Source organism: Enoplosus armatus, chromosome 1 (assembly GCF_043641665.1).
Source record: "Enoplosus armatus isolate fEnoArm2 chromosome 1, fEnoArm2.hap1, whole genome shotgun sequence".
In the NCBI taxonomy this organism is placed as follows: domain Eukaryota; kingdom Metazoa; phylum Chordata; class Actinopteri; order Centrarchiformes; family Enoplosidae; genus Enoplosus; species Enoplosus armatus.
This window is the reverse complement of record NC_092180.1, coordinates 30,295,634-30,571,636: the sequence shown is the minus strand read 5'-3', so window position 1 is coordinate 30,571,636 and position 276,003 is coordinate 30,295,634. Positions and strand designations below refer to the sequence as shown.

Sequence of the window (276,003 nt, the reverse complement as noted above, 5' to 3'; positions counted from 1 at the left end):
ACTCTTACGAACTGAAAAAGCAATAAATCAAACTCGGTCCAACAAACTTGGAACGTCAGCTGCTGTAAGTAAGTAACTTTTAGCCACGGTGGCCACTGTTCTGCAAAACGTACAGTCTGGCTTTGAACTAACTCAATTCAAATAATAAATGTTTTAGGATTGAGACGAATAGTTTGACATTTGGGAAATGTGCTCATTGGCTTTCTTGCTGAGAGTCAGATGAGAGGCCCGGCTCTGTCCAAAGGTGACTAAATCCACCTCCCAGCACCTCTGATTAACATTTTATATCTCAGTTATTTCATCTGTTTTTTCTGGAGTCCTGTCGTCGCCTCGAGGTTTCCAGGAAGTAACTGCACCCGGCCAAGAAATAGTCTGGCACGGAACCCCACAGAGCCGGGCTAGCTGTTTCCCCCTCCGTTTCCAGCCGTAGTGCTAAGCTAAGCTAATACGTAGCGCACAGGCATGAGAGTGGCAATCTACGTGAACGTCCAACTCCCCCCCCCTGCAAGGAAGCAGATGAGCGCGTGTTCCTCAGAAATGTCAAAACCGTTCCTTGAGTGCATCTCGGCGTCTTGGAGCAGCACAAAAACTTCCCTCAGTTTTTAAAGGAACTTCTCAGGCTATGCATCAGTGTCATCCACTAAGTGCGTTTCCCCTCCGGTCATTTCCTCGTGCGCGGGGTGGGGTGAGGGGGTGGGGGCGAACAACAACACACTCAGGATAAAAAAAGCTCACAAATACATTTCGTTCGAGGATACAAACTTTGATGCAGTTCCGGTACGACCAACTTCCAATTCCCCCCTCGTGCATCCTTTCTTTCACTAAACCAACGCCCGCTTTTCATGCTTTGCTTGAACTTCCTAGTTGTCAGTGTGGTGTACACAGCCCCCCCCCCCCCCCCCCCCCCCCAACTCCTCTCTTGTATTGGTCTCCTCTCTGTCTCTCTGTGAGTGTCTGCAGCCCGGCTCTGGTGGCCATGTTGTCCTAGTTGCGCCTTGTCACGTTCCGGCTATCTTTACCCTGTGATTTACTTTTAGAAAGGATAATCATGGGAGAAACATTCACGGACAGCTGTTGGACTGTACTATATGCTAGGGCCAGTAACCCTATATTTTTCTTTATATATTTTGTAAATATAACCTCTAAGTAACTGAAGGTGCTGGTATTCCTTTCAGGGTGGGGGGGGTGGCCGGGGGGACAGTTTTAAACCAACAGAGCTGGGTGGAAGGCACGAGGTGCGTTTGATTGATGAATAAATCCACGAATCATCAACAACCCAGGTCACAAAAAAAAAAAAGAAAAAGAAAAAGGGGTCACGCTCTCCTGTTTTCTTATTCAGTCTTTCATCTAAGAGGTTGTAAAAACCTCAGCTACAACATTCCACATAGGATAGCATTTACTGTAACCAGCCCCGACTCTTGCTTGGGATCGGACTGTTTCCTCCGCACTGGAGCGCACGCGCTTGTGGGCATTAAGTTGCAAATAGCTCAAGCAAATAATCATGCAAACTGCCGTGCTGCGGTGGCTTCAGGCCGTGACTCCTGCAAAAACCAGCGCGTTCACGCTCAGGCTGATCCAAGCTCTGCAGTTGCGTGTGAAAGCCTGGCCGTTTCAGTCTCCTCTCCGGCACGTCCATGCGCGCAGGTACGCCGGCGCGCTCACGGCTGCGCTCTCCGGTGTCACTCGCTTTGCATGGCGGGCCTCGTGTTTACAGTAGAATACCTTTCTTTCCCTCTGTCACTGACCCAGGACCAGGCCTCCTCTACTCCAGCTGCTCATTTGGTTATAAAGCCATAGTACCAGCAAAGACCAGTGTGCTTCCTGAAGTCAGCGGGTTTGTGACTGGCACACCCAGCTCGAATGGCCTGATTCCATCATACTGCAAATCCCCAAATGCCCCCCCCCCCCCAATTCACCCAAAGTACAAAAAAACCAAACACATTTTCTCACCTACCTGGTATCTCGTCACTTTTTTTGTTTTGAGATCAGCAGCGCTCCTATGAATGAGCTGCAGATGTGTAATATTTTAATATTTTTGAAGTTTTCTGCGTGAACTGAGGAAGTGAAAACATCACCAGTGAGCTGGGAGCTGAGATTTGAGAACTATGGTATCGGGCGCGTTTAAGGGAGACAGAATAAAGTCAGCCTCCAGTTGTGAAGGCGGCTGGTTGTTACACATGTAAGAAGTGTAAACCGCTGGCATATTAGAAGTGCGTGGATGCCTGGATGTTCAGGTGTGGTCTTACGACAGTTTTTTTTTAATGTATCAACTACTTTTATCAGTCGTCCCGCAGTTTTATACGGGGCCTAATAAAATACCACACTGTATGTGCTGTGCACATGGCGAGATTCTAACTTAAGGGAAGCTGACAATGAAATCGTGATCCCGTAAATGTAAAAAAAAAAAGTGTGTTGTTTATCTGTGTTTTTTGAGATACGATTGTCTTTCATCATGCAGTACTTGTTTTGTTTTTTTCCAATAAATGCATTATCTATACGTGTCGGCGCGTTCCTGGAGTGTGTGTTCGTGGTGTGATGCAGAAAAATTACAGGTAACACGAAGCAACGTGTGCGTCCTCACCTTTAATCTGCATGACTCTCTCTTCCAACACAAAGGCAAACTTTCACTTTCAAGTCCACACCCTTTCTTTCTTTTTTTACCTTTTACATTGTCTCTTTTCTTTTGTTTGTTCAATCTGTACGACACCTTTAAAGCCGCTTCAGGGGAGCTTAAAGGGGGGAGCGGGTTTTAAGAGGTTCGCTCGTCAGCATGTCTGTCGATAATACTGTATAGGGCTAACAAGATCACGTGATTTCGTGATCAAGACAAACAGCCGTGACCTCCGCAGTAGTGGAGTAGTATTCTCTTTTCTGCCGTGTGGCCTTGCCCAGAGCAGGACAGGTGTTCGCGTAGCTTCTCAACATACAGTGCATGTATTTCTGTCCATTCAGCTGCAGCACGGGCTAAAAACAGGCCTGGCCACAGCCTGAGAGAATGACGTCTTTTTCTGCTCTGTGTTAAAAGCTGTAAACCGCAACGAGAGATAGAGCCCAGCCTCCTGCATCCTTTCTGCACATCTCCTATTGTCTGCAAGCTGCGCACACACACACACACACACACACACACACACACACACACACACACCTGTGGGGTGAAACCCCTGGGCCTTTCAAGCTGAGCCGCACGTGAGGGGAGAAAGTTAACGACACAGAGAAGGGATTTAACAGCCGTTTGCTGGTGTCTGAGGCCCAACACCTCCCCACCCCCACTACACGCACACACACACACACACACACACACACAGTTGTTACGTGTTTTGATGTTTTATTAGATGGTAGATGACAGTGGCTTCACAGCAAGGAGATGCTGGTGTGTGTGTGTGTGTGTGTGTGTGTGTGTGTGTGTGTGTGCGCGTGTCCTGGCGTGACAGGGGAGGACAGAGGAGAATTTGAATTCATTTGAAATCTTTCAAATTGGAGCTTTGCCTGTTTGAATTGGCCTCTCAGGTATGTGGATCCGGACTCAAAGATAACCTGGAGCTAGTCTGCCTTTCCTTCGGACTGCCCCCCCCCTCCAGTCCAGGGTTTTTTTAATTCATCAATCAGTAAAGTAAACAAGGTCAAACTGGAAAATCAGGGGCTTACTGGGTACTTACATTCAAATTTCCTCACCGTCCGTCTGACGGGACACCTGCTGCTGCACAGCTGACACACACACACACACACACACACACACACACAGCAGCATCTCCTTGCTGCGAAGCCATTATTACTCTTCTTCTGTTCGGTAAAGACATGAACACCCTGTCTTAATCCTGTCTGCGCTGTTACATGTTTGTCAAAAATCAGGCACTCAAACACATGAATTGCTTATATTCTAAGTGTCATAACAGCGGACAGGCGACATGAATACATAGTGTTCAGTTAGTTAGTAGTGTTGATATGAAATTCAGACACAGAAACAGTTCAAATGGTGCCAAAGTTCTGCGTTGGACGCGCAGATATTGGACAATAACAGTGTATTTCTTTCCTCTCAAAGGGGGAAAAAACACCCCTCTGTCTGTCTCTGTGGGAAACAGGTAGTTATCGTCTGCCTGAGACGCTCGTAAAGACCCCAACCCCCGCCCCCATTTCTCACTTTGACTTCCTGCGAACTTGCTTCGTCACGGATGTATATGTGGACTCGTGGGGCGGCTTTATCAAATGCCAAAACACTGAAACAAGGGCGTTACAGAAGTACACATTTCTCAAAGTACGGTGTTTGAAAGAGTATTGTTTCGCTATCGGTGCAGCCACTTGGGGTGTGACTGACAATTTGTCGGACCAATGGAGGAGCAGTGTGAATAGAACTAGAGCGATTGTCCATTTACCGCAAAACCAAAAGACAGGAGTCGCGCTGAGGCTGCGGTTTTAGACGTAAAAACCACATTCTTCGTGTCACACCGTAGCTCTCCGTCATATTTTGGAACAGCGGTCATTTTGGGGGTTGCGGTTTTCGTTGGAGGCTTTGTGATCCCACATGTCTTTGTGGGGTTTTTTTTTTTCTCTTGATAGTGAACGGTCACAGAAACGTTCAGGATAACATTTGATTGAACATTAATCAAGCACAAGCGTTACGGTCGACTTCCTGAACAAAGCTTTTCGTGTCCGTCCACCTGAGCAAAAAGGTTGACCTGATGCAAAAACACGGCATTACTAAAAGACTCGGGCTGGTGTGTGTTCTGCTCATCACCTCCTGTAAACCCTGAGCACCGACAGATCGATCTGGAACCAAGTCTGTTTTGTGTAAAAAGGACTAATTCACACTCACTCGACACGGGCCTACAACATTTTGACTCCCACCCCCCCACTGTGCAAATTGCCTTTGAGGCATCATCACTGCCCTCTGTTGGAGAAAAGTAAGCCGTTCTGGACGTAAGGATTATTTTGAGTGGCCACACAAACAGACCACAACATTATCTTCTATTATAGCTCAAATCTCGATTGGACAGTTCAGGACTAAAGTGGTTATGCTCCACTCCGTTATGGTCATGGTGGTTTTGTTCCATTTACAAGTTGCTTTGATACAAGTTCTGTTTCGGTTGGTATATATTTGAATCACATTTCACGTACTGTTAAAAGTTGTCAGAAGATGCGTGACAATGACTCCGGCTCGGATCGGCCCCATTTAGAGGTCCAAAGACTGATCTGATGGAAATGAGCGTAGGTGTGCATGACCACATAGGTCGGCCACGCGCAACATCCGCCGCTTACAAAGGCCCCGTTTTTGGTGGGCCTGACGTCATCTTGTTACGTTTCTTTTCTTTCAGCCAGCACCAACATCATCATCATCATCATGGGCATCACAAGGCGGCCATGCTTCTCAAATGTCAGCAGGTCAGCCCACGCTGCCGAGGTCTGCTCTGTGAGGCTCGCTCCAGGCGAACACACATCTGCTCCGGAAGTGTCTCATTCCTGTTTGTTCTGCGTGTAGATGGATTTTTTTTTTGCCCAGTGATGGCAAATGTCACTCTGTCCATCCTGTCAGTGTGATGCACTGGTTTCCAACCCCTCCTCCCTGCTTTTGTATGTGTCTGTGAGCTTTTCAGATTGTTTCATTCGAACAGTTTTTAAGAGTCTTTAAAGCTTTTTATTTTTTATAGCATGTATGTTTGTTTTTTTTTCTTCTTCCGTCCAATCTTCTTAGCGATGGCTGAATTCTTACTAATTCGTACTTTAGCCGCCGCAGTTTCAGCATCCTGGTGTTCACACCGTCTCACTGGGATCCTTGAAAAGAACAGAGATGCACCTGTGCTTTTACTGCTATGACAAGCTGTAACCCCCCCCCCCCCCCCCCCGCCCCCGTCATGGGTCGAAGTGTCCTTGAGCAAGACACTGAACCCCCGATGGAGCACCTTGCATGGCTGCTCGGTCGCCATCGCCGTGTAAGTGAATGGGCTCATAAGAATTAGCGCTTTGGTAACCATGAAGGTTGAAAAGGTTATATATATATATATATATATATATATATATATATATATATATATATATATATATGAGACCATTTACTCCCCAAACAGATCACCTCCCCCAGTGTCAAAAACAGGTGCCAAGGTCCCGCCCTCCTCCACTCAGAAGATCCCAGTCCTGATCGGCCTCCTGACGGGGCAGATACTCGATCTGCACCGTCATCCTTCGGCTCAGGCGCTTCAATGCTCCTCTTCCTTTCCCTCTTCTTCCCCCTTGCGCTTGGCCGCCTTCAACTGTGTCCATGCAGTGGATAATGTGTGTTGGGCCTCCCGTGTCTTTTCAGCTTCACGCATTATGTTTCTGTGCATTTCTTCTTTTTTATTGTTTTGGACCGACTGTGTTGCATTTGAGAAAAAGAGGTCGCGCTTTCAAAACAAATGCTTTGGCTCAACAACAACAACAAAAAAAAAATGAATGCAACAGTTTGCATCAATCTTTTTTTGAGTTGTGACAACTTCTAATGAAATTATGTTCATGTTCCAGTTAGGGGGAATTAGCTTTTCCTATACAAGCAAAGGTATTTTCTTATTACCACTTACTTAATAATTGATAGCATAAGCACAAGTTTTTAAGTTGTTCCAACAAGTTTTTCCACATTATTTTAACATAAATCCTGAAGCGTTGTGGGCTTAATCACCATGACTATGAACACAAGTTTTTAAGTCGACAGCTATGCTAAACTTGAGTTTGGTTTGAAGACGTTTGAGCTTAATATTAAGCACAATATTAAGTTGATGTAATTACCAACATTATTATGTCAACACAACTCATCAAACATTGCTTGCAACTTAAAGGTTTTCTCTAAATCAATACATAAAATAAGACTTTTTTTTTTTATCTTGCAACTATGCATTTTAATCGAGTGGTGGGGATAGGGCCTGATCAACCTATTCTAGGCTGCCATCTAGTGACAGAAGCTGTGCAGATAGTTTCGGTTAAAGGGGGGAGGGGGGGGGGGTTGGAAACCACTTGTCAAAGTGCCATAACACACACAGACAGTAACACCATCTCCCCTCAGAGTGGATCAATTTACACATCTAAAAAACTTACCAGAAGATAAGATTTTGAGACCCAGGGGCCCCTGGGTTTGCGTTTTGGTGAATGGTTGATGTTTGCTCTCCCATTACACTTTAACTCATATGGCAATCCAAGGCCGAGCAGCGGAAGCGCAGGCCAGAACGCGATAAGAGCGGAAAGAAGCCTGTTATTTTAGCGTGGAGTGACCCAGTCTCACAGCTGCACTTGGATATGGACCAATCTGTAGACTTTACCCTGTCCACAAATAAAAAATGTGCAATTTGACAGAGAGCACATTTGGAAGCACTTTATGTAACATAATTTTGCAACGTGATCCTCAGTACAAGACGCACGCACGGGCCAAGGTTTCCTGCTCTCTACTTATAACAACAAAAACAATATTGCTACCATTACTTACTATGAATGCTACTACTACTACTACTACTACTACTACTACAAATACACGTAGGCCTACCTCAGTACAGTCTTGAGTAAATGTACTTGGCTACATTCCTCCACTGAACAAAAACCACCAAATTACCACTATTATTAATAATAATAATAATAATAATAATAATAGATATAATACAGTAGCTTAGTAGCAATGGTACAGTAATTTTTCCCATTTGTGTATTTGTGCCCATTTACATTTCTGATTTTACTGATTCACAGGTGACCTATGGAGGACTGCACTGCATGTGGTGTGTATGCAGCCCCCATACCAGCTGTGTCCTGCCTCGAGACTTAACGTTTCCTTGCTTACCCCCCCCCAAAACAGCAACACTTGCACACATGGTGATGGCCTTCACTAAATCATTAGTGTCTTCTGGTTAAGATTAGTCATGTAATTCTACGGTTCTATATAAATGTATGCATGCCGAATGGATGAGGGTGGGGGGGGGGGGGGCGCCGAGAGCTACGATTCAGTTGGATGTCGTGCAGGGGTGTGTTGTGGTCTGCTTCTGGGAACTGGATTTTGGAAAGAGGGTTATCTGCAGCTGATAAGGGCCACATTTAAAAAGGGCCGGGTTGGAACGAGACGAGGCTACTTCACACTGTCGGCAGCAGCGGGGGAGCTCACACTGTGGGGGGGGGGGACTCGACGAATCATGCTTCTGCTGGTGGTCGCCGCGTCCGTTGCCAATGTGTTTTTCGCCGTGGGAGTTGTTTGCATGCCCCTGTCGGACCGGGGGCCCCACGTCGCTCACGGCTGGGGCCAGGTGGTCCGGCTCAGGCACCTGTACGCCGCCAGACCGGGACTGCACCTGCTGATCAGTGGGGATGGACGGATCCACGGCTCTGCGGACCAAACTCTGTACAGTAAGTGGAAGCATTTTCAAAAAACACAGACTGTGAATGTGTAAACCGACTGAAGGGCTCGGAGAGGGCTTGATCTGATGAACGTGTGAACCGCAGGCCTGCTGGAGATCCGGCCGGTGGATCCGGGCTGCGTTGCCATCAGAGGGGTAGCAACCGCGCGGTTTCTCTGCATGGAGGGCGACGGGAGACTGTACTCATCGGTAAGGGCTTCAAAGGACTGCTGTGTGTGAATGACACCGAAATCAGTTTAAAATGGCAAAAGTTATTATTATTATTATAGCCGAAAAGATCATTTGGTCTAATTACCACTGCAGAATGATTAATAGTTAGGATGGATATTAATCAGATTGCTCATATGGTCTAATAGGGTAAAAGTGTACAATCCTAATACATTTCTTTTTGTGATATAGTCGAATTTGAATTGTAGTGTGACATCTGTGCTCAGATATTATTATATTTTACAACACATTTGTTTTAAAATGACTATTTAACTTGGATTTAACACAGGCTTTAAATGCAAAAGCCAAACATTTAAGCCAAAAAGTATAATTTCTTATTTCAGTTTAAAAAAAAAACAAAAAAAAACAACAGATTAAATTAATGTAGGAGGATCATATGGAGCACCAAAATGGCCAAAATGATTGACGAATGATTTGGAATAAATAATCCCGTGAGTAAATACGGTAGCATTTAAAAATCACTGATTGAATGTGGCTTCTCCGTCCCTGCTTTCGTGGTTTTCTTGGAGTTCAGTTTTTTCAAGAGTTTCATTTCATAGTTGTCATTATTCTCCCTCATACCAATCCTCACCTCCTCTCCTTTCGGCCAATCACATTGCCCCTCCCCCCCCCCCCCACCCATTGCCTCTCAGTAGATTCAGCAACCGCCTGGCGCTCCTGTCAGCCACAGCAAGCACAGAAAAGGAAGACGTCCTCCGCCGCTTGACTTTTCCTGTCTTTTCCCCCCAGACAGCGTCTCCGAATCACCAGCTGCTGCTGCTGCTGTCAACACTTTGCTTAGAAGCGAGCTCACCTCACAAGCCGACTTAGCTGATCTTAGTTATACGGCACCTCTGGCCTTGTTGAGCCACATCAATGGGTTGGGTGCTCTACACGCTTTTTGAGAAGGGTCCGGCTCAACCCATCGTCGTTCCTTCTACTGTTAAAAAAGGTAAAACATAATTTGATCATCGGCGTCGTAGAGGTGAAGCTCTAGAGGAGCTCACTGGACCCGTTAAAACCACGGACTTTGAAAGGAGTAAGGGGAGTCGCCCACATTTATCCCAGCAGTCTTACATCCGCTGAGCCAGACTAGTCCACCAAAGGGCCGGAGTGAAACCGGAACTTCAAAATCACTTTGTACTAACGCAAAGGAGTACAAATCCACCCTTGGAGCGTGACTTCGCCCAACAGTGTGTCATGCGGCCGCTTCGTATGTCTTAGATGAGGATGTTCAGGTGTTTTAAACCAACCAAAAGACATTGCTGTTTTATTTAGTATCTCAGTTTTAGCGGCAGCTCCCATAAACGGAGAGCCAAATGGCCTTTTTTTGGGTAGGTTATTTGACAGTTCCAACTGCTTTCATATCTCACTCTTCAACTGACACTTCAACTCCTCTCAGTGCTTCGAATTCGACTGGATCTTTAGCTCTTCTCAGCACTTTTACTCCAACTGGGACCCCAACTTCTTTCAGCCATTGCATTTCACCTGCCACTTCAGCTTTTTTTTTTTTTAGGCTTTCCATTTCATTAACATCATAAATGAATAGATAAACCATTAAGCACGTTACACCTCGAGTATGACCACTTCAAAAAACAATGGTGACCTTTTGATAAATAAATGGAGCCATGCAGATATAAGAAACAAGGCCTCTCCAAAGTGGACACACAGTAAATGTTATTAAGGACTTCTTCAAAGGAAAGGTCTCCGTAGGCGCAGTTGACCTGAGGTCTCCTGCTGCTTTCCACATGTTTGTTAATCAGCTTCCACGTTCGGAAAACACTGCATGCCAGCGGAGCATTCATTTGAACAGACCCAGCGGTTCATCAACCTTTGTCCGGTGTGGTGCAGGTTGGGATGTGTTTGCAAAGTGAAAAACCTGAATGAAAAAAGACCCAGCAGCAGCAGCAGCAGCAGCAACAACAACCTTGGCCTCTGGCTGGCTCCATTCGGCCAAAGTAAACAGCCGTCGAAGAACTCGCAGCACCACTTACGTATGTTTTTTTTGTTGTTTTTTTTGATAAATTTATCTAAAACTACCATTCATGCAATCCGAATGGAGACTGCCATTATATGTTAGGGTTCGTGTCGCTGTCCTTGCCACTTTCTAACCTGTGTGGATACCAGTGAGTAAACATTTCTCCCCCTCACTGTGGAAAATCGGCATAATGCGCATACGATTCCTGTGTGCTGGAACATTACAGGCCCCAAGGTTTACTGTCTTATAATTCAGTTTTAGGGCTGCAACTAATGGTTGACTGGGGATTGCTCTCTTAATTTTAGTAACGTGTCCAGTGGTGAAATAATGAAGGTCTTGTACCGAACTTTTGACACTCATCAATGTAGGGCCTCAAGAACAGGGCCCTATGTATCAAACCTTAAAGAATTACACTTGAGGATGCTCTAAATTTCTCTCGATTTAACACGTTAGCAGATTTCATTTGCGTGTAGTATTTTGACTTTATTAATCCCACAGCGGGGACATTTACAAGTCACAGCAGCAAAGACAGAAAGGTGCAGAGACACACAGCAGACAAGCACTGTGTCGATAAGAATTAGAAGGATTTAAAAAAAAAAAAAAAGAAAAACAATATACAAATAATAAATACAGATATAAAAAATATGGGGGAGAAAAATAAATATATACACAGAAAAATATAATGTATGTACAATTTGTGCAGATTTATATGCAGTTAAACAGTCTTATAGCCGCAGGAATGAACGACCTGCGGTACACCGCGGTACTCCTTCTTACACCGTGGGTGTAACGGTCTGCTGCTGAAGGAGCTGCTCAGGGCCCCCCCACAGTCTCGTGCAGGGGGTGATGGCAGGTGTTGTCCATGATAGATGTCAGCTTGGCTAACATCCTCCTCTCCCCCACCTCCTCAATGGAGTCCAAGCGGGCAGTCCAGAACAGAGCCGGCTCGCCTAATCAGTCTATTGAGCCTCCTCCTGTCCCTGTCCGTGCTGCCCCCCCCCCCCAGCAGACCACAACATAGAAGATAGCCGAAGCTACCACAGTGTCATTAAAAAAGAAACAAATCCTTCATATTTACAGCATATAAATATATAGATACATACATACAGTGCTTAACAAATGTATTATCTCACCACCCAGTGTGAGGTGTTTGCCCCCGCTGCCCTAAATGAACAGTATTGCTGATGTTTCTGTAATGGTTAATCCACCAGTATGTGCAAGCCAAGCTCTTTAATCAAAATGATATCTTTAATGCTAAAATAGAATTATTGTTGTTATCCATGAATTCTCAAATTTACTGTTTTACAAAAAAAGCAGGAAAAAATAGTAAAGCACATTATTATTTTTTGATTGAGATGCCAGATTACAGTTATTTACTTGCACTCCTGAACAGAAACATTTGTTTTGTGGTTGCAAAGAATGCAAGCTGTTATCAGGGCCAAAGGAATATTCAGATTTTTGGTTAATATATGTGAATAAGGACTATTTAGTTGTTCCAGTTTGTTATTTGCCTAATAAACAACAATACACTTTTTAGTTTGAAACTTAAGTTTTTGACAGATTTCTAAAATATTTGTGTTTTCTCATTTTTATGACAGGTGGTCTAATAAATGTGTTAAGCACTGTGTATATATATATATATATATATATATATATAGGGATTAAACTATAGCCAATTGGCTGAAATGGAAACAAAAAGGAAAACCAAACTGGAGTGAGTGGAAAGTCTGCTGCCAGCAGATGAGTACATCAGAGAAAACACGATAGCGTAGCACCCCAAGGTGCATGGAAAGTCACAGCAAACGAAATCAATACACCCCCAAACAGAGTTACAATTAATATCATCAAGTCGTCATCGGCCCACACGCAGACACCCTTTCCTCACAGGGATGAGTTGAGTGACGTTTCATCTCAGTGTTTGCAGAGCATGAACAGTACATGTGAATGTCTCCCATCGTTTTCCCAGCACACCTACAGCAGAGACGACTGCACCTTCAGAGAGCAGATCTTGCCAGACGGGTACAACGTCTACGCCTCCGACAGACACGGAGCCCTGCTCAGCCTGGGAAACCACCGGCAGAGGCTGCAGGGTCGAGACCGAGGCGTCCCGGCTCTGGCCCAGTTCCTCCCCAGGATCAGCACCCTGGATCAGGCCTCCTCCCCTGGGCTGGGTGTCCCTGACCCGGTGGGACAGAGCGCAGCCCAGACGGAAGAACCTGTGGACACGATGGACTCGTTTGGAAAGCTCTCTCAGATCATTCACAGCCCCAGCTTCCACAAGAGATGAGACCGCGGCTCTGAGACACTGAGAGGAAATGATATGTGTCCCGGGGTGTCCCGCTTTGTCTGAGGCCTGAAACCGTGCACTCCTCCCTGCATGTCGTAGAAACCAGGGACTGACTGCGTGTCCAGTACAGGGAGGGGTGTGTTTGACATTCTGGCTTGTTTGGAACACACAGAAGGTGACCAGTAACCATACAGCAGATGAACCGAAGAGCGGCGCCTACAGAAACTGGGGGGGGAAAAGGAAACGAATGGCACAATATGAGTCACATTGTTTTATTCCAGGAAGTGCAGTGCCACGCGAAGGAGCATCAGACATCCTGCTTGCCGTGATTGTTCGCCACCTTATACAAAGTCTTCCTGTGTAATCTCAGGGTGAAAAGACTGTGCTCCCTTGGTAGCCGAGGACCAGGATGTTGGTCAAAGTTAAAAAGATGGCTGCTTCCCCGCCTGACAAAACGTCTTCTTGCAGTAGTACAGCTGTTGTATTGATTTGGTTATTTAAATCTCCAGCAGTTTTGATGTGAATACCTTATACACTGTTCAAGATATGACAATAAAGCATTCCCAGCAGGGAATTATACACCTGTGTCATTTAAAGATTTATTTCAAACAATGTGCATTCGTTTGTTTGTTTTTTCTTTCGGCCATTTTCAGCTTATATTGCAGACAGTAGAGCGGTGACAGGAAAACGAGGGAGAGACAAACCAGAGGCGTGGCGGTCTACACCCCCGAAGCCACAGGGACACCCCCAACGCATAGAAATGTCAGGCCTTAACAAACCCCCGTTTATTTGGTTAGAGGAACAAGCATTTCAAGGACGTGGCAAAGACGTCTGAGCTCAAAAGGTCCACTCACTAACGGTTCAGAGCGTCCAACAGCATGTGCGGCGATCATTGGAACAACGGGAGTCTCCCTCAAAAGCCGCACTGGCGACCCCTAGAGGCTGCAACACCAATTACACCCAAAATACAAACATGACAGAGAAAATCAAGTCATAAAATAACAAGTGAATAATAATATATGAAATAACAGCAGTTAGTTACCTGCAAGTTGCCAGTTTTGCTGGTTCTGTTCTTCAGAGTCATGCCAAATGCATACATGTTAAGTTGAATCCGTTGTATATTTAGAGAACTCGCAACTTTATGAACCGAACTAGATAACATGCAGCTAAGACGCCTGAACACAATCTTTGCCAAAAATAACTTTTCAATAACTGTCCTCTACAGCGTTGAAATTTTAAATGTTTATCGATGATCGTTGCTCAGAGCGGTGGTTCCCAACCTGGGGCTCCCGACCCCATCATGGATCAAGAAGACAACCACATTTAAGGGTTGGTTTTTATATTTTTATTTATTTATTATAAAGCCAGACTGCTTGGACTATATATTTGTATATTTCAAAAGAAGTAGGCTACTTTTCCCCCTTTTTTGAAAATTGTACGTGGGTGGGGGTCGTCAGTGCGTATGCAATGGTAAAATAGGGTCCCTTAAGAGAAAGGTTGGGAACCACGGCCTTAAAGCATCTATAATTAGTGTTTTTATAATAATAAATCAAGTGACTACCTGTAATGTGAGGGGGGGGGGGGGGGTCGCTCATAGTGTCGAGTCCACAGGGCGGTATCACCAAACTTGCAGCTCCCTTCAGCTCTACAGAGTTTGCTGACAAGTTCCCTTCCAAAAGGTGACTACATGTTCAAGTTATATTCACAGCTTATTTTCCGCTTCGAATGTGTTTTTAGCGATCACAAATCGTCATTTTAAGAGTAGACTAATTAGCTACAGTGTGTAAGCTCGTTAAAACATGGCCCGCATGTTGACTAGGACACACTGCTAAAAAGGAAAGGAGGGAAATGGATTATTTGGATTTTTTTTTAAATATCTAATTCAGGTGTATTTTCTGAAAATGTCCCGACGCGAAGGCCCGGGAAGGTTTCCCACTTAGCATCTCCATTACACGACTGCCATGTTGGTAAAGACATACAGTTTTAGTTGCAGTGCAGCTCCTTGTGACTGACTAGACGTCCCATGACCTGGAGGACTCAGAACATTCACACGGCAGCAATGAGCGGTTCAACACATTTATTCACAGAAAGTGGAGTCCAATCAGATCATTTTTTGTCACATTTTAAAAACACCAAAAAAAAAAAAAAACAGCAGATAAATAGTGTGATATCCCTTTAAAAGTGCACGATCAACTTGGTAGCAAAATACTTGGCAGAAGCTCATGTGGCGCTAAATGCTAACAGGGCCCAGGTCACTCGTAAGCCCCCGACTGCTGCCCATAGAAACCATCCATCAAATCATCTGACCCTCACACACATTGCAATAAGCAAAAAAAAGCAACAGTTTAAACGACTGAATTAATTTATCTACAAACCAGTTTCACCAGAGACCTGTAGAGGACGGGTCCTTGTCTGGTCCGTCTCCTCATGTGTTCACCTTAATCTAAATAGACATTATTATAAAACTAAAAAGGACACACTGTTAGCTTTTTGCAACTGTTGCAGAGCTTGCCTGCTTTACAGGTTCATCATGACAATCTGTTGGAGTGTGTGTGAAAATGGAAGTTGAAATACTGCACATGGCATACCATGCTGGGAAAGGGAGACTAGACTGTGATGTCGGGTTGAGTAGTCCTGTCAGTAAAAGCAACGTGTACAACGTGTACGTGGTACTGTAGGTGTGTGTCTTCAGCAGGTAAAAAGTTTGCCTCGTCTTTGACTCTCTCCTTATGATGCATTTGTTGTTGTCCATTTCTGCGTACGTCAAAGTGATATAATGGGTTCATAAACCTGCGAACCAAGAATGACAGCAGTTCCTAGGCTACCGCATCGCGTAACACAGCTGGTACGGAGAATTACACAACCAACGTCCGCCACTGACAAAAACATCTTCACATTTTGTTACTGACGACACAAACAGCAAACGACAGTTTGGGGGGGGTGCAAAGCAGGCAACGCTAATGCAAACATGAACCTGCTAGCGAGAGTCAGCTAGATGCTTGAGCAAGTGTGCAATTCAGGTGTGTTCACAGTACAGCAATGGTCAGCTGAACACACACACACACACACACACACACACACACACACACACACACACACACACACACACACACACACACACACACACACACACACACACACACACACACACACACACACACACACACACACACACACACACACACACACACACACACACACACACACTACTTAGCTAATCGACTGACTCTGTAAACAATCAAGAATTTCACCCTCTGAAAAAGCACCTGTCGCCACAGCTGCAGAATTGGTCCCATTCATTTTCTGCATGGATACTGTTTGTTTGATGATTGACGTGCAGCAGAAAATATATATATATTTTTTTTTTATAAAAAGTCAAAAAAAGGGTACAGGACTGTGTACATGCAAACTTAAAGGAGATATGTCGACAACGAGTCTGGTACGCAGCCATTGCTAATGTTATCAATGACACCCAGTGCTTCTGCTGCAAACAAGCTGAAATAATAATGTGGCCATGATATAAACCATGGTCTCCCTGCATTAGCCAGGACCTTCCTGCGTGTTTATGTGGGGGATCGTTAAGGATATTGTTTGAGTGGGAATTTATTTACCTCTGGTTCAGAACAAAAGCTTGCTTCAAGATGGTGTGGAGCATTTTGTTACTTTATCCATTTTTAAATTCTCCCGTTGCAGCCGTGTGTCTGAACAAGAGCCAACATGGCTGCCTTTGGCCAAAATTTCACAACAACAACAACAACAACAACAACATTATTAAAAATTTCTGGCACAAGCTAACATGATGAAGCTACAGTACATCCTTTGTTGAATTTGACTGGCTGACTGAAGATGCAGCACGTGCTGTTGCCATCAGACTTTCAAGTCTTTTCAAGTCCTCTCTGGTCTAATATACATTTTGCTCAGACCCAAGAAGAAATGCAAGTTTGACCCCACCCAGAACCGATGTGGACCTGAGACCTGGTTCAGGTAGGGTCGGGTCCTCATGGTTTTGGTTTGAAGACATCTACAGCTACGTCCTATTTTCATAAACGCCGCCATCTGCTGCACAAGAGCTGAGGACCCCCAATATGGCTGCCAGAGGGTGCATTGCAGCAGCTCTTGTTAATTCCGTGGGAGGTACTGGATAGTTGCTGGATAGTTGCTGGATAGTTGCTGGATAGTTTGCTGGTGACAGGCACTTTTTTTGTTCTTGGAAACCTGACAAGGACTTGACCTCCTCTGGTTAATGAAACCTGGTTGTAATTAATGTCCAGTGATTGGCTGCGTTTATCCAGGAGATGGGACTGCAGCCCTCGTTGTGAGGTTGTGAGGTCCGATGCTTTTCAGCGTGTCTTCCTGTAGTAAACAATAGTTGCCACCAACATTACTGACGCCACTATGGCCACTGTCCTCCACCGAGAAAAGCCCCGGATCACCCCTTCCTACAGAGATCAAGGGAACAAGGTTAAGGGCTTTGGATCCTGCTGGCTGGTCCACACATAAGACCATAAAGCCTGAAAGCGACATTTCAAATGAATATAGCACACAACTGACTGATCCTCCCGGACAATGCATCACTCACCCAGCCTCCCTGCTGTATGAGCCAGGAGTAGAGCTGCTCTCTGATGACCTGGAGGACCCAGCTGATGACAATTCTGATGTTCTCTAGATGGTTGGTGGTCAGTGCCTTTAAAAAAACCAAAAGACCAGTCAGAGGTTGTGTGAGGTCGTCAGCTAGTGAAGACGGATTAATCCAATTGATATGAATTTTCGCTTCTGCACAATGTGAACAAAAAGTTATTTTTAGTCAACCAGTAACGTAGATGACGATGAGGAGTCACAGCAGCCTGTAAACTGTATTATGTACACCTGCCGCAGTTTACTGGACTGCCGGGACTCCCAAGTGGCGTGCTGCTCTGGTTCTCTCACAGCAAGTTTACACATCTGAGAGGGAACACATGGAAACGAGGACTGCGCACTGACCTGCGGTCTCAGTTTGCGTTTGGTGGCTTTACTCTCATAACAAGCTGTGACAGCTCGTAACGTTGTTCCGTCTGACCCTAGCTTGCTGGGTAGCTGACACTAGCCAGCAAGCCGTCTTCAGATATCAGCACGGGAGCAGATGAATTAGTGTGCAGACGTTTCTGCTCCGTCTGTGCCGACACTGATTGTTAAAGTGGATGTCCAAGCTCTATGGAGTTGAAGAACGTGGCGCTGACGGTCTGTAGCTGAGTGGGATAACATGTCTTTTTTTTTTTTTAAATATGCATAGCAATGGCTTTGTTCTTCTTGCTCAACAATTTTGCACATGTTGACTTAAGAAATATGACATTTCAATTACGTTTCAGTCTCCCTGTATTTTGGAAGAAAAAAAAAATTTATATTATATAAAATCAAGAACCATATGGAGCCCCTGTAGGGCCATAGTGGGAATTTTTTTTTTATAATGCACTGCCAGTTTAGGGACATGCTGCGCAGATGCTAGATCCTACAGAAAGCAGAGATGATGTGACTCATGATATATTGCTCATTACTCCGTTCAAAAGGCCGAGCTCTGGCAGTATACTGCCACAGGCTGTGAGCACAGCTTAGTACAAATGGCTGAAAACAGTTCAGCTTATGAAAACACGCGGTGCAGAAGATCATCAGTCGCACCAAGCGCTGGGTGTCTGAAGAAACTGCAGCCCTGTTGAGAAGCGCTTGCTGTGTCAGATATCCTTTTCTGTGCGTTACCTTGTATATGAGTCTGTAGGCCAGATGGAAGAGAGCCACCACTCGGCCCCAGTTGATGCCATCAGCAAAGATGCTCCTGGCCACCGTCATGAAGATGTCCTGAGCACAGTTGCCCTGAACCCGGTTGACCAGTCTGACGGGAAGGAATGAAACAGACTCAAATGGAACAACGTTTTGATTTGTTTTCACTTATTGGCAGATTTCTCTGAAATGTGGCTGCCATCATAAGTAGGTGTTCAGGTGTTATTCAGTCAAGTTAACAAGAGTTTGTGTATCGTTTAAAAACATTCTGCAATCTGCTCACAACAGTGTGAGTACACAGGCACTGCAGGCACTGTGACCGCTGGATCTGCTGACTGACGTGGTCCAATTGTTTTAGTAGACGATGCGCAGCTTACCGTTGGAACTCAGCGTTCCTGTTCAAGTCATCTGCAATCTTGAGCAGCTGTTCCACCACTTCTTTGATTTGTGGATCCTGTTGTTCATCCGGTCTTCCTCCCAGATCCTCAGAGGAGATGCGTCGCCCGGGCTCCTCTGCGTTTATACGTTCGATCACATACCTAAGGCAGAGAAAACTGCTTGACCAAAGAAATATCACACATATTTCTTTTGTGCATTGCTAGCAGGTTACAAGCCGAGCAGACGCTGGGTACAAAAACAGAGCTTGCTTCCATTTTATGGAGTTGGGGACAGGACGGGAGCCCTGTACTACGAAGCAGAATTTGAGGTTAGCTTAGGGTTAGGTGACTTCAGGGTTAATCCTGGGTTTTCATTGTGCTTTTGTTTACCAATATCATCCTCCAGCGGAGACTGATTGAAGCACTAAAGCCTTGTACTTGTTGTACTTAAAGATAAGATAAGCCTCACCTCTTTGAGTCATGTTTTTATATTTAGTTTTAATTTGCTCCTAAGTCCATCTGAAACACCGGGGTTGCAGCTGACAGAAAAAGACTAAAATTGTTAAACACCATAAGAACACATGAATTTAATAGAATACACAAATGTAATTACAAAAATTAAAATGTGTTTCGTGAGGTCACGGTGACCTTTGACCTTTAATCACCGAGTACTAAATCAGTTCATCCTTGAGTCCGAGTGGACGTTTGTGCCATATAAAGAAGGAAATACAGAAATTCCCTCAAGGCGTTCCTGAGATATTGCAAAGAACGTGGTCGGAGAAGGGACGTTACAAGATCAAGCTAATGAATCTGCCCAGATGAGGATGCAACTGAACACTTCCCATTAAATACTCAAACAGACGTGCTGGTCAGCCTGCAGCCTCAAACCTGGGTGGAATATTCCACAGTGACCTTTCATCTGAAAGTGACAGAAGCATCTCAAAAGTCAGGGCCTTTCCCTTTCGACCTGGCCTTTCAATCATGTAAAACACTTTGTAACTTTGTTGTATTATTATTTATCTAATGATTAGACATACCCTCTAAGGACCACTGCTCCTTGCTCCAGGATGGGATCATCGATGACATCTGGAGCAACGAGAAGACTGATTAATACCCACATTTATTTCAATCATTGACACTGTTTGTTCAAAATATGCGCCATATACCTTTCATATTCTAAATGAAAAACACTGAAGTTTCTTGTTATAACAGCACAGCAACTTATCATGGGAAAAGTGTTTTTACAAGATATGCATATTTATACAAAATATAAGGTTTCTCAATGACAAGCTAACGTGACATGTTATAACAACATATGGTTTCTTGTGAAAAGGGAACTATTTGGTTTGTAGTAATAACAAGAAAATGAACATGTATTGTGGAAAGGATCTGGTTAAAAACAACAATATTTACTTGTTATAACCAAGCAGATATTTTTGTCGTGGTGGCAGTAGTCACATTGTCATTCTGGGATGAGGGGAGAAAAAAAATGCTCTGGCTTGTTTGTATTTCTTTAAACCAATCACAATTGTCTTGTGCGACGCTAAGCGGCGGTTAGGGTTGGGTATCGATTCAATTCTAGCGATTCCGATTCTGCTTATTGTTTCACTGTAAAGTTTGTGCTTGAAACTAAGTAGAATTTCTAAGGGCTGAGCTCACCCTGCCTGCTGCTCATAGTGCCCATGAGAAGGCAGGAGGTGTGCAGCGCTCCCTACAGCTCAGTCCGCAAACAGCTACCTGGCAGTACAGGTGTACTATCCACAAGGAGGGTGCAGTGGAAGCTGTCGGACAACTTCACAGTCCTCTCCGGAGGAGGAGGAGGTGGTTTGTTTTCACTTTCACTTTGGCTGTGTGCCACCTCCATCATCACTGGGTTACCAGGTGCTGCAGCTGTGCAGGGCTGAGAAAAGCAGCGCCTGGAGTGTCACATTTTGAATTTCTGGGTTTCACTGTGGAGACATTGCTGTTGTGTGGAAGCACAAACATATCTAATTGATTGCAAAAGGACACTTAACTGTACTTTGCGTCGTATGCCTTGATTCATAGTATTAGTATCTATTTGCGAGTAGTATTTTCTACAACTGAATAAAAAGAAATGTCAGATTGTCATACTGTGAGTGTTTATGGCAAACTGTCATGATTTCTGTTACGCCAAATAATTAAGATGGGTTTAAAATGTGTTTGTTCAGCAGCCTCTGATTATGTGCAGCGTCTTACTTACTGTACAACAACTTTAACAAGTTTGACAACATATTGTTTAGGCCAGTGGTTCCCAACCTGGGGGTCCCAGGGTCATGAAGCCCTCTTGATTTTAAGGGTGTAAGGATTAAATTATTTTACTAACAACAAAAAAATGGTTATTATAGAACTTTAAATCTTTATTTATGTATTATAAAGCCAGGCTGCTTGGACTATTAAAAGGTATTATAGTGAAATTAAAAGAAAATAATAACACAGACATAGAATTGTGTTCCTAAAAATATTTAAAGATTTAAATGTACAGTTAATTGTTGCTGTTATTGTTGTTGTTTTATGCCATGAATATAATGAAAAATACATAAAGATATTTAAAAAGAAGTAGACTACTCCCCCTCCCTTTTTTGTAATTGTATGTGGGTGCGGGGGGGGGGGGGGGGGGGGGGGGGCGTCAGTGCATATACAAATGGTAAAATAGGGGTCCCTTAAGAAAAAGGTAAGGCACCACTAGTTTAGGCTGTAGTTTACACTGTTTAATATTACCTATTCAGTATATTGTCTAACATATGATCGACTAAATATTTCAACTTATCAGTGGTAAGTGGCTTTCAAAAGTTTCTCCATCTTGTTTTTTTCCAGCGGAGTTCCTGGGGCAGGAGTGGTGAGAGAGAGAGAGAGAGAGAGAGAGAGCGGGGGGGGGGGGCGTGACATGCAAGACTCGGCCTTTAAAACTTGCTACTTGCGGTCCGACAGGTGGGCTACCGGGGCGGCCAATAGTTTCTCTTTCACATTCGTCTTGTGCGCTTCTGTGTGTGTTCGACGTCACCCCCATCTTTAACCCCACAATGGCTTCCAGTTGTCGTCGAGCTGACTGCTCATTCATTAAAAAAAAAAAAAAAAGCACCTGCGGGGCACCTGACAGGTAGAACTGTCCCGGAGCAAACCGGCTCACGGCCCTGCCTGTTTTATTACCTTGTTTTTAAATCACCAGCCTCGAGGCCTCGTCGGTGCTTTATCGCGCTCCCCTCCCACACCGGCCCAGGCTACTTCCAGTTAGCTCATTCAACACTTGTCCCGAAGTTAAACAGCGGCATCGAACCAGCTTTAAAAAGGACCACTAGCTTGCTGCTGATAGTTAGAGGCTTCTTGTCTTGTGTGGGTTAACGTCGACCACGGAACAGGGGAAGCTATTAACGTTAAGTTACACACACCCAAACAAGTCTGTTTAATCATGGAACGTCACTAACTTCGTCCTCATCGACTCTTAGCCTCTTACCCTCCCGCCGCCCTCCCCTGTGGTTCAGGCTGCGGTTAGCTTAGGGTTAGAGGTGGCACAGATACCTGGTTGGGGTCTGGTTAACCACAGAAAAACGACTAGTTGCGGTGAGGGTACGCGGAAACGCATATCGACGCGGTAACAGACTTCGACACGACACCGGTCTCCGCATTCATGAGAGGAAAACGGGACTTTGCCTGGGAGTTGACCGGCAATATTTGACTGTAACATTAAACCAAGTTGTGTCCGTCGCGGTGAAAAGGCCGCTCGGCTCGGGTATAAGTCAGAGCTGACATGGCTTCACATACCTTCCCCACCCACGGCGCCCCGAAGCTCCTGGTCTCCTTGTTTCTCCTCGTCTCGGCCGTCAGCCATAGCATTCACGCTTTCTGTCAGCTCGGAGCGGTGAACGGCCAGTTAGACGTTCGGTTCCAACATTTAACGCCAGCTGCGGCCGAATGAACCCACCGACGCTAACTTAGTCCGGACGAGTCCGCTCCGTGAAAAGTTTTTTTTTTTTTTTTTTCCCCCCCTCAGAAGAACAAGGAAGTGACACGGAAACGCGCAGTAGACACCGGCCGGCACGCCTCGTTCAGGCAGCAACATGACAGAAAGTCACGGCACATTGCAAAGAGCAGAGTAACTCTGCTGCAGGGTCACCTGGTTGACGTATAATCGTACCATGTGGGCCCAAATGTTAACAAGGGGTGGTCATGATGAAATGTGAACATAGTGGATCTCTTGGCACGTCATGGTCTAGTGACGATCACCGCTCAGGGCGACAGCTGCAAAGCCTTATGGGAAAACAGGTCTTAGGACTTTTTGTTTGTTTGTTTATGAATTAAACTGTGTTTAATATGTTTGAATTCACCCATTATTCAATCCTAGGCTTTGTGACGTGTCTCGGCGCATGTGTCGTCTATCCAAGCCTAGAAAGGAGCTGTGTTCAGTCACGGTGTGATTCATTAAAATAACTCATCATTATAACTCACTAATGTGACTCAGTAACAGGTGCATTCCATTTTGGTTGCACTGGTTCCAGGGGTCCGCTTACTGGAATCTAATGTTGTCAGCTACACCTGTGGTTTTTCTTGCTACGACCTGGATTCGGTCAGCACAGGATATGACGGCATTAACATTTCCAAAGTGGCATTTGTCTGAGACACGGTGGCGTTTTTCCTCGCCTTCACCTGTTGTCCTCCTGTCTTTTAGTGGTTTGTGCAGTAAGTAAGGAGAGGCACAAGCGGTGAGTGCCACTGGCAGTTGACGCACTGCAATTCTGGCGTCAAGATTGTGGGTTTCCACCACCAATGGTCCCGTGTGTCCCCTCTGCCGTGTGTCACTGGTCCGACTCGCGTTGTCAAAAAGTGTGATCACTTGATGAAATCTTACACCGCCGGCTGTTGCCAAACACCTGTGCGCTTGTGCTTGTCAAATCGGTTGGTTAAATCATAAGACAAGGTGGAGCCGTGGCTGATGCAGAAGAGCAGAATCCCGGCTGATCACACACACTAACTCTGGTCTCACTGGAAACAATTCAAAATATCATTATACCACGGAGAGGGGGCCCGTGAGGGACACAAGGATGATTGCTCGTGATTCACCTTGGCCTTATGAGTGACACACATGAGCAAACATACAGGGAGTCTGTAAGGAATCAATGGACAGATCTTTAGATATAGAGACACGTTATCTCTATGATGGCATGGCCAGTAACGGTAGCATTCATTTTGGGTCTGGCAGCCCTGTGAATGTCCAACATTTTGCTCTCCACCAACTCCTGAGGGAAATCAGGAGGAGGAAATCAATCTTGTTCACCAGCCAGCCTCTTAGCGGTGTCCGTTTGCTGCTTGTGTTAGGGTTTTCACTGAAAATAGCAGTGAAGCTTAACCAAAACAGGAGCGTCGTGTGCTTTAAAACCAGACTGCCCCTGTAGAGCTGAGGGGAGACAGCAGAGTTGGTAATAACTGCTAACGGCACGGTGACACGGTCTGAGTCCTCTTCGGACTTTCCATCCAGCTAACGTGGCTCTCGCTCCCCTCACTCACGTCTCAGCTCCCCCCGGCAGGGATGAGAGAGACCTGAGGACGAAGGAGCTGTAATCACCAAACAGAGCATCCTCCCTCCCTCCCTCCTTCTGGTGACAATTAGAGGATGATGATGATTCATGACAAACAGCGTCTCAACTGTCAAAATAAATCAACGGTAAGATTTTAAATGTACTGAGCATCACAGACAAACTCTTAAGTATTCAAAATAAAAACCTATAGCCTCGCTGTTATGCTCGGCTCGGTCAGGAGCATTATAAAGATGGGAGGTCCACACAGTAACAGCTTAAGTAAATCAGATCAGGTGGGGGGGGGGCTAACACAGACACTGTCATAAGGCCTGGGGTCGTCACATCATTCATTTACCACAGGTACAGTAAGTCTGACATCCCTTTCAGGCTCAGGCTGATATTATAGGACTAATAATAACAGTAATAAATACTAATAACAATAACTGCAACTTTCTAGCTTTACACTTTACTAATCATCTAAAATAACTGCATGGGTCTCTTTGTCTGCTCAGACGTTAGCATGCCTGGCTAATGAGCTTAATCGGTACAGTAACAGCAGTGTTACTAGTGTTAAAGTCCGGGGGGGGGGGGCTCATTTATAAAACACACTAACAATCAATTTTAGTTTATAAAACCTTACAGTGGCACGGAAGCAAAGCCGCCTGGTTATTGTAGGGGTATTGCAGTTTTAGGACGCACGTGCACCCAAGCCTTGCGGTTAACTTTGCATTAGGTTTATGAATAATGTAATAGGAATTATCAACAGAGTTGTGACTAATGAATTGCCAGATGCAAGGTGTGTATATGAATACTGTAAATACCGTGTCGAATTAGAAAGAAGTAACCGTGGGGTTACACATTACATTACAGCCAGGGAGACAGCGTTACGTTGCTTAGTCCTTAAAGCGCAAAGCCCTTTTCTCTTGCGAGTGAAATATGCTGTCGGAAAATGCAGATAAAGCAAAAATCTGCCCTCTGTGCTGCTTGTCCCAGTTTTGTTTTTTGATACTATGGGCATCCGAGCGATGGGTCAATTACCAGTTTGAGTACCAGTTTCAACTTAATAATACTGAAGTGGCTGCAAAACAAAGAAGCGTGGATCATGTCCTGCTAAATGTTCAAGGTCGTGTCTTGCACAGCCCTCGACCTCTGAAGGGAGACAGCGGATGCGCCGGTCCAACCAGAGGACATTCTTGGTCGACTTGCTTGTGTCATAATTACCGTGTGACTGTCTGTTCTGTCACCCTTTCCTCTGAACCAAAGAAATGTTTATTAATAATAATAATAATCCTGGTTGCATCTGATCTAACTCGAAAGACTTGTTGATCCGGGGTGAAGACAATGAAGCTACCGGCCTTGGCAAATGATGCACCGACCACAGTTGCACTTGTGCACATAATTCTAAACCAATGTGCCTTTCCCATAATGCTGTGGTTTTTTGTCTGTTTCACAAGCCGCCACGTGAGGGCGACGGTGAGCCACATGGAACACTCTCTTGCTGGCACGCTGACTTGTGTTTTTGACAGAGGTGAGCAGTCACCGGGTGAGTAATAGATGGAGCAGTGAGACGAGGCCTCCCTCTCCCCTCACCACGCCCACCCACCACCACACAATTAAAACCCGCCCTACAGGTTTCTGCTCAGCCGTGTCCCAGCGAATGGACTGAATGGAAACGAGTGTGTGGTCCTGACATGCTGGTAGTTTTCCACCGAGTAACTATGCGTTACATTCACATATAGAATTCACTTTCAACATTTGGAGCTATAAAAGAAAAACACACTTTGAGTGACAGGTTAAGAGGTGGGACTACACTTTTATTGACATTTCAATAATTTTACATTTTAGGAAAACATCTTCTTTGCTTTCTTTCTGTCTGTCTGTTGAGTGCGAAGCTGGAGTCAGGACATGTGTTTAAACCCAGCTTCCAAGAGTGGAAGTGAGCGGACAGCTTGCCTAGCTCTCCCTAAAGCGAGACACACACACACACACACCTGCGAACGCACCACTAAGGCAGTTTGTGATTTCAGGGTGGGTTTGGTTCTGGAGCAATTCCCTGTCTAAACACCAGCTGGGTGTGGTGACCGCACAGACATCTCGTCGTCAAAATATTTGATGTTTCTGTAATGGTTAATCCACCAGTATGTGCAAGCCAAGCTCTTTAATCAAAATGATATCTTTAATGCTAAAATATAATTATTGTTGTTATCCATGAATTCTCAAATTTACTGTTTTACAAAAAAGCAGAAAAAAATAGTAAAGCACATTATTATTTTTTGATTGAGATGCCAAATTACAGTTATTTACTTGTATTCCTGAACAGAAACATTTGAATGCAAGCTGTTATCAGGGCCAAAGGAGGTCGTACAGAATATTAAGATTTTTGGTTAATATATGTGAATAAGGACTGTTTAGTTGGTCCAGTTTGTTATTTGCCTAATAAATAACAATACAAATTTTAGTTTGAAACAAGTTTTTGACAGATTTCTAAAATATATGTGTTTTCTCATTTTTATGACAGGCGGTCTAATACATTTGATAAGCACTGTATATGACCGAAAATAAGGGAAAGGTTGAATATCCTGTAAACTATTTGTTTCTGCTGCCAAAGTATGATTTAATCAAATGCATAGGGTTACCACCACCACCACCACCACCACCACCACCCCCAAAAGGCCAACCTCTAGCATGCCCCCTGATGTGAGAAAGGATGCCATTGAAACTCAAAGTTTAATGGGTTAAAAATGTTGTGTTTTATATGTTTTTGTACAACAATGATACAAATTAAAACTCATATATGCAAATTGATATTTAATTTCTTTTTTTTTGTTATTTATCAGAAGGTTCAATAAACACTCAAAGTTTCAAAAAATTAGAATTTTCTGGCAACTATTTCATGGTTCAGGCTTTACAGGGTTAAGTTATTTGCTTTGATCAGTATTTGCGCAGCGGGGGGGCACTTGAAAGAAATAAATTTTAAAGGCAACATTGATCAGAATCAGAACGTGTATTATGACGTATTGCCCCCCTCGACAAAAGGCCGATATAGTGAACATGTCACATGCCTTGCGTGGGTCCCCCCACAGTCCAAAGATCCAAAGACACAGTGAAGCAAAACAAAGCTGAAAGACGCTGGAGCCGTGGAGAACTGCAGATTTGACCCACTCTTAATATAAACACATTGACGAGTGCAGCTTTAAACCTTTAATTCCTACACATTTCCTCAGTGGATGGAGCGGCTTCTACAGTGCCTCGGGACGACCAAAGAAATGTCAATACAATACGAGCTAATGAAGCTCGTTGTTAACTAATAGGCCACCACATGTGCTTCCACTGCTGAGATTTATTACACCCTCCACACACACACACACAGTCTTTGTTTTATTTGCTTACACAATTATTATTCATTCGCATTATTCAGAGGGAGAAGCTTTAAATTTAAGGCAGAAGCAGAAGCTGCTACGAGAGCAATCGTGTCTCGTATCCCATATCCTTGTCTTTGTCGCATGTGCAAGAAAAGCGCACACAAGTTGCCAAGTTGTATCCCATCACTCTCCACTGTCTGTCTTCATAAGACTGTGAGAAAATGCCCCTAATCTCACTGTCGGCTGCGGAGGGGTCCAAACTAACAGCCTGTTTTAATTTCAGCCTTGTCATGACAGGAAGTGTGTGTGTGTGTGTGTGTGTGTGTGTGTGTGTGTGTGTGTGAGAGAGAGAGTGTGCGTTTGGAGGAGTGGGGGGACAACAGGAAGCGGAGAGGATGGTGCATGGGAAACAGTTAATGGAGTTATTTTTGCTGGGGATACTGGTGTGAGGAGGGCTGCTTGACCTAGGTCCTGTTCACACTGATGCTAAATATGGCAACCAGGACTAATATTAGTGTTACCAGTCATCTGTCACTGGATGTTCATAGTTCAGTGGCAAGCCAAAGACACAAATAAGATACGAAATAACCGATTATATCAGCGGGAGTGAGGGGGGGGGGGGAAGTGATGTGACATATGAGTTACTGTCTGTGACTGACTTGTGTGCATCAATATGATTAAGTCAGGTTACAGGAAGTGGGATTCATCACAATAATGCAGAGGAACTGGTCAGATTCCTTTTTTTTTTTTTTTTTTTCTTCAGTATTTGGGCTTTAATGTTACACAATGGCCACAGAGGGAAACTGCACGCTTCTGCGAGGCTCGTGCGCACACTTTTTGCAGAGTCACTGTAAATTTAGTTATCAGTGTCAGAAATAAGGAAGACCGGAGCCACGCATTCATGTGTGTTGTGACACGGCTGGAACAGAAGTACAAGTGCGGGCGTGGAAAGAGCCTCTCTTCCTCTTCTTCTTGTTTATGGAAATATGTTTTCAGCCGAAAGATGTTAAAAGGACTCAGTGGCAGCTTTGAAGCCCGCCCTCACACAATGAAACACAATCAAGTAATATTTATATTTGATCTCCTTGGAAAACTTACGTAACAACACACACACACACACACATGCAGAAATAGCACAGGTAACGTACTGGGTAGTGGGCTGCAGCGGGACATTTTGAAGCGTTTAGGGAACAAAATAACAGGAAGTGTAATGTCAGTTGTCCTGCCAGAGAGGCACACATGTCGGAGGAGACGGCAGGGTTCAGCCAATCTGCCATAAGAAGTGATCAATGCGCTCTAGAATGATCCCCTCTTACCTCGCGTGGCCAGACTCGCACACCACACCGCCACACCTGTAGAAATGGTATATGTGCCACAACATTGCGACATCGCTAGAAAAGCCAGTTTCATGCAAACAGGGGATTTACATATAGGACCACAGACAGATTTCTGAGTCACTCAGACTGTTTGTTTCATTGCAGCTTTCGGAAAGTTGGCTCTATGGAGTCACAACGGGAAATGGTAGTTATAGATCATCGGAAGCAGGGTAAAGGGGTCCCCTCTCTCAGCCGAACCTCTGCATTAATGTGTGTATATCGATGTCAGCCTTGCGCAAACGGCTTCCTTGAAACTTACAAGAGCCCCTGAGGGGGATCATAATAAACGCTTATTCATCTGTTTATGCAGAGCATTTCCAAACAGATCGATTTACATACTCATTTGAATTTACTTTGAGGGCTGTAAATGAACAGGTGCGAAGAATTATTGCACTTTCAGTTTTGGCACGGCATCTCCTTAACACCTGATTGATGGCCTTTGAATTCCTACGTTTTCTGGTTTGCCCTATATAAATACAGACCCAAAAAAAACAAATCAATATTATGACACCTGCAATGCAATCAAATTCAGGACTATCGATTATTTTCGCGAAAAATCGATCATTGGGGCTATAAACTAGCAGAAAAGAGTGAAAAAACAAAAAACAAAACAACAACTATCTGTTCATTTTGCTTGTTTTGTTCGACCCAACAGCCCAAAACCCTATCATCTTCAGTTACATAAGATCACATGAGATATTCAGTAAATCACCACAACTGTTGAGAAGCTGGAACCAGAAAATGTTTAGTCTCGGATTAATCAGTCATCAAAATAGGTGTGAGTTAATTTTCTGTTGATCTCGAAACTCGACAGCGATATCACGGGCTATGCGAATGTAACAGCATAACAGCAGCACAAAGACACTAATTGTATTGAATAGCGTGTTCAGGATGTGCGTTCTACTGTGTTCGGGTGTGGCAGAGGCACTGACATTGAAAAGCTTTAGCTCCAGCACACTTGATCTGTGTTGTTCTTCTTTGCTGCCATCGTCTCCCTTTGAGTCAGTCAAGAGCAGAGTATGTTTATGTCACGCTGGTCCGAGCTACAGCAGAGAACGCTGCGCTGATCTGCCATGCATGGTTGCTAAGCAAAACTGCAGTAATTATACCACAAGTAAGCAGGACTGGAAATTCCGCAGCAATTCGTTGCTGCTTCAAGAACGCGTTGCCTAGCGAACCTGCAGTTACTGGCATTGGTTATTCCATGATTTTGCTCATGAATAGTTGGCCCACATTTGGCTGCCCTGGCCCTGGTTCGCCTGTATGGATGTCCCGGGTATACTGTCTATTCACTGTTGTCATGGCTGGTGTCGGTATGAAGAGGGCACCGTAGCTTATGTGCAACTCTTCCAAAAAATATGTTCAGTATATGTCGGTTCTCTATAGATCATGTGTTCACAAAAACTGTGATTGGTCCATTCGAGCTGCTTCATATTTCCTCCACTGTGTTTCCATTGCAAATAGAGTTTGTTGATAGAGAGGACGATATGGAGCAGGTCGCAATCTTCAGCTCCTCAATTAAGCTGGACAAACAAGCTCTTCCTTATCTAGAAAAGCCCATTTCCAGCGCAAACATTCTGCTTGCTACAACTGCTGCTCTGTAACTGTAAGCCTAAGACGACGCCAGCTTGATAACTCTGGGTAAATGCGGCCGCCTTGACTGTGACGGTTGACGCCAGTGCTAAAGTTCCATGTCTGCTACGTGCTAGCTCTCTGCTCTACTGGATTCTGTTCAAAACGTTTCCACTCGTGCCTTGAAATTGCCTATTTTCTTGAGATATTCAGGCTTAAAGGATTTTATTTTGTGGCTCGTAACACTGTGTTCATCAAAGTAATTGTTAAGGTCTCAAACACAGGAAACCATGAGCTCGTACAACAAGGGAGGTTGGGGTGGTGTATGGTCAGTAGCACGTCCGACTTTCATGCCTTAAAATGTACTGTAACCACGTTTATTCCCTAACCATAACCAAGTGTTTTAGTCGCCTAACCCTAACCATATCTTAACCATAGTTTATTTGCATTAAACACCATCCCTCCCAGACCTTAATCATACCCTAGTTTCCATACGCTGATCGTCGATTGTTTCTAGTTTGTACAGCTTCAATTGTTCATCCAACCTCAGTTCCACTCCAGGCTCCTTTGAACCAATATGGATTTTCCAGCCACCTGACAAAGACAATGGTGAGCGGTAAGCCAAAAGCCAAACCTTCCACAGCGAAGAAGTCTTGCTACGCTGTAGGTGAAGCAAGATCTTGATTCAGGGGTATAATTCAAGCTCTGAATAATGCGCGTACTGCGTCGCAGACAATGATCTTATGTTGCAGTGTTTGAAAGCTGGGACTCTCCAAACCACTGAGGTCATTAACAGTAAAAAAAAAAAAAAAAAAAATGAATGCACTCCACTGAAAGACACATTGGATAAAAGTACATTTGAGATTCGATGGATTCTGGCAGCATCGCAGCACACACATTGCGTTGAGGTCAGAAGCGCAAATATTGCTTTGTTACTGCTCCAAATATTCCTCTTCACATTTCCACCAAAGGTCCAGAGCACAATTTGTTCTGTGGTGAGAAGATGGGGAACACACAGAGGTGAAGGAGGTGGAGAGGTGCTGAGAAACTCGCACCTTTCAGTCTGAGAGTCGGCCAGCTCTTCAAATACCTGTGCATGAGTTTGTAAGTTGCATTTTAGCTGTCGCAGATGTTTTTAGGCTAGGTCGCAATGAGACAGCAGAACCATGTTAAAATGATTTTCACAAGTCATCTGGGTTAAATTAAGAGGGGGGAAAAAAAGGATCTGATATCCACTCACCAGTCAATGCTAAAAGGACTGAATGTGGTCTGAGCCGGGCCTTTTACAAGTTCAAATGTGCCCGTGTCAAGTCCCACCCACCTGGGCAGGTAGGGGGATTCTCCTATAGGCGTGGTCCCATCTCCACGGCAACATCAGATACTGTAGTCTTTGGGTTTGTAGGCTGCTTTCATGAAATGACTCACCGGCGTCTGGCTTTGCCTCTGAGACCATCTCATCTTAGCAGCTGGGAAAGGGAAGCATCATGCCTCCCCGTCAGGTGCAGTTTGGGGTCACAAGGTCAGCCTCTCTGTCCTCTCTTCGGCCATGTCTCCATTTTCTCAGGCCCCTTCAGCTCTATTCTTTACCTGAACACCAGATGCCCTCAGACTGTTCTCCTTTCATTCCAGATCCTGCCACGCCCTGCAATCATTCCCCTCCCCTGAGCTTCCCCATCTGCACCTCTTTCCCGACCCACACTCCCTGCATTCCTGCTGCTATTTGCACTTGTTGCCTCACTTACTTACCCGACAACAAGAGGATGCCTTCATTGTTCAAGTTCAAGGTCGTCCACTAAGCTGAGTCTATCTCCTATTGTGATATGACAAAAAAGTGACCTAAAAGACAAAAAAAAGTTGTGTCGTTGTCTTCAATTAAACTACTTGGTCAGGGAAAGGTCATGGTTAAAAGAAACCACTATTGACAGGGAGAGGGGGACAACAATAAAGCTGTCTGGGCAGAATCAAACAAAGAAAGTTGTGATTGCATCTTAACCACTAAGGGGCCACCAGGACAACCTGAAGTCGTGGTTACAAAAGAAACTAATGTTGAGTGTCGAGAGGAAACGGGAAAGGAGCTGCGGTCTCCAGACTCTTTGCATGACCAATCACCCACCTAACCTCAATCCTCAAGCGGATCTCTTCTGCCTTTGCTTCTGAGAGGCATCAATCATTAGTCACGACCGCAAGTGGCTGCTTGCCAGGAAACCGTGAACGTGGGTTGTTTTGCGTTTTTGAATAAATGACCAATGCTGTTGTTTTTCTGGGGAGGACAGTCTCAGAAAGAAGTAAGATGACTTAGGAAATGTCCTACTGCACTTCAGACCTCGGAAATCATCTCGAAAGCTTCTGGTTTCAGCCCAGTGGAAGATTCCTCAGGTGGTTACAGTTTCTGGATCAAAAGAAGTGGTGTTGCACAGCAATTAGTATCATCAATATATATTCTAGTTGTGTGGTCCTGGAACTATTTCCTGATTCTGATTGGCTGGTGTGGATGAACCAACAATAACCAAAAAGAAAGGCGGCTTCTCGTCGAAAAGGCCGTCCGTTAATCACAAGATTGGTGGTTCGAGCTCTGGTTCCTCCTGCCCACATGTCAAAGTGTCCTTAAGTGTCACTTAATCCCAAATTGGCCCTGATGGTCAGTTCGGCGCCTTGCAACTCAGCCATCTACCTGCAGTAGTTTCTCTATATGAGAACAATGACAGCTGTCCCTCCTGGAGGTTTTCAGGTGTGAGATGTCTGACTGACTGACTTGACTCTTTCGAAAAATGTATTCTAAGCGTATTCCCTTTTTATATCCCTAATCACAGTGAGGAGAAATGCGACACTTTGCTCAACATCATCCTGTTTTCTAGCTGGCTTAAAAAAAATGTATATGTGTAATCTTTCCATGGAATCTACTGTATCTTGTAATAAGTGCTGCAAACAGTGACAAAGTTCTGTGGAAACTGTGTATTTACAGTACCGTTCCCACTTCCTTCCATCAGAACTGGTTTGAGTGCGACAACTCTTGGCTCAGTTTCAGCAGAGACTCTTAGATGCATCAGCATTAGTTAACATGTTAACAGCTATGACTCATAGGGTGGAATACACTTTACGTACTTGCAGTGACAACAGGACCAAAGACTTTCCTTGAAAATATGCATGTGTGGGACGATGTATATACTCACCGGCACACCTGCGAGTCCTTATGTGGGTGAGTAGGTGTATAGAGCTGAGACCTCCTCTACAGTAAGTGTGCTATTAAGCTGTAACAGTAGCAACCCTATACACAGAAGTAGATTCGTCTTTTCAGATTTTACTTCAACCTTTCTTGCACCTTTTTTTTTGGCAACTTTGTTTCTGTTGATAGCTGTCTTCTGTAAAGTTGAGTTGCATTCTTGAATAAAATAAACTGCTTATTTTATTATTTTTTTAAATATTGGTGTATAGAGCTACACAGACAAAAGACACCATTTTGTCAAAAAAACATGTCTTGTATTTCAGCAATGGCAGCCATCTGTTCTGATCTGCATGACGAGTCTTCTGCAAGGTTTGGGCGTGGTGTGTAAAACAACACCCAGGGCTATGAAAGTCTTGGTATTAGTGAGAAACACAATAGATGGACTAAGCCCATGCAAATGCACAATTCCCTTCCCTCACACCATGGCCCTGCTCTGGCCCTCACCTGCACCACTTGGAAGGCTTGAATTTCAATCCCGCCGGTGTGTCCACACTGACACCCATTTGGGAAATATTTTGCAAACAGCACTCCCTGGTTTTGAGTTGCCCCTGTGTGTGAAGGAGTAAGCAGAGCAAACAGGTTACAAAACACACTGAAGCTGTGGTCTGACAGCAGAAGACTTCTTCACTGTTGGTTTAAACCTTGCTGACAGCGTGGGTCAGGTTTGGTTACTTTCTGAAATGCACTCTTTCTGTAAAGACTTATGGACTGACCAAGACCGCATGGATGACTCTGCATGTTCGCATGAGTTTGCTCTGAATGCAGGCAGGCAAGCAGCAAAACACATCAATTGAAAATCCTACAGGGACACCCTCCCTCAATTCTGTGCGGGCAAGAAATCCTTTTTTTTCTTCTTTTTTTTTAATTTGACAGTAAGATAATGTAAAACTCCACACTCTTGATATCTCCACACCAGCTCCCACTGAAGACGTCAAATGAAATTGTTATTTTTTTTGGCTTGGGCACCTATGTGTACTGTTTGAGGACAGCTCACACCTAAATACCACCCTGCATTCACATTATGTAGTCCTCTATTTGTGTGATGATGCAGGAATCATCAACAAAAAAAGAGTGTGAATGTTTCAGACACAGAATATAAGTCAAAGAACCTTCTTCCTTTTGTACATTTTTGTGTGATCACAAAAAAAACATTATATAATACACCTACTCTTTACACTTTACACAATGTTGCACTCCATATAACACGCATGGCATCTTCTTAGTGTTTTTAAGTGTGTTTTATGTGTTTTATCTATGCTACTGCTACTACTACTGCTACTACTGTTACTGCTGCTGCTACTGCAGCTATGCTACTGCTACTACTACTGCTACTACTGTTACTGCTGCTGCTACTACTGTTACTGCTGCTACTACTGCAGCTATGCTACTGCTACTACTACTGCTGCTACTACTACTGCTGCTGCTACTACTGTTACTGCTGCTACTACTACTGCTGCTACTACTACTGCTGCTGCTACTACTGTTACTGCTGCTACTACTGCTACTACTACTACTACTGCTACTACTGCTGCTGTTACTACTGTTACTACTACTGTTACTGCTGCTACTACTGCTACTGCTACTACTGCTACTGTTACTACTGTTACTACTACTGTTACTACTACTGCTACTACTGTTACTGCTGCTGCTACTACTGTTACTGCTGCTGCTACTGCAGCTATGCTACTGCTACTACTACTGCTACTACTGTTACTGCTGCTGCTACTACTGTTACTGCTGCTACTACTGCAGCTATGCTACTGCTACTACTACTGCTGCTACTACTACTGCTGCTGTTACTACTGTTACTACTACTGTTACTGCTGCTACTACTGCTACTGCTACTACTACTACTGTTACTACTGCTGCTACTACTGCAGCTATGCTACTGCTACTACTACTGCTGCTACTACTACTGCTGCTGTTACTACTGTTACTACTATTGCTACTGCTACTACTACTGCTACTACTGCTGCTGTTACTACTGTTACTACTACTGTTACTGCTGCTACTACTGCTACTGCTACTGCTACTACTACTGCTACTACTGCTACTGTTACTACTGTTACTACTACTGTTACTACTACTGCTGCTACTGCTACTACTGCTGCTGCTATGCTACTGCTACTGCTGCTATGCTACTGCTTCTACTATTGCTGTTATTATCTCTCCTAATGCAACTACTGCTCCTTATACTACTACACAACTGATGGAATTACTGCTCCTTATACTACTACACAACTTGTACTTGTACTACCACAACTACTACTACTGTTACTGCTGCTGCTGTTGCAGCTATGAGCACAATTCATGTAATTACTGCTACTGTTACTTGTACTAGCCTACTATGTGTACTACAACATACACTGTTAGCCTACTGGAACCACTACTGCTGCCATTACAATTGCAACTACTACTACTACTACTACCACTGCAGAAGCAGTACTACCACTGCTGCTGCTACAACTGCAATTACCACTAAAACGACTAGGCCTACTACCACTACTACTGCTAAAGCTATATTTCTACTACTACTAACACTACTGCAACTACTGCTAATGCTAGTACAAATACTATTATTACCACAGTGAAATACATACATATATATATACATACATATACATTGTTATTGTATATATTTTTTACTTTTATTTTTCACTTAAATACTGTAAATGTGTATATTTTTATTTTATATTTCTTATTTTTATATTTTGTACATACTTTTAGCTCTAAATTTATGCTACTTTCTACTCTTGAATGGGAGCATCGTAATGTACAATTTCCCCCCGGGGATCAATAAAGTATTTCTGATTCTGATTGTGATTACTGCTACACATACCAGCAATAGGCCTTTTAACTACCCAAACTACTGTTACCACTGCTGCTACCACTCCAGCTGTTAGTACTACTACCACTAACAATTACCACATCAATCATCACATACGTTTTAGAATTGCCCAATAAGAATGCCGATCCAGCACTACCGTTATAATCCCTCTGATTTTTATGCCTGATGAGAACCAGATCACTGCTTCCAGACCAGTATGGCTCGAGTGAGGAGTTGACATTTCATCCTGCAGCCATGGCTAAACGCACCGGTCCTCCAGCCGTGATCAATATCACGCCAGTCTTTTCAGAGGTTTGTTATCTGTCATCACTTCCATACAATATAAGGGAGCGGGTAGATGCGATGACCAGTCCCACATTTTGTCCTCTGGTGACAGCATGCAGACAGAGCCACGCTTTGAATATGTAAATATGAGTGTTGCTGTAAGGAAGTGCCTTATTGTTGTTTGATTGGTTTGCTCAGGCAGATTTGTGTACTCTACACCAGATGCTTGCAAGGCAATCTCCCACATATGAGCTCTTATCTGCTCTCCAGAAAGCGTGCTTTGCCGTCGCTTCGGGTGACCATCCCTGTCTTCAGGAGTGACTTCAGGGGGGTGGGGGTGGGGTTGGAGCTGGAAAACTACCCGGCAGCCGGCTGCAAGTCCACACATGCCTGTGTGTAACGTATGGGAATGTCTGTCCCACCTGAGGAGCCTCCCTGTTGGCTTGGCTGAAACCACGTAGCCTGGGTCCTTCAACATGACACAGATGAGAAACGAGCGCAATAAAAGACATGTGCGTTAGGATTTATGTCGTAGGATTATTTTAGATATTATGTTCTCCTCGGCTCTCGGCCAATCAGCGGTCCCACATCTTCGCGTTGTCACGTTGCGCAACCCACCAATGACTTCATGTTTTCCCAGGGCTGGCTGTGTGGGAGGAGAGACTTTACCTGAGGAGGCCAGAAGCACTTCCTCCTCCGCCCCGTCTGCACACAGGTGAGTGGGCAGTGTTACCTGTGCCAGTACCTGCTCTTAGTCCTTTTTCCTTTCTTTTTTTTATACCTTCCACCCAAACGGCATCTCTCTAACTCTGGAGACAAGGTAAATATCCACTTCACATGCTACACATTGCTTTCTCCTTTAAGCCTTGTTTGCTCTTTGATCCACTTGCTCTGGGCGTAAATGGCAGCTGGGGTTTCTGGGGGGGGGGGGTTTCTCCTTATGATCTCTCACGTTTCGTGTTTGTTTTTTTTTGCTGCACTTTAAATAATAGTGACACGGTGACTGTAAAAAACAAATCACGAGGTAAATAGTGTTTGATTACGCCAGGCGACGTAGCCTATTCATTGGTTGCTCTGTGAATAATATGTGGTGGTGGGGTGGGGGGGGGGGGGGGGGGGGGGGGGGGGGGGGTTAGTGTATTAGCTCTGTGGCATCTACGGGATTTAAATGCTCATTTTTCATTCAAACGGTCCCTAAAGGCGGCCGGTTTGTAGCGTGGATGTACCGCGCTCACCGCGTCTTTCCCCTCGGGGCAAGGAGCGCGTCCTCGCCGCTGACAGCGGCCGGTGGTGAGCGACCGGCTGAGGAGAGAAAGGGAATGCAGCCAGTCACTGAGGGCAGCGTTGCTGTGTGGAGGCGATGCTCTCCACGTGCTCGTTGAACATGTACACGAACCTGCGTGTTTGAAGCGCGTGGTGCCGCTCGTGGTGGAAAGTAGTTAAAAATTTCGGCAGGTGCCTGCGCGCCCTTTCTTCTCCCTTCGCCGCGCGCGCGCGCGCGCGCTGCTTGTGACATGGGTCCGCGCGACCACTACAAGCGTTCGCTCGTGGGCTCGGATCAACTCGCGCCCACTGGAAGAACCCAGCGCGAGTGGGCGGCACCAGCTGGCGCAGTGATTCTGGAGAGCTGGAGAACAGTGCTGCGTTCACGTCCCCATAGGAAATGACGAGGCCCGCAAGCCTCGCGGGTGAAAGCAACCGGGGATGGTGTCACTCAGCGTGCGCCCACTGCTGAGCAGCTTTCTATGTGTGACAAGCGATGAAGCCCGCCGTACCCCCATCGTGAGGGACGGTGTGGGTTCAGCCAAAGTCCCAGCCCCAGTTTGTTTTGCTCCATCTCATGGAGCCCGCTGTTACCATCACATCCAAGTATCTGGGAGTGGGACTTCCCTTACTCTCACCACGACCAGCCTAGTGCATCATCAATCATTAGTCCCACTTTCGCTAAAGCAAATGGGTGTTCGAGTCATTTTCGAGCAGTAGAATTACATCATACCAACTGCTTGGAAAACCTCAACAAAGGTGAGATCAAGCCGGTTAAACGTCCCCCACGTAGAGGCGCAAACGTGATCATCAAAACTCCACTCCACAACTCCTCAGCGTGTGTCACCTGGGAGCGGAGGGGTTGGGGGGGGGGGGGGGGGGGGGGTTGTGGGCCAGGTAAGGCAGAAGAAGAAAAAAGAAAGAAAAGCCCGCATGTCCATGTTTTCCCTGTGGGGAAATGAATGCAACATCATTGTAGACCGTTTGGGCACGATTTTCGGTGAGCTCCCTCTCGCGCGTTATCACTCCTGCGTGTGTGTGTGTGTGTGTGTGTGTGTGTGTGTGTGTGAGAGAGAGAGAGAGAGAGAGGGAGAGTGAGTGGATAATCTCATTTAGACGGTGATCGTCCTTCACACACACACACACGCACACACACGGAGGAGACGCGTGTTGAGCGCACGGAGCGGGTCTCATTCTGACAGACGGTGTCATGGAGGCAGCATCTCTTTAGACCTGAAACAGCGCCCGCCACCCTCCCACCGAGGCGAACGCCGGACTCCGTCGTCGCTTCGCTTGGACACACATCAGCGACCCGGAGAAGGATGAACAAGTGGTAGCGTTTCCATGCAAACAGCGCGGGCGGCTGCGAAGCCACGGAGCACACGGAGGGCTAGTGGATGCTGTTGCAGAGAGAGCGGCCGCACTGTAGATCTGCTCGGATCTCCGCGGGAGCCCCCCGAGCGCCCTTTGAGCCGAATGGAGCGACGAGGTGATGGAGGTGAGGCGGCTGGGAGCTCAACGCGGCTCCGCGGTGCGGAGGAGCCCGGTAAGAGCCCGCTTTCAATTCCCGCAGAGGTGTCTTTACCAAGCGTTGGCAAGAAACGCTGGGAACGTGATGATGATGATGATGATGATGGAGGGGAGAAATTTTGAGCTTTGCTTCTGTTTGCACTCTTATTTTTCTTATTAGTGAGATATGTCCTTAAACTGGCTCTGGTTAAGGGACCCCTATTTTATCATTGCATATACACTGACGACCCCCACACCCACAGAAAAAGCTACTTTAGCCTACTTTAGTAGTCTTTCTGTATATTCTGTGTATACATTATACTCATTGCATGAATAACAATAACAGTGCAGAAAAACAATATAACTATTAATTATTAATTAACTACTTTATAATGAACTTAATACCTGCAGGAAGTTTGTGTAAAACTGGCAATGTGTATAAAATAATAATAAATTTCCTGTGGATATTACAATGTATCAGATGATTTTTTTTTTTCTCTTATATTTGTAGGAACACAGTTCTATTTTCTTTTAATTTCACTATCGTACTATAGTCCAATATTTACACTAAATGAATAAATAAAGACGTAAACTTCTAAAATAACCCTTAAATGTAGCTGTCTTCTTTACAGAAATGAATTAAAATGCATGTACTCTTACACCCTTAAAATCTAGAGCGCTTCATGACACTTCATGGGGGGGGGGGGTCACAGGTTCGGAACCACTGGACTCTAGGTGGGCTGTCGCTGCCGATGTAACGCGCATCAGATTCAGCCTTTTTACACGGAGAAGCTGACGCGATGGACTGCCATGATGGTCCTTTGTTGTTTAGACGTTTCCCAGCCTCAACCTCAAAGGGATAGTTCAGATTTTCTAATAGCCTACATGCATAATATTTGTTTCACTCCACGCTGTAGCTCCGCTGGCTTCAACCGGGCCTCGAGGGAAATGTGCAAGTGTGAGTTAGCGTTCCAGACGCTGCTTCGGATCGTATTTCCTCAGCTGTGGCTTAAAGACGCGAGGCTCCTTGCATCGTGTTATCGCAAGAACAAGCTCAGAGCCATCGTGTCTAAATTGAGAAGTAACAAGTGGAACGTAACTGACAGATCTCTGTCAGAGTAAAGTGATTGTGGTGAACAATGTCCGCCTCACCTGATGAGCCAGCCTCTGACTGCGTCAGTGCTGCGCAGGTGCAGGTGCTGGAAACACAAAAAAACAAAACAATTAGCTGAAAGGCTCCATTGGAGCTGAGGGGAACCATAGAGTCGTAATTCTTTGTGGGCGACACCTTTTTACATCGCATGTCGTCATTTCATCCGTTGCTAACATGTAAACATATTTATTAGTGCCGCTTTAAACCCACAACAACCGTTTAAATCAATGTTGAGATGACGCCTTGTGAGCTCATTGTGAGCGGAAGCGCTGATTCATAGAATTGTGCGACACTCTTTTTTTGTCACGTGTGATGTGAGTATTTGTGGTTGACATGTACAAACTGGGGGTTGACGGCAGTGTTGACGCACTGTCAGTTCACATCGCATCTCAGGATCAGCGCTGTCAACAGATGCCATTACGTCCTTTGTTTATTTATTTATGACGCCTTCAGCGTGAAACCTGACCCCCCCCTGTAACGCTGGGCACGGCACAGGCACACTGGAGGTCAGTCCACAGTCCATATCATGGCATCGTACTACACACTGGGTGACAGTCATGGTTTTGACGGTCATGGAAATGTGACCCATGACCAGGTGACCAGGTTAGTCAGTGGGACACCTCCAACGAAAGGGATAGAAAAGCTCTGATCTGCTGCGAGTTTGCATCACAAGGAACCTAATAATGGACCAATACGTACGATCATTAATGGATAGAAGACAAATACTACACATAGAGCCTATATCCCAGTAAGAAATGGGAAAACATTACGCAAGTTTAAACTTTTTTAACAGTGGATGGTTTTTATAATTCCTGGCGTGTTGATCGGTGTCCCGAGGTTTAACACCGGGGGACTTCAACCGGTCAGCTGGATATTTAATCAGCAGGTGTTGAGACTCACTGGATGTTTAATCTCTGCTCTCGTTGGCTCGCACGTCAGAAACTGACGATTTCCAATACCCAACATACCTAACCTGCCATCCATGCTGAGACGCTGATTTTGCACATTTAAGTGGACACGATAGAATAGAATGGCAGCGACAAAATGTGCGCGCACAGCCAAGTCATAGTGGTAAATGTTGATCTACAGTAAAAACATCACGTTGCCAGAGTCAATCCAAGACCCATGCTGGGTGCCGCCTGTCTAGGCTCTCTGCCAAGGCATTTGGCAGATGATATCAAGTCTGGGCTGTGTTGTTATGGAATACCTGTATCTACATGTGATAAACACCATAAATATATCTATTCTATATTAAAACATATGTATTCTGATTGTGGAAACTTATAGGACTTTTCCTGTGGCAGCGCCGCGCAACTAGCTCAGAGCGCCATTACCCTACTGTACCAAGGGCTTCATCTGTGCGACGAAATTTGCGTAATATTACGTAAAATACTGTACAACATGTCATTTGGTGAAAGGTGCGTGCTTGGGTTTGGATGAGGTACGGAGTGCAAGTCAGACCTGCCACGCCAGACATGTAGCGTCAAGCTCGCCTCAGGTATTTCAGTCAGTGCAGAAAGTAAACAAGCCTGTTCTGTTCTCTCATGCTTACTGTACACTTCACCTGAGACAGTATTTCCTCACCCCATCGCTCTCTGTCCTCCCCCTCAACCTGCAGCTTGCAACCGTGCAACAAGCCCCCATACCAAGCGACAGTATATGTTGTTTGTATAACGTTTTCCCGATCTGGCTATGGTTTATTATATTTTATTAGGCAACTAATAAATGACTACCATACACTAGAAGACTTTGAGTTTTAGTCACAGACTATAAGATTTTGCAATGACTGGAGATCTCGCAGGGTCGCTATTTATAAGACTACAACTAGATTCCTACATATATATATATATATATATATTGGTTCTATATACAGTCTATGACTATGACCAATAAAGCTTCTTTCACCATACAGCTCAGTTCAGCAGTGAGTTCAGCATCAAGTGTCGTCTCAGAGTTGACATAACGCATATATTAGGGAGTGCAATTAGCTGATAATTAGCCACCGTCAGTCATGAATACACACATTATTAAAATATTAATCAAACCAATAACTAGCAGCAGTGACTGCCAGACAAGCTTATCATACTTAAGCAGTTACCTAGCGTTTCCGTAGTGGTGACAAAACGTTAAAAAAAAAAAAATATATATATATATATATATATAAAAATATATATATATATATACATATTAGCAGTTTCCATTAAACTAAACCTCCCTGCGCTCTCGGGGGAAAATATTACGCCAAACTCACTTTAAGAAATAATCAAGAACGGTTGGTTGGTGGATCAGATACGCGCCAAATTAAACACTGACTCATAACACTGTTAATTCACCGTCTGTCGTGTGTGTGCGATGGTGTTTGAGTTTTACCAAAGCAACCTCCCGGTTTGCTGCTTCCTGTTTGGAGCTGGAGAGAGTGCGTGCGGTTGGTCGTCGACAATGTTCACGTCAATTAACTTCACAGGACTAAAAACAATAGTAAACAAGTTTGATTTTGATCGGAGCGTCGAGACGAGAAAAAAGACTGACTTGAGACTTAAGCTTGAACTGAGTTTTAAGACCACCTCGCACCAAACGATCCGAGACTCCAGCAAAACAGCAAGTGATTTTATTCCGACATTGGAAATTTGTCTGCGATTGCCTGAAATTGTTTGAAAAGTTGTTTGGTGTAAGGCCGGCATTAAGCAACTTGGGGAAGATTAGGGAAAGACTGTGGTCATGGTTAAAAGAAACGAACGTTAACTGTTGGATGTGGACTGCACATACACTCTGAATCCTTTTCCAGCCTTGTTCCTCAGAGGTTCTTCCGGCAGTATCACAGCTTTGCGCTCCTTCTGCCTTCGCTTCTGAGGGGAGGACAGTCAGAATGTGCGCCGCCACAGAAGGAAAGCACAAACACAGGTCATTTAAGTGTCTGAAGCTGGTGCAGTTTTTCTCTTTCTCTTTTGTCTCTTGGGTTTCATTGAAGGCTTTTGCTTCATCCACCACTTCGGGAGCCTATGCTTGGTCGTGCGTTGCTGGTAATCCGGTGAGGGATCCCGTCTCAATGCAATAGCAACTCCCACTGGCCAACAAGCAGAGTTAGAGGTAGCCTTCTAATGTGTTGGCTCCTCGTACCAGCAGGTTCAAGAACAACACCTTTTTAATTAACATTCTATCGTCCGTGTCTTCTTGCATTAGTAGGACCCGGTTTTTGCTCATTGATGGTGACAATAAAGACGGCACAATCCGGATAAAATGCTGCTGTAATTAAGGGACAACAAGCATGGACTGCTGTGTGCAGTAAACCGATGTCGCTTCTAAGGACTTGAGTATTGAAATTCCGAAACATTCTTTCAAAGATACCTCTTAATGCTGTTTGTAGGCATCTGTATCCACCAACATGACGAAGCTGTCGAGTGCAGCTTTGAAGAGCCACGCAGCAGTGGCGCGGTCGTGTGTTTTAGCCCATTAACTACAAACCACTCCACCAGCAACACTCTTCTAGGTTTTCCTGGAAATTGAGATTCAGACAGTCCTCAACGGATTACCACTCGAACGGTTGCAGCCACTGACATGTAGCTGTGGGATTTTTGTTTGCCACACTGAGGAGAGATTAGATAACTTCTTATCATTAACATCGTACTATTTCAGTAAAAGCAGCAATTGAAATATTTCAATTTGATTACAAAGAGCATTGCAGCAAACTCAAAGCAGCAAAATGCATTTTAGTGGCACTCTGCCTTCAACACCACAAAAGCCAAAAGACCAGCAATACAACAACACTGCCATACTAATGACGAGTGACACAAACACGTATTGTGTTTTATTTCTGAATGATCTTTTCGAGTTCCTCGTTAATGAATTCGCGGTCCTTTTTGTTGATCTTACGACACACACGCACACTACCGTGGGTGCAGTTTAAGAAAAGAATTCCCGCAAATGAAAGGCATGCCTTAAAGGAATAGTGCAACATGTTTGCTAGAGAGTGAGATGATACTTGAGCTGGAGTCCGGATGTGGTTAGCCTAGCTTAGCATAATAACTTGAAGCAGGGGGGGAACAGCTAGCCTGGCTCTGTCCAAAGTTCAGAAATACGCCTACCAACACCTCTGAAGCTCACTTATGAAATAATGTTGTGTTTCATTTATGCAAACGTACTCAAACAGAAGTGTACAAACGTTATGTTGCTTGAACTGAGAGATGTCGAGATACTGCAAAAATATTGGGGCAGCTGTAGAGGTCAGACTAGCCGTTTCCCCCTGCTCCCAGTCCACATGCTAAGCTAAGCTAACCGCGTCCTGAGTCCGTGAACGTCTGTCACTCTAAGGCGGGAAGTGAACAAGAGTACTCATGTTGGGTTATCCTCTAAACAGCCCAGCATCAGGTGTTGTACACCCCCCGCGATCGTCACCCGGGGAGTTCCTTCAAATGAACTCATCTAAAGATAATGATGCAGCATAGAGTTGTCAAGCCAGTCCTGTAAGGGGCATGGTCCCTGTGGACCCCAACGTTAGGGGTTGCCCACCAAACATGAGATGAATATAATCGTCAGGCAACGCCATGAGAGTTGTGCCTCGCAGTGTGCGATGAGCAGTTACTACAAACCCACCCAGATGAGGCACATTAAACTGTGGTCCGTAGGACGGTTCCCTTCTGAGCTTTCATTCATTAAAGATATCCGTCAGAGTTGTTGGAATGATTATTTCCTTTGGGATTCAGACAATTAACTGTGTGCTCTCAGCTTACTGCTGCGTGAGGAAGGCGTTCCCTGTTGAAATATATCCGTGTCAGAGAACACCGCCTTGTAAGTCTTTTGGGGATATTGTACAGTTTACAGAACGACAGCTCACAATATAACAGTCGAGCAAGCGAGGCGTCTTTATCGGTATCCATGGTGACAGCTGTTTCCTGTCAACGGCGGAGAGCGGCGAGTGTGTCCCGCAGCTTTATCTGTTTATTTCTACCCTTCCTTAATGCAGAGAGCCTTCTGCAAGCCGCGAGTGTGGCTTTTTCACGTGGCGAGACGGTCCGTAGTGAAGATCATGGACGAGGAGGGAGCGGAAAAAAGGGCCTCACCCCGTGTTCAGGGGTTGGATCCAAATGTGTGCGTCCTTGTCCAGACTTGTGGACTGAGCTTTTGTGGGGCTTTCTGTCACCCATAGCCTACCGCGATTAGGTTCAAGAACCAAATTGTTTCCATGGAGATGAACTGAAATTCCTGAACCTTACACCCCGTCTCAAAGCCTTTTTTCTGAAAGGTTCGTAACAATATTGATGTTGGCAGTTCGTGCAGGATATGCGGAGGGGACGTAGTATGACAGATACGGTTGGTCGGTAACAGAAGCGTATGGTGTAGTATTGAGTGTGATATCTTTACGGAGTTAGACAGCCTCTTCATCTTCAGCCTTCATCTCCAGCTGCAGTTTGAACCAACAGGAGAGTTCTGCTTCACCTGCACAACGTCACTGCAAGAGTCACCTGTCATTGTTTTACGTCTTCCACTTCCAGTTTATGGGGTCCTCTTTCAAGTCTGGGGGGTCTTTCTGCGTCGGAGAGGGCGGCTCCTTATGGGGCCAGTCGTCTCATAATCCGTGCATGGCTCTGGAAAATGGGCTGTCCTCGAGATAACACACATGGCTCTCTGTTCCCCTCCTAGGTTCTCCTCCCCAGGCTTGTGAGCACTCAGGCAGCCCGCAGCAGGAGGAGGAGCCCGCCGTGATGAGGAGGAGTGACCACTACCTGCCGGTCCCTGGCGAGGAGAAGAGCCTGGGTGTGGACTTTGCCAACACCAAGGCCAGGAGCAATGAGTCCATAGTAAGACACTACATATATGCTACATGCTGCTGGGTTATGGCAGGTGGTGTAGAGCAACGACTCGGCCGCCGATCAGTGAAATGTCTCTAATGAATGTAGCTGAGGTCAAATAATAAAGCATATAGGATGCATGTTTTCCCACTACTGATGACCTGATCTGAACTGATCTAAAAGGGAATTAGATATTAGATGTTTTAATACTTAAAATTCTATTAATATAAGGGTGTGAAACAGGACACATATGGGCCTGCAGAGTTCCATTATACTCCGAGTTACATCCAATTTGCTGTCCTCAAAGGCTGTTGAATAGAGTGCTGGATGTCCACGCCACAAGGTGGAGTTTGTGAGTTGTGGTGATGTTAAATCCTCATAATGAGCTCCAAAACGAAGACAGTACGAGTTGTGTCTGCAGTGAAAGTTGTGACCGTGAAAACAGTAGGAGGAAGGAAGATTTTGTGTGTGTGTGGGGGGGGGGGGGGGTCTTCTGGTGCAACTTTTTACAGCATTCTGGAAATGTTGGGTCCATAAGTGGTCCATCTACTGAGGTAAATAGGAAACGTCCTGCAGGTGAAAATGCATGTGTGTCGGCAGCGCGCCTTCTGGCTATGTGGTGTGTGTGCGATCCAGGGGTCATGGGAACAGGGGGCATGCTGACTGTCTGACTGACTGACTGACTGACTGACTGACTGTAACCGCTCGAGGCGTGGACAGGCGTCTGCCGCTTTGACAGTCGCCACAAGCACATTCATGCCTCTTTGGGAGAATTTTCTGTGCGGGAGCCTGAGTCGTAACTGCGCTCTCAACTTTAACCATAGGCAGTATATAAAGATGGCTGACTCCCTAAAATCAGCTTAGGTCCATTCGTCTATGAAAAGGTTCCTCCGGTCTAATCTGTCAACACATGCAGTATATTACACATATGCAGCTTTTCGCAGTATGCCCCTGCTTGGACTGATGGTCTCGTAAGAAGTAATTACAATCCAAGGGAGGCTGTTGAGATGGATTTTAATTAAAGTTTAGTGCCTGTTAGGGAAATGTATTCATTAAAATCTCATTGACCCGTACTGTGCACACACTGTGCACTGTACACACACACACACACACACAAACAATTTGTGCACCTGCTTGCACAGCAATGTAGCAAACAATAAAAAAAAATCGAATGATTTCCTCAAGAAAACCCCCATTGACAGCAATTGTATCATCCAGTCCATTGCGTCAGTGTTGTCCACGCTGCTTTGGGCTTTTGCATGTGCTTTCATATTCACCCAGCGTCAGGAGGGGGGGGGGCAGGAAGTTATTTGTTTGACATGTTAAATGAGCTCTTGAAGAATAGCGATTGTGAAGAGTGCAGCTCTTAACTCGACAGCGTTTCCATTATCATGACAACCAGCACAAGAAACAAGACTAATAGTTCATACCATCTCTGCTGACCCCTAAAAGCTGCAATGTTCATCCCACCTCAGGTTTGTCCTGAGGGCCGTGCCGAGAGGAAAAGTTCACGGGATTACTGAAATGAAAAGCGTTTGTCTCCTTGGGAGCTCGAATGTGCTCTGCAATTGAAGTTAGATCATGAGATATCGCCTGCGCAAAGCTGACATTTTGCCTCTGGTGTGGTGCTAGACAGGAGTGTCCAAAATGGGAAGTGTCCGTGGCAAAGTTAAATGCGGGCCTTACAGCTGCGCTGCACCACGTTTATTATAGCAGCTTTATAAGCTGATAATAAGTCATTGCATTCCCTTAATCACGACTAACATGTCTCACCATCCTCGCGTTATCTAGTCTTCGCGGTCTATTCAAGTCTGTTTGATAATGGGCTGTCATTCTTGGCCTCGAGGGAAAGGCGTCACGTTGAATTTAAGTTTGATATCTTTAAACACATAAATATGAGCACAATACACAATCGGCTGACTTGAGACAATATGATCATTAAGGTGAGTCATGTGTGCTCAAATTACAGGATAATTAAATCGTGATCTTGAGATATATTTGTGTAAGTTTTGGTTCCAGTTTTGGGACGGTGGGATCACTTACTTGGCGATGTAAGGAAGCTGACCATGCAGGCATTTGTGGTTTTATTATTACTGTGAACAGATGTCTTTGGAAACACTTTCTACTGAAGAAATATAGTCACTATGAAAACGGTTGACATAGCTGTTGCACTTTTTTTATCAAGTTTTTTTTAATGTTGTGAGCATCACGAATTAAATTCCATGCACCTCCATAGATATCTAAAAACTCCGCCAAATAAAACCACAACTGTGAGAATTTTTTTTTTTTTGGGGGGGGGGGGGGGGGGCGATTTGGGTGAACCCACCCTTTAAGTTACCATTACCCTTCATGTTGGCTTTGGGAGAAGCATGCCAGATTTATTATCGGCGCCGTGGCCTCACAGGTTTACTGAAGTCCGAATTCCACAGCAACCTGCAGAAACGGACTGTTCCAGCTGCTTCATACAGCTGACTGCTGCTGTGGAAAACATTATTGACTTGAAAACTGCTGGGGTTGTCTCAGCCTTGAGCTTATTATGGCTCAGAAATGTGTGTGTGTGTGTGTGTGTGTGTGTGTGTGTGTGTGTGTGTGTGTGTGTGTGTGCGTGCGTGTGCGTGGGTGGCTGTGTGCGTGGAAGCCCAGAGGAGAGGAGAACCTCATTTCTCCCGGGTGGCTTGGTGAGAAAAGAGTTCCTATTGGTGAATGATGCATACACCACCACATCCTCATGCACCCTCTGAGAAATGACCTCCGACCCTTGCAGCTATGACTACTTCCTGTTGCGAGATGGCTGAAGATGAACTTTTGTGTGTGTGTGTGGGGGGGGGGGGGGGGGGGGGGTGAGGCTGGGGGCTATATACAGTACACACCAGCCCCTCATGATACTTCCTATCACACACACACAGTGTTCGGTGGCTGTAAAGAGGAAAAAGCTATTCATTTCAGTGTGACAACGCAACCACTGTGTCAATGTTAGTTTTGTGATTCATCGTTGATCTACGACCATGAGGGCAATTCACCGCCTGAGTTTATGACTATTTTTATGGACAGCGGACTGTCCGTACCTCAACATGTATCGCCATTGTAATTGTCTCTTTATCACCGTGTAAACATCAGTGTTGGATATCAGTTGCCTTTAATGCTGCCATAAATTCCCATACGCTGTCTTCAGACTCGCATTGCTCTCATTACGCACTGCATCTACTATCGGTGGTCACCTTTTTTAAGAACCTGTCCACACGTATTTTGCATCGTCTGTCTGACTGTTTCAACAAACAAACAGGACATTCAAACAGCTGATGAATTGTCTGTCTTTAACAGTTTATCTGCTCGGGAGCTCAGGGGACAAAGAAAATGTGATTCTCCACACTCTCTGTGCCTTGTGTGTATGTACCCTGCCGATTAGTAGTAGTTTTTATTTCGGCCACATTGGGGCAGCAGAACAACCTGTGAACAGAGCACTGACATCACCCGAGAAAGGGCGCTAGGGCGAAAGTGTTAGCAAACAGCTACCTAATTACACATCCGGAAGACACAGAGCAACACTGGCATTCATTTGGAGTCGCGCTTCTGTCCAACAAACGTCCAGAGGCCAACATTCACTCTCTTTTAGCTCTGTTTTTGGTCTCCACCAGCTCCTGAGAAACATATCTGGCTCTTTAGCTGCTAAATGTTCATCAGCTAGTCTCTAACTGAGCCTGTCCGCTGTTTGGTGCTCCAAAAGGCCGCCAGATAAATGAATTGTGTTACTTTGTGGTCACAAACCAAAAAGACTTTCGAACCACTGGTTTAATATATAGAAATGCACCGCATTTTAAAAAACGCAGCCAATATTTTGTATATAAAATCTTCATCTGAAGGTCAACTTGTCAATCCGTCTGTCAATGAATCAAGTTGTAGTGAGTAAGTAACGTAAAGTGGAAATACTCAATAAAGTACAACAGTGCGATTAGTAGTATCGTAGTAAATGTTTGCTACATTCCACCACTGCATCAGGTTAACACGGTCCCTGTGAGATGACTAGCATGATAGCCACTAGCATGGACCTCAACTTGTGTCTCTCTTTCAATTAGGTTTACTTGAAATGGAGCTAATTCAATTTTGTTTGGACATGAAATTCTACAGGAGGCTATTATGCAGCACATATTTCATTTTTAGATAGATGTTGGTGTTTATATAAGCCCACTGTTGTTTGGAGTCTATTTTTATGTCTATGCTCTATTTTTCCGTGTTGTGTTGACCTGATGTGATTTATCTGTTAAGAGTTTATGCAGGGTGATAAACAGCTCGCCTTTTGTACTGTGTGTCAACGTGACGGGGGGGGGGGTCAGAGGACGCAACTGAGGATCTGTGTGTGTGTTTGACGCACTGTCTGCCTCATGGTTAGACTGGACAATGTCAGGCAGAGGGGTGTCTTTTTCTGCAAAAATAAAAATCCAGCATTGTTGGTCGTGTTCCAGAGTGTTGCAGTGATGTAACAAGAAAGAAATAAACAATGAGTGTAGCCAAATATCCGTATTTCAGATAATTATGTATAAATATAAATAATTTAAAAAAAAAAAAGCAATGTTTTGCGAGGGTGTAGTTCTAGTCCTAATTGAATTCTAGTCTAAACCGTGCTGCAGCTGTCTTCAGCGTAGTAGTGGTACAGTACGTTTTGTGCTTTGAGCCCGTTCTGCGCATAACATCTCTAACCCCACATTCAGCCTCATGAGCAATAAAAGTGTACTGATGTATGAAAATAATGGGACGAGGGCAGGAAATGTGATCTCCCACTGTTCCAAATGACTCTTCCTCCTCTTCCTAAAGTTTTAATAAGCCGGACTGTTGAGAGCCCACATTTACTGATCGGGACGGTAATAATTGTGCCATCATTAACGTCTTGGGTGTGGAGGTTCATTCTTCATATCTGCAATAACATATTCTAAACTCAGGGTTCACTTACTGAGCTATTCCCCAATGACACCAGGGGTCTACGAGCACAGGATGTCAATCATCTGATGACATTTTTATCGCTGGCCATTAATGTCCTCTTCTAATGCTGCAGTATTACTTTGATTGACAGATTTTAAGTTGGTGGATCCTATCCTGTCACTGAGACACAGTGGAATGTTTTTGTTTTTTTTACTGTAGAGGCTGCTTGCAAAAAGATGGCCAAGCAATAGAAAGACGACTAGATTCATGCAGCTTCAGGATGACAGAAGAAGAAGAAGTATTGACAATGCAAAAGGACCTGCATGTGCATGCTTCGTCAAGAAATGGTTCCTCAAACAGGAGGAGATAGTTCATTTGTGCAGGGACGCTGCATATCAGTATATTGCAGGCTTTATAATCCGCAGCGTTATGATGGCATCGCCGAATATAAATAGACAGTGTAAGATTCATATCACTCTGTAGACGCTACTGGCTCTGTAGGTTAAATATTTCATGATACAGCAAACAGCGTGATTCAGGTATAGAAGCACATGTTTGTTGTATGTTGCTCCCTGCTGAACGAGATGCTGTTGCACTATGGCCATTATGTTCCCACTCAGTGTCTCTGAGGGCAGTAAATGGTGTCACACTGCAAGCGCGAAAGCGAATGGTCCATCAGGTGAAGATGTTGTCGAATATGTATAGCATGAAGTCAAGCATCAACTATTATCTGTTATCTCCTTCCCCCCTCCCTACCCACTGCTCTCACTCTGCCTATCAGCCTCCATCTTTCATTTTTCCCCACGTATTTCCACGACTACCGGCCAGGTCATCGCCATATTTGGTGCAGACGCAGTCTTCGTCCTCGGAGGATAAACCCCAATTCCTTTTTTGACCCCCTGACCTTTCCTCTCGCGCCACCATCTGCCTAACATTTCCAGCTATACACACAGTATATGTAAAGCAAAATCTAATCTAGGCATTGGATGGAGAGTCCAGTGATATTTATGCAGCATATTTAAGCTCCCCAGAGGATTAGCCCCATAACATTGTGGATGCACTTTTACTTCAGGAGAAACATTATGTTTTTAGTCCGACTGCTGGCTTAAAAACTAGCTAAATCATTCCAGTGTTCATCTCTTCAAACACTGTTGTGAGGTGTAATGCATATTGCATCCTGTACTGGCTGCTAATGGGTAGCGTCTTCAGCCTCAGATGTATTTGAGATTTAAATCCAATCCTTGGAGTTTGATTGAATTGAGTTTGAATTGTATGTTTATGGGTGGAATATGTCTCCCTCTGGGACAATAAAGGCCGGTCACCAACAGGCTTGTCAGTCTTAGTTACCCAAAATATGTCTGATAACCCACAACTGCCAAATGCACGTGTGAGTTTGAGGAAGTTATGCTGGTAAAAGGCTCTCAGGTTGAATTCCTCAGAAAGGGACTGCAGCCATAGTGATCGCCAAAAATGATTGCATGTGACAGAAAAGTCCCTATCTGCAAAATCTGAATAAACTGGCACATCTCACAGTGTTTCGAAACATGTGCAGTGATCTATGGTATTTTGTCTTGCTTCTAGCCAATGAAAAACCTGTACGCGGATGACGGCTCGCCCCTGCATCCGCGGCAAGGCCCGTACTTCTCTGATGGGCGGCGGCGGGTCGACTACGTGCTGGCATACCACATCCAGAAGCCCAGCAGCATCCGGCGCCGGTCGTCCAGGTTCGGGGACAACAACTTCATCCGACGTCTCCGACGCAGCCTGAGCATGAGGAGCAGCCGGGCCCCGCTGCAGCCAAAGGAAGACCCGGAGGTCGCCGCCCAGGAGCAGCGGGCTGACTACCATGAGGATGACAAGCGCTTCAGGCGGGAGGAGTTCGAAGAAAACCTCCTGGAGACGGGGCTGGAGCTGGAAAAAGACGAAGGGGTGAGAAGCGGGGAGGGATTTAGAGTAGGAAAACTGTAGACCTGAATGTGATGTTGTGTTTTGATAAATGACATTAGCAGCCCTCACGACTTTATAATTCTTCTACTGCAGTGTAGAGCTAGAATTCATTCTTTTCATTCTTCATTCAAGTCGCTTTTTTTGTGGCGTTTTTCTCACAGTCGACATAGAGCGAGGCAAAGACAGGACAAGACAAAGCGAGGTATAATGTGCAGCAGGTCTCAGGGCAGGTTCAGCTCCTGTGACCGATAGTGGGGGACCTGAGAGTGACAGGACCGGTCCTCCTGGGGATTTCAATGTCCGTGTGTGAGAGAAAGATTTCAGTTCCATTTCTTTTTCTCCTCTGTCTCATGAAACGCTTGAGTTCAGCTTCGTTCCCTCTGAAATGCGGCTGCTGAACAGATCAATAAATCACTCTATTACGCTATTATCCCGAGCTCATGCATCAGGTGCATTTAGGATCGAAGTCAAGCAACAGTGCCAAGCATTGAATGTACTATTCTGTTGCTCTTCAGTGAGACCTATGTTGTCTGTCCACTGCACCTTTAATAAATGGGGGTTAAGCTGTATGAAAGGAGGTGAGAATAGTTCATTATGTTGTACATACGGGCTCAGCTTGAAGCTGCGCCTCAGTGTGTGATGCTGGGCACGGTCCCTAACAGAAGGTGCTCAGTGTGTTACATGAGCCTGTATGTGTGTGTGTGTGGAACTACGGAGATGTAAATCATTTCATCACTAAAACGAGTAAGAAGTCACGCTAGCAGCTCTGCGAGAACATGTCTAAAAATGATAGTGCTAGCAGATTGATGTCGAGCAGATATAATAAACCTTGTTGACCTTGTTGCTTTAGCGGGTTAGCGTGCAAACATTTGCTAATTAGCACTGAACACAAAGTGCAGCTGAGTCTGATGGGAATGTCATTAGTTTTGGTTAAAAACCGTAAAAAAAAAAAAAAGAAGTACGGGCCGCATTATATATTTGACCTGACGATGGTGCCAGATGTAAAAGTCAGCAGATCGAACGTATTCATACACTGGGAACCGTGAATGCCAATCCATGTAGTAGATCAGTCTTGACCAAAGATCTGAAACAGCTCCGAGGGAAAACCCAGCTGAATCTGGCGTGCATAGATAAAATTTCAAATAGAAAAAGACCCACCTCCTCACACCTATTTAGATTGTGGATGTCCCGATCAAGTAATTTAATTATTATATTTGATTAAGTATCTGATACCGAGTCCCTATCCGATACTTGTATTATTTTCCTAAATAATACAGTTGCACAGTGTACACTTCGAGTGCATTAAAGTTATTCAAATCAATCCAGTGTATGTGCCTGACAATTGAATAGTACGGAGAGCCCGAGTGGCCACAGAGAGAAAATGAAAACGCGTTCATTCTAGAAGAACTATGAGTTCGCAGTTGCCAAGCACAGAGGCCGTGTTGTGCGTGGCTCAGCTTACGGCTGTGTTGTTCTCGTGGTTGATGTGAAGAACAAACAGCCAATTATAATATTTTAATAATAGAATAACATCACATATGAGATTTATAAGATATATTAGATTTGATTTCAAACTGACTGATCTAAGTTGGTTATCTGTTGACAATCAGCTAATTGGTTTTGTTTAAGTTAATCCACATCTTTGAAGTGACTCCAGATCATTACTTTGACATTGATATGTTTATTTTTTTATATCTTTATCTCATCTAAACATGGATGTTTACAACACTATATTCCTGGTAGCTCTTGGTGTCATTGCTGTGTGTTTGCTGGGAGATTTGTTTTCATTAATGGAGGACAGGAGCTTTTGGTCATTTCTTAGTCACTTTCCTGTAGAGAAGGCGCATGGAGACAAATTGGCTCCTCACACAGTGAATCATCTATTAAACACTGCATGAGAAAACTGCAGCTGGATTCTTGACATGTTCTGATAAAGGCTTTTAGCAACTCACAGTGTAATAACTCAACATGTCACTGTCATTTAACCTGCACCCTATGGACGGTCTACGGAGGCTTTAGTGCACCTAGATCATTTTTACTTTCTCAGTGAATTGTTACGTATGGAAATAATGGATATGCAGTAATTACGTTTCCCTTGCCTAAGTCTATTATTTTCTTCTATCAGTACAGCATGTTTTTTTTTTGTGTTTTATCACAAAATACCATGGCCACCTACCAAAAGAAACAAAAAGCAGGAAACTGTGTTTGCAATTTTTGGTTTAATTGTCTACCGTATTGAACACTGTGTTCGGGTTTTTTCTGTGTGGACTGTTGGAGCATCTGCCAACATCAGTAAGCCACCAGAGTAGGTCTACAGTTATGCACATGACTAATTAAGTAGGCAATCAATAAGATAATTACTAATGATATTTTAAAATTAGTAATAAGGTATACATATGTCAGGTAGTAACAACCCAGAACAACTAATGATTAATCACAGAAGAAAAAGTAATCTCTTCTGTCCCATTCTATAACATGTTATATACAGACAAAGCTAACAATGCTGTATGCGTGGGTAAAGTAACAGAATAGTCATGCAATAAAGCATAGCTGAATTTAAATTGATTATGGACAGTGTATAACAGAGCAGATCAATAACAAGAGTTCTCATTAGCCAGCAACATTTTTTTGCAAATCCATTTAATGAACCGTGAATGTATTTACCCTTTAAAGAAATGAGTCACTGACATTCCCATATAATGGCTGTTTTTCAGTTCATAAATAGTTTCAGTCAGGATTTAGACCAGGGGTCATAGCACGTTATCTCTTTTTAGGACGGGATTAAGAAGACATTAAAAGGTTTGAAAGCTCTTGAAGAGATTCTGAGTTTTTAGTGGTTCCAAGTCAAGTGCTTTTAAGGTTAGCGAAGGTGTCCCGCAAGGGTCTAGTCTTGGTCCTCTTCAGTTCACTATATATACAATATGGCACACTCCAGCCTCCATATATTCAAATGAAATTCCTGTTTGCAGAATGTGAAGTACGTTCCGTACTTTTTGCCTGTTGTTGCCTGTTTATGTAAACCCCATTTGCCATATTCCTCTTCACAGAACATTTTGTATCACAGTCCTGCTGCAGCAACAGTTTCACTTCGTCAGCCATTGTGTATAATCAGCAGACGGAACAGACCATTTGAAGGTTCTATATTGAAATACATGGATTGCTTGTTATGTATTTCTGTATCCAGACGGGTCAGTGTGCCGGGCTGAAAGGTGTGAAGTGAGTCTGGCATTGTATGAGTGGTTTTACATAACAGTAGAGGCAGCAGAGGCAATCTCATATGCAGCAAAAAAAAAGACGCAGGTTTGTGCTGAAGTGGATGCAGAGGATTTTCCTGGGACTCTACCAGACAGACAGAGTTGCTCTGCCGGCTGGAATGTTTGTCCCCATATGTCAAATAATAATGTATTTAATAATGTATCGTCTATAGGGGTGGTTGATACGTTTTGGAAATGCATGAATCGTCCCATGTTTCTGCAAATGGGTTCATAGAGAATAGTATTTAAATATCCAAACCTTGGTTTTATTTCAGAGCAAGATCCCTGGAATTGGATTCTTGAAAATCCACGCCCCTTGGAGCGTTCTGTGTCGAGAAGCTGAGTTCATGAAGCTCAAGATGCCGACAAAGAAGGTAAACGGTCCTTTCTGTCAAATGCACGTTTACTGTAGCTTTTTCCTCGCCCAGAGGCGGACTAAAGCTGACTCTCAGAGCTGCAGTGCGGAGTGGTGAAAAGTGTGAAGATGAATGTTTCCTGTTCCTCTGTCCTTTGCATTCATGTAGCGTTGTAACACCCCAAATGAGGCCATTTTGTGATGGCAGCTCTTTCAAGCTTTCCAATGAGATTTTGACAGTAATCCAATGGGAATTCAAAATGCATGAGCAACCATCCGACATTTGCTAAGTGAGAGACTGTGCTGCGCAAACCCCACAGCAACAATCTACTTTACTAGTTAGTTGTTGAATTCAGAGGTGTCCGATATTGGCACAAAACATCTGCTGAAAAATAGCAACCGCATTGTTTGAGAGTGTTCACATGGGACTCTGCCCTAGAGTCCCATGTGAACTCTTAACTGCTTGTCTCCGGAGACAAATTGCAACCTCAACAGTCAGGATTTAGACCAGGGGTCATAGCACGTTATCCCTTTTTAGGACGGGATTAAGAACACATTAAAAGGTTTGAAAGCTTTTGAGGAGATTCTGAGTTTTTAGTGGTTCCAAGTCAAGTGCTTTTAAGGTTAGTGAAGGTGTCCCGCAAGGGTCTAGTCTTGGTCCTCTTCTGTTCGCTATATATACAAACAATATCTCTTCTCTTAATCTGGCCATTGTGAACCCACAGTCTGCTTTTGGTGCATTTCGAATCACTCTCATCAAACATGAGCTTGTTTTAAATGCTGACAAAACAAACTGCTATTTTAGAACTAGAACACAGAAGAGAATCCTGCCTACTGCCCGCTTTCAAACCTTTCGGGGCTCTCAAAGTGCCTTATAGATCAAGTCTCTGCTGGAAAAACTGGTACATTACCACTGCTCTCAGGTCACATGTAAATAACTGTTATTTTAACTCAATGGGCCCGCCTGTAAATACAGGATTAACTATATTCAGAGTCTACTCTAATTTACAGCTAAATGTAGTTCTTTTGCCTCCTCTGCAGGTTTACGATGTGAAACAAGGCAGTAATGTGGTGGAGAAGATCCGACTGTTCATTCACAAAGTCACGGCTCCGCTCCACCCGAAAGTAGACGCCAACCGGCCACAAAGCATGAAGTCCCTCTCTCACCCTTTCTCCAGAGAGAAGCAACATCTGTGAGTGAAATCTCGACCGACTCCCTGCTTTCAGTTGCAAAGACAAGACGCCTGAGCTGTTCAGAATTTTGACTCGGACACTAATCATTTGACAATAACCCAACCAAGCAAGCAGATTTTAACATTCTACATATTGCATTCCAGTCCACAGTATCTCATGTCAAGCTTTGCTAGCGCTGATTCTGCCATACTCATCTGTTTCGCCACGGCTGCTGTGGCCTACGCACCCAGCGAAATGCATTTAATCATATGAATCACGCATGTACACTGGGTCGACACAATCACACCCTGCAATCAACATATTGATCAACGGTACCACCACATCCCTCAAACATGCCAAGTCAGTCCTTTGTTTGTTTGTTTCGGCACTGATCAATATTCTGATATTCTGATGAACTGACAGACAATTATCACCCAGCCCTCTCTATGGCGTTCTTTACCCCCTCTTAGCTCATTGTTTTGGTTTTTCTGGCCTGCACTCCAGCAACAGCAGGCAGCGTCGCGGATCTGATAAACACCCACTGCACTCGGCCGGTAGACTAATAGCGTCTCTCCGTGAATGGAGACATTCTCTGAAATAAATATGGCCATGTGTTCAACTCAACCCAATTCAGTTTTAGCTGTGTCGCGCCAAATGATAACAGCCCATACGGTTAGCATGTGTGCTCAGAGTCTGAGTTAAACCATCAGTGAGCAGCAACATCGCAGACATGTGCCATGTCACACCTCACTCGAGGCATATCCAAGCGAACACATCCCCTACAACTACCGTAATAATCCCACAGCGCAGGGAGATATTTCCTTAACATACACCCTTAAGCGAGAGATCAAGGCGGGAAAAGCATCCCCAGCTGTTTGATGTAAGTTACTTCTCTGATTTTTTGCAAATCTGAAATCCGACAGAAGAAACCTTAAACTTTGCGAGCATTTTGTAATCGGAGCCGATGTAATTTTTTCTGCTTCATATCCAAGTTGAATTGGAAGCCTTTACCCGCAGAGGGGATTTCATTATTGAGACAGCACGGAGAAGTAACAACCACAGAGGTGTAAATTGGACTGAAAAATCACCCCACGCAAGCCTATCAAGCTGTCTGACTCCAGCATGGCAGGGAAGGCTGAAGCGTGACTCTCCTGCTGCATTCTGCTGGAGCTCCGATCCCTCAGCTTTCTCTCCCCCGAGGAAACGAACGCAGCTAGCCTGAATCACAAACGTCATTTGCATTTTTCTCAACCCCGTGTTGGAGGATTTTGAAAACAGCAAAAAAAAAAAAAAAGAATAAATAAAGCATGCAGACTGACTAATTGGATTAACTACAGACAGAAGTCATGGCTTCACCGATGCGTCCTGTTCAGCCCCAACAAGTACAACCACTTTCAAAGGCAGTGATCGCAGAAGAAGAAGAAGAAGAAGAATGTCTTTGCATAAATGTCAGCCTGCTGGGATGTATGGAGGAGAGAGTGGGCAGTGGGCAGCTATATTTACAGCTCTGACTAACAGCTAGCAGGGAGATCTCCCTCCACATCTTCTCCATCACTTAGTCTTCATCAGTTCCCTGGGATTAAGCCTAGTTACAGCTCACAATGTGAAGTGGTTTTCAAACCCACGTTAACTCAGTCTGTGGATATTAGACAGGATTCTACATTTAGGCGAGTCTTGAATTGAATTGTTACTCCGGGACTAAATAAATGACTAAATGAACCCCCAGGTCTAACTTTCAGATTGACGCTGTCTGTCAGGAGGCTCGGAGGACTGGTTTTTTTTTTTTTCCCACTTTTTCAGTGAAGACCAACAGGCACCACCAGCAGCACGAGCAGCCAGTGACTGACAGCAGCTGCCCACTCAGTCATCTTGATGAAATGCTTAGGGTTAGAAGTGCTTCTCTTCTAACAATTGCATTCATTCGTTCATTCGAGTGTTTCTTGTTTTCAACTCAAGAGGAGCAACTTGCGCTCTCAAATTTGCTCGTGCACCCAGGTGTTTTTGTCTCCCCGTGACACCTGCAGCCAACATATGGGACAGTAAATTAACACTGAACACATCACCAAAACGCTTCTCCTGCAATATCTGCCAATGGCGACAAGTCAAGTCAATGGAACACTTCGCCTCAAGGGGCTCTACAGTCTACTTTAATTTGTCCTTTGTTCTTACTGTGTCATTTATTAGAACTGAGGCAGCAAGTCTATTGTGACATGAAATCTTGTCTGGCGCAGCTTTAATCTCAGTTTGCTGTGTACCCGGCGGACGGCAAACGCCACGTTAGCATTATATTAAGAACATTAACAGTTTTGGGGAAAGGCAGTTTTTCAGCCAGCCCTAGTTTTATATAATCTATATATATAATAATATCCTGGAAGTTTATTATGTATCTTTTACCCAATGATGCCAAAATAAAACGGGCTACCCCAGCTTTAACTCTGCACAACTCTGTTATTCTTTCCAATGAAGTAAAGAAAGGCATATTATTAAAAGACACGCTGTGATTTTCAGTCTGCACTCTTTCTCTGGATCTGCAACATGTTTTGTTCTTTTCTTTTTTTTTTTTTTGCCAGATTCGATCTGTCGGACAGGGACAAGTTCTTTGACAGCAAGACCAGGAACTCAATAGTAAGTATTGGTTTCAGTGGATGAATGGGTGGCTCCACAGCCTGTGTATGATGTTATGATATTTCTGCATAGACCGAACAACACAGACCCGACACCCTGCGCTCTCCCTGAGCAGTAGGACCCCTCCTTCCGTGTGACTCTGGGAGTGGGCCCCATGACAAAACGAATACATTCTGTGAATCTGCGTCACACACACACACACACACATACACCCACACAACCACGCTTCGCGGTGCTCGACTAATGACTGGGTGATGTGATTGGCTTCTCGTTATTGGATGGAGCTCCCTCAATCAACGCAGTCGTCGGCTCCCAGCGGAGCTCCGGCTCTCATCAGCACAACTCTGTGTTTCACACTGAGATGATCAGCAGCAATGTTATACAATAAGACATTCCGCTCCCCCTCCTCCCTTATATTCTCGTATTTTATCGCTTATTGGCGTAGGAGTTTCTAATGTTTGTGTTGTGTCGTCAGGTCTATGAGGTACTGAAGAGGACAAGATGCACCAGAGCCAAATACTCCATGGGTAAGACCTCTGCCTGGATCAATCAATATGCAATTAATGCGGCTCCTCTTTTCATCGGGGTGTGGCGTAATTTACCACCACAGAGGAGTGCAGGGTGTGGGACCGTCTGTGCCATCGTGCCAAACGTCGGCTACCTGCATGCAACTGTGTTATCTATGCAATACAGTGTAACTGGTGGGGTTATTCATACCATGGCTATGTAACTGGCAGCTGGAGAAAATGTAAGGAATCTGTGCACGTTTTAAGAGGAAACGGAGCTCAAGGAGTGGTGGAGAGAAAATCAAGTCAAACAGACGATTTGTCGTAGTAGACAGCGTGCACAGAAGCGTTGCGGAACATTAAGCAGGAAAGGGAATAGTTCATTGGAACACGTCAGGATTTGATCAAGTCTAAACTTTTGTTTTTACGGGTCTTCGGGAGCTGAAAAAGGGTCGGATCGCGCGCAGTCGGTCAAAATGCACGTGCAGATATATTCCGTACAGTACAATGTTGCTAACAGTAGCGTTCTTTGCGTTTTAGCTTTTAAAGCATCATTCTGGTTCATCGAAAACGTAGGTCTTATTTTTTGTAGTTTCGGCCAGTTAGTGGCTGAGATCTGGAAACACGGCGACATCGTTAAGAAGAAATCAACAAAGCAAATCGTGAAATTATTATTAACTGTCTGTTGTAAACCTCCACCGTGCCCTGGTTGAACTCATATTGACTCTACTTGCTGTAGTTGTGCGCACGCAGTTTTCCTGTACAGTGAGTGATTATTAGCAACATTCCTGATGCACTTATTGTCAGTTTAACCACCAAATAAAGTGGTTTATATCTGAATATGTTGTGTTAGCAAAAAAATAAAAATAAAACCTCAATTGTAATAAATCAGATTCATCCTTTCGGGTATGTTTCACGTTTTTTTTCAGTTACTACAAGAAATACTAAAATGAAAGTGATGGAAAGGTGATGGAGCTACATATGTGTCGGGGAAATCCTTCTACATGTAACTCTTCAGCAACGTTGTAATTCAGCCACCATGAAGTTCCAAAGAGGAAATGTAACGTCAGTCATTTCTGGGTTTAGCTTTGGGTGAATCGTCCTCCAGAGCTCTTCTTCTGCTGTGTGTGTGTGTGTGTGTGTGTGTGTGTGTGTGTGTGTGTGTGTGTGAGTGTGCGTGTCTCCCCCCTGGATTATAATCCTGTTGAATATGCCTTTTTACAGGGATCACCAGTCTGCTAGCCAACGGTGTCTATACGTCTGCATATCCTCTGCATGATGTAAGTATTACCGTCACATGTTGGGGGGGGGGGGGGGGCTTTTTACTTACAACGGAGAGAATTATCCCAATTCAGTGAGTTTCCAATATGAAAATATTTGTGACAAATGGCGACTCATCGTTTTGTGTTAAATTGCAGAAGTCATTGAAGATGAAACAAACTGTGTGTGTTCGTGTGTGTGTGTGTGTGTTACAGGGAGACATTGAGGGGGTGAATGCAGAGCCTAACGACAGGAAGGTGAGTACTGTGGAGCAAGTCCACTTCAACAACCTGAAGCTACACTACCCTGCCTTTTATTTTCAATAAACCAGCCCATATACTTATACTAAGCAGACATTGCAACAAACCCAGAGCAGTGGAATGGCGTTTCAGCCAATCACATGTTACATCCTGTCCAGGTCGACTTGTCCAGATTGCTCAAAAGAGTCCTGGGAGAACTGATGGCTACAAGAAATGATCAGGACATCGTTTAAATTTAAATTTTCATTCTCCAGCTTGTCCACCAATTTGAAAATGAAAAGCGTACATGCACATCTTATCTCATCCAGGTGTCATTATGGTCTTTGGGCCACACTGAAAAGCGTTTGTCAGTTCAGATTTCATTTTTATTTCAAATTAAAATTACAATTATAAACTTTCAATTTGATTAAATTAGGTCAAGAGATACACAAAAGGTGCCTCTGGTAAAACAGGTTGTAGCCAGTTGCCTCGCCAACTAGCCAGCTAGCTTAGCTTAGCTTGGCCGGAGGTAGAATCCTGTGCAGTTACTGAGGCCAGCTAACCCAGGGGGGCTAGTTGCTGCATTTACCTCTGGTCCAACTCAAAGCCAAGTACAGAAAAAGTACAAAAATGTTCCTTCCTTTGATACTGAGTAATAAACCAGGACAGATCAGCATGCTAACTGTGAAAGTCCAGGGCCCCTGATATTAAAATAAAATCATTTAATCAAATTGTAATGTAATTCGTTCCCTAAAATGTCATTTCCCATTTGGGAATGAATCAGTGGATTAGCTTCTGAAAATGTGGTTTTATTTTAAATGAATTTTGACGGGCTTGTCCTGAATGCAACGCGGCAATACAACATCTAGACTGAAACTGAAACCTGTCACTCAATTAGTGGTGTCATTAGGGATTGTTTTAGATAAATGAGGAACAAACTGACTGAGACAGCGTTTTTTTTTTGGGGGGGGGGGGGGTTTGCATTTCTGAGCCTTTTACCTCCCACTGTACAAGTATAACATGAACCAGGCGATTGGAAAGTAAGAGCTCATGCTGAGCCTGAAGTCATCTCCTCCCCTGCTAACACTCTCCATAATTACACTGTAGGCTGTGTGTCACTAAGGCAACAGCCTAATAATTCCCCCCGCGTTGTTCTCCAGCATCACAAACGCTTTGGCTTGGTGCCTCCACAGCATCATAATTATACATGCGCGCGCGCGCGTACGTGCTAAAGAAATGGGTTTTTCCTCGGCTCAAGAATGTTGAGATTCCAGGTTGAGCATGAAGCGATTTGTGTGCCCTTTGCCTACGAGTGGTGGGAGCGGCTCACGGACGCAGTCAGCTGTTTGATGATGATTGTAAATCATGCATCATGCAGCAGGGATTTGCATATAAATGTGTTTGTTAGGACTGCAAAAAAAGTAGTTCTACATACATATAAATATATTAAAGACCTGATTTATAGCATGCGTGCAGATATGATCACTGGCATATTTGCATGTACAGTGCTTCTTTAGCGCATTAGAGAAGTGACTCGCTGATTTTGTGATACTGATGAAAGGGACAGACTTGCGGATAATGCCTCTAATATATAATGTAACGCATTTATGGTAATCACTGACCCTGCGTCTCTCCACAGCTGCTGTACGAGGAGTGGGCCAGCTACAGTGTCTTCTACAAGTACCAGCCTATCGGGCTCATCAGGTCAGACCCATAGCAGTGCTCTGATGTGTTACAGGCCTCACGTCTGCCACGGCCGCATTAACTGCCTTCAGCAGCCTGCGAGAAAAACAAAGGCCGATGAGGAGCAGATTAACAGAGGCGGCAGTCGTGTGCTGAGCTCAGTGGGTTCCAGGAGCTGAACCCGACATAGTTAAACCCCTTTCTGGTCAGGGACTGCAGCACTGATGTAACGCATACACATCGTGGGTTAGGGTGTTAACAAGCAGTTCGTTGTCGTAGTTCATTTGACGGCGACGTCCCGTAAATAAAGCCTTTTCGGTATCTCCTCCCGCAGGAAGTATTTCGGGGAGAAGGTTGGACTGTATTTTGCCTGGTTAGGAGTCTACACCCAGATGCTGATCCCTGCGGCCATCGTAGGAGTCATTGTGTTCCTCTACGGCTGTGCCACTGTCGATGATAACATACCGAGGTACACACACACACACACACACACACACACACACACCTTTCCCCATGCATGCATTTTCTTTTTTCATCCACTGCCAAATGGAATATCTTGTAAAAGAATGTGGTCCCTTTTTTCCCTTTATACTCACAGTCTAACAGCGTCAGCGTGTATCTCGCATCCAGCAGGGTTTTAAACGCAGAGCTAACAACATGTCGATGGCCGAAGAGCAAAACCTCCTATCAGAAAAATGCACTTTTTTGAGAAACCAAAAAAAAAACTTGTTGTTTTCTTGCAGAATGCTATTTGTTAAGGATACCCAACACATAATACACTGTTTTGGGACTATATTACTATGTTGTGTGTTAACAATACCGACAAGGTATTAGCGCCTCGCAAAGTGAACAACAGGAGGTTTTTCCCCACTTTTCCTGGATCATTTTGCAGATAGGAGGTTTTTTGCGCTTTGTGCTTAGATCCATTCACCTGTATCTTAAGGTGGGCTGGGTATTGTTATCGCATTCCTTTTCAATACTGACTTTCAGTACCAAAATAATGCTTTTTTTTTTGGACACCTTTACTTTTTTGATACTTATAAACGCGCTTTTCCTCAGAACGCTTTTATTATGATTGAGATCAGAAAGTGTCTGATCAAAGAGCGAGTGGACAAGACCAGGGATCTGACCGGACATTTGATGACAGCTTTTTCAGACGGGTTTCCGATGATGCACATTTTTGGTAGGCACCAAAAAGTGTTGAAGCTATTTCCAGGATGGGTTGCCTCGAACTGTCTTGTCTTTGGCTGTGGTTGTCTTTAATCCGACCTGCCAGCTGACTAACAACTGGTGTTACGAGGCAAAATACATTGACTGAGCTGCAAATATCCACCGCTTCACCTGCTCGGGGTCACTGCGCTATGATCTGTGCCAGCACTTTTACAACTTTTACAACTTTTACAACCTTTTTTGTCATTCGTCATTTGTTAAGTTTTGGTTCGTCTCAATTGGGCCAAAGAAAGGTTGCGTCCAATACAAATGAAGTTGTCTAAAACGTTCTAGGATCGAGTGCCAATTTGATGTGAATCTTACTCACTTAATTACTTTCTAAGAATTCTTAAAACCAGTTGATTTGAAAACAGGGTTAACGAATCATAACCCACTGGCTGTTTTTTTTCACTTGCAAGCGGGCCACACGACTTGTTAATGGCGGATGGAGACCTGTGTGCGCGCACCCCGATGGTAAACACCAGGCTTAGACCACACCCTCGACATGACTCCGACTGTTTACATAAACACGAGCTGAAGCTTTGGGTCTATTTCCACACCGAGTCATTACGGACTTTACGTGTACAGCGTCAGTTAGTGTTTGGCAATGTGACGATACAACATATTTCGTGAGGTCATAGAAATTTCAGCCATCAGAGATTTGGCCATACCCTTCATGATGAAGAAACTCTTCCTTCCTCTTCCTCCATCCCCAGGGGTATTAGGCCACAAGGCTGCAAATCAATGAGCAGGGCTGTTTCATGGCTAAACTAGATTCAGACACTGTGATAGATTCATTTATCCAGATCAGTGTAATCAATCTGAAGTCCTTCATATCCTAAATACCATCAAAGGTGGATGAGGTCTCGTTACTTTGATCTATTTTTCGTTGTTGCCGTGTAACCTGAATCTAAACTCTTGTCATGGTCCCTCTGCGCCATTCTTTTGCCGTCTCCTACCCCTTTCCAATATTGAATCGCTTCCGTCCATCCCTGTTTTGTCAGCATGGAGATTTGCGATCCCAGGAACAACATCACCATGTGTCCGCTGTGCGACCGCGCCTGCAGCTACTGGAAGCTGGTGACGGCGTGCGGTACAGCCCGAGCCAGCCACCTGTTCGACAACCCTGCCACCGTCTTCTTCTCCATCTTCATGGCCCTCTGGGGTAAGGACACGTTTGCTTTCCAGTCATACAAACAACAGCTCCAGTTAATAGACCGCACCATTTAATCCTTTCGGCACGGGTTCGGTAGAAAACGTGGATACTGCAACTTAGGCGCGCGTGAATTTTACAATAGGAATCCACAAAGTAACTCCTGAGTAAACACAGAGCCTGTCCTCCTCAGATGTCCTGCCAAACCACACTGCCATCTGTTAGCAACAGCAGGGCTTCAGACGAAAGCCTGATATATCTTCTTCCTCTGTGCCATAGAAACTATTAAAACACATCAATGAGCCACGCTGTTGCACTGGGTGACATGTTCCTTCATCACCAGGACACACACACACACACACACACACACACTGCAGTTTATTTTGACTCAAATACTCACTACAGCAACCAAATGTGTAGCCCCCTACTAATTAACTTTTTCCTGCTTGTGAAAAACAAAAAAAAGTGAGCAGCTGTTTTAGAAAATTACTGAGCCTTTTTTTTTTTTTTTTTTTTTTTGGTAAATGAAACAATTATATGTGACCAGGTACGGGATTTGCTGACAACGGCAAAAAATGGAATATTGTCAATTAAAATTGCAAACACTACAATCATCTAGCTATGTATATAGTGAGGAGCAAGCTGACAAGTAGTCACAATATTAGTTGAAATGTCAGAGTCTAAAATAATTCTGTGATATCATGTTGGAACCCTACATAGTCTGCAAGTGGCCACACACTAAATCTGTACAGAAGGTGTACATAAAAAAGAAAACACATCACCTCATCAAATGTAGTCACTTCTCAGCTGTTGATTGTATATGTTCATGCGCATAACTTCGTGTTCATTTGATCAATTGTGTTAAATTTCAGGTGCCATGTGTAAAGAAAGATGGTGGTGTTGGTATATATACAGAGAGAAGTGCCCAGGGACATGCAATGAGTTTGAGCTTGAGCCTGTGTTTAGTTTGCTGTGTACGTTTGGTTTTGTAGCCGTCCTCTTCATGGAGCACTGGAAGAGACGGCAGATGCGACTCAACTACATCTGGGACCTGACAGGCTTCGGAGAGGAGGAGGAGGTGAGACAACGCCACACAGAGCTTTTCTATATATATATATATATATATATATATATATATATGTTGACAGATAAACGTCCACGAGTGTATGGTTGAAAACAATAATTAAGATAATAAGACATTTTGGGAAATATCCCCTCTCATGTCTGTACGCTAAATATGAAGCCGCAGCCAGCAGGCCATTAGCTTAGCTTAGCATAGAATAAATACTAGAAGAAACAGAAGCTAGCTTTCACTATTTCTTCAGTGTGTTCCTTTTCGTACGGATTGAACAAATTAGATATCACGGGATAAGTAGTGAACTTTAGAGGTGCCGTTAGGTTTCCAGTCTTTATTCTATGCTAAGCTAAGCTAATGGTCTGCTGGCTACAGCTTCAGGTTTAGCGTACAGACATGACAGTGGTGTCGATCGGCTAATTTAACTCTTGGAAAGAAAGCAAATAAGCGGATGTCCCAAAATAAAATAAAACAAATGAATACATAAAACCATTCCTTTAACCTAATATTTTGTCATTGTAAATTTTGAAGATACTCAGCTAATTATATTATTAAAAGGACCATATTCATGTTGATTTTAGTCCTGTAGACTTAGAATTAAGGATTACAACATGCTCCCAGTAAAACCATTGGTTTCCGTTCATGGCAGTATGCTGCACGACAACTCGAAACTTGCCTGCTTGTCTGCTTTATTGTTTCAAAAGTAACATCTCTGCCGCGTGGCGGACGCAATGTAGCCTCTTCAAATGAATCTGCACTTTCAAATGCATTATCACGCAACAGCGTGGAGACGTGGTGTTTTGGGATGGATCAACTAGTCAGTCACAAGCCTCCGCAAGCTGATTTCCAGCACAGTGAAATGAATGGAGACAAATAGCTGCCTGGGAAAGTGACAAAATGTATTAATAAATTCTGCGTATTGTATAGAGTTGTGAAGTGGGAGGAGCAGTAAAAGCCCCCATTCATTCTCCCCATAAATGGTGTTACATGTTCCAATCACAGAGCTTAAAACGTTTAGATTCTGGGTCAGTTGTGGGTGAATTCACCAACTATTGTTCTCCAGTGCAACAATGACGCCTTTTGGAATGTGCTACCCCCCCCCCCCCCCCCCCCCCGGTTCGCCCCTCTGGCTGAGGCTCATGGTTATGGCGGTGTTTTGAGCCGTCGGGCCATTCCAAAAAAAAGAAAAATGACAGAAAGAACACTCATTTTCAGAAACGGAGTTGAAATAACTCAAACCGGTGGTGTGTTTCTCATGTTCAGTAACACTGAGGCGTACATTTGAAACGCTTGTGGAGCCCGCTCCCACTTCCTAACTTGACACGAGCCTCTTTGTCTCCATCCATTGCTATCGTATGTCTCCTAACTCCCTGTAACAACTCATAACAACACTTTCATATAACAAGCGTCACAAAATGAAGGCCGACATGAAGGCTCAGGTCGGGGTGTGCAGCGCACTGAGAAAGATTTTGTTCAGTTCTTGTGGTTTTTCTGTATTGCTCTAAGTGTTTTAATTTTCAGAGACAATGGCTGCTGACTGACATCTTCTCCTTATGTGTTTGTGTGTGTGTGTGTGTGTGTGTGTGTGTTGGTGTATTTTACAGGAGGAACATAAGGTTTGGATCCAACTCGCTTCGTTTCTCGCCGTCTCTCGTATTTCAACCTTACCTTTCTCTCTCTCTCTCTTCACTGCTTTAGATCCTTTTCTCCCTCAAGGTGTCTTAACAATCTTCTCTCTTGACATCTCCTTCTCGTCTTCATTTGCTCCTGTTTTAATGGGGTTTTTTTTTTTTCTTTCTGTGTGCTGGCCGTCCCCGTGGACACAATACTGTTTGTGCCTAATGACGGCAGCAGAGTTGACTGGACAGTCCATTGACTCATAGCTCCCGTCTCTCTCTCTCTCCTCTTTCTTCCTTTCCTTTCCTTTTGAAAAGATGTCCTCGTTAAACAAGACACAACTGCGCCCTCCCCACACACACACACACACACACACACACACACACACACACAAAGTGAAGAAACACACACCTTTAAAGTCAAACAGAAGAGGTGGTGCACCTTTTGTTAAACACTGTAAAAGGACCAAAACAGGTCCTGCCCCGGTGGTTCCGGTGGCTCCACGCAGCAACTACTCCTAAACCTCAGCCTTATTTTATATATACACGTTTTTATTTCGGAGGCGGTATACTGAAACAATTTCAAAGTCTCCTGACTAGAAAAGTGGAATATGCCACCAAGCCACAGTAGAACTGAGTGTAACTCAGCCACTCTGCATGCAAATGGCTTATTATAACTTATGTAGCTGGTATAATTATTTCAGCCCTCGGTGACTCAAGTTCCCGATAGGTTGTTGAGTAATGGCCCGATGAAAGAAGTGGTTATCAGAGGGGGGACCCTTTTGTCCAATGTTCTCCTCGCCCACAAGGCCCACACAGTCATGTAGGGCCATGTATAAGTAGCGCCTGATATTGAATCCATAAAGTATGAGCCCCACATTGTTTACACAGTTCCAGCCCAGGCTCGCTTTTTAGCCCTTATGGGGCCTCACGTGGACATGCGGGCTGGGAAGACGGTGGTATGTCAAACCCATAGATTTCTCAAAAAGCCTGAAAATATGTTCCAAAATCCACGCAACCTTGGAACGGGGGCCCGAAAGAGATCCACCACGCAGGACGGCTTGTTCTAAATGTCCACTCATATAAGCTTGAATCAGTGACAATGGGTCACTAAAATTGTTACCGAGCACTTTAAATGCTTTTTTTTTTTTTTTACACTTCAAATCAAACCTTTGCCTGCGGGCCCGAGTCTACGCTCGTTTGGGTCTTTCTCGTCTGTCTGTTTTCCATCTGTACGTTAAGCTGGACACACGGACCTTCAAGCCAAGAGAGACTTCTAACCCTCCGCTTTGTTTTCTAGTGATCCAGTTTCCTCTTCTGCGCATAGTACAGCACCTCTTCATGCCTCTCGGTTTACTCTATTGCTGTTACATGGCTACACACACTCAGTTCTGACTGCATTTTGTTTTGGGGGGGGGCGTTTACTGAGCCATATGTTAGTATTCTGCTAAGCTGGCCTGCACTCGAATATAAGCACACCACTTTACTAAACTTCATGCTAACAGGCTGTTGTCTCCCTTCTGAGCGGATCTCCTCTCCTACTGCTTACTAACAGACAGCGGCATCGGGGGGGAACTGCTGCAGACTAAACTCGATTTCTCTTCCAGGACCACAACCGAGCGGAGTACGAGTTCCGGGTCATGCAAAAGACGATGAGGCAGGAGCATTCAACCCCGAAGGTAAAACTGGTTTAGTTTGGTTTTTTTTTTTGCTGATCAGATGAGATGAGTCTGAAAAGGCAGCGGACGTCGTCTCTCAGAGGCTTTTATTGTTTCGCGTGCCTCAGTAGTTTATGAAAATATGTAGCATAAAGAACATTTTATTCTTGATCCGAGATCACCCCCTCATTCACCTTATCTGATTGCGTGCTCATCGTATACATTTCTCTTCTGCTGATAACATCTTCCCTCATTGTCATTGTCCATGTTACCATGCTGTGTTTGTTGTTTTGGCTTCGTAAGTATTACTTCATTTAATCCATTTGGTGGCTGATTATTGATCTATTGATTATAGTTTCTGTCAATATCACTTGAGACAAGCTTGCAGTAAAGGACAAGCCTGAACTAATCCAGTTCAATCGACGAGGATCTAATAAAAATGACAGTGTCACCTAATCAGCTGTATGCCATATGATATATTTACATCATTTTACGTCCAATACCAGTGGTTTTGCCACGGTTTAGCACCGTAAACTGCATTCCATCCCAAGCACGCCGTTCGTTCCGTAGGCATTTCATTTTTAGGCAGCCGCTCAGGTTTCAATTCATTTCAGTTCGCTTTGGAGATCAACTTGCAGAGACAAGAAACTGAGCTCACCCATCACCGTAAATATTAGAGAGGTGACAGTAAGCAAACGTGGAAGCTGTGAAATGTATAATATGATATGAGGGTTGATGTTAAAGGTGCCCTGTGGAGTTTTTTGTAAACAAGTTTCAGACCAAATCCGGCATTCCTGCCGTTCCGGCGGTCCTCCCATTCATTTAGAATGAGGCTGCGTTTAGAGCAGCCCGGGTCAGGGGGGGTTAAAGTTCTTCTTCTTCTTCTTCTTCTTCTCTTTTGTTGTTTAAAGGCAGTTAGCAAACTGCTTTCAAGCGCATTACCGCCACCTTATGGATTAAAGGTCACAAACGGGCCACGTAGCGTCACTCCGACGCCGCCGCACAACCCCGTGTTCATTTCACCAAACAACACACACACGTGTGTGTATCCTAGGAGTCCGACAAACGTGTTGAGTGAATTTCCTCCCTCATGAAACATTTGCAGAGTGGATCTTTTGAACATTTTCAATGATCAGAACAGTGTCATATATATATACGTGTGTGTGTGTGTGTGTGTGTGTGTGTGCGTGCGCAGTCAGAAACAATCACTGTCCATCAGCAGCTTTCAGGAAACATGCAATCAGCGCTGACCGGCGGAGGAATACAATCTAATGGCAGCTTCATCAGCACTCTGAAGAGGAAGTGCTGGTGAAACACTGAGACATGTTTATATTAAACACGGCATGTAGTGGAGTCCTCCTGACCAGGTTCATCATAAGCCCTTTGCCTTTTGTCTTGAACCAAGGTCATGTCTTTCCTATCAAATACACAAGAAGAGGACACACACACACACACACACACACACACACACAGTCGCCTGAGCTTTCTGACCTAATTCTCAGTAGGTTTGAATGTGACATGATCGCTCAGGGCGGCGGAATTAGCTGTGCTCCACTGCAGCTCCACATTGTGTGTGTGTGTGTGTGTGTGTGTGTGTGGATGTTTATGGTGTGTGTGCTGTGTGCATCTGCATGCCCAGGGCATAAAGAGCTGCTTCTCGCTGAAAGACATGAGGTTGTGGCAGCAGCAACACCCATATCAACACACACACACACACACACACACACACACGTCTGAACAGATGGAGATGCCGTTAATGTTTCAGATATGCTGTGTAACTCTGTGTCCCTCACATGACTGTGTGTGTGTGTGTGTGTGTGTTTCAGGGCGAGAAGGTGAAGCTGACCTGCACAGACAGACTGCCGGCCTACCTGACCACTGTGGTCATGATGTGCGTCATGGTGAGTCCCTGCCGTGTTCACGTCACCAGCCTTTGCGTTTCTGACACGCGTTGTGACAATAACACGTCATTTTTTGTAATCGCCTCGATGACCTCCAGATTCAGACAACACAACAGTACGGGGGTGGGGGGTGGGGGGTGGGGGGGAGTAGGGTTTCTTTGAGCTAGTTGCAGGAAAATTAGTCAACAAAATATTTATTTCAAAATGCATCATCACCTCCACAAGCCATACACATGGATACACAAGCAATGAGAGGGAAAAGTAACCTTTTCCATCATGTAAATCTCCATTGTCACATCTATTCAGTAATTTATGGTAGGTCCAACGTGCACCATCCGTATTTTTGGTCAAAGCCTTTCTCCCTGCTGCCATTAATATTATGTCATATACCCATTGAATATTTGTCTCGTATTTCATTTACACAGCTGGTTGCTGTTTGGTTCCTGCTTGGCAAAATACCTGAATACCCACGAATTAGCTTGCCAGGCTGATTCAGCACATACTGTAGGTTGGGCCCTCCGTTTCCACACTTACATGACAAAAGTGGCCGACACCTTGATTTGTCAGGACTTGTCGGGTTGTGTTCGGCAACAGAAAGCTGTTGTGTAACAACAGTTGTTGTTATGCACTCGTTATGCATTCGTTTAGTAAACGCAGGCTGAGGGGGGTCATGATGCGTGTCAGAGCAGCCTCACTATAGTCACTGACAGACAGCTGTAGACACACGCGTGGCATGTTTCAACGCGTGTCTACTCCGACGTCGACACCGCTAATATCCAAACAGGCAGCCTCCATTGTTTTGTCAGATTACCAGCACTGTTTTGTCAGATTGGGTGTTCTCCCTCGTCTCCTCGCTTTCAGATCCTCGCGACGTTCGCCATAGTCTTCGGGGTCATCCTGTACCGGATCAGCATTAAAGCGGCGCTGCACATGAGCAACTACCCCGCAGCACGGTCCAACATCAGAGCCACGGTCAAAACCACCGCTGCCATCATCAACCTCATCGTCATTATCATCTTGGATGAAATCTACGCCGCCATCGCCCGCTGGCTCACCACACTGGGTGAGGCACACTTCGCCGTTGACCCCTTAAAGGCACGGCCGACACTCGACCAAACGTTAGCTTCACTGCTGAGGGAAAAAAAACGCTTCCCCGAGCTCCCCTTAAATCTAGAGTTTCACAGGATCTTGTGACATCGCAACTCGTCTGGAAGCCGAAACGAAAATTCTGGATTTGTCAGATTGCGAAAAGCAGTCGATGTCATTTAAAAAAAAAAATGTATTAAAAAAATAACACATTGTTCCTCTTACAAATGAAAAGCTGAATTCATAAGCAATAAAACACTGCCACAGCCTTACTTGGTCCGATACGACCGGCCTCTCGTGGTGGAAATTGCAGTAGAAATGAAAGATGAGGAACCAGGAACAGCAATGGATGAACTGGATGAATTCTTGTTGTGCGTGAGGTAATGAAGTCGCGCGCCGTCTCTTTTTCAGAGGTTCCGAAGACGGACAAGAGCTTCGAGGAGCGCCTCATCTTCAAAACGTTCATCTTGAAGTTTGTCAATGCCTTCACGCCCATCGTCTATCTGGCCTTTTTCAGGGGCAGGTAAAACAATGACTTCATTAGTCACACACACACACACACACACACACACACACACACCATGAGCATTGTTTGGACTGCATGTAGTGAACATGATCACCCTGTGTATATTTACCAGGCTCGTTGGGCGGCCTGGGAACTACTTGTACGTTGTCGGATCGTACAGAATGGAAGAGGTAATTCACGCTGAAAGGTTAAGGCTGTTGCTACTCCGTGTTTTCTTGATGTCGGTTAGTCTGTGTTTCGACAGTAGCTCCCTAGGAACCTCAGCCCCAAGCCCAGCGGTTCCTAGTGACGTCATAAACCTTAAGAATGTGAATGCCACCGATATGATACTGTAGCTTTTAACAAACATTTACTCGAACAGGAGGAAATAGAACATTTTTAAATCCACATTTGGTGCTCCAGGATAGAATTTGACTGAATATTTCTTCCCCTTTTGTGTAACGCGGAGCTCTCGCCTCACGTATATCGTATATAAAGTGGCTGTGGTCTGTTTCCTCCTGTTTTAGCTTCACTTCAGTTTCGATTTCCTCTCGCTCTCTTGACACTTCCTCTCTGTCCAGTGTGCCCATGCAGGCTGCCTCATGGAGCTGTGCATCCAGCTGTGTATTACCATGCTGGGCAAGCAGCTCATCCAGAACAACCTGTTTGAGATCGGCATACCGTGAGTGCAGAGCGTACGCCGTGCGACAAGCTCGAGCCAGCCAGACGCTTTCCCATGACAGAGCAGCCACACACACACACACACACACACACACAGGCTGAACACTTCCAGCACAGATCAGTACATGAGTTCAGCAGGCCAGCGGATTCTGCCCACCCACTCAGCTGCACTCATCATCTGAGAGGAATCATTTAAATGCCAGTCTGGTTTTCAGACACATTTAACCTGCCCACCAACACACCTTTCTGCACTGTCTTTGTCTTGCTTCATCCTTACAGCCCACTGCAATGGAAGTCTGTAAGTTCATTGTGTTCATTGTGTCATGAGATGACTTTCGTTGTGATTTGGCGCTGTATGAATAACACTGAACTGAATTGAATTGATATTAGGCTGTCATATAGGTAGCCGATAACTGACATTCCAGAGATTTTGTGTCTGTTTACGTTTGTTATGCGTTTATGTAACAGCGTAGGTCAGGCTTTAGCCAACAAGGCTAAATGTGTTATTTCCATCATGGGCCTTTGGGGTGCAGGAAGCTGAAGAAGCTGCTCCGGAGGAGGAAGTCAGAGTTGGACTCGAAGCAAGAGGAGGAGCTGAACAAAACCCTGCAGCGTCACGAGAAAGACCACATCCTGGGACCTTTCGTTGGCCTCAGCCCCGAGTACATGGAGATGAGTGAGTCTAAACACAAGGCGGCCGCGAAACAAACGCACAAACACACGCGCTGCTGCGCTCCTGCGCTGTCGAAAGTCACTTAGCCATTTGATCGTTCGCCTGAAAACGAATTCAGTGTGTGCCGAGGAGCAGTGCGTAGTTTTACCCTTGCTGCTCTTCCTCAGTAATCCACATGCCAGCTCGCCTGATCTTCATCTCTTCTGTTGAGAGGGGAGGTTTTCCCGCCCTGATCCAGAGCTGATCCCTGAGAAACGCTCTTGTGTAAACATCGGCCTTTGTGACGCGCTAACCTTCGCAGGGCAGCAAGTCACGCTGAGGTCAAAACTCCAAGAGCTTAATGGCTGCGACCACAAACAAACGTGCTCAGCTTCTATGTGTGGCCACAAACACGTCAACCACCTCCTGGTTCCATTCATCCGACAACATGTTAGCTGCATGTAGTGAGGTAGCATATTTAGCTTTACGTGCGCCACAGATTTCTGCGCATGCCTGCGTGCATGCCACTGGACACTACCTGCAGACGCAGTTAGAGACGAGCCGCTGAAGACAGATTAGCATTTAGCGGCTAAAGATACAGCATTTGTTCTCAAGATACCACTCTTTCGCGTCCAATACCGACATTGCAACCTCGAGTGTCTGCCGATACCAACCCGATGCCGTCTTTTCCCCCTCTCTAGTAGAAAGAAACAACTCTACTCCCCTAAAGGAAGACATACAGAGCTCACAACGTGACTCAGTTGTGGACAGCTACGGTACGCATGGCATCTGAAGGCGCTCACGACTAACAACTCTCAAGCTAGCTGCTTTGACCGAAATACGCATCCAAGGGTCGAAACAGCGCGAGCTCGAAAGTTTCTTTCACATGTAACCTCTGGGGTGGAGCTGTAGTGTGTTTAGTCAGGTTCAACTTTCCAACGCTGCCGCCGCCGCCGCCAAACCCCTTTGAACTCACTCGCATTGCATAAATTGCACTCTGCTATTTCTGCTTCCCCCCCCCCCCCGATGACACATGCTGCTCACCTGTCGAGCCGATACCAATGCTGAGTTTTCGGATCGGCACATCCCTATCATATATCCACGATGACTCAACATGCAAACAATGTGCAAACTCGAGTGTTGCAGCCCGGCGCAGGTCAGCCGTGGAGCACATGTTAGCCCGTGCGAGAGAGTGTTAGAACGTGGTTACGGTACACACTGCGTACTGCATTTGTCAGCAGTATGTAGTAGGCGGTTCCGAAAGAAAGCCAACGTGTTCACTCGGTGACCGCTGCTCATTTCTGCTCTCGTCTCCTGCCTTTAGTCATCCAGTTTGGGATGGTGACTCTCTTCGTGGCCTCCTTCCCTCTGGCTCCGCTCTTCGCTCTTCTCAACAACATCATCGAGATTCGCCTGGACGCCAAGAAGTTTGTCATGGAGCTGCGCCGGCCGATCGCCGCCAAAGCCAAAGACATCGGTAGGTGTCCACTACCGCAAATTGAAATAAGCGCAGAAAGAGGATGACATCCACAGTCCTTGTTCTGTGTAAGTTCAGCTGAAGATAATGTGTGGCTTCAGCAGTCTGAACCAAATCAAGGGGGTATCTTCCAAAGTTAAAATTCCCTAGTGTTAGAAATTGTTAGTCCGGCCTTTAACTGAAGGTGCTGTAACGACCCTGAAAGGACGTCAGAGCGTCCTTAAACGCGGCAGACATACTGCGTATACATTTGAGTAGCGCTGTTACAAAGCAAAAGACAAAAACACAAACATTAAATAAGCAGAAATGATCGGCACAAAACAAAGTAGTAGTAGTTAAAAGTGACGGGGCACATAAAGACAGATTAACGCTGGATGGAAAGTGAGATGAATTTCAACAGGAAGTCTGCTGCAGAGAGTCTGGGGGCCTTGACAGCACATGAACGACCTCCTTCAGTTGGGGGGGGGGGGGGGGGGGTGGGGGGACAGCATTAACTGTTTCAAGGCAGTTGATATGCAGAAATGGACGGACACAGGAGGCCCGTGGTCCGGGTCGGCAGTAACATTCCTACAAGAGGACAGACATCCAGCTCCAATGCAGCGAGTGCTTGTGCCATCTAGTGGTGGCTGGTACTAACTGACCCCGTACAGTATTTCCATGTGGAAGCTGCTGCTTTCTGCCTTAATGACGGCTCCCCTGTCCCCGCAGGTATCTGGTACAACCTCCTGAGAGGCCTCAGCAAGGTAGCAGTCATCGTTAACGTGAGTCTCTGTGTGGTTTTACTTCCCCCAAACGCGCTGTCACCTCATGAAGTCCTCGTCTTCTAAATGCAGAAATGAGGACAGAGTTTTCGCTGGTCGTATGATTTAAGATAAGCTGCTCTCTCTGCCCCCCCCCCCCCCCCACACAGGCCTTTGTCATCTCCTTCACCTCCGACTTCATCCCGCGGCTGGTCTACCAGTACATGTACAGCCCCGACGGCACCATGCACGGCTTCGTCAATCACACTCTGTCTTACTTCAACGTCAGCGACTTCCAGTCAGGGACGGACCCTCTCCAGCCAATGCACCTGGGCTACGAGGTAGACGTATGCAGGTAAGGTTTCGCTTAATTTAAAGTTTAAAATTGACCGTCCTCATGCCGAAAAAAAACCTCCCAAACGATGACTTATCATCTATCTGTCGTGGAGCCATAGATGTGCGTCATACAGGGGAGTATAACCAATGGAGAAAAAAGGACATTCTGTCAAATAGTGCAGCATCAGGCGAAATCTTTTTAAATGTGTTTAAATCACATGTCGAGACTCTTTACGCGTCTTTCTCTGTCTCCAGGTATAAGGACTACAGAGAGCCTCCCTGGTCCGGCACGCCATACGAACTCTCCAAGGAGTTCTGGGCCGTTCTGGCCGCCCGCCTCGCCTTTGTTATTGTCTTTCAGGTTTGAAGCAACACACTGCATGCATACTGTCTGCCTCTGCATGCTTTCGCTCACTGATTCCTGTTTTACGCAGGCAAAGTGAACAAAAAGCCGTAATAATAATGGCGGGTTCTCTTCAGGCGTGAACGTAATGGAGTATTTGAGAGGAGTATTTGTCCGCTTCTCCTCTACTCATTAGAATTTCCCCGATTGGATTGAAAAAAAAAGTGTATTAGGATATCATGTTTATAGTTACAGCGGGACCGATAAATCTAAATATGTAATATATATCGGGATTTGGTGTATTTCGGCTGATGTGTAACAAGAGATGCCAAACTAAAACTTTGAGATCATTTAGAAACAGTGTCACTACACAGGCTTTGTCCCCCAGAAAGGTTGATTTTTACACTATGAAAAGTCACACTCACACACACACACACACACACACGTATCCTGACCACAATACACAGTGCTTAACAAATGTATTAGACCACCTGTCATAAAAATGAGAAAACACAAATATTTTAGAACTCTGTCAAAAACTTGTTTCAAACTAAAACTTGTATTGTTATTTATTAGGCAAATAACAAACTGGAACAACTAAATAGTCCTTATTCACATATATTAACCAAACATCTTAATAATAACAATAATTATATTTTAGCATTAAAGATATCATTTTGATTAAAGAGCTTGGCTTGCGCATACTGGTGGATTAACCATTACAGAAACACCAGCAATACTGTTCATTTAGGGCAGCGGGGGCAAACACCTCACACTGGGTGGTGGGCTAATACATTTGTTAAGCACTGTATGTATCATATCATTGTTCTTATGTGTTTTTTTTTTGTTTTTTTAAATACTATATATACTCTATATATAAATAAAAAATAGCGAGACCAAAATGTTGATTCAGAATCTCACAATCTCACATTTTCATCATAAAAGTAAAACGGGGTGTAAACACAGTTTGCAAACTCATCTGTGGCTCTCAGCGAGATGTTCATTCTGCTCTCCTGTTCCCTCTCGGTTCTGTGCAGAACGTGGTGATGCTCATGAGTGACTTTGTGGACTGGCTGATCCCGGACATCCCCAAGGACATCAGCCTCCAGATGCACAAGGAGAAGATCCTCATGGTGGAGCTCTTCATGAAGGAGGAGCAGGGCAAAAGGCTTGCGGCACGGGACAGCCGCAACCATGACAACTGCACCTCCCCCTCGTCGGCCAATCAGAGCCCGCCGCAGCCCCGCTCGCGGCCCGTCTCGCACGCAAACTGCTGTTAATTAAACTGCCAGTGGCGGGGGTCTGGGGGGGAGTGCAGTAACAAGCAAACACAACACCTTCATACAAACTGTACATAAGTTAATCAGCTGCTTAAAGCTAGCTGGTTCTCCATTAACGCATGGCCAGTTTTAATAATCAGCAAAGCTTTTGCTGCATTCATGTTGTTTGGGAATATTCGCAGGCATGACCTGACAGTGAAACACCTAAACTTTGACGCACTCACATTAGAACGCTTTTCCCCACGTCGAGGCGTTAACGCCGCGTCGTCAGCAAGCAGTTAGACGATACTCGTAGGATTTATTTATCCCAAAACATTATTTATTGGATGTATTTGAAAGGAACAAGCCATTAGCTTCATTGTTGATGAGGTCGTCATTCAGGGCATCGGAGAAAGCAGTGCCAAAGCCCCCCCCCACCCCCCACCCCCCACCCCTGCCTGCAACCTCACGTGAATCCCATTTTCAAGCCGTAACGCTCGCGCCTGCCACCTCTCCCCCACGGGGACCTGAACGCAGCTTTTTGTATTGAAGACGTCCGTCCAAACGGTCCTGCTGAGAAGAGTTTTCCTCCCGGTATCTCACTGCGAGATACGACACACAAAACGTGTAAAGCTCAGACAGGCCTTTCTTTTCTTTCTTCTTTTTTGCACAATTGTATACAAATGCAGGAATTTATTATTATTATTATTGTTGAATATGCAACATGGTCGGGCACATGTGCTTTGGTTGTTGCACCTCCTCTGTGTCAAGCGGCCTGTTGTTTTGTACTACTCTCTTGTTCGAGCGCTGTATTGCTCGTTGTTACATGTGTTACATTTGGAGTATGAACAAACTGCCTGACAGTGCTCGGCGTCATTATAACGGGAAGCACGCGCACCGATCTTTATTCATTCCAACCAACTGGAATTCTCACAGCTGCAATTGGCCAGATTTACACTGTAAATGCGAAATGATGTCATGCTTGCACCTCACCCCGCTGAGATGCCGTACTGTAAAAAACTTCAATCAAAACCTGGGGTCAGGTTTGTTTGTTTCCCCCCCCCCCCACACACACATGACGTTGTGAAGTGAAAATAATTCCAATGGTGTTTCTTGAAGCTGCATCAGCTGAGGTCTCGTTTTATTTTGTTTTCCTGGGCCACTTGTGGGGCAGCAGAACAAGCTGAAAACAACAACGCGAACAAAACGGACACAGAGCGGCATTAGCATTCATTTTGAGTGTTTCTGGCTGCTTTTAGCTCGAGCAGCTCTAGATATTTTTCCCTGGCTCTTTAACTTGTAACAAGCCAATTTGTGGGCCGCGAAACCAATACAACGAGCTAAAAGACACTAAAAAGCTCCGTAGAGCTGAGGGGGAGCTGAGGGCTCGTCGCTTCGAGCGACACCTTTTGCATTAGACATAGTGATGCGATACGTGGTTAATATTATAAAGAATGATTAGCTGCAGGAATTAACACGACCCCAAATGAATGCTAGTGTTGCTCCGTGTCTGCTGGATGGGTTTGCTCACAAATTCGCCGCATCATCTCCAAATGGCCACAAAATCAGCCAGTGCAGGTTTAAATAACTGCAACCAGGCTCTCCATTTCCACTGAGAGACTCCGGCATTCCACCTTTTGTCTTGTTCATTTTGGTGTCTTTCGGGTCGCCAACAAAGTGCAGTTTGCTGATGTCATCTCATGGAGTTTCCTCAGACCAAATTCCTGCAATTCTTGACAGAATTCTTCCATCAATCGCTTTCGAACCACCAGTGGGAAACGCTGGCCCCAGTGCAGCTTTAAAGTACCCCAAAGGAAATACTTTTTTTTCTCTGACTGGTTAAAACCATAAAAGCCATTCACACCTTCGCGTATGGTAAAGATGCTCAGCTTTATTTATTTGAGGGTTTCGCTGAGTAAAACCGTTCAAATTTAAAGGGTAATTCCTGTATTTTTTTTTTTTTTTTTTACATGTTTTGGGGTCTAAATGACATAATGATAATACTTCAAATAAAGTGTCTGAAGACAGAAGTCTCACTCAAGGGGAGGTCTCGCTACTCTTTAACAAAAAGGCCCGTCTCTGTAGGGATCCTCTCCGTGATGTTGTCAGACACTTGGAATGAATAATAGAAACAAGCACTTTTTGTGGACCTACTTTGACGGGCGCAGTTGCCCACAAGGATTACGTCGCTGGCTGAGGCTGAGCTACTGGCCCAATGCCAAAAGGTCTTCTACCTGTTAGTCATTTAGACCCCAAGATATGTAAAAAAAAAAAAATTTTTTAAATGGGTTTAAAAATACCAGAATTTCCCTTGAAATCTGCATCTTCTTGATGTCTGCAGCAGCGCCAGTGTCTTGCTCAAGGGCTGCCACAGTGGCAGCTCCACTGACTCTCTTAACCCTGCCTTATGCTCTCCCCGCTGCGTCTTGGGATTCGAACCGCCAGCTGATCGTCTTCTCCAAACCGCCGCTGGCTCGTCTGAAATGCTCCATTTGGCCGTTGTCATACAGAGGGACACAGTGTAAACACCAGGAAAGGGCGGCACTGTTTTTAATATCATTATCTTGCCTTACATTACCCGTGTCAATCATTTGGCCTTTTTCTAAAGCTGCAACTCTTTAATGGTTCAAGCACAAAGACTGAATAATATATATATATATATATATATGTATTTTTTTTTTTTATTTATCCAATTGCAAAAACATGTGGGAGTGACTGAACATCACTTTGTACTGTAACGGCTGGAATGCGCAGTCACGTGCGCGGTGCGATGTGGTCAAAGTGTTGAGTCCTGCCCCCTCCTGTAAATATATTGAACTACAACCAAATTGAAGCCCTCACAGCCCAGACTGATAGAATGTATTGTTACATTTTCAACTTTCGGTGACGTAAAATCACGTTTAGGTCAAAATGCTGCATATCTGTTTTCTTTTTCTTTCTTTTTTTTTTTTAGTTTTCATGACGAAAGCCTTTCTAAGTATATCTCACGTGTTGGAAGGGTTTTGTCAGCCCACAGGGGACCACTGATCACTCAACTAGAGACTGTCACAACGACAGGGATAGACTTTTATCTTACATTGTCTTAATTATAACTCTTTATTTAATGTACAAGACACCTTCAATATGGACCTATTTAGCTGCCTCTGGAAGGATGCCTGGGAAAACATCTTCCAGTGTCGCCTACAAAGAGGTGACTTCTTTCTGGAATATGACTTGCTCTTTTGAGCCAAACAAAAAAAAAAAAAAAAAAAACTGCACATTTTATTTTTTACCAAATCTTAATACTATTAATACTGTGTATGTAAGTAGGGTTGGTGTTGATATTCAGTGATAGATTGCGTGCTGCCACAGGGCTGCGAAGCCTGTTTTAGCTAGAATATTTTATTTTTTTCTTCTTATAACCTGATGTCACATGTGAAGACCCTCCCCCCCCCCCCCCCCCATGTCCCTCATGAGATGTCCTCCCCCTGCCGTCTGTTGCCGTGCTGTGTTCACGACATCGACAAAAAAAACACTACAAGTTGTGACATGCTAACGTCTATAATAATGTATGTCAAGGCACATTTCACAACATGCGTGAGTGTACGTATATGCATGTATAGCCAGTTTGTCTGTCTGTGATATTTTGAGTCTCATTTGTTCAAACTAACTGCAAATAAATGAGAGATGGACTGCCCGAGTGTACACATTTATTTTGGAAAAACCCAGCGTTTCACTTTGTTTTACTTTGTGCTTTTATGAATTGCACATTTGTACCATTTGAGTACAATATCAACTAAGGTGGGTCTTGTATTATTTGCTTTTTTTTTTTTTTTTTTGTGGTGATGTCTTGTAGAGGGACCTTGTGCCGTCTTTAAGCCGAGTGGCGTGCACCTTGATGCCACCATATCGCTTGCCTGATGGCGGCGGTGGCAATAAGGCCAATGGCTGACTGCTGCCTCTTATTTTGGGAGGCCCAAAGTCAACCAAACCGCACTACTCAAACCTCCTGTGAGAACACGTAATATAGCACACTGATAGAAAGGCCTTCTTCAGTGCAGTCCGTGCCCTCGGACCGGTTTCAGAAACCTCTGACGCCGAGGAAGTTTAAAAACCATCCAAGACCTCGACAGGTGCCGCCGCCACCGCCACCACCAGAGGTCAAAGAGCACTGTTTTTGGTTCTTTGGTTCTGTTATCAACGGCGGTGTCATCTGCAAACATACGATACTGTACCTCGGTTGTTCTGATATTCAGCGACGCAGTCATACGTGAAGGCGCTGTAAAACCGGTGGAGTGAGACAAGCGCGGCGAACACCAGTGGAGGAGTAGTTATTTCCTACTGTTCCTACTGTTTGCAACCTCTCTTTTAAGAAACCAACGCTCCCCGCGCAGCAGGCTGCATCACACAGACTCAGCTGGCTTCTCTGGCACACCGGTGTGAAATGCTCCAAGGCTGAGCGCAGGGCAAAAGAAACCTTAAATCCTTAAGACGCGTCACTGTGGATTTTCTTAGGGCACAGGCACGATGGATGGAGGTCAGCTGGGCAAACCTGATACACACATTACACTTAGGTGTCAGCAGGGCCAGAGGGGGCACTCAAACAGAGCATAGGAAGCTCTGGTCCAGGTGTCAAGGGTGTGATCCTCCAGTTCATCACTGTGAGGTGAAGCATATTCTGTGTATGTCACCTGCAGCTGTTACCATGAAAGTATTTCATGGTGACAGTGGTGGTGTCACTAAATGTGTACTCAAAGCAACAACAGCCACACGAAACAACAGAATTAACGACTCCTGGATCCGCAGCCTGGATTCGGGTCTGACCCACGAACCAAAACAAACAAGACAAACAAGCGGAAGTGAGCAAGCGAAAGTAAAACCGAAGCGTTTCCTACTTTCCGGACAGAACCCGTCGGCTCGTCCCTCCAGACATGAGCGCGTTACGCTTCAACAGCGTTTTGCTGGAGATTTCCAGCCAGCTGTCCGCCGAGCAGCTGGCCGGCATGAAGTTCCTGTGTCGGGACTGGGTCGGGAAACGAGAGCTGGAGAAGATCGGCACCGGAACGCAGCTGTTTCAGGTGCTGACGGAGAGGGGCAAACTGGGGGCCGACAGCACGGACTGCCTGTCCCAGCTTCTCCGAGACATCAAGCGACCCGACCTCTCAGACACGTTGGACCGCTTTGAAAGTGGAGACACCGACAACCAACCGGACGAGGCCGAGAGAGGTGCGTTACAGCGCGGACCCCGAGCGCCGGACAGTCACGGGCGGTGCTTAGGCACGAGCCGAGGACTGCCATTAATCTTGATACAGCTAGCCTGCTAATACTGCTGCTAATACTGCTAGTATTACTACTACTGCGACTACTACTACCAACACTACTGCCACTACAAATACTACTAATACTGCGACTACTACTACCAACACTACTGCCACTACAAATACTACTAATACTGCGACTACTACTACCAACACTACTGCCACTACAAATACTACTAATACTGCGACTACTACTACCAACACTACTGCCACTACAAATACTACTAATACTGCGACTACTACTACCAACACTAATGCCACTACAAATACTACTAATACTGCGACGACTACTACTACTACTACTGCTGTTGCTAATACTGCTGCTGCTGCTAATACTACTACTACTGCGACCACTACCAACACTACTGCCACTAAAAATACTACTAATACTGCTGCTAATACTGCTAGTATTACTACTACTGCGACTACTACTACCAACACTACTGCCACTACAAATACTACTAATACTGCGACTACTACTACCAACACTACTGCCACTACAAATACTACTAATACTGCGACGACTACTACTACTACTACTACTGCTGTTGCTAATACTGCTGCTGCTGCTAATACTACTAATACTGCGACTACTACTACCAACACTACTGCCACTACAAATACTACTAATACTGCGACGACTACTACTACTACTACTACTGCTGTTGCTAATACTGCTGCTGCTGCTAATACTACTAATACTGCGACCACTACCAACACTACTGCCACTACAAATACTACTACTACTGCGACTACTACTGCTGCTGCTGCTATTACTAATACTGCGACTACTACTACCAACACTACTGCCACTACAAATACTACTAATACTGCGACGACTACTACTACTACTACTACTGCTGTTGCTAATACTGCTGCTGCTGCTAATACTACTACTACTGCGACCACTACCAACACTACTGCCACTACAAATACTACTACTACTGCGACTACTACTACTACTGCTGCTGCTGCTATTACTAATACTGCGACTACTACTACCAACACTACTGCCACTACAAATACTACTAATACTGCGACGACTACTACTACTACTACTACTGCTGTTGCTAATACTGCTGCTGCTGCTAATACTACTAATACTGCGACTACTACTATTACTACTGCTGCGACTACTACTACCAACACTACTGCCACTACAAATACTACTAATACTGCGACTACTACTACCAACACTACTGCCACTACAAATACTACTACTACTGCGACTACTACTACTACTGCTGCTGCTGCTATTACTAATACTGCGACTACTACTACCAACACTACTGCCACTACAAATACTACTAATACTGCGACTACTACTACCAACACTACTGCCACTACAAATACTACTAATACTGCGACGACTACTACTACTACTACTGCTGTTGCTAATACTGCTGCTGCTGCTAATACTACTAATACTGCGACTACTACTATTACTACTGCTGCGACTACTACTACCAACACTACTGCCACTACAAATACTACTAATACTGCGACTACTACTACCAACACTACTGCCACTACAAATACTACAAATACTGCGACTACTACTACTACTGCTGCTGCTGCTATTACTAATACTGCGACTACTACTACCAACACTACTGCCACTACAAATACTACTAATACTGCGACTATTACTACCAACACTACTGCCACTACAAATACTACTAATACTGCGACGACTACTACTACTACTGCTGTTGCTAATACTGCTGCTGCTGCTAATACTACTGATACTGCGACTACTACTATTACTACTGCTGCGACTACTACTACCAACACTACTGCCACTACAAATACTACTAATACTGCTACTACTACTACTGCTACTGTTGCTGCTGCTAATACTACTAATACTGCGACTACTACTGCTGCTGCTACTACTAATACTGCGACTACGACTACTACTGCTGCTAATACTACTAATACTGCGACTACTACTATTACTGCTGCTGCTACTACTAATACTGCGACGACTACTACTACTACTGCTGCTGCTGCTAATACTACTAATACTGCGACTACTACTATTACTGCTGCTGCTACTACTACTACTAATACTGCGACTGCTACTACCAACACTACTGCTACTACAAATACTACTAATACTGCGACTACTACTACTACTACTACTGCTGCTGCTGCTAATACTGCTGCTGCTGCTAATACTACTAATACTGCGACTACTACTACTACTACTACTACTACTACTACTACTACTGCTGCTGCTGCTACTACTAATACTGCGACTACTACTACCAACACTACTACCACTACAAATACTACTAATACTGCGACTACTACTACTGCTGCTGCTGCTGCTGCTACTACTAATACTGCGACTACTACTACCAACACTACTGCCACTACAAATACTACTCATACTGCGACTGCTACTACTACTGCGACTACTACTACCAACACTACTGCCACTACAAATACTACTAATACTGCGACTACTACTACTACAGCGACTACTACTACCAACACTACTGCCACTACAAATTCTACAAATACTGCGACTACTACTACTACTACTGCTGCTGCTGCTGCTGCTGCTGCTGCTACTACTAATACTGCGACTACTACTACTACAGCGACTACTACTACCAACACTACTACCACTACAAATACTACAAATACTGCGACGACTACTACTACTGCTGTTGCTAATACTGCTGCTGCTGCTAATACTACTAATACTGCGACTACTACTACCAACACTACTGCCACTACAAATACTACTAATACTGCTACTACTACTGCTGCTACTGTTGCTGCTGCTAATACTACTAATACTGCGACTACTGCTGCTGCTGCTACTACTAATACTGCGACTACTACTACTACTGCTGCTGCTAATACTACTAATACTGCGACTACTACTACTGCTGCTACTACTAATACTACTACTACTACTAATACTGCTGCTGCTACTACAAAACGAGTACTACCAACAGACCTGTGGTTAGTTAGTAAGTTAGTTAGTTGGTTGGTTAGTTAGTTGGTTAGTTAGTTAGTTAGTTAGTTAGTTAGTTGGTTAGTTGGTTGGTTAGTTAGTTGGTTGGTTAGTTGGTTGGTTAGTTAGTTGGTTAGTTAGTTAGTTAGTTAGTTAGTTAGTTAGTTAGTTAGTTAGTTAGTTGGTTGGTTAGTTGGTTGGTTAGTTAGTGCACTGTGAGACTAACTCAGTCTGCGTTTACCATCAGCTGTTAGAGGCACAAGCTGCCACCCATTGAGGGAAACCAGTCTCTGTGAACTTGCCCTGGCTCGTGCTCATTGGGAGCTCCCAGTTGGAAGGCCCCTCAGCAGCGACAAGCCCCCTTACCGGTTGTAGCTGGTGTGTTTCCAGGTCCCGGCAACGTGCGGTACATTTGGCAGCTATCTGTTGTGTAACGGGAACAGGACTGTTTCAACTGGAAACACGCCATGCAAACACGTATATATATATCTCAGTGTGTGGCATGTAAGTGGACTAGCACTGTGTCATTATCACCAGAGGCCAGTCACTAGATATCTTTTATGACTAACTGTCAACAAAGCTGGAAATGTGTGATTTAAAAAAAAAAAAAAAAAAGGAAGGAACTAGACCAAATGTTACCTGTCAAGGCCAGTCAAGCTTTTAATTGTTATGTTAGCGCTAAATGAACCTTGGACATTATTGAACTGTAGCATTTTGATCTCGAACAGCTGACCTACATATCCAGAGGGGAAGTGGGATGGGCCTCTATCTGAAATTAGCCATGGCCCTTGCTGTCGCTTTTTTTGCTTCCAAATCTCACCTTGTTTCGCAAAAAAAGAAAAAGGAAAACGTTTCTTGTTTCCTCTGAACACTCACTCACTCACTCCTCCTCCTTCAGCCAAACTGGACATTGCAACAGCGGTGATCGCGGCGAACCTGGGAAGGGCTTGGCGTAAACTGGGCCGTAAACTGGGTTTGAAGGACGTCAAGCTGGAGTCCATCTCCAAGAAGCATCCCACGGACCTGGAGGAGACGGCGGTGGAGCTGCTGAAGGAGTGGAGGAAGAGCCAAGGAGCCGGGGCCCGAACAGAGGAGCTGCTAAAAGCCCTGAGAGCCTGCCAGTTGAACCTGATGGCCGATAATGTGGAGGACAGTCTTCCGACCCTAAGGTCTTGATGGAGATTTTACAGAGCGGATGAGACTTAGATTAACTTTGGGGATGAAAAAAAGAAAGCTGTGATTGAATGAAATCAACATTCGATAAAGTTACACGCAGTGACGTGAAATTATGTCAAAAAAAAAATCATTGTCGAGGTGAATTAATCAACTTTTCTGAACGGCGTAAAACGTGCGCGGGGAGAAAGAGACCTATTTAAAGGACTGATCAGAGCTTGTGTGCAGTATGACAAGCTGCTGTTCAGCGTCGGCCAATATTGGTCGTGTGTCATGCTAAAGAAATTAACTGATTCATCAAATAGTGATAATGCCGGAATGGGGGCACGTTTACATGTCAGCAATGTCAAGAAGCTGCTTAGAAACACCTGTAAATCACCTTTTTACGTTGTATTACGACGCAGATTGTATCCACGTGTGCCATTTTCATCCATGCTTTTTAATTCGATGTCGTCGGTGCCATTAGGAAGACGGCAGAGGTCAAACTATGAACTGTTGGCCTTCCTTTTCCCTTTTCAAGAAAAAAATGATACAGAGAACTGTTTGATACTGATTCCAATATGAAAAGGCGGCGCTTCTGTGTGCAATATCACCGCTTCAAAGTCCTGAATATAGAATATATATATATATATATAGAAAACCTTTGGACAGAACCAGGCCCGCGGGTCCACCCTGTATCCCGTCTTTGTGCTAAACTAACTGGCTTACCGGACAGACACGAGCGTGATACTGATCTTCTTGTCTAACTTTCTGTCAGAAAATGAATAAGCAGTGAAAGCAATAAATAAGTCAAACCATTCCTGAAAGATTGTTTTCTGATCAGAAACTTATCAAACTGTTCACACAAATGATTGTTTTGGGGGGTTTTTTGATTGTTTTTTTTTTTTTTTGTGACATGAAAATAAAATGAGAGTCTACAAAGTGTCTGTGTACTTCATTTCATTAAACAGTCAGGCAGCAATCAGCTGTTTATCAGGTTTATTGTTACAGGACAACCGCAAACTGTCATCGGCCAAAACCCTCATCTCCCTCCTCCATCGGTGCAGGCAAATGTAAGCAGGGCAGCAGGTCACGTGCAGTTTCTGAAAAGAAATATATCAATAATATATATATATCAACATATCTTCATATGGGGAAACCTTTTGGAGGGGGGGGGGCGTGAAGGCAGCAGTGGTACATATTCCATAAAAGAGGCAAGGTAGGACCAAACATGGGATATGTACGGGGGGCTGAAAGGAGCTAGATTGAGACGTCCAATACTAAAAAGGCCTAATAGAGATTGAATGTGGTTAAGGCACACGATGTGCTTTTTTTTTTGTGGCTAATTTAAGCAATATGAGGGGGTGGTTACGGTCAGGGTCAGGGAGTGGTTAAGATCTGGGGGTCACCTGTGGAGAAGAGTGCAACGCCAGGACGTTTTGAACGTTAAAATAAAAACAAAGAATTGAGGGACTCTGGTGTTGAGACCCGGACCTCCTCCCTACGCGGACTTTAACAACGTCACCTGCTCCCATCATAATTCCTACGGCCACGAGACGGCGCTGTCTCTTGAACTCTTGTCTCTTGAGCCAGAAACAACTGATACCGTCATTCCTCTCGGGGAGGACAGTCCACCCGGGACAGTGTGTCCTCGCTGAGCTGCAGTGGACTGATAGTGACACAAAGAGGGAATTTCATACTAAAAACGGCTGTAACTTCAGAAGATCCCCCACTTGATTTGTGAAAGAAATATAACCCGTAACCTTTAAACCTTTCTGGTTCGGTACGTCATCAGACCAGTCAACACTCTCCACTCGTCCACTTTTTTGGTGTATGTGGTTCTATTCAAAGAACAGATAAGCGAATGTAGAAACCAAGCATATTCAGCCTGAAGCAGATAAACCCGAATAATCAGCACATCTACACGGTGGTCAGAGAAACATAATGAACTGGCAACTTCAGATTTTCACCTTAACATGAATGAACTTCTATCACTTATAGAGACACTGAGCAACTGAAGGTCCAACTCTCCTGCTCCTGAACTGTCTCACAGAGCGACCTCAGTCGTCACTGATCGGTGGCTGTTGAGACTTTCCACAAAGTCTCATTTTCGCACCGAACGAGGACATCACTTCCATAGAAAACACTTCAGGAAGGGATGTCATGTTTCTGATTATCGTTTCGAGACAGACCTGAAAAGCTGTTTCACTGTATGGGCCCAATTAAGAGTTTTGAGGGACTGCGAATGAATGAACTTGAATGCTTTTGTCAGTTTGTGTTTGATTTAGCTCAGCCACTGTTATGGAAATCTGGAGAGAGCAATGGTCAACTCATCGGTGAAGGGAGTGGTCAGGAGCCTTGATGTCTTGTGCTGGGAAGTATTTACCGAAGCTTGGCCGAGGAGAATGGAGAGATGATCAATACAGTGGTTACTGCCTGAGGCCTCCTCGATTCTGAAGTTCTGTGGTCAGGCCCTGACATCTAGCGCTAACCTAGTACTGACCTCAAAGTTCGGTTCCTACCCTAGTGACCCCTAATTCTGACCCCCGGAGGCCACGGATGTATACTTACAGCACTTGTACAGCCTGTTCAGCCTGTTGATGTCATTCTTGCTCATCTGGGTGGCCTGGCCGAAGGACACGTTGCTGTTGGGAATGGGCACCATAGTGGGACGGTTGTTCTTGGAGAAGGCGTACCTGGAGAATCACAGTGCAAAATTGGTTGAGCTTGGGTTTGAAACAATCCCTGATGCTCCTGGTGATTTTAGTTCTTTGACGTTAAAAGCAGATTCAATCCCCCAGAGTACCCGATTAAACAACCCCCTGTCCAGGCCAGTCTGTACAGACAGTGGGAGTCGACCAGTAAAGCTCTGAGTTAGCTGAGCCTCCGGTTTGGCCGCAGCAGTAGCTCATATTGCAGTTGCAACGGGGTAAAGTATAGCTGAAAATGTACTGAACAAAGCAAACAACACAAGCATGAGCTTATCCATACTTCTCATATTGCATGACAGAGTTGTAGTCATAAGGAGTTCCCTGGTTCAGAGTGTTAATCTTGTTAAAGTTGTACGCCATGCCTGCAGAGGCGAGAGAAAAGAAGCATGTGAAAATCACATTTACAGTTAGAGCTCCCTCCTCGGGTAAAAAAAACAAGTCATGCAACAGACAGGTGGAACTGTCTAACCGTCGATGATGTTTTCCCAGTACACCCTGATGGAGCCGTCCCTGTCGGAGCGAGTCTGCTCATGGTTGAAGCCGAGGGCGTGGAGCAGCTCGTGCTGGACGGTGCTGTGGTACAGGCAGCCCTGCCGGCTCAGAGACACCGTCTGACCTCCACCCTGACGACCCACGTAGGAGTAGCAGCTGTCGACACACACAGACGCAGAGCTCATCTTTAGAAATCGCACGACACGTCGCCATGTAGAATTTTGTTCTCTCCGTAGCCAATGAAGTGTAGATGTTTCATCAATGAAAGGATGCTTCCAAGCTGCAGTAGGCAACTTACAATTTCCTGAAAGAGGCCTCAAGGCAGAAGTTTCATCCAGGCACAAGACTGTTGGAAGGTGTAAATTGTTGGGTGTGAGAACATAAAAACCCTGCCACGGAGTCGTGGCGAACCCACAGCCAGAGCCTTACCCGTCCCTGGACTCGATGCTCAGCCACTCATGATCACCGCTCTGGTAGGGTCTGAAACGGATGCAGGAAACCGAGGAGAAAGACTCCAGCCCTCGAGTGATGATGGCCATCTCACGGGAGGCTAGCAGGGCAAATATGGCAGGCTGAGAATATCTGTCGCAGTGTAGCTTTCTCCAACACCACTGTAACCTTACACATGAATGTTGTGTTGAGCTATGTCAAGTATACTATTATTTTAGACTGTTGTAGAATTGTTGTTGTTGTCTTGTTTGATTCTAAAGCAGCTCTGGGTGCTGTATAAATACTGTGAAAAGATCAAAACGCTCAGTCCATGGAGAAATGAAACACAGCCCGTATTCAGACACTGCGCCTTTAAACGAGCCGTCGGGACTTCCGTATGGTTGTGATGTCACAACCATACAATCGCCGCACTCGTAAAGTTGCCAGTAGAAGATAAACAAGGACTTTTTATGAACTGTGAATCATGCAAAGCCGCTCGAGTGGAGTCCCAGAATAAAAAAAAATTAAAGCTGAAATGAGCATCATATAGGACCTTTAATTATGTTACATACTGTTGGCTAGTTTCATCTACAGCAATGCAACATCATGCGTAAGATCATCATAATGATTTGAATGTAAAATCTTAATTTGTAAAGTAACCAGTGACATGTGGCACTGGTCCGCTCTGTGAGTAAAATGTGTCCGTCCCTATAAAACAAAATCTAATTAAAACAATGGGCTTACAGTAGTGGTTGGCGATGTAGTAGGGGATGTAGACCTTCCCGTCAGTCCACTTCTTCCACAGGCAGCCTCTGGAGGTGCAAGGGTCGGCATTTCTGTCGGCCTCGGACTTGATGGCGATGTCTCCTCCAATCAGGGTGGGCTCATCAAAGTCAGGGTCTGCAAGAGCAAGCGCAGGCGTGGGGGCTGAGTATATATATATATATATATATATATATGCAATAAATTCAACAGACAACCAGCTTTCACTGAGAAATGCTGCGCTGCTATCAGGTCATGCGTAAAAGTCTAGAGCTAGTGTTGCGACCGCACCTGCAAAACAAAAAGTCGCACTCAGTGACAGCGGTTTTTCAGTCTTTCGTCAACAAGGCCTGGTCGAGGTTAAGGGGATTAAAACAAAACAGTCAAGGCAGGGGAAAAGCTCCACTCACTGCGGTCTCTGTTGGCCCTCTCCAGCAGTTCACCAACAGAGAGCTCCCTGGATGTGTCCTCTTCTAAGGCAGCCGCCTCTGCACGACACATACGTATGTACATGACACTGTGTGAACCATACCGTCATTTGTGAACGCACGAGCTCGACATGAGAACGGCTTTTTTTGTCCAGTAACACAAAAAGGAAATTCCATAACAGATATGGAAAATCTTATCAAACAATTCTCCTGTTTTGCTCAGTTGTTATTTAAAGCTGGGTTATAATTTCCTTCTTACCTTCCTGTATCCGCCCGCAGTGTCATGGAAAAGGAGAGCAAAATGTTATGGACAGTCATTCGCAACAGACAAGAACACCTCAAGCTTCAGGACATTTGAACCTGCAGGCAAAATGGCTAAAAATGTGCTTTATAACAAACAAATAAAGATATAAACTTATATAAAATAGAGTTTTGAATTAAATGCATGTCTATTATATTTCATGGTAAGATATAAAAATTCTTACGCCCTTGAAATCAAGAAGGGCTTTCGAATTGTTTGCTGTTCTGGCAAACAGGAGCTAGCCGGCTAAAGCTGGCGGCAGCTATTGAGCTTGCTGAAGAGACGAACATCAACATCAGCTAAAAACGGAAGACTTTTGAAATGGGGCTTTTAAAGTACAAACGAACTCGGTATGAAAATCTGAATTGTTTTTTTTTTGCGATAAGGAATACTACGTATTTAATATTGATCACTTTGGAGCTGCACGTCTCTCCGCCTATAACGTAGCAGCATGGATGAAATAAATTTAAAAAAAGGTGGTTTTGAGGAGTTTTCTACCTCAGCCCAGGAAGAGGACACCAGCAGCAGGGCAACAAGAGACCAAGAGGAAACCAACATGGCTGCGGCAGACCAGAGAGAAAGAAGAAGGTGTAAACGTTGCTTTTAAAAACAAGTGTGCATCCAGACGTTACAGATGTTGCTGTGTGTGGCGGTGAAGGAGGACGGGGTTCCTACCTGAAAGCCTGAAGAGAGAGTGAGTGTCCCGCTGTTGCCCAGCGGGAGTTTTTATACTGCCCAGGTACTACGAGAACTAATAAACAACGGCATACATCAAAATGTGCAAACACAACAGCACACCTTTATCACTGTAGATGGAAACTTCTGTGTGAAACGCTGCATCTGTTGCAGGTGTGTGTGTGTGTGTGTGTGTGTGTGTGTGTGTGCCGGTGGGTGTGTGCAGCACAGTACAGCACTGCCTAAATGTTCTTAATCTCTTTTGAAGTCAAAATAAAAGGCTACGCTACACATATATGATTGTTTTTGCGAAGCTCATTCCCGCCGCTCCAACAGCCTCCACTCTCTGCCGGCTTCAGTCCTTCCACCAGATGCTGAACCAGCTGCAGGGATTTTTCTCCCCTTCAGACACAAGAGCACCAGCCAGGTCCAACAGTGATGTTTGGGTGATGAGACCCGGAGGTGTTGAAAGGGCCGTCCCCAAAACTGCGGTTTGAAGTAGGAAGACAACTACTAAAATATCGGTTTGCTGAACATTAAGATTTCTATTACCTATTAGCAACAGACCCAGAGTAAAAGTGCACAAACAATATGTGCCCTTTAAACAGGGGTGTCCACATGCTCTTGGCCGGACAGTGTGCATTGCTTTTGAGTCTGAGTTCTTATTCAATCTGATCGTCTTTTAACTGAGAAAGCAATCTCCCCTTGGCTGCTTCCGGAGCTTTTCAATATCATCACACGGTCTTCATCAACAGATTTGTCCAGTTGTACAATTATATTGCAGTCGTTCAAAAAAAAGACCATGTGATGTAATAGAAATCTACAGAACAGCAATTTGCTGAGGCTGTTTTCTCAGCCGTTCTCCCTCCTGGCGACCGCTAAAGTCGCGTCTAAATTCACCGTTGATCACTCCCAACGTTTAACACTATTGTGGATATGTGGTCCTGAGGTCGTGTCTTTTGTATTCGTGGCGTTTCATCGTCGTCCGAGTCAGGCGGCGTAGCTATTTTCAAAGTCGTGTGTTTTGAAATACAGCAGTGAGCTGGCTGTGTTTTCCACCTCAGCAGTGGGGGTTAGGGCAAGAAAGGCTGCGTCGCTACATGTTATTTTCTCCTGAAGGTTACAAAGATTGGTAATGTTGCTCGGACTCTGCACCCGCACCTCCACGTCTTCTGATTCAGGGGTCAAGTACTCAAAGACGGTGTCATTTGATGAATGGGGCCACTGGTTTTGTAGCGCAATACCACAAAATCATAATGCATTTGTCAAATGAATGACTTAACAGTAACGTAACAGTAATGTATGTATGAAATACAATACCGAGCAGTAATATAATGACATAAATAATGCATTTGTTCATTATGGGGCTTAAAAGTAGATGTTTCTTGTAACACTTAAATAGCATGTCAAGCTACTTTTTTTTTCTGAGAAGCTGCAACTTTCCTACAGTTTCATATTTTTCACATTTTCATATTCATATTTATTTGCGTGTGTGTATTCATAAAAATCTACACCACCATGTGTTCACCATGTGTTCACTTTTTTTTTTTTTTTAAAGGAATGTAACTTCCCATGGTTGGCGAAATGCCAGGATTCCCAGAAAAATGACCAAGGACGTGTCCTCAGTGCCCTCAGTGTCCTCAGTGGTAGCTATGGTTACGCCATACAATTACACATGGTGGGTCTGATTCCTCTTCTTCTTCTCTCTCTCTCTATATATATTTATATATATATATATAAATATATATAAAAGCTCTTGTATTTCCTCCACCGCTGTGGCGTGGAACTTGAAACTTGTGCTTGTGCTTGAACTTGTGTTTGGAACTTTGGAACTCAAAGCTTGTGCAGTGAGATCAAATGAAAGAAAACAGAATTCAACAGTTACATTTATACAGGTGACACATTTAAAAAAAAAAACGCTTGTCTTAGTCATCAAGTTTCCATCGCTTGCTACAGCACATTCAAAAAGAACTGGCGCTGCACCAGTAGAAATAAAAAACAGGAATTTAATCTGCGTTTCCTCAAAACTGCAGTTTTAGACAAAAAAACATTTTGTTGTAGTCATAGTTGCGAGAACGATACTGCCTCACATTGACGATTGTCACTTTGTATTAATGATGCAGAACAGACTTGTCACGCATACAGCTGGTGCTGGCCGAAGCTGAGTTGAATTCAGCAGATAATTTTTTGACTGATGAACATGTAACAGATGAAAAATGAAGAATATGAATGTGTGTATGCCTGATAAGTATTTTCAATAAAATGTGTTGTAAAGCATATCTTACTGCAGTGTATTAGAAGTGACTAGTGTTGCATTGGGGAACTATGGGGGACGTGTGACGTCTAAAAACCCTGCAATTTTCCTGGCAGTCTCGGCAACGTTGTCACTGAAACCCTCCCACACCCACGACATGTTGTGTTGGAGAGCTTGTTTGAAACATCTGTCATCTGTGTGAGAGAAAGAAAGAAAAAAAAAAGAAAAGACCCTCCCCTGCTCTTATCAGTGTGGGACATTCAACACACTGTTGTCCATATAAACCCACCCACGGCAGGAAACTGGCCAGTCATTCAGATGTGTAGCAAATGTGTCACACTTAACGTGCCTGATATATCAATACATTCATTGATACAGGCTGATTTTAATGTAACGTAATGTCATTATAACATATCAACACAATTTGTATCATTGTAACATACATGTGTTTCACTGAAACGGAAACCCCGGACCGAAACGTTCAGGCATAAAATGGTGAGTGAAGTACACGTGTTCAGTGTTCCGTAACACGTAAAAGCCATTAAAGGAATAATTTATGTAACATTTTTGTAAACATGCACTTATTTGGGCTCTTTACAAGAGTAAGATGAGAGGATCGATGTCAGTCTCATGGACGTGCGTTGCAGCTGGAGTCCTAGCCCACCTATCTAAAGCTCACTAATTCACAATTTGCTCACATTCACATTGCATTGACTCCAGGACGCTGCACACACTCACTGCGAGAAATAGTTCCAGCATGTAGCAGCTCCCGCTCACACCACAAACGACCATGTTCCACAGCCTTCCCGTTGGGTGGCTGGATTCTTCGGTAAAAGCAGAACTTTGGCATGTTTGCATGTGTAACTTTACTGTCACACACAGTGTGGGAATTTCGAGTGCTGAGCTTTATCCTGCTTGGAATCTGCACTCTGAGAAAAGTGCTTTTTAGAACATCGGCCTTTGTGTGACTGTATTTGTGCTTTTTTTTTTCCAACTAAAAACAAAATCTTTATACATTTTTCTTTATTTTGAGTATTTGCAAAGTGTGAATTTCCAACTACAGACTTTAGGATTGCATGTGTCCGTGGTCATCGTGTCAACAGAGACAATCTCAGACAGACGTACATGAGTCTTCTGGTCACAGTCGAACCTTTATGTTGTTATTAGTATTGTTGAAACTATTGTGGTTAAACACACCTTCAATACAAACATTGACGATTAATAAGAAGATAAGATAATGAGAAGCTGTCATGAGTTATCATGAGGGAAGCGATGCCCCCCCCCCCCCCCCCCCCACCCACCCACCCAAAGGACACTGCCAGTAACTACAACTCTCCCCATACAGCACTGGTAATAATGCTGATTTCACAACCAAAAACTGTTTCACAAGAAAACTCCACAGGAAGATTTTAATAGTACAGGTATAAGGTTTAAATACAGATAAAAGATATTCAAATCCCATTATTGTTGATAGAAACACTGAAGTTACTATAAAGTTAAAGGATTGCATTCTGAAAGAATCTGAAGTATTACATTAAACCTTACTTGCTGCCTACTATCTACCTACTTATGATGAATTGAGATCATTCTCTTACATCTAAGGCTCATCAAATCCAGTGACTATAAGAGGCAAGTTGTAGTACAGGTGTATATAATAATATACTATAATACTGTAGATCTGCTGTATATACATTTACCATCACATAAGATAAAGTCACATATCAAGGTTTGTTAAACGAAACACATAAACTACCAGATTCTCAAAAAGGAGAGAGACTTTCTCGGTGCACTGCTCGGTCGCGGAGGTGTCAAAGTGCGTGAAGGTGATGAGAGCATGAAAAGAGGGTGCCGTGTTTCAGCAAGAAGTGACTTTATTGTACGATCATTGGCTGCCGAGCTGATGAGTTCAGGTGTGCGGCTTCTGTTGTTCAGCGAGCACGGGGAGACAATCTTCCCCCCTCTGATCTGTCAGTCAGCACATCCAGACCGGCCTCCTCTGTAACAGTGAACAGCATAGAGGTGGATTAGGGACAAACTGTGTGTGTACAGCATATATCCGTAATGTGCTCGCGTGGACACTCACAGCACTTGTAGAGCGTGTTGAGCCTGGCGATGTCATTGCGGCTCATCTCCTTAGCGTTGCCAAAGGACACGTTGGAGTTAGGGATGGGGACCATGGTGGGCTGGTTGTTCTTGGAGAAGGCGGTCCTGCAGCAGGACACGGAGAAGTTAGACTGAACCACAACACACACACACACACACACACGTATGATGACACACAGCAGGCACGAAGTTAAGCCAGTTATTCTCACCTGTGGTACTGCATGACAGAGTTGTAATCATAGGAAGTGCCCTGGTTGAGGGTGGCAATCTTCCTGAAGTTGTGCTCCATTCCTAAAAAAGACACATGAATGAAGTTAACATTTGTTTGCTTATAATTCACTTTGACTCGGAAAAGAGTGCAACTGCTGGAGAACGATCCCAACGAGCTGCAGAGCTGCATGGTTTGGTACTGATGCGTTTATATTCAGGAAACAAGCTTCTGTTTCATGTAGGATCGGTGTTTTGCCAAAGTTGTGATGGCCGTGTGATGTTCAGCCTCTTTTTGTCCACTAGGAGGCACCAGGGAGCCACCATACAACAATCCCACAATAACAATGCTAACCGAGGTATTATATTTATCATGTTCACCATCGTAGTTTAGCGTATTAGCCTGAATCCCATCATTTGTATGGCTATAGGGTTGTATCATCAGTATATTAGTTCACAGAGTTCAGCCATGAAATGAAGGGAAAACGAATCTATTTGAATGTACTGTCTGCTGTGTACTTGGTTCCCATTGTGAATAAGAAACAGCTCCATTACCAGACTGAACATTCTGCAGCAGGACTCTGATGTGGTTGTCCCTGTCAGAGCGGGTCTGTTCATGGTTGAATCCCAGAGCGTGGAGCAGCTCATGCTGGACGGTGCCATGGTAAAGGCATCCGCGGCGGGCCAGAGACACCACCTGCTTGCCACCACGACGGCCAACGTAGGAGTAGCAGCTGGACAGGATCGGAGACGAGTTGAAGTGAACCGTGAAGTCTGAGAAAAGCTTTCAACTCAAAGGGTTGATTAATACCACTTTCTTACCCATTCTGGGACTCAATGCTCAGCCAGTCGCGGTCGCTGCTCCTGCTGGGCCTGAAGCGGATGCAGGAGAAGGAAGAGAAGGACTCCAGTCCACGGGTGATGATGGCCTTCTCACGGGAGGCTGGCAGGACGACACCGCACAATGTTTAGCTTTTTACCATCCCACAGCGCAAGAGGAACAGCCAACGAACGATCAGTCACACAGCTACGTCTGTCTTAAGGTTTGTTAACAGTTCTGATTCCGATACATGAACAGTTAGACCTCTGCTCAGTCTCACTCTCACACCTTTTGTCCAAACCTACTGAAACCTACTGTATGAAGACAGTCCCCACCCCCCCAGGCCTCTGTCTGACACTTACAGAAGTGACTGGCGATGTAATAAGGAATGTAGACCTTCCCATCGGTCCACCTGCCCCACATGCAGCCTCGGCTGGTGCAGGGGTCGGCGTTTTTCTCGGCCTCGCTGTCGATGGCGATGTCTCCTCCGGTCAGGATGGGATCATCGGCGGAACGGACTGAAACGCATCACGCAGCTACTTAAAAACATGCCGAAGTGCTACTAATAGAAGAAGAAAATGAGTTGAAACATCAGCGGCAGCCTTGAGGAACACGGTGACCGCTGCAGCTCGCACTCACTCAGATTGCTGTTGGCTCTCTCCAGAAGTTCAGAGACAGAAAGCTCCCCTGAGTCCACCTCTGCAGTGTCCTCTGCTCAGGGACACCGACAGCAACAACACAATTTAACTTTGCATACAAATACACTGAGCATGTCAATGCTATGGGTGTGATCATCAGAATAGATGACATACCTGCCTGCAGGATCAGCGTGGAATTAGGGCAGAAAAAAACAAACGTATTAGAAATAGATAGAACAACTAAAAGTTCACACAATCTTTCAGCCAAACAATCAGACTAAGTGGCAGAAAGAACAGGTTCAGAGACACACTCTCAGCATCACACAACCTAAAGCTTTGTAGGGAAAGTCAACTGTGTCACCCAAACGGTCAAATCATCCTCTGTGAGAAATGATCCAAATAGAACCACAAAAGAGTGAAAACTGGTGCTTAAAAGCTCGACTGAGGTGTGAATAAATGCTCCAACAGAATCTTTGAGATGACTTCATATGAGAGCATCAAGTTTGAGGTTAAACATGCATTTGATAACATCTAGAGGTGTTGTGACGCAACGGGACGCGGATCACTGCTCGCCTTACACTATGATCCTACCTCATTGTCGGCCCGACAACAGGCGGACAGCAGCAGCAGCAGCACAGCCAGAGCTGAGAACCTGAAAACAGACGTGCGAGCCATCCCAGCAGACCTGCAGGACACAGACGGGAGGCAGGTACATGTGTGACGGCTGCATCTTTGCACACGCTGAGAGAAAGTGCACGCTTTCCCCGTTCCTGAACTCACCTCGGATCCTCTGTGTGGACTTGTGCAGCTGAGGTCTCACTGCAGGTTTTTATATACGTTCGACTGCCCAAATACGGATTATCTGAATACTAAGAAACCCAAAGAACCGGCTAAACTCGCAGGCTTATCAGTCCACACTGATAAGTCCATGACATCCATACTTACACTGCATGGGTGGGATGTGGACAAATTGAGTTGTCAGCATCCACTGATACGTCTGATTTGAGAGCGCACTTCGCCTTGGTAGAGTCTGGAGATATTGGAGGAATGATTGTAAGGTGCACTGTTTCCCACGGTGATCAAGACGGTTGAATGAAATAACTGCCCATCTGAAAGCGGGTCAGGTTGAAAGTTAAACCACGTATGTGTAGTTGGGGGGGGGGGAAACAGGTAAGAAAGATTTTGTACAGATGATATCTTCCAAACGGATTACACTTCTAACCTGTTTCCGTTTCTTTGTTTCAGATAAAAAAGGTAAGTCGACTATGCATTTATATAATGCAGAGAGTGCAAGGCTGCCACTTAATTCACAGCCCAATTTCTTTTATATTATCTTTATATTATCTATTTTTCTACATCATGTATCTGAGGAGAACCTGTACAGTGTGTGAAATAAAAGTCTTGTTTCATCCTATATAATATAAGAGCTTATACTTAGCAGTTTTGGAGCAATGCAAGTCAGAAATGTTTATAATGAACTCATTTGTATTTAATGGCTCACTTCAACGGAGCTGTATCATCCTGCCACATTCCCAGAATGTTGCAGCAGCTAAAAGCCATTTTGCTAGCTGTACTGTGCATATTGTACACAACTGGACTCTTTATGTAATAAGTACTGAGAATATAGGCCTAAATACCAAAGGCCAGTAATTTGCTCTGAAACAGCAGAGTTTATTGACAGGAGGAAAGTATGTAACTGGCAGATCTTAGGAAACAAAACACAAATACACTGTATGTTCCACAAAAGTCCTCTTCAAACACAAGGTGTCGCCGTAGACGTTGACTTTTAAGGAAGGGCAAAATGATATGTGAGGCAACTCAAGGTGCTTTACATAGCCACACACAAAAAAAACAAACATTAGAATACATACAAAACAATAAGCAATAAAAACCAGTATAAAATCAACTAAATTAAACTTTTGAAAAATAGTTCAAATGAAATAAAATGCCATTGCAGTGCAGTAATAAGTTTGTCAGTTGCCCCAGATGCAACAAAGGAAATAAAAGTGCAGCAGAGGAACCAATCAATCGACAGCAACATTTAGATTTGAAAGTGGCTGAACGTTGGCGCGCATTTGAGATCATCAGGAAGCTGCATTCGTATTTATAGCTCTGGAATCAAGCTGAGCAACAACTTCACTTTGTTCCTCCTTGTTGCCAAATACAATGGTTTCTGTCTGGTCTTTATTTCAGTGAGGGAAGTTTAATTGCATCCAACGGTTCGCTTGCTGTAAGCATCGATAGAGAGTCCCAGGGCACAGTGCGTTATATGGTTATAGTTGGTGTTTGCACTTTGGTTGAGCTGGTTCGTTGTCCCTTTGATCCTGAGTGTGTTGAGTGAGTAGTTTCTTCCATTTGTGTGTACGCTTTCTTTTAATATGTAAAAATGAAACCACTCAATGGCACCTGACTCAACTGAAAGAAAAGATAATACATGCTTTAACTGGAACCTGCTGACTACTGATCCTCCTGTGCTCATCTCCAGTGAGTCCAAATCTAGTGCACTCCTCACAAAACAGTTCAATTACAGTAAATTCTTTGCAAAAACACACACACAAAAAAAAATACACATTCTATTGCTGAATGTAAAATTAAGGCAACTTTTTTTTTTTTTTTTTTACTGCACAACATTAAATATAATGTAAAAAAAAACAAAAAAAAAAACGGTAAGACGTCTGACAGCAAAATTCACTTATTGTCAAATGACAGCAAAAAAAACGTGAGTTATTCTACAGATTTGTGGTTTTAAATACAGATATTTTCTGTAGACATTCTCTGCGTTTTTTACAGTCCAACTGTAAATTTCTGCACAAAAAAACGAAACATATTCCAGAATTACCTTTGAATCATCTCATTTAAATGAAGACGGATGTTTTCATACAGTTTAAATTCATAGGATCATCCAATCCATCCACAACACCTCCCCATCAAAGTGCAGATTTCTGGATGTAAAACACAAAACAATTCTGTGAAATTACATTCAAATACCTCCCTGCAACTTAGCTGCACGCTGCATGGAGCTGACGTCGGTTGCTTCGTAACACTAGCTGATGAAGTGATTTGCAAACGGCAAGCAAGCCAATTTACCAGCCAAATCATCCTCAGCAGTCTGGATGAATTAGCTGACATTATGCACCATAGGGGAGGAAAGAAACCCAGGACAGGTGATGTATGCTGAAGTAATCTGAATGAGAAGAAATAAAGACATTCCATGATTCAATTTTATTTATATGGCGCCAAATCACAACAAAAGTCATCTCATGACACTTTACAAAATAGAGCAGGTCTAGACCGACTCTTTATGATGTTATTACAGAGACCCAACAGTTCCCACCATGAGAGGCACTGTGGAGACAGTGGCAAGGAGAAACTTTCCTTTTAAGAGGCAGAAACCTCGAGCAGAACCAGACTCTATGTGGGGGGCGGGGGGGTCATCTGCTTTGACCGGTTGTCCTCCACATGTCATGATGATCAGAATCAGAAATCAGAAATACTTTATTGATCCCCGGGGGGGGAATTATACAGTACCGGTGCTTCCATTCAACGGTAGAAAGTAGCATACATTTAGAAATAAGAGCATGTGCAAAAATAAGATATAAAAAATATGAAATAAAAAATATGCACATTTACAATATTTAAGTGAAAAAAGTGGAAAAATGAAAATAAAAAACTATAGACAATAACAATGTATATATATGTATTGCACTTTATGGTCAACAACATAGCCTGTGCCGTCAAAATATGACGTGAGCCGAACGAGGACTGTGCCACATAATCTGATAATATTAGGCATATGCATATCCTAACAGCATATATACAACTGTATATATTGTTTTTATTTTAAATACTGGTCTATATGTTCTGTGTGTGCAGCATGAAGGGGCCACCACATTCATTTCGTTGTGCAGCCCTGTGTTGTAAAATGACAAATAAATGAACCTTGAACATTGAACACTTGCTCGGTGGCTTAAAATGAAAAGTCACCAAAGTCGGTGGGATTCATCTTCTGGGGACCATGAATATCTGAATCAAATTTCATGACAATCCATTTAATAATTATTGAGATATTTCACTCCGGACCGAAAGAGGTGGACCGACCAACTGACCATCCTTAGAGCCACTAGCATGGTTAAGACCAGTTCTACAACTTATCAATAATTAAATGGAAGTGCAGAGTAAATTGTATGTTACAATAAATGTGTTTTGCACATCTTCTGATCTTGATCTTGATTTCTCAGACACGCAAACACAAGCGTTAGAATAGAATTAGCATTTTGTGTAGATTATAGAAGAAATACAAGCCTGGAAATGTCAACCAGTTGTAGATTCCCTGCTCTTTTCAGTTCCTTCAAAATGCTTTATACTTGGAAAAAACAGTCTGTAGGGGGACACAAGGAAAATATAATGGCTATTTCTGCCCTCTCACACACTACTTAAATCCGTCAATCCATCAAACATGCATAACTGTTCGTTTTTAAAAAGCCTCGCCGACACGAAGCAAAACTGAGACAAATCAGTATGTGAAGATATACAAGACAATATTGAGACATTTCTCACTAGTTCTTACATCAGTGGGCATGCAAGACAAGTCTGGTTTGTAATGTAACGTTGTGACATAAAACCCAGTAGACCCGCGAATCCCGAGCTGAAACAATTGCTCGCCATAATTTAAAATGATAATTAAAAAAAGGTCCAAGTCCACCGTTGGTCGTTTCATTCCCTTTAGCAACAGCAAATGTGTTTAAATACGCTTTTTAAATGGCATAGCGAGTATGTTTTTGTGACATAAGTGATTTTACAGAAGCCATTGTTCCTGTTTTTGCAAGACTTTGCCGCACGGTGTGTAAATCGAACACGTGTAGCAACTGTGCCCGCAATATGGAGAAGTCAGCAACACAAAAAAGGGCTTTTTTTTGCAACTCCGCACCTCTATTTCTAACCCCCACGAAAGGGGGAAATGGAGCGAAAGATGCAAAAACGGTTATTAATGACAAGGTCCTCAATAGTAGTAACAGGGCCTAATTTGACCAATGTGAAAAAAAAAAACCCATCAAGCCTGGCTTAAGACAGCAACAATTCGGAGCGCACTCCTTGACTTGCCGTAGGATCTTACACGAGCTTCAGTTGTTTGAAAGTAAAATGGCCGTTCAGGGGGCTACAATAAGTGATGTCGCAGGTTTTTCGTACTTTCTAAAGAGCCGTTATAAATGTTAAGGCGCATAAAAGGGTTCTTGGAATAATCCATCAAGTCTGCCGTGAAAAACTGTTAGTATAAATATATATATATATATATATGTACATATATATCGCTATTCTGGAGATACATGCAAGCGTCTCTGCGGACCTACACAGCGATGGGTGTTGGGTAACCACAGCTCACAGAGGTTCGCAGACCTTTCATTCGTTAGCTTCATTTAGCTGCATTTTTGGGGGAAATGTATGTAAAATGATGCACAATTCATGTGGAACACTCATCTCCCATTTGTGAGAGATTTTGTTTGATTTTTCATGTGGCTGCTTGTCTGCGTGTTTTGTGTTGCAGATGTCCAGTAGGTGTGTGGTCAGGTCATCGGTTATTGGGAACCCTTTTCTTATATATATATATATATATATATATATATATATCATTGACGGTTGCGATGTGATGTGCAGTCTGCTCCTGCTAACAGCAGAAAAACAAAGACCCACGTCTTACACAAACCACACTCCGGTGTAAGCAGCAACTGCCACTTCCCAGCGAGCTGAGTTTGTCAATAAGTCTTTGATCCGCAGTTTGCCATATTAGGGTGAAAGTCAGCTGGCTTTCCCGCCTATATAAGTTGGAACACTTCTGTTTCCCCGGGGTATTTTTTTCTAGGTCTGCTGCTACTGCTGCTGCTGTCCCATAAACAGCCATGATCCTCCAAGCTGCCGTGCTCAGTGTCCTCTTCTGCTCTGTCTACAGTTTTACCCTACAGGTAAGCACCAGCAGACACTTGTGTACTTATGTACGTCATTACGGACCGACAGACCCTTCATCTGGCACTGATAGATAACGCACATTTTCCTATGACACCATTTGAAATTCCACGTGAAAACCTTTGACATTTTACAGTCCCAAGTTCAGTCTTCCTTCAATAAGATACAACGGCCAACAGCAAAAGGACGCGTTGCGTTAATATCGACTGACAATTGGATGAATTGCAAAAAGCAAAATGTGATTTTGTCTTTCATTTTATACTTTGTAGTTTTTTCGACGGCACATTACGCGCTTTCTCTACCTTGAAGGATGTACACATGCTCTCTCCAGTCTGCCCCCAATTTTCTTCATATCGCCGTGGCTCCATGTCCATTTAACCAACCTTGTTTCACTCTGTGTGTTATTACAGGGTTCCTTTGAGAAGAGTAATAAGTACCCCGGTAAGACAGTAAAACTATGTAAATACGTAGTCTTATACCTTGTAACTGATACGTGAACAAAGTCTTTCTATTCCACAGGCAACCTTCTCGAAGACGACGAGTTCAGTGTCTCCACGCTGATAGAGAAGGCCAATGTCAACGTTGGTATGTTCATCTCTAACCTTACACATGGGACAAAAACATTCATTAACACAGCAGCAGGAGGAACTTTATTCCAAAACGGAGCCGTCAGTGTGGACGGAGGTCTTGGATCGGACCCACGTTTGTCCCGCCCTTAACATCCCTTGTGTCGTTTTGCAGGGAAGAACTTGGATGAGCCTCTGGTGATGTTTGGAGACATAGCAATACCAACAGGTCTACAGAACGCTGATCCCTGCACAGCTCGAAACTGCCTGTGGCCTAAAGACGCCAATGGCAACGTCAATGTACCCTTCCGCATCTCCAACCAGTTCAGTAAGTCTCAACAACCAGTCTGCTTTTGAAGGCAGGACTTCTGCACTAGTAAATATAACTCACAAAGCTCATAATTCACCAATCTCACATGCACCCTTTATACATATTCTTAGTTGTAGGCTAGTAGTGGTAGTAGTAGCAGTGCAGTATTACTAACAGTAAAAGTAGTAGCAATAGTAGCGATGGCATTAGCAGAAGTAACGGTAGTACTAGTTGCAGTAACCGTCGGGTTTCGCTTGTAATATGATGGCAGAGTGACAAAAAAGTCGACAGCAATAAACTCACTAAACTCGTGTTTTGTTGGGGTTTTTTTTTTTGCCGTCAAGACCAAAGAGAGAAAGATACCATCACCCAAGGTCTGCTTTCATTTGCCGAGTCCACCTGCATCCGCTTCATCCCCTTGGACAATCAGGAGGACTTTGTAGACATCCAGTCTCTCTCAGGGTACGGAGCGCACGATGCACATGCCACGTAACGCACACTTACTGCTGTACATTGTAGTTTTACATTTACTGCTCTCTTCCAGGTGCTTCTCGTTCATTGGGCGCCGTGGTGGCGCCCAGACGGTGTCTTTGAGTCGCCAGGGCTGCGTCTTCCGGCATATCATCCAGCACGAGATGCTCCACGCCCTGGGCTTCAACCACGAACAGACCCGGTCCGACAGGGACTTGCATGTTAGAATCCAGCTGGAGAACGTCATTCCTGGTGGGTCGCGTTAAAGGCGGAAAAGAAAAGCGATTCAGTAGCACTTTCTCTGATGGTCATGACTATAATGCGTTATAAGCTCATTCATAAACAAGCAGGCTAGTAGTAGCAGGTATATAGCAGCTCTGGGTGTGAATGACGTGCTTATCGAGGCCTCTGGAATGAGCTGCCGCGCACGCAGAAGCAATGACGCAAGTAGTTTCCTGGAGATGTTGCTATTCATTTGTTTCACTCACTGCAGGAATGGAGCACAACTTCAGGCTGATCCGAACAAGGAACCTCGGCACTCCCTATGACTACAACTCTGTCATGCACTATGGAAGGTAGCATCTCAGTTCACTCACAACAATAAAGTCATGAAATCATGTCATATATATATATATAACAATTTATATAACACAACTAAGCGCTTTTAAAGGACAGGTTCCCATTTTGTCAAGTCTGAATGCGAAATCATTATTTTTTAGAATTAATTAACTGATTTTGTTTCGCCACGTGGAAGCAGTGCAACAAGGTGTAAACACACATGCCATATTATCACCTCATAAAGTCGTTGTGGCAAACGTGTTAGCAAAACATTGTTGTTGCTCCGTTAACTGCTGGATGTGTAAATAGGCAATTGCTTGCTAGCATGTTAGCCATGACAACTTCGCAAGGTGATAATACGTCAGATCACGTGTTTTCACCTTGACATTGAGTTCTTCTGCCCCCAAGTGGCCAAAAGATTCCTGATGCAGCTTTAATGTTGTGGACTGTCCATACGTCAACCAGCTCGACGGGGAAAACATGATCCGAGCAGTTTAGAAAGAAAAAAAACTGGTGGCAGGTACAGTTTAAACCTCTCATCGCCACTGTGTTATTTGCATCGCAGGTTTGCCTTCTCTAGGAACACGATGGAAACCATCGTTCCCATCCCTGACGCCAATGCAGTCATAGGCAGGGCCAGGCGGATGAGTCCGACTGACATCCTCCGGGTGAACCTCCTTTATGGCTGCAGTACGTACCTTTTTACCTACTGCCTCCGCAACTAAATGACTTTCTACTTTCTCTATCTATGTTTCTTTCTATGTCTATGTTTCTATATCTATCTACAGTACATTTCTTCTGAGCTACCTACATTCTCACCTTTCTTCCTGCCGACCTACCTGGCTACCCTCTAGCCTACCCACCTACCGACAGTACTCTCTCATATTATCTTCCTACTGACGAAATGGGCCGGCTAACACAGACCTACGATCAGAACCTATGTATGCTCACGTACGTTGTAGCAGTGCCACTAAAGCAGCTTTTACAGACTTTGCTGTCTTTTTGAATTCACTTCAGATTCAACTCATTCCGGATTTGACCCGAAACCTGTGCAAAGAAACGACTTCTTCTAGAAATGAAAGTAAGGTTTGGATGTTTGTTTGTTTTTCTAACTTGCTATGTCGACACAATCATCCCACGTGATCTAAAGTCTAATATTTAGTTGAACCTAGCTGTACATTCTATCTTCAGGTGGAAGTTTCCATCTCTTGACTGTCTTAGTAGCTGTAGTAGATTTCGTCATACATTATATAGTGTATAAGATAGCGACAGATGTAGACAGGAAGCATGCAAACTGCAAATGTCCATTTATGTTTCCTTTTACCCGGATATCAACCCATGATGTTCAGTATTTGTTCATTTATGAATTAAGGCACTATAAAATTGCTTCCTTTAGTTAGTAAGAGATTGTAAGCAAAACCTGTGGAGTAAACAAGAAACATTTTTCTCCGCCCCCCCCCCCCCCCCCCCCCCCTTTCTCCGACAGGAAGTCAAGAGGAAATGCGGCCGATTGACTCTTCTTTCTATCTACAAGCAAAACCAGAAATGCATCTCGTGCTTGATTCGATGAGCTTCTGTGCTGTCCTAATGAGTATGCGCCCGACGACATCATCACAAATTCACGCTTGTATGAATCACTTGCTTGCGAGCTTGACCGAATACGAATAATGAATAAAAACGTCAGGTCAAAATGTCTTCAGGCCGGCCTGGTTCTGTTTGCTACTAGCCGTACTTTCTTTTTTTTTTTTTTGGAACGGTGTGCAGAAAACTGATCAGCAATATTCACAGCTTCTGTCCCGCTCACATCGTTGGCCTCCGTGAGCAGGGCCCGGTGAACCTGTCTGAGGTGATCACACGTAGCACATGCAGCAGTAGATAAGGCTTCTGTCTGGCCTTGTTCTGAAAGCCATGCTCAGCACGTACAGTGTGTCCACACACACACACACACACACACACACACACACACCTGTGGGAACGAGTCTCTTTTTAATTCTGAACAGATTTAGGGAGGACAAAATAACAAATACACCCTCTGAAATGTCATACTCTCCCATACAGTACCTCAGAAATCAGATCAGAAATACTTTATTGATCCGGGGGGGGGGGGGGGGGAATTATACAGTACCGGTGCTCCCATTCAAGAGTAGAAAGTAGCATAAATTTAGAGCTAAAAGTATGTACAAAATCTAAAAATAAGAAATAGAAAATGAAAAATATACACATTTACAGTATTTAAGTGAAAAATAAAGTAAGAAAATATATACAATATACAAATATATACCTTTGATGAACATTACATTTGTGAAAAGAGGAGCTGATTCAGCCTTATGGCAATTTCAAGTCATTTTGTAATAGACTGCCTTGCGTCGTCAAGTGCTCCTTTTATTTTGTCCATCCTCTTTTTGTATATGAGGTGGACAAAATTCATTACACTGAACACTACGCTTTTATTTTGTACACCTGTGTGTGTGTGTGTGTGTGTGTGTGTGTGTGTGTGAGGTGTCATACTCCAGAAAAACCAGCTGAGGTCAACTGAACAATTCACTTAATCCATCACTCTTTTTTAGCCTGTGTTGAATCAATACAATCCATGAAAACAGAGGAAAAAGATGAGAACAAATCAGACCAAACAGTGACTTTTTCTAAATGTTTCCATGTGTTTTGTACTATATGATGTCAAATGCAACAAGTGTCCTTTTTCCCACCCTGAGTGGTATGGAGGTGTTTCTGTCTGAACCATAAGTGACTGATAAGCCTGCGAGTTTAGCCGGTTCTTTGGGTTTCTTAGTATTCAGATAATCCGTATTTGGGCAGTCGAACGTATATAAAAACCTGCAGTGAGACCTCAGCTGCACAAGTCCACACAGAGGATCCGAGGTGAGTTCAGGAACGGGGAAAGCGTGCACTTTCTCTCAGCGTGTGCAAAGATGCAGCCGTCACACATGTACCTGCCTCCCGTCTGTGTCCTGCAGGTCTGCTGGGATGGCTCGCACGTCTGTTTTCAGGTTCTCAGCTCTGGCTGTGCTGCTGCTGCTGCTGTCCGCCTGTTGTCGGGCCGACAATGAGGTAGGATCATAGTGTAAGGCGAGCGGTGATCCGCGTCCCGTTGCGTCACAACACCTCTAGATGTTATCAAATGCATGTTTAACCTCAAACTTGATGCTCTCATATGAAGTCATCTCAAAGATTCTGTTGGAGCATTTATTCACACCTCAGTCGAGCTTTTAAGCACCAGTTTTCACTCTTTTGTGGTTCTATTTGGATCATTTCTCACAGAGGATGATTTGACCGTTTGGGTGACACAGCTGACTTTCCCTACAAAGCTTTAGGTTGTGTGATGCTGAGAGTGTGTCTCTGAACCTGTTCTTTCTGCCACTTAGTCTGATTGTTTGGCTGAAAGATTGTGTGAACTTTTAGTTGTTCTATCTATTTCTAATACGTTTGTTTTTTTCTGCCCTAATTCCACGCTGATCCTGCAGGCAGGTATGTCATCTATTCTGATGATCACACCCATAGCATTGACATGCTCAGTGTATTTGTATGCAAAGTTAAATTGTGTTGTTGCTGTCGGTGTCCCTGAGCAGAGGACACTGCAGAGGTGGACTCAGGGGAGCTTTCTGTCTCTGAACTTCTGGAGAGAGCCAACAGCAATCTGAGTGAGTGCGAGCAGCAGCGGTCACCGTGTTCCTCAAGGCTGCCGCTGATGTTTCAACTCATTTTCTTCTTCTATTAGTAGCACTTCGGCATGTTTTTAAGTAGCTGCGTGATGCGTTTCAGTCCGTTCCGCCGATGATCCCATCCTGACCGGAGGAGACATCGCCATCGACAGCGAGGCCGAGAAAAACGCCGACCCCTGCACCAGCCGAGGCTGCATGTGGGGCAGGTGGACCGATGGGAAGGTCTACATTCCTTATTACATCGCCAGTCACTTCTGTAAGTGTCAGACAGAGGCCTGGGGGGGTGGGGACTGTCTTCATACAGTAGGTTTCAGTAGGTTTGGACAAAAGGTGTGAGAGTGAGACTGAGCAGAGGTCTAACTGTTCATGTATCGGAATCAGAACTGTTAACAAACCTTAAGACAGACGTAGCTGTGTGACTGATCGTTCGTTGGCTGTTCCTCTTGCGCTGTGGGATGGTAAAAAGCTAAACATTGTGCGGTGTCGTCCTGCCAGCCTCCCGTGAGAAGGCCATCATCACCCGTGGACTGGAGTCCTTCTCTTCCTTCTCCTGCATCCGCTTCAGGCCCAGCAGGAGCAGCGACCGCGACTGGCTGAGCATTGAGTCCCAGAATGGGTAAGAAAGTGGTATTAATCAACCCTTTGAGTTGAAAGCTTTTCTCAGACTTCACGGTTCACTTCAACTCATCTCCGATCCTGTCCAGCTGCTACTCCTACGTTGGCCGTCGTGGTGGCAAGCAGGTGGTGTCTCTGGCCCGTCGCGGATGCCTTTACCATGGCACCGTCCAGCATGAGCTGCTCCACGCTCTGGGATTCAACCATGAACAGACCCGCTCTGACAGGGACAACCACATCAGAGTCCTGCTGCAGAATGTTCAGTCTGGTAATGGAGCTGTTTCTTATTCACAATGGGAACCAAGTACACAGCAGACAGTACATTCAAATAGATTCGTTTTCCCTTCAACGCCTAATTATTTATTTCATGGCTGAACTCTGTGAACTAATATACTGATGATACAACCCTATAGCCATACAAATGATGGGATTCAGGCTAATACACTAAACTACGATGGTGAACATGATAAATATAATACCTCGGTTAGCATTGTTATTGTGGGATTGTTGTATGGTGGCTCCCTGGTGCCTCCTAGTGGACAAAAAGAGGCTGAACATCACACGGCCATCACAACTTTGGCAAAACACCGATCCTACATGAAACAGAAGCTTGTTTCCTGAATATAAACGCATCAGTACCAAACCATGCAGCTCTGCAGCTCGTTGGGATCGTTCTCCAGCAGTTGCACTCTTTTCCGAGTCAAAGTGAATTATAAGCAAACAAATGTTAACTTCATTCATGTGTCTTTTTTAGGAATGGAGCACAACTTCAGGAAGATTGCCACCCTCAACCAGGGCACTTCCTATGATTACAACTCTGTCATGCAGTACCACAGGTGAGAATAACTGGCTTAACTTCGTGCCTGCTGTGTGTCATCATACGTGTGTGTGTGTGTGTTGTGGTTCAGTCTAACTTCTCCGTGTCCTGCTGCAGGACCGCCTTCTCCAAGAACAACCAGCCCACCATGGTCCCCATCCCTAACTCCAATGTGTCCTTTGGCAACGCTAAGGAGATGAGCCGCAATGACATCGCCAGGCTCAACACGCTCTACAAGTGCTGTGAGTGTCCACGCGAGCACATTACGGATATATGCTGTACACACACACACTCATGCGTGCAGTTGGTACACTCAGTTTGTCCCTAATCCACCTCTATGCTGTTCACTGTTACAGAGGAGGCCGGTCCGGATGTGCTGACTGACAGATCAGAGGGGGGAAGATTGTCTCCCCGTGCTCGCTGAACAACAGAAGCCGCACACCTGAACTCATCAGCTCGGCAGCCAATGATCGTACAATAAAGTCACTTCTTGCTGAAACACGGCCTCTCATCACATCCTTGTTTGTTTTCTCACAAGTTAACTTTGCATATTCTGCCCTAATTCCACGCAACAAGCAGTTGGAAGCAAACAGTAGGACATGTAGCCAGCAGGCAAACTCTAAACCTAATGTTACCGAGGAACGTTGACATAAACATAACCATGTCATCTGTGCCTGGAGCAGAGATACCATATAAGGACATCTGATGTCTATCTGATGTCAGATGGGCATGGCGGTTGAAAAAACTGAAACAGAGCGTTCAGAGCAGTCTGAAGCCTGAGCTTTTTGGCTCACATGGATACATTTACCTCACTATTTGGCAGCTTTGGCAACGTTTAATATGAACATCCGACATTGTAACATTATATGCATATGACAGAAAATAAGGAAAAGCATAATAGGTCCTCTTTAAAGGTTCTATATGAAGATTTCCAAACGTCATTGGTTTTGATGACGTACACTGATGACTTACAATCATATTTAGCGTTACTATCTGTAATGTTTAGAGTTACTGTCTGTAAGGTTCCTTTGTTTTATTTGGACCATTGGCTCCGCAATACAAACTAGCTTACTTGCGAGTAACGTCATCAGCTAACATTACGAAGCAACCAACGGCAGATCCATGCTGTTACAGCTAGTGTTACCTTAGGTTACAGTCGGTCGTCCACCCCTGCCTTGCATCGCTCTTGGCTAGCAGAAAGCAATCGTAGGTTATACACTGAATGGGGGGAGCCACATTAAGTAAATTATCAATTGAAGGTATCCAGAGCTTGCATCTTGAGCCCATTTCAGTCTAGATTTAGAGCAGGGCACAGGTCACTATTGTGGAAATAACATTCTACAAGATTCTCTTAAAGACCTTGTAATGAATGCTGATCAAGAAGTTCATGCTATTTTCCACAGCCAGGGCTTTAGTCTATAAGGATCTTAATATTTCTACTACGCACGCACTTATGATTGAGAGAGTCAGGATACACATATCTCAACATCTGAATTGATGAAAAACTCACGTTCAAATTTCACATGGATAATCTTGTGTGCCGACTCAGGAATAAAGGTTGGCTATTTCTGCAGAAATAAAATCATCTTTCCTATGTTTTGTAGGAAAAGTGTTGTTGAGGCAGTCATTCTTGGGGTGATGTGGTTTATCGCATGGCATACGTCCTCTTCAGCTCTTAAACGTCTGGATTTATTACCGGGAATGTCTCTCGATGTATATGATAGGGTTGGGTGGTCTTCTCCAAGAGAGACGTGATACTCACTGGTATCTTTTTATCTGTGAAGCCCTTACTGGAAAATGACCATATTACCTCTCAGAATTGCTTTGTTTTGTATTTTATTTTACATTTGAATTATCTTAATTTATCTATCAACATATCTTCCTTTATTGGAATGTTTTAATTGTTTTTATCATCGAATTGTGTATTGCCTTCAAGCCTGTGTTGTTGTTGTTTTTTTCAGTTTTGCAGTTCAGGTTTTGTTTTCAATGCCATATTTTATTTTTGAAGCCAAAATTGGACAAAATTATATGACCTATGAGATTATGTATTGTTTTTTTTTGGGGGGGGGGGGTATTTATCTGAAATCATTCATTTGGAATTTTCAGTCGGCATTGTTATTTAGAAGTATCCCTGCACTTTTATGTTGTGTTATTGTTGTGATTTTGCATTTTGAATTCTGTCAGTGAGGTCAAGTAAAGCGTCCATGCCGTCTTCACACACTAGATGGCGGTACCGCCATAATGAGATAAAATATGGGCGCTATCGGCTCCTCTGACGCAAGACGAAAGAGAAGAACTTCCTGTCTCCCCTTGTCTCTCCAAAGATGGCGGACACGTGTGGCCAAGTATTGCTGGGATCAGGGCTCACCGTCCTCTCCCACCCTCTGATGTACATTAAAGTCCTGATCCAGGTAAGAGGGGCAAGTGTTCGCGCAGACGCTGGGAAGATGTTACTGGTCCAGGAGCCGCTTTAGTCACTGTTTGCTAGCCTTTGTAAACACAGTATTACTAGGTAGTAGCATGAAGAGGAAGCTGTCAAACTCCATTGAAAATAGCGCCGTTTTACTGCTGTCTCGCTTATCAGTAAATGAACGCTCAGCGTAAAACACGACTTAAACACTTTCAGGAATCATCGTCATGGACTCTTTGATTCAGCATACATCTAATACACATAGCAGTAAACGCTCCGCTAACAATAGCAACTACATTCTTGCTCCGTATGTTGTCCCTATGACCTTCTGTTTCCAAAATACTCTGTAGTGGGCGGAAGCGAGGTGTGTGAAAGTGCAAACTATATTGAAATGTAGTGCTGCTTCGGTGATTTTCTGTATGCAGAGTGCACAAGAATACTTAATCCTCCCGAGTCATACTCCCAGACACACACACACACACACACACGTTATGTATTTTAACAAGCTAAGGCGCGTTAGGTCGCGATACATTGAATGGCTGGAGAGAACAGCTAGGTAGCTGTCAGCCGAGCAGCTCTATTCTGCTGCCAAACGTTACAGCCTCCGTTGCGCGGCATTTTAGACCAATTTCCCCGAAGTGACGAAGTGATGTCCAGTTCCCACTCCTGGAAGACTCGCACTCCGTGGCTAACAGTGAAAGGTCATGGACGAGCTGTCGTTTCTTTGCGCTAACGCGCTCGTTGTTTGTACAGTTTGTTTCACAGCAGACGGCACTGTTAGCTCGCTGTCTGTCATGTATCTTTAGATAACACTTTTGTAACATTAACGACCGTACAGTATCCTACGGTGTCATTTACTGGCCGGCGCCCTTTGGCCCACTAACACAGCTCGTAAGCTAACACTAGCGGCTGCTAAGTAGCTAAAGTCACCGTTAATCAGTCAGCCAACTTATTGTAGCTCTGCGGCCAAAGTTCTTTTTTTTTTTTTTTTTTAAAGACAAAGCAGCAAACATTTGGCGCTCGGCGAAACGTTTCTGTGTGTCCCGTGAAGACTAAAACGAATTCAAGGGACAAAGTGAAACGAAACATTGAGGCAAAGATGGCAACAAGTTGACTAAATGCGTCAAAACGACACCAGGAAGTGCTCTCAGAGGAGCGTTTTGCGCTGCTCAGGCGTAATAAAAGTGCACACAGCTGGGCAGTTGCAGCGCATATTGCTCATCAATTCGCCATTTCTGTGTTGTTAGGTGGGACACGAGCCGCTCCCCCCCACCCTGGGCAGGAACCTGTTTGGCAGACAAGTCTACCAGCTGCCCGGACTGTTTGCTTATGGTGAGTCTGACGGGAATCTGGCACGTTTATCAGAGGGCTCTTTATGAAGGCAGAACGAGGTGGTGTGTCTCTCTATGGCTAGTGAACCTTGTGCTGCTGTACTTTTAATGTAATATCTGCCTTAAGCTGTGTTGGCAGTGTTATGGAGATGCTATGATATCAGAATGAGGCACCTGCAGTTGGGTTGCTTCATGCACATACGACTAATACTAATTTCTGATGCTTTGTTGGGAATGTGAGTGATGTGTCAGTAGGAATATGAGGCTCCTAAAGGTAAACATGTCTTTGTACTTCCAACAGTAATGACAAATATCCAGGCGATTCTCTTGAGCTGTGATCTCTCTTAAAGGTTGCCCCGTGGAGTTTTCTTGTAAACACAGTGATATTTACAGTTAAGTGTTCCTCACCAAAAGGTCTTAAGTTGTGTCCCTGAGGTCTAATAAGACCTGTTGAAAGCGTTTTTGTCCTCCCAGTCTGCATATTTACTTGCTCACAGTCTACTTCTTCCATGCCTTTGTTGGCACACTGCTTGATGTCTTAGCGTGTTACTGTCACCCCCTGTTGATCAGTGGACTAGTGCGAAACGAACCTGCCGCCTGCATGTTTGTCTGCATGGCTCCACAGCGCTAGTAGGGGTCAAACTATCCGCTTACCTGCAGCCATGTTTTAGCTATTGTAATATTGAAATGAAATGTTCGGGCGATACACCCACCTTTTTTAAAACTCAGCCCTTTGCCTGCCAGAACACACATCCGCCCATTATGATTTTGATCATAGATAATCTTTTATCCTCGGGAACCATTTCTGTGGTGGTGGAGATGTACGTTCCACATTGGATTGGTTAGCAGGACAGGTATCCTGCAGCCTACAAGTAGTCCTGATTGGATAGACTCCACCACGTTTCTGACCAAAAACATTGTAGTTAGGAGGGATGCACAACTTTGTCAACTTTTACAGCGCTGAGATCGGGGCGATACCAGTGCAGACATGTGTTTTGATTATGCTGCATTAGCCATGTTGAGCAAGTTTCAAGGCTCAGCAGGTTGATTTTGTTAGTGTACCAAAATGACCTGAAACCAATGGGCCACATTTAAAGTTTGGTCAACTTGTGTTTTTTACTCTAGTATCAACAATGTGCCAGTCGACAAACATCTGTAAAAGTCTGAAATACTGTCTGAAATACATCTTGTTATCTACTTTCTGTAAACCTCATACTGTTTTTTTTTTTCTCTGAATGTTTCAGCAAAACACATCATCAAGATTGATGGAAAAGCAGGTCTCTTCAAAGGGCTTGGTCCAAGGCTCTGTGCTGGCACCATCGGCACTGTTGTGCACAGCAAAGTTGTTCAGGTAGGCCCGAATAGCTCAAGTGTACATCACACCTACTGCTTGTTCTTCAGATCAAAGTAAGGATGTAATCATAGACTTGTATGGAGGTGTAGTGCGATTAGTATCGTCCTGAAAGCATTTTCCTAAACACTGTGTAATTCAATTTTGCTTGTTGTTGGGCCACCATTGTGCCCTCTGCTCAAGTTATGGAGAAATGCTGGAAATTAGTTCCAAATAGCCATCTGGAAATTTAAATCAGTTCATTTTTCAGACAACAAAAACCTTTTTTTTTTCTTTCACAATCATAGAGAATTAAATATGAAAACCCCTGCTTTGCTTTGCCATTTGCATGGAAATACTCTATATGATGGCAAAACTAATTAGCTTCAGGACATTTGTGCTCAGATTTCTACCAGTTTAACCTGCCCAGACAGTTTTAGCTTATCACAAATATATATTGTTTCAGTGTATATGTCACTCGATAATGAAGTGTCAGTATGGAAAGCCCTGTTCGGCGTGTTTAGAAAGATTATCTCAGTTACATAGTTTCTCAGCAGGGGGCACTGATGAGCTTCATTCGTCAACTGTAAAATGTCTCGTTCAGTACAGGTCTAGGTCAGATGTTTTTTTAACAACAGAAATCTATGGGATCCTCATACAAAATGATTGTTGTTATGTGTTTATGTGAAATAACATATCCGTGAATATATCCTTGAGAACTTTTCAAAAACTTTTTCCCGAAACCAATTGTTACTTTCATTATCTATGAATTAATCATTTATTCTATAACGTGTCAGAAAACTGTGAAAAAGTGCCTGGTATCATTTCCCAGAGTTCAAGGTGGCGTCTTCAAACGTTTCCAATTATATAAAACTTAGAAAAGCTACAGATCCTCACATGATCAAAATAGTTGCTAATTAATTAACCATAATAAGAAAGTATCAATATTGTTAATGGCCTCAAAAAAAAAAAAAAAGTGCCATTGGTTGGGCTGTAATCATTTATCACTGTAGTGCTTCCAATGAAAAGTTTGCGCGAGAATATTGAGTACGCGTAGTGGGCTACATTCTTTGGGAGGGGAATAGACTCTGTGTGGGTGTTGCTTGCTTGTTTACACTTAACAGACTTAAGGCCCCTTTCAGACAACAACAGCACCACTGCCGGCTCTGAAACTCTTCGTTTCCAAAGGCTCGCACCGCGCCACGGCGGCTTTTCACTGCGCCGGGCAGAGCGCGAGTGCAGCACTGTGTGTCTGAAATGGCCATCAGGTGCATTTTTTAAACATCTGGACTTCTGTGCAGTTAAGCACAGATGTCTGATCATCCAGGATGCACGTGAGCGCCTGCGCCTGTAACAAGGTTATAAATGATTGGATATGGCATTGATTTAAATTTCTTTGCCAGCCAGGATGTAAATGTAACTCACCAAGTCTTCATTCACATGGGCGGTTTTATAATGTTAACCTCTGCTTTCTTACAGAAATGTCAGGAACAAGGCACACCTCAGGTAAGAGTCTTTTTCACACACGTTCCATTTACTATTGCTAATTAGATATCAGCAGGATGGGATGCACATTTGCCATTGACCCTTTTAAGCTGTGCGAAGGAATCCCAAATCCACCTCCTAGAGGCGATTAGATTCAGGACATACATCAGAGAATACTTTCTGGGCCCTGATATACCACAGTCGAGTCTGGCTGCAGACCTTTGTTGTTGTTGTGTCAGGTCATCTGAGTACTCTGTCTTCCTATTAAAGGCATGAAATGGCCCAAACTTTCTTTAAAGACTGCTGATGCTGAGGTTTGTCTCTGTCATGCAGGTACTGGGCGGTCAGCAGAAGGCTGTGGAGGGCTCCCTACAGCACGTTGTTAATGAGGTGAGACGCCCCAAACACACCAAATAAGAGCAAACTCGGAAGTGTCTGTTACTTTGTTTTAATTTTTAATTTTCATCCTTGAATATATTGGACACCTTCTGTGTTTCTACGGATGTTCTAACCGCTCGGCTATTTACTCAAAACATGGCAGCTTTTCCAACAAGATGAGTTTCTGAGTCAAGGCAGGGTGAGAAATGTTGCGGAATTACTATTCATATAATAAATCTACACCCCATCAGTTTCGACAGTGGTCAGCGAGGGTAAGAAAATTGTTGTGTTATTTTTATTTCCCCCTAAGACACGGACACGACTGGAGTCTGTGAGTAATAAATGTACCTCGAACCTTGATTGTTTTCTGTCCGTTTCCACAGACAACCAAAGAGATGGTAGCTCGTTCCTGTGCCACCATTGTCACACATCCCTTTCACGGTACGTCAGGCTTTAACGGTCTTTGACTACAACATTACGCACATGATACTTCTGGAGGTTGTAGTAGAGACTTTTTTTCGAAAGTGGCTGGGATATATTTTGAGGGTCTGGCAAATCTGTGTGGGGAGACACCTGTCAGCATGTCAAGTATTTCCCCCCCCCCCAACTTGTTTTGCAGTGATTACTTTGCGATGTATGGTCCAGTTTATTGGGAGAGAAACGAAATACAGGTACAACTTTTTCGCCGTTTTTAGACACCAACCTCAATGAGCAGAGCCACAGAAGTAGTTAAAAGCCTAAAACAAACCTTTCCTTCTGTTCTCAGTGGGGTGTTCGACTCCATCGTCACAGTCTACAGAGAAGAAGGCATACTGGGCTTCTTTGCGTACGTTTGACTCTCCTTGTCTTTCTTTTTTTTTTTTTTTAATACACCAGTTTTTTGGGGGGGTATTTCCATGATGAGTAGATTGTTTGCCTAGGAGCGGTATGCTTACAATGTACACAGTACAGTTTATCCACACAGTGTCAGCCTTTAATAAGCCCCAACATCGGCCATCTTGGATTCCATGACATTATACATACATAGTCAGCCTGAGAATGGGAAGCGGTTCAGTGTCACACTGGATTATCATAGTGTTCTGTGTAATGGTGTGATCTTATATCCAGTGTGCTGAAGACGTTTCCTCATATTCCACAGATGTTTTAATCAGAGATGACATTGTTCTCTTCCTGCAGTGGTCTGATACCTCGCCTGCTCGGTGACGTCCTGTCTCTATGGATTTGCAACCTGCTGGCTCACCTCATCAATACGTACGCCATTGATGACTCGGTACGTCGCGTCTTTTTACACTGCTCGGTCCAGTCAGGGTCCCGTGTTCTGTACAGCAGACTGTGCCCTGAAATGTGTCTGTCAGGGAATATTTACTCAGGTAGTGTGCAGGGCTGTAGCGGAGGGTAAATTGAAAGAAATGCTGTTTACAAACGTATGGTAGGCTTTACCACTACAGCGCTGGTGTGTGTCCGACATAGAAAGAACTACTTGGAACTGGCATGTCTTTTAACCCTTACCGCTGACCCTCAATGCTGAGGGCTTGTGTTGAGCTGTCCAGGTCCAGGCTCAAATACAGACCATAACGCTGTTAATCTGGTCTTCTGCACAGATGAGTCACACAGGAGAAATCAAGAACTGCTCTCAGGCCGTGACAGGGGTGAGTCTGACCAACATGGTACCCCCCCCAACCCCCACCCCCATCAGCAGTTCTGATCTTTTGTAGCGTGTTGGGTTTTTTTTTTTCATCGCATTTCTCTCCGCTCTTTTCTTCCAGTTCTTCGCCAGCATGCTCACATACCCTTTCGTCCTGGTGTCAAACCTCATGGCTGTGAATAACTGCGGGTGAGTTGGCTGGTTATTTTGCCGTTTTGTAAATCCTCTTAAGTGTTACATCAAGCACACTCATGCTTCCGCTGTCCTCATAGGCTCTCTGGAGGCCTGCCTCCCTATGCATCAGTATATCCCACCTGGCTGGACTGCTGGAGGCATCTAAGCAGAGAGGTAAATACGTCACGTTCCAAACACCTGTGTGACAAACGCATAGGTCACACTAAGAACCGCAGAGTGTTGTATACACGTCAGTTTAGTCATCAGTAACCACCACGTGGATCCACGATGCACTGTGCATTACGTTATTTACGTTATGTAGCGTTGAATGCTCTGAAGTCTGACATGCTGCAGTGCTGGTTCACCTGTGTCAGCTTTAAATCTATGATGGGCCAAAAAAAAGCATCAATATGCAGTACATGTTAGGGCTTTGTCAAAAAGTCAAGTTTCCATCATCCAATCAGCGCAGCTTTGCCAGTTTTTATTCATTAGCTTAGTTTACTGATCGGTCAGGGCATGCCATGATAGTGAATGTGAAGAGTGCCCTCTGCTGGACCACAAGGCAAACTATGTTAGATGCTCTGTTGGGTTGTAACAGTGCTACATGTAATAATAAGGGTCACGTTTTTATTAAGATGCCAAATGATTTGGAGAATAAATGTCTAAACGGATGATAATAAAGGGCAACATGATCACCATCAAGAACACATGCCACTTGTGAACATGGACAGACATACTAGAGCCACAGGCGTATCCGTCAGTTCAGGCATTCAAATTAAATGAAATTTCTGTTCACTACAAGCCAGACCTTTGCTAATTCTGACCTGTTAACATCGGCTTCATTTGGACTGGTATGAAAGCAAACAATGTTACCACAAATGAACCCCACCAGAATTTGCTCGAAGCCAATAAGCAATGCAGGCCAACCTCTGGAGTTTGTAGATTTATAGCATGATTAAAATGAATTCAAAGCTGAAATGCATCCGCTGATCATGAACTGTTACGGAATGCAAAACGTGGAAGTGGTCTATATAATTATGGTAACATGTATGTGCATCAGCACAGTTGCGAGTCAGAAAGTGAAAAAACAAGTTCACAGGGATGTGTTGTGTTTGGGTCCTACTCCCTGTATTTTGGCAGTTTGTCATTCAGAAGTGAGTCACAATAACCCTAAAACATGACGGTGCAAGATGCCTGCCTTGGTTCCATGTTCACCAGCCACTACTGAACACTTGTTTCTTCTCTTCGTTCCAGGGCAACATGAGCAGAGGCAACAGTTTATTTTTCCGGAAGCTTCCGGCAGGAAAGATGTACGCAATTGACCAGAAGAGATTTTTTTAAAGCCTCAAGAGAACTGAGCTAAACAAAATTGTGATAATAAAAAAAGAAAATCAACATTGCCTGATCTGGGGGGTTGGACAGTCGGCACTTAATCTTTTTTTTGTATGCACTTGTTTACTGAGGTTTTTTTTTTTTTCTCCCCTTCCCCCCCTAACAACCTGCCATCATGTGAAATAAAAACATTAGTTTCCAGTTAATTTCCAGCAGATTTTGTGTTAACAGAAATCTACAGGTTGAAAATGCAGGGCCACAATAAGACAATGAGTTGGAGCATAAATGCTTTTCTTCTTTTTAAAACCCACATTTACAAAAACTGACATGCACTCATTCTGTCAAACAACCTGAATAATGCTATGACAGACCAATGTGAAAGCAACCCCCCCCCATTTTTTTTTTTTTTATATATAGATTATTGACAATGACTCCCCATTAAACCTATGATAGGATTTGTTTGTCGAAAACAGCACTTCAGTTTGCATGTGGTAATGTCTAATAATTCACATGTTTAATGATCAAGTGGGACCTCTTGTCATGTGGTATTGTCTTGATGTGTTAATTATTGTAAAGCTCACTGCTTAGCGGCCGTGTAATGCTAATGAGAGGCGGTGGTTGTTCAGGAGCATGTATGGATGTACAGGGGCATGGAGGGTAACCTGAGCTGACCAAAAGTCAAGTGCTTGTATCAACTCATTCTGACTGACCCAAATAAAAACTGCTTCTTCTTTTTTTTTTTTTTTTTTTGACCATGTCTCTCTTGTAAAGGTGTTTTTGGTGTGGAGTTTGAGAAATGTCAAAAGGGGGAAAAGGATCCTGCGCGCACACAGACACAAGGTGTGGCATCTAAGAGCTGAGTAAAAAGAGAGAGCTGGTACTGATGGCAAGGTTATTCTTATCAACAAACCCCATGAAAACCAGCACTTTTCACTAGATTTGTTAGCAATAACAACCGTCTAGAGGAACACCAGACCGATCCTTTAATTGGTATGCTACAGAAGCCGAAAACAGTTCACATAAGTAAAGCATCTGCAAGAGAAGCTCACTGTACAATCCACATGCAGCAGATCCGACCCGTGTCCCATCTATAACAGCACTGTACAGTGCGTGATCTTCCATATCGGGCTGAAAGCTGCTGCTGCTGTAGCAGTTGCTATTGTCAATGTGAAAAACAAAGCTAATGCAGTGACTAAAAAAAAAAAAAAAAGTAATGACTTCATGAGGTCTTTGCCTGTCAATACCCAAATACTATAAGCTGAAGCTTCCACTACTTATCCTGGGATGACACTTCAGTTTCAGGCCAAAACATTCACCATACACTTATGATGTTGAGTCCGGGTTGACTTTCAAGGCTCAAACGGCATGAAGTAAAGTAGAAATAATTGAGAGACTACTTTGTGAAGTAGTGTGGGATCATGGGAGTTGTTGTCTTCCAGAAAACATCTTGTTCAGTAAAAGAGTCCTCCTGCTTCCACACTACGTGTTAAGTGGCAGAGCTCCCCGTGTCGTCTGCAGGTTTGTTAGCGCTGTGTTGAGTGTTGATGTGTTGAGTCATTTCCTTACGGTTGGTTGCCGTGTGGCCACACTGGACACATGTGTAGCGCCCTTTAGTGTGCTCCCAAAGGATGCGTCTGTTGCAGGCCATACCTAATGGATGAAAGGACAAATGGATGTCTGAACCAAAAGGAACTGCATCAATTTTATCTGACTTACCAACAGTGGGCGGGATTTTTTTGGTTCTTTCACAAACCGCTAATTTGTTACAGAAACTTTTCAGCTGAGATTTCAGATTTGAATACAATAATTCAACTCTGTAATGCGACAGCTGTGAAATTAAGTCTTCTAATTACGTAACAGACCATTTAAGATGGGAGCTACTCTAATAATTGGCTGTGCAGAAATAGCACCCAAACATTAGCTTGATTAACTATGAACTAAGACGAAACACTTGTGTGTTGGACAGATGGAACAACATCACCATTATTAGGCTCTTACTAGCTTTTACCTGCATCTCATGTAGAGAGACACACTGACAAAGATCAGTTAGGCCAATAACTAGTTATTTGTTGTGGCTGATAATATATTAATCTCACAAATGCAAAAATATGAAGTGAATATATATATATATATATATATATATATATATATATATATATATATATATATCACATCATCAATGTTTAGAGAGCCCTGGCCGTCTCTAGAATAAATAATACACTGAATTATTGTAAATTTGATTGGAACGTTTATTCTTCAATATGTAGACTAATCTGTCGCCCTTACCTCCTTATTGACGAGCGTTAGAATAATTTGACATACTATTGGACTCAAGCCCTGTGTCCTCTGTCAGGACAGGTATGGATGGTAGAGAGGAGGGTGGGCTGGTTGGTCTCAGCCTCAAAAACTACAACTCAAACGTTACGTATAACAAAGTGTTCACTTTTAGCTTGTAACATAAGCACGACGTAAGCATAACGAGCTCAGTACGGCTGTGTAACACGTCTGCTGAGGACAGGGAGTTGACTTGAGTAGAATCTAACTTCACTTTTGTACAGTGGGAGGAAGTAGCCACATCTGGCAGGTTGCAGGTGTGTGCTTTAGTGTGAGGAGAGGCTCACCTTGATTCTTCTTCCAAACAGCTGAGGACCCAGGAGGAGAGTGAGGGGCTGCTCCTGGAGCAGGGTGGACGGGTTCAGGAGACCTGGTCTGTGTCTGGTGCTGACCTTGGGCATCATGGAGGTCAGGAGCTACTGTTGGGTCCTCCAGGTTAAGAGTCGGAGACACATCAGAGGCTTTGTTCCAGAGCTGAGGCTGGGGAGCTCCCTCGGTGAGCTGCTGAGGAGCAAGCTGGGGTGGGGAGGTCTGCTGGGCAGACAAGAAGGGGGGGCCGAGGAAAGGGGGGTCACCAGAGTCTGGCTGAGGTACAGCAGCAGGGAAGGAACCGTCTGGGTTTGGGGTTTGAGAGGGTAGTTGCTGGGGTGCAGACACTGAGTCCATGGCCGTGGGGGTCATGTTTGGGTTGGTCACAGCAGCAGGCGGAGGGGGCATTGGCTCAGTCGGCTTTGTTTTCCCCCGCGGCACTTTGGAGCAGGTGTGCAGGTGAGTCAGGAGGCCGCGGTAGGATCGCAACTTTGTGCGACAGCTCTCGCACCTTCAGACAAAGAAGCAACGCTACGTTAGTGGAAACCTTCTCAGAGAGCGCGGGGCTGTTCCAATAAAAAAAAGGCCAACTCACAGGAAGAATATGTTGGGTTTGTGATGATGCCTCATGTGCTCCATCAGCTTCTGCATGTTGGGGAAGGAACCGCTGCAGCCCACACTGGAGCACAGCAAGACCTTGCCTGAGAGAGGACAGACAGTGTTCACTGCTGGTGTGATGTTCTTATCTCCAACCCAAATTACACCAAAACAAAACATCACAGCCAGATTGGACCTATATATACAGTGCTTAACAAATTTATTAGACCACCTGTCATAAAAACGAGAAAAACTTGTTTCAAACTAAAAATTGTATTGTTATTTATTAGGCAAATAACAAACTGGAACAACTAAATAGTCCTTATTCACATATATTAACCAAAAATCTTAATATTCTGTAAGACCTCCTTTGGCCCTGATAACAGCTTGCATTCTTGCAACCACAAAACAAATGTTTCTGTTCAGGAATGCAAGTAAATAACTGTGATTTGCTTTTTTGTAAAACAGTAAATTTGAGAATTCATGGATAACAACAATAATTATATTTTAGCATTAAAGATATCATTTTGATTAAGGAGCTTGGCTTGCACATACTGGTGGATTAACCATTACAGAGACATCAGCAATACTGTTCATTTAGGGCAGCGGTGGCAAACACCTCACACTGGGTGGTGGTCTAATACATTTTTTAAGCACTGTATATATATATATATTGCTCAGTTGCTCTCATAAGTTATACTTAGGAGTAAACCATGGGGCACTTTTTCAAAACACTGCAGTTTGACACAGGAGGTCGCACCAGTGTCTGGTTCAGCAGTGGTCGACTCTGTACAGTTACAGCAGGAAGAGAGTCACACTACACTACACTGCACTGCACTGCACTGCACTGCCTCGCACGGCTCTGCTTCCATCACAGTTGTGTTTGTAGTTAAAAAAAAAAAAAAAGTGTCCAGCCCAGAGACTCATGCACAGGCCACGCATGACTTCCCGAACCGGGGAGCTCACCGGGCAGAGACTGAGCTGAGATCTCATGGTCCTTGATGTGGCTTTCCAGCGCGCTCGCGTCTGTGTACACGCGCTTACAGCCGTGTAACGGACACGGTGTCCTCTTGTTTCCTGAAATGAAGAAACGAAACGTTACACGATGCCGTGAGCTGAACTAAGTCAGTCATGTGACAGCGCTGGTGCGAATAACGCCGGTAGCTTAGCGACAGAACTCGGGCCGGTTAGCGTCATGGATGTGTACGTCCACGGTTAGCATGCTAGCTGGCAGGGTAGGGTAGTCACGTAGCTAGCGAGTGTCGTTAAGCAAAACGGGATAAATAAATTAAAAAACGTAGCGAATGTGGCCTTTGTCTGCAATGTTTAGCTACACAACATACCTCCGTTTCCATTTTCAGCCGGCTGTGAGAGCGTGCTGCCCGAAGACATCATGGTGGCGTAGTACCGAGGCCAGTTGAGCTCAGCAGCGACGACGACAACAGAGGACCAGAAACGGACTACAAGAACCAGAATGCAATGCGACAATGCGAATGTATTTCCGGGTGTGTGTTTTTTTTTTTTTAGTATTTATTTAAACATTTCAAACTGACTGTTCTTGTCTTTTATCTTTTTTTTTTCCTGTTTTCACACAAATGGAAATACAGTTTGGTTTAGTTTAGATATTGAGCAAGGATACAATAAATTCAATGTTCCCCTCTGTCAGTCTTAGGCCTTCAGAGTGATGCTTTTGGAGCATGTGAGTGATGTGAACGTAATTCTTTTCCCGACCTTGTACTCGCAGGAGCCCAAATATCATGAGTGGTAACGATTGAGGGTCCTAACCATTTCCAGGACAACGGCACAATAACACCCTCTGACCAAAGCCCTTTCCCGGGGCCCCAAAAATCCCAGGTTCGGTGTTTCAGTTGTGGCCATGTCATGTAGAAGGGCCCTAATCTAAAGAGCTTTTTTTTTTCTTCTACTAATTATATATTACTCACATGGTGTATATTCCTAAATAAAGTGGTCTTTAATTGTATTAACACACAGAAAACCTCCATAACAGGTTGGCCTTATGTAATGTGTGTGATTTGGAATATTGTTGAGTTTTTGTTTTAAGATATTTGGCTGTATGTGAGAAGCCATAACTTCGTAACATAAGTCGTCAAACTGTCCACTCTACAGGATGTTTCCAGGACAAGTTACTTTGAATGAGTGCCTTTGAGTTATGTATCATCAAAGGCTGAAATACCATCAGTAGTAGGTCTTCAGGCAATTTCTGTTTAATGTCAGTGAATGTGGCTGATGGTCCAGAATTTGTAGGAGAAAATTGCAATGTGGACATTTGTTTTCAAAGCCGAGTTTTTATGGCTGCAATGAACATGTCATGTACATGGTTGCATTGAAAGTTTACACATGGAATTATACAAAATACATTTGCATTGGTGCAGGAAAAAAGTTAAGTTATTGCATTGATTTTCAAAAAAAGTAATCTTTACGTGATGATCATTTATCTCATGAGGGGTTCAAGGACCAGCGAGGAAATGTCCTCATGTCCCCGACTCATGCAAACACAACTTCTATTTATACTGTACCTACACATGTGATTTTGTAAACCGGAAATGATCATTCAACAAGGTGCATTCATGTTGAAATTCAGCATTACATTGGCATACCACAATACAGCACAGTGCTATAAAACCATTACATTTGTCATACAAATCATTACAAAATGTCATTACTTTGTGAAAGTAGGGAAGAGACCATATGTATTCACTTCATGCAAAACTATTGCCAATATGATATATTATATATTATAATATAATGCCAATATTTACACATGGCATTAAAATGTATCTTGAGTGACCCAAGTAGAAATAGAAATACATATACAGCCCTCCCAGAGCAAAACTGAGAAAACAGGAACGCATATGAAAGCATCCAATCCATGGGGCAGTATTAAAGCAGTACACACACACACACACACACACGTCTGATTCCTGGGCAAATCATTTCAAATGTGGGACTTTGTTTAGTGCATCATGCGTCCAGTGGATTCATAAACACGAACAAAGCAGAAACAAAGAAGACTTGCAAATACGCAGACACACATACAATTCCTTAACTTGTGTTCTTTTTATAATAAGCTGGGTTTTATTGTCTTCGTTCAGGTCATCCTTCCTGTTCCTTGTAACATTTTACACACCAGTGAAGGGATGCCCAGTTTAACCCAGTTACCTAGAGCAGAACATGGTTTCATCCTCCCAGTTCTCACCTGGTTCTCTGTCAAATGAATCGAGCGAATCATGTCACAGCTAAATGAAATTGTTGGAATGTGTGAGCGATCAGATGTCGGATGGGTTGTGTCTGGAACTTTAACCAACTGCAACACTATGAATGTCTACCAGGAGAGACTGTCTGAATATGTACCCTGTTATCACTGTATTTATCATGCCCCCCCCCCCTCTACCTTCAACTCAATGCAGCTTTAAAAGGAATTTGAGAAAGCATATTTAGCTGATGCTAAGAAAGCCCTTTGTGTACAGAGATACAGTGTAGCAGTGGTAGTGTCAGCAGGTGTTCACTGCAAAATAAATATTATATATATATTATATTTTCATGATACTTTTGCATTGTTGTTTACAAGCATCAAAACATATGGTCTGTGAACCAAATTCAGAACAACCACAGTATATACAGCGTGTGAATACGTAAACAGGTCATGCCGAGGACAATACAGAGCTTTTTCCGTGGGCTCAGTTCTGGGCATTTACAGTTGAATAGTTGGATTTGTTGCGTTGCCTTCTTGCAGTCTATCACAGCGTTGATCACATTGCAGAGCACATCTTGGGAGAGCTGGTCTCTGCGTTTGCCTTCTGCCGGATGCACTCTGATTAAAAACAGCAAGGAGACATCATGCACCTACGGCATCATCTCATTGCTACAGTCTCAATCAGCCTCGGCAGCAGTTGGTTTGAGAGCCTCGGGGAACTAGCTCCTCTAGTTACCCGTCTAGCTGTAATGGTACCGACTTGTGCCTGAGCAGCCACAGCTGTCGCACCGTCTAATACACAATATTGTACACTGTATCACAATACAGCTCTGCCCAACGTGACCTTGCAGGGGCTCCATATATCACTGATAGACAGTCATGCAAGAATACAAACACACAGTGCACAGTTTGACGGGCTCACCTGCCAAGTCTGTCCGTGAGATTTCCACCAGCCCCTCATAGAGGCCTTTGATCGGGTTCTCCCCCGCCACCACGACTCCATGAAGCCAGATTAACAGCATTCGGTGGCCATGCTCTTTGAAGCTTTTCATACCTGGAGGTTCAACTCAGGGTTATAACAACATCCCATTTTTTGAGAGACCACCTCAAAGTGTTTTAATAAAACAAAAAAATGTTCAACTCAGTTGCCACCAAACAATTGCACCGGTTGCACCTGGGCTGGAATCCGGGTACTTTTTGACATTTGACGCAAGTCACTGAGAGTGGCAGGCTGCCCCATTCAGAAAAGCTATAAACATTTTTCTTTGGACCTGGACAGACAACACGTTGTACCTTTGTTAGAAGCATACTGAGGTTTTAAAGTTAGACCAACCCAGTGGGCAGCTACAAGCACAAGAGCCCTCACTGGCTTCCCACTAACGAACACAGCCAACCAAGCCAAAGCTTCAATCAGTGTGTGCAATTTACAGAAAAGCCCATTGCATGATTTTATGTCATTCAAACAGACCTCTGTGCGGAGGTTTTTACAAGCAGTAGTATCTCATCTGTTGATAGACATAGCTCACCTGTCCACTGTTGTTCTATAGCTCGTATATGTGCATCGCTGAAGTCCCAGTGTTGAGCCAGGATCTTCCATTCCCCACGGCAGAGGTGCTTGGTGGCAAGGCTCCACAGGACCGAGCGGAGGTGCTGTGTCTCTGGCTGGTGGTCCTGTTTGAAGCTCAGAGGCCTTCCCACCCAGGGGTCCGGCTCACTGCCCATGTGATCCTGAAGCCAACAGGGGAAGCGGTTTTTCATACATAGTACATACATACTAATATTAACGCTGTCATTAGATGCAAATTAAGACAGTGTCAACAACCCAAAGGCCAAACAACAAATCCACATGGCTGTGGTTGGCAAAGCATGCAGCACTGAAGGCAACAGAGGAATCCTACAGCAGGACAAGCACGTTCAGTGACACCAACGAAATGTCACACATCCATCCTGATCTACAGCTAATAGTACAGTATGTGTCTCACGTCACTGCCAATCCATAATTCATTTAGAAAAAAACGAATGCGCCACTGAGCGCCACAAAATAGCAAGAAAGGAGCCCGCTGCGTTCTGCACTAAAAACCTTGTTGAGAAGGTCAGGTTGCTTGTTTTGTTTTTTTTCCCATTTGGAACTTTACAGTGAAAAATACAAATTACAAAAAGGCAATGAGCTCAGGATCAGCAAGTCGCCATTGGCTGATTACTGACCTGTCAATCGCACATCGAAAGGCAACGCCTTATTTGCGTATTTTGTGTCATTCTGTTATTTCAGGTGCAACGAGGACAAACTCACCTTCTCCCATTTATAAAATCGGTCAGCTTTGACGATCATGTCAACCAGGATGACGTGGTTTCCTCTCGCTGCCACCTCCAGACACGTTTTCCCCTGCTGTCCTCACAGTCAGTAAAACACAGGGAATATTTATTGTTATCAGTCGATCAATTCAGATGTATAACAGTTGATAAACCCAAAGGAACGCAAACAGCTGTGGACAGTAACTAAGTTTGCTGAAGTACTGTATTTAAGTACAATTATGAAGTGCTCGTACTTTACTTAAGTATTTCCATCTTATGCTACTTTACACTTTTACTCACACTTGTGAGGGAAGTATTGCACTACATTTGTCTGACAGCTAGAGTTACGAGTTGTATGTGGGCTTTTACTTGTAATTGACTGTTTTCACTAGAGTAAAGGATCTGAGTACTTCTTCATATATAATGAAAAGTAGAAAAACTAGAGGGACAAACGCGGGGCACATCGTGACATGTGAAAGGTGCTGTATGGTACCTTGTCGGTCAGATTGAGGTTGACGCCGGAGATCAGCATCATCTCAGCTGTGTCCTGCCAGCCATGCTCCGCTGCTACGTGCAAAGCAGTCTGTTGTCTCTGTGAAGCGCATGGCAGAAATCTGTTGTTCTGTATGTACAGTGCAATATTAGCTGAGAGCCATCACCGTGGCACTGCGAGTTGTGTTCGTTTCAGCATGTGGCATTCTTAGCTTTATTTAAATGAAGGTCTGAGGGGCTGCAGAAAGGGCCAGGAGAAGATACATAAGGACTTTTTTCAACTGTGACTCATGCAAAGCTGCTCTAGTGGAGCCTCAGAATAAAAACATGGGGCTGAAATGAGCATCATACGGGACCTTTAATGTGTACCGGGGCGGCTGTAGAGGCTTGTACTCACACTGTCAATGAGGTCCAGGTCACAGTCAGCATCTATGAGCAGCCGTACCACCTCTGTGTAATTGTTGAACACAGCTAGGTGGAGCGGTGTGTTGTGTTGCTGTTTCAAACACAAAGAACAATGTTTGGGGTTGTCACGAGTGCGACAATCTTGTCCTTTTCAACCCAAAAAGAGGTTCGTGTGTAAATGTATTCTTCCACACGGCATTTAGTGTGTTGAAAATGTGAAGTAAAAACAGGGGGAAAAGCACGTCAGCTGCGGGAGCTGACATCACTTACATTGTCGACAGCATCTATGTTGATTCTTGCCTCCAGCAGCAGACTGGCCTCTCTGTCAAAGCCATGCTGGGCCACGTAATGGAGAGCATTCATGTTCTTCTGCAAGACGCAAGAAAACCAGGGTTTGAAACTCTGTCAAAAGACCAAAGAATGTTTTTTGGTTTTTTTTTAAATCTCTTGTGTTTATTGCAAACGATTTATGAATTTAAATGGCCGTACATTTGTTTGTGCGTTGACGTTACAGCCAGACTCCAGCAGCAGTTTGACACAGTCATAGTGACCTCCATCAGCTGTCAGGTGCAACGCTGTGAGACCATCCTGAAAACAGGCACCAGGCAACATTTCAGTCAGGAACAACAGTCAAACGAGTCAGATCAGCTTATAGATATTGACAAATGGCAAATGGTCATCACTTAATGTAGCGCTTTTCAAGCGTATCAGTTACCAAAGCACATTCACACGCCGATGGAGACCGAGGACATTTCGACATGTGGACATCTTAAAATAGCTTATTTTGTCCAGCCGACAGGCAGAACAGAAGGCCAGTTCATAATGACATGAACCAGAGAGAGAGGGAACCAGCAAGTGCGTTATTTTTACTTGATTCATTATTTAAACAGGCATTTGGACTATGGACTCTGGACTATGAAACTATTACTTAAATTTTTTTGTTTGATTTTTTTACACAGAAAATAATATTGAATATTAAGCTGGGATTTTTGAATACTGGGTGACACAAACAGCACTACATTAATAAGGCGTAGTGACTTTTTCACAACCTCTGTTATGATTTGGCTCTCCATAAATAAAAATGAACTGACCAAGTGTTAAACAGAAGTATCCGGTTTTTAGCCACTGAACTTAAACATGACACATCTCATCAAATTTTTAAGCAAGATTACTTTTTATTTCATTTTTTTTACAATTTCAAAATAATAGAGAAAAGGGGAAAAAGGCCCTGTGCAAAAGTTTGGGAAACCTTTTGGATTATTCTTTGTTACCTTTGACAACAATAATTACCTAGACCCAGACCCTGGTGATTTACTCCTTAGGCAACTTTAATGAGTCAGGTGAATTTAATGCCAGAGCTGAACTATATATTCTATATATATAGTTGCTGTTCTTGTCTGGTGTTAGCAACCATGGGTTCCTCTAAACAGTTGTCCAAGGATGTCAGAATCAAGATAGTTCGCTTCCACCAGCAAGGAGAAGGCTACAGTAAACTCTCTCAGTGTTTTCAAACTCCCTATTTCCACTGTCAGGAACATTATCAGAAAATGGACGATTACTGGAACAGTTGAAGTCAAGGCTTCAGATCTGGAAGACCAAGAAAACTATCAGATAGAGTGGCCCGAGGCCTGGTGAGAAATGCTCAGAAAAACCCACACATCACTGCGAAAGAGCTGCGAAAAGGAGTAGCAGATGCAGGTGTAGTTGTTCACAGGACAACAATACAACGCACTTCAAAACAACAAAGACCTGCATGGCAGAGTTGCAAGAAAAAAGCCTTTCTTACGAGCCTTTTGGAACAATGTGCTATTGTTTATGCATTTTATTTCTGTGCTCTCTCTTTATTTCTGAGTGTATTTGATGGAGCAACTGCAATTTACAGTAAACGAGGTACGACTGTGACGAGCACAACTGAAAATGCTTCCGTAAAATTGAAAAGTAACGGGGAGAAAATGCAAACAGGCCACCAATTATGCACCACAATCCCTCTAATTACACTTTTTTTAAAAGAATTAGGCCTCTAAGTATGCGGCGTCCACTCACTATATTCCTCTCATCGAGGTCGACTCCAGTCTCCACCATCTTCTGCAGGACCTCTGTGTGCCCACGCTTGGCTGCAAGATGCATGACTGTGTTCTCTTCCTGCAGTCCAGACATAACACAACTCTGAGACAACTTCCTCCACATACAGCACACTAACACGTGTCAAGAGGGGCTCTTAACCCCTCACAGTCGACTGTTTCTTTACGCATCGACCTCCTCAATGTGTTGGCTTCCATTCGTTTCCAGTCGTCGCATAAACCAGGGAGGCCCAGAGCCTTTTATGTCTGCGGTCAGATGAGGTACTGGTAATCTGGTACAGAGCGCTGCAGGAATGAGCCTACCCTAAAACCCGGTAATGAGTCAGCATTTTCACACTTCCGGTTCCCTCGAAGTCAATGGGGTTTTTTTTTTTTTAGTGAAGATTATCTTGTGAGTATCATAAACTTTTGTTTGTCACAGAGTTTATTTTCTGCAATACTCCAAAATCCAATGGAAAAGTCCCACTGGCTTCTTGTCGAGGGAACCAGGGGCGATGCTAACTTCCAGGTTGGCCTACAAAGATACATCATCCCTGCAACACTCTATTCTTACAATACTTTTCACATCATACATACATATATATATATATGTATGTAACCATTCATCAATTATAGAGAAATATAAACCCTGAGTATTTTTAGCTCCTCCTAGGTTTTATTCTGCACTTTTTTGCCTGTGGGGTCAGTCAACACATCGAGGATTTGGGCCTCTACTGTTTTTCATTGTCGCATTAAAAGGTGACATTATGAAACAAAAAGTGATGTTCTGAAAATAAAATGTCTATAATGCTTTTCCTTGACATCGATGGAAAACGTCAAGAGGCCAAGGAAAGATGTGACGGAGAATTCATCAGGACAGTCCGACTGCACCGACACTAGGCTACGTCATTATGTGACTGGGGGGGGGGGGGGGGGGTGTTAGTGACGTGGGTCTGCCGTGGTTCTTGTCTGCCAGTCATCCAGAGACTTTTCTAGTCTCTGTAATATGAAAATGAGTGATGAAATGACAATTCATTCGCGTTTGTGTAAAGACGGCTTAAACACTCTGGAATGACGGATGCATTTTAATTCACATTAGCTTGGCCAAGGTGTGGCATTTCAGCTGTGTGTGTGTGTGTGTGTGTGTGTGTGTCTGACTACCTTGTCCTTCAAACCATGTGTGCAACCCATTCCAATCAGAAACTCCACCACTTCGATTTGTCCGTGTTCAGCAGCCAGGTGCAGAGCCGTCTTCCCTGACTGGTCAGAGAGAGACATCAGCAGGTTACACACAGGTGCTACTGTTCCTATACTGTGTTCAAGAAAAGGGCCTTGTTCCATTCACCTTCACCTATTCTGATAACAAACCGCAAAATGTTTGTTATAGTTAAGACATGGAAAGAAACAAGAGGATTTAGACGCTTAAAGGACCTATTATGCATCCATAAATTGTGATTCAGTTTCACCAAAATCAGTGAATAAAGTTGTGTGTTTTCGTACAGTAATCAGTGAGGCCCAGCTCCAGCAGCATCTATCGATTTTTCCAACCCACTTCCTGTCTCATTTCTGGTCTGACAAAGTAAGTTCATCACATTCAGTGCCCCATATCTCTATTTTCCAAGCTAAGTCACTGTTGCTGTCATATGCCATCAAGCACAGAGGCAAGTGGATGAAGCTGGCCAGTCAGAAGAAAGTGGGCTTTTAGGGAGGGGGGGGGGGGCCCTTAAAGAGACAGGAGCTCAAACGGCTTGTTTCAGACAAGAGGGTGAACTGCGGGGTTGCATGAAGGGCCAGAATGAGATGAATAAGGACTTTTTTGTGAACTGTGAATCATGCACAGCTGCTCTAGTGGAGTCCCAGATTAAAAATATAGAGCTGGAAATGAGCATCATATGGGACCTTTAAGTTACAGTTCTTTTCACTTGGTGAAGAATTCAAAATGGTGTCAAGCAAGGAGTCACCTTGTCAACTCTGTCGAGACAGATGTCTTCCAGGTCCTCCATGATGAACTCCAATACAGCGATGTGGCCTCGCTGAGCAGCACAGTGCAGCATACTCAGACCATCCTAACACACACACACACACACACACTCAAGACTGTGAGATATCAATCAGAATATGACCTCACAGTTTGTAATGATGACGAAAAGAAGAAGCTTACCTTGTTTTCACAGTTGAGCGTCGCTCCACAGGACACCAGGATCTGCAGGATTTTAAGGTGACCAAACCAGGACGCCAGAAGCAAAGCATTCATGCCAAACTGTGGACAAACATTTACAACTGCAGTATGAAGTATGAAGTAGTAAAGTAGTACTTAAAGTCTCCTTACTGGCCTTGGTCTGTCTTTGTCCTACTGTGGTGGTTTTAAGTGCCTAAAGTGGCAGCAGGCTCAGTATATATATAAATATATATATATATATATATATATATATATATATGCACAGCCTAAGCTTTCATGAACTGGCCATGGGTGTGTACATACGGTGTCCCTCTCGTCGACTTCAGTGTCATGGTCCAGTAGGAGACGGAGAGCCTGTTCATTCCCAGCTCCTGCTGCCCAGTGCAGAGCTTTCCGGTCGATCTGCACAGAGACAGACAGACAGACAGACAGACAGGCAGGTGCACACACGGCTGAATTAGGCCAACATCCTGAAATACTGACTGTCCGCAAATGAGCAGTGATGACCTCCCGAGCCTTTTATTTATTATGGAAAGAAAAAAAGAAAAAAAAAAAGAGAAGAGACCCATTGAATTTGAAAGCAAGCGGCTGGTAAGGTCCTGGAAAGTGTGCTTACTTTATTCTTGGCCTGGACATCCACGCCCTTTTTGATCAGCTCCTGCATTTTCTCCGTGTTGTTCCTCTTCGCAGCATCGTGGAATTCCTTCTCTGACCACAGCACTGTCAGGGACGATGGACAAGGAGGGTTTTCAAAGTCTGTTGCAAGTCTGCATGCCAGTGAAAAGCAACAACAGAAGTGGATTTGCACTGCATTCTATTCCTTAAGACTAGGGGCCTTAACCCTACACATTATTGGCCGTGGAGCTGCAAAGGGTTACTCGATTATTCGATCGAAAGAAAAATGAGTTGCCAACTATTTTGATTATCGATAAATCATTTTATGGCCGTAAATGAAGAGTCTTGGGGGGGGGGTTAGGCTGTTGGTCGGACAAAAAAGAAGCAATTTGAAGAAGTCACTTTGGGCCTCTGGGAAATCGCCATGAGCCTTTCTTGACATTTTACAGCCTAAACGATTAATCGTGACAAATAATCGAATAATCGATAATGAAAACAACCCTAATTGGCCGCAGCGTTATTGAGTAGCACAGTCGTGTAAGCCACCACGCTTGGTGTCCAGTTCTTGATAATTCGGCACCACAAGCCCCGCAGGTGGTGACTTTCCCGAACCCCCCCCCCCACCCCGGCCCCACCCCCCGCGTGTCCACAGACACGCACGACGTGACCAACACCGTTAGTGTCCGACAGGCGCGCGCTTTAATGCATCGACGACGTTTCCTGGCAAGTCGCGTTCCCCGCGGAGAAAACTTCACCGAACATGTGGAAATGCTAAGTCACGTCTGGCAGTCTTTACGTACTGTACTAAACGGACAGTATTTTCAGTTTTCATTTTTCTTTTTTTGTAGGTTACACAAAAAAAAAAACGTAACACACGCTACACTGAGTGACGTCCTGCTGAAAACACGGCGGGTCTCGTTCTTTGAACCGTAAAGAAATGCCGCCTAAACGCGTGTGAGGGCGAGGGACAGCCTCGTCCCCTCTGCGGTGGACGTGGACGTCCTGCCGCTCGACGGACGACACGGTCGCTCAGCCCTCACCGGCCAGCGAGCGTTGACGTTCACTCACAGGTATCGTCCTCCGACGCCAGGTCGTCCTCCATCTTTGCGGTGCGTTTCAGAGGCGCCCCCGGCCCCCCTTCCTCCCCCCCCTCCTCTGCTGTCGCCTCTCTAATCGTCGTCCTGAGACGCAGATGAAAAGGAGGCTGGGCGCTGTGCGATACAGGTTTGTCAAGTCGCACGGAATGAAATGACAGCAACGGCTTCCGTCCGCGACCTTCAAAATAAAACGAACAGCTTTTACAGTCGAGTTTTCAAGAAGTTGAAACATCCTTTTTGAGCACTGGAGGAGGGGCACACGTGAGAATGCTTTTCACTGACTACAGCTCACCATTCATCACCATTGTTGCCCTCCAAGACATCAAGCTCAGAGACCGGGGGCCTCATTGATATTATTATATTTACAGATTCCGTTGCTACTCACAAACCTTCAGAATCTACTTAAGCAAGAAAATGTTCAGACCTATAAAACTGTAGACGCTCTTCTCATCATAAATATGTACCTGCCCCCATTCATGCAGCTTTATTGTGCGCAGCCACCTTTCAACCATAGATGAGGCCCCTGGATCTCAACACCGCCAAGACCCCAAGCAGTACGGATAGGGACCACCATTCCAAATGAGGCTTAGGCTGTAAATGTTGTGGTGGGTCTTAATTTATGCTACATACTTGTCCCTATACAAATAAACACTCAATAATGACCTGACTCTGGATACAGGCGCCCCTTCAGGACTGGGTGCTCTCCCATACTCCCAGTTCACGTGGTCTCTAACTGCTTACAACCTGCACAAATCACAGTATATATTTAGTTTGCTACCATTTACAGGCTGTTTTCCCACTGCGGTATTTTATGTCTTAGATTCTAATTATATTTTAATTTTCCCCCCTTTTCTTTTATTCTTATTAAAACATATTCGTATGAGCACTGTTGGAATGGAGCCTTACAACTGAGAACTTACAACCAACAGCCCAAAATCCAAAGGTATTCAGTTGAAATTGATATAAATCACAGAAAAGCAAATCCTCATAAAATGTTGTTTCAGTAGGCTACTAAAATTAAATAAATGAAATTTGTAGTGGGCAGACAAAAATCAAGTTTTGAAAAAAGATCTTTGTAAAAGACAAGAAAAGATAAAACCGTTAACACCACCCACACAGGGAAGGAATAACAAAGTAAATAAGAATATATGTAACAAATAAATACATCTTTGAGCTGCATTTGAGGGGTACAGCTGCATTAAAGACACAAAACATCAGGTAGTTTCCCTTTGTTTATTTGGGCATTAGCAAATCTTATCAAAGAGTACAACATTAATCTAATGTAATGTTAGAAAATATTCTTGCATACTCTAAATGGCATGGCAAAAACTACCATCACAACTTTGAACAAAGCGTCGGACAAAAACTGGGGGAATTCTTCCGAGTTCATGATTCAAATTGCAAGGAACACACACACACACATATCCCTCACAACAAAAAAAAACCACATGAATGTCAAATTGAATTGCGAGAGGGGTTAGTGAGAGCCAGAAGGGCTGCTACACGCTCTTCGTTCTGTGCTATGTACAATATCAGTATGAAAAACACGTTATCAATAACAGAACTGTAATCCATCCATGTGGAGTGGCAGTTCTTCACTTTACACACGACTCATCACATGATTAGTCTGAAAAGATTCATTTTAGAAAACTCCTGAGCTACGTTGGCACATCTTTCCTCATCAACGATAAACAGCATATGCTGTGGTAAGAATAATTAAGTATGTACAATATATATTCCCTCATGTAAACTGCCAGCAAAAACAAGGCATCTGAAAGAGAAAAAAAAAATAAAGTAAACTATCAAAACTGTTGTTTAATTTGGTATTAACCATTTTTTTAGTACTTTTTTTTCGTATGCTCTCAACGTATTGCTTTGTCATTATTGTTTCAGAAATTAACTTTCAAGTGATTGTTCTTGAAACTGTCCAGTATTTCGTATAAACGCAAAGAAATAAACAATACAGAGCATGAAGCATTACTTTCAGCTGCAGAGAAAATTAAACTAGAAATAATTGCACTTAGTTAATTGTGAGCGAACAGCTGCATGTGCTGCGTAACTATCAAAAATGGGAGACTTCAGTCCGTCAATTGACCGTTTGCTAAACCCTGACCCTCCTTAGCTAATGTCACTACACCTGTCAGGCTTTCCATTCTCGCACAGCACATAATGCAGTTTACATAACCGTGTGAAAATGTATCAGTCTGGGGGGGAAAAAAAAGATAAATTGAAATTCTTAAGTCATTCTTGAACCAGTGGGTCTTTCAGGCAGAAGGAGACAAAAGCAGCTTGTCTTTTCTGGCCGCCAACCGCCAACCAGATTTTATTGGCTAGCTAAACAGGCTAATGCTAGGTCCATGGATTGATTAAAAAAAAAAAAAAAAAAAAACCCCGCTGTCTTCATTCAAACATTTGAACATTACAAGGGAAAAGGCTTTAGGAATGTATTTGGCGAACGGAAACACTGTCTCTGGGTAAGGTTGGCTGGGGTTGCCAGAGCCGCTAACGTTAGCCTAAATTCTGATAGCATCCAGGACCGGCCTCCACACAGTGGGCAAATAGTACAGTAGATGCGCTAGTGGTGAATGGGGGCTTTTTTTTTTTGGTAACCTGTTAACTGTACAGGCTGATGTGGTTAGATAGCGATAGGCTACTTGAAAGGCCTTGGAAGTAATTCTCGGTTACGCTCAAACTCTTTGCACACCGAATATCACGTTTAACTTCAGCCTCATGCAAACTGTACAGTATGTGGGGAAATCCAAAGCTTGACAAGCCTGCTGTGCCTATTGAAGATGGCTAAGCTTTGATTGGACAATCACTGTTGTGGAGACGGGTTTAGCGAATGGTCAATTCCAAGTCAATCTGCTACGAATGACATTCACCAGCTCTTCCTGTCGCTCGAGCTCTTCGCAGGTTTCAGTTTCTTGACCTCCCTGAGGACATGGTCGGCCTTCTTCAGCTTCTCCATGGCCGTGGCCAGCAGATCTTCTGGCCTGCCCTCCCCGTCACCTCCCTCCTGGGACTGGGACACTCTGCTCAGGAGCTCGCTTGTCTTTTCCATCTCCAGAGCCACTTCGGCCTCAAGCTTCATGACATCGTCGCTAGGGGGCCTGTCGCTTCCAGCCACCGCTCTGGTATGCTGTCTCACCTGAATACAGACTGAAGAGTCAGACAGCAGATCTCCAATGGAGGCTGACCTGACCTTGGTTGAGGGTTTGAGAGGAGGAGTGGGCTCTGAGCGCCGACAGGCAAAGACCTTTGATCTCGCCTGAGGCTTGGTCGCAGCTTGTGTCGACCTTAAACTAACGGAGACTTGAATGTCGTCCTCGCTGGCATCCAACACATCCAGACCAGCGTGGCTTCCTCTCAACGCAGCCTTGGAAGCCAACAGTGTCTCCTCACCCCCAGAGCCTTCGCTGTCATCGTCTGAGTGCTGACCGCTGTCGACAGATTTCTCCTCTGCCTTCTTTTTCTTCTCCCCGGGCAAGTGAGAGAGCAGTGGACTCAGGCTGAGGCTGTCAGTGACCGGGTCATTCAAAGAGACAGCTACTGGGGGGACCTCGCTCTTGGGTAGTGCCTCTTCTGCTTGAGGAGAACTGGCTGAGGTATCTGAGGCTGTTTGCAGCAATGCAGTAGGGTCCCGTCCCTCATTAGGCTGCGTTATAGTTGTGTTGTCTTCTATGTGTTGCATGTCGGGCTGATCAGGTTTCTCAGGCTTTTTCTTGGGGGTTAGATGAGGACTAGGGATCTTTCTGAACGGCTCTGTGGGTGTTTGTGGCTCATAGTCGGTTGCCTTGTTTATGCCCCTGCTTATAGTCTCCCCTGATTCTGCCTCAGAAACCTGTTCTTCTGCACTGGGAATCTCAGGTTCATCATCGCTGACACTAAGTACAGCTTCTTTAGAAGTCGACAGGTCTGCCTCATCTGTTTCCACGGCTGTTCCTGTCGCCTCCGTCTTATTGTCTTCCTCATTCTCATCAGTTTTGCCTGGGACCACTTGGACCGGCGCCACGGCAGGATGGGAGGGTTTCTTCTCTTTTGATGGAGGGGTAGGAGGGTGGGAGTTTGGCCTGGACTGTGAGGCCTCTGCAAGGTTGCTCATTGAGTGGCTGGAGCTGGGTTTGTTGGGAGGGGTTGGTGGTGGACCTGTCTTTTTCCTGGCATCAGGACTCTTCTCAGACATCTTCTCAGCCTTGGCCCCCTCTGTGGATTCTTTAACAGGTGAAACACTGGGCTTGACTTCTTTAGATGGAGGCCTAGGCGGCTTCAGGACCTTAAAAACATTCAGCCATATTTTAAAGATCAGAAAGACATACACACACGTTTCTGCATTGTATGACAAAGGTTATATAGTATTATACAGACCTTTTTCTCTGGGCCATCATCCACATCAGGTTCATCTTCAGGTGTTGAACTGGATTTAGCCTCTTTGATAGGGGGCATGGGAGGTTTGATGACCTTTTTCTGGTGACTGACCTCTGGCTCAGTTTGAGCCCCCTCCTCAGCACTTGGCCCTGACTGTTTTTCTGCAGCTTCGCCGGCATTGGACGGAGGCGTTGGGACTTTGATGGCCTCTTTGGGGGTCTCAGCGCCGTCAACGCTGGCATGATGGGTCCCATTAGGCATTATGGCATCCTCAAGATCAAGATCCAAACGCAGGATACCATCAGATGACACAACGGCTACCTAGATGGCAAAAAAGATAAGATAATAAAAGACATTTAATTACATGTAATTCTATAACGTACCATAAATTCTCAAATAAAAGCTGTTAATAAAGGCCAAGGTAAAAAGAAAAAGACTGGGGGGGGGGGGGGGGGGGGGGGGGGGGGTCCTGTTATACTCAACACTCTGCTGCCCAGAATACTGTTTTTGTTCACTGTTAAGCTACTGTCAATGAAACTCAGCACTTCCTGCACAGATATTTCACATTAAAACAGAAAGGGAAGGGAATTAATGAATGTGCCGACTTTCATTGGCAGTGATCAAAAAACAGCAAAGTAGGTGCGATTGCAAAATACACTTAATATCTATATTTAGTAATAATAAATATAGCATATTAAATAAACATAATATACATAACAGCAACTATTAGATTTAAAATTCAAGGTAGCTTGAGATTTAAGAAAATGCTTTTTTTTTTTTGTGAGCTGGCCTGAAATCATCAACAGGAATTATTTAATTTAGTCATTTAGCGAGAGACTCTTATCCAGAAATTCACTCATTCACACCTTCTGAGAGTGTTTGAACCAATAAATAGCCCAGCCAAACATGAGAAAAGCAAGGAAACCCACAGCTTCTCGGCCTTTTGGCAAAGATCAAGTGTAGTATATATATCTGATACGTCGACCTGGTACTGCAGTATCTCCAGGAACGGTGCACCCCCCCCCGCCCCTGTATAAGTATTTCTGATTCTGATTCTGATTCACTTCAGATTCAAAATCTAGACCTACTTACTGGAGCGACAGAGCTAACCACCCAGTGTCTGTAACACACACACAGATAAATGGATTTTCACATTCACACACACACACACACACACACAAACCTCTTTCATGTGTATCCTGGTCGGTGGCCGCCGGTTACGGTTCCCTTTGGGCCTTGTTCGAGTAACATGCTCTAAATTGCTGGTTTCATCGACCTTCACCTGTGGAACAAAATTAAGCTTATTCATTCACTTTTCCACGCAATCTATTTGAGCTTTTAATAGATAAACGTGGATAAAAAAACTCTTATGACTCTGTGGCGGGGGTTGCGCAGGTGTTTACCTGATCAAAAACTTTGTTCTTCGCCCGGTTGATGCCATCACTCAGTGCTTTAATCCAAGCCTCCTTCTCCTCGGCAGTCTGAGCCTGGAACTTCACGTCGTGGATCTGTCGGGCACATAAAGCCGAGACGTGACTTGTGTCGTAAATGCAGAATACAAAATGAGGCCGGTGATCGAATGCAAAACGCACAGGAAGTGCTTCAGAACCCTTTTTATTTTACATGAGTTGAATTCAATCGCTGAATTCGTTCATGGTTTAGGAAGCACTTCTCGTACACTCAATCTACGGTCAAGACCAAAACTGGAATAGAAAATTTTCTTTTTTTATTTGCCTTCACATCATCATGGCTTCAGATATAAAGAAAAGTTCAAAACTGTCTGACACACCCTCAGGAACAGAATGCCTCTAAAATAGGTCACTATAGTTTTCAGTGGGTCTTTGTTCTAATTCAATACCTAATTTACAGATCAGTCATGATATTTGCTTGTATGACAAGTGAAACACGTGGTAATGTTTCTTTTTGTCTTTTCATATTTCCATTGAAACATTAGTCCCGCACATTTATGTTCTATCCAGCCATGTGAATAGTTTCAGACTTTAAACAACTACGTCAATAAGATCCCCCTGCGAGTTACTACGTGAGTGATGGTTGAATTCCATTTAGCTGCTTCAGTTTCAGGGTTGGCTGGGCTCAATAGTCTTACCGGGAATATTTTTCTTTGAACGACATCCTCAGTGTTGAACATAGAAACACAAGACTCTCCCGGGTGATGTAACGGTCCAAACAGGTTCACGTTATGGCCACCAGTTTTGATTATTTCACTTTTGTCTCTTGAGACATTGTGGACTGGTCTGAATACTACGACATCCATGAACCATGGCCTCCGTCGTCATGGAGCGGAACCAGTGAGAGCGGTAGCAAATTCAAAACCTGATCCCGTTAAGCACAGACGCCAGCCTGCAGAGAGAGAGTACCGCTCTTGTTGTTTGGCCAACTCACAGAATGAACACGAATTGGCTGCAGCTGAGAGTTGCTCGTTCATTTCACTTCCTGCAGCGTTTAAGGACGCTGTTGCAGTTGGAATCAAGGCTCTGGCAGCGCCTTAATTGCCGTAAGTCTATAATAACGGTATAAATTTAGATTTAAACTGTTACTGTAAATGCATCGATGTTGGGATTTGTGTGTAACTCAATAGGTCTTCAATGTACTTTCACACAACAGCTTTTTACCCTGTATGTCTTATATATGTCACTAATTTGCTCTCTGACACTCTACCTCCTCCAGCATCTTAACCATGGAAGTATATCTTTAAGCATCTTAATTGTGGACAAGCAGCCACAGGTGGCGGGCTGTGAGACACACTGCTGAAGAGGGGTTACCCCGGAGAAACCAAGAGGCAGCCAAGTAGCTCTTCACATCCTGGTCCAGGATCACCCGCTCACTGCATTCACACTTGAACCACTACAATAGAGTACAACCTACCAACAGATTCAGAGTTTAACAAAGAGGGGATTGTTTTAAATTGTTGAATGATGGTATATATATATTTTTTTTTTTTTAACTTCCTGTTATTACGATAAATAACGGAGACTGCAAGTAAAAGTGATACAAGTTTGAAACCCGGATTGTTGTGACATCCATGTTTACTAGAAATCGGCCTTCTTCTTCCCTGCCTTGCTGGCGCATTGCTGCGTATCTTAGCGCATTACCGTCACCCGTAGGTCCGTGGAATATTGTGACACTATTGGCAGGAATGTGCATCGCATCACCCGTGTGGCATAAACAGAACAGGAACACCCTCATAGGCCAAACTGCTCCGTAGCGCTGCGAGACCTACCTTTAATTTCTTGTCTTTTATCATCATCTAGCCATTAAAATACGCTATCATCACAAATCCACTGAGGTTCTAGAAAACAACCATGTTTCAAAAATCAGTAAAAGACAGCAGTGTGTCCAGGCAGAGCTGAAGTCCACATTGTAGCATTGCACATACAAACCCCTCCCTCCCTCCCTGTCATGTATTTGCACTACCACAGCAACATTCATCACTTGCATCTCAACGGGTTGACGAGAGAGTTTACAGGCCAGAAAATCGAAACAGTGATCCAAAAGAGACTTAAGCTGAGTCGGGTGAGAAATCTACGTGGGCTTGCCATTTGATTGAATTAAAAAAAAATAAGAGAGGCCTGTGGCTGGTGACTGGAGGGCTCAGACCTCAGACCTCAGACTATCAGGTTCAATCTGCGTATTGAAACGCACCTCAGGTGATTTTTCCAGCTGTTCTAGCGGAGATGCAAACGGGTAAGGCTGTGGCAGGTTTCGTGCTCATTAAACCTACCCCGGATAAATAATTATTATTCAAAAAACTGTTCACTCAATTTACTTGAGCCAGTGCCCAAACATTAAAGCTAACCTCAACGAGGAAGTGACAACAACCCACACCAGCCCACGGCTTGAAACTGTGGTGAAAAGGTGCTGCATACTGAATAGGCAGGTCATCTCACACTTCAAAACAAAATCATGAGAGGACCGATGCCCAATAGATGGCTGATCTGAGTCCAGGTCTGTCTAAGTGCCACACATTGTTCACACTGTAGCTTTAAGTTGCGACTGTGATTTATTGTTCTGCCTTTGCTGTGAGTAAACATTGCCCTCTGCCAGCTCTTGTCATTTCACTTTACATGTGTTTCCTCTCCAGTTTCACTTCCTCCTCTCCGTATGTCACGGTCTGCCACCGAAGCTTCCCTACACTCGCAGTTGCTTCCTTCGCATCGCCAGGCCGCGGAGAGCAATTAACAGCCCTAACCCAAACGTGTAATGATGTAATGCAAACGAAGGGTCTGTTTTCTGAGCATGCTGGGTGTTTGGCTTCAGCTCTTGGGGTACTCGCTGAACTTCAGTAAACATGATTCATTTCTCTTGATGAAGATGAGTTCTTCACTGCTGCAGGAATAATAGTTACTATTAGCACGACCTTTTTCCATCTATCGAGGGTAGATATGTGGTGTAAATGGACAATGGACTTATATAGCGCTTTTCAGCCTTAGCGGTTCCCAAAGTGCTTTACAGATCAGATCTCATTCACCCATTCACACACTGATGGTGACCGAGCCGCCATGCAAGGTGCTGGCCTCCATCTCCTCTACTACTTCCTGTCTTCTCTGCACTGGCTCCCTGTAAAATCCAGAATAGAGTTTAAAATCCTTCTCCTGACCTACAAAGCTCTTCCTGGTCAGGCACCATCATATCTTAAAGAGCTCATGGTACCCTATTACCCCACTAGAGCACTCCGCTCCCAGAATGCAGGGTTAGCTTGTGGTTCCTAGAGTCTCCAAAAGCAGAACGGGAGCCAGAGCCTTCAGCTGTCAAGCTCCTCTCCTGTGGAATCGGCTCCCAGTTTGGGTCCGGGAGGCAGACACACTCTCTACTTTTAAGAGTAGGCTTAAAACTTTGCTTATAGTTAGGGGCTGGCTCAGGTCCTGCCTGGACCCCTAGTTATGCTGCTATAGGCCTTAGACTGCTGGGGGACTTCCCATGATGCACCGAGCTTTCCTCCTCTCCCTCTCCATCTTTACACATTCACGTCCCTCCGATGCATGTCACTAACTTTACATCTATAGCTTTCTCGTCTCGCAGGTTCCTGTGGATCGTGGTCCTGGTACGCCTGGCTGCTGGCTGCCATGGGCCTGCCTGACTCTCATCGCTACAATTATTGTTAATAGTCATATTTCTGTTATTATTAAGTCATAAGAAGAACTTCAGTCACACTGCTTGCTCTCATCCTCCGTTTGTTGAAAGACATGTTGTTTTAAACCCGACAGGAGCCGTTATTTATTATAACCTTTTGTCTGATTATGTTAATAATTATGCTAATATATTGCTTTTGAATGTGAGCAATCACGCACCAATTCTATTAAAATACCATGCGGCACATTACGTTGCATTTTTACATTCACACAAAGCTCTATTTTCATGTCTCAGCTCACCTTATTTCCAGACTTGGGCGATCGAATCAGTACCAGTCTGTTCTTCTTCATGAAGGGGCTCTTCAATTCATGACATTTGTCATAGTTTTCCAGGTCAAGCCTCTCCAAGCAGTTCTGCAGGTCCTGCAACACAAAGCACAGGTAACTTATCTGCACATTTGTCATCCCAATTCCAAGCTGACATCGTTTAGAGCTTTTTATTATTACATCAACGAATTCCCGCAGGAGGGCAAAGCCAACAACCTGCTAACGAGTACTGCATTGTCTTCGTTTGCCGCAGTCTGACGCTTCAGCGCGGTTGTTTATTCTGGACAAATTCTGTGACTGGTAGCGTACCTCATTTTCGTACACCACAATCTCTGTCCTCTCGACGTGGACATAGCGGTCCTTGTAGCTCGTCAACAGCCTGCCCTGGGCCTTCTTCACCCAGCCAGCCTTACCCAGGAACTTTGGCTCTTTACACTGGGCTGGGTCCTCTTTCGCACCCTGCAATGATACAGAGGAAGGAAATCACACTCAAAAAACGCACAGCGGTGTACGAGCAGAGCGCAGGCTGTCATAACCACTTTCTGTTTGTCATTGGTGCTACATAGTATACCTGTAGCTTAAAAAGGACTGAGGTATTGATTTGATAGTCACCTATACCAGCATATTATAAAAAGTTGTGCATGTTTTATATACATGTCAAATCCAAGTTCATTAAGCGCTAAAAGGCATCTATCTCTTATAGAATCATGTAGGGAATCATGGGGGGGTGGGGGGGGAGGCACGTGTTCTGGCTATGCCCAAAATGATCACACATTTGGAACTCTGCATTTAAAACATTGCCTGATATCCTGGGACACTTGGTGGAACCCGACCCAGTGTTGGCTGTATTTGGGGATGTGAGTCCTCTTAGAGGGCAACCCCCCCCCCCCCCCCCCCCCCCCCGCCCCGCCCTCACTGCAACAATAACTAGGTTATACCTAATGTCAGATGTCAGTAATCACCATTTAAAGCAGCTTTCTATTTGGGTTAATATTTATACTGTATATGTACCGCACATGTACTATTGCTTCTATGTGTGTGTGTGTGTGTAATATTTTATAGAATAAACAGATAAAAAAAAAAAAGAGGTAAATATTCCTTTGGGCACCTATTGACACCCTGGATTGCCTTTCGGAACATGCACCATCTGAGCACAATATAAACTCAAATTGCCCACTAAAGTCACCCCATTTTGTTTATCCAGCCATGGGCCTCACATACAGGTAAGTGAATAAGTATGTGTGTGACGCAGTATGGAAACTATGCCTGTGACTTCTTCCTGTTCTGCTCACGTGTTTTCCATAAAAAAAAAAAAAAAAAAAAACGTTTAACATTAAATAATATCTGCTCCCGTGGTTTAGGGAAGTGTGACCCGTCGCTTCCTGAATTTCAAGAAGAAGTTCATCTTTTTATTTACAAAACACTGCTTCCAACCCGCTCCCAACCCTATGATGTAGAGTCGTGTTCGCGGCGACGATGTCCATAATAGGTCTATGAGTGACTATGAGTCTAAGAAGAAGAAAATGTGCCGGTGCAATCGTTTCAAGATTGAGAAAAGCCCCACGTTTAGTGCGCAAAAACTACAACAACTGGTGTTGGAGAAGCTGGGCAGCTCTCACGTCTTCTGACACCGTGACACCCTTTGGACAGGCTGTCTACTTCGTGCTTCGCTCCTCACATTAGCTGCTTACATGTTTTGTCCCATCGCTATCTGTGTCTGTGTTGCAAGTGAGAGCGTGCCACTTCTGTTTAGCAGGAAGGTGAGCGTCAGGTCACAAAACAGCACATCCACTATTGCGATTCACAACAACAGAACTGTGAACAAAATACAAAAGGAACTGAAAGACACTGCATTCAGAATGAAAGTGGCACAGGCGTCTGCGTTCCACCAGTACATGCCACGTACTCACAAAGCAATGTCAGTTGTACATTTAAGTGCAGTTACAAAAGATTTCGTTGTTGTTATTGTGTGTGTGTGTGTGTGTGTGAGTGTGTATGAATTTGAAGTTGCTACTCTCACATAAATCATACATTATGACAGAAACGCGCGATGACAAATAAGAAAGCGCTTGCCCACAGTCTTTGTCTGTGTGTGTGTGTGTGTGTGTGTGTGTAATATGTTCGGTTTTCAAAACTATATAAAACTTTGGCCTGATTTAGTCATTGTGCAGACGTTCAATATTGATATTATTTACTGGCTAATAATTACGTTTTTTGAACCAACCTGGCAACACTGCCCAACGCAGACAACAGAGGACAGACTCTCAGCATAGGTTTTTATTATTACGTGACAGTATGGCAGATAGCCCTCCCAAGATTTAGTAGCCCCCGCCAAGTAGAAAAGTCACGCCATGCCACTGCTTATCAGCGTACCTGACGCATTCGGATTGGCGCTAAAAAATGCCGCTGAACGCGAGCCTTACTATTCACACTAGCACGGATAGGTTCTTTACGTTAGCGTCTCGCTTAAGCTCATGTAGCTGTGAAAAGCTAGCTACCCAAGTGACAGCACAGGAAGGGAAGCTAGTTCGGAATCAACAGTTAAAACGCCACCCATTAATTCCTTCTCATTCTTTTCAGTAATTGCGTTCAAACACACCCACGTGTTTGTGTGTTTGTTTGTTTTTTTGTGGCCAAAATATGGGCAAAAAACATGGCTTACATTTTACATTAGGGTGGGCGTACATACACGCGAGGGTAGGGTAATGTAGCGGCTAGCGCTACATGTGCAAAGCTAACTGTCAGTGACAAACAGAAGCAGTGTATTTAGCCGTATATCTCTAGCATACTGCTTTGATACTCTTCCCAGTGAAATTTGCTTACTGTTCTAATCTCTTGCAACTGCTGTGAATCTAAGCAGACCACGCTCTGGCTGCCAAGACTTGTGTCTACATATATATATATATATATATATATAGAATTGTGGAGTAAGCTCCGTGCAAAACCAGATACTCATTCTTTTCACGGTGACTAAAACACTGACAAGTGCAGGTGTCTGCAAAATCCACAGCCTTTGTTTCTGTTGGAGGAACTTCCACAGGATATCTTTCTCTTTTCTTTTTTTTTCTTTCCCTTTTTTGGGATTAGGTGGGAGGTCATCTAACTGTTTTTCCACTTTCACTGTAACTGCAAGTGTGTCTCGACGTGGTAAACAGCAGCGCAGCTGCAAAGAAAGGAACGCCAAGCAGAGAAGAAAAGACATGCCAGACAGAGAGCAAGAAGGGTGAAAATAAAAGGCTACTTTGTAAAAAGAAAAAAAAAAAAAGTACAGTGATAATGCAACTAGGTTAGGTTCACCACTGAAAACACAAAGCAGACTCATTGTGCAGTCCAGAAAAGCACCCTTGGGCACAGCATGGCCCTGGCCTGTCTCTGACACGGGTGAACACGGAGAGAATCGATGGGGCTAGGTGGAACACTTTCAGCACAGAGCAGCGCCGACCGAACCCTTGCAACACAGCAGCAGTGAGAGGCTTCCATTACTCAGGGCTCAGCTGACTACCACAGCTCTGCTCTGCGCCGCGATATCACATTGTAGGTTAAAGGGGCTCAGAGTTTGGACTCACACAGGAAGTCTGCTCTGCACTGAAACACAGACCTCACCAAAAAAATTCACCAAAAAATGCACCGCACACGTTTGTGCAGTCTATTAGCTGCCCTACCTGCTGCGTTGCGGTGAACACTATCATCTGTCGCCTCGCATTGTGCAGATTAAAACAGCACGCAGAGACGAGTGGTAATGCAGTAAAATTACTATTATGTTAATAAGGCGTCTCAAGCAAGCTGGGTCTAAAAAGAGGAAGAGAAAACAAGAGTGCAGGGTTTGGTGGAAGAGGCACACCTTAGCAGACATGTGTTTCTGATGAAGTTTTAGGTCCGGGAGCATCTGGCATTCATTGATTTTCACACTGACCTGCCCAGCTTGAACTCACCACAAGCTCACACTTCACCCCCACTAACCCCCTTACTACTTGAGCTGGGAGAAGACAGTGGGGCTGGACCAATATGTTGTTTTGCTGGTTTTATTAACCTGTTATTAGCTTTAAATCAAACACAAGTTACTGGGGAAGCAGTGACGTCTACCACTTCTCCCTGACAGAGGTTATATACGAGAAAAGGGCTCTGAGAAGCTGGAATGATTCTGGATTTCGGACTTTAAAAATTCTGTCAAAGATGCTTGACTCCATTGCGAGGATGTACTTCCTGTTTTGTGTCGCTGCTGCCAATGTTGTCACTGCCAAATGTACTGCAATACATGGAGTGTTCCACACAGAACTGTCCACGCCCTGCTATCAGAAACAGATACAGGCTTACTCACTGCTCACTGTTGCATTGTGACCCCTGAGCGAGTGAATCATTGTACACGACGTATGCAATCTCAATCCAGAGAATATGTATTTGAAATAATTTTTACCGCGGTGGTGCAAGAGGGTAGCGGTGGTGTTTCTCCTTTTCTTTTTTTTTCACAGATTGATCACTAACGCAGGGAGGAAGTCTATTTTTATAATGCTGTCATGGCCACGTGTGAACCTTTATGCATGCGCAACATAACACATTCACACCCACGTTATGCCTATCAAAATAAAGTCTTCCTACGTAGCCTGAACACAAATAGTGTCAGATATGATATGAACGCCTTTATTCTCAACTCCCAAATGTAAATAATGCACAAATAATTCTACTCGCCGCGCAAAAATAGTGCATCGTATCAGCAATAAGAAGTTATAATTTTTTTTTTTCTTAATGACAGTGTGATGTCTTCAAATGTCTTGTTCTGTCCAAGCAGCGGTACAAAACCTTCATTTGCAGTAATATGAAAACCAGGCCCCCAGCATGTAAAGACGCAGCCCTGTAAACAAAGAAAGACTGACAAAGCAATACCCGATCGTGACAACGACTCACTTCCTGCATTATTGCCTCTTTTATGGGTATGTCACGGGCCCAAACAAAGTGGTAAATGGTGTCACTTATTTGGCACTTTTCAACCTTCGCGGTTCCCAAAGCGCTTCACAGCTAAGTCTCACTGACCCAGTCACACACACACCGATGGCGACCGAGCTGCCGCGCAAGGTGCTGGTCTTGCTCAAGGACGATTCCTCCCGGTTTTACCTCCCGCCCCGACCGCGCTAACCACTGCGCCACCGTGCCGCCCAAAGTGGAATATCAAGAATCAAATCAAATTCTCTTGACAAGCCAAATAAATCCAAATAGCATCCAAAAAAAAACAAAAACAAAACTCGGATATTTAGAATGGCTGCCATATGAATGAGAAGACGCAGTTTTAGTCACGAGCGCGTTAGTAGGCAGCAGCTGTCATTCATGCTTCACAATCGCTGGCTCAACCACCAGCTGTGCAGCTATCAGCTGACTGGTCATGTCCAATCGTGTCCATATGCGCAGCGCAGTTACTGCAGCCTGATATTTCTCAGTATTGCTCAGCTGATCTCCACCACTGAATCCTCCTCATTATGTGCTGTATTTCTAGTGTTGATTTAACTAAGAATGTTAATGTGTGTGTGTGTGTGTTTTTGTTGGAGGAGGTAGTAGTTCTCCCGCCTTTTCTGCCAAATGTAACTGTAAACGCTCAATTCCTTGATGCAAGTGTGTCTGACTGAATATTGGTTTTCATTCCAAAATGTTCTTTTAATTAAATGGATAATGTCATTTTTTTCCCCCGCATCAGGTAGGTAGGTAGGTAGGTGGGTATGGCAGACGGCTCTAAATACTTGAAATAACCATGAGCCTGTTGCCATGGAGACATAAGACAGTCAGAGGTGCAGTTCAGTGAAACGCTTCTGTTGGTACGGTTGGGACCAGAGCGTGGCAATCATAGTTGCAGAATTCATCCAAAATTGACCCTGGATCTGGAATCGAATGCCGTCGTGCAGATTGTGTTCACGGCAGCAAAAATTAGTTGATCAATTAGTCGATCGGAGGAAAATCGGCAACTATTTTGGTGATCTATTTTCAGGTTCAGGTGTGCCGGTCCCTGCTTCTCAAATATCAGGATTTGCCGTTTGTTTTGAAAAACAGCTTAATCAATAACGAGAAGAGTCGCTGGCTGCAGCCTTAATTGTGGTATTGCTTTTCTCAACAGTTCCAATCTTTAACTTGCGCTCTTCGTTATCCGGTGCACAATCCAAGCTGTCAAGTCGCCTGACATTGTCCATGTAGAAAAAACAAAACAGAACAGGACGGAACCCTGAAATAAGTCATCCCACTTTGCAACTCCATGTGTGTGTGTGTGTGTGTGTGTGTGTAGGACACTGACGGGACAGGGACTGGTCCAGATATAAAGAATACAGAGTGAGTAAGTATCACAGACATAAGCAAACAAAAGCATCACTTCACTATTTCTAGTTAATCATACATGAAGTCCCTGCTGAATGCAAAAACGTCTTCCAACAGAACATTTTTCTCATATTTCGTCACACGTCCAAGAACACACACATGCATTCACCATAGAGGACTTTTTCATAAAGGCACTTTCCCAGAAATTGTCAGCGGTGCCCCAGTAAGATGATGTGCACGCACACACACACACACACACACACACACACACATCCATTGTAAAGCCGAGGGCCTGGATAGCGGGACGATTATGAGAGAGGGTTAATTGTTTTCTGCCCAAACACATAATGTGGCAGTCTGTTTCCTCTCTGCTGAATGGGCCGGGCAGACCCGTCACACTATGCACTCTTGGTCTGTGGGGCGGCGATATATAAGGGTGACTCACGGAGATCGAGAGAGATGATGATCATCATGAAAGGAAACAGTGTTTTTTTTAGGGTGCAAGATAAAGAGGATAAGGCAGAAAGTGAAGATGAAGACACAGACACCCAAACAAAAGCCGCTTCAAAACCACCAATAAGTGGATTTTGCAGCTATTGTGCGCAAGAGGTTTAAAGAGATTTTTGGACACATATGTCACGGTGTGGCGCACTGCGTCATATGTGTCCTCACTGTAGTCATGTTATTACATTAACACAGCGAGCCGCAGTTCATTGGAGCCTGAATGCTGAATGAAAAGCATCACCGTCTGACGCCATCAAGTCATTTCCTCAAATTCCAACTCTGACGCAAATGCCATCCACAAAACACATGCACACCATCGATGAATGCAACGACAAAGCGCAACCCACGACAGTGACCTCATGACTCTGTTGCTCCTGTGTGACCCCTGTACCTGGTAGAACTCTATTCTGCTGAAGTTCTGCTTGTGGCTTGCATCTTGAACAAGTCACAGAGTTGTAATCTGATAGAACTGTCTCACTGTGTCTCACTACTTGGTGGAGGAGAGAACATAGCCTAATGTTCAAATGTGGGCTGTAGCTGTTCCGTGGTTTGCAGCCTACAGAGAGAAGAAGTGAAGGTTGGCACGTTTGGAGAAAGAAAAAGCTGCAATTTAATCAGGAGAAGGCGGCCAAGCGCTAGTTTTCTGATCAATGTTACAATCAACAGGGCGGGGTAGGCCTGCTTTCACGCTTGAAAACAAGTTCCGTGCGTGCTGTAGGTATCATCTCTGCTCTTGACTTCCTTTTTCTAAGAACTTGGCTTCCTCAAAATTTTCACTGAGGCATCAGTCGTTCCACTACTGTTTGGCTGTGTGTCAGTACGAGGTCTTTTGTGATTTCAGGATCAAATGTGTTGGCTCTTTTTTGGGGCAGATGCCACAAATCAAACGATCAAATCTCGTTACAACTGCTCGTCTTGCGATGAGTTACCAGTGCACCCTGTTAACAGCGCACCAAACGTCGTTCATAGATCCACCAAATCACACTTCGCTTGGCTGTTCTCAAAACAGGAGACGCTATTAAGCTTTGGTTGACACTGTTTCTGACACATCTGCCTATCGCGGTGGATTCGGCAAAGGTGCAATCCACTGCGTATCTTATTTGGGAAATGTCAAACTTCAGATACGTTATTCCCCCAATCCTCTCCCGTCGAAATGAACCGTTACGGGGCGTGTGTGACACGACGGGCTCCTCAATGTTGAAATGCAATTCCATTAAATGCTAAATGTTGATTTGTAATAATGCCGAATTTACCAACGGACCCGTCTGACTCAGACGGAGTCTGAATTTCGGTTACAAAAGTTACACGGCCACATCCACATGCAGCGATACAATAAAACGGCTGATTTCCCAATGGTAGTTTGCAGCTCTCTCTCTCTCTGTCTCTTTCTCTCTCTGTCTCTTTCTCTCTCTCCTCGCTGGAGTTTCTTACGGAATCTGACCAACAAGTCGATGCAAGAGATTGACAGGTGGGCAGGTGCTTTGTGCCAAATAATGTTGACTTTCGGTGTCAGCAGCAGACAGTCCGGCATAAAAACCCACCGCACCAACGTTCTCTCTGGGACGACTATTAGCTACGTGCATCACGACAGTGTCCGCCACCTCTTCTTACGGGCCCCAACTTCAAGCTCTAATAACTTGGTCGCGCCCTCGCAGAGTGTTTTACTCTCGAGGTTTGTAACGTCAACACGGCGAAAAGTGTTCAAAAGTACGGACCCTGTATCACAAAGACCGTATAAACCGCTCACAGGCACACGGCGGCACCGGAGAGAGACTACTCACATCTTCCATGATAAAAAAAAAAAAAAAAAAAAAAAAAAAAAATAGGGACCAGAATCCGTTATGTGAGCGTCGGCTGCCTCAAATCACTCGACGTCTCGGGACTTTTATCCTCGCCAGAAACCGTTTACTTCTCCCCTGTCGGCGGTGGGCAGCTGACACATTTCCCGGCAGCACGCGTGTAAATGGAGAAAATAAGGAACAGTGCCGCTTATGACACCAAGGGTCGTCTCTCTCTCTCTCTTCTTTTTTTTTTTTCCTCTTTTGCCTCAGAGAGAGAGAGAAAAAAAAAAGTACGAAGAAAAAAGTTTGGTTTCCGGTTGAAGTCCCTTTTACGCTCTTGAATCGAACAGCCTGTCGAGGAGGAGCAACGCGAGCGTCTGTGTGTGTGTGTGTGTGTGTGTGCATCATCCGAGAGCATCCCAATTGCGACTCAGCACGGGGAGGGAAGTTTGATGAGAGGGAAGTTTGATGTGCATCTGCATCGAGCCGGATGATGATCACATCGAACGAGCTGGAAGAGTCGCCGGCTGCAGCATCCTTTGAGATCCGCGGACCTTCTCGTCAAAAACTCACTCTGGGAGGGGGGCGGGGGGGGGGTTGCATTTCCATAATAATTCACCCCAAAAAAAAATCCACAAAGGGAACGTTTTTTTTGTTGTAATTTGGCTAGAGATGCTTTCATACTTATTTTCGGACATACTGGATGATGAGCGTGGAGGTGGCCTCTCGTGTTACTACACTCAACACTTCCTGGTAGGTGTGGCTGTTCCTCTGCCTGTTGGTTAGTGATGGCACCACTTTCTGACATGGCACCGATTGGAAAAAGTTGCAGCTGATGCCTTTCTCAGTGGTTAATGAATCATTTACTTCGGCTTAATAGATTAGTTATAAGCCATTAACAAGAACAACATTGGGTTGACAGGTTATGAGGGGGAGGGGGGGCCCTCTATGTGTATGGGGTGCCGATGGTGACATTACGCTACATTTAGCTCCAAATCAATGATTTAAAAAAGTGGCAGGGAATCTTACAGCAATATTTGTGAAATTTGTGAATGTAAATCTAAATGTAATATCTAAATGCTGAATGTTAAATCTAAATCTCAATGTCACGGGTGCTTGGTGAGACGAAATTTTTTAGCTAATATGCAAATACACACTCAGTGGAAGTACTAAGATAAAAGCTTGATGAAGAGATGCAGCGCTATCCATGGTCTTCCTCGGGTGGTCAAGCTCTGCGCTGGGTCCCTCTAAATATGACAGCTGCAGTAGCTTGGAAATAGAATTAGCTAGCTGGCATGCTAGCTAATAACGTGGAGAGAATCTGTGTCTGAACCTTGTAAGCCTCATTACTGGGGTCCCTCAGGGTTCTTTTTTTGGTCCCCTCCTCTTTTGCCTTTACAAGTCACTGGGCTCTGTCATTCACTCACTTGGTTCTTCCTACCACAGCTATGCAGATGACACTCAACTAGTTCTGTCGTTTTCCAGTCTGAAACCCAGGTGGCAGCACAAATCTCCACAAATGTCTGGCTGACACTGGACCTCGACAAAACAGAGCTGCTCTTCCTTCCAGCGAAGGCATCTCCTGTCCACTAACTCCCCATTATCATTGAGAACTCTGTGGTGTCCCCGGCTCGGACTGCAAGGAACCCGGGCGTGATACTGGATGACCTCTGTCCTTCGTTGCCAACATTGCTGCAACAACCCACTCCTGCAGGTTTTGGTCCTGGTCATATTGTGGCTAGACTACTGCACCTCGCTCCTGGCTGGTGAGCTGCATGTGCCATCCGACCTCCGCAGCTCATCCAGAATGCAACAGCTGGTCTTCAACCCCCCCTAAGTTTTCCCACACCACACCTCTCCTCCGCACCCTGCACTGGCTAGCAGTGGCTGCTTGAATCATACCAAACCACACACCCCAGCCTGTCTACTACATTCTGCTACTGCCAAATGACTTCATACTCCCTCACTACGAGGGCCGGCCCAGCTATCGCTCAACAAAAATCACGACTGTTTGCAGTCCTGGCTGCACAATGGTGGAACTCTTTATTCATTTTTTGAGCCAATAGTTTGGCGAATCTCTGAAAAAAGTCATAGCACACCATTCCCAATCATTCTGCACGTTTTGATGTATTTTTTTGCATATGTGCTGGCAACGTTGCCATAAGGAGAAGCTCGATGAATAATAAGTGTACCCTTGTGCATAGCGCATCAGACTCACACTAAATAACACTTAATACATGTTAAATAGTTTTGCAAATAGTTTCAAAAAACAAAAACAGTTAAAATGTTAAAATCTGTACTTAAGTACAGTACTTAAGTACAATTAAGTGTATTGAGTTACATTCCACCAGCAGCTCTTCTCACGTCCTCTGTTGTGTTTGCGTAGTAGTAAAGAACTGTATCATCTGCATACATATGGTTTCTGCACTTTATCAACTGTGTTGCATACATTTGTATGTTCACTGTAACTGCATGGCGTGAAGCTGGACAGGGAATTTTGAAAGGGAACATACTGGCTTCCTTGTAGAGAGTTAGAGAGCTTTTGTAGTTTCCCAGGTAAGTTTTTGTGCAGAATGTCACGGGATTCCCACTACACAGAACAGTACTGAAAGCCTTTTTAAAATTAAGGAATAATGCAGCAGTGACTTCCTGTCTTTTTGAAGCTGATTTAATATTGTCAACCACTTTATGCACTGCAGAGGCTTATTTGACTGGCAGTAAGCACATTGGTCTTATTAAAATAGTCAAAATATGATGTTTATAACTTTCCACTTCTTTTACCACCTGCTTATTAAGGCTGTCTTTGTTTTGTAGTCATTTAAAACTCCTTCACTTTCTTTCTTTCACTTTTTTGCATTGTTTGTTTTTATGGTGAGTCTTTACATGGCACCCCGGCAGGTCTGATCAGATCCTATTTATTTAAAACACTCTTATTTTCTTCTGCTTAGGGGGCATATGAGCATTTACAATCCATAAAAAATATATTTTTGAAATGGACCCATGCTTTATTTACATCATAGCGGTCTAGTAAAGCTTCCCAGTTGTCCACAGAATTAACATACAGCAACAAAAAGCTCTGTGACTTGAATGTACTGCATACATGGACTGTAGTAAAGAGCAAGTCCTGAGCAGAGCAGCCGGATAACTCGGACACACTGAGGGGTGGATGAGCGCCTCCCTCCACTTCGTCTGCATGCTTTTTTTCCTTTCCCTTTTTCATCTTCGTGCTGTCGCTGCTGTGCCCTGAGCAGATGACCATCCGTGAGGCTTATTACGTAGTAGGTCTCACGGAAGTAAGACTTCAATGACCACGACATATAGTATACTTTCAACTGCTATGTAATCACAACTTAATAACATATCATTCTCAGCCTACAGTGGCAAACATTCACTGCCGTAATAAAATGGATACATTACTATCTAGCTAAACTGCAGAGCTTTACATAGTTCAGATAAAACACATGTATCATCAGATTGACATGACCGCTTAAGTGTAACAAAACAAAGAAGTTCATCAGTTAGAGAGGGGCAGCTGATGCAGAAGCACAAAAGCTTGTTTTCACTCCTTCCCCCCACTATAAAGACCTCTGGAAGCTCTCACTTCACTTTGAACAGAAGAGAGGTTGGAAAAAAAAAATGCGTATGCAACAAACATTTTGTCAATTGAAGTTGAATATAACCCATATATTCATTTGAATTGAATGTATTAAAAAACAAATTGAGTGTTTTTTTTTTAATTAACAATGTGAACAATGGCAGTGCTCACACTGAAATTACCAGAAGCGTGACTTTTGTTGGCAGGTTAGCATGCTACATCCACATTCGATTCAATTGTATTTATATAGCGCCATATCTAGACTGTACTTTTTATTATAACAGTTCCCACCATGAGCAAGCACTTGGCGACAGTGGCAAGGAAAAACATCCTTTTTTTTTCCTGCCTTGACCACATGTCCTCCCTATTGCTAACATAACTCAGCCACAGAGGCCGGGGCTACAACTAGGACTACCTTGACAACCCTAATTTAACCACTCAAACAGTAATCAAGGAACAATAATCTACTATTACTTGAATAATCACAGACAAATCTCTTCTGTGTCAGTGTGTGAGGTCTAGGCTGCCACTGCCTTGGACTTTTGATGTTGACTTAAGATGCAGTTACATGAAAGGGATATTTTAGACATCACCATTTTAATACCATGCACTCATACCTGAAACGGAATTGTGAAAGACGAATGTTCTTGGGATCCTTCACAGAAAACATTGGCTTTGAGCCATTAAACTCATCAAAGTGCATTATATGTGAATGTGACATATTGTGCTCAATATTGTTTAGACTTAACTCTGAAAATTTTAATTGAACGGGGCGGTAATACTGTATTTCATGTATTACAGTAACAAGTAGCTCACCTGCTGCTTGTATATCTGAATGTTCCTTGACCTGCAGGGTAAATGAACTGCTTCAGTGAATCCTTTGATATATAATTTGCTGTAATTAACATGAAGGGATTGACAATAAAAAAAATGATAGGAAAATAATTCTATATCACCACCCAAGATTAAAAATGTGTCTTGTAATGTGGACCCTCTCCAGCAGCAGTATCACCTTTTGTACCCAAAATTTAATCTCGAGTGCAGGAAAGATTAAGTTCAAGCAGACTGCTCATATTTATGCATATATATATATATAATTGTCATTATTGTTATCATATTTTTATGCTTTACAGTGGGGATAAAATCTATGTCCAGTGCTCTCCACGGTGGGGACATTGTGAAGAGGAACTGATGAACTCGGTATGAGAGACTACCCGGACGACGAGAAGGTGCGGACATGTGTAGCAACATTACAGCCACTGAAATATGACAGTAAACAACATGTTCGATGACATGTCGCTTGTTTAAAGCCGTTATGGGGACGCTAACGCCATGTTAATTCACGAAGAATGTCCGAAGCTGCTGTTGAGGAAGTTTCCGTGTTGTCGTCCATTTACTGCGGTGAAGGAGAGTTCCATCTCCTGCAGCAGTCTGGTAAGTTTACTGAACATTGCAGACACCGTTGTAAATACAAGTCACAACAAATTGATCGTGTCAACATATAACCTGAAGCCTTTGAAGCTTCAGTGTTTCTACAGCTAGCTGCCCCGATGTTTAGTTCTAAAACCCGGAAATTAGTTAGCATTTTTACACTTCCGGTTCCCTCGCCTGGAAGTCAGTGTTTTGTTTTGTTTTTTGAATGGAGATAAGGTCTGTGGTTAACACAAGCTTAAGCGATTTCAACGTTTTGTTCTACGACATAAAGTACGTCAGTAGATACCCCCACTCGTGAAGCTTTTAGGTGTCTTAAAAAAAAGCGGTTGCTAACAAGCGGCTAAATGAGACTACAGAGTTGTCGCGGACATTAAACGTCTTCATGCCGAACACGGAAAGTCGTCTACTCACCAGTCCTCCTTTACAGCCTCGTTGTGTTTATACTCTATATCTATCTGTTTGTATATCTATATCTATCTATATTCTCTTCAAAGTGAAGCTCAGTGGTGCTGACGTTGAAGTAATGCGACCGTGTTGTAGTTCCTTTATAGCCTAACGTTAGCTTTTTACTTCTGGCGATTCCATTTACGCTTCAAAAATCAATAAAGTGGTGTTCATTAGTGAAGATTATCTCGCTCAACAAAATGTTTAAGTATCATAAACTTTTGTTTTGCCACAGAGTTTATTTTCTGCAACAACCCAAAATCCCATGGAACAATCCCATTGGCTTCTTGTAGAGGGATGCTAACTTCTTACCAGGTTGGCCTACAAAAACACGTCATCCCTGCAACACTCCATACAAGACCCCAAGAACTTTAGTGGAAACATCACCAGAAGAGAATTAGTGTCCTCCAATAAATGTTTCACATTTGACCCTAATTCTTTTCCCTAAACTAATCAGAGAAATATAATTGTTTTATAGTGAACAATGTGACATTTCCTGTTCAGAAACGCCTTTGATACCAATGACAGTGGACCTGTGGAGGTTTTAGTCTGTCCCCATCTGTGTGTAAATGGGGTGGACCTGAGCAGTGACAAATGTCATTCTCTGACTCGTCATTCAGTTCAAAAATATGGTTATTAGACTTTAAAAACCCCAAATCAGTTGAGCTTTGACTCTCAGGTCTACTGTGTATCAGTGCCGTAACATCAATCTGTTGGCCTTCTAGCTCAGGATGGGATTGTGGTCCAAATCAACAGCACGGTTGGAGGAGAAAGAGGGCTGGACGTCAGTCTGTTGTTCCATCTGCACCCCCGCTACCCTTCGCGTCCCCCCGACATCTCCGTCTCTTCCACTGCTCTTTCTAGGACTCGGTGTCGCGACATCAGACAGAAGCTGCTGGATCAAGCCGCAGCCTTGCCACCAGAACCAATGGTCCATCGGCTAGTGGAGTGGTTGCAGGTAAACAACGAACTTACTGACCGTCTAATGAGCTGGGACTTTAGCTGGTGGCATAAAATTGTACAGTGACATTTTTACATGTGAGGAATGCTCCACCAAAGCACAAAGCAAAAACAATTAGGAAATACGAGGACCTCAAATGATCACGGTTGATGACGCACCAAATGTGTTCTGCGTTAAGATGACAGAGGAGTGCAGGGAAGGTGAGGAGGAGGAAGAGGAGGAGGTGAAAGAGAGAGAAAAAGAGGAGGAGTGGACTGCAGTGCTGTCGCTGGACCACATCCGATCTCGAAACCGTTACATCGGGCTGCTGGAGCGCTGGACCCAGCAGCTGCAGCTCACTGGGATATTATTACTGGGACGAAGTATACTGGTTATTCTTCAGGGAGCCAGGCCCAACATCAAGGTGCCAACCCGCATGTTGTCTTGCATTCAGTATATAACTACAGCACACGGCCATGTCTTTATGAGTTTAAAGATTGATTGATTCCGCACTGGAAAACATACAGTACATGTTAAAAGGGCCATGTTACCAAGGGTTAGGGTGAGGGTTAATGAGATCACATTAAATTTGATTAGTGCTCTGGCTCACACCAGAATGGAGACACTTCTAAACTAGAGGAACAGCGCCCTCTTCTTGCCATATGTTGTGAAATAGTCCAGCAGGTGTCACACGACATAAACTAGGGCTGCAATTAAATGAGAATTTTCATAATTGATTAATCTACATTGATGGGTTGATACATAACATCAGAAAGTGGTTAAATGAAGGTTTGGATTTTTTTTTCTTTAAAAAAAAATGACTAAAATGATTAATTGATTATCAAAAAAAGTTACGCACTCATTTTCTGTCTGTTGACTGATATGAAATACAGTGCAGAGGCTGTACTGTGTGTTCCCATCACAGTAATAGTAGTAGTAATAGTCACAACATATACTATTGCAGTAATATTAAAATAAGCCTACTACAATTCATAAAGGATATCTTGACGGCGATTGTGGTGACTGCTGTGTCATGTCTCCTCAGGAGTTTTGTTGCCTTTTGAAGACGGTGAAGGTGGATGTGGATTCTTCAGGCAAGAAATGCAAGGAGAGGATGATGAAGGTTCTCATTGAAACCCTTTCGTCTTCCTCCTGCGGACATGGGTGTGGATCCCAGACACATGACTCTGATGTAGTGGGGAAACGGAGTAAATGCAGGACTTGCAGATAAATTCGGTGTTGGATCACATACACGCCCTCATATGGTTCCTTGTCTTTCTATCAGTCTCCAGGGTTTCGTCGTGAAGAGCTACCAGTCATTACCAGAGCTGACCGCAGCCTTCCAGGAAATCAACATGGCTGAGCTTTACCAGCAGATACTGCCATCGCTGAGCGACTGACGGCACACAGGTTACCGCGGTGACTGCAGCGACTTAACCTCAACCGAGAAGGTCCTTGAAAAGACTCCTCCTGATACCCAACACCAACACAACACTGACGGTGCTCCGGCATCGGCTCTTTTATCTTTGTCATCTTTCACGGCTTTGTTGAAAAGTAATTCTATTGATTTTAGATGTTACACTAAAACAATACTGAATGTGTGGAGAAAAAAAATCATTGAGTGTAAGAATATTACATGTTATGGCCTGATGTGCTTAGGATTTTGTAAATTAAATACAATTACAGTGTTTGACTATATTACATGACTTTTAAAGGTTAATGTGGAGTCCAGTGGGACCCCGAGCTCCTACCCTCTCAGGTTGTTTTGTAAACATCATACATACTGTTTATTGGTTGTTTTTTTTGCTATTCAGTAAAAGACATTATTTAGTAAGCCAGTCCTGAACATAGGTCATTGCAGATGCAAACATTTTGGAGGCTTCTTGAATATCTTTTGCATGTGTAAAAATGACTGCGTCATCTTTAATTGAATTCATTTTTTAATTTTATTTACATAGCACCAAATCACAACATGAGCCAACACTATAGAGAGAGGGGGGGGGGGAGTACAGGGATGATGAGGAGGAGTACAGGGCTGCTGTGGACTACTTTGTCACATGGTGCGAGCAGAACCACCTGCAGCTCAATGTGACAAAGACAAAGGAGCTGACTGTGGATCTGAGGAGGACCAAGGCGCCGATGACCCCTGTTTCCATCCAGGGGGTCAGTGTGGACATGGTAGAGGATTACAAGTACCTGGGAGTCCACATAGACAATAAACTGGACTGGGTAAAGAACACTAATGCTCTCTACAAGAAGGGCCAGAGCCGTCTCTATTTTCTGAGGCGGCTGAGACTAAGACATCCTCTCCATGACGTACTGGTCGGACACAAGAGTAACCTTCAGTGGGGGAGACTCATTCCTCCCAAATGTACAACAGAGCGCCACAGGAAATCATTCCTGCCTGTGGCCATCAAACTGTTCAACTCCTCCCTCAGAGTGTCACTGACAATAAACAGACTGATTATGGACTAATTTCCCCTCGGTCAGCAACTGCCACCTCATTATTTATTCTATATTTATATTTACGCTTGAACTGTGCACTGTTACTGACTTAAAATTACAATAATCTGTGCAATAATTCACCAATGCAATACATAGGGGCACAGTCATGCTGGAACAGAAAAGGGCCTTCCCCCAAACTGTTTCCACAAAGTTGGAAGCATAGAAGATGAAGCATTAAGATCTCCCTTCACTGGAACTAATGGGCCTCTTTAGAGGGACCCATTCTTTCACAAGTGTTTGTAAAGGCAGCCTGCATGGCTAGGTGGCTTGATTTTATACACCTGTGGCCATGGGACTGAATGACACACCTGAATTCAATGATGAAGAGGAGTGGCCCAATACTTTTGTCCATGTAGTGTATATATATACATACATATACATTGTTATTGTATATATTTTTTATATTTTTATATATATATATATATTTTTTTATATCTCATATTTGTACAGACTTCTCATTTCTAGCTCTATGCTACTTCTTCTATTCTTGTATGGGAGCACCCTGTAACTTGTCTAATTGTCTAATAATTCTGTCAGCACTGTATGGTTTACAGCTGCTAGATTCTGTAAAACAGGTCAGTTTTGATCACTGGAGAGTCTAAATGTATATCCACTGTCCTTTTTTTTTTAATTGAAGCTGTGTTATTAGGCAAGTTGTATTCCTGAGGATTCATTTTATTTTTGAACATATACAGTGCTCTCAGTCAATCCAAAATCTCAAACCTGAGTATTTAACAAAGGAAAAGTGAGTTTTGGCTTTCTCAGGAGAATACCTATGTGTGCACAATTATTAGGCAACTAAATGAAAAACTAAAAATGTCCTATCTCTGTTTATTTTCATTTATTAGAGGAAGAACAACAAGTATTCAGTGACCAGCACAGCCACCCTTCTTTTCAGTAACTGTCATGAGCCTTCCGTCCATGGAGTCTTGTTAGTTTCTTGATCTGTTGATGATCAACTTTTTGCGCAGCAGCAACCACAGCCTCCCAAATGCTGTTCAAAGAGGTGTATTGTCTTCCCTCACTGTAAATCTCACGTTCAAGTTCTCAATAGGGTTTAGGTCGGGCAGGGAAGGGGGCCCATGTCATTATTCTGTCATCTTTAAGTCCTTTTGCTGGCTAGCCACGCAGTGGAGCACTTGGATGCATGTGATGGAGCATTGTCCTGCATAAAAATCACAGCCTTCTTGAATGATGTAGACTTTTTCCTGTGCCACTGCTTGAAGAAAGTACCTTCTAAAAACTGGCAGTAGGTTTGGGAGTTGATTTTAAGTCCATCTTCAACACGAAAAAGGTCCAACTAGCTCATCCTTAATAATAGCAGCCCATGATACCAGTACCCCACCTCTGCTGGCGTCTGACTCGAAGTGGAGCTCTGTGCCCAGTAGTGATCCATCTGGTCCGTCGAGAGTCACTCTCATTTCATCCGTCCATGAAACCTTTGAAAAATCTGTCTCCAGACATCTCTTGGCCCGGCCTTGACGTTTCAACTTCTGAGTCTTGTTCAGTGGTGGTCGTGTCTCAGCCTTCCTCACCTGGGCCACGTCTCTGAGCACCCAACACCTTGTACTTCTGGACACTCCAGGTAGGTTGCATTTGTGGAATATGGCAGCACTGGGAGGTTAATGGGTTCCTGGTAGCGTCACGTTTAATTCTTCTCAAGTCTTTAGCAGTTCATTTGCGTCTTTTTTTTCTCCACACTTTTCTTGCGACCCTGTTGACTATTTGCAACAAAGCGTTTGATTGTTCGGTGATCTCGAGTGCTGCATCCCTCTGAAAGGCATTTTACAATTTTTGACTTTTCAGAGTCTCTTAAATCTCTTTTTTGGCCCATTTTGTCTGAGGTAAAGAAGCTGCCTAATAATTATGCACACCTTGATATAGGGTGTCGATCACTTTAGGCCACACCCTCCCTCATTACACCAATACACATCACCTGATAATGCTTAAATCCAATTGGCATTCCAGTTTATATCGCTTGGAGTTGGAAAATGTGCATGAAAATGACGAAAAGGTCAAGATACTCACTTGCCTAATAATTGTGCAGGCAGTGTATGAAGGACCATGCAGCTGAGGAAATAAAACATTTTTCATTGTCATTGAGGCCATCACATTTCAATTGCCGTACAGTTAGTTATTTCTGTTGCAGTGTGTTTAAAAAAAAACAAAAAAACCCTATTTGTGTATTGATTTATACCTTTATCATGTTATTGTATTCGGCTCCAGCAAATCACACATTGTCAACAGTCTTGCCAACAACCAACTGGTGTCCACAAACAGGAAAACATCCCTTGGTCACTACTGTGTGGCTGCAATGATGCTGCGACACCAGCAAACCACCAAATCACCAAATCTGCGATTGAAAAAAAAAAAAAGTTAGAAAAATATACTAAATAACAATAATTACAATAACTCCAACCAACCCCAAGCGGGTGCCGTTGGTCCACCCTGGGCTGCGGGAGAGTAATATAACAGCATTAATGGAGGTAAACAGTGATTCGAGTTTGAAAGAAAAGGTAACTCTACTTTCCTAAAGTGAAAGTAACATTAATATTAAGGCGTTCCATTTGGTAATTGTAGTAAGCTGATTTCTGGCCAACTTGCCACATACTGTTACACAGGGAACAGCCTGTCTTGTTTTTCCTTTCTCGCAGGCTCCTCATGAGGTGATTCAGGGGCCACCCCCCCCCACCCCCCCATCAACAACCGGAGACATTAAAGAGGTATATCTTGATAAAAGACTTTCATTCATATGTTGCATTGACAGCGTATACCTCGCAAAATGATCCAGTGACAAAGATGTGACCTCCAGGGGGAGTCACACCACGTAGAATGCTTTATAAGTGACGTCCATTTAAGTCCATGTGTGGGTCTCACTCGAAAGAGTAACACTGCAGTCTTACAAATTGGAGCTGGGCCATTGAAAGTGAAGGTGAAAACAAAGGCTGAAGGCCTGGCAGGGACGTTTATTCGCTGTATATACTGTCAAGGGATATACATTTGTGAGGAGCTTTGGAGACATGTCCACTTTCTAGCTGATTTGAGTGAAAACTTGAGTTTTTCCCACTGTCTTGAGTGAAAACGTCGCATTTGATCAGGCATTTAATGTTAATGTGGTCACATGCCTACAAGTACATTTCAGACTAAAAGCACTGAACCAAAACCAAGCACGGCAATACAAATCATTTAAAACACAACGTATAAAATCACGCAATATAAGCACAGCAGAACTTAAAAGATATGAATATAAGGAAATCAATAAAAACCAGTACTTCCGCCGTGTGCCATGCATGTTATCTGTTATTATATCCTTAGGGTATTCATGATAAATATTCTAGGTTCAAAGGCGGGGTTGTAGTAAAACCAACTGTCCAATGAGTGTTCCTGACGTCATTACATTTAGTCTTAAGGATATTACATTTGGATTCACCAAAATCCTGCACCCTGTGACACAACTCCACCCACATGTTGCCCTGTGAAGTGATGAACAACCCCAAACGCCACACGGTGCAACGGGACACTGGAAAAAAAAAACATGGACCATTACGAGTCGAAATCACCTCGACGCTTTATTATAATTTACATCTATTCAAATAAGTGATGTATTTCCAAGTGCCATTGCACCACGCTTGCAAACTGTCGTAACAGGACGTTTCACCTCCTTGTGCAACATTGCCGCAGGATCCCTTACAAGGCCGTGACGCTGCAAAACCGCTCAGCCTAATCAAAACATGAGCAGCCAGCCAGGCAGAATTGACTTGCATGCGTGACATCATCAGGGTTGTTTTGCCAGACTTGACAGAGCTCCTCCACAGAAGACTAAAGGCTGGGCGGCACTCTCCAAGACCAGTAAACCGATCTTCATTGCGTAAAATCAGTGGAACACCCCATTTTAATGAAGGTGACTATAAATATTATGAGGGCCTTGAGTGCTGGATGAACAAAAAAAACAAAAAAAACATGTCACGAGATGATTTCTCTGCCACTGCTGCAGATCAGATACTGATCATTATCCAATTGTAAAACATACCTAATCTAACTAAGCGCATGCAGCCTTTTTAACTCACTTGAATAAACCAAACTACTAAGCAAGAAGCAAAGCAATTAAATAAAGGCAAATGTTTGTCTTCTGCCGGGGCGAGACTGGTGTCCAGCTTCATTTCCTTAGAAAACCAGTTTGTGTAAAGAGGAACCGAAGCCGACCGCAGTGTTTTTCAAAGTTTACGCACTCTGCGCTTCCTTCTCGTTTATCTGAAGTCTTGGTGCTTTAAACTGAGCGAGCGGTGGCTTTTCCCCCCAAAGGCCTGCTGTTTTCTTTTACTGACCTTTGTCGGTGGTGAGGAAGCTTGTTTTGATCAATAAAAGCAGCAGTAAAAACCCTGCATTTCAAAGCTTTGCTTATGCAGAGAAATACTATCCGCCAAATATAATAAGTGTAAAAGTACTCATATATATATTATAGTATTGGGTAATTATTGGGGTTTTATTATTATTAACATGTAAACAGCATTTAAAAGATGTAGCTGGTTGAGGTGGAATATTTGTGTATAATATTTATTTATATATATACAGTATATATATATATTACAAAATGGATGCAGTGAATATTGTAAAAGGTGCAACATACATCTCTTATTTATCTCCAAAACTACGGCGGAGCAGCATAACATGTAAAAACTCAAATAAACCATTAAAATTGTACTTACGCCGTCTCTGGCAACACAGACAGGGATATAGAAATACAAACGTTATAAGTAATTATACGATTTATTCGTAGGTAGGAATAATTGAAGACCAAGACGAATTAGCATGCATAGTGTTATGGCTTTCATTTGTTTGTACACGGTAACAACATGAGACAGTTTACTGAAATCTGACGCATTATTCAGGAACAATAAGAACCAGGCGAGAGGCAAAAGTACTGGCAACTGTGAATACTTTGTTGTTGCTGAATGAAACAAGAGGTTGTTGCATGTTCCCGCACGTCTTAGAGTCACTGACTCATCTGTTTTGGCCAAACATTTAAATTCTTTCCTGAACATCACACTCGGCTACATCTTCACAAGAGAACCAGGAAGATTCATGTATTTTTTTTTCTTTTTTCGTGCACCGTCGCCGAAGTGTCTTCTTCCAGAGAACATTTCAACAGTTCCTTGTTCCGCGTAGCCACGCTGCAGACAAGACAAACAGGTCTGACACCGCGGTCAAAACCAGGCTCAGTGCCACTGCTTTCCCTGCCTGTGGGAAAACAAACAATAGTTTCGCTCATGTGGAACACCGACCGGGGGGGGGGGGGGATTGTATAGTATCGGTGCTCCCATTCAAGAGTAGTAAGTAGCATAAATTTAGAAATAGAAGTATGTACAAAATATGAAAATAGGAATATACACATTTACAATATTCAAGTGAAAAATAAAGGTAAAAAATATATACAGTAGCACTGTATATATATATATATGTCCTCTGTATGGAAATGACATAGAAGCGTGAGCAGTATCTGAAGGCAGGTTGAAGGGTGTGCTCTGTTTACAGTCTTCTTTGAGCAGGGGAAATTGTCAGTCACGATGACCTGTTTTAATTCCAGTGAAAATGTCACATCACATCTACTGTAAACCACCACAATGACTTCACACCCCAAACAAACACAAGGTCAAGTTAGCGAGACTCTCCCTCACACACACACACACACACGAGTACTTTTTTTCAAGTTTGAGCTCCTGTATACTTCTACTCCACTACATCTCAGAGGGAAATATTGTATGTTTTACTCACACTACATTTATTTGACATTAAGATTTAACATTAAAAAAAAACCCCACCACCATTATCTTATAAACAATTAGTCAAAGATTAAACCAGTGGCTGGTCTCGTTTGGCCCCATTGTCACCATATTTTGTATGGTATACATTGTGATATTGGGTACTGAGTACTTCTTCCGCCACTACTCGCCACTTAAGAAAGTATCAGCAGGCCTGTTCTGTCTGACCCGAGGGAAAGAATAGCGGCAAGGAATGCTGTAAATGCAGTTTTCACAGCAGAAAGAGTCAAGCCAAACACTGAAGCACGGCAACGCATGCTAACACAAGCAAGCGTGGTGCGCGAATGTTGGCATGCTAATAACCAATTGGCAATGAACACGCGGTACAGCCGAGGCTGACGGGAATGCCGTTCGTTTTGCAGGTATTTGGTGGTAACACTCCAGTCATCACAGACAAACGGCGCATCTGTTTTGTGAGTGCTTTATTTCACAGTTCATTTCAAGTCCAAACGCTCCCGTGCACACAAACACTGACAGCCTACCTCAAGTGTTCTACACACAGGCAAAATAAAGTGACGGCTTCACAGCAATAGTGTTTACACAAACAGCATCAATTATTATTATTATTATTCACATCAATAAATATAAGTGTGTACAAAATTGCAGGGCATACATTGTTTTCTTGGTACGGTTACGAGTGAGAATCACATTCAACTTGCTTCTACTGCTTAAAGCTGTATGAGCATTGTGTCCATGTTACAGCAAGTCCCAAAGTCCAACGCAAGGTTGTTTCTGACTGAGTGCAGCACTCTGTGATGGGCTTTATGTTTGGGGCCTCGCGTGCTCCGGCTTGAGGTAGACATAGGGGGACCAGGAGACCGTCTGGGAATCCATCCACCTGCTGGGGTGATGGTCCTCCATCTGCTCCTCTGCCTCCTCCTCTTCGCTGGACCCCTCCAGTTCGTCTTCATCCGAGCCCACCTTCCCGGCGCCGTGTCCTCTCTGACAAGGCATCTCCTGGGCCTCTGCCGCCGTCCTCGAAAGACTCGAGTGACACATGGCGCAGACCCTCAGCCACTTCGTTGGGTGAATGTGCCCAATCACCGCTCGCTTCTTGGAGCACGTGCCGCAGACCACAAAGCCGCATTTCCGGCAGTGGTGTCGACGCTGGGTCACGGTGAACTTGTCGGAGCAGCGCATGCAGATGGCGGAGGCCTGGTCGGGGATCCAGGTGACGGCGAAGTTGGAGCCGGGCCTGCGGCTGCCGCTCTGCAGCAGCCTGGACCGGCATTCCTCCATGTGCTCGATCCAGGCGCGCTTCTCCTCGTACGAGTCCGCTGCCACGTAGAAGGACTTCCGCGGTGTGCGGATCAGCCACTGGTTTTTCATCCTCAAACCGTCCTCCAAGTCCTCCAGCTGGATGTCCTCTGAAATTATGAAAGCAAAAAAGGTATGTTAATGCAAGGGAACAAAAGGTGTGAACACTATGGCATGGTCAACAAGGCAAGAAAAGCTTCCCAGTCCTTCACAGCTCCCGTCACACCTGTCAAGGCATTTATAACCCTAAAACTTATAAAACAATGAAGCCTAATCCTCCTCCTCAGGGGGGGGGGGTTTGTCTAGTTGGATCAAGTGTTCAGGAGACGCAGGTGAGTTGCTCACCTAGGGGGATGATCTGCTGTCTTTTGTGCCAGCGGCCGTTCAGAATGATGCTGCCGTACACCAGCACATCGTTGAAGAGGAAGAAGACTTTGTGCTGCGGCCCCCGGCGGCTCTGCTTCCTCAGCCGGCCCTCTCCGATCAGAACCCGACCCGGCTGAGACAGGGGCTTCCCCGACGGCCCAAATGAGCTCTCAACGGCGTGGATCCGCTCCCGGTTCTCCTGAGCAAACGTTAGCTGGTCCACCATGGTGCCCTTGTATCTAGTTCACAAGTTGGACAAGTTGGACAAGTTGTCCCGTCTTCGGAGTGACAGTGAAAGTCTCTTTGCTGATATGAATTCCGCGTCTCTGCAGGTGTGTTCCCTCTCGTCTCTCTCTGATGAGAGAGGCAGCCGGGGAGAAGCACTTAAACCCTTCGCTCTTGGTGACGCAATGGGGCTTTCCAAAGAAAGTCAGCTTTGAGACAAACATGTCTTGCAAGGAGTAAAGGGGCGGGGGCTGGATTTGAATTCAGAATAAATGGCGCAATCAATTCTAAATGAGGAAATGCCAGCCTTCACAGAACAGAGGTTTTAATGTGCTGACGACAGTCAATTCGAAGGAACCTGTAGTTTCCACTGTTTCCAGCTCATGAATGTATATTTGCATTTCAGCACGCACTCCATCACCCAACTATCCATTTCACCCACTACACCAGTAGAGAGTGACCTTTTTTTCACCCCACCGTAAGCAGAAGCCAGAGATAAACAGTAGAACTGACCCGACGAAGAGGTCACGTCTCGCAAACAAAAATCTCATTTGTCATGTCTCATCTGGACATCCCGCTGCTCCCAAGCTCATTGAATCGCGCGTTCCTTCCAGTAGCTGGCCGCGCAAACCAACCACAAACCGGTGTAGTGGCATCTAGGTCGGCAGGGTTACGGTCAGTAAGCGACGCACAAGAACGCAGGGGGAGATCCCAATGGCCGGGTAGAGGAGCTTCAGAATGTTTTCTCCACCTCATCGACAGGTGACTTACATAAACGCAACACATTGCACTGTGGGATCGTGGGCAAAAAGTAGTGATAGTCAAACTTTTTTTCGTTCCACTGCAGGAAGTTTTTTTGCAGGCGCTATAGTACATTCATTCCGCACAGAATTTGGAAATCTTTTGAAAGAAAACAGATGAAAATAATGAAATTCTTTTTTTTTTTTTTTTTTAAATCAGTGCACACCAGAGACTCGAGCTGGGGGGGGGGGGGGGGGGGGGGGTGTTTTGACTTGTCATAGAGGGGGGAAAAAAAAGGCACAGATGTTACCAACAATGGCTCCGTTCCATTCAAGAGTCCCAGTAAGCCATGAACAAATGCCAGGACCCTGAAACTGAAGCAGCTAAATGGAATTCAGCCATCATGCGTTGGTCGGAATTGTGAAAAAAATGATAAAGTAAAGCAAGCTTGAGCCATTTTAATCTTGCAGGTGGTTAACGCAAGGTAGTGTCACATCCTCCCTCCACACGAATTTCCTCAATAGTTTCCTGTGAACTGTGCTCACTGAGGGCCAGCCTCCCCCCTACAGGGCACAGGGCAGTTAATCCTGGCTCTGCCAAGGGGCTTTCTGAAATGTTTCCTATAAATGTGAATGAGTTACTTATTGACTATGGAGTCACAGGCTAAGCTTAATTAACCGTGTGTCTTCGTTAAAGAGAGTACTGTGTGGTATCTGCACACAGCATGCATATATTTGTGGCTCCGCATGACACAAACCTGAAAGTCTGGGTTCTGCGGTCTTGATCAGTAATCTGATCCAAGTCAAACCTCTGCATGCATGCCTCTATAATGAGCCCAAATAGTTCAACTAAAAAAAAAAAAAAAAAAACCACACTAAAGCCAAGTGTCAGTGTCATTCAAGGGCAAAAACTACAGACACCTCACAGCCCAGCAGTGACAACTTCTCTAACCAAGTGAATTTTACAAGGCCCTCAGGGCAGCGGGGATCTGCCAGTTGCAAAGCAGCGCTCAGGTGCTAAGACGTCCTCAGGAGCAGGTGCAGGAGTTCAAGAAAGCACACAAAGTACAGTGTTGTATTGTATTTGCCGTCAGTCAGAAACAGCTTAAAAGGCCAACATGTTTTACATTTTCTGTTACAAAAAGTGAACAAGGAAGTCCTGCATGTTTCCTAATGGCAAAAAAAAAAAAAAAAAAAAAAGGCGTGCTGAGCCTGAGCCAAATATAGTTCAACATAATCAAAAAGCATAAATAAATATAAAAGCATTAAATAAAATAAAAAAAATCATCAATTTAAATATTACACTTTCAAAAAGTTGGGAAACTGAGGCAGAGATATTCTGACTTTTAGTCTCCCAAAACACTTTCTTTCTGTTGTAAATGTGTAGAGATGTCCCGAGCCAATCTTAAGGATCAGTATCAGGGCTGAGCCGAGCATTTGTAATGGGCCCCATCAAAAGCCGACCCTTTGTTTACTGAACTCTACTGCTACTGCAGCATTTCACTCGCATGCCGGTCAAAGTGAGAGTGTGTGAACGTGAATGCGCTTGTCCACGCAGGTGCGTGTGGTTCTGAGTTCTGACACCCGGATTAATTCCTTGAGCGACTTGATAAGATAAGCGTTGACCTTTCTGGTTAAAGTGCTCCCTGCAGCCGGTGTCTGCACTCAGCCAAAGATCCTCTGAGGGAAGGAGCTCGCCTTCGATGTCTTCCCTCTGGCTGATCGCGTCACGTTCATTTTCAGGAGCCGCGTTCTCCCAGCTGAGCGGTCATTCATATCAATAGTATAATCTTATCAGCTGTATAGTTGTACCGGGTCTGACTCGGAATCGGCAGATACCCAATATTAAAAAGGACATGGATTGGGTTCGGAGCCAGGGTGTAGTGTCCAAGCCCAAAATGGATAAGGGTCGTTTTCGCAGACTTGACAAAGCCCCTCACACAGAGACACATTACACAAACATAAACAGATCCTGAGTATGCAAGACTGGTGGAGTCCCCCTTTAAAATGAGGTGATACATGCGTGACAGTCGTCCATATGCGTAACAACTCAACAAAATCCATCTGCTCCACAGTGGACATTGTTGTTACAATTCTTCCTGACCGCCAATAGAGGTCAGTAGAAGTCGGAGTTTGTGCTGTCTCTTGTTGAAGCACACTCACAAGTCGATGGTTCCTCTCACTTTAAACTTCTTGGCGGAGCGCTCGCTGGCTCGCTGCTCAAACTTGCTTCCATAGATGTGGGAGACGAAGCCATTGATCTCCACTGCAAACACGCTGTTCCTCTTCGGGATCACTGTCGCACAACAAGTGGAGGGTGAGAAAAAAAACAAAAACAAAACAGAGGAACAAATGTGTCTTAATGGAAAAAGTTGAATTTTACTAAATTGGTTTAACTTTTTATCATGTGGTTCGAAAACAAAATGTTGTCACATATTAATACAGACAACCCACCCATAACCTGTAGGCCTACATTAAACCCAGAGACCATTTTCTTAAAGCCATAATGTTTCTAATATCATTATACATGCATGTAAAATAATCAAACTGATCAACCAATGCAATGAATAGACCTTTTCCACAGCAGACAGGAAGAGCAATTGTCTATTGTGTTCTACAGTTATGTATCTCTTAAAACTAAAAGTTCAATAATAATAATAATAATAATATAAATCAGTTTGTAATTAATACTTCGTGTGACAGACCCAGCTCTTAACAAACAGCAAGACATGTCCTGCTAAAGGTGAGTGTCAGTGAGTGAAACGTCCGTCAGTCCAACCTTTCAGTTTGTCTTCTTTGGTGATGATTTTGAAAACGTGTTTGAACTCTTGGACTAGAATCCCTGTAGCTCCCACATATGAGGGGCATTTAGACCGGACCACTGTGAGCAACAAACAAACAAACAAAAATAAAACCATTAGTACAACACCGTCGTAGCTGAGGCAGAATGGACGAGATGGAGGAAAGCCCGCACTGTGCTAGTTATTGTTTACTCATTGTGTCGTCCCAGTCAACGTGTGTGAAATCCTATTTTGAGGTCCCAATGACCTTAGAGTCAAACATGTTCAACCAACTAAGAAATATGGTCACAATCTCCCCTTCTGTGGTGCTGAATAATAGCCAAAAAAAAGTCCACCCGCCCCAAGGACATTATGGGACATCGACATGAATCCTTTCTGCACCTGATTGGACAAACACTGGTCAATAACTAATGAACTATATTCGATACCAAAATGCATTCACAGATTGTTCAGATTCTGGAGATTAAATGTTGAGGATGTAGGATGTAGGGACAAAAAAATGTCTTAGTATAAAATGTATTGCATAAAAAAAAACAACTTGCCAAATGTGCTATCAAACTTCAATAAGTAACAACTGATTGTGATCAACACTGTATCTATACATTTGAAGCTTTCCACTGCATCATTTCTCATAGATTCCTCCGTATTATTGGTCAGTCAGCCTGCGAAAACAAACGACACCCAAGTTCAGGGGAAGCCCTGGTAGTCTAGAGGTTTAACACTGGATAGTGTTACTGGAAGTCATTGTGGCCTGTACCTGTGATGATGGCACCATGGAAGTCTGCCTTCAGAAGCTTCTGCTGCACAAACTGTGGACTGCTGTAAACCAAACATACGAGGTTGAATATACAGTAAAAGTAAGAGGGCCTTACTGAACTTGCTTCAAATGAGTAATTAAAAAAAAAAAAAAAGATATTTCGCCATGTTTTAAGTGGATGCCCACTCAGTGTTGATGGTAGATGTACTCAATTGAAGCAATAAATTCCTCAGTGTGGAGCTGTACTGGCTGTGCCTACATGTACCAGGATGCATTGCATGCAAGCCTCTGAAGCCAATGCCCACCCAGCGGGCCGCACAACAGCTTTATGGTATGAGCAATTTTGCTGCTGGGTGCTTCTGTATAACAACAAAGCTAACGCTAGCTGAGCTAAAAAAAAAAAAAAGAAAAAAGCAACATGAAAAAACAGTTACCAGCATCCAACCTACTGCTTGTGTTATTTAGTTTCAACTGAAGCTTAAATGTGCACACCGTTTCTCTTGACTGTCCCTGAATATTAGTCCAACATCGCCCCCAGCCTGTGGGAGTAGCACCCTCACCTATAGCTGTTACTTTGTTGGCCAAAACATACTGTTAGTTAACAGAAATACTCAGTCAGTGGTCATCTGCTCTCTCAGCCCTGCTGGTCTCGGTTGTCTTTTCCAGTTTACCTTCTGAAGAAGGTCTCTAGCACGCCTCTGTCCAAGTGAATAAAACTTTCATGCATTAGTAACGCACAAGCGGGTTCTCAGGGTCGCCGTTGACAACGGCAGCCGACAAAAACTGCCCGCGCTGAAATTCCCTGCAGCAGAATGATTCAGTTTCTGTTGCTGTCGGAGGGCAATTTGAGCAAAGGCTCCACCAGTCGCCATTTGCTCTCTGCAGCTCAGGTTGGTCCTCCTGCACGGCCCTCCTGAATATCTGAGTCAGCCATCACATTGTCAGATGTATCCTTGTCCATCACATCCTCTACTCTCGTATTGTGGGATGCCATTTTGGCTGTTGGAAAGTTTACAAGCAAAGAGAAAAAGGTTGGTTTTCGATTGCCGCCGCATTGCCCCCCGGCTACCCACGGACAAAAGACTAGAAATCCAAGCTGACATAGTTTGTAGTTCTTCCGAGTCTCCAACTACGTCACTACGACAACACCGATTTTACAGCAGGAGAACTCATCTTTCTCAGTTAATATAGCACACACACTCAGGAATTTACTGCTTCAGACATTTACCATCAACACTGCGCGGACATCCACATAAAAACGTAGCATGCGTTCCCTTAATGATGAATATCGGGGTCTGTGGCGCTCCAAACTGATTTACCTTGTTGGTTTCAATCCACTGCACAGGTCAATAATGTACTGTCTCCAGAGTTCATGCAGTGGCAGGAAAAGCTCGTATCTACAATAATAATAATAAAGACAGTGATGCTGGGGAGAGAGGAGGGGCTAGAAAACAACTGGGTAAACAGGAAATGTAGAATATTTTGATGCAGTCATGTATTTTTGTAGGCAAACCCAGAAGTTAGCGTCGCACTGGTTCCCTCGACAAACAGCCAAAGGGATTTTGGGTCATTGCAGAAAATAAGCTCTGTGGCAAACAAAGGTTTATGACACGTTTTGTTCAGCAAGATAATCTTCACTAATGAACCCCACTTTTATGACTTTTGAAGTGCAAATGGAATCAGCAGAAGTAAAAAGCTAACGTTAGGCTATAAAGGAACTACAATATAGACAGCTATAGATATATAGACAGATAGATATAGAGTATAAACACAACGAGGCTGTAAAGGCGGACTGGTGAGTAGATTGCCGAACACTTTCCGCTTGTTAGCAACCGCCTTTTTAAAGACACGTAGAAGCTTCTAAATTCACGAGTGGAAACATGAAAACCTCTTAAGCTTGTGTGTAACCACAGACCTTATTTCAGGCATCTAACCAAAAACCCACTGACTTCCAGACGAGGGAACCGGAAGTGTAAAAATGCTCAACTCATTTCTGGGTGTTAGGACTCATTCCTGCAGCACCCTGCAACGGTCCCATCTTTCAGCTTCCTGACCAACCTCTGGTGCTCAGGCTTGATCTGGAAGACCTTCATTGCCCTCTTCTGCCGAGCGTTCAGTCCTTTGGCTTTCTTGCGGGTTCTCTTCGACTTGTCTTTCTTGGGCCTGGTGTAGCCCAGAATCACAGCCTTGTGGCTCAGCATGCTCTTTAGATCATGCCGCGTGGGCTGCTGAATGCTGTTCTTCAGGAACGCCTGGGTGAAGGCCTCCGCTTTAGGGCTGGTTTGAGACTGGAAATGAGGCAAAGACACCGAGGACATTTGCAGAGGTCACACAAAACCTTTGAAGTAAACTGTTCGGTTTAGTAGAGCCTGTCTGATGGGATTTTTGAGGCTGACCTAATAGTAATTAAGAGTTTTAACAATTATCATTATTGGAATGAATCTCTATAATGTGTGTGGTAAAGAGTTGTGACAAATATTTGGACGGCGGCAGGATATTTTACAGTTTAGCAATAAACTTTACTATCAAACATCAACATTTTCTACTAGACTAAATGACTGTAAATTGTTGTATCCATTTATTTGTTCTGTTGTTTTATCCTGAATTTAAAAGCCTAACCGGTGACGGAGGCTGCAAATTAGCTTCAGCTAGACGCCTTATATACACTGTGATGAACAATAATCAAAACAAATACAAACATTTTAACCATAAATTGAGAAAAATAAATGTTATTTTTTTAGGGATTTATGTTTTACAGGCAGAAAACAATAAGCTATTGAACAATGTGTTACTATACTACAATTTCTATTTGCCGACATATCCGTGCTAAGCTACTTATTGGCTGATAACATCAGCCTGCAAAGCTCTAATATAGACACAAATTTGTATGACATCATCAGGGCAACAACTAACGTTCTTCCTCATTGTTGATTAATCTGCTTTTTCTAAATGAATCTATTGATCGTTTCTTCTTTAAAATGTCCGAAAATAGTTAAAATGCCTGTTATGATTGTGTGAAAGTCAAATGTCTTGTTGTATCCAACCAACAGTCCAAAACCGAAAGACATTCATTTTTACTTACATCTTACAATCATTGACTCATTAAAAGGAAAGCATCGAATCCTCATATTTGAGAAGGTGGATGCAGCAATTTAATTTGGTCATTTTTGCTGAATTTGCTGTTGACTCATCGATTAATTGACTCGTTGTTACAGGTCTAGGTCTTGTGCCACTTTCCTTCGGGGGAAAAGTCTTGGGGATCGTTCGCACCCACATGAGAGATTACACAGTTCATAGGAACACCACACAGCACATCACATGCCCAGTGAGAAGCATCTGCTTACCTCAACACCGAGAACCTTCACCAGATCTCGAGGGATCCTGGCACGAACAAGTGTTTCTGTTGAAAGGACACAAAACAGAACTAGTATTACACAAAACCCGATCTGAACAACCTCTATCTTATGACTACTAGCATTATTACTGCTGCTAATAACTAACAATTACTTTTATTGTCAATTAGTCCATCTATTATTTTTCTCCTATTTTAATCGATTGAGTCTAAGTTCACAGAGCCCAAGGTGACATTTTTTTTTTTTAAAAGATATTCAGTTCAAGTACAATCATATAACAAGGAGTAAATCTGAAGCTGACAATGTTTGGCATATTGGCTTGATAAATGATTTTCATCTAGTTTTTTTAAATTTTGTAGGACTGGAGAGCTGTATTACAATTTTCAGGTTTTCCAGAGAGTGTGTCGGAAGCCCGAAAATGAAGCCCCTTCCAAGGGGAAGACTTTCATCTAAACCAGTTGACTTTTTCCTGGACGGTGTCGGATTTCCATGTTTCCGGGCTATCGGTTTACTCGCATAGCCTCGCAGTCTACCATTCAGGTTTTATAACAAGCCACTGCGAATGACCTAAATACCTAAATGTCAGGTGTCGGCACAGGTTGGAGATAAAACTTTTTTTTTTGTGCTGGCTGACAACAGCAGCTATCCAGGGATTTCCTGACATAAGCAAGCAAAGGTGTGTTCCCATTTCTGAAGACAAGGGACTTTCCTGTGACACTGATGAATGAGGATCCCACCTGCACTGTGATAACCTTTCCACAGTCCTAAACTTGTATAAGACACATTCTGTAACTCCCACGGGGGGGGGGGGGGGGGGGGTGACAGTGTGAACATGAATGTCAAAGGTTGTCAGAACTCCATAATACGCAACTAAAAAAAAAAAAGACATGTTATGGCTTTGTAGCGTTGATGTAGCTAACGTGTTAGCAACCTCTTGCCTGTTTCCACATCCGGCAGTCACAGAGCGACATGACCCGTCACGAGAGCTGGCGCAGCAGCAATTATCCATTATTAACTACACCCGTGTTTGTTTGAAAGTAAGAATGCGAGGACAGCGGGGGGGGGGGGGGGGGCAGGGAGCGCCAACGGTATTAAACTCACCGTCCATTTTCAGGTTGGCGTGGACTTCCCGAAGGAGAACCTAACTATAGTCAACAACTTCTCTTGCTCCAGGAAGACAGGCAGAGACAGTACAGCGCATGCTCTCTGAACACGAGACAAGCCTTCTTCTTCTTCTTCGCGTTCTTCTTCTTCTCTGATTTAATGGCGGATCGCAAACCAAGGTGTATAGGTGCATACCGCCACCTACTGTGCCGGAGTGTGTAGCGTCAGGGCTTCACCTACTTCATGTTACATCAAAGAAATGAAGAGAAAATAAATGAATAAGAAATAAAATAAGAAGTGATAATATATAATTATATTGCAGATATTAAAAAGAAAATGTAAAAGTAATTTCAATGTCATTTTAATAAAATAACATCAAAACATGAGCCACATATTTCCTTTCATCATACATTATTACTGTTGTGCAAAACATGAGCCAGCGCCCGTTTTTTAGACATACAGAGACCTCTGACATTATTCATTTCCCTGTCACAAATCTGTCCGTCGTCTACTTAACATCTAACATAAAAGCACTTGTGTTTGTTTCCTCATTCCACTTTAGTTCCTCTCCACAACCCCCTCCCTCTGTTGCTCTTCCTGAGCTTCTTCCATATTTCTTCCAAAGGGTTTGGGTCTAAAAACAGAGGGCATTGCATGCTGCACAGATTGTAAAGCCCCATATGTGATTTTATATATTTTTTATTTGTGATTTTGGGCTATATAAATAAAATTGCTTGAGGGAGAAAGAGGTAATGTGGTAAGACAAGAGGGAATGGCTGCACATAACAGAACTGAAAGGAAAGTGATACCCCAAGCAAAGTGCTTCACTTCATACAAATCAATAAAATCACAAAATAAGTCTTTGAATTTTTTTTTTGCAAGATATTTATTTAAAATCTGTTTTTGGATCAAAAAATGCAGCCCGAAATACAAAGTGTCTCTCAAGTCAAATATGACAAAATTGCATTCCAACTTTCCGACACATCCAAACTTCTTTCAATAAAAGTCTTTCCCCGTTTTTTTTTCTTTCTTTCTACAAATAAAACGTATTTATATAAATACCAAGGCACACTTTTCTAGAAAAAACGAAATCTTAATTCAAATAACACAATGAGTCAGTCCCAAGCAGTGAGCTTATCCCTTTTACCCTTTCAGTGGAAAAAACAATCTGAATACATTGGCTTCATGGCAGATACCACTCTGCAAAGACAGAGAACATGTGGTCATAAAAACTGAGCCTTTGATAATCCAGCATGCAGCCCCCAGCCTCAGCACAACTAACACTCCCACAATGTATTCACCTTTCACGTATGCACATCGCTCCCTAAATGTTCGACACATTCGAACTCTTGCACTTACATGGATGGATAATAATCTGGTTACATGTATCTGATCATTGTGTTTCATTGTGTGCAGTAATGTGTGTAGAGACCCTCTCATAGACAGGGGCAAAAAAGACAAAGGGGCCCCTCCCTCTGACTGCAAGAATGCCTTGTTGGAATACGCCCTCTTTCCATTTAAAGGTCCCATATTGTAGAAAGTGAGATGTCCACGTCTTGTCTGATTATAAAGCAGGTCTGGGTGCTGTGTAAATACTGGGAAAGCATCAAAACGCTCAGTCCGCGGAGAAATGAAACACAGCCCGTATTCAGACACTGTGCCTGTGCAGTTCATCTGATCCAAGAGCAGCACCACCCACCAAGTACAGGGACATGCTCATCCACCCGCTCAGTCTGTCTGAGTTATTGGAGCGCTCTGCTCAGGAACTACTGTTCAAGTGTTTGGAGGTTGTTCAGTTTTTTTTTTTTTTTGGGGGGGGGGGTAATTAAGTTCAACACAAAAGTCCCAAAACAACCCAGCAAAACACTTTTTGGCCGGTTACTTGCCACCGCCACCACAGAACGCTCCTCTTCGTGCGACGTTATTATTCCATAACTCACTGCTGTTTTCCCTGCAAGACACTGACCCATCGAGGACGCTCCATCACGCGAGACAACTTCAGCACGTTCCACGCGGGAGGTCACGCTGGAGAAATGCTGGAGGTTCCCTGTGTCAAAGTTACTGATGTTGTAACAAAACGTCCATATTGTTTTTTTTTGATGGTTTTAGTACTGGAAGGACTGCATCCATTGAAATCTGCCAAATCTTTGTAAACAAGCACGATAAAGGTTACTCACATTTTTCACGGCAGCAGTAACTCGTATACCAGCGCGTGATGACGAGTACAATACATTTGGACTTGTATGGTCGGACAACTGCAATGCATTCCTTCTAGTGAGCAACCAAAGCTTGGCAAACTAAAAATATGGTAGTTAATATTTGGAATTTTGGATTCGTTTTCTCTATGGGCACAGTTTGATTGATTTATTGTTTCACACAGTAATAGATACTGTGTAGTTCTTTTCAGTATGACATTGGCACTGTGCCTCCTACTGGTTCCAGTAGGAGTAACTCCATATAGGGTGCTGCAGGAGTGAGTCCTAAATGGAAATGAGTCAGTATTTTTACACCTCCGGTTCCCTCCTCTGGAAGTCAGTGGGGTTTATTTTTTTTTTGAATGGGCTTTTGGTTAGATGCCTGAAATAAGGTCTGTGCTTCAGAGATTTCAACGTTTTGCTCAACGACATAAAATGCGTCAGCAGACACCCCCACTCGTGAATTTTGAAGCTTTTTTTTTACGTGTCTTAAAAAAGGGGCAATAATCCAAAATCCCATGGAACAATCCCATTGGCTTTTTGTTGAGGGAACCGGGGGCGACGCCGACTTCCTGGTTGGCCTACAAAAACACGTCATCCCTGCAGCGCTCCGTTACAGTGACACTAAGTAAAAGAAACTAGCGACAGAACGCTTTCATTTTGACCTCTCAGTGCTTCTACCGCTCAGTAGACTCATTTGGCAGCAGTCTCTTGACTCGTTACCGCAGGCGAGTGCTTGTGCTCTGTGTGTGCGTGTGACCAGTGTAGGTGTAAATGGGGGTGCTGATGTAGCTGACAAAGTAGCTCCTCTTCAGTTGGCTCCTGGATCTGCTCTCTGCAGAGAAAGAGGGACAAGAGTGAGCTATAGATAGTTTTGATGTTTTACGCGACTTGCAACAGGCAAGCAGCGTCAACCTACTTGAACATGAGCTGAACGGAGGTTTCGTATCTGATTCTCTCCACGTCTGTAACGGAGCAACTGTGACTGCGGTCCCACTTGTAGATGAAGTTCTGTTCAAAAAAATAAATAAATAAATAAAAAAATGCTGTGATTAGCCCATTTATATTAAAAGTCACACAAAACCATCCCTTCCCGATGTCCCCGTCCTGTCTGTGACACTGAAGACGTACATCTTTAAAAACACCTCACAAATATATAGTGTCTTTTTTTTTTAAAAGGCTCAGTAATTTCCTAAAATTACTATTACAATTATTTAGTCACAAGTAGTGACAGCTGTTACATGTACTGAATTTTCTGGTTCATCCTGGATGAAGGAGCCTCTAACCCTGAGAGCGTTTCTCCACTGCAATTCTTGTCAGTTGCTGGCGTGAAAATGGTAAAAGTCAGTGCAAAGATCTGCGCACTATAACTGCCAGTGGCAGCCTCAAAACCAAAACCAGCACATCAGAGAGTTAAAGCCTAAAAAGTTGTTTCTGGTTGTTGTTGTGCTTGCAAAGCTCGAGTAAAACACGAGCCGTTATGTAATCCATTAGACAGCTGAAGCATCTGCTCTGTCACACGTCAAATGTCAACAAGGTGAGACAACATAAGGAAATGACGAACAAGGTGGTGTCATCAGTTGTTTGTGTGTGTGTGTGTGTGTGTTTGTAGGCCGATGAATCCACAGGCAGGGTTACTTAAAGCCGGGGTACGCAGTTTTCTGGAAAAGGCACACAGACAACGGCAGAATTTGAAAATACAGCCCCTCCCCTCTCTGTTCCATGCCCCACCCCATCGGACAAGCACGGACACGGGCCAGCGAGTTGGTAAGGAGTCCGTAAGGTCAGCCGGTCGCTTTTCACACGGCTGTAAAGTGACCTTCAGTTGCCATGCCGACTTTTCCTGCTGTATTTTCCTGCCATTGTATCAGACCTATATACTGAAAGCTTATTATGGATTTTTTCTTTTGTCCAGTGATGCCAAAATAAAACCGCCTACCCCCGGCTTTAACGGCATAAAGAAGTTTCTGTTTCTATGGTTACGTGCAGTTTAACGCGCCTTGCACACCGAGTGAACTGACCTCTAAGATGAGCGCCACAAACAAGTTGACCCACATGACAGAGGAGGTGAGCCACCAACACACAAAGTAGATCTTGGACCATCTGGGTAAAAAAAACAAAAAAAACAACAATAAACAAAAACAAAAAACATCTTCATCATCAACATCATCGTCGTCATCATCATCATTCATCACCGGTCAGCGAAATGTGAAATGTGTTTTCTCTCACTCCGTGGTGTATCGGCTGTACGCATCCATGAAGGCCTGCCAGTTGTTGACCACCATGACATCATACAGCAAAATGATGGCGGCCTGAGAGAGAGAGAGAGAGGGGGGGGGGGTACTCTTGTTTTACTTTGTATATCACATCAGTCTTCAGTACAGTACAAATATTTATCATTATTGATTTATTCATTATTTTATCATTTATTTCAATGTTGCTGGGGCTCAGCATCATCATCATCATCATCGTCAAATGTCTACTGACTTCAATAAGTGCTCCACAATAAGAAATCAAATCAAACAAACATATTGAAGCCCAGACGCGATCCCTCACTGGCTGCCCTTGTTACTCACAGCGAAGTCATCAAAGTTATTTGGCCAGTAGCCCAGCTGCTCATAGGTGCCACACTCCATGCTGAAATTAGAGGTGATGTTCTCCATGGAGGTATTGGAATGCACACTGGGACAGACACACATATGGACATATTAACACACACACACACAATCGGTGATGACTCACAAGACCAGGGAACCCCCGTGAAAACAAGATGGTGGTCTCACAGGTTTTTTTTCTACAGCTTTGGTTGTGCTTTTTGTTCATGTTTGCACTCTAACGTCATGTAACAAATGCAGACATTTAACAATCTACAGTATTATACAGATTAGCACTGGCGCGCGGGAGGTAGACCGTAGACGCTGAGCTGCAGGTCTGAATGAGGAGACCTGATCTGTAAAGCGCTTTGGGAGCTGTGAAGGTTGAAAAGCGCTACGTTAAGTGAAGAGCGTGTATTTCAACATTCAATTAGGATCTCCTGATCCTCATCTCGCCCCGCATGTGTGAAATGGAACCAGGCCACCAAAGGAACTAAATACCGTGAATGAGCCAGTGAAGTGTAGCGTAGGGTAGGAGTCACCATGGCTGGTAAGATAGCCGGTTCTGTTTTCAGATCAGGTTCCAGGTTCATCAAATACCAGGATTCACCAAGCTTCTCAAAATCTCTATCATTTTTTAATTTTTTTTTTTTTTTAAATATCGTCTTCCACTGGTTCAAATTACTGTAATGCTGTAAGCCGCTACCCACTACAGTCACGAGTGGACCGAAAGGAATATTTAATATTTTTAATATAACCTGGTATTTACTCAGCGGAGGTTCATCTGATCTGCATAAAGTGCCATTAAATACTAGACTGTTATGGCCGTTGTGACGCCTCCATCCTTTCACTGCTGAAAGTGGAACGTTGCTCGACCGAAAGCGACTGACTGAAAAACCCAAGTGGGAGGTTTGGGGTCACGTTGCACCGGACCTGCCGAAAGTCGCAGCTTCTGGCGGCGGCTTCATACCTCATCTCCGGAGGAGGAGCGATGGCTCCCTCAAACAGCCAGATCCCAAACACAGCAAAGACGTAGTACACCACCTGCACAGAAAGAGCGCCAAGAAGAGCGTCAGCCACTCGTGCCAATGGAAAATTAGAAAAGACGTCCGCGATGGGGCTGTGGGTGTAGATCAGCCGATGTCACTCACCACCAGTATCCCCGCAAAGGCCCTGAGGTTTTTCACCAGGTCCAACAGAGTACTTGCCACCAAAGCCATGAGCTGGACAACGAGACGGGAGTGCATGAAATGGCAAAAAGGGGGACATAAAGACGCAGGAATGAATTGTGTTTTACCTGCAACAGTTGGTGCAGCGAACTAGCGCTATATTAACTGATGACTCGTGAAAATAATCATTAGTTGCAGCCCTCTACTTTGAAGCCCCGGCCGTTTTTTTTACACCCTTTTGTTTACATGCTTACGGCATAGATACTACATGTCTTGGCCTAAGCATGCAATATATTTTTATTTTCATCACAAGTTCAGCTACTCAGAAAAGCCGTCAATTGGCGTATGAGTGCGACTGCACTTAAGTCGCGCCCCCCCCTGCTTTTTAAGCTGGCGAGGCTCAACAACTGCCACCTGTTAGCTTGAGCGACAGCAATGCTAAAAACTGATTCGGAATCACCCAACTTGAGGCTGCTGCTGTCATAAAAAAGTGTAACTTTGGAAAAAAGGGCATTTGCGGTATAAACATTTATATCATGAAATAATTGATTCCAAAAAAAAAAAAAAGGATATTCCAACAGTATGAGTACGATGGCTGTGTGCTCTGATTTGACAGATTCTGACTGCGTTTAAATGTCTGCACCCTGATTGGAGGGTTGGAGTTAAACTAGCTGTGAGCGCCCTCCTCCTGCTTGCGTACCTTGATATCTGGGATGATGCGCAGGAAGCGGAAGACAATCAGCATGTTGACCAAACGAATCATCTCCCACAGAGACATTACACCATGAGAGGATGGGTCCCTGGGGTGTGACACACACACACACACACACACACACACACACACACACACACACACACACTTGAGCATTTCAGAAGCAGCATCTTCATTCCTGAATCCAAAAAGAAAAAGGGCAACTGCACAGTCACAGGTGAGGTTTATTGATTTATTTATATATTTATATTCATTTATCTTTAAAATCTGGAATACGTCCGAGCCACTGACGTGTGTTTGCGGTTGGTCTCTCTGCCTGGATGAAATGTGCGACTCAAATGTCAACCATCACCGTGGAATTTCCAATATAAAAACAATGATAACAGGAAGTTGAAACTGAATGAGCAAACCTACCAGTGAGCATATGGAAGCCTGTAGGTGACATATATAGTGATCTGTAGAACCTGATGGGGGGGGCACATGAGATTAGTGATGAGTATCAAAAGTGGTCAACATCGCAACAGATCAAATGTTCATGAGATATTTCACTTTATCAAACCTGCGATAATTGATTCATTTCTGGCCACTTGTTTACAGCAGAAGCACAACATTAACATGTCATCACTTTCAGGCAGTCACGGAGCCACATGACCCGTCACGTGGGGTGGTGTTTGTGTCACCTGATGACTATAAAGCTCTGCAAAGCCGAGGGGAGCTACAGATTCGGCTAGTTGTTCACTACAAGAGGCATCTTTCACGCCGTCACTGTTATATCCACTTTAAATAAATTTGGTCATTTGAATGTCAGTCGATCGTTCACTCCGGTGCTGACTGACGGCGAGGGTTATCCACAAAAATAAGCCTGACGATTACGAGGCCTCAAATTTTCAGAAGAACTCGGTTTCCATGGGGGGGAGGGGGGAGACCAACGTATCCACGGGCGACGTTTGCATATAAGGGGAGGACTGCGGCCAATAAAAGGAGGAGGCGCGCTGCCGTTTAGTTTAAGGCCGTGCAAATTTGCAATGGTGAGCTGCTGTTCTATAGCAATCCAAGAGCGAGTGCACCCCCAGCACTGTCCAGAGAGCTGCAGTTTCTCACCTATCTGAAAGTACATAAACTTATAAAATAGGGAGAGAAAGGTAAATCTGGTCCCCAGTGTTTGACCAAACTGAAACAAAGATGTATTACAGTAAATACGAAAACTGTAAGAATGTGTGTGTGTGTGTGTGTGTAGAGCAGTGTTACCAATAGCAGGATGGTCAGGAAGCCGTCAAAGATGTTGTTCCTGTAGGACAGGTACCCTCTCCAGCCGAAGGCAAAGATCTTCACGCACATTTCAAACAGGTAATAGAGGATGAAGCACAGGTTGATGATCTGACAGTGGGACAGTGGAAGAGTGAAATCAGTACATTTCGGAAGGAGGTTCACAATTTCAACAAGGCGGTCGTGTTGTTTTTTCTGTTTTTAAAGACTTGAAGACTGAATATCATTAATGTTTGAAAAATCAAAACATCAGCATTGAGCTGGGGGGGGGGGGGTCTCATCGTCCTCTGGACCGCAAACATCCATAAAACATCATACGACTGTGTTCACCTCCATGATGAAGTTGTCTCTCTCTGCTGTGGACTTCTCAGAGTTCAGCACCAGGACGGTCTGCGAGACACGCACAAGTTAAGATTGCCATTTGCAAGACAACTATTAGCGTGCGTGTGTGTGTGTGTGTGTGTGTGTGTGCGACTTACACAGATGCACATGACATTGGCCAGCGCCACCGCGTTGCCAAGTATGGTGAGATAGTAGTGACTGAAGACCACCTGGACTCTCTGCAGGACTGGAGAGCTGTACTGGGGCAAGGGAGGGTGCTGGGAGGAAAACACACACACACACACACACACACACACACACGGTCAGAGGCATAAAGCAACGTGAAATGTAATGTTGGAGGAACCTTTGAAGCAGCACAGCTCTACCTCCTTAATGCGGTCTTTATCCAGTTCATCAAATATCCTCCTGAACTGCTCCCGATCCATGCAGCCGGCCTCTGCATGCTGCCGTGCCTCCTGAAGCCCACGTGGCGCAAAGGTAAAACAGTCATGGTGAAGAACCAGTTTTGTAATGACTGTACAAACTATTTCAGATTTATAGTCCGTTTTTTGTCACGATGGGGCCCAATGCTTGCTGACTTTGGTCTATTTGTGTGCTTAGCCACGCCCCCTTCGAAGTTCATCGGTCAATATCTTGAAAATAATCAATAATCTTGCTTTTTTTTTTTGTAGAGCACGTTGAGCTGGACGTGTGTCAAATTTCAAGACGGTGTGAGGGCCGTGGCCTTTCATAAACGTTGCATTTTAAAGCGTAAATTTCAGCACCAACCATCTGGCCAATTGCGGTCCCGTTTCCTGGGAAGCTAATGCTCAATCGTTTCCCAAGCTACTGGACCAAGTTCCATGTTCTATTCCATGTTTGTGTGTGTGTGTGTGTGGAGAGAGTGGCTCGGTGTCAGCTCTGACCGTAGTGATAGCCGCTCTGTAGTAGCTCTTCATCTGGACCCTGGACATCACCTCCAGCACCGCATCAACACGCACACGCTCCCTGACAACGGAACAACAGAATCTGAGGTGCTGACTTGAAATTGGGGAAAATAAAATAAATAAATAAATAAAAAAAATCATTAAATCAAGTTGTTAAAAGCATTAAAAGGACATCAACACATTTAGAGGATTGCGAATAATGATGCCTGCTGCTTAAGACTCTAGAGAGTTGTGTGCGTACTGTGTGTCTCTTACTCTGCCGCCTCTCGGGCTCCCCGGCAGCTGAGGACTTGGAAAGCAGCTCGGATCCCTAGTCGTCTCCTGATGATGGACGTTTGGACCGACATCTGGACCGAAAAACAAGAACAGAGAGGTTCTGGAGACTTCTCGTGTCCTTAATGTGCTAATCTGTGGAATGCGTGCGTGTGTGTGTGTGTGTGTGTGTGTTTTTTTTCTTTGGTGTTGATGAACCAATGAACACCCAGAGTTTACCAACGGTCAGACATCACTGAATGCATTTAGAGCTGATCGTGCACGCCGTTCATTAACCTGTCCGTATCCCAGACACGGCTGCTGCCATCTTGCTCTGGTGACGTCATTTAGAGCCAGAGTCAGTGGTGATCGGCGTGGGGAGCCTAGGTCCCGCCCACACGATCCCAGCTGTCCATCATGGCCGTTTCACCCCGTTTATCATGGCGACAGAAGCTGAACACAGCCAAACTCATCAGAAAAATGAACACAACTAGGGGGCGGGGCTTATGACCTAGCCCCCCCCCCCCCCAGCCAGCCAGCCACCGGAGGGGCGATCAAGACATTTTGGCTCCACTGTCATATCATCCGTCTTTATATACCGTCTGCGGTTTTAATATAAAGCTATTTCATCTGTTCCCGTGACGGATATCAACCACGAGTACAGAGCAACAGTCAGGTGTTAGCCTAGCTTAGCATAAAGACTGAAAACAGGGGGAGGGGGCCTGTTCCACCTGCCAGCACCTCTAAAGCGTACTAACGAACACATCGGTACGTATCAGGACGTGTGTATTCCATTTGTTTCACTTCTGCATATACAGAAATATAAAAAATAAAAAAAAGCAGTTCCCCCGTCTGTCCACCAAGTGGCCTCAGTGAGCTGCTGCCCCAGTCACCACCTGATCCGTCATCTGCCCGCTCACCAAGTCTGCTCTGGGGGTTCACCCTCCGAGCGCGTGTCACAGACATGACTCAGCGCAGACTACGGTAGCCCGGCAGGGTCTATTCGTGTTTTCTTTCTTTCAGCCCAATAAAGTTTTGACCAGCTTTAATCCGGTACGCGGACAGGCTCCATAGTTTTCCTCAATACTATTAATATTCTCATCTCTCTCAAAAAGAGACACTGGTTGGCTGCATCATGACAAATGTAGGATCCAGAAGGTGACAACTGGAGAAAAAGGATATCTCTAAATCTGCTAAATCCCCGGAGGAACACTTTTGGCTGAGGCTCAATATGTGATATTCAGAATTTAGGTTAAGCACAAAATTACCCAATGTTGGGCGTGTGCTGCGGCATGTGACATGATTTCTCCTGACTACCTTCCACTGCCAAGGCTTGGTTTTTCCCACTGACACCCCCCCCCCCCCACTTTCCCAGCTGGGAACCATTAAGTAACAGCTGTCTGTTTAGTAAAATAAAAAAATAAAAAACCCTCTCACATCACAGGCTCACATTAACGCCGTCTGCCACATTCAACCATAGTGCCCGCTGGCCGCCAGTGGAAGACTATGCTTGTACTGGGCGGCTCCCAGTGTGAATGGGTGGAGCTGTTAATAATACCCGGGACAGTGGAATGCATCACCGTCTGTGTGACTCACCAGCAAATATCCCCTGAACTGGTTATAGATGATGGCTGTCAGCAAGTTCATCAGACAGAAGGTTCCTGCCAGAAAGCAAGACAAGACGCATTTATATCGCTTTAAAAGCAACACAATAATCTACCGTCAAAGCCGCCGCGCCGACACGGACAATAATAATCACCGCTTACCAATCACACTGAAGGTGACAAAGAAAATGGAGTAGCCTCTGTTTAGGGAGTAGGCGGGGATCATCACTGTGGCGGAACAGAGGAAATATTGAGACGATCAGAAACAACGAGCAGCAGTCAACAAACTTGTTTATCGTGCCGCTGATCGTGTACCGTCCGGGTTGTTGGCGGTGGTGAGAAGCACCAGCAGAGAGGTGAGGGAATTGGGCAGGTTTCGGAAATGCAGCTCCCACTCCCCATTCTTCTTTGGATCCTGAACAGAAACACAGAGGAGAGGCAGAGTGGACTGTTCTCTCACTGGGTTTTAATAATGTAGTGCTGACATGTAAAAAAATAAATAAAAAAATAAATAAAAAAATCCACATCCATATATTTTTGCCATCCCAGCCTGGGAAGTGTCCTGACACACACACACACACACACACACACACACACACACACACACACACACACACACACACACACATACACACACAAACACCAAAGTATCAGTTCTCCACGGTATCAGTAGTACTGTGTATTTAGCAGGGTGTGACCACAAGGACCTGAACTCACCTCAGTTTTAGCAAACAGCAGCATGCCGATCATAGTGAAGAGGCAGAGGTGGACCGCCAGCAGCAGGATGACGCTGCACAGACAGGACAACAGGGCGGGGGTGGAAAAGCCCGGGGAGTCAGACAAGAGTCGAAATCTTTCTCTCTTTCTTTTTTGTTAAAAATGTTGCTTTATTTTCATGGAGTCTGGTTCACACAATAGATTTTCAAAGCTCTGTGATTGGACGTACACCTTTGACTTTTCATCAGAGAGCCAGATGAGTTTCTCATCATCTGTACAGATGATTGAACTGGGATCTGAAAGTGTTCCAACCGCCATCCACCCAACATCGTCATTTTTAACACCGGTGCCCGACGTGACTCCTCCAACTTGACAAATTGTAGCAGCAAGCACAACCTCCAAAACACGTTCTCCCTCACCGTTCAGTGTTCTGAAACCCGATCCTGGACGACGCTATGCGAACAGGTCGCGTATCGTGAGGTAGTGTTAACACAGACAGAGAGCATCATCATCATTCTGGGACCGCATTATAGAGAAGCAGCCACCCGCTGACAGAAGTGAGAGCGCTCCGGAGAGGCGCCTTTACATTTGTCGAGGGGTGAAACGACGTCGGAGGTAACTGACGGCAGGTTTCACTGTAGTTTCAGTTTGAACACTGAGAGACAAAAGTTCACTATGCTGGGCTACTGGTGGGCAATGTAACTAATTATTTTTTCGATTAGTAAAGAGTAAAATAACTTGAAAGATGCATGAATCAATAGGTCTTTGATAGCCCTGCCAGTGCATAAAGAGTCCAATACCTGGCAATCTCCGGGAGAGTCCTCTTGATGCACTTCAGCGTCTTTTTCATCAGGGAGGAGTTCTGCAGGAGGAAGAACGGCCGGAGGAGTCGCCGTACTCTCAGTTTCTGGTGAACGGAGACAAGACAGGATCCTTTTTTTTTGAATGCCATGTTTATTGTTCCTTTTTTTTTGAAGAAGAAGAAGAAGGGACAATGCTCATTCATTAGCACGTAAGCGTGCCAGATCTGCATGCAGTCCCTGGCAGGTTGACGACTGCGCTACGCTTGAAGTCGCGACGTTGGGAGTTGGCACTTGCTCTTTGCTGACATCACCAGCTCAGCGAAGCTCCGGTGATGACACTTCAACAGAATTATCAATCAGTTAAATGTCTGCTTAACTTGCTTTTCACGACCAATGAGATACAATAATCTCTAGCTGCCGAGGTGACCAGCCGATCTCGCCCGGATAGCGGGTCCTCATATCTAAAAAAAAAAAAAAACCAAGTAGGCGTAATTTTGATAAATTGACGAGATATAAGATATTTGAAATCTAAATATCGAATTCCTTCATTTGATCTAAAAATGAATTGGGTGGCACAGTAACAGCTGTAGGTCAGACACGAGAACAGTTTGTGAGATTGGCTCAAATTCTCCGCCATCGCTCCCGCCATCCCCAAATTTAGCCAGATCCCTTGGTAAGTATCCTCGGTTTCAGTCTGGACTGTGGTGTGGACTTTGAATTGGGCCATGACTGACGGTGCTTCACAGGTCTACAAGAACGGACTAGAATGCAGATTGCGGGAGGCCTACAGTCGTGTTTCATGTTTCACAGTCCCATTGACTTCTCTACATCTACAACCATACTGTGCATTAGAGCCGCATCGATTCCTCAATTAATCGATTATTCCATCGAAAGAAAATTAGTTGCCAACTATTTTGATAATCGATAAATGGTTTCAGTCGTTTTTTTTCAAGCGAAAAATGTCAAACGTTCGCTGGTTCCAGCTTCTTAAATGAAGGTATCTGCTGCTTTTCTTTGTCGTTCATGACCGTAAACGACGAGTCTTTGGGGTTTTGGACTATTGCTCGGACAAAATAAGCAATTTGAAGGCGTCACTTTGGGCCTCGGGGGAATTGTGATGAGCATTTTTCACAATTCTTTTTGACATTTTATAGACTAAAAGATTCACAGATTAATCGCGACCATAATCGGCAGATTAATTGATGACGAAAAGAATTGTTCGCTGTGGCCCTACTGTGCATCAAGAGCTTTTCTCTGTTGTTGATTCACTTCTGCATGAGCACTGATCTCTTTCAAGGTACTGGTGTTTGATGGTGCTCTACTCACCTCGTCACACACCATGCTGATAGACAGCACCCAGTCGATAATGGAGACCGAAATCACCACTGTGTAGCCGATCAGCCATTTGCTCTTTCTGAATTCCTCCCAGCCGATCAGGTAGCTCTGAGGACAAAGTGAAGTAGCGGTTCAAAAGGACAAAAGTAGGAAATAACTATAAAAAAAAAAAAGACAGCAAGATTAGTAGATTAGTAATGTCCCTGGCAGTAAATGTGTCCCACCCTGGCTGTGCTCACCTTGACGGCAAGATCAAGAGAGAAGAAGATGAGGCAGACCATCTCGATGCTCTCGGTGAAGCCGCAGGGAGGCTCCCAGGGCGGAGAGCGATACCGGGGGTCTGAGGACAAGGACAGAGAGGACGGGCGCTCCACGAACGCCAGCAGCAACACCGTCACAATAGTTAGGCCCAAGCCCCTGGGGGCGGGGGAAAGATGGGTGAACGCATGTAGAAATACGGCTTGGACATAAGAAAACCGCCATGCGTCATGCGTTGATGAGGCTCACCAGACGGTGCTGTCTAAAGATAGATCTTGCTCAAAAAAGGGTTGACAAGTGACAAGTTCACTCTGCGGTCTTTGTCACCACTTTACAATCCAGTCCACGTCGAACAGTTTGGCATTCTGGGAAATTGACTTATATTCACTTCTTGCCAAGAGTTAGATGAGAAGACCACTGCTAGCCTGGCTCTGTCCAAAGGTAACCTGCCACCTACCAACACCTCTAAGACCCCAACACCTCTTTCTGGTTTATAAATGGTAAATGATCTCACTCATATAGCGCTTTTCAAACTTCACGGTTCCCAAAGCGCTTTACGGCTAAGTCTCATTCACACATTCTCACACCGATGGTGACCGAGCTGCCGCGCAAGGTGCTGGTCTCCATCGGGAGCAACTTAGGGTTCAGGACACTTCAAGGACACTTCAACATAACAGCGGGAGCTGGGGTTCGAACCCCCAAACCTGCTTTACCCTGCTCTACCTCCCGTGCGATAGTGCTAACCTCTGCGCTACCATGCCACCATCCTGCTAAGCTTTATGCTAAGCTAGGTTAGCTGCCTCTTGGATTTGAGAGTGTCATTGAATCATGTCATCTAACTCTTGGCAAGAAAGCAAATAAGTCTATATCCCAAAATGTTGAACTACGCCTTTAAGATCACGGACACATTTTCAGCGCGGATCCAGTCCTGCTCAGCCTTTTAAGAATTCTTCTTTGATTGCCTATAAAAATAAACCTAATCCTGGGCATGTACAAAACCAGGGACCTGGAACATCTAAAGCTAAATGGAATGCAATCATTATTAATGTCATTCATTACACTGGTGCTTTTCCTGCTATGATATGTCAAAATATCTGTTGTGAAAAAAGGCCTTTGGGTAGTGTTGGTGGGTGGGAAGCTGGTGAGGGATAGCATTGCTGTTGCTGTACTAGCATCTCTTACTGGTGGTTCAGGGTACCCGTGTGGAGGAAGGCGAGATCTGTTGATCTGTTCTTCCTGAGTGAGTTACACCCTGACAACATGTGTTAAATTCGCACAGTCAATCGAAAATGTAAAATTGACCCATGAATACGTCTGGAAAGTTAAGTGTTTTTGACTTCTGATAGTCCCAGTAAGCCATGATAATGTGACAGTTAGCCAGCATGCAGAACGCCAGGACCCTGAAACTGACGCAGTTAAATGGAATTCAGTACATAATTCATTTTGTTATTCACACCTGTCTTCTGTGAAAAAGGCCTACCAGCAATAATAAGCGACTTTACAGCTTCTGGCCTGCAGATATGTGGCCCTCCTTCACTGCAAACATAAGTCCAGGTACCGTTTTATTCATACATGACCTGGCCTGAGCAAGTGTTAGATGGTGTAGAACTTACCACTGGCATACCCTGGAGTAGTACCATCGATACAGGCGGAGTGAGCTGGCATCCACGCGGTGGTTGATGGACCGGTACTATAAGCGAGCAAACAAGCGTAAATAATATTTTTTAAAGCGCTTTAATGGAGAAACAAAAGTGAAATGGAAGATGACAATATGGTAAAGATCAAGGAGACAAAATGCACAAACCACAAAAAGCCAAGGAAATACAGTACACTTAAAATGTACATTGACTTGGCTCCTCTGAGACTTTGCAGGAGGCTGTAACAGATTCACAGATCTGACTTTTCCCTCCCGATACCAATTCTGATATCTCAACATAATCTGCCGACGCATATACACGACCAGTGCCGTCTTTCCCCCAGATTAGTTGGAAAAGGCAGGACTTGTATTACCAGCTGGGTCCACAAGATCTTGCAGGCTGCAAGTCATGCGTTTGTGGCCGAACCACAGTGGTTGGGACCAATGAGCGTCCTATGAGGAGCTACTGGCAGCTCCGGTCGTGGGTTTAGGTGCGATGGCGACGATAAGCGACCGTTTGTTGGAGTAAAAAAAAAACAAACAATGGCAGCTCCTAAAGAGGTTAGCATAGCTGCTGCTTTAGCATCAGTTATATCAGAACTGGAGAGTATTTCTTCATCGAAAGAAGAGCAAAGAACGGCACCGGAGTCTCTTCTTGATGGAAAAGACGTTTTCTCCTTCTACACCATATGGCTCGTTGATCTGATTGGCTGAAAGTCAGCCCGCTTTAGACAGTGACAGTCTCCAAGGACGAGTTGTTACACACAACCGCCCCGGTGCGTCAGGTTAAAATGTCCCATAAAGCTCAAACTGTAGGTTGTGATCAAAGTTCGACAAAGCTTTTAGGTATATTTTCACAATTTGAACCAACCTTACAGGAACAGCCACATGAATTCACGGAGGATGAGCTTGAAGAACATACAAGAGATGTCTCTGAGGTCCAATCCTACCTAAAAAAAATACTATACTGTGTTTTGTTTTTTTTGAATGCCTTTGTATGTTCGTTTACCTTTTCTTGTTATGTGCCAAAAGAGAATTCAAAAAAGGAAAGTCACGGTATTTACCTGTATGGCGTCCTCGATGAATACAACAGCTTGTTGGATGTGGAGGTCCTCGTCATCTGTGGACAAGTGCGAGACAAGTGAGAGTGGCAGGACCATCTGGACAGTTCCTTCGTCTCGGAAGCGGAATTAACAAAAGATATTTACATTTCCCAGACGTGCTCTGAGCACCGTGCTCTTCACTGTCCTGGATCACCATGTGTACCGTCACTCAGTGGAGAGCTCAACATGGTTCCTACAGCAGCAGAACGCACAGAACATGTTCTCTGGCTGAGACAGACAACAGAAACTCGGTCTCGGAGACGTTGTTGTCTGTAGAGCTGGTTGGACTGGGAAGGTTTGTTTTTTCTTGAGGCAAAATTGGGAAGAAAAAAAAAACGGGGGCAGGGATGGAGCCGAGTGCTGCGGTAAAGGTGTGGCTTATTTTTCTGACTGTGGTTTACCTCTACTCAAACGTCAAAACTACCCCCCCCCCACACACACACACAGGAACCTGCGGTCAGTTTGTAAGAAGTCTGATTAGGATATTACACACATTTACATAAGAATGAAATCAAGAAGTCAAAGCCGAAAGCCACGTTAATGGATACTAGAGACTGAAAATACGGATACAAAAGTGTGTGACAGAAGAGACAAAACGCTGATGAGTTATCTATTATTACAGCTCAAAATGGAATGTTTGTCCGAAGGGGGGAGGGGGGGGGGGCTTGCAAATGTGACTTAAAGACCACTGGGTCCTGCAGCAGCATGTGGATGTTTGCATCTGAAAACCAGTTTGATTACAAAAAACACCATCTCCACCTTTCTGTGAGGACAGGCGCTGTTCTGCTTTTTGTACGTGACGGGAATCCAACTAATTTGATGACATATCGACCGAGGCGCGTTTTAACCGGTTTGTTTTTTCCATGCATTTGACACAGACGGAAACCAGAAACAGGCCGTTTTTTTTTTTTTTTACCCGTTTTATCAATTTTGGACAAAAAACACAACAAAACATTAAAAAAATCTTGTTTTCTGTTCTTACTGACAAAACAAAGTCACCACTCAATGTTTCGTTTTCGTTTTTGGTGGGTGGGGCTTCAGCGCTCCCTTGCTTCTGATTGGCTAGTGTGCTCTGTCAATTATGTTTGCGCTGTATTCTCAAAAACAAAGGTTCCACCTCTTTGCCTTTAGACAGTGCGGTGTCAACGCAAATATATATTGCGGAACATAAACAGACAGACAGACAGGGCTGCGTTATGATCACAGACCAGATTTGTGTTAGTGGCTATGATTCCGTTTTATTTATATATCTTTTCAAATAGAGCAGGTCTCGACCACACTCTTCATAATAGTATTTACAGAGACCCAAGAGAGAAAGAGAGAGGGGAGACCACAATGCAAGTCCCACATAGAGATATAGAGTAATGGTAACGGTAGCGGTAGTAATATGAATCCATGGTGCCCTTTAACCTTTAATAAGTGATTATAATTGAATAATAATGTATTATTATGCTCTTGATGACAGGTGCCGCACATAATTTTACAACGGGACGTTGACATAAACACAAACTGGAGCAGAGATACCATATAAGGACATCCGTGCCTGTCTGACATCAGATAGACACGGCGGTTGAAAACACTGACAAGGAGCGTTCAGAGCAGTCTGCAGCCTGAGCTCTTTGGCTCACAGGGATTACTTTTTACGTACGTTTACCTCTTTAACTGGCGGCTTTGGAAACGGTTAATATGAATATCCGACATTGCAACATTATGTATCTGACAGAAAATAAGAAAAAGCATAACAGGTCCCCTTTAAGTCACAGTGGCTTGATCGTTTGTTTGTTGATGGTGAGAAATAGGAATTCATGATAAACCCTGTGTTCATTCAGTTAATATGTTTTAACATTATAACAGGGGGGGAAAAAAAGCCAGTTGAACATTATAGTAAGTATTTGCAAGGCCCTCAGGTCACATGGGCGCGTGAGGGCCTCAGGTCACATGATGATATATGTTAGTAAAGAGAATATATAGAATATATAAAATAGGCGATTTAAATACCCTTTTCACTATTTTCTAATATTTTATAAAAGAGTTGTATCAAGTTATGCCAGTCATGTGTGCAGCCAGACTCAGTGTCACTGCGTTATCTGGCCCATGGAAGGAAACAGGAAGAACATCATCAGCATATGTGCACACTGGGCACCTTTCCTTGGAAAGAATAACACATCATGTTTGAATTCACAGTCATCCATGCATCCATGCTTGAGACTGAGGTTTGATTTTGTTGTTTAAAAGTGGTCCTGAATTGGCTCATGTGATGCAAACGGGGTGGTGGTGTGAAAAAATGTGGAAGTACAATTCAGATTTGGCTATTTTTAAAATTTTTTTAAACAATTGTAAGGTTTGGACAAAACTGCAAGTGCTCCTTAATAACGTGGGCGACGGCTGAGTGTGTGTTAGAACTGATTACAGTCCCGTAAAAGAGAGCAGCACTGAATAGATCAGAGGTAAGTAGAGTGGAAGGTATCAGACACTCAGGCCTACTACTAAGCTTTCCATTCAGCAGTTACATAGACACATATACAGGATGACTCAGGTGTGACCACACACACACACACAATATCACACAATTGGTGCTGCTGACTCGGTGCGTCACAGTGGTGGTGGGTGCCACTGACAGTGCAACACTTAAAACGGCTGCAACACACACACACACACACACACAGCCAATACACACGACGCTGGACGAACTGAAGTGTGAGCTGCACTTCTCACGCCTGCTGCAGAGACATCCTGCACTCTTGACTTCCAACAACATTGACATTATTCACAAAACAAATATTAGAATAAGACTATAAGAATATTAACGTGATTTATTAACATGTTCCTGTACGTAGGGTTACATGACCGCTGATGGGATGGATTCATGGAGCAGATCTGCTCTACTTTAATTTGAAATCTTAAGCCCTTTAACATCGCTGGCTCCATCTACCTGTTCAAATAATTTGACGCCGCGGCTTCAAAACACTGCGGTTCTCTCAGAGGGTGCAACACCGATGGATTTTTAAAACGTATTCCTGTTTGCCAACACTGTCTGTAAAGCATTTTGCTGGACATTAAACGTATTCACCCACGCAGTTGGCATGGACAAGAGCTGAAAATCTAGGGAGGGAGGGCTAGTCCGATTCTTTTCTTGGCGTTATTGTCATGGTACGACTTTTTTTTGTTTCTCTGTACCTCGAGGAGAAACTTTTTTTTTTTTTTTTTATAGAGCTGATCGGAAAAATAGGAGAATCTCATCTACAACTGTGTCTCTCATCCATTGTGTTTCCTGCATAATCAAACCTGGTTTTATCGTCTCCGTGGTAACTGGGCGATTATCACAGCGTTCTTAATAAAGCAGAACAAAGACGCGCATTTAATATCTCTCTATATCACAGTACTATGTTGTGCAGCGGTCCTTCCGCTCATCTGACAACATTCATTCAGATCTGTGTCGTGTCAGAAATGTTACTAGGTCCAACCTGGGGGAGAAGCCTCTGTGCTCTGCACACAGCCCCCACCTCGTCATACTCGAGCAGCTACAGTAACTTAGCTTGGAAAATAGAGACGTGGGGCACTGAATGTGATGAACTTCCTGTTTATTAGACCACAAATGAGACAAGAAGTGGGTTGGAAAAACGATAGATGCTTCTTGGGGACTGGGTCTCACTGATTACTGCACAAAAACACGCAACTTTATTCACTGATTTTGGTGAAACTCCATCATTTCATGGAGAAAATGTTTTCTGGTTTTCCCTCTGACGTCCTGCGGCTGCTCTGCCTCAACTCTCGGTGATTTACTGTGATTTTTCCTGATGGACAGAAACCTTTTTAAATTAACTGCTGACTGCTGCTAACTGTAGCTCAATTAGCTCCGAGCACCAGGGGAGTGTTGGTGGTTACACCGCCAGCACAGGAGCTTTGGACCAGGAGGAGGAGGAGGAGGTTTTCAGGCCCGGGCTCTGAGAGTCAGCTAACTAACAGCAGCCGAGTAACTCAGACAGACTGAGCAGATGACCATTTGAGGAAATCCGGGATGTATTTCGTAATACGTCTCACGGAAGTAAGACACAAGCGAAGGGAGCGTCCAGAGCAGCCTGCAGACTGAGCTTTTGGCTCACGGGGGACTACACCTTGCACGGCAGCTCGGTGTGAATCAGACCTGCTCTGTAAAGCACTTTGGATACCGTTACGTTTGAAGAGCTCTATATAAGTGAGACCATTCATCGGAATGAAGTATACACTTTCCACACTGTGCAACTAGAGCAAATATACTTCCATACGCAGGGATGCACAGGTCCTCACAGCAGCACCTGTCCTCACAATGAGGGTTTGTACACCGTCACAGCACTGAACAAAACTATCTGTCTGGATTGCGACAAGCTTTCCAACTTGCTTCCAGTCCTCGTGCTAAGCTAAGCTAAACAGTCTGTACACTGGATGCAAACGCACGAAGCTGATGTTTTCGTCTCAAAGCGTTGCGCCAGTCCCTTCCACAATCAAAGCGACGGCGAGGAATTACTTGGATGTGAAAATAGCTTGACACATATACTCCCAGTTGATCTGTGCGGAAACATGAAACATCCTCTGTGTGGAAGCTGCCCTGCTTTGCTTTGCTTTGCTTTGATAGTGCGCCGTGTGACATACGTCCCTATGAAAATCACCTCCGGACACGCCGTGCACCTTTAAAACATGACGCGCCATTACATGACAATACCCTGAGTCACAGGGCACAAACATGTCGAACATTCTGAGGTTCCAGCTTCTCAAGTGTGAGGATTTGCTGTTGGGGGCTGTTGGTCGGACCAAGCAAGACATTAGAAGACGTCACCTTTCTCTCTGGGAAACTGTGACGAGCGTGTGAACCACTTCACAACATCTTACAGACTAAACAATTCAGGTTCACATAGAGTGAAAACTGCACTAAAGCTATATAGCCACTTTATTAGGTACACCTGCGCGCCTGCTTGTTAATGCAGATATCTAAATCAGCCGATGGTGGTGCAGCAAGTCAAGACATGGTGAAGAGGTTCAGCTGTCGTTCAGACCAAGTTCACAGAGAATGGTGTGGGGGGGGTGGGGGGGGGGGGGGTACTTGTACTCCACTACATGTACCTGACAGCTGCATTGGGATTCTGACGACATGTGATGCGTTGTTAAAATGTACCCAATGATATGCGACACGTGAATGCATCAGTAATAGCGATAACCAACATAAAACTAAAACACAGGCGAAAGCTGAACACTGACCTAGAGACGCGGGGCCCCGGGCCCTCGGGGGCCCCGAAAGCCGCAGGGTCACAAGTGTTCGTGGGTTTGTGGTGATTTGATTGTTTGAAAATGAATGAATAAATCAAGTTGAAATCAAACTTGCACTGGCCTCCTAACAGGTCCTGGGTCAGTGGTTATTATCTAGGCTTATATGTTGACATGACACATCCTCCTGCGTGAATCTGTTTTCAGGACACACTGCCAGCTGGTGGTGCCATGCTGAGCCTCCAGCACACAGCTTCTAATGCATATTAACTTTTCTCAGAGTAAAGCTTTGAACATGGGACTTCTGCCTGTAATGGTGGACTTTTTACAGTCCCTGTCCTGACACTGCCCCCTCATGATTTCAAACTTAGTGTGTGACTTAGTTAAACCCCCCCCCCCCCCCCCCCCCTCTTCACTCACCTGGTCCCCCCTCGACACCGCACGACTCCCCGGCGACAGAGTACGACATCCGCCTGCTGTCCGGGGCCCCTCCGTGCCCCGCGCCCGACCGGGACCCGTAGTCCCCGGAGGCTCCGTTGACGCTCCCGGTCAGCAGACTGTCCGTTTCCATCCAGGACGGCGACGGATCTGTTCTCCTGATCCTCGGCGGCGAAAGTGAAAGAAGCAGCTCTGGCGGCGGCGCTGACACCCAGAGACTACACCAGCTGCACGGAGAGGCTCACGGCAGCAGGCAGGGGAATGTGTTTTTAGGAAGTCGCTTCTCTCCTCTGCTCCTCCCCCCCCCGCCCCTACCCCCCTCTCCTGTCCACCAGTGTCACTTTACACTGACTGTAAACGCACAAACTCCACCTACTGCAGCCCTGCGCTGCACACAGAAGTGCAGTGCCGTTTGTTCCAAGTGTACTTCTGGTGCGCACGCGTGTGTGTGTGTGTTTTGAAGGTTATGTAACCGCCGTTCCTGACTATAAGCAGGGGTTAAATGTCGATAAGTTCTGTAAGGTGTGTGTGTGGGGGGGGGGGGGGGGGGGCTTTGTGTTTTTGTTAAGTTAAATGCATCAATCCTGGTGCACTTTGAGAGCCAAGTGAAGAGGTTCAATCATAAACACGTTGGTTGTATAGCCCTGAGGAAAAAACTCGTCAGTCCACGCCCCCCTGTTGTGGGGGCCTCACCTTGTGTATGAATTGGACTGAGGCCGGACAATCGGCTCCCAATAACAGCTTTTCCTGAAGGAGCCAAGTGAGGCCCAAGGCTCAGAGGGCTGCGCCTGTACTCATACAACCTGGAGTTACAGTACGTATACCTCATACCTTCTCCCTCTGAGGCTGTCGTTAGAGGGCAGAATTATAGTCTATGCCTCACTGGGTCTGTCCGGTTCAACAAACACACACACACACACACACACACACACACACACACACACACACACACACACACTTCAGGAGATGAAACCATAAAGGGTTCCATGTCCAGCTCCTGCGCCGTGCGTAATAGCGCACAGAACTCCATGTGCGCCCCATTAGGACACCTGACATTCTCCGTGAATGGATGGGATAGAGGCTGGGGGGGGGGGGGGACAAACCCCCCCCCCCAAAAACAAACCCCACTGCTGTGAGGAAGAGGAGACGAAGTCCTTCTCCTGACTTACAAAGCTCTTCCTGGTCAGGCACCATCATATCTTAAAGAGCTCATAGTACCCTATTACCCCACTAGAGCACTGCGCTCCCAGAATGCAGGGTTGCTTCCTCCTCTCCCTCTTCATCTTTGCACATCCATCACAGTCCAATGCATGTTACTAACTTTATCTCTTCCCCGGAGTTTCTTTGTGCTTTCTCGTCTCGCAGGTTGCTGTGGATCGTGGTCCTGGTACGCCTGGGTGCTGCTGCCGCCATGGGCCTGCCTGACTCTCATCACTACAGTTATTATGTTTAGTCGTAGTTCTGTTACTATTAAAGCTGCTATTATTAATCTCAGCTAGTATTATAGCTGTAACTACTATTATCAGTCATATTTCCAGTATTATTATAACTATAGCTGCTATTTCTACTGCTAGTGCTGCCATACATCTCTGCCTGTCCAAGCGTAAACCAAGCAGCTGACATCAAATCACTCTGGCAAAACACTCTTCCAGGAGTAAAACATCCACCAGGCATCGCTCGGTTTGTGACGGAGCTTGGTGTCCTTTGGGGACAGAAAGCTCGTCATAAATAAAAGACAGCTATTCTTCTAAGGGCCTTTTCCAAGCCTATCTGAATATACTCATCTGCTTATGCGGTTCAGACCTTCATGTTGCCCCCCGGGGTCTTGTTTGGGTTGTAAGCTTGCCATATACAAAATATATATTACTTTTTAAACTCTATTTGTAACCAGTAAGGATTTTCTCCACGACAAAAAGTTTGAAGCATAAGTTGTGATACACCCATAATGTAAATAGTATTTTTGGAGCTATACCTAAATAAAACCTTACGTAAGGTAAGAAGATGATTCATTAGATCAATGATTAAGAATCTGTTAACAAAATGTCGAAATTGAACATTATATGCAATATTTATTTGAAACACAATGGTGTGATTGTACTGAAGCAAATCCCAAGATTGTATTGTTTGAAGATGTTTCTCTTAAAAAAAAAAAAAAAAAAAAAGTACACAGATTAAAAACATCACTATAATCACATGCAGGATAGATAAGGCTCCAGCTTTGAGAACCCCAGCTAGTGGCTTTAGTCACATCGGTAATAACAAGGTTAGGCTTCCAAAAAGGAGGTACAGAATATTTTTTTTTATTCTAGTCGGTATTGATCGCTTGCAAGCACAGTCCGAGGTATTTGGCTTTGCTGAAAGCTGTACGAAATCGCCAAATCCTCGGATCTTTCTGACTTTTGATTTCCACAGGAGACTGAAGAACCTCGGGTTCTTATTGCTTTGGGGTGTCTACTGCCATCTGGGACACCTGTGGGCAAGGAAATGAGAAAGGGGAAACGACATCTTTAAAAGATGTTATTTAGCCTGCCAGTTTTCCAGCTCTACCAAATACTACAGAGTATTGGGATAGATCGTGTTAGCGTCTGCATTATTGTCCTTTATACTTTTATGTTTTTTTTCCTGTCCAGCCCACCATTCTAACAATGAGAATGAAGTGGAGCGAAACGACTGCCTCGTGCGTCGACTGCTACCTGCTCGTCGATGCACCTGAACTGCCAGGTCCAGCGCGTGTTGTAGAGGAAAGGACGGAGGTCAAAGCGGTTGTCGTCAGGGCTGTAGCTCTCCGCGTGGTAGGACGGCGTCACCGTGGTCATCTTGTGGCGGTTCACCGAGTACATTCGGAAGAAGTGCCTCACCTTCAGGGCCACCTAGAGAAAAGACGGCGGCGCGCCGTCAACAGACGAAAGGCACCAACTTGACAGGAAGTGTGAAAAAGGTAATCTGGGAGCGGCTGAACGGTCCATTTTGTGGTTTTCTCAAATGCACTAAGCTGTAGCTAATTCATGTTGACTTTGTGGGTTGGATAATCACAAAAACAAAACGAGACACATGCTATTTTTGGCTGACCAGAGACGTCACACCATCGTGTTTTAAAAGGTCCTCACCCTGAAAGCGCCATTAGAATCTCCTGTCAGTCTGTGAGACTTTAACGCTTAACTGTTGTTTTGTTTAGTTTTATTATTCTGCAACAACATAGACGTGCTCCAAAACCGGTAGTTCCTCGATATTATCAGAATGGATCAACTACGCAGCCAGTATCAAGACATGTTGTTATAAAGCCACTTTTTGTCATCATTACAGTATATTGGAATATTATTGGGTGATGTTAATTATGTAAACATCTCCTCAATTTATCCACAGAAAATGAACCTGGACGACTTTTCTTTGATGGACAAAAAAAATAAGTAAATAAAAACAATGAACTCAATTGTTTTATCTGATTTGATGCGATTATTCTGGGTACTCTCTCTCTCTCTCTCTCTCTCTAAAGAAATGTCACAGCTCTGGCGTCCACACCTGAAAATGTCTGCGTTTGAAGGAGCTCACTGACCTCCGTGGGAGAGAGCGCATCCTTCCACACGTGAACCAGTTTACAGAACATACTGAAGGGGCCACACTTGGAGATCTTCCTCAGCCGCCCAATCACCGATAACTCGGAGTAGGTCATCCCCATGTCTGCCTGAGGAGGGAGGCGGGAGGAGGGAGGAAGTGCAGGAGACGACAGGAAAAAGGAGGATGAGAATTAGAGCAAATGCAAATGCATATTCCAGTCCAAGATTTCTTTCGGGTTAAGTCATTTGTTAGCCGTGATGACCGTTTGGTTCTTTTCATTGTAATTCTACTAGAAGGTCTCCAGATACACCCCCGCGTCTTACCTCATCTGTTTGTGACACCTGTCCGTCTGTCAGTGGCTCCAGTTCAGCTGTGGGCGGAGCGGCCAGGATGCTGCAAAAAAAAAGAAAAAAAAAAGGAACACAAAACCACACATGATGCTCCGTTTGTGGTTCGTGGTAAATGACGCTAACGTTTTGTTTTTTTGTTTGACTTGTGCATGAAACACACACACACACACACACACACACACACACACACACAGCGGCCATCTGGCAAGTGATACAGAAGTATATGCCATACCACCAGACCACAGAGCAGCTTCTTCCCTCAACTCCTCTGCACTCTTGTACCTTGTACATATATGTGTTACTATATAAGATATATCGCATGTTTAAATGCGCTGCAGTTTGCACTTGTAAACACAATGATAATGATACAAAATGAATAAATAACGCTATATATCATCCGTCAACATTAAAACCTCCATCTCTCACACCGGTGGTGCTGGTGTTTTTTTTGCCATTATTTCCCCACAAATCCTGGCGCTACTTGGTTTACTTGGAACGGATTTCCGCCTCAGAAATGAATCCCTCCAACTTTTAGGCGTCTGCGTTCACTGGACACTGAACAGGTACTTTACCCAGTCTCCACAAAAGTCTGTTAGCCGACCCTCACCCTTTCAGAGTGGTGAGCTGGAACTGCTCAACGCAGTAAAGCAGGAAGCTCTTCAGGTCTATCTTGCTGATGCCTCCGATGGGGTTGATGTCGGCGCTGGAGCAGTCGTACTTTGTGAAGTACCCTGTCAGGCTGAGCAGGAAAAGATGTTATTTGTCTGAGGAAAAACAGGATTTATCGATCAGTAGTTGCACTGCTTAAGCTACACTAACCCAGTGAGCAAAGCTGCTGTTGTTTTTGGTAAATAGCCTCCTTACACTGGCCTGATATCAGACGGAAGTATTCACTTGTTTCGCTCCATTTCCATCCTCAGTCCGACATTGCTTCCACTAACCGATTTCTGTTCGCTTCCCCCTAACCAATCGCTCGCTAGTCGCCCCCGCGGCGCTCTCTGGATCGATGGCATTTCAGCCGAGAAAACCGCTGTTTCGAGTTACCGATGCCAGACCTGAAGCAGTCAACTTGTTGGAGTTCTGGACCCAGGCAATCCTTAAACCAGACGTTAACATTTGTTACCAGGCATTCAAGTCATTCAATTACCGCCCTGCGGTTGTGTGCCACTTTATTTGAATAAAAAAGGTATCTAAGTGTCTTTTGGCTAAATGGAAGTTATCACCATATTGATGATACATACGTATGATTCCAGTGAATATACATTGTTGAACTGATCAATGACGGATTGTCTCGGATGTGTTGGCTGAACATGTGCTTGATCACTATGCGAAGATGGATTCTTACAGGAGTATAGCTACACAAAATATGCTGCTTTTGTTTTTTTCCTGGCATTTCTGCGTGAGCTGTAGGTGAAACTCCCTCACGGGATCGCGGTTCGCGCTCACGCGTCGTTTGTGATCACGTGATTCCAATGAATTCAGAGTGAGGCAGGAAGTGAGAGGCATCGCTGTATCCTATTAAAACATCTGTGTGAGATTTTGTCGTAAAATGTTAAGCCACAGTGGCCTCTGACCACCGTATTCTAATCTAATCTCGCGCTCACGAGACTGGGAAGGGCGGTCGCACAAGCTGAAAACACAACGGGGCTGTGATGGTGGGGCCGTGTGGTTTCAAGTTCCGGTGAGTCAATGAAAGAGGCCAGTTTGAGTAACAGAAACCTTCACACTGTCACCTTTTGTCTCCAGACAGCCCAGAAATCACACAATGTAATTCTTTTTCTGGTCATACCTCTCGTCTACGTTGGCTGAGCCCAACACCAGCAGTCCACCTGGCTTTCCCCGGGCCCACAGGCTCAGCTGGGCAAACAGGTAGGCCAGGACCATCCTGACCCGAGCCTGGGAACACACACACACACACACACACACACACACACACACACACACACACACAGGAAGTGAATACAAAACTGCCTGCAACACAGCTCAAAAGTCCAGATTCTATATACGCGTATAGGTGCAGGCCTCGACTTTCAGTCCACGCCCACGGCCTAGCCTCGCTCTCACCGTGTATACACGAGGTGGGAGTTGTGCTACTGAAGCATCAGTTTGAAGACTGTGGTTAAACTGTCACAATATGTTTGTGAACCAAAAAAAAAAACGTGTGATGACAGAGAGTGAAAAGTGAGTCAGGGGAACACAGGAAACAGAAGATAAAACCCATTATGGTGACAGAAATATAGAATAGTGCCCAACCTGCACGTTCTGCAGAGCCAGGTTCTCCCTGTGGCTCCCTCCGTTGACGCAAAACTGAGGCCACTTTCCAGTAACCACTGAGAAGATACCCAGAATGCCTTTCACTGCCGTGTCTATGTTAATATTCATGTGTGTGCTGCAGACCAAGAGATAAACGACAAAGGGTGAAAACAACTATTTATAGATATGCAATACATATTCATTCTAGGTGTAAATATTGCGCTGCATGCTACTTAGCATCCTCAAAGAAAAGCCCTTCCAAGTTGAATCCTGCCTACCTGCCGATCTGATTGGCCAGGTCTTTGGCCCTCCTGCACGTGTCCCCCGAGGAGTTCTCGCTGGCCATGTAGCAGGTGGTGAAGATGCGGCCGCACAGCTCCCTTGGACACTGAGGACGGTAGGAGTCGTCCCCTACCACTCTGCAAACGTCCTCCAGTGCCTGGCTGTCTGGGGGACGGTTTCAGAATGCTGCAGCTAGAATCTTAACTAAAAACTAGAAAAACCTGATCACGTCACACCAGTTTTAGCTTCCCCATCCAATGCCGGATCCGGGGGGAGGGCATATGGAAAATATGGAATAACACCTAAGCCTCATCCTTTGCAAGAACACGTGTCAACAGTCACATCGAGAGAATGTGTGTGTTTAAAACAAACTGAAATGGAGGCAAACTGAATCATACTCACTGCCGTCTGCTACGGCCTGGCAGAGCAGCACGCACATAGAGTGGACAATGCAGGCGGTGGAGGAGCTGTCAACGCCCCCGCTCAGAGGCAACAGAAAGCCAGCCTGGGACACAAACCGGAAGCATCGCAAACACACAAAGATCGAATTACTTCTCAATATCCGTTATTTTAAGGCCTAATAATCCTTACGGAGACGCACACGATCACATACAGTACTGCAGCATTTTCTTCAGTGTGTGTGTGTGTGTGTGTGTGTGTGTGTGTGTTCCTCCTCACCTGCCCACTTCTCCTCAGGTAGTCCCACAGCCAGCAGGCTGGCCCTAGACTGAACAACACAGGTGTCAACTGCCGTTCAATGGATTTCTGCATAGGGGGTTTCTTTAACTGTCCCTTTTCAAAAGCTAAAAGACCACACTGGTTCTCTGTCACAAATAAAAATACACACACCAAATGAAATGTATTTTGTACCTGATCTCTTCCTCCGGTGTATGAAAGCGCCATGTTATCGGTTGGTGGGTAGGGAGGTAGACGTCATCTCCGCTGGATAAAGAAAAGTCAACTTTGACCCTGTGGCAAGGTTTGGGTTCGCTTTCCTACAAGAGAGGGAGAGGAAGTGGGGAGACAAAGTGACACATACGTACGAAACTAGCAAATAGTGTTCACGGAAACGATTAAAAAAGGGGTGTTTTTTTTCCGAACCACAAATCTCTTAAAAACAGCAGGATGACGGGTTAGGATGCGTGAACTGCGATTTTTGGTAAGAGAATGCAGCTGACACAAATTCTCTCTCTACATGGCTCTGGGCTACTTGTAACCTGTAGGCCTACGCCAGAAGGAGGAGACAAAAGTTCCACACTCCAGCTTTAAAGCTGCATGAATTGATTTTTGTGAGCCACCTGGGGACAGCGTAACAGGATGAAGACACATCCTCTTGACATAAGAGGTGCGAAGTTGTTTTCAAAGAGCAGCCTATTATTATTACATCCAGCAGAACACAGCAACATTATTATTCAATTGGAACGTTGTTTGTGTCACCTGACGAATGGCAGTCCAATATTCACCACGTTTCAGCTCTGTTTTTGGTCTCCACCACCTCCCGAGGGAAACATCTCTCTCTTCAGCTGCTAAATGCTCCACTGTGTTCACCGGCTCGTCTCTTAAGTGTGTCTGTCTGCTGTCTGCTGTCTGCCGAGCAGGTTGCGTACAGTGGCTTTTCATACCTTTGTCTCTCAAAACAGCCGCCTGCTGCTGGAAACAAGGCTGACGAGTGCGATGGGACTGAACCGAAAGAGTGAAACCGTCGGCCATGAAACCAAAACAATGAGCTGAAAGAGGCTGTTCATACAAAAATATTGATAAGTGCAGCTTTAATATGGGACACGGATTGTCTTCAGACTGTGTTCCAGTGGCATACGTTTTGATGTTACTTTAATATATTGTTTGTGTTGTAAATTTGAATTACTGAATTTGTCCTCCATTCTATTGAAATTATATATATATATGCCTTTATTGAATAGTTACAGCTTGAAGAGAGACAGGAAATGCAGGAGAGAGAGAGAAGACGACATGCAGCAAAGGGCCCAGGCTGGAATCAAACCCAATATATGGTACGCACCCTACCAGGCCAGCTACCGCCCTCCCAACCTAACTTGACCTAACTTGAGATTTGTGTCTCAAGGCGAGCAGACTTGCTCTCAAGTCCATGCAGACTAATCACGAGACCTCATCACGAGATGATGTCCCAGTCTCATTAGCTGTAATGTGTGACATACAAATGTCAGGCCTGCTATTTTCACCCAGGGTCAATGAAGATATACAGTGTTTGGACTCGACGGTAAACACAGACGCAACTCACATACTATACAGCACATTGTAAATCACTCCCTATATGTTTACATAGGAACTAACTTTAGACTACCAAAAAAAGAAGGTTGTCGCGGACGTTAAACACGGAGAGTCATCTCCTCACTAGTTCCGCCTTTACAGCCTCGTTGTGTTTACACTCTATATCTATCTGTCTGTATATCTATATCTGTCTATGTTCTCTTAAAGTGAAACTTAGTGACGTTGAAGTCATGCGACCGTGGTGGAGTTCCTTTATAGCCTAACGTTAGCTTTTTACTTCTGGCGATTCCATTTACGCTTCAAAAATCCTAAAAGTGGCGTTCATTAGTGAAGATTATCTCGCTGAACAAAACGTGTGAGTGTCATAAACTTTTTGTTTTGCCGCAGAGCTTATTTTCTGCTATAATCCAAAATCCCACGGAACAATCCCATTGGCTTTTGGTCGAGGAAACCAGGGCGATGCTAACTCCCAGGTTTGCCCACAAAAATAAAGTCACCCCTGCAGCGCCCTGTTGGCATGCAACCTAAAGTATGTTAAACAAAAGGTTACGTTAAGTAATACAAAAAGGCAATAGGCTATGATTTGGACATGATGATATTTGACAAAGGCTGGAAGGTTTCTCACCATGTTCGGCTGGCATACTTCTCCTCTGTAGCTACGCACATCCTCAAGGTCAAGAGTGGCTGTAATCACCTCCTACAAAAACACACACACACACACACACACACACACACACAATCAGTCTGGCTCTCTCTTGAGGCATGCTGTCTGTCTTACTATGCGCACATACACCTGCGCACACAAGAAACCTATACAGTGTTTTCACACTCCAATAATGTCACTTCCCGTATGTCAGCTATGATTTTGCAACTACACGGACACTTGTTTGCAGGGTCTTTTTCAGCAAGGTCTTTTCACGCCCACACATACCACATCATTAAGGGAGAACTGTGCTCCCTGTGCCACAATGTCTCCGTTGATGGCCACCATGGCGCAACCATCGTAGTAGACGCGGTCTCCATCGCAGCCCCGCTGGTTGGCATACAGGTAGATACCTCCACTCTGGAAGCAGTGCTGATTTTAGTCAAACTCATTGCAGGACATGTACTACAAACACAGGACTCTACAGTGGCGCTATGTGCTACATCTGCGATACAACACTGCCCTCTAGTGATCTCTGCTTTGCATTGCCTGTGCATGAACAGATGAGTGAGAAATGAAAACCAACATAAAAAGTGTCTTGGCAAGGTGCTGGTGGAGGAGAATGATTTCAGGAATATATAGAATAAATATCTGTAAATAAAACTCCCGACCAGTGTTTGTGTTCTACATAGTCTTAGACAACATATGTTTATACCAGGAATAGTCACAACATTTTCATGTTTAATGTTTAAGAACTCCTGGTTGAAGTATACCTTGGTGGTGGCCGACTTGATGAGGCTGACTCTTTGATCAGCTTTGCGGAGCTCGTGGTGGCTAGCAGACGAATTGGTAAAGATTTCAACCCCATCCAGACCCATCTGAATATGGGGGCTGAGGAAAAGAGGAGTCATCAGGAAGTTAAGATCGTTTCAGACAGTCCACAGATAGTACCACATAGTAACACCCACACAACCCTTATACGGTCCTCTACCTTCTGGGGTTCCAGAGCTCCGCACATATCTCAGTGCCAATGCAGGTGTCCTTTGTGGATAGCACGCAGTCACCGAATGGGACTGTGTCCTGATGAAACCAAAGAAAGAGGAATAAAATACGCGGACCCTCTCTTTGCTATTATTTCCTGTGGAGAAAAAATCTTTTAGCTGATCAAACTCTAAACACAGACTTTTTTTTTTTTTACCTGCCCTGTGACCTCCTGGATCATTCGGGGCAGGAAATAGTCCTCAACCTGCCTTGAAGAAACAAGCAAAAGGACTTTCACTACCATCCATGTCATTACCAATAAGTGAACTAAAATCGCATTAGTGGTAGTGAGTTTTGGCCTTGTAGAAACACTCCCCAGCGCTTTGGGAAATATGTTAACCTAGCTTAGTAATGAATCAAGTGAGAAGCAGGGCCATTAGAAAGAATGCCGGTTTCGGGCACTTCTGCATCAGCTTCGCTTTTCAGACCCGTAGGTTGGTGCTTGAGTTTGACCCACACCACAAACTACAAGTCAGGATATCTCAGGCCTCTGCTGCGCAGCTTTCAACCATCCGTCTCTTAATAAATGGTTGGAGCGCTCTTTAATGGCCTGTTGGCAAACGGACTTGTCTGTCCAGTTTAATAATTAGGAGAGTTCTATGTGGAAAACACTACACTGATACGCTTCATCAAGTCTAAAATCCATTGCAAATTAAAGCAATACATAACAATAATTTGCTAATATAATGAACATATCAACAATTAGAGTTCTCGCAAAGATAGAGACAGAGCGATAAGAAGGACTTAAATGAGTTTGTGGTAGACTTCTGAGTGATGTTGACCAACCGTAACTGGTTCCAAGGTGAGAACCAGCGCATCTCTCTGTAGATCCCGTAGTTGGCCATCAGCATTTTAGGCCTGATTAGCAGTATCTTTCTGCAGCATGGAAGAAAAAACGATGAGTGAAAAAAAATTAAAAAAAACTTCCATTTGCAAGTTCTCTGTATGCTCCAACTGAACATGAGAAAGATTTTGTCCGGTCAAATGGTATAAATGTACAAAAAAACAAAAACGAAAAGAGACTGGACTGGTGTGCTTAACGTACCTGTTGAGGAACAGGACTCGACAGTTGTAGCGCACGTTATGATGCATGATGGGCCTGAGGGGAACAGAATCCACAACACTTTGTCAAATGTGACACCAAATCGGTCTCGGCCATCAATGGTGATGATTTCATTTTTCGAACTTAAAACTGATTAAAAAGTGAAAATATTTAGTCACAGCAGTTTTGCAGTGGCGCAACTGTTTCCCTTTCATGACTGATGGGACACTGAAGCCCTTTGATGTGAAATAAACTTTCAAATGCTCAGCTAGCAGGAGATCTGCCCAAAACGGCGTGATGCTCATTGTGTGGGCAGGACTGCTGGATTGAATACTGCTTTAGGACCGTCTGTTTGAGGGCAGTACCCACATTCCCACGTCACAGATGATATCCTGGGTGACGGGAGACTCCAAGAGCTTCCTCAGGACCTGAAAGCTGTGGAGCAACGTGTCCGACTCATAGAAGTGGTCTGCGCAGCCATACCCACTGTAAAAAAAAGTATATATATATATGGTGAATTAGAAAAGAGACGCCAGCTGAGTAAAGTAAACCGAACCTCCAAACTCTGGCAGTGTTAGAATCTTATAAACCCTTTGAGCTACGAGGCACTGACAGTGTTTTATTCCTGTTAGCAGCAGTAGATGATATTTTGGATATACTCATGTCAGTGTGAAACGTAAGCAGGCATCTTGCAAACTAATGAATCTTTCCCTCATCGTACCATATCTCCAGCTCTGGGCCCAGTCTGTACTTGGCTCCATGAGCCTTAGCAACCTCAATACCTGCAGAGAAACACACAGACAGATAAAAGGCAGGGTTACTGTTTTCTAGCAAAAATGGTTGTTGGTGGAAGCAGAAGTCAGTTCCTTTTCTTAAAGTGGTTTCTACAGTGATTCAGTATTGAACTTCCACGAAGTTGGGAGACTTGGGAGAGACAGGTTTCAAAAAAGAAGGTTAAAATCAAAGCAGCAAAAGCAGAAAAGAGAGAAAGATTTATCACCCAAATTCGAAAATTACTGGAAAATCCCTGTTTCATATGCAGCTTTGAGTGCTGAACCTCCTGACACAGCAAAGTGTGTCCAAAATCATTACTGCATACTCATCATCAGCAAGGTTTAAGTCTGTAGAGTGTTCACAGCTGACTAAAAAAACTAAATTGTGGAAAGTGATGAAACAACTCCTGAAACACCGCAGAAAATAAGAAATAATGTGCGCGTTGTGTATAGATTCGTATATAAAGTTAAGTATAAGTTTAAGTATTTTCTCCATTTGTTTCTTGGTTTGTCATGTCTAGTAATTTCCTTTGGCTGCGTTGGGATTCTTTCTCCCCTTTTCTTCTTTCATCCGGGCCATTTCGCCTAAACCCATGATCCCTGGTGGCCAAATCAAGTTGATCATTATTTCATTAGAACTTTTTACGTACGTTTCCACCTCCTCCAAATCTTCTTGGCCCGTGCCTTTATGGTATGCCATTGAGGGGCTTATGCATCCAAACGTCATGTGTCATGTTTTATAAACTGACCATACTTGTTAATTAAAACTTGTAACTGGCTGTCAAATAAACGTAGCATAGTAAAAAAAAAAGTGCAATATTTCCAGCACGAGAAAGAATACTTTCTTCATTTTATACTTTGTATTGTGTAATAACAGTGCCTACAAATTGTACTTCAGTAGAGTGCTTGAGTATATGTATTTAGTTTACACGCCAGCACTGGTGCAGACTTAACAAAGGACGAGACATGTAGCCTTATAATAAAAAGGTAGAAATAAAAAAGGAACCAATGGGGGGGGGTTGTACAGTACTGGTGCTCCCATTCAAGAGTAGAAAGCAGCAAACATTTTACAACTAAAAGTATGTACAAAATAAAAAAAAGAAAAAGAAATAGACAACAAAAGTACTGAGTTAAATAAAAGGAATAAAAGGAGAAAAGTAAGAAAAAAACAAAACAAGAAAACAAACAGGCTGCATGCACGGTCGGCGCATGCGCACTCAAGCAAGACAGAGCTGCCCTGTAGTGGCTGCGCAACTCACTCTGCAGTATTCTCTCCGAGTTGCCTTCAAAGTCCAAAGCCCACTGATTCACCGAGCAAGTTGCGAGGGTGACTTTCCGTCCCATGTTCTCGGTAGTTTTAAGGCGCCCACGTCGCGTAAATAAACCGGGCGGACAGTGCCGACGATATGTGGGCTGTGACGTTAAGCTTACTTAAGCTAACAAGTGTCGCTATATTCTGTAGCTACGGTTATCCAAGTTTTCTTCTTCTTCTTCTTCTTCTTCTTCTTCTTCTCTGTGATTTAATGGTTGATCGCAAACCAACGTGTATAGGTGCATACCGCCACCTACTGTACCGGAGTGTACAGCATCAAAGAAATGAAGAGGAAAAAAAGAATTCTTCTTCGGGTTCTGTAATTTCAGAAATACTTTATTGATCCCCGGGGGGAAATTGCACAGTACCGGTGCTCCCATTCAAGAGTAGAAAGTAGCATAATTTAGAACTAAAAGTATGTACAAAATAGAAAAATAAGAAATAGAAAATAAAACATATACACATTTACAGTATTTAAGTGTAAGTATTGGCAGTTGAGACGCTAGACTTTACAGGAAGCCAGTGCAGAGAAGCTAATACAGGAGAAATATGATCTCTTTTCCTGGTTCCTGTCAGTACACGTGCCGCAGCATTCTGGATCAGCTGGAGAGTCCTCAGGGACTTATTGGGACAGCCTGATAATAAGGAATTGCAATAATCCAGCCTAGACGTGACAAATGCATGGACTAATTTTTCCGCATCTGTTTGAGACAGGATCTTCCTGATTTTTGCAATGTTACGGAGGTGAAAGAAGGCAGTCCTTGATGTTTGTTTTACGTGGGAGTTAAAGGACATGTCCTGATCAAAGACATCTCCAAGATTCCTCACGGTGGCGCTGGAGGCCAGGGCAGTACCACCTAGAGTAACAATATCCTTAGATATTGTGTTTCTGAGGTGTTCAGGGCCAAGAACAATAACTTCTGTCTTGTCCAAGTTCAACATCAGATAATTGCAGGTCGTCCAGGTCCTTATGTCCTTAAGGCATGCTTGGAGCTTGGCTAACTGATGAGGTTCTTCTGGCTTGATCGATAAATATAGCTGGGTATCGTCCGCAAAGCAATGAAAATTTATGGAGTGTTTTCTAATAATATCTCCGAAAGGAAGCATATATAAGGTGAATAGTATTGGTCCAAGCACAGAACCTTGTGGAACTCCATGACTGACTTTGGCGTACATGGAGGATTCACCATTAACGTGTGCAAATAATTTATATTCAATTTAAACCAGCTTAGTGCGGTTCCTTTGATGCCAATTAAATGTTCCGGTCTTTGTAATAGGATATGATGGTCAATGGTGTCGAATGCAGCACTAAGATCTAACAAAACAAGTATAGAGACAAGTCCCTTGTCTGATGCAGTTAGAAGGTCATTTGTAACTTTCACCAGTGCTGTCTCTGTGCTATGATGCACTCTGAAACCTGACTGAACGTCCTCAGGTAACTTATTGTCATGTAGAAAGTCACACAGCTGGTTGGCAACTGCTTTCTCAAGAATCTTGGAGAGAAAGGGAAGGTTAGATATAGGTCTATAGTTGGCTAAAAACCTCTGGATCAAGAGTGGGCTTTTTAAGAAGAGCTTTAATTACAGCTACTTTAAAGGACTGTGGTACGTAGCCTGTTAATAAAGACAGATTGATCATGTCTAGTAAAGAAGTGCTGACTAAAGGTGAGACCTCTTTAAGCAGCCAGGTTGGGATGGGGTCTAATGGGTCGATGGGAGAAAAGCAATCTAAATATACATCAAGTTTTACAGCTGTTTCTGAGGTTCCTGTGTTTGAAGGTAAGGTACTACCTGAAGACAGGAGGTGATCAATTCTGGCTCTAATAGTTAGAATTTTATCATTAAAGAAGCTCATGAAGTCATTACTGCTGAGGGTTATAGGAATACATGGCTCCATAGAGCTGTGACTCTCTGTCAGCCTGGCTACAGTGCTGAAGAGAAACCTGGGGTTGTTCTTGTTCTCTTCTATTAATGTTGAGTAATAGGCTGCTCTGGCTTTACAGAGGGCCTTCCTATAAGCTCTAAGACCATCTTGCCAAATTAAACGTGATTCTTCCAGTTTGGTGGAGCGCCATTTCTTTTCAAGTTTCTGCAATGTTTGCTTTAATTTGTGGGTTTGGGTGTTATACCATGGAGCTGACTTTCTTTGTTTTAGTATCTTCTTTTTTAGAGGGGCAATAGAGTCGAGTGTCAGTCACATTTAGCCTGATACATTATCAACAAGAGGATCAATTTGGACGAAGGTTAGCATAGGAGTCCTCAGTTGTATTGAGACGTGGCACTGAATTAAATGCCGATGGAATCACTTCCTTAAATTTAGCTACAGCACTATCAGATAGATATATGGTGTAGGCATATTTGCCTAACGGCATGTAGTCCAGTAATAGGAATTCAAAAGTTATTAAGTAATGGTCCGATAACAAAGGATTCTGTAGAAGACAATTAGATGTTCAATTTCAAGTCCATATGTCAGAACCAGGTCGAGGGTGTGATTAAAACAGTGAGTGGGTTTCTGTACCCTCTGACAGCAGCCGATCGAATCCAATACTGAGATAAAAGCATACCAGGAGAAGGGCCGTTACACGAGGAGAGCTGGACAGGGCCGTAGAAGGGCATCAACCCAGCAGCAGGACCAGTATCTGCTCCTTTGTGCGAGGAGGAACAGGAGGAGCACTGCCAGAGCCCTACAAAATGACCTCCGGCGGGCTACTGGTGTGCACGTTTCTGGCCAAACTGTCAGAAACAGACCCCATGAGGGTAGCATGAGGGCCCGACGTCCTCTACTGGGCCCTGTGGTCACAGCCCAGCACGTTGCAGCTTGATTGGCATTCGGCAGAGAACACCAGAATTTGCAGGTCCGCAATTGGCACCCCGTTCTCTTCACAGATGAGAGCAGGTTCACACTGAGCACATGTGACAGACGTTATGCGGCCTGCAACATCATCCAGCATGACCGGTTTGGTGGTGGGTCAGTGATGGTCTGGGGAGGCATATCCTTGGAAGGTCGCACAGACCTCTACAGGCTAGCCAACGGTACCATGACTGCTGTTAGGTACCAGGATGAAATCCTCAAGGCCAGACCTTACGCTGGTGCAGTGGGCCCTGGGTTCCTCCTGGTGCAGGACAATGCCCGGCCTCATATGGCTAGAGTGTGTAGGCAGTTCCTGGATGACGAAGGCATTGTTGCCATTGACTGGCCCTCACGTTGCCCAGACCTAAATCCAATTGAGAACCTCTGGGACATTATGTATCGTGCATCGACGCCGCCAAGTAGCGCCACAGACTGTCCAGGAGCTCACCTGATGCCCTGATCCAGGTCTGGGAGGAGATCCCACCAGGACACCATCCGCCGTCTCATCAGGAGCATGCCCAGACGTTGTCGGGAGTGCATACAGGCACGTGAGAGCCATACACACTACTGAGTCACAATATGAGTTGGATCAGCCTGTAATTCAAATGTTTTACTTTTTATTTTGGGTGTGATTTTGAATCCAGCCCTCAGTCGGTTGGTGATTTTGGTTTCCATTGACCGTTGTTACGTGATTTTGTTCTAATGAATTACACAATGTACGTTAAAGATTTTGAACTTGAATATGCATGTCGTTTTATCGAGATCCGATGTGTGAGTTAATTGTCTTAATTTTGAGCTGGTTCATGACAGAAGTTTAGAGGGGAAACGTGTCTTTGGCGAAACTGCAAACAAGAGCCCTGACAAGGTGCCCCCGACCAGACACAAGTGGTCACAAGTCAGAAAGGTTGGGAACCAATAACCCTTGAAAAAACATAAATCAAGCTCATCATGTGTTCTTTTTTTTAATTCAAAATACAAAGTAACTTGCAACGACATCTGTCAAATATACGTCATTTTTCTTATGAAGTGCTGTGAGGAGGAAGTACGAACCAGGGTGTGAGAAAATGGCAATACTCAAGTAAATGACCAAGTAACCAAAACTGTGCTTAAGTATCACTGAAAACCATGTTGTGCTCTGCAGGAGGGTTCCAAGCTGTTAGAGCCGCTGATATAGTTTGTGGGAGTACATCTATTTTCCATTAGCCACAGATCTATTTTTCAGAAAATGAAGTGACAGCTTACTTGATCCGAGTAGCAGTGTGTGTTGACTTTACACGTAAACTTCAGATAGAACTTTATGTCCAATATTTTACGTGTGTACGATACTTTTCGAAAAAAGAAAAGAAAAGAAAAGGCAAAGCATGAACAAAACTCACATTCAGAGGGTTGAGGTCACACTGGAGAGCTACGCTGTTGAGTATATGATGGACTTTATTTTTCTACAAAACATGCACTTGGTGTAGACAGTGTGAATGGGTGAAAACAACATTTTGTCATCGGTTACAAAGCTAAGGGGAGGTCATAGCCATTGGTGAGAGCTGAGACTGTCACTGTGTTAACACTACAATCACAAACACACACTTTAACTGCCTGGTGCTTTCAAACCATGCTGGAGGAAAACTGTGATTTTCCATCCTTTTTCCCCAGCCATTTCCATCAATCATCTCCCGTCATTTAGCACACTAAGAGGGGTGTTTATAAAACGACATCACCAGCAAAGCCAGACTTACCTCAGTAAACCAGGCTCATTTCCAGGAAATTCTATCTCATAAAATAGGTTTGGTCAGTCCGCCACTTTGGTCCAAACAGAAATATTTAAACAAATGTGGGATGGATTGTCATGAAATTTGTTAACATTCATGGTCTCCTGATGGTGAATCCTAATGACGTTGGTGATGTTTTCACCTAGCGCCACCAGCAGGTCAAATTTTCACTTATTCAGTAAAATAGCTCAAAATCTACAGGGTGGATTGGCACAACATTTGATACACACATTCATAGTTCCCAGATGATGCGTCCCACTAACCTCTGATGATCCTCTCTAGCGCCACCAGCAGGGTAACATTTGCAGGTTCAGAGTGAAACAACTATTGGAGGGATTGCACTGAAACTGGTGATCCTCTGACATTTCATCCAGTATTTGTCCAATACTTTGGTTTATGGCCAAATAACTGCAAAATGAATGACGTTCCCATTAGCCTCAGTTGCACTTTGTGTTTAGTGCTAATCGGCTAATGTTAGCATGCTAACATGCTAAACTAACATGGTAAAAAAATGGAAATCAATACCTGTGAGCTTGATAGCATACTGGCATTAGCAGTTAGCTCAAAGCACCGCTGTGCTCTTAATCTTAGAGTTGAGTTTTGTATTTTGTTTTCTCTCATATAAATGAAAAAAATGAAACAGATACCCAGGAATACCACGATCAAAAATACGAGAGAGACAGACCATTACTTTCATCACACAAAGGCTATCATGTCACTCGTACAAACCAGTAGCATAATTCAACGGAACTTTCTTTTGTTGGAAACTGCAAATTATTTTATTTCGGGCCCTATTTGATACACCAAAGTTAATTATTGTCACGTTGCATTTTGTGCAAGAAAATGTCAGCACCTATAAACAGGATCTGAAAAACAGATGGCGAGATTACAGGCAGAGTGTTGTAGCAAACTGAGCCAAAACAGAAGAGTTCATGGGCTCACGAGTTCATCTCTACTTCCCAACAACTGGTATGGAACATGCTGCCAAAAGTTCTCCTTTGCTTTGGCAGTCGCTTAGTTTGTTTGTTTGTTTGTTTTTTTGCTTTATGATTTTCTTCCTAATGGTCATGTTTAAAATGTTCTGTTCTGTTGCCGTGACGTGATCCGTGCTTGATGTTTCAAAGTCAATGAACGAGCTCTGTTCTAAAACCAGACTTAACTTAGCCTGATCTCATTAGCTCTGAGTTGGCTTTGTGAAACCGCTTACTCCTGGTTCAAGACCGTGAGCTTTGCTTTTCTGACCCTTCTTTATGAAACACCTCCCTGTTGGATTCCTCCTGCTACAGTTTCTTTACAAAATAAACAACAACAACAACAAAAAAAAATCAGCAGGGTGGCACAGGCATAGAACAGGGGTGGGGGGGGGCGCAGAAGACAGGATGCATAAATGTGTTCTTGTTGCTCCCTCAGGTGCAGATTTATGTGTGGAGAGCCGCGCAGACTCCGAACTGCTTGTTCAGCATTACAAGGTACAAAAATATGGTGTCTGCATTTTAAATGAACACACGTTTCAATAAACCCTCACATCACGCTCACGCTTCTCTCGCTCTCTCTCACACACACACACACACACACACACACATTTCATATGAAATAAATAGCAATATGTACAAGACTCTCAAGAGGGCAGAAAACTCAAGTTATACAGTATGTAAGTACACAAAACACATCTACACACAATAAAACACAAACAACTTACATCATGTAAACAACCAACAGAATGCGTAGCCCTGTCAAGTTAAAATGACATTAAAAACGAAACAATAAACCATGTAAGTTGCACAGGATTAATCAAGCTTGATCAGATCTAGACACAATCCAGATACGAGGCATTTTATGATGGTGCGAAGGTGGTCTGTGTTCCCAGGCACCACGTTGCTGTGGTAAAATCTCCACCGTCCACCAGATTAATAGTCTCAAACCCTCACGACGCGATCAAAAGGCAGCAATCGAAGGATGATCTCCCGCTTTTGAGCCCACAGTTGGGGAAAAAACATGATCCAACCAGCCCATCCATCCTCCCTCCCACCACTACCTGGCCTCTGAAGTCCCAACGAAACGAAGAGCTGAGTCTTTTGTCAGGTAAGAGAAGGCAAAGAAAGTCAAGTGAAGCAAAGTCACGCTGTCTTGATAAAGGTTCGTCTTTTTTGATATTTCTCCTTCCACAGCCTTTATGGGAAGACTTTTACCTCCAAAGATGCTAGTAATCCTGCACTCCCTGGTGAATGGGGACAATTCTGCTTTCTTACAACTTGGGTCTTATTTTCATACTTTTGTGATTGTTTGTGATTGTTTGCGATGACCCAAAACTACTGTTTTGTTTGATTTCATTGATTTCTGACTATCAGTTCACCACACTGTCTTGAAGGATCTCCCCTCTGGGCAACATCTTAGAACGCGTGACACAAATGGAAGCAGACGACTGGAAGAGTCAGAGAGAGAGAAAGAGAAATATTTGAATGGATTTCATTTGAAAATGACCAGACCCAAGCCCCAAGCTTTACGCAACAAACGGCCCCGACCCAACCCCAACCCGACCCAAACCTCGATACTCTGTCGGGACCAGACAAGTTCAGGTCAGGCAACAGAACTTGAAGTTGAACCGTTTAAATTTTACTGTGCATCTTCAAATAAGTGGAGCTAACCTGGGGGGTTTGTTAAAAAAAATGTTGCTGTGTTCCCAGATCTCAGCGAGTTACGTTAGGTATTGTTACTGGTAGAAATCATAGACAAAACTCTGAAAATGAGATCCAAGTTGTAATAAACTAGAACTATTTAGAAATAGGCCATATATGTGAAGCTGAAGAAACCCTTCCAGAACAGACTGTGACGCCACCTGTTAGCTTATTACAACACTGTTACAACATCAGCAGCACAATGGGACACTTCCATGCTTAATTTTTGACCTGATGTCGCGTACCATGTAGGATATCATCTGAGGCACATTCAGTGCCCCTGTAGGCAGCCCAAGTTCCCCCCTGTGCCCCTTCAATTGGCCCTAATGCCCCTTCAAGTGCTGCTCTGGTGTGACATTAGGGCCACCTCAGCCTTTAGAAAGTCTGCACACCAATGTTTGCCTATTTTTTCTCCTTCCACAATCCAAATGTTACACCAGTACGGGATTTCAAACATCCACGCATGTTGACCTTCGCATTGTAAGCCCCTCTTCCACTAATGCTTGAACGACAGGATTGTGCAAATACAGCTCAACAGAAGCATGTGGCTACAAGGAGGTGTGATAACATACATCCCAGAGGAAGTCTAAAGCTCTCAGGGTGAATATCCAATATTTAGTACCGGAGCCAATCCATTAAAAAAAAAAGAAAAAGAAATGAATCTGATCACAGTTTCATTCCACAGTTCACAGCGGTTCAGAACCAAATGGATCCAGTCACTGCAAGGTCAGTTATCAGTCAAATCAAAGGCATTGATCCGGACGCGGACATACAGTGAAATTATCAAGAGTTCTTCATACGAGTGTGTCAGCTGGCACTAGTACACTGGCAACTTTCCACATGGGAATCCTAGGTGTCAGCGTATTTTCCAATGATAGCACAGCCCACGTGGTGCTATTAAGGCACCATGCAGTCCCAATCCATGCAGTATTCAATCGAACTTGCACTAGGTATTACTGACGTTAATCCCAACGGCGGCCATTTTGGAACTGAGTCACTCTTAGGGTAAGCAACTCAAGCTCGAACATCAGATGCAGCCCGGCTAGTCCTTAAAGTATACACGTCGTATACAAAAAACATTGGAAGTTTGACCAAAATTTGGGATTTCACAGATTCGCCGCTAACAAAAATACCAAATCTAGCCAGGCAGCTTGGTCGCAAGATGGGTTTGTTCGTGGACGCTTTTAATATACCTCAAATGAGCTACTCTATGTTCCACTATGTGTCATCAAACGCATTGCAAAAGTGTTTATACCTGTTCCGAATGGCCACATTTGAAGGTGGAGCGAAAGGCCTGCCTTGATGTTTTTGATGCAGCGAATTGTACAAAAATGCGATATTGCGCACGCAATTTTTGGACAGGCATTCATGGTGTTGCGCTAGGTGACAAATATTCAACATATATGGAAAGCAAAGTTCCAGTAATGAATTACTTGGATCTAAGTGGTGCATTTCATTGGAAATTCCTATTTTTACCTATAATTAGGACCAAATGACATACTCTTACATTTCCTAGTAAAATGATTAGGTAATTATTGAGAATTTATGGACCCAGCGTTAGCGGCTTACTGTACATATACACTACAGTTTATTGTACGTGACGTCACACAAGAAAGGGCGGCCAAGGATCCCAGTGTTAGTACCAGCTAAGGAAAGCAAATGCTGCGTCGTTTCACTTCACAATGCTGTAAAATGTGATATTAGCTGTACCTTGTACTTCAATAAAAACCCGCCGTATAAATCCAGTAAAAAGAATCCCTATAAATTGCTCTTTAAGGCTTTTCACCCTGCCTTCAAGAGCGGCACAGGTGGACACAGGTTGAAACACTTCTGCTTTAAGACCTGTCGGACAACATATAATACAATCTAGGTGGTTTAAAGCATACTGAGAGCTTTCAGTCCTTACTTTGATAAGTAGGCAGCGATCTGCCAGGCAGAGGTTCTCAGCCTGGAGTGTGGAAAAAACACGTCAAATATCCCGCGTCTACCGTGGAATTGTGGGAGCTGCAGTCATGTAAGGAAGCCCGATGTCCTTGCAGTCTTTTTTGCGCAATTCAGTTTTCGCTTCCTGCTTTCTGCATTCAGGATGGTCGGTTGACAAGTGTTAGTCCCACCCAGTCTCCTGTGAGGTGTAACGTTGGGCTGTAAAACTAATACAAGGAGCGAGAGTGTGTGTTTCTTTCGGTGAATTGGGGTGTGCTGCATGCATTCTTTGTGTGTGTGTGTGTGTGTGTGTGTGTGTGTCACTGTCCAGGGTAGGTGGGGTAGTGTGTCGGGGAGTGTGTGCGTATGTGCGGCTGGGACTGTGCATGTGTGTTTGCCAGGGGCAGCGTGGCATGGCGGTCGGGAGGCAGGCGAGTGGACAGCAGGTCGTCTTCAGCAGCATCACCTACAGGCGGAGCGAAAACACAGCTGTTACAGCAGCACAAACCGGACGCCATGCGTCAATCAATGAGCTTTAGAGGTGTGTGTGTGTGTGTGTGTTTTTTTTTTTTCCATCTTTGGACCGAGCCCGGCTAGCTGTTTCCCCCTGCTTCCAGTCTTTATGCTAAGCTAGGCCAACTGCGTCCTGACTCCGGCTCTGTACATGAGTTTCTTTGTGCTTTCTCGCCTCGCAGGTTCCTGTGGATCGTGGTCCTGGTACGCCTGGCTGCTCCTGCCGCCATGGGCCCGCTTGACTCTCATCACTACAGTTATTATTATTAGTCGTAGTTCTGTTATTATTAAAGCTGTTATTGCTATTAGTCATATTTCCATTGTTATTATAATTATAGTTGCTATGGCTACTGCTGGTGCTGCTATACATCTCTGACACTCTGTCTGTCTGTGTCCCTACATCTCTCCCTCTCTCTCTCAAAAGGACCTTTTTCATTCTATGAGAAGCTGTAGAGATCATCATCATTTTCACCCATTAATCCAACCCAGTACGGACTCTACGCTTTACTTGAATTAAAAGTTGTAATTTCCGTCTCTATCTAAAACATGACCAGAGGAAAAATAAAATATTTAAGTGAAAGAGGAAAAACTCAAAGCTCAACATTACATGAGGGGTTTATTTTGATTTTGGTGTGTATAACCTTCAATCCAGCCATGTTGGTGCAAGCAGGTTTGTTGAAATTTGGTACAGGCACAGTAAAAATAGTGGAGAAATTAGACGTCATTGTTTTATACTATACATATAGTTTATAATACAATGCATACATGAGAAAAAAAAGGACAAAAAAATGTCTAAAGGCTGGTGTGTGGCTGGTGTGAGGCCTACCGCTGCTAGGATCCATGCCAGTCTGGTTTCCAGTTATGTGGTGCCAGTAGGCAGATCGGGGAAGAATGGCGGTGGGGGTGCAGGGGTAGGAGCCAGGCTCTGAACCCATAGACATCAACTGGGAGTCACATACACACAATATCACACATTAAAAAAAAAAAAAAAAAAAAGAGCACTGTAGATTAGTAATGTCAAGAAAGGTGCCACAATATAATGTGGGGGTGGGGATGGAGCCTGGGTAGAGCGTGTAGGAGGAGGGACATTATGCAAAAAGTACGCTGCACATCGAAGATGGCGGATGAAGCTACCGGCTGATTCGTAACGCTCAAGCGTCTTTCACACACGCGCTGCAGCCCTGAACTTATCTAGACACGATGCAAATGTCCGAATCAGCTGGACTGGACATTAAATGGACTTCACCCTGCCAGCAGCCTAGCACAGAGTCCATGTAAACGTCCCATTGAGTCACACGTAGTATTGATATCAACGCAGAAATGAGCTGGTATGTTTGAAATGAGCTGGTATGTTTGACAAAGTGAATGACAAAAAGGTGAAAATTGTATGTGGTGATTTTAAAATTGACTTGTTAAACCCAAATGGACGCAAAAAGGACAACAGACTTTACTAATACGATGTATAGCAACAGCCCATTTCCCGTGATTATAAACACAGAACATCAGAAGCCGTCGCAAGGTGGGTTTAAGGAAACAAAACTGGAATGAGGTTTGTGCCAATGATGATCCTATCAAAGCCTACGAGGAAGCACAAAAATGTAAACAAGCCATGGATCGCCAAGGTGACAGAGAATAGCATGTAAAAAGGAAAGTATTAAACAGGAGATTTTTTTTTTTTTTTTAAACGGAACGAAAGAAGCAGAAAAAAATAAAGTAATAAGTGTTATGAGAACTAATAAAAACGAGTATTAACTATTGGAGCGTCTGATTTATTGAAGGTTAGCTGTGGGGTTCCACAAGGTTCAGTGCAAGGCCCTAAACAAAATTGTTAAATTGTGTCTAAATTGTTAAAAATTCGTTTTATTCGCTGATGACACTAATTTGTATTGCTCCAGGAAAAGGCTGCTGAACACAGTGGAGAGGGAATTGCGAGCACATACAAAAAAATGTTTAAGCAAAACAAAGTTTGAATTTATTGGTAGTCGGCAAATCAATAATCAGGTCAAAGTTATGATCAATGATGTGGAAATAGAGAGAGTGTATGAAAGTACATTTCTGGGATGATGTTGGAAACCACACATAAATAATGTCAAAACAAAAATGTCTAAAACCGTTGCAGTATTATATAAAACTAAAGATAGTTACACTTCTGTGATCTAGTTGATCTTAAAATTGCACAGATAATAATAATAATTGACTTCCTAACTGTATTCAGAGGTTGAAATGAGTGCCAGTATAAAGAAAAACAAGTGTAAGGTCAAATATAAAAAATAGATGTGTATGGAGTTCATTTTACAAATGTTTTACAAACTGAGGTATGATCATAGCTGTCCATGAAAGGTTTGAAACTTTTGTTTGTGTTTCTTGTCTTGTTTTGTTTTTTTGTATAACTGAAATATGGTAGTGAAAGTGTCGCCTATTAGAATACGTTATGTAAAAAGGTGTAGGTATAATAAGCTAAAGCTTCAGCCTACACCTTGTCGGTCAACTTCTTTGTTTGTTTCTCTATTTGTTGATTTATTCAATTGTTTTGTTTCTATTCATTTTCATTTCCTCGTAATTGAATTCCTTATTGTTACTTAGTTATTTATATGTGCATTCATTTTGGAAAATTGTCAATACTACTACTAAAACTGCCATCATCAGGAATGTGTCGGTAGCTTCGCCTGCCGTCTTTGGATAATGTCCCGGCCTGATTCTCAGCACATTGTCCGGAGTTCGTTTGAGAAAAACGTAGTAGTGGTAGTAGTAGTAGTAGTAGGCCGTAAAACCAAAATAATGGGCCCAGTAAAGATGCTGAGTTGGATCTACAAGTGCGACTTTACTTTATTCAGAGATATTCACCACAACATAAACTAAAAGAAGGTTTTAAAATGAGATTTTGACACGCGAAGATTGCGGTATAACTAAGGACCCCGTTAATGCCGCACTTCAGAGGTGCAAATGCTCAAACACATTTGCAATGAATCAAACTGGCAAAAAAAAACAACAACTGACACACAGTGAAAGTGGGACTCCTTAAGCTCCTGGAGGTCTGCATTGTCTGCACTGAACAATGACTTGAAAGGTAAACTTGAGATTAGGCCATAAGTAAATGGATAACAACATATGTGTGTGTGTGTGTGTGTGTGTGTGTGTGTGTGTGTGTGTGTGTGTGTGTGTGTGTACGGGTGTTAGCCAGGCTCTCACCCTGCTGTTCTTCTCCATCTCCAGCAGGACCTTCTTGTGCTGCTCTGCTATGGCCAGCGTAGAGGAGTGAACCCTCTGGTAGATCTGCTCTCCCTCTCTGGTCTGGAAGGTGTAGAGGCCTTCGCCGCTGTCGCACATCCTGCACGCAACGGCAACTCAGTGTAAAGCCGGTATTAAAACCAGTCCTGGCTGACAAACTGGCCAATAACCGGCAGTGTAACGGAGGATTTTACTGTCTGGACACCCTTAACGAGCTCCCGTTATCATTTAATCAATGTGGGATATCGGGCCGTGATTCAGCGCCCTTTGATCTAAAGGCTGTTTTATTCTGACAAGAACACAAATTTAAAGGAAATTGCCAAATTCTGATGCCAAAATGCAAATGGAACTAAGCTCACTTGGCTGCAGTTTTAATTCGGACGAGACCGACGAAAAAAAACATGCCGCTTTGTCGCCTTTTAGCTCTTTGCTGGTTCGTGCTCACACTGACTTAATTAAGCAACTAGCCAGGGGGCTACTGAACCTGATGTGTGTGTGTGTGTGTGTGTTTATGTTCTCTGGTGTCACAAAAGAGCTTACGGAGAAACACCACAGTATTAGCAGCATTGGTCCAGACTGCGACTGGGGCCCTCATATTTCAGGACAGAAAGAGGCATCTTGTCCAGGTATTTTAACAACTAGTTAGTTTCAGCTAATGCGCATTACTGTGACCATATTGTGGGGCCTGTAATACATGTTTAATGGAATCAAATGGCTGTAAACTGGCTGTAAATTGACAGGATGATGCAGTACAACACACCCACAGACAGAGGGCTCTCTTGCTATTTTGGTTTGTTTCAGACCTCAGACCTCACACACACACACACACACACACACACACACACACACACAGTCCATTATCGGCATGCTGATCCAATCATAGCTCATCAGGTTTTATCAAAGAGGAGGAGATAAGGAGGTCTGGCCCAACATTGATTCACCGTCTAATCAATTCAATCAATCTCTTCATGGGGCTCGGACCAACACAACCAAGCTGCTTGTGTGTGTGTGTGTGTGTGTATAGGAGAGAGAGAGAGGTATCCTTGGACTGACCGTAAACTAACACACACACACACACACACACACACTTTGGTTGTTGCGATAAAGGTGTGTCGAGTGTTTCATCTTAAATACGCACTGCTGTACCAAAGGATACGTTGTCCCTGAATTGACACTGTATATATATATATATATATATATATATATATATATATATATATGTGTATGTATGTACAGTAAGCTGCATTCGTCTGGGGAAAGTCAGCGATCAAACATCTCCCCCTCCCTCCCCCAGCCACCCCTATCCCGGTCTCACCGTCCGGCTTCGAAGGTGAATCGGGTGGCGTCGCGCCCGTAGCGCCGCAGGGAGCAGAGCGGCCAGGTGACCAGCTTGGTGCGAGGGTTGTGAATGTCCCACAGGTAAATGTTCTCATGGGTGATCTGCATCATGCACTCACCGTAGATGTCCAGGTTGGGACAGGGAAGGAGGAACACGTTGAAGCGCTCTGAGGAGACCAAGGAATGACATGAACAGTGTCAGGGACTCGTTTCCAGTGTGGTTTCAGCAGAGAGGGTTAACAGGGGAGGAAAAGTCCTGCAATTCAAAGTGCTTTATATAAGACAAAAAAAGAAACGCAAGGCCATGTAAAAAAGACAACATAAATAGGATTTAAAAGAGCAAAATTAAATACAAAATAAAAAGAAGCTAAAAGAGAACAAAACAGGAGAATATGATAAAATATGATTAAATAGTCCCACATTTAATCTCATGACAAGCGGCGGCAAAAAGAAAGTTAGTAAGGCCTAATTTTTTGGGAGTTTGTTCAGATATTTGCTGCATTAAAAAAACGGAACACTGCTTCTCGGGTCTTTAGCGTTGACGCCTGGGATTCTGAGAGGTCTGGACGGTTAACAATGGAACAGCAGACCGATGCAGTTTGGCCCTAAACCACTCAATGCTGTTTTTCAAGCCGCTCCGATGAATAGTTTTTTACTTTAACAATGGGTCGGTGCCACTTGTAAGTGATGAACCCACAGAGAATTATCACCCGACTCTGCAGTTCCACTTCTTATTTTGGTTTTATGGGCAGGAACTGTACTGGCAGGAACATTTGAAAACCTTGTCACGGCATTTTAACACCAACAGAAGATGTCAACAAATTCAGCACCGCTTGGGCTTTGACAGAACTTATGCGGCTCATGGGAGGCTGACAGGTTCCGACGTCGAGCGCTAAAAAGAAATGCGCTTCAGGAGCGGCAATAAGAACGTGATGCCTTCGCTGACTTCCTAGCCGCCAACACTGTGTTGGTGGAGTGCCAGTCTGAGCTGGAGGCCCCCAAAAACGAAACCATAGATACAGTGTGTGGTGGGTGGCATTAGAAGCTCAAACCACCCGTTGAGGGCGTTTGACTTTGTGTGTTTCATGTGTAAGTGAATTACCCGTGTGTTCACACTGCACTCCAGCAGCCAGGAGGTCAGGCTCTCCCATACTGATGTCGTTCAGTCGGGTGCCCAGACACTCGATTGACAGCGTCTTGAACCAGTCCTCTGCCTCGAGCTCTGGAGGGAGAGAGAGAGAGAGAGAGATCACATCTACTACAATCAAGATCATTCTTGAAAACACAGAAGTGAAATAGTGGCAGGCGTTTTTGAGACTTAATCTGACTGGTTTGATCCCACTCGACCGCACGGTCAGCACAAACGGGGCACACGGTGTGTGCAGTTCATGACCAGAGGCTTGACCTGCAGCTGGGGTGCTTGAGCGATAAGGAATACGTATATCAATAAATGTGTTACATTGCACCTGTGAGCTTTGGACTGAGCCAGACCGGCTGTTTACAGTCTTTATGCTAAGCTAGGCTAAATAAGCCTTGTGTGTACTTAACGCACAGGCATGAGATAGATATCAATCTTCTCTTCTCACTCTCACGCAACTAAGAGTATTTCCCCGCAATGTTGCACCATTCCTTAAACATTTCATAAAGATGATAAGGAAGAAATAAAGACAAGAAAATGCAAAATCACTTTCCCTACATTGTCCACCAACTGTCTGATGCACCGATCTACTGGACTGAGTGTGTGCGGAACTACAATTGCACTCCTGGGTCTGGTCGTCGACTGTTTATAAAGATGGACGACTTGGCAGCTCCCTGAAAGTGAAGCCAAAACGTCTCGGTCGCCACCTGGTTGGCTGGCTGCGGTGTAAGTCATAAACCCCGCCCCCATCCATGTTAGTGGATGGGACGTGGGCCAAAGTACATTTTTTTTTTTTTTTTTAGGTAGTTCTTATCACGCTGATGTTTGTTCAAGTGTTTTCATTTATTTGACGCTATAAAAACGGGGTGAGACATCCTGATTGACAGCTGTGATTTGCTCGCGATTGGGTCAGGCGGGTCTGTGGGCGGGACCTCGATACCGCGGCTCCACTCACCGATCACCACTACGCAGTCTCCGAATGGGGTCACCAGCGCAGGATGGCAGCATTTTTTTGTACAGTGGAAGGAAGTGGAGACACGTCGGCCATCTTTATATACAGTCTGTGGGTCTGGTGTGAACAGCGATATCCCATAACTGCATCAACAGTCTGCATGTTCAAAAGTGGGTGGCGCTTGTTTGTGTGTGAAAGTGGTATTAGTAGATATAAAAAACCAGACTTCAAACACTAGGATGTGGAGTGTTGAGTCCTGACAATACAGAGCTGTGAAGCTGTCTGTGTGTGTGTGTGTGTGTGTGTGTGTGTGTGTGTGTGTGTGTGTGTGTGTGTGCCCATACATTACCTGATTCACAGGTGAAGGTGCGTGAGGTGTCGTCTGTGAACACAATGGCCACTGCCTGTCGCTTGGTATCTCGAGGCAACCGCGTGACATTCTTGACGTTGCTGATCTCTGTCACCTAGGCGACAGGTTGAAGGTAGAATTGGTTAATTAGCAATTTTCACACACCGTCACTGATCATATTCATCGACATGTCTTCAGGTGGAAAATGGTTTATTTTTCAGCTACTTAAGTGCTCCAGAAATTAAAGTCATGTTCATTTTAACAAGACGAGACTAGGTGGGAACCAAGTACGTGGCTGGACCGTGTATGGTCAGTGTGCTGTAATGTGAGTTCCTGGATATTAAATGTTCATCTGCAATTTTCTGTGGTGGTCCCAGTCAAGTGGTTAAGCTACGTTTCAAAAAGTCAAGAGCAAAACTTTCCACTCATATCTTGAGATGTTTGATTTGAAAGATAACTTATTAAATTATAATTTTAACTATTTTACTTATAATAATAATAATAATAATAATAAAAACATTTTATTTACAGGGCGCTTTTCAGGGTACTCAAAGATACTCAAAGCTCTCCAGCTGTCTTTTTTTTGTTTTTGTTGCACTCAGTCTGAACGCGCCTTAATAATCACATTCATTAGAGTGTAAAGGTCATTGGTTTGTGTGGAATGACAATGTGGTTTTTCAAAACTCTTCACACAGTCAGCACAGCAGAAGTCAACGTGGGCTAAGCTGTGGATGACTTCTCATTATTTGAAATGAACTGTGCGGGCGGGTGAGGCAGAATCCAGAAGGTTTACAGCCCATCCCAGCAGGGAGTTTCCTTCCACCTTACTCTCCGTCCCTCAACCCCGCCGAGGACGTCTTCTCCTCACGGAGGAGGAAAGTTTACGATCGGATGTCCCTCTGTCACACAGCGGATGCTGGATGTTTGGACACATCTGCACGGACAGGATGTATTTCTGTATCTGTAGCTCTGCTACACACAAGTATGTATAGTGAATACGTAGAGTTTAGTGAAGACGAAAAAGAGCCTGTTGAAGCACGTTGCAGCATCTCTGATTCATCTCTGAGACGTAAACTGTGAGGCAGCACCTGCGGTAAAGAAGGTGCCCTTATGTTTGTTGCAGTGGCGTCTTGGTTTAGCATAAATTAATGAATTAATGAATTAATTACACTAACAACAGGCAGCATTGAAATTAGTGTCACTCTTTCAAATGTATTTAATGAATAAATAAATGAGTAAATGATAATGGTCATTGTATAATGAGTGACAAAGTGTTGGCAGACAGATGTCAGTGTTGATCCTGCGATGCGCATCAAGTGTTTTGGTTGCATCAGTGCATATTGGATGCTAAGTGTAGAAAAACAGTCAGGTGAAGGAGAGGTGATGATGATGATGAAGAATGAAAGAGAGAGAGAAAGGGGGGGGGGGGGGGGATGCGAAGGATCGCTGAGCTCAGAGCTCAAAGAGTCAGACTTTTAATGTGAAAGCCGACTGCTTTCATCCCTGTCAGTGTGTATCTGTCACACCTGTCACAGTATACCTGTTACACACACACACACACACACACACACACACACACACACACACACACACACACTTACCTTAGGAAAGGCTCTGATGTAGGCGGTCTTCTCATCGGGGTATTTCTCCAGACGACGAGGTCCTTTGCTGGATGACTTCTTGAACACAAGCCAGCAACGCCGATAGATCTATAGACCAACACACACACACACACACACACACACACACACACACACACACACACACACACAGTGATAGGATCAAAGTCATTCAATATTCAATACTGCTTTCAGTCAGAGATCTAACACCAAACCTTATGTGACAGGACACTTGCTAAAAAAACACCCCGAAAATGTCCACTACTAGCCACCCAGGTAACCCTTGCAAAATGTGATCGGCAAATAGTTTTCTTGCACACAGCACGGCATGTACACATGAATGAGCCTCTCAGCTGTTTACAAGAGCTTAGTTCGGTCTTAAGGGCGGAAGCGGGAGAGCGAGTGAGAGGCTCGGGCCCGGTCTCTATTAAACAAGTATGGAAGACCAATACTTTCCCACCTGTACCTCCTCTCAAAGGATATCGGAGCACAATAGGCCATTGATTCTGCCTTTTGAACTTAGGATTCATATTGGAGAAGTTAACTGAGCTTTTTCAGCGACACCCCTGCTCACATTGATTCATTAAATGATGAGTTTCTAGGAAGTTTCAAGTTTCGCAGGAAATGATGCATGCACGTACTGGACATAATATGGAAGACAAAATCCAGTACAAGCACACATTTCATGTGAAGCGTAAGACATTCGAGCATGAGTTCAGTAATACTACGTTGACTATTAGTCTTCTTTGTTAAAAGAACATGATGCAATGAATCCCCGCAGCCAACAGTTTGTTTGGCTGTGCTGGAGACTATTTCTGTATTGATTCTGACAGTGTCGCTGCCCCAAGTGGTCAACACATACATATCATTTTGAACGGAACTCTGGGACCTGCATTACTAAAGGAAAAACATGGTTTATTACAACTTGGGTTTTATTTTTGCAGCTCTGTCCATCAATTCAATTGATTACGACAGCATTGTACTCACCAATGCAACTTCTGAGATCTCAGAACATGGCAACATTGCTATTTGGAGATAAAACAGAAAGTGATAGCGACTTAAACCTCTGATGAACAGTTTCTCTTCTCTGGACCCATAGGAGCTAAAGCTGTCTGTCTCTAGGTTCCAGTTGAGGCCTTGGCTTCTCTGACGAGGTAGTAAACGCTATCCCGTGCAGCTTGACGTTTATTCAGCTAGCATGGCTTCTTCCTCGCTGGAGAACGAGACAAGCCCATAATCCATACGTGACCGGTCATCCGGTTCGTCCAAGTAATTGTCTTCGTATCAAAACAACGGCAGGTATTCCTGATGATCCTCACTGACTGTAAAACAAAATAAAGCATCTGCTGCACATTTGCTGTGACTGCAATGGGCTCCTTGCAGAAACAAACCAGAACACCAACAAGAGTGTTATTGAGGTCTGGCCTGCTCAGGAGGGTGTCGAAACGAAAGAAATATCATCCTGTTCTCTCCTCAGTGGTGGAGCTGGCTCAGCTTGGTTTGCATCCAACATCTTTTGCATAAAGCTGACAAAATGCTCTCTACTCTGGCCTCTTCTCTAGAGTGCGGTGCAGTGATGAGAGGCACTTGGTGGTTTGCTGTCGGTTGTTCGGGAGGCGACGTCGGGTAAAGGAGCTACCCAGCTGTTGTACTATTTTTGTAGACTTGCCGATCTAGGATCTCTAAAAAGATTTCATCCGTGATGGAAAAGGCTAACTGGTCATCTCGCTGTGTCCTTTGAAACACTTGGTTGCCGAGGTCATTCATATCTCCTACCCGGAGGGATATCTCTCTGAAGCTCTGAAGACTGTCATTTTTTTTCTTTGACTTTGATGGAGAACTTTGGTCCTATAGACACTGATGCTGGTTGTCTGAGCCCATCCAAGACACAATACCAAGGTCAAGACGTTGAGCATAATGGTTGTTCGCTGCGGGCTCCACTGCACTGCTCGCTGACTTAATGCGCACGTCGGATATCTCAGCCAAGGTGGAGTGGTAAAGCAGTATCTGGGTCAACTGGTGAGATTTTTGTCCACCACTGGTTTTAGATGTGGGTAATGACGAGCTATCACACACGGTGGAATTTCTGATCTGTCATCAGGTATCATGTCACACTCAGTGAGTGTTTTACCATCCATTGACTATGCCACAAAGTTGTTGGCACACCTCTCTGCTGTTTGCATGAACCCCTGCATATTGTCAGGGTGTATGGCTCCATGCTCACCTTGCTATCAAAGAAGAAGGTCAAAGACGTCGGGTCCTAGCGAGGAAGCGATGCGAAAACTTCTTTACGCTTGTACATGTTTGTTGCTGCCACACTCCCTGCATGCCACTGTCTTGTCATAGTCCTTTGCTAGATGATAAGGAGAAGCACTTGAAACAGATAAGTCTTTCTCTCTACTAAGGACTTGCTTCTTCATTTTTGTGTGCCCAGTTTCAGCCTCGGTCGAAACAGTAGCCTTCTGGTGTCCTGTAGTTCTGCGAGAGACCAGAGAGACAGGAATCCTCAAGGCTGAGACCTGAAGTTGCACTGTATATGTAAGCTGCTCTGATTCCCTTGGCCTGCTCAGCTGAATTTGGTCCAAGCCAGTGGGAAGGCAGGCCAAGCTCCTCTTGAGGTTACAGATTCAGGTCTTGGGTTGAGCTCCGAAAAGAACCTTTTCGCGAAGGTCATCAGATTTCAGGAGACCGGAACTCTCTCTCATCAGATCAGAGCCTCATCAGATACTTTGCTAAGTCTGATGTAAATGAATGAGGCTGAGGAGGAAGGAACGGATCACAGCTGGTGATCTAGTCTTTTCCATGTGTTTTTCCTCTTTGTGTCGCCATGCTTGAGAAGAACTAGATGCTGCAGAGTTTATAGTGTACCAGTGCTCCACTCTAATTTGACGAGCTCACTGGTGAAGGATGCCTTTTTACTATTCTACCCTCCCTAAATGTGGCTGCTTAGTTTGCCTCTCAATTGGATAATACTGTAAAACTGAAAATAACCAAAACCCATAACATATTACAAGCATACGTGCTCTGACATAACCATGTGCGAAATTCACGTGTGGCTCAATAGCTTCATGCTAACATATAATGGAAATCTCCATATACAGGCTGATGGGAATTAGCATCACTGTAGCGAAGGTACAATAATCTTCCAAGAAGGCTATTTGCATTGCTTAAACACAGTGACAAAAAAAAGTTTTGCAGCTCTTTCTGAATACACTGTCCTCCTGGCTGCATTGATTTCTGGTCTGTGACGTCTTAGAAAACATTACAAAAGGAGCCCAGATGCCCAGAAATGAAATGCAACCTTAATTAGCAAGTTTCAAGTGACTTTTTGGTAAAAGTTCAATTATTCATGCTGGGTGAATATGCAAGGCAGGACTTCACATGATGCAGAACTAACAGATGTATGCATATAAGATGGGCATAAAAAAATGAATAGGCTAAATGCATTTCGCAACGAGGAAGATGGCGGGATTTGGAAAATCTTAGAGCACTATCTTCAATTAATAAGATGTGACACACTTCTGCTCACCACTTCTGTCGCACGCTGATGGAACAGCAACTCAAACTATAACCAGTGTATAAAAAGAGGATAGCTAATATGTCACATTTTATCCTTTCAAATCCCTTCTTTCTACTTTTAATGTTTTCTCAGTCTAGCATCTGAAATGATCTATTATTTTTTAAGCCATGTTCTGACAAGTCGAGAAATAAAAAAAACGTTTTTACATTTGAAAACTACTCTGTGCACACACTTCAAAATGTATGGCCTTTAGTAAAAAAAAAAAAATACATTTAGTTGAACTGAGGGGCATCAGCTGGGCAGTATTCAAAATGCCCATGTATCCATTTAATTCTATTGTATTGCCGATGCAGCACTTGAAGGTTACACTAACTCCGTGCTTGCTGGGGCGGCATCATTTTTGAGCAAAACCCCTCTGGAATAACAGTGACTCCAAACTGTTTCATATCAGTTTCATCTTTGAGGCTGTGAGAAGAGAGCAATTAGTACTCTCTGTCTCCCTTCTCCCTCCCACCCCCTCCCCTGTCCCCTCTCTTTTTAACTTCGCTTAGCGCTCCTCACAGCTAGTTTGTCTACTGAGACCCGATTACTTCAAACACAGGATGGTGAAGAGATATAGGGAAAGGAAAGATGAAGGGGAGGAGGGAGATGGATGATGTGGTGGGGTGGGGGGGCTAAAAAGAGATAACGGACATGAAAGCAGTCGGGATGTATGTGGAGTAAAACTAAAAAACTATGGCTTCCATATAAAACCTTTTTTTTTTTTTTACACTTTTCTCCCTAAAACATCCTGTTCACTGTATCCAACACTAATAAAGACTGACATTGGCCAATAATTCATGTATTGTTTTTTTTTTAATTACACCAATAATAAAGCTGTTATGGATTACATGACATTACATTTATTTTGCTGACGCTTTCATCCAACTTACAATAAGTGCATTCAACCATGTGTGAATATCCTGGACTGCTTCCAGTGCTACATTTAGAAACACTACCAGATAGACAAAGAGTTTTGTTGTTTTTTTTTTTTTTTATTTATTTTGTCTGGCTGACGATATGCATAGAGTTGAGTGACGACAGCACGCTCAAGTGTTTTCGAAAGAAATGGAAGAAGAGAGACGGGTCTGTAATTCTTTACATCAGAAGGGTTTAGCAGCATTAGTTGATATAGTTTTGTGAACCTAAATCCCTGAGCTTCACCAGTCTGCCTGCTTGGTCTGCATTTAAGCTTTCCTCCTCTCCCTCTCCATCTTTACACTTTCATCTCCCTCCAATGCATGTTATTAACTTTATATCTTCCCCCAGAGTTTCTTTGTGCTTTGTCGTCCTGCAGGTTCCTGTGGATCGTGGTCCTGGTACGCCTGGCTGCTGCTGCCATGGGCCCGCTTGACTCTCATCGCTACCATTATTATTATTAGACATATTTCTGTTATTATTAAAATTGTTATTGCTATCATTAGTCATATTTCAGTTATTACTACAGCTGTAACTACTATTATCAGTTTCCATTATTATTATAATTATAGTTGTTATGGTTACTGCTGGTCCTGCTATACATCTCTGCCTTTCTGTCTGTCTGTGTCTCTATGTGTGTGTCTCTCTCTCTCTGAATCTGTCTTCCTCGCTCTTTCTCTCTCTCTCTCTGTCTCTCTATCTCAAACCCAACCAGTTTTGGTTTTTTTAATTCATATTTTTTCAGTCCTTGTTAACAATTCTTTCATACTGAATACACATATAAATCATTAAATAACAATCAGGCATGAAATTAGAGAAAATGCAAAAGGAATAAATCAATAATTAGATCAATCAATAAACAAAACAAAAAGAAAGAAGTTGACCCAAAAGGTGTAGGCTGAAGCTATAGCTTATTTTACCTACCCTTACATAACTTAATTCTAATAGGCAACCCTACTATATTTAAGTTACACAAAAAAACAAAACAAAAACTTCCAAACCTTTCATACCCAACAATTATCATATCTCAATTTTATATTTGTTTACCACCGTATTTTTAAACATTTTCTTAAATTCTAAAAGTTTAATTTTCTTATTTCCTTGTTACAACTATTCCACAAGTTTACCCCTTTAACAGATACACATTGTTTTTTGTTGTATATTTGTCCTTACCCTTCATTTTTTAAACATACCTGTTCCCCTCTGAATACAGTCAGGAAGTAAATGGCATTGCGCTTCGTACATTATCTGTGCAATTTTAAGATCTACTAGGTCACTGAATTTCAATGCACGTAATTTGATAAATAGTGCATTGGTTGGTTCATAATAATCCGATTGATTTACAATTTGCAGCATGAAGATTAAATTAGTATTGGTTTTGTATGGGTTTCCTCATACCTCCGCACAGTAGATAATGTATGGAACTATGAGAGAACAATGCAGTATATATATAGTGAGTTTTGCTTCAAGATATCTTTAGTTTTATATAATACTGCAATGGTTAGAGACATTTTTGTTTTTACAGTATTTATGTGTGGTTTCCAACATAATTTATGATCAATTATCACACCCAGAAACTTATTTTCATACACTATTTCCACATCACTGATCATAATTTTGACCCGATTATTGATCTGCCGATTAGCAAAAATGATAAACTTTGTTTTGCTTAAATTCAGTGATAACATAACATCAAACCATTTCTTAACAACTCTCATTTCCCTTTCTACTGTATTCAAAAGCCGTTCCAGACTTCTCCCGGAGCAATATCAATTAGTGTCATCCGCAAACAAAACAAATTTTAACAATTTAAACACTTATATCATTTATATACAGTATAAACAGTGTGGGGCCTAGCACTGATCCTTGTGGAACCCCACAGGTAACCTTCCATAAATCAGATTCGACATTGTTTATTTGTACATACTGATATCGGTCATCAAGGTAACTTCTTAGCCACAAGCATGCTATCTCTCTAATACCATATCCCTCCATTTTCTTCATTAATATGTTATCAATAGTATCAAAAGCCTTTAAGTCTATAAAACACCCCCACAGTGTATTCCCTGTTGTCCATTGCTGTAGATATCTCTTCCACCAGTTCCATCACTGCCGTTGAGGTGGAACCATTTGCGCTGAAGCCATATTGATGGTCACTCAATAGATTGTTTTCCTATGAAATTATCAAGCCTTTACACAAGTAGTTTTTCTAGGATTTGAAAACTGGGGAAGCAGGGAAATTGGTCTATAATTTGAGAATAGGTGTCTATCTCCACTTTAAAATCTGAATGACTTACGCCGTTTTCATTTTAGCGGGACATATACCTGTTTGGAAGGATTGATTGCAGATATGCATCAATGCTTCACTATACATTCTGTGATATCTTTCACTAACGACGTCAATTTCCGTCAAATCAGTGGACTTCATTCTTAAATTGTTTAACAAGGAAGCATTTCATTTTCATCAACACTCCTAAGAAAGATGGAGTAGCAGTTTTATGAACAACAACTTCACCATCCTTATTGGTTCCACAATCTCATTTGCTAAACTGTAGCCAACATTTACAAATGTAACGGGGTGTAGCGAGAACCCAAATGCAGCACACTGAAACCACAGTAATGAAAGAAAGTCACTTTTATTACTCTCGAGAGCAGACAGAGCGGAGAGCAGGCAAGTAGCAGCACAGTTCAGAGCTACCGTCAGGTAGAGAGTCTTTCTGGGCTCGAGAGGAGCCCGGGGGGGGGGGGGGGCTCAGGCTGGAGGAGCCGGACCAGGGAACAGATGAGTGGAGCGAGGAGCACAACCTTATTCCAGTTCTGTTTCCTTAGGTCCACCTCAAGGGCCGCAGTGGCTTCTGGTGTTCTGTGTCGAATCAGTTTCCAAGTGTTAGACCTATTTTCTTTTTTTTTTTTCTTAAAAAAAAAAAAGTTCTGAAAAGCTGCAAAAACAGGAAGGTGGTCACTTATGAGTAGTCCACCTAGGATTTTGGTTTCATTTTGGTAGCAGCGTCTCTTGTGATTCGACTGGGTTTTATAGTCACAGGAAATAGGCTGTTGCTATACATAGTGTTAATAAAGTCTGCTGTCCTTCTGTATCCATTTGGGTGTTTAACAAGTCAATATTAAAATCACCACATGCCATGTGCACCTTGTTATTATTCAATTTGTCAAACATACAAGTTAATGTATTATTGAATTTTTACCTTTTTCAACATAAATTTCAATTCCAAAATATTTTCCATAGTATTTGTCATATGTTTAATGATCTTAAAGCTGTAATATACTAAACTTATTGAATTTACCCGAATAATCTTTGATTTTAGAAAAGTTTCTATAAAGGCCTCTCCTGTTGAAGTGTATTATTGATGAGGCACTTTCCATTTCCACATTGCTGTTGAATTGTTCATCTGTATAGTACCCGCAATTGTTGTTGATGTTGCTGTTCAATCTCATACAATTTGTGCTCCGTGTGGTCAAACGTTTTAAAGTTCAGGTTTTCACACTGATTACTCACACCGTCCCCGCTAATGTCCACAAAACCTTCCTCATCCATGTCTCTGAACGGGAACGCAGAATCCTCATCATTTTATAGCAGTTCATGCAAATGCTTCCCCACACAGTCCGAAATAGTGTCCACAAAATGCGCTGCCATGAATAAGGAAATGTTCCCATCATATCAGCACGAGCAGGCAAGGTTTGTAGTTCCTTATCTGTATTGGTCCAAGTCTTTGAGTTCCCTTATCGTAACTACTTTGCCACCTTCAGGTGTTCCATTTCGCCGTATCATCACTTTGCAGTTTCCTGTTTCTTGTCCATGTTGCTTGTGTCTTGCTTTGTTTCCTTAGCATGCGTGCATGTCGCGCAATGTCGGCGTTCTTTTTTTTTTGTCAGATGCTCGTTCAAGTAACGTGACAAGCCGCCACGTTGTTACTCTGAATACTCGTGTTCTTACTTTACGACTTGCCATTCCAGCATTTGTAGTTCCTCTGTCGGGGGGGGGTTCCTCTCCGTCTTTACCTCCAGCCGTAGTCCTGGCACAAGTTCGGTGTGGTATCCAGTCCGCTTATGATTAAATCCTCCATTCTTGCGTATTGTTCCATGTCGTCAATTCTTCGCTCTAGGCCATCAATTTTCTTATCCTTCTCTTGAACGAGGTTCTTCAGTTGTTTGACTTCTTCCATCCGATCAAGCAGCACAGCTTGCTGTTCAGCTACTTTGCCCGGCTCGTCCGACATGAAGTCCGGAGATTTTCTGATCTCCTCCAACTCTTCCTCAACAGCATTACTGGCTTCCTTTGGTGGCATTTTTCGTTTCATTTTTCGCCTTCATCTCATCGCTGAGTTTCAGGCCGACGTTTCCGCCTCTTAATAGGACGTTTTTTCCTAGCCGTAATGCTGTCTCATGGCGGGGAACTGTTGGGTCTCTGTAATAACATCATAAAGAGTCGGTCTAGACCTGCTCTATTTGTAAAGTGTCATGAGATGACTTTAGGTGCACTGGAACACAGTGTGTTCTGAAAATCTTTTTAAAAATAGCAGTGGAATACACAGTACAGACAGAGAAAGAGAGAGTGAACTAGACAAACAAGGGTCAGGTAATTCACTCCTGATTCCCAGGAGAGCAATAAGTCACCTCCCACCCCCCTGCTGCCACAGTAACCGCCCGCCTCCTTACGCTGCCACGGGAGCCAAACCACCCCGATTCCACAGCATCACAATCCTGCTGAGTGTGCATTTCTTCATCAGACCATCTGACATGGACAAAGGGAGTGGTGTGTGCGCTTAAAGTCCAACTGCAATCACAAAAGTCAAGAGTTTTCTGTCTATTAGTACTTGGGGATATATCTGAAATGCTCCTTTTAGAGTGGGTGGGCTGGTGTGTGTGTTTAACAGCTGAGCCGCCAGTGTGCTGCTAACTGCAGCTCCCACACTAAGGACAGACAACGTTTTATTAGCAGAGTGGTGTTGCTAAACGTAAAGACCACACATTTAGCATCTAGCTTGAATAGTGTGCTACCGCTGACTAGCTAATGAGCTGTCCAGCACTGCACCTGATATTCATAGGAGAGTTCATGTTTTGGGATGCTGTATGACCTCATTCCTGAAAAGGTGCGCACATTACAGCGTGTCTGCAAAACATAATTACGATCATAAAATGTAGTCCTTTTTAAAATTCGACAAAGCGCAGCATTTTTCAGGGCAGCCACCCAGCGGGCAGCGTTGGCTCGCTGGTATTTTTTCATCATTTGAAGAAATTGAAATGCTAATGTCAGCGTGGCAACACGACACGATGACAGTGTTGACATGCTGGTGTTTGGGTAATGTCTACCACGTTAAACCACCTTAGTTTAGCGTGTAAAAAAATGCTAACATTTGCCAATTAGCACAAGTAATCAGGATTCATTTTGTTAAGATTGTTTTTTGTCAAACAACTGTTTCCACAGTTAAGAATGAAATGTCATGCTCAAATAAGGATTCATCCTCTGGGGACCGAGATTATCTGTATGAAATTTGATGGAAACCCATATGATAGTGGCTGAGACATTTCACTGGAGTAGCGGTTCACCCGACCGACATTGGCGGTATCTCTCTAGAGCAACGCTGCTCCAGTGTGGCTAAAAATAGGGGACGTCCCTATCAAGATTTTGCGGCCCTGTTCTCGATACAAGTCCCTTTTAATATTGGGTCTGCTGGTAGACTGCGAATCCAGTCTGTTTACTTCAGCAGAACATTAGACAAGATAGGGCTTCATTCAAAAGAGAGCTTTGTGTAAAAAAGATGCTCAGTATACATAGTAGGAACGCCTATATAAAAAGCAGCAGAAGCTATACGGTGATTGTTGTGTGTCTTTTATTGCTGAAAGAATGAACCCTAACCCTGCAGTGTTGTCCACATGGCCTCTGTGTCATGAAACAAACTAACCATCTGAAAAGTGCTGAAGTTTTGTTGGAACATACATATCCACATATCCACCAATCCAGATAAGGTAACGATGGGATGTGTACAGTCTTGCCTTTATTTAGGCTAATGAAACAGGAAACGTGAATATGCATTTACATAAACAGTGAATTGAAATCATAGCTTGTGGTGGTTTAATGCTAATTAATTTGTTGATATAAATATTGATTATTTCTAATGGCCATCCCTCCACTTTATGTGTTTAGGCCTATGCTATATATATATTCTCGGTGCTGCCTTAATTAAGTGGTATTAATGCTACACATTAACTCAAATTATTGATACTATTTGAGGGTTTAACTGGAAGAATGCAGTCCCTCACACACCTGTGTGACCAAACTTTCAAATGTGAAAATAAAGGCTGGCTTTTTTCTGAATGCTACGGGAAGATGTCACGGATTTAATGTGTGATGGGAACAGAAAGGCAGAGCTGATAGGAGTGTCTTACACTGAGGTATGTGGCTGTAAAAAAAAATGAAAAATGCTTCAAGTATACTAAAGTGAATGAATTAAAAAAAAAAAAAAAATTAACCAATGAAATTTCCTTCTGACATTTAAAGACAGCCAATTAAATGTCTCATACATATCACAATGCTATTAAAAAAGGCTTTGCTGGGCATGCATGCCCTTTACTGCGATGTCCTGCTTCATTGCTTACTACAGCAACGCACATCATCAGTGAGAGCCTTTCACTGCTGACCACTGACCAGCGTCAGACTAACCTCTGGTTACGAGCCTTGCTGCACTGCACCCTGACGGTAGTTTCTGAAGCAGACGAAAGCGTCACCCTTCTCATCTGCTTGTGCCCGCCCGTCAATTACACGGGAGACTGGGGTTCAAAATCCCAGACCGGGAGGCACCAGCTGCACAAACAGGTGCGACCTACTCCAATCAGATTAGCCACATCTTTCCCAGGAGGACAATCAGCCTTGAGCGCGGTGGATCGATCCGCTGTTGTAGTGCCTGGTATCGCCGCGTCCCTCTCGAACCAATGTCCCCACAAGCATCATTTAAGTTTGATCTGATCTAATCTTACCTTACCTGCTTCAATAACCTTTAGGCTGCCACCTCTTCTGCATTATCCTCCAGACTAATGGCAGCATATGACTCCTTTCAGCAACAGTGGCTCTGTAATAGCCTGGCAGCTATTCTTGGCAATGACATTGGCCTGCTCGTCTCATAGAACGCAAGGTCAGCGCTAACAGCTACCAAGATGATGATTTTGAGTGATCACCTGGGTGCTTCACTTATCAATGTGGAGGTGGAAATTCAGTATCCCCTGTAACTATTCCATCATATGGTGGTCGGCCAAAAAGGTGCTGTACATCACTGACTAACTGCTAATGCATAGTTGACAGAAGCACCATCAGTCTGCACTGAGAATGAGGGAAGCACTGCATCGTGGAATGTGGGTTGGTTCATCAATGCCCAGGAAATGTTTTACTTGCATTAAAAAAAGAACATTAACATTTGTAATGGGTATTCTCATTTTGTCTGTAACATGATGTAGGGTCAGTTCACCGAAATTACAAAAAAAAGAAAAGTTTTCTCATTACTACTACTGCCATCTAGCCACGCAGAGAGTTTTGCCCAGTTTTATCTGCGACATGAACGCATGAATGGAGTTGAAATTGTGGTTCTCTCAACGGAATTGTCCCTACCAGTACTTTACAGGCCGCAAAAGATCTTGTCATTTTAGCTGCACTGTGTTACCGGTAAGGTTTACGCAGGGTTGCCAGCAAAGAGCGAGATACGGGGGATATCTGACCTGGCGATCTGGCAACCTCGACTGGCTGCAGATAAGCGCGATAAGAACTACCTCAAATGACAGGAACCATCTTTGGGAAAAACTGACGTGTACTTTGATTTTTTTGTTTGGCCCGTGTCCCATCTGCTAACATGGAAGGGGCGGGGCTTATGTCCTATGCTGCCGCCAACCACCAGGGGGGCGATCGAGATGTTTTGGCTTCACTTTTGGGGAGCTGTCATGACGTCCATCTTTATATACAGTCTATGGTACAAACCTATGCCCTTGGCTCTCAACACTGAAAAATGACATTTGAACATCTCCACAATACAATGAACATCACAACCCTGTTTGATATATTATGGTCTAATAAGGTTGGCTATCATTTTTACACATCTAGCAGACACAGAGTAACACAACTATTCAGCCCAGTGTGCATGTATTCACACATGACAGTTTTATAATACCTTCATAATAACTTTCGAATAATTTCCGATGTGCTGGTTGATGGCATGCTGGCGTAGACATAAACTGTAGACATAACAAATGATCATCATGCTGCCTTCAGTCCCAGTCGACCTATCAAATGAACATTTTTCCGCCTTCAGGTACCTTTTGGTAAAATGCCTTAAGCACAAGTACAGTGCACACGAAAACTCTGCGCGAGAGAGCAAACATGACTGGGGCAAATTCTTTCTATAATAGTTCACGTCTGAAGGCCGAGATCATAAACAACATGGTATAACTGATCTCTCTTTGTAATTTGTTTCAGCGTGGATCAGTGCTGAGTGCTTAAATCTGAATGAAGGTTACCACCTGATATCAAATTCATGGTAAGCATATTGAAATGACATCTGTCTTTTCGTTCCCCCAAACGAGATATGTTGTCATCATATACAAAACTGACACTTGCGCTCTTGACAAGAGACAGGAAGCGCTTTCTTCTACAGCATCCCGATGATAAATTCCATGAAAACAGAGAAAAGGGGGCACCAGATAAAAAGAAGCAGTCGCAGTCCGCTCGGCAGGAGCGGAGGAGGATATTGTAGAGGAGCAGGGAGGTCACAGTGCCCGCAGCCAAAAGCAGTGCTGGAAGGAAAGTTTGAAGCTGAATGCCGGATCAGGGAGCTCAGGCTCTACAGAGCAGGCTAACATATCAGTCTCAGAGGGCTGCTTACATAATGATGCCTTCAAGGCATATAAAACCCATTTACGGGTCCTTTGTACTGGATAGAGAAAACTAGATGTGGCAGGGTGAGTGTGAGATTGGACTAAACTGTAAAAAGATCATGGACTTTTATTTGATTCTTTTTCTCGGCGCACAGACTGATACTAACTCACGGATTTTCTTTCTTTCTTTCGTTTTTTTTGTGTGAAGTTATGTCAAATGTGGTGATATTAGTCTACATTAGCTAAATGTTTGGATTTGATCATTAACACTGAGTCTAAAATTAAAGCTACACTTCTCAATATTGGAATCGAATGTGAAATGCGCGCTTTATGGCGTGTTTTAGCATTGTTCAGCTCATTGTTTAGCTTTTTTTTTTTTTAAAGTGGAAAGCCTCAATAAAGAGGCAAAAAAATGACAGGCAGACACAGTTAGAGACCAAAAACAGAGCTAACAGAGAGAGAATACCAGACTGACATTCATCAGGTGACACAAGGACTACTCCACGTGAAGGATCATGTTGCTCTGTGACTGCTGGATCTGGACATAAGCAACCGCTTTGCAGTGACCACAACGGAGGAGAGCGTCTCCCCCAAATTCAAAGACATCCTACAGGACTGCTTCTTCGCCTTCAGGAATTCCTTTGGGGAGATCTCTCCTGACCTGTTAACTGACTTCTCACATCTTGAATAGTAAAGGTATCACTGGGACACTTCCCGGGGACAATACCGGGACTTTCTACCCCTGAGAAATACACGTCTTGTCAAGATAACAAAGTAACACCCAGATGTGAAGAATCAACATGACTCTCCTGATTATTTTAGTTTAATTAAAGGCAAAGAGGAGCGACTAAAAACACCACTTTCCTCTCCCTTTCTTTCTTTCTTTCTTTCTTTCACACACACACACACACACACACACACACACACGCACACAACAATGCAACATGTCCTCTCTGTCTCTTTCACCTCTGATCTGGCCTGAGGTACAATGACCACCAGGCCTGTCATAAAACTTAAGTGCATTCCTGAGGAAGTAGCCCTGTTATATTCTTTTCCCAGCCTCAGCCTGAATCAAGATGAAAATAAGAGGTAAATTGAAATCAGTAACGTCACTAACATTACTTAGCATATTATGTTCTACTGGAAAATAGTGTAACTCCGATCTCTGCACGACGTAAGACGGCGGGTTTAATACATTGTGCACCATGTGGTCACAGTGCCATCTGCTGACCATAGAGAATGAGTCTCGATTTACTAAGTGTGTAAAATGGTAGTTTAGTATACTGTATTGTGTAATCAAATTACGTATCAACCCTCTGTTCACCTATTAGCAATATTAGAAATGTATGTTTTGATAGTTAGTAGTCAGGAATGTTAGATAACTGAGATATGATTTTGCTGTTCCCAGAATGATTTTGTAACTACTATGTCGTAATATGTCCTGAATACCGATTGCATATGGCCATGGTGATGTTTGAGAGCATGTGGATTTTGCGCGTACAACTTAAATTCACTAGAGTTTTCACTGTTTTGGCACAGCGTTAAAATAGCCTGATGAGCTCCAATCTTTGGGCTGGTCCACGAATTCAAGCATCATCCCTTAATTTTCTTCATCTTTTTCCCATCTCAATTCACCCTCCCCTTGTGTGTTTTCTTTCGAAGGCTAACCTGTCAGAGTACATCTCAAATAGCTGCAGACAGACAACACTGACGTGGCCAGAGCGGTGTTGACTTCAACAAATTCAAAAAATACATACAATATGTAATTTACATTCAGCAAAAAATGTATCAAGGGCTCGCAAAAAAAACACGTTAAAGTCAATAAAGTGACATTTCTGTATTGAAATCTGTAACACTTTGTCACGTTAGTGTTATGAACATTTAATAAATGGTTTATAACACACTACAATGTAGTTGTAAGCAGACATAAAGACATTTTAAAGCGTTTAATGATGTTACAGTATTTGTCAGCAGTTATAACTCCACCTATGAAGACATATCTTATATCATTACAACAGCGTTTTACTATATTGTCATTTATTATCTGTTTTTACACCAGAGTTACAGTTGTTAACAAACAGGTTAATAAACACTATGTGTGCATGTGTTACATGTTTGTATGCTGCTTATAACTGCTTCTTAAATAAAGTATCTATCTAAATGGGGGGATTTAAAGTAAAGAGTCACGATAAAGTCAAACAGTAAAAGATGAATCCCCCGCAGAGCTCAACATGCTGCACAATCATGGACCTTTTTAAACAGTGGTATAAACACTGATTTCACTGATTGAAACGCTATTTCGACCATCTTGTTGACATGACTCACCACCAGAAACAAGTAAATTCAAACATAGTGCTGAGCATGCCAAATTCAGTGCAATCACTGCCCCTACAACTCCTGTATAAGCAAGCCTCTGAGTGAAGTGTTTTTTTCGTTTTTTTTTCATTTTTCAAAGTTTTCCTCCGACCAACGGAGAGTTACCCGATCTTGGCTGAAGAAGTCAGTGGAGCCAGATCACAAGAGCCGTACTGCCCCGGAGGACCGTGCCAGCGAGGAACCTTTGCCGTCGGCTGCCAAACTAGACCGCCAAGCCGGCAAAGAAGACCTCATCCGCTCGGTGACCCACTGCTGCCTGATGGAGTCACCAGAGGGCGCAACCTGCAGCGACAGAGCCTCTTCTCTCTTTTTGGTCGGCAAGTATCGGCAAACCTCCACCTGCCACCGTGATAAGAGTTGATGTCGAATAAAAGAAATCCCCTTTAGAGAAGTTGATGCTCCCTTAGCGTCCCTTTTTGTTTGACAGTGTACATGTACTCTTTCTTAATCCTTCATTCAATCAGTTGTTAGACGTTTAGCTATAAATAAATGTCCTCATTTAGCAGCAAGAAGTTGTCTGTGTGTGTTTTCTTTGAAGCAGACGTATCAAAAACTGACAGACTGATCAGTTTAACAACTAACGTGGTTTACTTATTTCCCTCAGTTTGAAGGTGGTGCGCCTTTTTCAAACGAGTGCAAATCTTTCATTTTAAAGCGGTAATAGAATCAGCTACATAAGTTTGGTCCCCCATGGGAATCGTCCACAGCTCGCTGAGATGTTTGTTATATTAACTTTACATAACTGCAGCTGAACCTTTGGTTTATAGGCACTTATCTCAACTCTGAATGCCACTCCTAATGACTTCAGGACAAATGAGCTACTAACCCCTCATTTTCTCCAGAGTTTTTCTGACTTTCCGTATGAAAGAAAAATTGAAGTGGCCTTCACAGGTGATTTTCTTGCTTTGCGTCATGCATCACATCTATTCAGTGTGTCATTTAACCTCCTAAGACCTGGCATCCACATGCGTGGACATCACATTTTGGGTTATACCATAATACTTAATTCTGCTTATATGGAAATTCAAAATTGTCCCCGTACGCAGAACCACATCATGTCAACAAATGATGCTTAGTTTTTATACTTATCAGGTCCCAATAAGCCCAAATAGCAAAGAGAAATTAAGATAGAGCTTGGGTCTTAGGAGGTTAAGGGAGATTGAATTCATCGCACAGTTGATGAGAATACTGATTCAGGCAACATGAACCGCTTCTATTCCCGTGACAAATTAACGCAAACTAAATTCGACCTTTCCGAAATGATCCATCCAAACTGTGGAGACGACAAGTGAGAAAGCTGTGCGTACTGCATTTCCCGGCCGAAGCAACCAAAGCAGCCACATGTGTGTCTCTGCGCCCCTTAAGTCCATCGCACTTGTGCTGTGCATTCGCAGACGGCTGAAGCGGCTTTAATGCGTGGTAATGCTCTCCAGCATGCTTGCTCGACACCATTGTGAAACTTAAGACTTATTGTCTTACACAAAGCAGGGATAAGCAGGGAGATCAAAGCAGGAGTCAGAGCTGCTGCATGCTAGCTCGGCTTTCACCTACACGTGTGTCGCCGTGTGTCCTAACCACAAGACTGTACGTAAAGATGGCCGACGCGCCTCCCCTTCCTCCCACTGTACAGAAATGAAGCCAAACTCTCCCGGATACGGCCGCTGCCATCTTGCGCTGGCGACGTCATTCGGAGCGCGGTGAGAGGTCCCGCCCATCAATCTCAGCTGTCGGTCATGAACTTTCACCCTATTTTTATAGCATCAAATAACTCATTAAAACCAAACTTATCAAAAAACCGAACTCTCGAACACACCAGCGTGATGAGAACCACCTAAAATTACAAAAACTACCTTTGGGAAAAATATATATATATACGTGTACTTTGGTTTTTTAGTTTGGCCCATGTCCAATCTGCTAATAATGGAATAACGGGGCTTATGCGATCAAGACGTTTTGGCTTCACGTTTGCGGAGCTGTCGTGTCGTCCATATTTACATGCAGTCTGTGGTCCTAACTGTTACTCAGGCCTCAGGCAATGTCACATTTCATTCCAACGGCGAGACTCTTCCAGGACTACAGTCATCTATGTGAATGATAAAAAAAAAGTTTTTTAAAACGTAACATATTTCTGCCGAGGAGCAACGAAGAACTGAAAAAGCATTGAAGACAAACATAAAATATAGCTGATCATTTGTGCTCTAGTCTCTCCAGAATGTGCCATTACTGGAAATGTTGTCCGTGAACTACTTGGGGGGGGGGGGGGGGGGGGGGGCACAGACAGATGGGGCAAACACATCTCACATGTGCTTTTTGTACCTATTAAGGCATCTGAATGCATTGGCTGCATGCTTGATCAGAGGGAGGTTGGTTAAGAAGGGTGTGGGGGTTTGAGACCCTTGTTCCATGCCCAGAGGGCGATCAATATCGATCTAATCAATACAATAGTTCATTACGCTCGGAGGACTGGGGTAATACCAAGGCAGAAAACAAAACAAAGAAAAAAAAAACAGACAGACAGTCTGAGGGCTCTGTGGGTACATCAGTGCACCCAAAGTTCATTTAAGTCAGTGTGCGCTGGGATTTTGCATGTCTGGGGCTTTTTCCTCTGGCTTTGTTGTTCCTGTTGAGATAAATTAAGCATGACTCTAGTAGTCTATCTACCCAGCCTTGAGGAGGACCTCAGCTGTGCAAGTCCTCTCTGCCCTAAGGATGCAGAGACTAACTCAGATAACCCTCTTTTTTTTCTTTTTCTTTTTTTTTACCTCTCTTTGTATTCATGCCCTGCTCTCTCTGGGTTTTCTACGCTGTTAACTCGCTGACTGAAACTGCCCGCCTCCAGGGTATCCGAAAGTTTCTGAGGCTCATTAAGACTTTGCTAACGCTATCCTAATTTTTTTTTTTCCAACTGAAAGCTGCACTCATAGATATCTTTATATTTCATTTTAACAACGGATAAAATGACTATGTGTGATGTGAAGGGTTTTGCTCAGAGTGACAAACCGAGCAGAGAATGATGACCTGATGCTGGTGTTTCCCCTCAGCTCTATGGAGCATTTTCAGCATCTTTTGAGCTAATTGTTGTGGTTTAATGCGGCCCACAAGTGAACAGTTTTCACCGTTTTCTCACTGCCCTCAACAGGCAGCTGATTTCAAAGGAAGAGCTCACCCACTGTACACTACCTGCGGTAACGCTTCATTTTACAGGTCTGCAAATTTCATGGTAAGTAGCTGATAATTAGATAGTATCGTATTTGTAATTTCTTTGAAATTACACCCAAATTACCTCGGCATTTACCCGATAATTTATCAAAAATAATCCCAACATTAGCTGCAGCGTTTATTCATTGGCAAACTGTAATTCTACACTGTATATTTCCTGCCACTAGACAACTTTACTGCTAACCTTTGTAAAACCTTACAAAAGAAAACTGTAACTAAATACAAAAAGTAAATAGGCCTCTTTTTATACAGTACGCTATCACTTCCATAATAAAAAATGAAATAAAACAAAAGAGTCTGTGTGTTGGTAACTAATTTAATGGTTTTGGTTGTTTGGTTCATTCATAGACTTTCAGCAAGTTTAAGTTTTGTGAAAAAAAAAAAAACGAACCGTAACTGCTTATTAGGAAAGAGCAGAATATAATTCTTAAATCATTTTGCGGTAATTTGGAGGATAATTTCAAAGAAATTTCAAACACTATTCTTGCTAATTATCACCTACTTACCATGAAATTTGCGGACCTGTAAAATGGTGAATCAGGTGATGATGTGTCAACAGTTGTGTCTGCAGCTTGTTTCACTGCCCACAATCAGCCACAACAAAAAAAAAGGCATACATTTCGGACACGTGATTCAGACGCCTCCAGAACAGCTTCAAAATTCAAGACATGTCCGACCGGGAGGAGAAAGCAGGCCGAGAACACACAGGAAATACCTCACGATGGCCCACGGACGGGTTGGTGGATGTCAGTGATGGTGGCTTTCCAGCTGTTTTGTTGACATGTTTGTAGTTCTTTCTGGCAAGTGGGAAATATCGTGGCACTGATACTCAGAATGAAAGCTAAGAGGCTAACGTTAGCAGTGTTTCCGCTCAACTGTGGTTACGGTATAATTATGGCGCACGTACGATTACAGTAATTAGCATACGAGGAACATCAAATCCAGTTGTGTTTAATAAAACGAACACTCGCGACCAACTTTTTTCACGACTATTATTCTTCACCTGTGCCGTTCTAAAACCAGTAAGGAGCTTTTCATGTCCAAATCATGCCAGCTGCATTTCACTGACGCCAAATCTCTGCTCTTCACACTACACGTCGCGAGGTATGGGCCGACTGCCAACAATACTGGCACAGGGAGAAGATGGTTTAAGAGAGCAAATGAAATGAGCAACAACAACAAAAAAAAAAAGAACGTGGAAGAAGGATACAAATAATGAGGCGGAAAAGGAAGAATGAGATGTGAGGAATCAGTGCTCTGGGCAGAAAACTGCGGAGGGAGAAAGAGAACACACAGGGCAATTAAATGGCAGGGGCACTGTGAGAAAGACAGGGATGAAAAAAAAAAAATACGAGCATTAATGTTCAAAACGAAACACACAAAAAAGAGAGACAGTCGGACAGAAAGAGAGAAACCGTAAAAGCCAAATGGAGCTTTGGTCTAGTTAATTTGGCGTACCGGCTCAAATGCGCTGAACATTTGAGCAGATTTGATCAAATGTTTTGCAGTTTATTTTTAAAATGCTCAACAAATCAACACTGCTTTCGTGTTCGTGTGAAACTGCCAGATATAAAAGGGCAAATTAACCCAAGCGGACAGATCCTTCAAACCTCCATCCCTAACAACTTCATGATGGAGGACGGTAAAAACAATCACTCTGAGCATCCAGCAGGGCCCTGTTTGCCAGTGCTAGATAATGATTATGAAGAACAAGGGTCCCAGCAATGGTCTACAATGTAGACCATTAGTCCTGTTGTCCCAGCCCTTCAAGTTCCAGACAGGGACTCTGCACAAATAAGGGTTAGAACGTTAAGGAACCAGCATAGTCTGTTTTCACCCTGACAGTTGTGTTAACTAAATCGAAGCTTTTATCAATTGGGACTAAAACACAAATTACAGCTGAGGCTGATGGGAATTTCCAGGTACTTAGTCACAAAGCGACGCTGAAAGTTGAAAAGTCATTACGACACATTGGGCTTCTACTATAGCATTTCCGAATGTGAAGACATTGCACGGCTATCGCAGACAAAATGGCGCACGTTTGTAAGATCTGATCATTGGCATAACTGATGGCTCCCTGAGTTGCTATGACGAGGCCACCTGTTCTTCATTTGGGGCGTACGTTTGGGGAAAATATTACTATATCCGTTATTGCGGAGCCGTACCGGGGCTGCCAAAGATAAACTTATATAAAAAGAAATGATATAAGAAACGATCTATGTAACAAGTTCTCGAGTGGTTCTTGCACGAGACCCGCAAGTCTAGGAACCAAAATGTGGTTTTCACTAGATGAGTGGAAACTTTCAATAAAGACATTATAAAGACATTATGACCTTGAATATCTGTACAAAAGTTACATAAAACATTACTACTATTATACACACACGCATACTAAAACATGGTTTTGTAGTGAAATGTCTCGACAACTCCCCAAAGTCATTAGGGTACATATTCTGGAGTAAATGAATGTCCGCACAACATTTCATCCAATCGTTGTTGAGATATTTCAATCTGGACCAACATGGTGGACATCTGACTGTGTGGGTTCTATTTCAAGACTCAAGGCAATTTCCAAGGATGCGTTGTTGACTTTTGATATGTACTGTGCTGGTGCACATACACACACACACACACACACTGTCATCATCATCCCAGTATTTATTCTACGAGAAGGTTTGGATCAGCCAGTAAACGCAATAAAAAACACAGACATTTTCTCACAAGGCACTTTCAGAATCAACAGAACGGTCACCGTAGGTCAAGCACTAAAAACGCAAGAACATTATTTCCCACAGGCCACGTTTCATTTTATACACAAGCCGAGCTCAAACTTAAGCGCGAGAGACTTTATTTTTTTTCCGCAATATCCTAAGCACTGAGTTCATGCTGGAATGGGAATTTCATCAGTCCCCTCACAGACTTAAACAGCGCGGCTCACTCGGCCGTGGGTAGCAGCGATAGCGGAGGAGACCATTATCTGAAGTGAGCTGGTGAACAGGACCTGGCTCAAATTGATTTGCGTTCGTTCCCATAATGTGAGTCATGCAAAGTTGAATTCCGCTGCCGACGCCATCTGAATGTGACTCATGCTCACTCAAATTAGCATTCCCCATGCAGTTCATGCAGCTCAAGCCACAGGCCAGGAAATGTAGACAGAACGGAGGGGGAAGACGTTGTATCTGTTTGACAAGGGGTTATGCGAAACATACATCTTAAGGTCATTTAGCAACAAACTTTGCATTAAAACCTTAGTTTTCAGAAGCCAACTGAAACGATCTACTAATACAAAAAGGACCGTCTTGATTCTAAAGGACTTATTTGTCAAAACGTGTAGAAATAAAACCAAAACTGCTACTTTGAATGGAGCTTGTGCAGTATAAGTGCACCGAGTTAAAATACAATGAGACTGAAAGGGCCTCCATAGAGTTCGATGCAACACATTACTCACAAAAACTCATAAAAAGTGCGCATCATCATAACGTGTCATCACAGTGAAATGATCCGCTCCAGTTGAGTTTATGCTGTGCGCAATGGCGATCCGTGTCGGCGTGGAATGAAAAGCCCGAGCACCAATCTACATGGGAATTACACATGATTTAACGTACCAATCGCCTTGGCCACCCTGAAGGAGCAGATTGAAATCAAAGAAGGAATAGCTCAATAAATGTGCAAATGTATCCCAAAGTTATGACAAAGCGGGATAAAGCATGACGTGATGTACATATTAATATATGAACAGTACACATAGCGCGACAGCATTAAGTACAGGATTCACACCAGCGCCGGCGGTGCATGGCTCAGCCCACCCAAACGTGTGCTTACCACTCACAAGAGAAAAAAAAATTTTTGTTCAGCCAATGGAAAAAAAAATAGTACCTATCTAACTTCTGATTGGGTGGGTAGCTTACAGCCCACCTCCAAAGTGGCCCACTGCCCACCCCCTTTTCTCGTCGCGTTCATTCACACACACACACACACACACCACTCTGAAGTGTCTCTCGGAGGATGCCGAGGGGGGAGGGGTGTTGCTATGACAACTATGAACTCTGATGGCTCAGATTGCACACACACACACACACACACACACACACACACAGGGTAAGGCAAAGCAAGTAACAGCACAGGCTCGTGAAAAATCACACCCTCAAAACGTGCAACCTGCTCTAACTTGTGTTCTCTAAATGTTCATTTCAATTTTTTTTTGGTCAGGAATCATCAACAAAAACAGCAATCTCAGAGAGAGGAGACACTCGGCACCAGATTCAGCCACCAGTGAATTTCTATCAGCATCAGCTCAAATGAAGGACAGACGTCTGGTCTGGCCGAGTGTGTTTGAGAGGTTGGCTGGATTCGTTGAGTTAGTTGTTTGTTTTTTTGTTGTTGTTGTTGTCACTTTTCAGTTTGAATAATAATTACCTTCTGGTTTCGTGGCTGTGGTGAGAAGTCTTGATTACAGGCTCTTTGACAACTAAGCTCGCCATGTTCAATCTGTCCTCCACTGACTCAAATCACAGTGAAGCAGCAAAACGCAGGGGTGCTGCTTCACTCCCTCCCAATTTCTCTGCTTCAAATTGCTCTTTCGAATAGAATACTGCTTTATTATTAATCTCCACCGGGAAATGAATGTCCTGCATCCAAACACCCCCCCCCCCCCCCACCCCCACCCATACATAAGCACACGGCCATAAGCTGGAGAGACCTGAGAGTGGCAGGAGCTTGCATCTGACCAGACTTTTTTTCTGCCCATCTTAATACAGCCGGCTAAAAGCAGCCCAATTAACTCACCCAGTTGGTGGAAACTTGCAGCTACCTGTAGCTAAGATTGTCCTTTTGTGATGGATGTGATAAAACATCAATGGAGAGATAACACACACACACACACACACACACACACATATATATATATATATATACACACACAGACTCACCCCCAGCTTGCGGCTGCGCATGCGTACGTAGCCCTGCTTGACGATGTCGTTGAAGTTGGAGGCCATCTTCGGAGGAGGGGTGACCTGCTGGCCGTCACTGTGGAGACCATCCAGATGTTTCTTTCCTCCCTAAACCAGTTCTCTGCTTTCCCCTCCTACCTTTCCAAAAGCTCCCGGGTTCTTAATCCTACGCGGCCTCTTCTCTTTCACTTTCAATTCCGTCCGTCTCCGTCAGGACCTTTTGGCGTTTTCACATCACAAGCCCTTCTCTTTCTCCTCCGTCTGCTTCCTTTTGTTTTCGCCTCTGGATTTGTTCCTGTGTTTTTCCTTTACTCGGCCCTTCTTTCATTCAGTCTTCAGCAGACGGGTCCTCCCTTAATTCCCTCTTTGGCATCTCTAAGAAATGGACAGAAAAAGAGAGAGAGGCTGAAATATATATATATATATATATAATTCATTGCAGAGTGAGGAGCACAACATCATCGTCCATTATTCATGCTGGTGGCACACACCATTATTGAGGGCAAGTATGCAGGATTTGTGAATGGGAGCCAGTCTGTTTGAGTCTGTGTGTGTGTGTGTGTGTGTGTGTGTGTGTGTGTGCCATGACATGAAGCTGTAATGCTTTACAAAGGATATCACGGGAGGCAGCATCTACGAGGAGGGCACTGTATCCAGGAAAGAAAAAGGTATGAGGTTCACTCTGTTCTCTAATCAGAGCCCGCTCACCCGTCATGCCACAACTGTTCATTTCCTGCTTCCATCTAGTTAAATCTCCATTTCAAAACACCCTGATCTCTTCATCCTTCCCTTTCGGCGTTTTCGTCCTCGTTCGTTACTTTTTTTTCGCTAACCCTTTTTTGACAATCAAATGACTGCGTGTAATGTGAGGTGTCAACCCTCAGCTTTATGCAGCCTTTTATCCCCCTTCAGCTCGGGTAAACCCACGTCAGGTATTGTGCCTGCCAACATGTTATTTGCGCCAGCTGGAGACACAATCAGAGCTTTGTAGGCGGGAATAAGATGTGGATGTCATTTCCTACGTTGATGCTGACGACGCGGCCCCATCACAGGTAACGGTAAGAGGTAGGGTGTGTGGCCTGGCAGCGAGGAGCTGATGATGGAGTTTGAGAAGAAGCAGGGAAGGAACTATGCCCCCCTCCCTTAATATCAACAAGTCCTCAATAGAGAGGGTGGACAGCTTAAAGTACCTTGGTGTCCACATCACCTAAGGCCTGACCGAGTGGTGAGAAAAGCAAGGCAGAGACTGTTTCACCTCTAGTGTGACTCACTGGATGTCGGCTGCTGGGATCAGTCTTCCATTGGTCGGCTATTTCAGTCGCTATCTGCGTGTTACCCATTTTGCAAGGACGTAGCGATTGGTTCAAGGAAATACGAACAAGCCAGAGCGTTTTTTTCCCCCCTAACCCGGAATGATAATGGGTCGAGCCAGACCTTTCTTCGAAGTCTGGAGATAGGTCTGGCTATGCGAGACTAGCACCACTGTAACTGGTGGAGGGTATTTGAGTGTTCAGGATCTTACAAGTTACCTGGAGACAATGGTCACCTACTTTTGCACGCCACTGTCGTGGTTGTTTACAGTCCACCATATGCGGCGGCAAGCACGAGTGACGTCATACACCCCCCAGCACCCACACAATAATCACTGGGGATTTCAATCAAGACAAGACAAACTTCTGACAACATATAAACTGAGCAACGACTGAGAACACAATCCTGGATCTCATGTAAGTCAATGTGAACGGGGCAGACACCTCTTCCCTCCTCCCCCACTCAGAGCCACTGGTGAGGCAACAGACAGCCACCACAAGGACTGTGAAGGTCTGGTCTAAGGACGCTGAAGAGACCCTCCAGGATCGTTCCCATGTCATGGACTGGGAACTGTTCCAGTAGGACTACGAGGAAGATATTGATGGTCTCTACCTACTGCATAACCGATTACATCTGTTTCTGTGAGGACAACATTGGTCTGCTGCCTCCCAAATAACAAACCATGGATTAATTAAGGAGATTAAAGGCCTTCTCAGCAGGAAGAAGAGGACTTTCATGGTAAGGGATTGTGATGAACTCCAAAAGGTTCTAAAAGAGGAAACCCGTTACGTCTTTGAGGATTTAGATTCAGACATAAGGCGAGGCCCAGGGAAACTTTCTCCCTCAGCAGATGAATGTGAAAACATACTCTGCGCAAACAACATATAGTACTCCCATGTATGTAAATACACTTATTGGATGCTGCAATCATTCCTCGTCTCCATACTGGTCGAGAAGTATATTCTTATAGTATGATGGTAGAAAGGGAGCTCTTCGTGATCAGTATGGACAGGAGCAATAATTCCTTTGCGCACATTGGCACGTGAGCCACATATCATCAACGCAGACCTGAAAAGACGCACGCAATTAAAAACATAATGCATCAACGCAATTAATCAATTTCAAATGATTAGTCTGTATTCATGAATTTGATGTTTTTAGGATCGTATGATATTTCTTTATAGAGGTTAAAAAAAATTGTCCACTGAGAAATGAATATCTGATGCTCAGGAGTGTCTTTCCTTTATAAAAAAAAAAAAAAAAAAAAAAAGCCTTACGCATGCAGATACAACAAACTACATCATCTGCTTTGCTTTGGGACATGATGGAGTTTAGCACTCCAAGTCCAAATAAACTGTTATGTCACATTTAGCTCAAACTGGACACAGTCTTCATTGACTCACTTGCAGTAATGAAGCTGATATAAAAGTGGTGACGTGGCTTACACAACCGTTTATGTTTATGTGCAACCTAGTGTGTGTGTGTGTGTGTGTGTGTGTGTGTGCGTGCGTGCATGTGTGTGTGTGTGTGGGAGTGTTTGTTTGCCATCAGGCTAGGAGCTGTGGGGCAGACATTTCCCATCGGGCTCAGTGGTAAATCTCCCTGACAACAGTGGAACAGAGACATTAAACTTTAACAAGGGGATCATTAACACACACACACACACACACACACACTGGGAGAGGCTTATCATCATAGCAATGTTGGTTTAGCTGAGTGGCTCAGGCACAAAAGACTATTAAACACACAAGATCAGATAAAAGGAATATCATGCAAATACACCCACAGATGATCAATGACAAGAACATACGCACGCGTAGTAAATACTACTATAATCTTTGTTTATCACCCTTCTAATGGTGGCAGAGTATCCAGGACTAATATGTTATAAACCGCCTTAAGTATTGCGTTCAGAGTGCACAGTGTTCAAAGTGTGCTATTCAAGTCATTACCACAATCATTCGTGGACATTTCGTATGTTCACCGTAAATAATGAAGCACATTGCTGGGAAGACTAGCACCCCATTTACACCTGGTATTAAAATGCCATCTGTATCCGGACACATTATCCAGATTAGGGAAAAACGCATCGGATCTGGCTCGCATCTTAGGTTGGTGTAAACGCGATCCGCACAACGTGCTGGCATCCGTCCCTACATCGCCATACCGCTCTGACCTCTGACCTCTGACCATGAAAACAGAACGAGCACTCCTCGCATCGGAAGCTAGCCAGCGAACTAATGAAAGCAGTAGACATGGAATATTCACCACGTCACCCGAAGCCATCAGGAAACGAGATGCTTCTCTGGCATGCTCGCATCTCTGGCGATCACGCAGCTCGTCATGTTGACAGGCTGCAGTTGCCCCCACCTCAAATTAGTCGTGCGCAGCGGAGATCCGATCTCAATGAGGATGAGACGAGACTGCATTCAAATACCAGGCGTGAACGCAAAGGCAAGATCGGATTTATTATTTATTATCTGGATAATGTGTCCGGCTACAGATCGTGTTTTAATACCAGGTGTAAATGGGGTGTAGAAGACTCTTGATGGGCCTTACTCTTCACTGTATCACCAGGTACTCGGGATGAAGGATTTGGGGAAAATATCAATCGTGATTTAAGGCTGCTCTAGTGTTAACACTGGATCGAATGATGATGTGTAATGCGAAAGGGTTAGCTCGTAGTGACAAACCCGCAGAGAATTACCACCCGACCCTGCTGCTCCCCTCAGCTTTACTGTCTCTCAGCTCATTGTTTTGGCTTTACAGCTCGCGACTGTTTTGTTTAAAAAAGCCACTGCACACTGCCGACTCAGCAGCAGACAGACACAGGTAGAAATGAGCTTGTGAACACAGCGGAGCATTTAGCAGCTAATGAGCCAGACACTTCCCTCAGGAGTTGGTGGAGACCTGAAACGTGGTTCCAAATGAACGATGCTGTTGCTTTGTGTCCGCTAATGACGGTTTGCTAATTATGCTGTGCATATTTAAATATAAACAATATGTGAATTATATGAATACATTTAAATTATTGTCAACTTAAAACCTATGTGGCCTTAATAATAATCACCACCTTACATGTTGATACATGAAAGAAATCAAATACAATTATGCAAATTGCTCGTTTAGGTCCCAGCCTAGGTCAGATGAGTAACCTTGGCCAGTTCTTTGATGGAAAAAAAAAAATCAATTTAGTGTCGTGTACTACATATACTCTATAGTACAATATATACATATATAATATTAAGTATACTACATTCAATATTCAATTCATTCATTATATTTAATCACAACAACATTGAACCTCATAGCCCCGAATCCCAAAGGTCCTGAAGTTTAAAGGTCCCATATTGTAGAAAGTGAGATGTCCATGTCTTGTCTGATTATAAAGCAGGTCTGGGTGCTGTATAAATACTGTGAAAGGATCAAAACGCTCAGTCCACGGAGAAATGAAACACAGCCCGTATTCAGACACTGTGCCTTTAAACGAGCCGTCAGGACTTCTGTAAGGTTGTGATGTCACAACTATACAGCCACGCCCTCCCAGCAGGTCATCTGATCCAGGAACAGCACCACCCAACAAGTACAGGGACACTCATCCACCCGCTCAGTCTGTCTGAGTTATTGGAGCGCTCTGCTCAGGAACTACTCTTCAAGTGTTTGGAGGTTGTTCAGTTTGTCTCAAACAGCTTGTTTCAGACGGGGGGGGGGGGGGGACTGAGGGGCTGCAGAGAGGGCTGGGACAAGATACATAAGGACTTTTTTCAACTCTGACTCATGCAGAGCTGCTCTAGTGGAGTCCCAGAATAAAAATATAGAGCTGGAATGAGCAGAATATGGGACCTTTAAAACAACAAAAAGTATGTGCGTCGCAGTTTAACAGAGCAATTCCTGTGAAAATGTGAACCACAACTATTTATCAGAAATGCTGTGATACAATTGGCAAGATTATGTATTCAGAGAGAGACTTGCCACTATGACAGCAAAACCATACAGTACACTTACTCTATCTTTCTAATCATCGTAATAATACAGAGTGGTGCTTCTTCACTCTCGGCTGAGTGCACAGTAAAAAGCACTGATACCGACACGCAGAGAGCTTATTAAACCAGAAAGCATCAAAAAGTTTAATTTCAGTTTGGCCAACTCAAGAGATTTAACAGTCATTAGCTACAGCTTCGTAAATCCTCCGGCAACAGTTCTCCTCTCAGTCCGTTAAACTTTCACCTCTAACGGCTTGTTGTGGCGTTAACCATTTCCTTCAAATCACGGCTTTTGTGATCTGGCTTTTTCAGATCCTGATGTCGACTGGGATACGATGGCGGGAGGGGGGGGGGGGGGGGGGGTGCGCCGTTCTTCCCCACAACACAGGACTGAAGCTTTGAAGAAACGGTGGAGCATGACCAATGTGACCTTGCTGACATGGATGCTTGATTTTATACCATTTTGATGTCTCTCTCGAGAATATGAAATTAGACCACTCCGTTTCCTATTTCTTTCTTTAAGCATTTCTGTTTCAGGTCATGCGTCCGATACAGAACTCAACGATCCCCGGACTGTGCTATCATAACTCCGGTTTGATGATGTGCTATTAAGCCCGCTGAAACGAAACCAATGAGCTTCGGTTTTGGCATAAAAGAGCCATAATGACTAAGCCTGGATGAGCACCCTCATGACTAGAAGCAGAAAAAAAATGCATTTAGTACCCTTCCTTGCTTTTCCATATGACTGCGTCAACATCAGTTCTTATGCGGGGCTACGCTGGGCTGTCAATATCAAAAAGACATTTTCTTTGTTTTTTGTTTCCTTCATTTCGCCAGGATAATTCACGCAATATTAATATCACAGTCCAGGGAGTCCTGGGTACATTTCATTTAACTGGACAAAAACAATAAAACAAAATTAGGCTGTATGTCCTCTGTCCAGCACATTGTCCTCCGTGACTCCTTTGCATCGCCCTGACCATTACATATTTGCACTTGAGTGGACATTTTTATTGTATAGCTTTCTTTACGCTTGTGACCAATACAGAATAACATTTCAATGCTTATCCATCCTTGATTTTTTTTCCCTAATTCCTTAGTTTTAATAACAACAAACTGGTCAGTTATTGAAAACACACACACACACACACACACACACACAGAGAAGGCATCTTGTCAAAGCAAGATGTAAATTGCAACAAGGGCACGACATCGATTCGCTGATGCACCCTCATTGATCCTGCTCGGGCTCTTCCTGTTTGTGTTTGCATGTTTGATGGCACTGAATCAATGGAGTGGCCGCAGTCTATTCCCTGACACACCAGGAGCCCTCACAACAACAACAACAACAACAACAACCACCCAGCTCCGGTTCAAGCTCTTCTCTGCGCAGTGGTGATCGGGCTGGGGGTGGGGGGTGTAGCCGCGGTATCAAGGTCCCGCCCATGCACCCGCCCGACCCAATCGCGAGCACACCACAGTCAATGTCAGCTGTCAATCATGACGTTTTCACCACGTTTTCATATTTCAGATTTTTTAGTTTGGCCCATGTCCCATCCACTGACATGGAGGGGGGCGGGGCTTATATACTGCAGCCAGCCACCAGGGGGGCGATCGAGATGTCTTGGCTTCACTTTTGGGGAGCCGTCACGTCGTTCGTCCATCTTTATACACGGCCTCGACAGGTGGAGGGAGCTTCGGACTTACTGACAAATATTAATGAGGCGTTGAAATGATTTTGTTGAGAAGAGAAAAAAAAAACATGACGGTTTGTGAAGGATACATTACTGATGCTACCGCGGTCCCGACAGCTGCCGAGATTATACCTTGAAGGAACACTTTGACTTTTTGTGAAATATGCTTATTCTCATATGAGAAGACCAATATCCCTCTCCTGTCTGTATCGTTACACGAAGCTAGAGCCAGCGGGAGGTTTGGTTAGACAAACGAGACATAAGGTGTTAATTAGTTTTTGTACTTTGGACAGAGCCAGGCTCGCTGTTTTCCCCTCCAGTCTTTTATTAAACTTTACGCAAAAAGGAGGAAATGACATTTGATTACAGCGTAGGTGGTACAAACACCCAAGATACAATATCATTTTGCAATTCCACAATTGAATCACCTGACGACTAATCCCCCACGATAAAGACGAATAATACATTATGGCGATAGCTGAGCGGCACATGAATGGTCTGCTGTTCGTGTGTGCGAACCCGCAACGTCTAGCGGCCGCGACATTTCCGACAAACGAACACACACACACGCACGCGTGTTTGCGTGAGACTCTCCCACCCACACTTTTTGAACATCAAAGATCACATCTGGTCAGTATCTCTGCACGCCTAGACACACACACACAAACACACACACGCGCTCACACAACTAACATGATTACTGCCACACACACACACACACACACACACACACACACACACACTCACACACACACACAGCCAACTGTCTCTCCAGCCTCTCGCCTGCAGGGAAGTGACTCATGAAATCAGTCAGGCAATCAGCCCCTTTTCCTCCATGCCTGTCGCCCCTTTTCTTCTTCTTTTCACGTCCCCCCCCCCCACCCCCTTCATTTTACTAACTCATCCCCTCTTTATTTTCCCATCTCTCACTCTTTGCCTTCCATTCTCACTTCCGTTTGATAAAAATCGATGTATGGACGGATACTGACATACACTGGAGCCTGGCATTTGTGTTTGCTAGTGGTTTTCATATTCACATTGCAATGTTTCTATATTTCCAGCACAGTGTCATTGTCATTCCTGGACGTCTGATTTGGAGAAGCTGTATTTCTGGCATCAAGGTATGAAGACATTTTGTTATATCAATTACAAAGAATGAAAGTTGAAGAGGTGGTGATCCAACTGCTTCTTCAAAAATCGACAGTCGACAGGGTTCACCCTCCGTGGACCATGAACACCTCGTGGCAATACATCGCTGCAGAGATATTTTAGTCTGGATCCAATAGGTGGACCCATGTGCCATCCCTAGAGCTACACTGCTAGCATGGCCAAAACAATCACCTAAGAGTTTGTTCAGCGTATAACACAAGTATGCCACGACACGATTTCAAGACCGAGTCAGCTGGTAGCATTTGTGCTCCGGTAGTCCACCAACAGAAAGCGACTCGCAGTGCAATTTCACACTGGTCTGTTTTGGCCAGACTGTTGCTGCTAATGCCACCACGAATGAGATGACAAAGCGTTGAAACTTTCCCCCCCAGAGACTAACCGAAAGAAATGACCAAAGCCAACATGAATTAGTCCGCAGGAACTGTCGTCCAAATCCAAAATTAAAAACTGCTGATACGGCTGCCCTTGACACTTCCTCTTCACGCCGAACTACAGCCTGCATGCCGAACGGATGCAGACAACAACAATAGGGCGTTGCGCGGATGACATGTTTTCTGTAAAGGCGGACTGGTGAGTAGGCGGCTTTCCGTGTTCGGCGTGAAGACGTTTAATGTCCCGGACAACCTCTGTGATCTCATGTAGCCGCTTGTTAGCAAACCGCCTTTTTTAAAGACACGCAAAAGCTTCCAAATTCACGAGTTGGGGGGGGGGGGGGGTATCTGCTGACGTATTTTATGTCGTAGAACAAAAAGTTGAAAGCTTGCGTTAACCACAGACCTTATTTCAAGCATCTAACCAAAAATCCATTAAAAAAAACCTGCTGACTTCCAGACGAGGGAACCGGTAGTGTAAAAATGCGAACTCATTTCTGGGTTTTAGGACTCACTCCTGCAGCACTCGATTGGGGGCTCGCCAGATTCATGTACTAGAGTCAGAAAGTTCATTTAGCGCTAGTTAGCCTGTGGATGCTATACCTGCTGCCAGCAGAGTTTGGGTGATAGACTACGTGAAGTGCATGTTAGGGTTAATGATTGTTTTCAGTATTAATTGAAATATTTTTTTTTTGATCATTTCCACTTCATTTCTTATATTTGCTACTACTGCTAACTTACATACCAGTTGGTAGATGTCTGTTTATTCACTGTAAAAAAAAAAAGAAAAAAAAGAATGCATGTGTAGCATCAACACAATGCTCACATTGGGTATACTCAAATACCCAAAAAGCTCAAACGTTCGACATGTTTAGAGGTCCAGACCCATAACATAACACTCGTGAAAAGTTCCAGCATGTACATTATATATATTTGAAAACCACATGATGTTTTACATTGCTGTCTGTGTACAGATATTAAAACAAAGGAGATTCAACGACTTAACTAGAGCTTTACAACTTCGGACAAAGCCAAGTTAGCTGTTTCCCCCCTGCTTCCGGTCTTTCTCATTTTATAAGCACATTTCCCAAAAATCACTTTTTAGGTTGTGTGGCACAAAGCTTTATGGCCGATTTTCCGTGAATCTTTCAAAGCTTCAGTTGTTATTGTGCCACCGTCAAAAGAAAAGCCCCCATACATTTCATGCACTGATCACGTGCCATCTCAAACTGCTGCGCAAAAATCAAGGAAGAAGGAAAAAGGAAAGAAAGAAAGTGAGCAGGGAAAACAAAAGACAGATGGCTGAAGGGAGACACAGGGAAAGGAGGGGGGAAAGAGACAAGCAAAAACAAAAAGGGAGAGAGAGGAAGAGAGCTGGGGAAAAATCAAAGTAACTCCGATGATTCTCTGATTGGCTGATTGATTTCCTCGTTCCAGTGATTATGAAACCGTGGCCACTGCCGGTCTTTCGGCCTTTTATGGCATGGCTGTGAGTATGAGGAATTGAGCTTTTCTAACCCAGTTTCACCCAACAAACACACACACACACACACACACACACACACCATCCTTTCCTCTACCATTGCTCATCCTGGCAATCCTTCTATCACATTGTCTGTGACGCCGACCCATATTCTTATCCCATTACTGTGACATACAACTGCACATATTCTCCACAATGGTACACACAAACACATTATATATGTATACACACACATTTGCTTTTCAATTTAAGATATATTTAAAACCTGGTAATACAACCGTTAACAGAAATGTGTCATTTTGAGTTTTTTGACAAACTTTTTAAATACTGTTCAATACGAAGAAAAGATCTACATTTGTTACTCATTTGTGTTTTTTTTTTCATTCAAATGATCAACATAAATGTAACATCAAACATGGTGTGGAGGACAGAGGCTGTCGTAAGCTGTACACATTGTAAAGCCCCCTGAGGCAAATGTGTGATTTGTGATATCGGGCTGTATAAATAAAGTTGATTGGTTGACTGTTTTTTGTAACGTGTTGATTCGTGAGTTCCACTTCCTGTTTCCAGTCTTTCTGCTAAGCTGCTGGCTGTAGTTTCATATCTAATGGGCAGATAGAGTAGTCTCATCTTCTCATCTGAGTCGCCAGACAGTGAATAAACATAAAGTGACAAATCGTCGCTTAAATGTGGGGTCTTCTGGCCTACTCCTGCAAAGGAACTGTAAGAAAGGCAGTCAGTGATGGTGGCAGTTAAGTGTGATTATTCCTCCTGCATCAGGAATTATTTATGCAAGACAGGTGTAGCGCTTTGCTTCACGTTTGGTAGGCGCAGCAATCCAACTCCTACCTTTTCCTGGAGCATTCTGACAACAGTAAAGTGCCAATTATGTTCATTTCGAAACAGGCAGGGCGGCCGACCAGAGAGACGTGTCAATACAAACTGGGTGATGTTGCTATGAAACATTATGCTTGGGCCCCCTCTGACTTCCCAGGACTCTCACATGAAGCTGGTGCACTGATGTGCTTCTGGCTTCCTCTACAGCAGTGGTTCCCGAACCTGGGGTTCCGACCCCTCACCAAAACTCAATGGGGGGGGGTCATGAAGCCCTCTTGATTTTATGGGTGCAAGACGTTTTTCTCTTAATATAATATACATGCATTTAATTAATTTCTGTAAAGAAGGTAACTAAATTATAAGGGTTATCTTTGAAGTTTACATCTTTATTTATTCATTTATTTGGTGCTGCTGCAGCTTTTGATACTATAGATCCCAGCATCCTGACTGAAAGGCTTAGGCAGTGGGTGGGTCTTGCCTGTGGTGTGCCTCAGGGTTCTGTCGAGGGTCCTATATTTGATTTGTATTATGCTTCCCTTAGGTCATATTATTAGCAAATGTAAAGGTATATCATACCACTGTTACGCTGATGATATTCAGCTGTATATCTCTTTTAAGCCCGATGACACTGAAAAACTGACTGTTCTGCATAATTGTCTGACTGCCATTACGGACTGGATGGCTACATTTGATCAGGCTATGTAGTCTTTGACCCGTACATGTTTAAGGTTCTTGTTTTCACATATAGAGCCCTGTGTACATCTCTGACTGCTCCATCCTTGCATCACCGGTAGGTGTTTTTAACAATTTTATTGTCATTGTGAAGTACTTTGTGACCTTGCCATTTGACCTTTCTGATTCTAATGATTCAGCACACTGAAAAGAACTGCTTTGACCGTTACTAGTCCAGACTGAAATATCTCAGCAAATATTGGATGGATTGACATGAAATTTGGCACAAACTTCATGTTCCCCGCAGGACGAACTGAAACGCTGGCGAACATCTGACTTCATCTAGCGCCATCATCAGGTTCAAATTTCAGTTTGTCCAATACCTGCCAAAAACGACTGACGTTCCCATCAGCCTCAGCTGTACTTTGCGTTTAGTGCTAATTACCAAATGCCAGTGCAAATGTCTCCCCTCTGCTTTTATCATTGAGAATTAATAATACAGTTCCTAAGCAGCATCCTGCTATTTATCTTATCAGTGCTTGTTATTGCTGTATTCTACAACAAGTGCAGTCTCATTGCCTCACCTGTGTATGTATGCATATTTTCACATAGCTTAGAAGGGAAAAAGTTCTGCACACTTTCAGTCATTAAATGTGAACAGACTGTCTCTGGTCCAAGCTCTAAAATCAAATGCTGTGTGCCAATGTCCTGCAGTAACGCTGAGATTCTATGCACATTAATGCACATTCTCCACTTAATTTTACTATATTACATAATCAATCAAGTCAGTCTATACAGCCAGTATATATGTGTGTGTGTGTGTGTGTGTGTGTGTGTGTGTGTGTGGGTGAATGAGACTTAGCTGTAAAGCCGTGAAGGTCGAAAACGCGCTATAAAAGCGAGATCACTTACCATTTATAAAGTTGACTAATCTCAATCTTTTTTATCTTTTAATTTATTTTGGCCGTGTCAACAAAACATGTTAACGTTTCAGCCCAGTGGTCAGTTATTGACAGGTGATTGGCTTAAAGGGTCACATGGTAATTGACTTGCCACATATATATTTATAAATTTATAAATGTGACAATGACCTTAAACAGGTCAAATGGTAAATCCCACGCGCCAGCGTACCTCGCACACTGCGTCCTGCAATGCAAAGCGCTGGCGGTGGATTGCCATTAACATCAAGTACTTCAGTCACTTATTTCAGCCCAGCGCCCCCACCAAAATCTCTTTCTGAGCAATTTTCGAGGCGAGAAATAAGCGACCCAGTTCCTGAATCTTCACTCGCATTAGATCTACAAGGCCTTGTTTACTTTTACCGCTTTTGTAAGGCAGGGCCGACTCCAGTGTCTGGCTTTCCAACAAATGCTGTATAACTAAAAATGATGATTATTACTTCCGCTTTCCAAAACCAGAAACCGGCTAAGCTTGATCTGGCATAGTGTAAGTAAATTGATTTTGACATTACATACTGCATACTACTATGACGTGTGGACTACTAGCACATACTGCGTTTGTCAGTAATATGTAACAGGCGGTTTCGAATACAGCCAATTGTTAAAAGTATTGAAATCCAGTACATATCTATCTCTCTCTCTGGGAAAGTAGTTTGGAGAGCCAGGGTTGGCTTCGTGACAGTGCTTGGCTATGGTCATGTTGGAATGGCTGTTTTATGATCTGTGTGTGTGCTGCCTTTCAGCATTGCAACGAAATGACTTTGGTTTGGCACCACAAAACAAAACATTGGGAAGGTGCATCCTTTCAAAAGACCTAAAAACTCCGAAATGATGAGCTGAAGATGAATGATGAACGGACTTCACTTGGCACGGTGCCACACCTGTGCGAACCCAGCTAACGCCAGCGGTGCTCCACGGGCACCGTCCCCCATCAGTTCCAGGCATTTCTCTGGCACTCATCTGCGGAGTGACTTACAGTGAGTGCAGCAGCAGCAGCAGCAGCAGACTAAGCCTCAGTTATTTGGCTACCATCATGTTCATTTGCTGTTAAAATCAAGACAGTTTAACCTTCTTGGTGACTCGTTTAAGTGAGCAACAAATCCTCCACTTCACA

The 276,003-nt window shown here is 44.0% G+C and overlaps 18 protein-coding genes and 1 pseudogene across 23 annotated transcripts; 8 read left to right on the top strand and 11 right to left on the bottom strand.

Annotated features, from left to right (window-relative positions):
* The first annotated feature begins 8,135 nt into the window (after positions 1-8,135).
* On the top strand, positions 8,136-12,829 carry fgf19 (fibroblast growth factor 19). The gene is made up of 3 exons (XM_070909892.1): positions 8,136-8,346; positions 8,443-8,546; positions 12,509-12,829. The coding sequence occupies exons 1-3, from the start codon at positions 8,136-8,138 to the stop codon at positions 12,827-12,829; spliced, it is 636 nt and encodes a 211-aa protein (XP_070765993.1).
* A 2,062-nt stretch (positions 12,830-14,891) lies between these two features.
* Positions 14,892-22,918, bottom strand: LOC139307784 (apoptosis regulator BAX). Of its 2 annotated transcripts, none has more exons than XM_070931188.1 (6): positions 22,738-22,918; positions 19,995-20,043; positions 18,958-19,119; positions 18,560-18,692; positions 17,409-17,513; positions 14,892-17,268 (listed from the first exon to the last, which is right to left on the bottom strand). In XM_070931188.1, the coding sequence occupies exons 1-6, from the start codon at positions 22,802-22,804 to the stop codon at positions 17,170-17,172; spliced, it is 615 nt and encodes a 204-aa protein (XP_070787289.1). In that variant the 5' UTR covers positions 22,805-22,918; the 3' UTR covers positions 14,892-17,169. The 2 variants fall into 2 exon arrangements, with proteins under 2 accessions (XP_070787289.1, XP_070787290.1); XM_070931189.1 differs by having other exon boundaries at positions 22,747-22,918.
* A 16,560-nt stretch (positions 22,919-39,478) lies between these two features.
* ano1a (anoctamin 1, calcium activated chloride channel a) lies at positions 39,479-80,539 on the top strand. The gene is made up of 25 exons (XM_070911845.1): positions 39,479-39,942; positions 46,696-46,853; positions 53,340-53,687; positions 57,235-57,333; positions 58,356-58,507; positions 61,058-61,112; positions 61,588-61,639; positions 62,843-62,898; positions 63,094-63,135; positions 64,757-64,821; positions 65,135-65,269; positions 67,014-67,174; positions 68,155-68,240; positions 71,461-71,532; positions 73,338-73,412; positions 74,274-74,475; positions 74,910-75,021; positions 75,137-75,194; positions 75,585-75,685; positions 76,218-76,360; positions 77,661-77,813; positions 78,522-78,574; positions 78,724-78,908; positions 79,145-79,250; positions 80,270-80,539. Exons 1-25 carry the CDS (start codon positions 39,741-39,743, stop codon positions 80,510-80,512), a joined length of 3,114 nt encoding a protein of 1,037 aa, XP_070767946.1. The 5' UTR covers positions 39,479-39,740; the 3' UTR covers positions 80,513-80,539.
* Positions 80,540-85,373: 4,834 nt separating this feature from the next.
* On the top strand, positions 85,374-90,838 carry fadd (Fas (tnfrsf6)-associated via death domain). The gene is made up of 2 exons (XM_070904140.1): positions 85,374-85,696; positions 89,658-90,838. Exons 1-2 carry the CDS (start codon positions 85,402-85,404, stop codon positions 89,933-89,935), a joined length of 573 nt encoding a protein of 190 aa, XP_070760241.1. The 5' UTR covers positions 85,374-85,401; the 3' UTR covers positions 89,936-90,838.
* Positions 90,839-91,291: 453 nt separating this feature from the next.
* Positions 91,292-95,592, bottom strand: LOC139283227 (hatching enzyme 1.2-like). The gene is made up of 10 exons (XM_070903244.1): positions 95,533-95,592; positions 94,993-94,996; positions 94,716-94,793; positions 94,288-94,443; positions 93,544-93,664; positions 93,092-93,270; positions 92,903-92,984; positions 92,483-92,607; positions 91,437-91,580; positions 91,292-91,320 (listed from the first exon to the last, which is right to left on the bottom strand). Exons 1-10 carry the CDS (start codon positions 95,590-95,592, stop codon positions 91,292-91,294), a joined length of 978 nt encoding a protein of 325 aa, XP_070759345.1.
* A 4,355-nt stretch (positions 95,593-99,947) lies between these two features.
* On the bottom strand, positions 99,948-102,406 carry LOC139286368 (hatching enzyme 1.2-like). The gene is made up of 9 exons (XM_070907126.1): positions 102,323-102,406; positions 101,906-101,909; positions 101,733-101,804; positions 101,456-101,611; positions 101,096-101,216; positions 100,829-101,007; positions 100,276-100,357; positions 100,047-100,171; positions 99,948-99,959 (listed from the first exon to the last, which is right to left on the bottom strand). Coding segments are annotated over exons 1-9 (825 nt in total). The 3' UTR covers positions 99,948-99,957.
* Positions 102,407-107,570: 5,164 nt separating this feature from the next.
* Positions 107,571-111,289, top strand: LOC139287424 (hatching enzyme 1.2-like). The gene is made up of 10 exons (XM_070908447.1): positions 107,571-107,688; positions 108,100-108,130; positions 108,209-108,274; positions 108,431-108,583; positions 108,910-109,027; positions 109,110-109,288; positions 109,530-109,611; positions 110,160-110,284; positions 110,612-110,675; positions 111,081-111,289. Exons 1-9 carry the CDS (start codon positions 107,626-107,628, stop codon positions 110,665-110,667), a joined length of 873 nt encoding a protein of 290 aa, XP_070764548.1. The 5' UTR covers positions 107,571-107,625; the 3' UTR covers positions 110,668-110,675; positions 111,081-111,289.
* A 1,287-nt stretch (positions 111,290-112,576) lies between these two features.
* Positions 112,577-115,170, top strand: LOC139287433 (hatching enzyme 1.2-like). The gene is made up of 9 exons (XM_070908459.1): positions 112,577-112,660; positions 113,074-113,077; positions 113,179-113,250; positions 113,372-113,527; positions 113,767-113,887; positions 113,976-114,154; positions 114,641-114,722; positions 114,821-114,945; positions 115,060-115,170. Coding segments are annotated over exons 1-9 (825 nt in total). The 3' UTR covers positions 115,062-115,170.
* Positions 115,171-117,018: 1,848 nt separating this feature from the next.
* On the top strand, positions 117,019-125,523 carry mtch2 (mitochondrial carrier homolog 2). Of its 3 annotated transcripts, none has more exons than XM_070922696.1 (13): positions 117,019-117,114; positions 118,361-118,445; positions 119,689-119,795; positions 121,254-121,280; positions 121,593-121,649; positions 122,021-122,078; positions 122,257-122,308; positions 122,404-122,463; positions 122,814-122,907; positions 123,239-123,286; positions 123,404-123,471; positions 123,555-123,630; positions 124,711-125,523. In XM_070922696.1, exons 1-13 carry the CDS (start codon positions 117,028-117,030, stop codon positions 124,795-124,797), a joined length of 906 nt encoding a protein of 301 aa, XP_070778797.1. In that variant the 5' UTR covers positions 117,019-117,027; the 3' UTR covers positions 124,798-125,523. The 3 variants fall into 3 exon arrangements, with proteins under 3 accessions (XP_070778797.1, XP_070778882.1, XP_070778957.1); XM_070922781.1 differs by having other exon boundaries at positions 121,254-121,286; XM_070922856.1 differs by lacking the exon at positions 121,254-121,280.
* A 225-nt stretch (positions 125,524-125,748) lies between these two features.
* znf414 (zinc finger protein 414) lies at positions 125,749-129,454 on the bottom strand. Its single transcript, XM_070908949.1, has 5 exons — positions 129,372-129,454; positions 128,995-129,105; positions 128,027-128,132; positions 127,410-127,942; positions 125,749-126,438 (listed from the first exon to the last, which is right to left on the bottom strand). The coding sequence occupies exons 1-5, from the start codon at positions 129,421-129,423 to the stop codon at positions 126,275-126,277; spliced, it is 966 nt and encodes a 321-aa protein (XP_070765050.1). The 5' UTR covers positions 129,424-129,454; the 3' UTR covers positions 125,749-126,274.
* A 2,269-nt stretch (positions 129,455-131,723) lies between these two features.
* ankdd1a (ankyrin repeat and death domain containing 1A) lies at positions 131,724-140,387 on the bottom strand. Its single transcript, XM_070908607.1, has 15 exons — positions 140,354-140,387; positions 139,287-139,390; positions 138,974-139,072; positions 138,653-138,751; positions 138,453-138,557; positions 137,653-137,751; positions 136,475-136,573; positions 134,921-135,019; positions 134,702-134,800; positions 134,424-134,522; positions 134,028-134,126; positions 133,533-133,628; positions 132,769-132,913; positions 132,165-132,296; positions 131,724-131,860 (listed from the first exon to the last, which is right to left on the bottom strand). Exons 1-15 carry the CDS (start codon positions 140,385-140,387, stop codon positions 131,799-131,801), a joined length of 1,470 nt encoding a protein of 489 aa, XP_070764708.1. The 3' UTR covers positions 131,724-131,798.
* Positions 140,388-143,184: 2,797 nt separating this feature from the next.
* Positions 143,185-158,749, bottom strand: LOC139288542 (pleckstrin homology domain-containing family O member 2-like). Its single transcript, XM_070909858.1, has 8 exons — positions 158,741-158,749; positions 150,474-150,623; positions 150,138-150,260; positions 146,151-146,255; positions 145,931-146,029; positions 144,748-145,068; positions 144,215-144,655; positions 143,185-144,079 (listed from the first exon to the last, which is right to left on the bottom strand). Exons 1-8 carry the CDS (start codon positions 158,747-158,749, stop codon positions 143,261-143,263), a joined length of 2,067 nt encoding a protein of 688 aa, XP_070765959.1. The 3' UTR covers positions 143,185-143,260.
* On the top strand, positions 145,675-145,769 carry LOC139289765 (U2 spliceosomal RNA; annotated as a pseudogene).
* Positions 158,750-163,621: 4,872 nt separating the features above from the next.
* rwdd3 (RWD domain containing 3) lies at positions 163,622-168,005 on the top strand. 2 transcript variants are annotated; one of them, XM_070907466.1, is made up of 5 exons: positions 163,622-163,769; positions 164,939-165,171; positions 165,353-165,577; positions 166,199-166,317; positions 166,439-168,005. In XM_070907466.1, the coding sequence occupies exons 1-5, from the start codon at positions 163,685-163,687 to the stop codon at positions 166,551-166,553; spliced, it is 777 nt and encodes a 258-aa protein (XP_070763567.1). In that variant the 5' UTR covers positions 163,622-163,684; the 3' UTR covers positions 166,554-168,005. The 2 variants fall into 2 exon arrangements, with proteins under 2 accessions (XP_070763567.1, XP_070763575.1); XM_070907474.1 differs by having other exon boundaries at positions 166,199-166,361.
* Positions 168,006-173,882: 5,877 nt separating this feature from the next.
* plekhf1 (pleckstrin homology domain containing, family F (with FYVE domain) member 1) lies at positions 173,883-175,466 on the bottom strand. The gene is made up of 2 exons (XM_070907044.1): positions 175,080-175,466; positions 173,883-174,844 (listed from the first exon to the last, which is right to left on the bottom strand). The coding sequence occupies exons 1-2, from the start codon at positions 175,324-175,326 to the stop codon at positions 174,240-174,242; spliced, it is 852 nt and encodes a 283-aa protein (XP_070763145.1). The 5' UTR covers positions 175,327-175,466; the 3' UTR covers positions 173,883-174,239.
* A 1,665-nt stretch (positions 175,467-177,131) lies between these two features.
* On the bottom strand, positions 177,132-184,150 carry pop4 (POP4 homolog, ribonuclease P/MRP subunit). Of its 2 annotated transcripts, none has more exons than XM_070906153.1 (7): positions 184,078-184,150; positions 182,968-183,023; positions 181,682-181,911; positions 180,943-181,020; positions 179,624-179,685; positions 178,845-178,946; positions 177,132-178,361 (listed from the first exon to the last, which is right to left on the bottom strand). In XM_070906153.1, the coding sequence occupies exons 1-7, from the start codon at positions 184,082-184,084 to the stop codon at positions 178,225-178,227; spliced, it is 672 nt and encodes a 223-aa protein (XP_070762254.1). In that variant the 5' UTR covers positions 184,085-184,150; the 3' UTR covers positions 177,132-178,224. The 2 variants fall into 2 exon arrangements, with proteins under 2 accessions (XP_070762254.1, XP_070762262.1); XM_070906161.1 differs by having other exon boundaries at positions 179,624-179,682.
* A 1,059-nt stretch (positions 184,151-185,209) lies between these two features.
* On the bottom strand, positions 185,210-206,844 carry tpcn2 (two pore segment channel 2). The gene is made up of 25 exons (XM_070902912.1): positions 206,651-206,844; positions 200,954-201,009; positions 199,867-199,943; positions 198,235-198,412; positions 197,987-198,103; positions 196,658-196,764; positions 195,858-195,930; positions 195,456-195,555; positions 195,303-195,368; positions 195,133-195,197; positions 193,540-193,631; positions 193,264-193,345; positions 192,724-192,813; positions 192,496-192,615; positions 192,347-192,406; positions 191,999-192,127; positions 191,165-191,214; positions 190,739-190,838; positions 190,021-190,092; positions 189,840-189,913; positions 188,852-188,957; positions 188,505-188,587; positions 188,297-188,378; positions 187,195-187,286; positions 185,210-187,110 (listed from the first exon to the last, which is right to left on the bottom strand). Exons 1-25 carry the CDS (start codon positions 206,799-206,801, stop codon positions 186,969-186,971), a joined length of 2,364 nt encoding a protein of 787 aa, XP_070759013.1. The 5' UTR covers positions 206,802-206,844; the 3' UTR covers positions 185,210-186,968.
* Positions 206,845-208,736: 1,892 nt separating this feature from the next.
* Positions 208,737-220,198, bottom strand: LOC139282991 (glutamine-dependent NAD(+) synthetase-like). Its single transcript, XM_070902924.1, has 21 exons — positions 220,114-220,198; positions 218,803-218,863; positions 218,451-218,567; positions 218,085-218,138; positions 217,826-217,915; positions 217,197-217,248; positions 216,990-217,078; positions 216,772-216,889; positions 216,287-216,418; positions 215,981-216,052; positions 213,979-214,103; positions 213,787-213,835; positions 213,511-213,613; positions 213,105-213,273; positions 212,827-212,962; positions 212,363-212,469; positions 211,181-211,312; positions 210,547-210,616; positions 210,222-210,350; positions 209,362-209,538; positions 208,737-209,138 (listed from the first exon to the last, which is right to left on the bottom strand). The coding sequence occupies exons 1-21, from the start codon at positions 220,196-220,198 to the stop codon at positions 209,103-209,105; spliced, it is 2,103 nt and encodes a 700-aa protein (XP_070759025.1). The 3' UTR covers positions 208,737-209,102.
* Positions 220,199-229,697: 9,499 nt separating this feature from the next.
* dok4 (docking protein 4) lies at positions 229,698-262,454 on the bottom strand. Its single transcript, XM_070907999.1, has 8 exons — positions 262,389-262,454; positions 238,497-238,604; positions 236,896-237,010; positions 235,559-235,678; positions 234,434-234,623; positions 233,080-233,218; positions 230,717-230,834; positions 229,698-229,843 (listed from the first exon to the last, which is right to left on the bottom strand). The coding sequence occupies exons 1-8, from the start codon at positions 262,452-262,454 to the stop codon at positions 229,698-229,700; spliced, it is 1,002 nt and encodes a 333-aa protein (XP_070764100.1).
* Positions 262,455-276,003: the final 13,549 nt, after the last annotated feature.

Excerpts from the sequence above, each read along its gene's own strand:
- pop4 (XM_070906153.1), bottom strand. Across the intron at positions 181,021-181,681 it reads ATCAAGCCTGAGCACCAGAG|ATACGAGCTTTTCCTGCCAC; the intron begins GTTGGTCAGGAA and ends TTATTATTGTAG. Across the intron at positions 179,686-180,942 it reads AGTGGATTGAAACCAACAAG|CAGTCCACAGTTTGTGCAGC; the intron begins GTAAATCAGTTT and ends TTTGGTTTACAG.
- dok4 (XM_070907999.1), bottom strand. The coding sequence starts at position 262,454 with ATGGCCTCCAACTTCAACGACATCGTCAAGCAGGGCTACGTACGCATG. Across the intron at positions 234,624-235,558 it reads AGTGCAGTGTGAACACACGG|AGCGCTTCAACGTGTTCCTC; the intron begins GTAATTCACTTA and ends TGGTCTCCTCAG. Across the intron at positions 229,844-230,716 it reads TGGCATGGATCCTAGCAGCG|GTGATGCTGCTGAAGACGAC; the intron begins GTAGGCCTCACA and ends CTCCGCCTGTAG.
- mtch2 (XM_070922781.1), top strand. The coding sequence starts at position 117,028 with ATGGCGGACACGTGTGGCCAAGTATTGCTGGGATCAGGGCTCACCGTC. Across the intron at positions 117,115-118,360 it reads ACATTAAAGTCCTGATCCAG|GTGGGACACGAGCCGCTCCC; the intron begins GTAAGAGGGGCA and ends CTGTGTTGTTAG. Across the intron at positions 122,464-122,813 it reads GGCATACTGGGCTTCTTTGC|TGGTCTGATACCTCGCCTGC; the intron begins GTACGTTTGACT and ends CTCTTCCTGCAG.
- fadd (XM_070904140.1), top strand. The coding sequence starts at position 85,402 with ATGAGCGCGTTACGCTTCAACAGCGTTTTGCTGGAGATTTCCAGCCAG. Across the intron at positions 85,697-89,657 it reads ACCGGACGAGGCCGAGAGAG|CCAAACTGGACATTGCAACA; the intron begins GTGCGTTACAGC and ends CTCCTCCTTCAG.
- LOC139283227 (XM_070903244.1), bottom strand. The coding sequence starts at position 95,592 with ATGTTGGTTTCCTCTTGGTCTCTTGTTGCCCTGCTGCTGGTGTCCTCT. Across the intron at positions 93,665-94,287 it reads CTACATCGCCAACCACTACT|CCTCCCGTGAGATGGCCATC; the intron begins GTAAGCCCATTG and ends TTGCCCTGCTAG. Across the intron at positions 92,608-92,902 it reads TCTGTCATGCAATATGAGAA|GTACGCCTTCTCCAAGAACA; the intron begins GTATGGATAAGC and ends GTGATTCTCCAG.
- tpcn2 (XM_070902912.1), bottom strand. The coding sequence starts at position 206,801 with ATGGAAACGGACAGTCTGCTGACCGGGAGCGTCAACGGAGCCTCCGGG. Across the intron at positions 198,413-199,866 it reads TACTCCAGGGTATGCCAGTG|GGGCTTGGGCCTAACTATTG; the intron begins GTAAGTTCTACA and ends CCCCGCCCCCAG. Across the intron at positions 188,958-189,839 it reads GCTCCTCCTCCGGAGATGAG|TGTGCATTCCAATACCTCCA; the intron begins GTATGAAGCCGC and ends TGTCTGTCCCAG.
- LOC139282991 (XM_070902924.1), bottom strand. The coding sequence starts at position 220,198 with ATGGGACGGAAAGTCACCCTCGCAACTTGCTCGGTGAATCAGTGGGCT. Across the intron at positions 217,916-218,084 it reads CGAGTCCTGTTCCTCAACAG|AAAGATACTGCTAATCAGGC; the intron begins GTACGTTAAGCA and ends TCCATGCTGCAG. Across the intron at positions 210,351-210,546 it reads AGGTGTCACAAACAGATGAG|GCAGACATGGGGATGACCTA; the intron begins GTAAGACGCGGG and ends CTCCCTCCTCAG.
- ankdd1a (XM_070908607.1), bottom strand. The coding sequence starts at position 140,387 with ATGGAGGACGACCTGGCGTCGGAGGACGATACCT. Across the intron at positions 138,752-138,973 it reads AAGTCGACGAGAGGGACACC|TTTGGCATGAATGCTTTGCT; the intron begins GTATGTACACAC and ends GTTTGTCCACAG. Across the intron at positions 131,861-132,164 it reads CTCACGGACAGACTTGGCAG|AGTGCATCCGGCAGAAGGCA; the intron begins GTGAGCCCGTCA and ends GTTTTTAATCAG.
- plekhf1 (XM_070907044.1), bottom strand. The coding sequence starts at position 175,326 with ATGGTGGACCAGCTAACGTTTGCTCAGGAGAACCGGGAGCGGATCCAC. Across the intron at positions 174,845-175,079 it reads ACAGCAGATCATCCCCCTAG|AGGACATCCAGCTGGAGGAC; the intron begins GTGAGCAACTCA and ends TCATAATTTCAG.
- ano1a (XM_070911845.1), top strand. The coding sequence starts at position 39,741 with ATGCAAACAGCGCGGGCGGCTGCGAAGCCACGGAGCACACGGAGGGCT. Across the intron at positions 73,413-74,273 it reads TGGTCATGATGTGCGTCATG|ATCCTCGCGACGTTCGCCAT; the intron begins GTGAGTCCCTGC and ends CCTCGCTTTCAG. Across the intron at positions 75,195-75,584 it reads GATCGTACAGAATGGAAGAG|TGTGCCCATGCAGGCTGCCT; the intron begins GTAATTCACGCT and ends CTCTCTGTCCAG.
- LOC139288542 (XM_070909858.1), bottom strand. Across the intron at positions 150,261-150,473 it reads TTGTGGTGTACGAAAATGAG|GACCTGCAGAACTGCTTGGA; the intron begins GTACGCTACCAG and ends TTTGTGTTGCAG. Across the intron at positions 144,656-144,747 it reads ATGATGGCCCAGAGAAAAAG|GTCCTGAAGCCGCCTAGGCC; the intron begins GTCTGTATAATA and ends AATGTTTTTAAG.
- fgf19 (XM_070909892.1), top strand. The coding sequence starts at position 8,136 with ATGCTTCTGCTGGTGGTCGCCGCGTCCGTTGCCAATGTGTTTTTCGCC. Across the intron at positions 8,347-8,442 it reads TGCGGACCAAACTCTGTACA|GCCTGCTGGAGATCCGGCCG; the intron begins GTAAGTGGAAGC and ends TGTGAACCGCAG. Across the intron at positions 8,547-12,508 it reads ACGGGAGACTGTACTCATCG|CACACCTACAGCAGAGACGA; the intron begins GTAAGGGCTTCA and ends TCGTTTTCCCAG.
- LOC139287424 (XM_070908447.1), top strand. The coding sequence starts at position 107,626 with ATGATCCTCCAAGCTGCCGTGCTCAGTGTCCTCTTCTGCTCTGTCTAC. Across the intron at positions 109,289-109,529 it reads GCTGGAGAACGTCATTCCTG|GAATGGAGCACAACTTCAGG; the intron begins GTGGGTCGCGTT and ends CACTCACTGCAG. Across the intron at positions 109,612-110,159 it reads TCTGTCATGCACTATGGAAG|GTTTGCCTTCTCTAGGAACA; the intron begins GTAGCATCTCAG and ends TTTGCATCGCAG.
- LOC139286368 (XM_070907126.1), bottom strand. The coding sequence starts at position 102,406 with ATGGCTCGCACGTCTGTTTTCAGGTTCTCAGCTCTGGCTGTGCTGCTG. Across the intron at positions 101,217-101,455 it reads TTACATCGCCAGTCACTTCT|CCTCCCGTGAGAAGGCCATC; the intron begins GTAAGTGTCAGA and ends TCGTCCTGCCAG. Across the intron at positions 100,172-100,275 it reads TCTGTCATGCAGTACCACAG|GACCGCCTTCTCCAAGAACA; the intron begins GTGAGAATAACT and ends GTCCTGCTGCAG.
- LOC139287433 (XM_070908459.1), top strand. The coding sequence starts at position 112,577 with ATGGCTCGCACGTCTGTTTTCAGGTTCTCAGCTCTGGCTGTGCTGCTG. Across the intron at positions 113,528-113,766 it reads TTACATCGCCAGTCACTTCT|CCTCCCGTGAGAAGGCCATC; the intron begins GTAAGTGTCAGA and ends TCGTCCTGCCAG. Across the intron at positions 114,723-114,820 it reads TCTGTCATGCAGTACCACAG|GACCGCCTTCTCCAAGAACA; the intron begins GTGAGAATAACT and ends GTCCTGCTGCAG.
- rwdd3 (XM_070907466.1), top strand. The coding sequence starts at position 163,685 with ATGTCCGAAGCTGCTGTTGAGGAAGTTTCCGTGTTGTCGTCCATTTAC. Across the intron at positions 163,770-164,938 it reads CCATCTCCTGCAGCAGTCTG|CTCAGGATGGGATTGTGGTC; the intron begins GTAAGTTTACTG and ends TTGGCCTTCTAG. Across the intron at positions 165,172-165,352 it reads GGCTAGTGGAGTGGTTGCAG|ATGACAGAGGAGTGCAGGGA; the intron begins GTAAACAACGAA and ends TTCTGCGTTAAG.
- LOC139307784 (XM_070931188.1), bottom strand. The coding sequence starts at position 22,804 with ATGGCTGACGGCCGAGACGAGGAGAAACAAGGAGACCAGGAGCTTCGG. Across the intron at positions 18,693-18,957 it reads AGGAACGCTGAGTTCCAACG|ACTGGTCAACCGGGTTCAGG; the intron begins GTAAGCTGCGCA and ends CCTTCCCGTCAG. Across the intron at positions 17,269-17,408 it reads TCATACAGCAGGGAGGCTGG|GAAGGGGTGATCCGGGGCTT; the intron begins GTGAGTGATGCA and ends TGATCTCTGTAG.
- znf414 (XM_070908949.1), bottom strand. The coding sequence starts at position 129,423 with ATGATGTCTTCGGGCAGCACGCTCTCACAGCCGGCTGAAAATGGAAAC. Across the intron at positions 127,943-128,026 it reads AAACCCAACATATTCTTCCT|GTGCGAGAGCTGTCGCACAA; the intron begins GTGAGTTGGCCT and ends CTTTGTCTGAAG. Across the intron at positions 126,439-127,409 it reads TGTTTGGAAGAAGAATCAAG|GTATGGCCTGCAACAGACGC; the intron begins GTGAGCCTCTCC and ends TTCATCCATTAG.